Raw genomic sequence first — 288,358 nt, 5'->3', positions numbered from 1 at the left:
AGAATACGAGAAGACAGGCTCCAGAAGCGGTTTTTCAATGGTAGTACTCCAGCTAAAACCTCCAAACTCATCGTATGGGTCGACTGCATGCAACCTAAGGCGATACGCAAACAACGATATTGTATTCGCTCCAGTTTGATCAAATGTGTGTTTGCTGCGGAGCGGAAGCAGAAACACCCGTATTCAATAACAGACAATATCGTTGTTTGGTAAAGCCTTATAAGGTCTCCTGGATGGGCTCCCCACCATTGTCCGGTTATTGTACGAAGAAAATTCACTCTTTGTTGACATTTTTTCATCAGATACCTCACGTGACAACCCCAGGTGCCTTTAGAGTCGAACCAGACACCAAGATATTTGTGTACCAAAACCTGAGAAATCGTTTTACCCATTAATTGTGTTTGAAGCTGAGCAGGTTCATGCTTCCTAGAAAAAACTACTATCTCAGTCTTCTCCGGAGAGAATTCGATACCTAGCTGTAAAGCCCAAGCAGACAAATTGTCCAAGGTATCTTGCAATGGTCCTTGCAAATCGGCAGCTTTGGCTCCTGTAACAGAGATTACACTGTCGTCTGCAAGTTGTCTTATCGTGCATGAATTTGCCAGACATTCGTCGATGTCATTTACATAAAAGTTGTAAAGAAGGGGGCTTAAACATGAGCCCTGGGGAAGACCCATGTAGCTAATGCGAAAAGTTGCCAAATCGCCATGCGTAAAATGCATGTGCTTTTCGGACAACAAGTTGTGCAAAAAATTGTTCAAAATTGGAGAAAATCCTTGTCGGTGAAGTTTACCCGAAAGAATGTCAATAGAAACGGAATCAAAAGCCCCCTTAATGTCCAAGAACGCAGACGCCATTTGTTCTTTACGAGCATACGCCAGCTGAATATCTGTTGAAAGCAACGCAAGACAATCATTCGTCCCTTTGGCACGGCGGAAGCCAAATTGAGTTTCTGATAGTAGACCATTTGATTCGACCCAGTGGTCTAAACGACGGAGTATCATTTTTTCCATCAATTTCCGGATACAGGATAGCATTGCAATCGGCCTATAAGAGTTGTGATTAGAAGCTGGTTTCCCTGGTTTTTGGATGGCGATCACCTTCACTTGCCTCCAATCCTGCGGTACAATGTTTTGCTCCAGGAACTTATTGAACAAGTTCAACAAGCGCCTCTTGGCATTGCCGGGTAGATTCTTCAACAAGTTGTATTTGATTCTATCTAATCCAGGCGCGTTATTGTTACAGGACAGGAGGGCAACTGAAAATTCTGCCATCGTAAAAGGTGATTCTATCGCGTCGTGGCCCGGAGACGCATCGCGAACAATATTTTGCTCAGGAACAGAGTCCGGACATACTTTCCTGGCAAAATCAAATATCCACCTACTTGAAGACTCCTCGCTTTCGTTGACCGTTACGCGATTCCGCATTCTTCGGGCTGTGTTCCAAAGAGTGCTCATCGATGTCTCCCTCGACGTCTCGTTCACGAACCGACGCCAATATCCACGTTTCTTTGCTTTAGCCAAGCTTTTAAGCTTGGTATCAAGCTCCGAATACCGTAAATAGTCGCCAGGTATACCTCCCGTCTGGTAGGCCTTAAACGCGTCGGATCTTTGCGTGTAGACATCGGAGCACTCTTGGTCCCACCACGGAGTGGGAGGCCGTTCTTTGATCGTTACGCCGGGATATTTCTTCGTTTGGGCTTGCAACGCGGCGTCGAGAATCAAGCCCGCGAGGAGGTTGTATTCTTCAAGTGGTGAATGATGTTGAATCGACTCGACCGCTTTTGAAATCATTTCCTCGTATAACTTCCAATCGACATTTCGTGTGAGGTCATACGGAATGTCAATTGGTCGCATGCGAGTTGACCCGTTAGTAATTGAAATAAGAATAGGCAGATGGTCGCTACCGTGAGGATCGAGGATTACCTTCCATGTGCAATCCAACCGTAGCGACGTCGAACATAAGGATAGATCCAAAGCGCTTGGGCGCGCTGGAGGTTTCGGGATACGTGTCATTTCACCGTTGTTTAAAATAGTCATGTCGAAGTCATCGCAAAGGTTATAGATTAAAGAGGAGCGGTTATCATTGTATGGGGAACCCCAAGCCACGCCATGAGAGTTGAAGTCTCCCAAAATCAAACGTGGCGAGGGAAGAAGTTCTATTAAATCAAAGAGCAGCCGTTGCCCAACCTGTGCTCTGGGGGGAATATATATTGAGGCAATACAAAGCTCTTTACCTTGTATTGTCATTTGACATGCGACAACTTCGATGCCTGGAATCGAGGGGAGGTTAATACGATAGAAAGAATAGCACTTTTTAATCCCTAAAAGTACTCCTCCATATGGGGTGTCTCGATCAAGGCGAATAATATTAAAATCATGGAAGTTGAGATCAATATTTGAAGTAAGCCAAGTTTCACAAAGGGAAAATGCATCGCATTTGTTTTTATTTATCAAAACTTTAAACGAATCAATTTTTGGTAAAATACTTCTACAATTCCACTGTAAGACAGAGATAGAATCCTTCATATACGCAGTTGAATTAGGCATCGAAGGATACAATCGCTGCAAGGAGAGGCCATTGGGCAGTCAACTGCTTCAAAAATGATCTAACTGTTGGGAGGAATGCTGTAAGAAAAATTTTAATTGGATCGGGTACATTGAAAGTTTCAAAAATCCAGTCCACAATGTCAGAAAATTTCACTAATCCAGAGTTTGTTTCATCAACTGGGAGTGTAAAAGGAGCAACTGGGGTTTTAGATGTTCCTGGCAGTGCTGGGAACTCCTTCTGGGACTTTAAATTTGCCAGCCCAGGAGGAGTTTGCTTCGGTTTTTCCGCAGCACTGTTTGGTTTGTTTGTAACCTTCATTTCACTTTGAGAAATCTTAGGACCTTTTCTGGGAAGTTTAGGAGAGGAAACACTTTTCCTCTTTCTAGACTCCCCAGGATTGGCGTAAGATGCTCCCGCTGGTGAATCGTCAGAATCGGTTTCCTCAGAGGGCAACAGATCGAAGGGGTTCGAAGTAACGGGAGAAGTGGTAACGGTCTTCTTCAGCATGTCAGCGTAGGAACGCTTTGAACGCTCTTTGAGAGACCGTTTTATTTTATCCCTGCGCTGCATGTACACCGCACATGTCGAGAGCTCATGCAGATTTTCTCCGCAGTGAATACACTTTTCAGCGTTAACACTGCAAGAATCTTCCGCATGAGACTCCCCACACTTGCCACAACGTGCCTTATTGCAGCAGTAGGCAGCTGTATGGCCTAACTGCTTGCAATTCAGGCAGTTCATGACGCGGGGCACGTAGAGCCTCACAGGGAGACGAACCCGGTGGATCGAGACGTGGCTTGGTAGTGCAGACCCGGCGAACGTAACTCGAAACGAGTCTGACGGAGTGTATACTGTTTTGCCACCGATGATCGATGCTGACCGCAATTGCTTGCAGTCCAAAAATCGTCGTTCGCCGCACCGAATTTGCATGAGTGAAAATCAAACGTTTTTTACTGCTGTGGACTGTGCATGAACTTCATGCCAGTTGTGCTCATAGTTTCAAAGCCGAGGATCTTCCGGATGTGTCCCTTAACATGGTGATGTAAACTATTTACGTAGCATGCAACAAATGCTCGGGAGTAGAAGCAAAAATTGTGATGGTTTGATGCCTAAAATATTCACAAATTTTATTATCATATACTTACGAAAAATTTGTTTTATGCGATCATCTTCTTGCTGAAGTTGTTGGAAAACGTCCTCCATTTTTTTTTTCTTACGCAGGAACTTCAATGTTCAAACAAACCGAGAATGTGACTTGACAACCAGAAGGAGAACAACGAATAGAGAAAATTTGACAGCGCTATAGATCATTGCTCACGAAAAATAACCTCACTTTTCTGACACTTCCCACGGGTTTGTTTACAAGGTGTTCTATTTACTTTTCATGTGACCGGAGTGAAAATGAATGATACGAGTACGAAAAAGATGGGAAAACTCTTCGCCTATGCGAATTCGTTACTGTGATCTTTTCGTTTATTCTTGGAAAAGCAATTTTTAACAAAAAACTTCCGCTTTTCTATTCGAGCCGAAAATTTTTCTATGTAAACGAACCCGCAACAACTGTCAAATCTCTTTCTTCTTCTTGTTTTGTGACGTCATCGTGCAATGATCTATAGTTTTTTACCAATATTCGGTAAAATTTTAATTTACCGAACAGTTCAGTAGAAAGCATAGCAGTATTCAGTAAAATTATTTGTTGAATACAGAAAATATGTAAAGTTATATCAATTTACAAACTACTCTGTATTTTCTCAAACTTACCGATCGAAATTGTAATAATAATTACCGAACTTTTATTATCTGATTGAGTGTGATACGTACACACTTAAAACCGGATCTTGAGCTCGGCTAAAAAAACATCCGAGTTCACTCGGCAACTTGAAATTCGGTCCGGGTCCGTCGGCTGCCAACATGAAATGTAATTAGTATTGCGCTCTTCCCACCAAAATGGACTGCACAGTTTGAAAGTGCAACAACAAAGAAGTGTGCATCAAAGTGCTCATTGACACTTATGAATTCGTTTTCACGACGGTACTACCACATACATAAGACATACGTAACACTCGGGAAGAAAACTTCCAAAAAAGTTGGTACGAAATGAACTACTCGAAAGTCCCAGCCTCTGATAAAACGTCTGTTTGAGTAGTTTATGAAGGCAGTGTACTTTTGCCGCCCTGCATGTATCTCGTTCCCACTCGAAGAATGCTTCATACATTTTGTAAACAACTGTTTGACAGTTTTTTAGAAAATTTTGTTTGGGGCTCGACTAAAGGCGATGAAGTATTCTTCTGTTCGTGCAAAACGATTGGTTATTCTAAAGACAAATCTTATGAGGCTGCGAATGAATATCAAACATATAAGCCAATGAAACTAGTTTCAAAGTTCGTTTCGTACTTATGGTCTGCTTGATGTGCTAGTTTGCATGCAAACGCTGCGATAAAGAAGTTGGAAGCAATATGTTCGCCATGTGTAACCAAGGTGTCCAGGCCAGTTAATGGAATCCTTCCGGTTTTGTTCATGAATTCGATTGGTTTCCGAAATATGCTTGAAAAATTTCGGTAAGATTTGGTGACTATTATTGGCTTGTTTCTAACAATAGTTTCGCTTTTTTCAGTAATGTGTCGGTGATTACGACGACATGAATGTCGGAGAAGAAGGACGCAAGAATCTGATCGATTGTTTCGAACTGGCACCGGAACCGAAGAGTGACGTTGGTATCAAAGACGAAGCTATTGTCAATGAAACGGAGAGGGACGAGATTGCGGACGATGATCGATTTCAGGATGCTGTAGAGTAAATTTACTAACTTGAGAAATTACACATCTTGCTATTGTGCTTATACACCAATAAACAGTAAACAATAAGGTATTTTGTTTCAACGATCGGTTTTTTTTCTACTGTTCCCAATTCTAGTTAAACCACGGTCCTAAAACTGAAAATCGTGCACCATCTGCCCACACATTATTTTATTATTTGCCAAATATTGTTACACACTTAGAAATTTTCTACTGGATGAGGTTTGATAAAATTTTCAAGAGTTTCAAGACGCACTATACTGGAAGGAGATTATGCGCGCTTCACGCCTGGAACATGTAGTATATACATATCATATGCTCGTATATACATATATTTAAACTGGACGGTTGCTGTATTTGAATGAATGTTATATATCAACAGTATATTAAAGAAAGATTTCATTTGAAAAACAAGTAGAAATTATATTGAAAGTCAACTTTCGTTATTTGATTTTGGTAATCATTTGCACATATTGTTTTCAATCATTTGCTCATATTTGTTTCCATAACAGCCATCAGAAAAGCATTCGATTGGCACAGCTAACTACTCTCTGTGCAAGATCGTGGTTTTAATAAAATCTAAATGCATTTGAAAACACACATCGCGAACCGATGTTGCTGAATCGTTTTACCGTCTGGTTACTATTGACAAATTGTGTTGCAAATCTTACGGAATTCTAAAAATCAAACAAGAGTGAAATTAAGACAATTGAACACAAATGTATAAACTACCGGAGTGAGTTTTCCCGTTTAGGGTCTGGTGAATTCCATTTACAATGAATTGTTGAATGAATAGGAGTACTCTCAATCAACTGGATTAATCACTTTGATATATTTCCATTTCTTCCTGAAGATTTACGTGCTGGAGTGCCTCTTCGCGAGTAGGGAATTCATACAGGGTAATAAAAATCTTTAAACCCCATTCATGTATCAGAACAGAATCCAAAAATTCTGTATGCTGCAAAAAAAAAAATAAAAACACACACGCATTCATACATTTATACATTTATTTATATATATATATATATATATATATATATATATATATATATATATATATATATATATATATATATATATATATATATATATATATATATATATATATATATGTATATATATATATATATATATATATATATATATATATATATATATATATATATATATATATATATATATATATATATATATATATATATATATATATATATAAATATATATATATATATATATATATATATATATATATATATATATATATATATATATATATATATATATATATATATATATATATATATATATATATATATATATATATCTATCAAAAATAGATAATTCACTCATACCATCCCCTTTTCTTGTTCTGTCAGTAATTTTTCTTCTAAATAAAGACTCATGCGATATTTCTGCTCATCAGTGAATATGTTTGATATCTGATACCATTCCAAAATATCTACAATTTTTGACAAATGTCGCCCATACTTCATATATTTATCAAACAATTCTCGGAGTTCAAGCTTATACTTTTTGTACGTACTTTCAATAAAATCTATAGGAAGATGATGACAATCTCTGTAAAGAAAAGCAATAACACCATTGTTTTCATTATTTAGAGCTAATTTTACCGATGAGTAACGATTTTTTTCTCTCGATTAGGAAATGTGGCAACAAGCTGTTCGAGTAACTGGATGCTTCTCTTTGTTTGCTCCATATCTGAATCGTCATTATTACCAACATGACATGTTTCTTTTCTTGTAAAATTCACCACCGGTGTACTTGCAGGAGGTAGTTTTCGCGTTGTTTTCCGGGCAGAAGTCTTTCGTCGAGTCCGTACTTTGGGAGGTCGTGTTTTAGAATTGCGTCTTATATTGTACGGAGGTAATTGCATTCGTCTTGCTTTACCAGACTGTTTTAAGCGCCTCACTCTCCTTTTATTTATTGAATATTGCATTTTGCGAACTTGTCCATTAATGAAAGTATTAAGTATACGGTTTATCAATTTGCCAAAGCATTTAAAACAAATAATCTTATTGCCATGTTGAATATATTCTCTGAGCCTTGCTTTAACAGAGAATCGGCTTTCTCGGAAGAGATCGTAAAACTTTTCCTTGAAAATGAGGAACAATTGTAGTCCTATATCCCGCGCAGCATTACTAGGATATTGAAATGCTTTTGAATAACGCTTCATTCTGCAAAATGTATAGCTTGCGTCTAATTCGCTTTTATTCAGCATTATCATTTTTTGACGGCATGGAGTATGCACGAGCTTAGAAACCGCGTGACCAACGATGTACACAACAGCATTTCCTTCAGCTGCATCTAAAGGTTCTATGTTGTCAAAATCGATCGGCGAAAATAAACGCATGCAACAATTTTCACTCCCTACGTATTCTAGAGGATCTTTTTCGGACTCCACGATACTTTCGCTATCAACCATATTCTTGAAATTATCATCTTCACAGTTAGCATTTTCAACAGCTCGCAGGCTATTGAAAATACTGCAATACTTCAGTGCTGCTGCGAAATGCAGAGCATTGGGAGAATCATTCGATCCGCAAGCTCGTCTTATATTAGAAAATTGGTTTTCTAGGGGATCCTGGCAAAGATTTATTGTGCATATGTAGGAAACTCCATGTTCTTTGTTCAAAATTTTCCAAAGCATAAAAAGCGCCTTTATATTTTGCAGATACCCGTTCAGACATGGAGGAAATCGCTGTGCCTTTGTCAAAATGTGGCAGCGCATTTGGCTACCTGTGCTGCATCAAAACAAAAGCTCGGCACAAATTGAAGATTTTTGATTATTTTTTCCATTTTGCTCAGAAAATCCCAATGATCACTATTTTCTGATACTGCAGCACGTAGCGGCTGAAAATAAAACAATTATTGTATACAGTTTTTGATCTAATGCAAAAGTATTTTTCATTTTAAACATAAAAACACCAAGATTGAACATTGATATTATAAAGGATTTTCATGAGTGAGGATATCATGAATTTACAATGAAAATAAAAACAATTAATAGCTTCAATGGAAAAAGATTACAATAATCAGTTATTACTCATAACCTTGATGATGATGGTCCCGCCCTTACTCAAGGTTGTGAATTATCACTTGGGATCATTCCATTTCGCAAGTTTGACTCATACCTAGCACAGTTTGAAACAACTTTGTAAGCTGAACGACAACTTTAGGACTTTAGATTCATCGTACAAAATTGTTATACACTGTGCTTTTTTAGAGATTGCCAGCTTGCGAAAAATGATTTGCAACCATTTGCAAAATTAGATTGAACGTTTTTTATTTACAAACCTTGGCCAAGTTAAACTTGAATCGAGAATTGAAAACATCGAAGAGTTGGTCGAAAAGCTCTATAAATGAAGCAGTTGCTAACACTTTTTCCTCCAAACATTGCAATTCCACGTATGTTTTGATAGCTTTAGCCGTGGTTCCACTAAGGGTTTGCGTTGCTAATTTGACATTCATCTTTGAAAACGCAGGCAGTTCGACAGCTTTTTGAGTGAGCTTTGGAACCAATCGAGGCATTTTTGAAATATCTATTTTGTATAAATCACGTATGTGTTGGAAGGAAACTATTTCGTTCTCGAAAAGAACGTTCTTGTTGAATAAATTGTTTCTTAAAGACTTAAATAAGTGCGGGGCGTCGAAAAAGAACAACACAGGATGCCCATCTATATCAAACATTGGTTCATCTACTGTAACACCTAATGCCCTAGCTGTCATGACATTAGTCGGATGCTGATCCATCACTACGCCAACCGGTATAAACCCTATTTTAAACATAGTCCTTACAGCTTCTTCAATTATTTCTTGTTGTCGTGTACAACTAAGGGTTGTATTTGCGAGGAAGTATCCGAAGGTCTGAAATAATTAAAAAAAGAGCATTACATATAGATTTATTTATAATATTATATTTGAAAAATAGCAGTAAAATAAATAAATAATAACTGAAATGGAAACTGTGAAAACGACCTTATAAAATTTAATTTATTAGGAAAAAATACCAACCGCGCAGTGTCAGATATATTAAAAGATATAGTTTTTTTATGTGGCATGTAAAAAAAATCCCGTAAATTACGATTTTTTCACAGAAAAACACATGAAAAGTAACAAGTTACTTTAATCCAGATACTGTGTACTGGTATTTAAGATCAGTTATGTTTTATGAACAACGAATATATCTAAAAATTACTTACTTGTTTATACTTTGTGCCTACTCCTTTGGCCATGATTGTGATTGCCTCATTGGCTAAATTTGCAATGTCATTGTCTTCATAAACATTGAATACACCGTCGTTCGGAAGACCATAAAAGTAGTCGCTTTTTGCATGATAACCTATTGTCGGTTTCAAAGCCATTCCATCAATAAGTAACACAATCAGCTTGTCTCGTTCTTGGAGTCCAGACGCAATGACAGACATACGTTGTATGATTTGCCTATTAAATCCGGGTTCAAGTGTGACGGATTGCTGCCATCTAGTGACAGATTTTGGATGTGGCATGCATAAAACGCCTGCTCCTCTGAAATTTCTATATGCTGATCCAGAATTTATACGATGACAAGTAGCAGTATATTTTATACTAGGATATCTTCGTGCATTTTTATGAATAAAAAAGTTTTTCATGGATTCGAGTAACATCGGATTGCATTTCAATGTCTTAAGCAGTTTGCTGTCCCTAGTTGTCTTATCCTGACTCGCCTTTAAACTCTTTTCCAATTGCTGGATTTTTGAATTTTTATGAAACAAAGCTTGTTGCTCTTTCGACAAAGTATTCTTAAGGTGTTTACTCTTCTAAATCTCTAACTCGTATAACGAGCGATAATTGTTGCAATCATTTTTCAACTGTATGCTTGGGCTAGATACTGAAATAAATAATAATATTTTAGAACATTTTTTTCATAAACACGTTTTTTCATTCTATGAAATAATTAGGGAACAGAATGCGAAAAATTCAGATTCTTAGACGCAAAATATAACCCACATGTCGTACAGATTCGTGCAGATCAGGGTTAACATTTTTTTTCTTACGTAAGATAATCAATTCACCCCCCCCCCTCCCCCCTTGTAAGATAACGTAAGAAATTGCAAAACCCCCTCCCCCCTATTTAGTTACGTAAATTCACCGTTCACCCTAAGCCAAATGTTTTAAAAGCGTTAATTTTTTTTCACAAATCTCGCCAAACATGTGAAAAGGGCCCATGTGCCATATGTAAACAAGCCACAATTTCACGTTTTTCAATAAATACAAGCTTAATCTACCCGTACAAAAAAGATTGTTTGATTAAGAGTAAATTCTTTTATCAATAAAGCTTATTGGTAAGGGCAGATTTTGCTTGTATTAATCAAAAAACGAGAAAATTTGGCTTGTTTACATATGGCACATGGGCCTTTTCACATGTTTGGCGAGAAATGTCTGTCGCTTTACATAAGTGCAATTCTACAAGAAACGTGCGACCAATTTAATCGACCATTTTGATTTGGTTGAAATATTGCATAGACGTTTCTGTGGGTAAAAGCTGGTTGGTTTATTTTTTGAAACACGAATCATTGTTGAGAAGCTATGTAAAAAGGCTATTTCGGCAAGTTAGAAATATTTTAGAGCAAAAACGGTTTGTTTGATCGGTGTGACATCTTCGGCGAAGTTGTAGATAATAATTCTGTCTTTCAAAAAATATACACTATTGAACAAACTTTTTTTTAGGAAACAACGTTGGAAGAAAAATTTAAAATCAAAGCTCATTTTTTAAAATCTGTTTTTTTTTGTCATTAAAACTACAAAGATTTGTCAAACATTGATGGCTGTCCGATCATGAAGAAATGAGAAACAAAAAAGTTAGTTTACCAAAAAAAATGAAAAAAAAAAACAAAGCCAAAATGGTTCATTTGATAGGTACAATATCTTCAGCAAAGTTGTAGACAGTAATTTTGTCCTTCAAAAAAAATATACACTGTGAGAGCAAAGAGAATGTTTCAGAAAAATAAAAGACAAAAATATAATTACAAATTAAATGTTTCAAAACACTCACTTTTTAAGAATCCGATTTTTTTCTGCAAAAACTACAAACTATAAGCTAACTAAAAATATTAAACAGAACTTGGAGAAATAAAAAAAACTAAAGATCGTCGAATAAATCTTTTTTTTCGATTGTTTAGTTTTTCAGTATGTATATATATATATATATATATATATATATTAATATATATATATATATATATATATATATATATATATATATATATATATATATATATATATATATATATATATATGTATATATATATATATATATATATATATATATATATATATATATATATATATATATATATATATATATATATATATATATATATATATATATATATATATATATATATATATATATATATATATATATATATATATATATATATATATATATATATATATATATATATGTATATATATATATATATATATATATATATATATATATATATATATATATATATATATATATATATATATATATATATATATATATATATATATATATATATATAAGTTCTAGAGAGTTCTAGATAATAATATTGTCCTCAAAAAAATATAATAGTGTGTAGTAGGGTGAGGAATCGTTATATGGAAAAAACGAAACTTGATAGCAGAAAGCCAGAACCAAGTTTTTTTTGTTCTATTTTGAGCCTCAAAGAATCCTAAATTTATCGGAAGTCGATTGATTTAGTCTCCGCTTGGCGCATTGCATTTCAAATTTATATGGAGATTTGTATGGAAAGAGCAACGTTTTTGCATTTTCCATTCTGAAGAGCTCAAAGTAGCTCAAACCATAGGTTTCATGACTTCAAATGGTAGGTTTTTTGATGCCTAACAACTTGGCCGAAGACATCAAAGAGCTAGGGTGTCCCGAAAAAATACTGGTGCTGTTCAAAGATAAGTATGTCGAAATTTCTGTTGCAAATCCTTTTTTCCTGCCAACACTGCCAGTGTACCGGCGTTAGTCAGATTTCCATCAGAAGTAACCTCTGAAACACGTTGTAGATTTTACCTACGCCTAGAATATTGACCTGAATTTGTTTGTTTGATCCAGCTGAGTGTATAAACTCGTTACGGCAGGTTCTTTCTGACGGGAATCCTGCTGGCGCCGGTACATTGGTAATGTTGGCAGAAAACAAGATTTTCTGCATTTAAATCGACATACTCAACTTTGAACAGCTATAGCTCTTCTTAGGGACATCCTAGCTCTTCAGTGCCTTCTTCAAAGTTGTTAGGCATCTAACATACTATACTTTTACATAATGTAGTGCATTATTAGATCATTATTGAGCTCTCTAGAAAGATAAATGCAAAAAAGTAGGTTTTCCCATATAAATTTTCAACGAATTTGAAATGCAATGCGCCAAGCGGACACAAAACCAATTAACTTCCGGTAAGTTTAGGGTTGTTTGGGGCCCCAAAAGGAACAAAAAAAACTTGGTTCTGGAAAATCGATCACTTTTCCCCACCCTAGTGTATACTTTTTGCAGAAAAGAAATCTGATTCATATATTAGAATTATGTTTGTGCTTTTTTCTAAAACATTCTCTTTTTTTCTCACAGTATATATTTTGGAAGGACAAAACTACTGTCTACAACTTCGCTGACTATATTTTTCCATTTTTTTGGGAAACTTTGATTTTATGTTTCTTATTTCTCCATGATCGGACAGCCATCAAAGTTTAGCAAATCTTTTTTTAATTTTTAAGAAAAAAAATCGGTTTTTTAAAAATCTCATTTAGATAATTAATTATAGATTTTTTTAAATTTTTATTACTTTATTGTTTTCGGAAAGACGAAATTATTATCTACAACTTTGCCGGAGACGCCACACCAATCAAACAAACTGTTTTTACTCTAAAAATATTTGTAGTCATCAATACCTTCCCAAAACAGCATTTTTACATAGCTTCTCAATAATGATTCATGGTTCAAAAAATAAACCAACAGCACAAACGGAATTTTTGCCTTCACAAACATCTATGCAAAGTTTCAGCCAAATTAGAAATGACAATTAAAAAAATATATTAAAACTGGAACATTTTTCGAGGAAATGCTCATTAATAAAAACAGTTACGTATGAAAAATAACTGGTGTAACTATAAGCTGCTTTTTCAAAAGGCGTATACATTTTGGCATAGTCTTTATTCAAAGCATTGTCGCTCAGACATCGGTGGTTGTATAGAAAAACTGTCTGAGGATGAGTTGTAGTCTTGTAAAAAATATACACCCAGAAAAAATTTTCTTTTATCTATTTTTACTAAAATTATTTTTTTATCTATTTTTACTAAAATTATTGAAAATTCACACAAAATTTGAATTAAGAAAGGTGGAGTTATACTAACGATCCCAAAGTTTTCGAAGTGTTGTAAGCTTTCTCATATTGCTTACAACTTTTGATAAGTCTCGCGTCGAAACTGTATAAAACTTGTTTATATCACCTATTAGCTGACACGGCAAATTTCGTCCTGCCCATTTTTCTCTCTGCTATTACAAAAAAAAATCAGAAGGGTTGTATGCAAAGCCACGACAATAAGGTTGATGTAGAACTACATGAGGCTGTTTGTTACAATAAATGTCTTGTTCCATATAAGAGGAATCGTAAATGGTAAGTTCGAATTAAATTTCTCCCTTTCAATAATTCTTTGAATTTTAGACGCCAATATTACGATAGACTTTTTCGTATTGTTTATTAGCCTTAATCTAGTACCAATAAAAAAAATTCTCTGAAAATAATATGGTGGCCCTGGAAAGATTCAATATGGCATCTAATTCTGGAAATACCCATATTGGGTGGTATTCGACCTTTTTCAGTTGTCTTCCAGAACCCGGGAGAAGTGTCGAACCACCATAGAAATATTCCTCGTCCCTCGAAACCTCCACATGTCAAACTGGGTTCCATTTACTTGATAACTTCTCGAGTTATGCAGAAATTTGTCTTTAATTTGTAAGGGAGTCCTCCCTTCCACAAAAAGAAGGGGTGATATATTTTCTAAAAGGACGTATGTGCTTTCATTTTAATGTATTCAAAGCATTGTAGTTCATAAACCGTTGATTGTATAGAAAAACTGTCTGAGAATGAGTTACAATGTCTTGTACAAAAATTTATTCCGTAGATTTTTTTTTGTCTTAACCAAAAGATATCAAAAATCAACACTAAATTTCAATTTAATAATAAGAGTTTGATTGTTTTTCTATTAGTTCAAATTTAACTTAAGTTATGTCGCAATTTTCGATATAATGTCCAGGATGGAAAAATGAAAAACAAATTATTATGAAAGGTTGAGTTTTTAAAAAGATATTTTCAAAATGTTCAGGTTACAATGATTGTAAACAATTAAAATCGCCATTTCAAATCGAAAATCCCATTATAATTTTATTCGTGAAGACTCGTATTCGAAATAACATGAAAACGGGTGTCAAGTTATTTCGAATACGAGTTGAGAAAATTAGAAAATAAACACTAATTTATACATTAAAGAAAACAAAAAGAATTACATTTTCCCCTAAAATTATTTTTTGTTGACATTATTCTAAAATTTTTGATAAAAAGATCCAGAATGCAAAAATGTAAGATAAGTTTCTTACTTAATTTTTTGTCAATTTCTCCATTTTTGTGAATAATCAAGTTCTGATGATGCAGTATGATTTTAACTCATTATGGACCAGCTGCTCGATTCTTCGAACAGTACTTAAGAATTTTTCACGCATAACTGAGATGAGATAAACATATTTCGTTTTATATATATGATAACTGAAAATGTTAGGTACAAAAAATCATCCCGGGCACCCCTCCTCTTCCATCCAATAGGGAAGGGAGCGCTTCAAAAATACAAGTTTTCAATGATTGTTTTAAAGCTGAAAAAACAATGGAAACAATTGATAATAATATATTCTAGTAGCTAACAGATGACATTGATTTTGCACCATTTATCAATGCTCTGTAGAAAAAATTTTCACGCAAGGGCCCACTGTAGTACAAAACGACCAGTGCAAAAACTCGGTTGTGGAAAGTCGAAAAAATGGGTTTTCATCATTTTTTTCTTGATTAGAGCAATACCAGCCCACGTGCTACATTCCGATTCGGAACTTGACCTTGTGTTTATTTATACACAGACTTCGCAGCCGACTGTTAAGTGTACAGGATAATTGCGGGGCTAGCGCTACGTTCCTACTGACACTAACAGTCTCTCCCGAAATGAGACTCGAACCTATGAATACTGGTTTGTTAGGCCAGCATCGTACCTCGAGACCTTCTGGGAAGAGCTTATATATAGCTTAAATTACTATTAAAATCATACTGCATCATTAAAATTTGATTATTCTAAAAAATTGTAAAATTGAAAAAAAAATTGAAACTTGACTTTTAAGCAAAAATGTACACTGGGGTCGTTTTTTACGCGGTTGGTTGTACCGCATTCAAAAGATTAGATTAGATTTACTTATATCAAACTTATTTGATACGGTGCAAAGCAATAGTAAGCAGAAAGTATTACCAATTCGCTGTCGAAACTGTATCTTTCTGTTAATTAGGCACAGCCTTTGCAGCCAACTATTAGGATACAGGACAATTGTGGGGCTGGCGCTGGCTTGTTAGGTCACAAGGTCTTTTCAAAAATTCGCTTAGGGCAAAAAAAAAATACTAATAGCACAAAATGATATCTTTAGCCTATAGAAACATCTGTGTAAAGTTTCAACCAAATCTAAAATGGTCTATTAAAATCGCACCCATGCAATAAATAAAAAATACCGTACTGAATCAAATTTCGAACACTTAAGCTATGATGTATCTTCTAGCACTAAAAAATCAACGAAAAATTAATTTTCTGATTGTTCCTAACGGTTTGGAATGTTGGTTATTTTATTGTTGTTGCAAATAAATGCTATTTATATAGATTTAAACACGTTTTGTACATGAAAACAAGGAAGATTTGGAAATCTGCTTTGGTTCAAACTCCGAACACTTCAACGTAATCACTAAGAGATAGATAGGCAAACCGTCTGAATACTGACTGTCACTTTTTTTCAACGCCTGCTGATTCCCTGGAAGTGGCCCTACAGTAAAAAGCTATACAACACTGGGTGGAGGACATTCCAAGGAACGAAATGGTGTATAATAATCTCACTTTTTATAACACCAGCCGTAATAATTTGATATTTATACTGAAGTGTTCAAAGTTTGAGACTGTTCGAAGTTTGAATCAAAACGGTATATTTTAAAAAATGCACGACAAGTTCCATAGTTTGCAAAAAAAAAAAAACAAATTTACCTTCTCCTTAATCATGCTCAAGGATGAGATCGATTTAGTGTAACAGGATCTCTCACTTGCTCAAAATCCTCATGTGAAAATTTGCGGAATAATATGCTGAGCAGTTCGAAAATGAAAACGGTCGAGTTTCACCTTATGTTTTGTTTACACTACAGTTGATATCATATGATATAACGTATCTTGATATCAGAATCCATACATCTAGTTTTTACGAAAAATTTGTTTTATGAAATTCGATATCAAGATTGGCGATATCACATGAAATCCACTGTAGTGTGAACGGGTTATTAATCACGCCGCTTAGAAACAACAAAACCAATATCACAGAAATACACCTAGTATATGAGTTTCCTTGTATACTCATCTTCACGGTATCCAGTTAAGTGTTTAAAAGTGTTTAAAAAGAATCACTAATGAGATGAATGAATATTGAAATCATTCAAACACAATCGCTACTATAGCACTCAAGTACAACATTTAATAGGTTCAGCAATTAATAAACTTTGAGATCGCTTCCCTTAGTCACACTTCTGAAATGTAGTTAATGTCACAGAAACACGCTCCACACTCGAAAAACCATGTATACAAATTTGCGCTGTTATTATGGTAGAAGTTTTTAAGTTTACAGAGAACGAATTTATCTGACACCAAATGAACTAGACAAAAAAATTCTGGAAGGCAGTTGAATGCGAGACCAGTTTCCAGTCAGTGATCAAGTCTATGTTAGCTTCCCGTTCCCGTTTCATGACTTCCCGTCAACATTTTTATTTATAATAGAATTCACCTACGATATTAAAACAAAAAAGGTACAGTTGAAGGTGGAACTACAGGTTGCGAATAGCAGGTTCGATAACCTTATAAGATGTTCGCTAAAACTAAATTGGCGATACTAAAAGTATCTTAGACACAAACCATTCTAAATTAACAAATATGTTCAAATTCTTGAAGGAAGCTGACCTGTATGATCAACTTTATGATTAACCCAGAGTTGGGTGCGGACAAACGACCCTCATCACTAATATTAGTTTTTAAAATTATCGTATGTACACTATTATATCCTTTATGTAAACCTTTGTAAAATAACAGGTTCCAATAGCCTTCTCTGGGCTGAGAACCCTTGTATTACCTAAATAAATAAATAAAACATATTAGGGGTTCTTACTTACATGAATTGTTATTGCCTTCCTCTACTTCCTCTAAAAAGTCGATTTCAAGGTAGTCTTTCATCGGACTAAATAATGCATCGGGCCTTTTTATACTGGGGAAAGATCCTCTTCTAAGTCTGAAATTATTTTCAATAGGTCATACATTTCAAAAACTAGAGTGCTTTATATTTACCCCTTTGAAAAGTTGGTAGGATCCAAAAAACTTTCCTCAGTGAAATGAGCGGAACAAATTCTTCGGTCACCTTCGGATTTCCACAGAATTTTACCCATTTTTCCAGACTGAAAAAATAAGTTTTCAATGACTAAGTTAAATTTATGCATAAATGTACTTACACTATTGGTTCATTCGGAAACACGTGAAGCGAAACAGGTTTATTCCGCTTGCCGCAATTTGCCACTGCGCACTGCTTACCCATCAAGATTCAGAGAACTTTTTGATCCAAAATAATCGAGTGTTTCAGCTCGTTTTCAGTACAGGATTCAGTATGTAATATTAAATCACAAGCGATGAAAATTTGAATTCGAATTGAAGAAACCTTTTGAAAAAAAAACAAAACTCTGCCCTTTTGATAGCAAAAAATGTGTCAACGCTCAAACAAACTGTAAATGCAATCTTGTCCAAGGATGCCAGATGTTTTTGAAAAATGTCTGCGACTGCTTGAAAATAAAAACGAAATGTCTGCCTCAAATCTGTAAAAAAATCGCTCGAATCATAAGAAAATTTAGCTTACACAAGCAATATGTGCATATTTTCGCACAAATATATATAAAAATCATACACAAACCATCAGAAACTACAAAAAAAGCAAAGTTAAACAAATCTGTTGAACTACCAAAACTTTACTTTTGCTCACAAATCTATACATCTGGTATTCCTGATTCAGTTAAAGCGAGTTTCGCGGGCTATGATGTTGATGGTTGAGAAAAAAAGAAAGATAGACACTTTTTGACAGTTTCTTATGGGATGTTGCTGGAGGCACGAGTAGAGCCGGGATAAAGAAAATTCATTTCGTTCATTATTTGTCGAGCAGTTTGGGACCGGGTAATGTGGGGCAAAGTGTCCCAAAAAAAATCGCCAGTGTTACGTATGTCTTATGTATGTGGTACTACACCGTTACTGGAGTTACAAGATTAAAAGGGTTACACGAGTGTACCGCAAAAACGAATTGTAGAGCAACATGTCAAAAGGATCTATCTACTTCCATCGATTTTCTTGATTGACTTTTCATTTGTTTAATGGTTCAGCTAAAGTAACTATTCCCAACGTGGTTTTTATTTAAAAAGCTAGATTAGATTCTCCGCTATCAAATGGTGTAAAGGGCATATCATGAAACGTGTTTCATAAGCCGTGGCGGTTGAAGAAACCCGATTGATCAAAAAATCGATTAAAGCAGATATAAACCCTTTTGACATGTTGCTCTACAATTTACCATCACACGCTCGTAAATAATAACTCATGAGCTGAGCAACTCTGACTCAGCTTAGAACGATGTTCGTAGACGTCAAAAAATGAGCAGAAGTCCTTTTTGATTTTGAGTAACTTTGACTCACTTTTTGGGTTCCCTTCATATAACTGCCCATAATTCAAAAATTGGCTAATATGCCATAGGCATCAAATCGAGAAAAACGCATTTGAAAGTTTTTGTCGGTACAACATATTTTGACTGTTCATGACAACTTTTTTATTGAGTATATCACCCTTCATATATGCTGGAACCTTGCCGTTGAGTTGAAACAGAGAAATCTGTAGAAAAATTCCATCCGCCACGTATTTTTAACACAGTAGCCGTTTTTTTTTCGATTATAAACGAAAGGTCAGTTGACAAAACGGTGTGCAGTTTGGCTAATATCCATACGATGTAAATTATACCGTACTCGTTGGTGATGGGAATGGTTTTAAATTTATTAAAACAACACGGAAGCACAAGTGTGGATGTAAAGGACGAAGAGACAACTGTTACGTGCAGCAATATAATAATATTGCGAAAATATTATTATTCATGGTAATCTCACAATCCGCTTTCCTATTTTTTCTCATCAAATCCAAAATGAAATCTGAATCTTCTTTTTATTAATATTACTCCTGATCAAAGAGCTAAATATCTATTTTTTTAAATGTAAAGATTCATGACAGAAGGAAACAGTCACACGTTTTGAACATTGGGTTTCGCAGTACAACAAATAAATTCTTGTAGCATCAAATATTCTTCGTGAAAAAGTCAAATTTTATGCAAGGGCCTTACGATCGCTCACCTGTCGCCAGTAACCACCAAGCTACAACACACTTTCGAAAGTTAGAAGAAACACAGTTCAGTAATAATACACTGGTTCATATTGGATATTGGATATTAGCCAAAATCTCAATTATTTTGGATATTAGCCAAAATTGTTTCACGTTTGCTACCTTCCCAAATGCATTTTTTGACAATCGGCTTCCGTAGGGACCTTGTTTAGGGTGTGTACCATCACGAGAAACTGTTTTCTCGATTTTGGTTTAAATGGCATATTAGCCAATTTTTGAATTATGGGCAGATAACTTCTTTCTGAGTAACGTCGCATATAACGACGTCCATTTTTAAAGGTGATTATGATGTGCTTAAGTTTGTAATAGAGATGGTCGGGTTTGATGTTTTTCAAACCCGTACCCGACCCGAACCCGAATTTTTTTTTCGGTCGAAACCCGAGCCCGACCCGAACCCGAAACTTTTTTTTTCGTTCAAACCCGAACCCGACCCGAACCCGAATATTTTATTTCTTTGAAACCCGAGCCCGATCCGAACCCGAAATTGTGAAACCCAAACCCGACCCGAACCCGAGATTTCATAGATTTTATAGTCGGGTTTCGGGTTTTCATACCCAAACCCGACCTGAACCCGACATTTTCAAACCCGAACCCGACCCGGACCCGAAAATATTTTATTCACAAAACCCGAACCCGACCCGTACCCGACATTTTCGAAAATTTTCAAACCCGAACCCGACCCGAACCCGTCGGGTACGGGTCGGGCTCGGGTTTCGGGTTTGAAAACCCGAAACCCGACCATCTCTAGTTTGTAACATATGCTTTTTAATTGTGTGCGCCTCAGAGGGCATTATAACTGTTTACTTTTATTACAAGGTATAATTATTGATGAATATTTGGTGTCGTTTATTGGTCGTGGCGGATTTCTAGCCAGTAATGAAACTGAACTGTACCCAAAAAATGAGTTATGTCGTACTCAAATTTTGAGTAACAATGACTCATATTTAAAGACGCCTAGTGTTATTTAGTTTTGAGATTTGTGGAGTTACTCAATTTTAGAGTTGTTCCACTTTTAACGCAAATAATAATAGCCGAATTGAAAAACACATGTTTGCCATCACAATGTTACCGGCTCAGTCAATGTAATGCAAATAAAAAAAAACAACGCTAATCTACTTATATCGCTAAAACTATTAATTTATCAAATCTCAAATATCATCAAATTGACTAACGTTTATAACAACAGCTTTTGATTGATGAAAGCATAATCTTGATTACAAATAGCATATACGAAATGCAGTAAGCTCACGATCCGTAACGAAGGTAGATGATATCACTCGTATTGCATTCATTGTTATAAATCAATAGATTAATTTTTTCATGCGAGTAAATATCACGCTGTTGAAATGATAATATTATTTTGGATGAATCAGTGTCGGTACTGTAAGCAGTCGTATACTTGTTTACTAAAAAGTACAAACCACGCATCATCCAAGTTGGCGGATTGCAAGAGCAAGACATGTTGATTTATTAGAAGCCACATCAAATAAGAATTACATCAAAACGAATAACGGCAATGCAAAATCATGTTCAACTACATACACAAGCAAACACTCAGCCATCATCCCTCCCTGCTCATCAATCCATAGCAGCACTGCAGCAGAGTAAACATCGAATGCCGTGCGCGAGCGGCCTCAGTCCGGCCGACCTGACGCACTGGCGGTTCAAAACAGAACGAAAAAGATGAACGTTCAATGTGTATGTGCCTCCCGGTGACGAACGAAAGGTTACGGCACTGCATTCGTAGCTTCTTAGCTCTTGCGCCGAGCTGGGGCTTGCTGCGAATGTCGCATGAAAAGATAATACGCTCGTGGTGAGGGGTGCCTAGAATTTGGCGATGTCACCGAGCGGCTCGGAGCGGTGCTTTTACCAAGTCTGCCGCAATCCCTCGGTGATGGTTTCATCTAACCACTTTTTCACTTGTTTCGTGTTTTCTGTAGCCAGGGAAAGCTGATCTGACCGGAATTTTGATGTTAACTTGCGCATTTGAATATTTTCTTTTTGCAATATATCTTATAAATACCAATATTTACTCTTTGCAGAACATTACATCATTTCATGAGGTCATTTAGTACATCACGCTGTAAGAAATTGAAGGGTTTATAATGTATTAGGTATTTCATATATACTGATAATGAGCGGTTCCTACTCTGATATTAATATAATATGCCACTGTTATAAATATTTTTTTCTTATAACAAAAAGGCATAGAAAAAAGCAGCGCGTCTTTTCTTCAATATTGCGTGATGTACTTAAATGATACCTCCCATTAACTACCTGCTGACGTTGGACCGTTTTCTACCAACGATCGCGCAACGATAAGGGCCTGATGACTGCCCTTCGGAAGGGTTACTGCTCGGCTCTTTGATGATCAAGATTGCTTGATCATCTATGGCGAGGGGCGCAACGAGCGAGATCTATGGCCGAGTCATGCGAATTCGAAATTGCTTCAATGCTTGATTTAAAATCTGCGTGTGTCCGCCAGTGACGGACAGGAATACAATGGCAATGATATCGAGAGGCTCGCAGGGTAAGCTTCGTCATCCGATTCATCTTTGACTTGATATGCAGGAACAGTTGGAATGGCTAACGACCTGTTCAACTTACTTCCACCCGGCACAAAAGCATTCTTGTCAAAATGCATCTAAAACAATGAAATGTTCAAAATTACTGTATTTGTGAAATTAAACAAATTTGATTTCCACTCATACACTGCATACTCTCATTGCATCTGTGAGAACACAACCATCGCTCACGTTGCAAAATTTTATCCATTCGGTTAATAATTTCGAATCGTTAGGAATTCGATGAAAAGAAAAGTGTGGGTGGGTTTTCTTGCTTCTGCCACACCGTTTCACTTGGCACCGCATTTTAACGCATAATCCACAAGAACTTAACAGTTTTCTTTAATTTTTTTTTTCAAATCAACGGAAATCACAACTCAGTGTTTTAAATCAGACTGCTAAAACACAACGGAAATTGCAACCATCACAAGCATGAACACTTTTTTGCAATAATATTGTCAACAAATCGTATCATAACTGAACTGAACATTTTTCAGTGTTGACGTTTAGACCACTATCCGAGCAGAATTGTTCAACACTTTGCATGTCAACAAAAACATCATATCAAGAAGACTGACATCTCTGGATCGATCCCATACAAATGACAAGCGTCGAATCAAACAGCGCACTCCATCTATTAAAGGTGGAAGTTTGCTATGACAGTGCTGGTAATTACATCGCTGCGAAGATAGAGTGTGCGTATGTGGTGGTCCAGTCTGTGCGTTTGGCTTGCACTCGCATCGCCAGCACCCACACTAGCATACGTCAGTTCCACTTTTACTCAACAGATTGCACTGCCAAAACTGTCGCTCAATTTCAGGCAGTGTTCCCAGTCTTCTTGATATGCTGTTTTTGATGTCAAGTTGTAATTTAGAACAATCGTCATTTGTTTTGATGGGCAAGAAAATTTTCACATCAGCATAAATCAGAACCATGGCATTAGTCAATGTTCCCGACGTCGAAACAAACACCGTCTTTTTAGTTGCTTACTTAGCAGCTACAAAGCTGTAATATATTTTAAGTTCTAACAAAGTGTTAATGATAATCTATAATTTCTTACTTATTCAGTGTTTCTCTAATCCTTCTACTAATCCCTTCTACCTTTCAGGAAAACCTATTTCTTCTCTTTTCAGGTCCACCAGCGATGAACAACGATAAGCGGTAATTATTTCCTGTGTGTTCTACGTTAAGTTACAGGTAAGTATAATTTTATAACTATTTTCAGCAACGTACCTTCGCCTTATAACCTGCTCTATATCTATACCACTTACTACGTGGTGAGCACAACTAAATTTAATAACGTTCCGGACTGTGGAACGACTGTTTGTAACAATATAATTAATTTGTTTAATTTGCGACTGAGATGTGCTTTCACTGACTATCGAAACTGATTAAATGATGACGTTTACGGATGTTTACATCCTAATTGTCATTTTGTTGGCTCGGCCCTTTTCGCTCGATATGAAACAGTTTGTTGTTCACCCCCTTTTCGCCGCAACGGGGGGTTTCGGAGACAGTCAACTTGTCGGGAAGCTTGTTCATCACGAGTACGAACAACAGTGGTCCTAAGTGGCTTCCTTGAGGTATTCCCGAATTTACTGTGAACGAAGCAGACACGTGTCCCTTTATTTTAACATACTGAACTCTTCCCACCAAATATGTTTGCAACCAATTGTAGAGTGGACCGCCAATGCCGAATTCACTAATCGATCGAAGAATGCTGTCCCTCATAACCGCATCAAATGCTTTGCTCATATCTGTGTAAATACAGTCGACTTGAAGTCCTTTGGATATATAACCGGTTACTAGAGAAGTAAACTCGCAAAGATTCGTGGTAACGGATTTCTTTTTTAAAAATCCGTGTTGCACAGAAGAAATTCGTTCAGCGACTACTAGAGAATCGTACACTAGCCGTTCGAAAAGCATAGGAGTAGCAGATTGGATCGTTATACAACGATAATTCTCTACATCTGAGCGAGATATTTTTTTTTGAATATGTGTGATGTGAGAAAGTTTCCAAATTGAAGGAAAATAACCAGAAGCCAGTGACGCGTTGAACAAACTGGTAAGAGGAGCCGAAAGCTCACCTTGGAACTGTTTCAGGAGGCTGTTAGAGAGAGTGTCAGGGCCAGGCGACGAGTTTGTGTCAAGTTTTTGGATTCCATTTTTGACATCAGTTTCAGATACTTGAAATACCTCCAAGCCACTGCCGAAAGAAGGTATACGCATGGTTGAAGGCTGCTCTGCAAAGACACTACGGAAATGTTCGGCGAAAAGGCCAGTCGACGATTGAGTATCTGTAGCGGTTGCGCCTCTGTACCTCACATTTTCTGGAATGCCAGAATGTTTCCTTCGATTATTTACGAAGTTCAAGAAGGTTTTACGACTATTTTTCAAATCACGCTGTATTTTATTCAAGTAAACGTGATATTCCTCTATGTGAGCAGCTTTGAACATATGCAGGAGTTGTTTATAGTGAGTTACATTTCGTTTAACCTCGCACGACGCATGTGCTTCAAAGCAGCTCTTTTGCTCTTCATTAGCTCTATCAGCCCTGGAGAAACCATTCGGGATATTCATGATCATACTTAACACGTTTCATAATCACAGAAGTATGACGGGAAAGAATACCAAATACTTTGAAATAAAACAGTGAGGTATTGAAATCCACCCAGTTATTAACTTTTGAAATATCGCCAACGTCAACATCAAAAACGCCAACAGATCGAAAAAAGTTGACCATGTCAATCGCCTGCGTCTCGTATTCCTCGACATTATAGATGAACGTTGCTTCCGATATGAATAAATTATTCCAGTCAACATTGCTCAGGCTTTCACGCACGCTCGCGACATTTAATGCTTTCCAGTTTAAACACTTTTTGAGCACTCCTGGTTTATACTTATCTGATTCATCTGCCCTGATGGTTAATAACATCGCATTGTGACAAATATAGTTTTTAATCACTGGATCCGTCAAAGCCAATCGACAAGTATCTATGTCAGTAGTTAACACCAAATCGAGAAAAAAATTGCTTTGATTTGGTAAACTACACACTTGCAGCAATCCAACAGAAAGAAAACTGTCAACAACAGCTATCTCGGCCTGAGAGTTGATTCGGTTTGGTAAGTAAAAAGTATTAGTTGAATCAAAATGTATCTGATTACAATTTAAATTCGGCAGGTTTGAATCACCAACTACAACCACGTCATCATTTGGACCTATACATTATGCATTTGATTCAACGAACGAGCAGAAAGAGCGATAGCGATAGGGATACCATCCGTCCTGATTTAGCAGGACATGTCCTGATTTTGAAGTCCTATTTGGGCGTCCTGATTTATTTTTTATATTTTAGCATTTGTCCTGATTTTCTTGAGATATTTAACTTTCTGGTGTGGCAAGGAGCAGAATTTTTCAAAATTGCTCAATAAGTGTTTTCGATTCCAGGTCACAACGCTCACTGCGATCGAAATTTTTCATTGGTTGAATCTCACTAGAGTAATAAGACGAATCTCTCATTTTACGAAACATTTTACGTGTGTTGAATTTTTAAAGTATCTACTAATGCGTAATAATTCAAAGTGGTTTGATGAAAGTGGATCGTCAGAGATACACTCAGATTTTTTACTAGGTATTTTTCTACACAGATTTTCGGATTAACGGTTTTTTCACGCGGATTTTTAAATCGAAGGATATTCAAATTACGCGTTTTTATACGCGGAATTTTTTTTATTAACTCGTTTTTCCGCGAGGTACGTATCCCCGCGTAAAAAAACTGAGTAAATCAAATATTACGAGTTATATTTGCTCATACTTCGAAGAATAGAATAACTTATACAAATTTGGGTCTAGAAAAGGTGTCCTGATTTCTAACTTCGACCAGATGGTATCCCTAGATAGCGATCAATACTAGGGGTAGGTGGAATATATCCGCAACACAAATAGAGCGACCCGGTGGCTGCTGGAAGTTTAACACAAAGCGCTTCATTGTTTTCAGCAACTGCGTGTTCTGTGCTGGCAATATGATTATGGACTGCAATCAAAACACCACCGCCGGATTTATTATCACTATTTATTATTGTTTCTATCGCAGCGATATACGTTAAAGTGCGGAGGAAAAAGTGACCTATCTGTTACAGTTGAATCAAGGTAAGTTTCCGTGAAAACGAAAACATCTATATCAAGCTCGATTGCGGCCATGTAGACTGTTTTCTGGCGTTCGCTCGCTTTGATGCTGTTCATATTTTGGTAATACACATCTAATATTCGTTTTTTACAGGTTTTTGAGCAGTTGTAGAAGCCAATGAGCACGAATTCAAAACTGGTTCAGGTATGTTTCCAGAATAATTATTCGTTACAACATCACATAACCGTTGTACTAAGGATGGGCGAACGGCTCACGATCCGTTCATATGAACCGGTTCTTAGAAAAGAGCAAAAGAACGAACGGCTCACGAAAAAGAGCCGCGGTTCTTTGAGCGCACCAAAACTGATGGGTTCGCGCGAATCCGAAGTTTACCGAGAAAACACGAACTGTCAACGCTCGTGGATCATTGTGAACCATGAGCCGTTCATATGAGTCGGTTTGGAATGGTGAGTGAGCGGTTCAGAGCTGCTCTTGCAAAAGAGCCGTTTCGCCCACCCCTAGCCATGAATGACATTTTACATTGCTGAAAATTCAGCAAAGTACCGTCAAAAAGGTCAAAAAGAATGACATTTCACATTGCTGAAACATTCAGTAATATTTCATTGCTGAAATGATTACTGGAATTTCAGTGTGGCAAAATTCAGTGAGAGTTTACTGAATTTCAGCAAAAAAAAAATTGGTGTGTACCTCGTCCTGTCCAACTGCTCGACAAATAATGAACCAAATCTCGCGTAATTTTTCACTCTCTTTGTTTACTTTCTCTTTGATCAATAATAATGTTTTTTTTTCTCTCATATTTCATAACACTCAATGCATAGTAAGCAAAACAGTATTACTATCTCTCGATTAAGGAGAAGAAAGCTTAGAAAATATATATAATGACGACGTAATTAACGAAACAAAGTGAGAGATGAGAGAATCTGTCATTGTTACTTAGGTCCCTTTGAAAAATTACGCGAGAAATGAATTTTCTTTTTCCCGGCTTTATCAAGCCCCAAAGAAAATCCCATAAGGAACTGTCAAAAAGTTATTTACAAAATTAATGTAGCATTTTTCGAGTACACGGTAAGAGTCGAAAACCCATTAATGGGTATTGTTGTACCCATTTTTTTCTGTCAAATGCGGCTGTCAAAAGAATGGGTAAATTTTGAAATGTGAATGGGTAAAATTGTACGCATTAGAAAGACATGTTCTTAGAGAAAAAATGGGTCACTTGTTTACCCATTAATGGGTGAAAAAATACTTCAAGCATCGTTTTAGTTTGCTCTGTCGATTTGTTCGCACGCGTTACTTCTACGATCTGTTTTGTTTATTATTTGTCAACAATTGCCATGGAAGGACTTTGAAAGAGATTCGATACTGCGTTGTTTAAGAAGTTGCAAGGTAAACAGTATGTTGTATCAAGTATTGAATTTTACAATGTGAGATTTTTTTATATTAGGTCTAGAATGTTCACTCTCCGTCTGGTATTGGCTTTGTTGCAGAGAATAGCGATTTTGACAATTGATGATAGCAGATAAAATACTCCTGTTTTCGTAAATAAGAATAATTTTTGCATATAATTAAAAATAATTGATTTCACTTTCACTTCTTTTCATTTTTTTTGAGTGATAATCACAAAGTTTCCGTTTATTTATTAATGGGTAAAATTTCACCCATTTCCTTGAGAAAATTCATTTCTCAAAATGAGTGATTTTGTACCCAGTTTTTGACGTTTAATCGGTTTACCCGTTAATGGGTAAATCGAGTTTACCCACTAAATGGGTTGGCTCACTTTTTGGCGAAATGGTTGAAAAAGTACCCATTAATGGGTTTTCGACTCTTAACGTGTAGGAACGAGACAAATGCAGGTACACTGCCTTAACAAACAACTCAAACAGTGATTTTATTCAGAGGGTGGATACATAAAACATACGTAACACTGGCGATTTTTTTTTGGTACTCGTTGCCCCACAGTACCCGGTACTTCGTCCTGTCCAACTACTCGACAAATAATGAGATGAATTTTCTTTTTCTCGGCTTTATCGAGCTTCAATGAAAATCCCATAAGAAACTGTCAAAAAGTTCTTTACAATATCAATGCAGCATTTTTCGAGTGGGAACGAGACAAAAGCAGGGCTGCGCAGGTGCACTGCCTTCAGAAACTACTCAAACAGTGATGTTTTGAAGTTGGTGGTACCATTCGAGTAGTTAATTTTGGACCAACTTTTTTGGAAGATTTCTTCCTGAGTGTTACGTATGTCTTATGTATGTGGTGGTACATTGCAGCATTTTTCGAGTAGGAACGAGACAAATGCAGGGCTGCGCAGGTACACTGCCTCAAAAAACAACTCAAACAGTGATTTTATTCAGAGGGTGGTACCATTCGAGTAGTTCATTTTGTATCAACTTTTTTGGAAGATTTCTTCCTGAGTGTTAAGCCTGTAGTACACTATTTGTCTAATGGTCAAATATTTGACCTTCTGACATAATGGTCAAATTTATTTGACATCATTCACACTTACATTTAATCATTGAATTCGTTTTTTTTCCACCGACTTTTCAACAGCTGAGCGCTCGGTAAAACGTTCGGTAATATAAACCACTACCGACCGATCAGTAATCAAATTGTTGTTGCTTTCTGTCATTATTACCGACCTAATTTGTGAAAACGGCGAATGCAATTAGTTGCCAAAACCACCGATCAAATCTGTAAGTTGTGTAAGACAGTACCGGAAGATCTGTGATGTTTGTTTTTGTCACTTTTAATTATTTAAGAAAACCAGAAATATGACGTAAATTTATATCATTATTTTTATTCAAATGTTATTAAAAATTTAAACTATTGAAAACTAAAAAAAATCAAAAATCGTCGTTCGCCGCACCGAATTTGCATGAGTGAAAATCAAACGTTTTTTACTGCTGTGGACTGTGCATGAACTTCATGCCAGTTGTGCTCATAGTTTCAAAGCCGAGGATCTTCCGGATGTGTCCCTTAACATGGTGATGTAAACTATTTACGTAGCATGCAACAAATGCTCGGGAGTAGAAGCAAAAATTGTGATGGTTTGATGCCTAAAATATTCACAAATTTTATTATCATATACTTACGAAAAATTTGTTTTATGCGATCATCTTCTTGCTGAAGTTGTTGGAAAACGTCCTCCATTTTTTTTTCTTACGCAGGAACTTCAATGTTCAAACAAACCGAGAATGTGACTTGACAACCAGAAGGAGAACAACGAATAGAGAAAATTTGACAGCGCTATAGATCATTGCTCATGAAAAACAACCTCACTTTTCTGACACTTCCCACGGGTTTGTTTACAAGGTGTTCTATTTACTTTTCATGTGACCGGAGTGAAAATGAATGATACGAGTACGAAAAAGATGGGAAAACTCTTCGCCTATGCGAATTCGTTATTGTGATCTTTTCGTTTATTCTTGGAAAAGCAATTTTTAACAAAAAACTTCCGCTTTTCTATTCGAGCCGAAAATTTTTCTATGTAAACGAACCCGCAACAACTGTCAAATCTCTTTCTTCTTCTTGTTTTGTGACGTCATCGTGCAATGATCTATAGTTTTTTACCAATATTCGGTAAAATTTTAATTTACCGAACAGTTCAGTAGAAAGTATAGCAGTATTCAGTAAAATTATTTGTTGAATACAGAAAATATGTAAAGTTATATCAATTTCACAAACTACTCTGTATTTTCTCAAACTTACCGATCGAAATTGTAATAATAATTACCGAACTTTTATTATCTGATTGAGTGTGATACGTACACACTTAAAACCGGATCTTGAGCTCGGCTAAAAAAACATCCGAGTTCACTCGGCAACTTGAAATTCGGTCCGGGTCCGTCGGCTGCCAACATGAAATGTAATTAGTATTGCGCTCTTCCCACCAAAATGGACTGCACAGTTTGAAAGTGCAACAACAAAGAAGTGTGCATCAAAGTGCTCATTGACACTTATGAATTCGTTTTCACGACGGTACTACACCGTTACTGGAGTTACAAGATTAAAAGGGTTACACGAGTGCACCGCAAAAACGAATTGTAGAGCAACATGTCAAAAGGATCTATCTACTTCCATCGATTTTCTTGATTGACTTTTCATTTGTTTAATGGTTCAGCTAAAGTAACTATTCCCAACGTGGTTTTTATTTAAAAAGCTAGATTAGATTCTCCGCTATCAAATGGTGTAAAGGGCATATCATGAAACGTGTTTAATAAGCCGTGGCGGTTGAAGAAACCCGATTGATCAAAAAATCGATTAAAGCAGATATAAACCCTTTTGACATGTTGCTCTACAATTTACCATCACACGCTCGTAAATAATAACTCATGAACTGAGCAACTCTGACTCAGCTTAGAACGATGTTCGTAGACGTCAAAAAATGAGCAGAAGTCCTTTTTGATTTTGAGTAACTTTGACTCACTTTTTGGGTTCCCTTCATATAACTGCCCATAATTCAAAAATTGGCTAATATGCCATAGGCATCAAATCGAGAAAAACGCATTTGAAAGTTTTTGTCGGTACAACATATTTTGACTGTTCATGACAACTTTTTTATTGAGTATATCACCCTTCATATATGCTGGAACCTTGCCGTTGAGTTGAAACAGAGAAATCTGTAGAAAAATTCCATCCGCCACGTATTTTTAACACAGTAGCCGTTTTTTTTTCGATTATAAACGAAAGGTCAGTTGACAAAACGGTGTGCAGTTTGGCTAATATCCATACGATGTAAATTATACCGTACTCGTTGGTGATGGGAATGGTTTTAAATTTATTAAAACAACACGGAAGCACAAGTGTGGATGTAAAGGACGAAGAGACAACTGTTACGTGCAGCAATATAATAATATTGCGAAAATATTATTATTCATGGTAATCTCACAATCCGCTTTCCTATTTTTTCTCATCAAATCCAAAATGAAATCTGAATCTTCTTTTTATTAATATTACTCCTGATCAAAGAGCTAAATATCTATTTTTTTAAATGTAAAGATTCATGACAGAAGGAAACAGTCACACGTTTTGAACATTGGGTTTCGCAGTACAACAAATAAATTCTTGTAGCATCAAATATTCTTCGTGAAAAAGTCAAATTTTATGCAAGGGCCTTACGATCGCTCACCTGTAGCCAGTAACCACCAAGCTACAACACACTTTCGAAAGTTAGAAGAAACACAGTTCAGTAATAATACACTGGTTCATATTGGATATTGGATATTAGCCAAAATCTCAATTATTTTGGATATTAGCCAAAATTGTTTCACGTTTGCTACCTTCCCAAATGCATTTTTTGACAATCGGCTTCCGTAGGGACCTTGTTTAGGGTGTGTACCATCACGAGAAACTGTTTTCTCGATTTTGGTTTAAATGGCATATTAGCCAATTTTTGAATTATGGGCAGATAACTTCTTTCTGAGTAACGTCGCATATAACGACGTCCATTTTTAAAGGTGATTATGATGTGCTTAAGTTTGTAATAGAGATGGTCGGGTTTGATGTTTTTCAAACCCGTACCCGACCCGAACCCGAATTTTTTTTTCGGTCGAAACCCGAGCCCGACCCGAACCCGAAACTTTTTTTTTCGTTCAAACCCGAACCCGACCCGAACCCGAATATTTTATTTCTTTGAAACCCGAGCCCGATCCGAACCCGAAATTGTGAAACCCAAACCCGACCCGAACCCGAGATTTCATAGATTTTATAGTCGGGTTTCGGGTTTTCATACCCAAACCCGACCTGAACCCGACATTTTCAAACCCGAACCCGACCCGGACCCGAAAATATTTTATTCACAAAACCCGAACCCGACCCGTACCCGACATTTTCGAAAATTTTCAAACCCGAACCCGACCCGAACCCGTCGGGTACGGGTCGGGCTCGGGTTTCGGGTTTGAAAACCCGAAACCCGACCATCTCTAGTTTGTAACATATGCTTTTTAATTGTGTGCGCCTCAGAGGGCATTATAACTGTTTACTTTTATTACAAGGTATAATTATTGATGAATATTTGGTGTCGTTTATTGGTCGTGGCGGATTTCTAGCCAGTAATGAAACTGAACTGTACCCAAAAAATGAGTTATGTCGTACTCAAATTTTGAGTAACAATGACTCATATTTAAAGACGCCTAGTGTTATTTAGTTTTGAGATTTGTGGAGTTACTCAATTTTAGAGTTGTTCCACTTTTAACGCAAATGCGTCAAATGTTACTCATTTTAGAGTTATTATTTACGAGCGTGTATGCTATCGCTGTCAAATCGCAAATATTTGCAGTGTACCCAACATCTCAATGGTCCGCTGACACTAGCGGTACCCGGAAAATGGGCAGTTTACTCTAAAGGGAAGAATTTTCGGGCAACTGCTCCATATGTTGGCCCTATCTATTGATGACAAAACAAAACTAAAAGCGATCAAATTTATCAATTTGATCACGTGATGTGTATGGAGCGGTATTAAATAACTGAACTGTCATTTATTCTGTTTATTTTTAATTCCCAGGCTGTAGTATAAACACAAATAATGTGTAATAACTTCTGTTCTACATACGTGTACACATGTACACAAATGCCGCCATATTGCTAACGATGTTCGATACAAGATTTCTAGTAGATGTCATCCTCCTGAAGACAAGACGCGACCCAAGACAAGACGCGACAGCTGGTCACCGTTACATTCAACCAATTTGAACCGGCTGCTGATTGGCTGAATCCGATAACGCAATCGTCACGTAGAAAATACAACGAGGTTACTTTTCACTGTAAAGCAGTGATGCTGGAGAGTCATAATATAGCTATTATAATTGTTCATAAATAATGATGCAAAAGTATGCAAGGTACATGATATTACCAAGTAATGTATTTCACTGTTATAACTTTAAAAATGCATTGATCAATCGTTTTTTACTACTTCGGTTGAAGTCCAAGAAACTTAGGAAGAAAAAATTTGGGTACCAAGAAACTTAGGAAGAAAAAAATTGATAGTAGAAGTATGCTTTATTAAACATAAAATAATAAATAAAAGTTGAGTATTATTCGCCTATATATTGCAATTTGAATTTGTTTTTATTGCAAAGTACGTCTTGTTAGTTTGAATGCTAATGTTGGAATGAAAGTTTTATTATTTTCATCAAACAGTACAGTGGTTGCTATGCGTAGAGCTTGACCACCAACTCTCCTGGATTGTGAATTACTTGATCGCCAACACTCCTCCCTAATCCTCGACTCCCAGAAATCGCTTCTGGTTGACGATTCCAGCTTGTGCTAGTGGCTTAGTGAACCCATCGGCAGCTTGGTTTTTCGTGTTAACGTAGTTACACCACAACCGACCAATTATCGATTTCTTCATGGACAAAATGGTAGCGTATGTCCACATGTTTGGTCCTCGGGTTGTAAGCTCCATTTTTGGCGATGCAAATAGCCGATTAGTTGTCGCACAAGATTGGTATAGCCATCTCACCAAAGATTTGCCTCAATAGGTTCTTCCACCATAGCGCTTCCTGAATCGTCCTGGACAACGCCATGTATTCCGCCTCACACTATGATAAGGCTACCGTCGGCTGCCTTTTTACGTTCCAAGAAATGGCACCACCTTGGAACACAAATACGTAGTCCGTCGTTGATCGTCGCGTGTCTACATCTCCTCTCCAATCGGCATTGGTGTAGCCAACGATCTCTTTTTTACCTTGCTTGCTGTACCGGAGCCGATTGCCTGCCGTGCCTTTCAAGTAGCGAAAAATCCTCTTTACCGCCTCCCAATGCTTCCGGCCCGGATTGCTGCTAAATTGGCTTACAGCATTTACAGAGTAGCTTATATCCGGACGCGTTGCCTGTGCAATGTACTGCAAACATCCGACAGCTTCCTTGTAGGGAACATTCTGCATCTGCTCTGCTTCGTTCTGTGGTGCCATTGATTTGTCCAATCGCTCACTTGCTTCAAACGGTGTAGAGACAGGATGACAGCTTGCCATGTTGAATCTGGCTAACACTTCCTTAATGTAGCTTTCTTGGTCGAGGGACAACTCACCACGTTCTCGATCTCTGCTGATTTTGAGTCCCAGGCAAAACTTTGCTTGACCCAAATCCTTCATCTGGAACCGAGTGCACAGGAACTTTTTTAATTGTTTCATTAGTTTCGCACTTTTCGTGAAGATCAGAAAGTCATCCACATAAATAGTGACGAACAACATTGTGTCTCCATTGATCTTATAATAGAGGCAGGTGTCAATTTTTGATTGTTCTAGTCCGAACTCGTGTAACGCCTCATCCAGCTGCTGGTTCCAAACACGGCTGGATTGTTTCAGACCGTACAATGCCTTTTGAAGCCGGCACACCTTCGTCGTATTCTTTACAAATCCTTCTGGCTGCTGCATGTAGATTACTTCATCCTTGAGCTTTTCTTGCAGGAAAGCTGAGACCGCGTCCATTTGTTCCACCTCAAGGTCGAACTTCGTCGCCTAAGCCATCAGGAATCTTATTGTCGAATACCGGACCACCGGTGCGTAAACCTCTTCGTAGTCGATACCCGGCCGCTGCGAACAACCCTTGACGACTAACTGGGCTTTGTACCGCTCAATCTTTCCGTCGGGTCCACGTTTTGTTTTGAATACCCACTTGTTTCTGATCGCTTTCCCGTTTTCAGGCAAATCTTCAAGCACCCACGTCTGGTTGATCTCCAATGCTGCGATTTCCTCTCTCATAGCAGCTATCCACAGGTCTCGGTCTGGTCTAATCAACGCCTCGTTGTACGTGGTTGGATCGCTTATTTGCTCGATATCCCGAGCCGCAGCATTTCGTGTGCCGCTTGTCACGGACTGCTGGGAAACATTTTGGCCAGTATACATATTATAGGTGATAAAGTTATTATACTTGCCTGGAGGTCGGCGCTCCCGACCGCTGCGCCTCAACTCTAGCTGCATGTCAGCCGGTCTTTCAAGTTGCGGTGGGAGCGCGATTTCGTCGTCCGCATCTTCAAATTCTTCCGAACTGCTGCTCACATTTACTATCGATTCAACAGTTGCTACGGCCGCTTCATCACCTTGTTTCGGTTGACTGCCAGTTGCTTCATCTTGCGGTCGTACTGCAGTCTGCGAATCATCACACGCTTCATCGACTGCCGCATCGGAAAATTCGATCTCCAGAAATTCAACTTTTTCTGCCAGCTCAGGTGTTGCCACACCACGTTGGCCCTCGTTCACGATCCTAACATCACGGTTAATAACGACTTCATTGGTCTCTGGATTGTACAATCTGTAACCTTTTGTATCCTCAGCATAACCAACGAAGATACACTTCGTTGATTTTGAGTCCAGCTTCTTTCTCTTTTGCTTCGGCACGTGCATCATGGCTACGGATCAAAATATCTTCAAGTGGCCAACGTAGGGTTTCTTTTCTGACCACGCCTCTTCTGTTGTCTTACCATCCAGGGACCTTGTTGGACTACAATTAATCAGGTATGCCGCCGTGTTCACTGCTTCCGCCTAGAACTTTTTCGGCAAGTTGGCATCATTCAACATGCACCTAACCTTCTCGAGAATGGTCCGATTCATGCGCTCCGCAACGCCGTTTTACTCAGGCGTATACGGACAGGATTTTTGATGCCTTATTCCGTCCCGCTTCAAACTCGCCTCGAATCGACCATTCACATATTCTCGCCCGTTGTCACTGCGTAAAACCTTTAACTTGCAGCCAGATTGCCGTTCAGCCATTACTTCGTACGCCTCCAAAGCCTGATCTTTCGATATCAGGGTATATATGAACACCTTTCGCGTAGCATCATCAATGAAACTTGCGAAATATCGACTTCCTCCAATAGATGGAACTTCAAACGGTCCGCAAAGATCTGTATGGACCAGCTCCAAACGCTCCTTGGCCCTTGAATCACTGTTAGGGAATTCGTCACGAGCATGCTTACCTTGTAGACATGCAATGCATTCCAGTTTTCCCATTTTCTTCATCGAAATTCCGTTTGTCATTTGCTGCAATCGCTTCAGATTCTGTACATTTAGGTGACCGAATCTCCTATGCCACATCTCGAGTTCACCGCACACGTATGCCTTCTGCACCCACCGGTTCAGTCGGTATAAGCCGCTTTCAGCCGTACCGGAGGCAAAAACCTTTCCGTCCTCGGTGAGCACCTTACAATTGTCCGCTGTGAAGAGCATCGTGAAACCTTTGCTGCAGATTTTACTTACTGATAACAGGTTTGCCGCCAGCTCTGAAACTTCCAGTACGTCTTGCACGTTCACTGCTCCTTAGAGGCAATCTAGATTCACGATACCTTTCACTTTGGCTGTCATGCAGTTTTTATTTGCTGTTCCAACTTGATACGAAACGTCCTGCTTCGCTTGGAAGTTTGATCCAGGCCTGGCCATGTGAGTAGTAGCACCAGAATCAAAGTATCATTCAACTTGGTCGACGTTGCCAACCGCCAAAACAGCACACATTGCTCGTCCTTTCTTACTTTTGGATGTATCCGTTTTTCCGGACAATTTGCTGCATAATGACCCACCTTTCGGCAGTTGTAGCACGCTCCATCCTTCTGCTTTTTCAAACCTCCGTCCCCTCGACGTCGTTGCTGTTGTGCTCCTCCGCTGTAGAAAGCTCCTTCGTCACTACTGCTCCGCGGTCCATGCTTGGCCTTCACGTCCTGCAAGATTTTGGCCTGTCCAGACGCTTCCAAACCCATTACCATCGGTGCATAGTACTTTGGCAATCCCATCAAAAGCAGAGAAGCAAGCCACTCGTCAGCCACTGGAAACTTGATTTCCATGAGCTTATGGCAGGTTGAGACCAACGCATCCACGTACGCTTCCGTGCTGTCGTAATTTTCGAGCCGGATCAACGTCAACTGCTGCAGCAACCCGATTCGACGATAGATTCCGTCATCTTGAAAAGCAGTCTTGAGCTTGTTCCAGGCTTCTCGCGCATTTTTCGCGTCCATCACTAGGCTGTAATTTGTCTTCTCGAGGCTCAGGCAGATCGTGGACAGCGCCTTCAGGTCAGCGTCTTCATCCACGACTTCTCCTTCCTTCGGTGTTACAGCGCTCCAAGAACCTTCCCGAATCAACGTCATTTTCATGGCGAACGCCCACGAAACATAATTGTCACGCTCTTTCAGTTTTCCTATCGATAGAGCCACACTGCTTCCACCGGCTGCACGAACCGTTCTTGAATCCGAAATTCTAGTTCTTGATCCAGATGTCTCCGAACGGGTTATAGTATATTCCGACCCATTGCAAGAATTCATTTTTTTTGCTCTTGAAAATTTTTCTACTTCTTCGAGAACCTTCTTTATGAAAAAAAATCTTCTGGTTATGACCGCTGGGTTTATAACCTATTGCAAAGTACGTCTTGTTAGTTTGAATGCTAATAGTGGAATGAAAGTTTTATTATTTTCATAAAACAGTACAGTGGTTGCTCTGCGTAGAGCTTGACCACCAACTCTCCTGGATCGTGGATTACTTGATCGCCAACAGTTTTATTTTCATTGACCTGCAGAAGTTGTTAAAAATAATCATTTTGGCATCAACGGCATGGAACGTTCAAACAAATTTCGACGGGGATGACGGCCGTTACGAAAAGAAAAATAAGAAGCCAGCTGTCGCGTCTTGTCTTATAGCGAATTTCTTTATTCCTCTGTGTGCGAGCAAAACTGCTGAGGAATAATAAAACGGCATCGCCATTTAAGATGCAAGTGAGAAAGAGATGCCAGATAATTGTTTACGAACTTAGAACATGCGGTGGTGGGTTGAAGCTGACAAATTTTACAGTGCGCTTCGGGCAGCACGGCAGGTCAAAACTGGGTCAAAATGGAGCGAATAAAGAAGGGTTTTGACAGCAGTTAGTGCGCTTCCAGGTCAAAACGAGGTGAGTTGGTGGAATAAAGAAATTCGCTATTAGGTTTTACCACATACAGACATCTAAGCAAGAACAACATTGGTCAAAATTTTCGTGAAAATTTTCAAAGTAAATTGCGTTATAAATTACTTGTACACTAGCGCCGCCTGGTGACCTTATCGCTACAATACATTTTTTTTTCGCTGGTGCACGAGGCTGGCGACCAAGTATGATGATTTTCTACAAGGTATGCTACATTTTTGTCTATCCACGCACACAAACAAACCTCGTTATGAAAAATTTCGCGTTTTGTATGGAATTCAGAACATTTTTGGAAATTTCTCGTTTTATGTTGTATTATATCTGATTTTGTTGGTTGGAGAGTGAATCTCCAGTTGAAACACACTAAAATGAAAAATTGCGACAATATGTCGAAATAAAATATATAAAAATGCTATATTTCTAATAGTTGGAGCATAATCTTAGTCATTGTCATAGCTCATGACTTTTGTTACTGTATGAAACATAAGCGACTCTATTTAGAAGCGCTATTAGACTACAATAAAATAAACGAAAAGTGCAAAAAGGTTACCGGCAAATTGATGAAAAACAGCATATTTTACCTAAACCTTAGCATGTTTTTGTATTCCTCACAAATAAAACATGTTTCAACATCATTTCTATAACTTTTCAGGAAAGTATGTTTTAAAAATTCAGTTTAAAATGCAAAATCATTTCAAATTTCATCAAAATTGAAAAAGTTCATAACGATCACTAACACTAATGCATCGATGTGAATAGCATACCTTTTAGAACTGTCATCTATACTTGGGGCTGGCGATACTGGTAGCGCTATCTGGTTACGGATTGCTACTACGAAGAACTTTACACAACTTTCGAACTCAGCTTGGACGTCTGTCTGCGGTTTTACCTACAGACGGTGTTATGAACAGATACACTCAAAATAATTTTCACGTCATAATTATCGGAAAAGTTATGTGAATATTTTCCACTGTCGTTTTCACGTAGATTCTACGCGATTGCCATTTGAGTTCATCATGATCTGGTGAGATGATTTATCCTATGAATCTTATACAGCAGACATATGCATTTTATGTGAATTTCACGTAGAATTCAACTACCGGTAAAATGGAAAGCATTCGATTATCTGCTAGCTACTACGTTGGATACAACGTAAAATTTCCAAATTTTGTTTCCCCAATTCTTAAAAGACGGCAAATAGTTTTTAGAAATTATAGAAATATGTTGCTTGATAAATCGCACGGCCATGCAAAATTGCCGATTCGTAAATGAATCAAACGACATAAAAACGGACAAATATTACGACATTTGCCGGCGATAACTATTGCAAGCTGCAACTGTTTATGTATGGGAAACTCCTCGACCTTTGAACTAAATCTGTGTGAAACCTGTAAGCTCAAGGCTCGATGTCAAATTCGTACGGTTTTTCGAAAGTTCACTTATTGGCAAGCCGTCGAGAAATTCTATTTTATTGTCAGAGACTGAGTTAGACAACAGCTTCGCCATTTTGATTTCTGTGTATTTTCACATGGAGAGTTCACGCGATACTTCTTCTATGACATTCTGTTTGACGTTGCCAAGTTCGCGTAGATACTACGTGATAAAACATAGTATGCATGTGATTTTCACGTAGATGTTATGTTTGTCACATAAATCATGCAAAATGACAGAAAATGAATAAGTACAGGAAATTTCACGTAACAATAATGTGAATAATATTTTGAGTGTACGCAAAGAGTGAGGTCGAAAACTCCAAGTGAACCGTCAAATCGAGGCTCCAAGGGTGCAAAGTACACAAACTCATGCGTGTTACTTTTTCGTACAGAATATGTGTTGCGATCAGTTCAAATTCTGTAAATCACGTGCAATTATGGTTCCAACGAAAAATGTGTTCATCATGCTCATGTTATGAGTGATGCATTGGAAATTATTAAAATTGTATGAACAAGCACTGAAACTCAGTAATATATCCTTACAAAGTTTCGAAATTTCATTACACTTTCTAGTGCGTATGAAAAGACATGCGAAAATAAATGTGGTTGCCAGAATTGTTTAAAATAAAATATTAGCAAAGGGTTGCCATATTTACTGCTTTTCTCTTTGCGTATCTCTTTCTCAGAGTCAATGTTTATATAGAGTCTAGTGTTACCTAGAGACTGTGTTATAAAGAGATACGCAAAGAGAAAAGCAGTAAATATGGCAACACTTTGCTAATATTTTATTTTAAACAATTCTGGCAACCACATTTATTTTCGCATGACTTTTCATACGCACTAGAAAGTGTAATGAAATTTCGAAACTTTGTAAGGATATATTACTGAGTTTCAGTGCTTGTTCATACAATTTTAATAATTTCCAATGCATCACTCATAACATGAGCATGATGAACACATTTTTCGTTGGAACCATAATTGCACGTGATTCACAGAATTTAAACTGATCGCAACACATATTCTGTACAAAAAGTAACACGCATGAGTTTGTTTACTTTGCACACTTGGAGCCTCGATTTGACGGTTCACTTGGAGTTTTCGACCTCACTCTTTGCGTATCTGTTCATAACACCGTCTGTAGTTTTACCTCTCAGGTTTTACCTAATGGCACATGCACGGGGATGGCATCGCTGTCAGCTACCATACATTTGACGCGTTACCAACATCACTGGCACTGGCGCCCGAAAAATGGTCAGTTCACCCTTTTCTTATGTCGATTCGGGCAAACCGGTTAAATGTTGACTGCAATTATTGATAGCATATCAGACAGTTTTGAGCAATTTCTCAAGGTTTTTACATGGTATGTGATATTCTAAGTGATATTTAGTTTATTAATTGTGCCCCAAAACAAAGTGAAGCAAACTGTGACAGCAGAGAAAGTAGTTTTGGGATAAACGGTACAGAAATAGATGTTCGTAACGCTTGAAGGCTACCATCAGAGGGGATTCACTGCTGTCAAATTTCATATATGTATGTGTTATCGCAGATCAACTCTGGTCCATGACGTTTGTTGGTCCATGATGTTTGTAACTATGAACAAAAATGGGGGAAAAATGTGAATAGCTAAACAACATTCATGAAAGTTTTCCGCGGTTTCTCGAGTTTTGATGAAAAACATTCCAATTCTATAATATTTCAGATCGATCAATTTCATGACCAAAAGGAACAAAAACCAAAACAAACACCATGTTGCCGGTTACACGATTTTTGACAGATAGATCCCCCCTGGCTACCATACCATTCCCTTGGGCACATGGGCCCTTTCCACATGTTTGGCGAGATTTTCGATATTTGCGTGGAGTGTCTGATATTTGAAAATAAATGTCCTGGCATCTCTGCTGTAGTCCGCCACAAAAACAAAACGTCAAATCAATATAACTATAGCGTATATAACATTTGGTTTGCCGCTAATAATTAATAATTGTAATAATTTCAAACATTTTGAACGATATATTAAAATGGACTACATCATATCAAATGTTGAAAATGTGGTGTTTAAAATAGAAAAAGATTTAAATGAGCAGTTTGGGGCTCTTCCTCTGCCGTTTCCAGGCATGGACAGTAAGTGCTTCGTTTTATTGTGTAGATTTTTTCTAATTATATTTTTCTTTTAGAATCGACAGCAGCCGTGTGTTTATTTTTTAATTGTACTGAAGGACCTGAATGCGAAAAAGGTGGTGGTTGCCCATTCCGGCATATTCGAGGAGATCGAACTATTGTTTGTAAGCATTGGCTCCGGGGTCTTTGTAAAAAGGGAGATCAGTGTGAATTTCTTCATGAGTATGACATGACAAAAATGCCTGAATGTTACTTTTATTCGCGGTTTAATGCGTGTCACAACAAGGAATGCCCATTTCTACATATTGACCCAGAGAGCAAAATTAAAGATTGTCCCTGGTACGATCGCGGCTTCTGTCGCCATGGACCTAATTGTCGCCATCGGCATGTCAGAAGAGTATTGTGCAATTTCTATTTAGCTGGATTCTGTCCTGATGGATCTTCATGTAAATTTATGCATCCAAGATTTGAGTTACCTCCACCACCAGAATCGAAAGATCAGTTACCCAAACGTCCACCCACCTGTCACTATTGTGGAGAGTTAGGCCATAAAGCCTGTTATTGTCCAAAAATGCCACAGGAAGTAAAAAAAACTTGAAACTTTCAACTTGAATTTCTAATTCCATTTTTTGAATTTCACTTGATATTACAGCAACGAGAAGCTACGCTTCGAATGGAAGAAGCCAGGTATAGAACACTTGGATATTTTAAACATCGTTCTAGCGCTGATAATCCTAATCAAAACTCTGATGAAATGATCACGATGCCGCAGAAACCTCCACCACGACCTTTAGAAGAAATAACGTAAGACCAATGAAATTCAGTCTATTAAACTATTATCATATTCATCATTTTTGTAGCTGCTTCAAATGTGGTACTAAGGGACATTACGCTAACAAGTGTACCAAAGGTCATTTAGCTTTCTTATCGAACAATGCGATTCGGAAATAGTGTTGCAAACGAATAGTTAATTTATAATATTTAAGATAACTATTTGTTTAAAATATATCAGCATGGTTTTACAGTATTCTTAAGTATAAAGCATATAGGGGCCGTTCAATAATTACGTAAGCAAATAGTGGGGGAGGGAAGGTGTGGATCTTTCTTACGATGTCTTACAGGAGAGGGAGAAGGGTGAATTGATTATCTTACGTAAGTAAAACATTGTTAATGCAGCTGTTCAAATAACCATGTTCATGAAGGTGTGAAGTGGACGGTCAAATTCACAAAAAGAAAACGAAAGGACGATTAGCTCGAATTAAGGACAGAAGAGGAAACGAAGTATTGCGCTTGCTTCAGGATGATAAAACTATAATAAAAATCTATATAGTATATATAGTGAGATCTTACTAGGGGGAGGGGGAGTGTCAAAAAATCTTACGATGTCTTACAAGGTGGGGGAAGGGGGGGGGTTAAAACGTGGAGAAATATGTTTACGTAACTATTGAACGACCCCATACCTAAAAATGAATCCTGCCCGATAGCCTTGAGATGTGCTAGTGACCGATCAAATAAACAAACAGAAATTCACTTTCACGAGCAAACGGAGCAAATTTCAAACATTTTATGTTTCGATTGCACTGCCGGTACCCGCATAACTGTCCCATACTGATTTTGGTCACTTTTGAGTTATCATCGGGAATGGACTTAACTGTTAACATTTTTTTTGGAAAAAAATTAAAATTGATACTCTCGTATGGAAAAACATGGAAAAAATACCAAGCTGTTTTTGTCCCATATTGAAAGTACCCGCATTACAGTCCCACTACATAGTGGTACAAACTGCAAACATATAATTTTGCTCCAGATTAATGTATATCGGATTATTTTAGGCATATAGAAGTATGTCATATAATTAACTAGACTAATGTTGTTTTTCTGTAGTGTAATCTACGTTGCCAATGATACTGCCGGTTGCTGGTTGAATTTATATGTGATGGGACAAAATATGCGAGTACTTTTGAAATGTACCCGCATATTTAGTCCCATTTTGTCTTTTTTTTTTCAAGTTATATAACGTATAATAAATTCCATCCATGGTGTTTTGTTCTCAATGATAAACTCGTGGTGCCATGAAACTGTTATGGTCATTGGTTCTGGATGTAAATGCTAGAAATCCGAAAATTCACGGAAAATATTAAATCGCCGTTTTCTCAACATGTTGTTTTTCATTATGGGACAGTTATCCGGGTACCGGCAGTGCATGGGACATCAATATTTTTTTATTTGATTGTGTCACCACAACCGTAAAGCCTGTAGTACACTCTTTGACCGAGCGTCAAATATTTGTCACTTTTTGACAGATAAAAATTTGGTCAAAGATAATTATTTGTCACTCTCCAATTTTAACATGGGGCAAACACGGGCAAACAACAACCATGATGTCAAATAAATTTGACCATTATGTCAGAAGATCAAATATTTGACCATTGGACAAAGAGTGTACTACAGGCTTAACCCCCTGCACATGGGCAGGGATGCCAGGTCATTTTTCCAAATGTCTTCACGTTCCAATAAAAAATGTCTTCCAACCCGAGATGGCTCGTTAGGACCGACTAAAGACTGGAAAATGCGGGTCATATCACATATTTTCGAATGTCTTCACATATTTTTGAATGTCTTCCATTTGTCTTCACAAACAAGATGTCTTCACCGCAGGGTAAATGTCTTCCATTTGAAGACATGTCTTCCAATCTGGCATCGCTGCACATGGGTGGAGGCAGAGATGCCAGAACTATTTCGTGAAAATCCGTAGATTCTACGTTTTCTTCTTCTTTTCTACGGATTTCCCATAGACCTTCCTATCTGCGCTAGTATTAGTGGTCGATTTCACTAATACATGTTTTATTTTTGGTTGCAAATAATCAACACGCTGGTGGTAACAAAAAATTTCCTCTTGCCCTGAACTTTTATTCAAGTTACAAGTCAATTTATAGTTCTATTTCATCTATTTTTCCACTAAAACGAAGTTTGTTAAAACAGTTAACACTAATGAACTAGGATTCAAAAGTGAAATATTTTTCGAAATTGTAAATCAGCTGATTTTTTGGTTGAAAACAAACCGATTTTAAAAGGATACACGACTAAGCCTGTATTGGTGAAATCTGGCGTAAAAAGCTCTATATATTTGTAGATCCGTAGAAGGGAAAAAATCCGTCGATCTGGCAAGCCTGGGTGGAGGACTTGACGGCAGAGATGCCAGATGTTTTTGAAAAATGTCTGCAACTGCTCGAAAAACCGGAAAAATCTGCTTGAAATCTGGAAAAAATCTATCCGCGATTCGAAAAAATTTCGCTTACGCAGGCAAAAGTCTGTGCAAATCTGCAAACATTTTGAGAAAGTCTACGTAAATATAATTTATTTATTTGTTCCCAGTATCAATCCCAATAGCGATCTAATGGCAATTTCTTTATTCCACCCTGCTCACCCAGTTTTGCTTGATTTTACCCATTTTACCCAAAGCGCACCGTAAAATCGGAGTCTATGTGTATATAGAGTCGCGCAAACAGAAAATCTATCGTTTCGGCAACACAGTTTTTCTGCCGTTTGTTGCCAAGAACTATACAGTTTTGTTTTTCACCATGCATAAGCGAATATCATTTTTTGAAATTTTTCACAAGGTTGTGTACCTTTTGAAAGGTTACACCGGTGATGCTTTGTTGAATTTAACTGAACCAGTGTACAGGTTGAATGTTGGATTTAAAATGTGTAGTAAAACTTCGGAAAAACACATATTCTTATCACGCCTAATTACAACACTTTTCATCCACTGCTACTTTGTTTATTTACATTGCTCGATTGGTACCCTCGTTTGACACTAATTTGGTTCCTTTGGTTTCATTTTTGCGCAACTCTAGAGTTCTCCAGGCACGTTTTTTCGATTTTTCTTTGTTATGTCGTTCTCGTTTTCGCGGTGTAGCTACACTTTTTCCGTGCTATCCTTTGCAGCTTCAAATAAAACATTTTCAGTGTCATTGCATTGGTATGCGTAATAATGGGATAGCTGTCAATTCGTTTTGTTTGGTCATTATCGCCTTCGTCATTTTGTCTCGTTTCCATTTCATATGTCCATCTCGCAAATGTGCTGAGAAAAAATTTACCTGACACTTTACCACGTGGAACGAAAACCAAAACAAACCAGTTTTGACACATACGTGTGAATGTGTTGGTAACTTCCTACAGTACACACTGCTTTTTTCGGGTGTCGTTAGGGACAGAAAAAGGGTAGTTCGAAAAGTCAAATAAAACATTTTCGGTGTCAAAAGTGTCGTTTGAGTGTAGCTACACCGCAAAAACGAAAACGACATTAGCTGTAAGAATTTTTTGTCACCTGTGAGAACTGTCATCTAGAAGAGAGAATAAAAAACTCCCGAGCGTGCATCAACACTCTCACAAATTTCAATATACAGTGTAAAGCGGGCCGTGTCGTAGTGTTTGTGTGTTTTCGCTTGGAGAACTCTATATTACAGGCCCTGACGACTCTGTTGATATTGGTTTGGTTTTTACTTGCGAAAGTGAAGGAAGGGAATATTTTTGCTTTTGTTTTCACACATAAATTGACAATTGCATATGAGAACTCGCGTAGGTGCGAACAGCCCTACAAATCTCTTTTACTTGTGTCAGGGCCAATAAACATAGACTCTGCGTAAAATTTGTCAGTTTCAACCAAGGGGATGGCAGCCCTATCTAAACTCTACACGTTTGACAGTAGGCAACATATCGGGGTTTAATTTAAAAACAAAGCCCCAAGGCAGACGCCCAGCAAATAATTCCATATACTTATCACTTTTGTCGGGAAGACTCTTCGCTCATTCAACATAGAAAGAGATAGCATGTTGCCATCCCCTTGGTTTCAACCCAATGAGCATAAAAGAGAGGTGTGGAGGAGAGTGCATTTTCCTAGTACAGTCGTCGTTCGATAACTGCAACATGTTTACATTGCAGTTATCGAATGCCGTTCGATAACTGCAACACTTGACACATGCCAAAATTCAGGGGGGGGGTCCGTCACCACCATTTTTGTTTTCAACGATGTCGATATGTATTTTTTTAATGAAATAGTGGCAAAAAATAGCAGAAAACTATTCGATTAATGAATTCGATATTCATATATCCGCATTATAATTAATTGCGTTTAAGTAACTACTTTACATAACCAATATGCAGGCGGAGATAAAGTTCATCACTACAATAGACCATTTTACGAGACGTTTCTGAACTCAATTCATGAATGAAATTTTGACAGAAAGCTCAGAACCGCTGACATAACGCAAGTAAAAGCAACATCAATGTCAGCAGGATCCGTGACACCTGTCAGTTCGTAAAATGGTCTGTATAACGCTAGGTCACAAAGTATTGTTTGTATCTACTATGCACTGCCTCGCTGAGTAGTGAACGCTAGCCAAACAATGCACAAGGGATATTTTTTTCTCTTATAATACTTACGGGAAGTGAACCACATAACATGATGATTTTGCTTTATTGATTAATAGTGAATGATCTCCCATCTAGAATGATCTCCCATCTAGAATGAAGAGACACCAAGTAAACGAAAACGAAAAAAAAAAACGAGAGAAATGAAAAAGTCCTTTTGAAATGTTTTTAGAGATTCAACAATTTTCATTTTCGAATGCGCGAGATCAGCCACTTCAATGTCAAATATGACTTTGACATCAGATTTGACGGATTGCAGTCCGATAACTGCAAAGTTGTTGCAGTTATCGGTCTTTCAGTTAAAAAGCGTTGCAGTTTAAAGTCTTGCAGTTATCGAACGGCGACTGTATTAGTAAATGTTTCAAATGTAAACAACTAGACGAACTCAATGGTAAACTCAAATAGCTACGTCACTATTTGGCATCATCTCTGGGCTGAAGGGGGCAAGCAAAGGGGCGCGTGCAAGTGTTAGTAGGTTTTATCCTAACCTCTCTTTTATACTTATTGGTTTCAGCCCACCGCCGCACGTGCTTAGTTCGTAAACATTTATCCGGCATCTCCTTCTTACTTGCGTCGTAAATCGTGAAGCCGTTTTTTCATTCGCGACAACGAAGGTGCTGAAATTTGTTTGGTTTTTGCATAAGAAAAAGAATGAAGGAAATTTTTCAGTTTCGTTATTCCAGAAGTTTTGTGTCAAATTTTATCGACAAAATCTTCGCGTTTAGCGTCGAATAACGAGTGTTGTTTATGTAATTTGAAGTCACAATCGATGGTGACTACCAACCAAAAAGTTTCTTCACGTCGCAACGCTCGACTTCAGGTTCTACAGCTCACCCTCGAGCTCCGGATCCACTTTCAAAATGATTTTCTTCCCGGCAAATCTTAACGCGCAATAAACAAATCGATAACAAACTATTTTTCTCATTTTGACAGCCGCAGTGCGTGTCAGCCGATGACAGATACCAAATATTCAGCGATCGGAGCAATTGCTGAATTTTCTGTACACTGTTAGATAGCTGAAATTTCAGTATAAGGTTTTTATTGTTAAAATTCTGTGAAGATTACTGAATTTGGTCTTCGGAAATTTGGTGTGTTGTGAGCCAAACGAACATGTCAAAATTCGAGCCAAACGAACAAGAAAGGTTACACATTGAAAGGTATTGCAATAAGGCTCAATAAAGAATATATATATTTTTACACGTTTTTCATGTTTTATTGCTAAAACATGAATTGAGAATGCTCCAAAGTTGCTTCATCACAGTGATTTTAATTGGTGGTTCACAAACCCTTTGTATGGTCTACCGAATAATGATGAAAGTATATAGAATTAAACATAAACATAAAATTTAACACCTTCACGGATTTTGTGGTGTACTTTATTATTCCCCAGATCTGGCACCTCTGATATGTGAAACCTAGTTGCCAAATCAGCGTTTTTTTTTTCATCGCTTATCTCTCCCTCTGAGGATCTCTACTCTGAGCAATTCTCGCTGAAACTAGGCCACTAGGTGCACAAGGTCTTTCAAATTTGATATAAATGCACATAGCTATTAGCACATAGCTATTGTTCGATCGAATTTATTGACCCTTTGGTCACCAAGGGGCGAAACAGTTTTCAGAAGAGTTGAAATTTTAGCAATTCTTGATGTATTATTTGAGCTATATCTCTAGAATTCGTAATGTAAAGTACTACAAGTATCACTTTTCTGTAAAAAGGAATGATAGGGCTTTCATTTGAAGTGATCAGAATTTTGGCCGCCATCTTGGATTATATCAGAAAAATGCAATTTTGACCGTGTTCGCAACTACCGATTTTCGATCTGAGACCAGCATTGGAAAGCTGAGAAAAAATGCTATAAGGTGCAAGAAAAAAATTTGGTGAGCATCAGTGTTAACCCATCAATTGAAGCTATTTTTCAAGCTGAGTTTCAAAATATTCATCGTACATCGCGCGATCAACGTAGTAACCTGTCTACTGAGACCAAGTGGATGCACATGTTATGTCCATATATGTCCATATATCATAACCGATTGATGCTACAACTAGTACGCCACTTCTGTTTTTTCAAGTTTGGTGAGAATAATGAGTACATACAACACTAGCATGTGTGATACTAACAAAGCGATTGGTTTTTTAATACTGAGCAGTTCCACAAAAAATGTCCAAGTTTTATTATTTCATTTAAATTGTCATTTTTAATTTGGCTGAAACTTTGCATAGACGTTTCTATAGGCAAAAAATGTCATTTTATGCTATTGGTTTAATTTTTTGGAGCACGACTCATTTTTGAGAAACTACTGAAAATGCTATTTTGGGAAGGTATTTATGATTACAAATATTTTCAGGGCCATAACGGTTTGTTTGATCGGTATGACGTCTTCGATAAAGTTGTTGATAATACTTTTGTCTTCCCGAAAAAAATATTCACTCTATAACTTTTTTTTGGTAGTATTGTTTCAGTAATATTTTGTAGTTCTTATAAAAAAAATAGATTTTAAAAAAATGAGCTTTTTAGATAGATATCGGCTCTATTATCGTCAGATTTTACCCATTATCGCCCGGGGGGTAAATGATGTCCTAGAGCGTTGAATTTTTGCATGATGGTTTTCCATAATGCAGATTATTTTCCTGCAAAAGATTAGTTTTCTATGTCTTCATTGGCCCCCGGGCGATAATAGCTAAATCCTGACGATAAATTTACATTTTTCTCTAACCTTTTTTTCAATAAAAAAAATCATTTTAAAGCGTATATTTTTTCGTAGAGACAAAAATATTAACTACAACTTTATAAAAGACGTCATACCGATCAAATAAACCGTTTTGGCCCTGAAAATATTTGTAATCACCAATACCTTCCCAAAATAGCATTTTTCGATAGCTTCTCAAAAATGAGTCGTTTTGCAAAATATTAAACCATTAGCACAGAATGGCATCTTTTGCCTATAGAAACGTCTATGCAGAGTTTCAGCCAAATTAAAAATGACAATTAAAATAAAATATTAAAACTGGGACATTTTTTGTGGAACTGCTAGTAATAAAAAACTTATCGCTTTGTTAGTATCGAATATGCTAGTATTGTACTCATTATTCTCACTAAACTTAAAAAAAAGTAGTGGCGTACTAGTTATAGCATCAATCGATTATGATATATGGACATACAGTAACTGTTCGCTAACTGGGTGCTGTTTAACTGGGCTGCTTTTTAACTGGGCGTTCGCTAACTGGGCTATAGCCCAGTTAAAAAGCAGATGAACGTCAAAAATCAGCGTTTGGCATATTGCTGTCAAAACGAGATAGGGGCACATGAATAGTGAATTGAGATTGATTTTTTCAGTTCAATGGATTTTGGTTGTCATCACACATGCGATCCACTAGATGTTTATCTATTCGTTTCCAGGTCAAATAAATGTTTTATGAAAAGAATATGTTTCCAGGCAACGGTAAGTGCATATAAAGCACACGCAAGGCTAATAATTTATTTTTTCTTATTTTCTGTTTATCAGTCAGGATTCTTAGTGTATTGATTTGAAACATTTTCAAATTTTCGCTGAGAGTTTTGCCTAGCGCCATTACATAGAAATCCCCCTCGATATTTGACGACATTTGAAATGTCAGCCCAGTTAGCGAGCGACATTCGTTAACTGGGCTAGGCCCTCAGCACAGAACGGAAGGTCATCTGTGATACGAAAACTGCTAAGTGCTCAGTGAATTTTGCAGCGCTCCCTAGGGGTGGAAAGAACGCTTTTTACACGGAAAATAAACAGAATTTATACTACTTTTATCGAAATCAATCAAACACACTGGTATAAATCTGTCGGCGAAAACACTACAGGTTAACCCTGCTAAGCATTATTTCTAGGGGCTTGACAACTTTATTTCATGAAAAATATTTTATATATATATTATATATTAATATCTATTATTTATTTATCACATTAACTTCCCAACCATAGCGTATAGGACATGGTGAAACGGTTTGAACAACAAGTAGCAGTGGTGGGCACCATTCCGCTAATTCGCTAATTTGCTGTAGAGACGCGACAATAGAAATATTTAGAAAAACTGTGAATTGCTGATGGCGTACGTAAATTGATTCGAAAGATGAACATACTTTACTGCGAAAGTTACTTTTGTTAGTTTTTTACCCTCGAATGGAGTTCCAGTTATCGTACAAGCCACAAGAGCATTTTGAAGAACAAGCACAAGGTCTAGATTGAATTTTCGCCACACCAAGAACTTTGGTAAAATGCAATGCGCTTGAAATTATGACAAGTTCGGTTCTAGTTTTTCGATTCAGATAATAATTGAATTTTTATGAAAACATTCCTAAGAGTATCTATTTTCAATGCAAGCTAAATAACTTTTGTTATTCTTGTAAGTAAAATTGTTTTCGTTTGTTTAACCAAAACAGATCAAAGTGGTCCAAATCTTACAAAACACGAGCAATAAATATAGCGATATGACTATTAACATATTAAAAAGATAGCGATTAGCGAAAGTTTCGCTAATGTGGGTTTAGCGTTTAGCGTTTAGCGATTATCGAGCTAAATTTTCCGGTTAGCGACTTAGCGATTAGCGTCGAGGAGTGTCTGAAAATGCAACGATAAACACTTAGTAACAATGAATACAATCGAATTTTGCTCGTTACACTAAATTCGTAGCCCAACTAGTGAAGGACTTTCACGCGTTGGGTTGAGCTATCCAGGTTGCAAGATGACACCGGTTGTTTCCTTTTGTTAGGATTGCTAATCACCTATTGGGTTACGCAGTGTCTTGCTGCTAGCATCCTTCAAAACAGCTGACCCAGATACCGGCATAGATAATTGTAGAGCTGTTCCTTTATTGTTTTTCAGTAATCTACTCCTTTTAACTGTGAAAATAATCAGATTATTAACACGAGTTACATAAAGTGAGAGTCGCATCTTTTGTTTCAAGTCTCTAATTACCTTCTCGTTTAGAGTCCTCTTAAAGAATATTCGTATATTACGTAACGTGAAATTTGGCAATTTTCAAAACCCCCATCAACTAAGTAACGCAAATTTCCATGGTGGTCTTATGCAGTGTAACACTTCGCTGGATACCTTTCCTCCACCTCTCCCCTGAGCGCGGTATGTATTATACGAATGTTTCCATATATGAACGAACGCTAGGGGTAAGGCACTATTGATATACAATGGTGATTCGCTTACCGGTTGCTCCTTAGTCGGGGGTTTGTTAGTTGGGCCCTCATCCATCTAAAAAGCGCTCTTATGTCAAAATTGAACGTTATTCAAATGCATGCAAGAAACCCGAAAAGTGAATAAATAATAAAATAAATTTTGAACACACGTACTCGAGTTTATTTGTCATTGATTGTTGATGGTTACCTTTGATTACTCGAAAAAAGACATTGATTACTTCGGAGTAATCTCAGGTTACGACGCATTTCGAAACCCCTTGGAACGAACCTCTTGAGATCCTTTTTTAGTGTTCTGTAAGGTTGTCACTTTCGGTTGTCAGAGGGATACCAGATTCGTCAGCAAAACGCTGATTTGTTTTGATTCGCAGGTATGTGCGGTTTTTTTCAATCTCCGTCCCGCATAATCAATAACCATAAACGGATGATAATCCATATGGATTAACGATACCCCATACAGTCGAAACTATATCCCGAACTAGTTGTTAGGCACGTTTTATGGTTATCGATTATGCGGAATGGTTAACATTTTTTTTCCCTATGACTTTCTCAAAATGTGTGCATTTTTTACAGACTTCTGCCTGCTCGAGGGCATGTTTTCGAATCACGATTAGATTTTTATCAGATTTAAGAAAAAAAGACTGCACAATGAAATCGGTACCTCTTACAATCGCATTATTCGTTGCCCTAGAAGCTAACCTGATTTTAATTAACCTTATTCTGCTTATTTTTATTTAAATGGCATGTCGCACCAATGAGTAGAAAATCTATATTCTCCAGAATGGACTAGAGTCAATCGGCAAAACATTTAATATAATCTAATAACAGGATGAAACTAGTTTATAAATTTCATTTCCGAATAAAGATGTGATTCATTTATTATAAATATTCGGAAAATTTGCGTTAAAAATTCATCTGTGCCATGATTTTTAAAAACTCAAAATACTTTCTCGAGCTGAAAATAAATCACGAGCTGCATTTTATATTTTAACAATTTTCAAGAATAACCGTCTATAACACATGGTACAGTTGTTAATGGAAGAATTGCAACATTAACGGCTTAAAACGCACGATTCTTCAATAACATTGATTGTTGTTCGTGTTTCAATTCAACATTTGTCGATTACAATTCCTTCGTTACACTATTGTAATATGACAAACTCCACAAATGTGAATAATTGCGAATTTTTCCCAAAACGTTTTTGCATCGAATGTAATAGATTGTATTAAACGGGCTAAACTGTTGAAATAACCGTCAATTCAAAACATCGAATAAATTATGCCACATTATACCACTGGCAAAGCGGCATAAACGTACACGACAAATATATATTGCCCGAGAGCACAGGAAATTCAACTGTCATTTTTCAGTCCTTTTTGTGTGCACTTTCTGTTCGATCATATACCTGAAGTTGACCTTCCGTTCTGTGCTTATAGCACAGAACGGAAGGTCATCTGTGATACGAAAACTGCTAAGTGCTCAGTGAATTTTGCAGCGCTCCCTAGGGGTGGAAAGAACGCTTTTTACACGGAAAATAAACAAAATTTATACTACTTTTATCGAAATCAATCAAACACACTGGTATAAATCTGTCGGCGAAAACACTACAGGTTAACCCTGCTAAGCATCTGTAAGAAGGAAAACACATTATTTCTAGGGGCTTGACAACTTTATTTCATGAAAAATATTTCGGTAATGGTTGATATATATATATATATATATATATATATATATATATATATATATATATATATATATATATATATATATATATATATATATATATATATATATATATATATATATATATATATATATATATATATATATATATATATATATATATATTAATATCTATCATTTATTTATCACATCAACTTCCCAACCATAGCGTATAGGACATGGTGAAACGGTTTGATCAACAAGTAGGCACGAGCGGGGAAGCGTTTTTCTATTTTGTACGGTTGAAGACGAGGCATCACCAAGCGACAGCAAATAACTTATTCTACTTGTTAATAGATTTTTACTAACTAAGCAAATGAAAATCGCAAATTCATGTGTTTCAAGTTGTGAACTGCTTCTAAAATGAATGAATATCAGTAGCAAGGTATGTAGCTTTACCGGATTTATAATTTGAATGCATCGAAATAGTATATTATAAGATGCGATGAATTTTGGTCATCGGTTGTTTTTATAAACAACTTTAGTCTTTGGCATTTTTTCGCAATATAGCCGGTTGTACTTTTGACATACCGTTTTACTATGTTTCTATACACCAACATCACAACAACGATAATATGACTTCAAAAAGTTTTGATGTAACTAGAGGAATGTCTGAAAATGCAACGATAAACACTTAGAAACAATGAATACAATCAAATTTTGCTCGTTGCACTAAATTCGTAGCCCAACTAGTGAAGGACTTTCACGCGTTGGGTTGAGCTATCCAGGTTGCAAGATGACACCGGTTGTTTCTTTTTGTTAGGATTACCAATCACCTATTGGGTTACGCAGTGTCTTGCCCCTAGCATTCTTCAAAACAGCTGACTCAGATACCGGCATAGATGATTGTAGAACTGTTCCTTTATTGTTTTTCAGTAATCTACTCCTTTTAACTGTGAAAATAATCAGATTATTAACACGAGTTACATAAAGTGAGCGTCGCATCTTTTGTTTCAAGTCTCTAATTACCATCTCGTTTAGAGTCCTCTTAAAGAATATTCGTATATTACGTAACGTGAAATTTGGCAATTTTCAAAACCCCCATCAACTAAGTAACGCAAATTTGCATGGTGGTCTTATGCAGTGTAACACTTCGCTGGATACCTTTCCTCCACCTCTCCCCTGAGCGCGTTATGTATTATACAAATGTTTCCATATATGAGCGAACGCTAGAGGTAAGGCACTATTGATATACAATGGTGATTCGCTTACCGGTTGCTCCTTAGTCGGGGGTTTGTTAGTTGGGCCCTCATCCATCTAAAAAGCGCTCTTATGTCAAAATGGAACGACATTCAAATGCATGCAAGAAACCCGAAAAGTGAATAAAAAATAAAATAAATTTTTACTACTCGTACTTCAGTTTATTTGTCATTGATTGTTGGTGGTTACCTTTGATTACTCGAAAAAAATGACATTGATCACTTCGGAGTATTCTCAGGTTACGACGCATTTCGAAACCCCTTGAAACGAACCTCTTGGGATCCTTTTTAGTGTTCTGTAAGGTTGTCACTTTCGGTTGTCAGCAAAGATACCAGATTTGTCAGCAAAACGATGATTTGTTTTGATTCGCAGGTATGTGCGGTTTTTTTCAATCTCCATCCCGCATAATCAATAACCATAAACGGATGATAATCCATATTGTTTAACGATACCCCATACAGTCGAAACTGTATCCCGAACTAGTTATTAGGCACGTTTTATGGTTATTGATTATGCGGGAAGGTTGACTACATTTTTTTTTTTCCTATGACTTCCTCAAAATGTGTGCAGTTTTTACAGATTTCTGCCTGCTCGAGCGCATTTTTTCGAATCACGATTAGATTTTTATCAGATTTAAAAAAAAGACTGCACAATGAAACCGGTACCTCTTACAATCGCATTATTCGTTGCTCTAGAAGCTAACCTGATTTTAATTAACCTTATTCAGCTTATTTTTGTTTAAATGGCATGTCGCATGTCACTTCAATGAGAAGAAAATCTATATTCTCCAGAATGGACTAGAGTCAATCGACAAAACATTTAATATAATCTTATAAGAGGATGAAAATAGTTTATAAATTTCATTTTCGAATAAAAATGTGATTCATTTATTATAAATATTCTGAAAATTTGCGTTGAAAAATCCATCTGTGCCATGATTTTTAAAAACTCAAAGTACTTTCTTTAGTTGAAAAAAAAAAATACTCACGAGCTGCATTTTAAATTTTAACAATTTTCAAAAATAGCCGTCTATGACACATGGTACAATTGTAAATGGAAGAATTGCAACATTAACGTTTCAAAACGCACGATTTTTCAATAACATTGATTGTTGTTCGTGTTTCAAATCAACATTTGTCGATTACAATACTTTCGTTACACTATTGTAATATGACAAACTCCACAAATGTGAATAATTGCGAATTTTTACCCAAAACGTTTTTGCATCGAACGTAATAGATTGTATTAAACGGGTTAAACTGTTGAAATAACCGTCAATTCAAAACATCGAATAAATTATGCCACATTATACCACTGGCAAAGCGGCATAAACGTACACGACAAATATATATTGCCCGAGAGCACAGAAAATTCAATTGTCATTTTTCAGTCCTTTTTGTGTGCACTTTCTGTTCGATCATATACCTGAAGTTGACCTTCCGTTCTGTGCCCTCAGCCCAGTTAGCGAACGAACAGTGTATATGGACATAACATGTGCATCCACTTGGTCTCAGTAGACAGGTTACTACGTTGATCGCGCGATGTACGATGAATATTTTGAAACTCAGCTTGGAAAATAGGTTCAATTGATGGGTTAACACTGATGCTCACCAATTTTTTTTCTTGCACCTTATAGCATTTTTTCTCAGCTTTCCAATGCTGGTCTCAAATCGAAAATCGGTAGTTGCGAACACGGTCAAAATTGCATTTTTCTGATATAATCCAAGATGGCGGCCAAATTCAAGATGGCGGCCAAAATTCTGATCACTTCAAATGAAAGCCCTATCATTCCTCTTTACAGAAAAGTGCTACTTGTAGTACTTTACATTATGAATTCTAGAGTATAGCTCAAATAATACATAAGGAATTGCTAAAATTTCAACTCTTCTGAAAACTGTTTCGCCCCTTGGTGACCAAAGGGTCAACAAATTCGATCAAACAAAAATGGCATCATCATTTTTTCTCTATTTCTAATAACTATGTGCATTTATATCAAATTTGAAAGACCTTGTGCACCTAGTGGCCTAGTTTCAGCGAGATTGCTCCTCTGCTCTGAGTATCTCTATAGTCCAGGATTGCCAAAATAAAATCTGGCAGCTCTGCTATAGTCAAAACAATCTCGTGGATATAGCCTGTTGTCAAAAAAGGTTTCTTGAAGAGTATTTTTGTTTATTACGGTTTTTATAACTCGAAACACGTTTCAAAAAAGAATCGTCACTCAGATTAAAACTATGAACTCAGATTTAAATTATCGACATAAATTAGATCAAACTATTCAGGTGAGGAACTATTGATTTTGCTTTAAATATATCTATTCTGCTGCTGTTGCTTTGTAAATATATTAGAAGTCATCATATTAGGTGCCGGTTTTGTAGGATTATGTAAATCCTAGTAGCTTTAAAGGTCTCTAAACAAGACAAAATAAAAAACGTAAAGGTTAATTACACTTATTTATTTGTTTATTTATTTATTAATTCAATATTCATGTCACTTGAGACATCTGCCTCTTTTAATGCTACAATTTAAAGATAATTATTGCGAATGTGTGGGAACTCACAAACTATTTTGTAAAAACTTACAAACTATTTTGTTTTTCAATTTCTTTTAAACCTAATTTATGCAGTTGAGGTGTGAAAAAAGGTCCTGCTTGAAATTATGTTTAGGAGTAATATTTTCACGGTGTCTGGTAGAAGAAACTTATCCGAAAAAATTAGTATCGCTCTTATACTCATCATTCGAAAGCTCAAGGTGTCCCCTTTAATATGCTACTAAAGTTGAAATGTTCTATCGGCGGGTCCAGAACAACTTTTTGCCTTTCTCCTAGAAAGGTATAGCAATCACTGGAAAAACCAAAGGTATAAAAGTGGTCCCAATGGCCGAATGTCATATACCACTCGACCCCTTTCGAACTGAGCATTTTCTGTATGTATGTATGTGTGTGTGTGTATGTGTGTGTGTGTGTGTGTGTATGTGCAACTTTTTTTTGTCACTCACTTTTCTCAGAGATGGCTGGACCGATTTTCATGAAATTAATTGCAAATGAAAGGTCTAGTTGCGCCATAGGTTGCTATTGAATTTCATTGTAATCGGATTTTTAGTTTAGAGGTTATGTATCAAAATGTAAAAATCACGAAACATCAATATCTCAGAAACCACACAACCGATTTCAATGAAACTGATTGTAAATTACCGGGCTGTCTCCAGAACCCTTAACTTTCAAATTTCGTTATGATTGAACATATGGTTCAAAAGTTATGTGAAGAAAAGTTATCCTGAGGTTGTTTAAACTCACTCATTTTTCTCAGAGATGGCTGAACCAATTTTCACAAAATTGGTGTCAAATGAAAGGTCTAGTTACCCCATAGGTTGCTATTGAATTTCATTGCAATCGGATTGTAACTGTGTTGGTTTTTATAAAAATGTGAAATCACATAATGAAAGAAAACATATTGACTTTCTCCTAACGATCACTGGCTAATTAAAAGGTAGAAAAGTGATCCAAATGACCAAATGTCTTATACTACTCGACTCAGTTCGACGAATCGAGCATTTTCTGCATATATGCATGTATAGGTGTATATGTTTGTGTGTGGGTGTGTACGTGTGTATTAGAGTGGCCATTTTTGTAACATCATGCGAATTCGATGAGCGCCGGGCGGAAAACGTTTCCTTTTTACTCCAAAAATAAGCCATGAAAATTTGAAGTTGATCCGAGTTCATTAAATGGACCCACAAAACGCTTATATTTAAAAAATAATAGATTCTCATAAGAACTGTTGTTTTAACTCTTTTTGGAATTTTCGCCTTAGTTTCTTAAAATTGTTGTATATTTTGCGACGAAATACTCTTCAATTATAAAATCATATCGTTAGGGACATTCACATATTTCGTAACGCTAAATTATAGCAATTCTGAACACCTCCCACCCATAAATAACGCAATTTTGCATGGGGGCCTCGCGCAATGGAACTCTTCGTTGAATATCCCCTTCTACTTAGTACGTAATGAATGAATGACCTCTCATATTCGTTAGAGGTTTTGAAACTGCCATTCAGTGATTATATCCTCAATCGTACTTCATTGCTGCAACTGCGTGAAGTGAACCGCCACAATCGGATTGGTGAAGCAAAATTATCAAAATTATTAAGAACTTTTTGTATGGATTTAATGTTATTTTGAATATTATTATTATTATTATTTTCTATGAAACAGTTCAGCACTAGTGATCTGAATGCACTACGATGGCGAATTTTATCAAATACGGTCGGTAGATCTCCTGTTGATCGAATAGCAATTCTCAGAGTTTTGATGAAAGTGCAAAGTTCTTGGGTGCGCTCAAAATAGATTCAAGCTACGGCAAAAATATCGCCTAAGAAGTTCATAATACGCTAGTGGATCGAAATATTTCGGAAAAGTTTCGAAAATTAAAAAATATTACTTGTCCTCTTCATTTCTATGAACTTTTATGCAAAATATATTACATGGCAAGAGCATCGGACTTCAAACACTTGTCTTTAACCGTTTTACAAGAGCATCAAACGAAATCAACTCATTCACAGCCAATCAAGTCACTCACAGCTTCAATGATCCAAAAGTTCTGATCATTGACCATAAATTGCATTCAAGACATGTCCCTGTTGGTAGTCAAACTTCACATTCAAGTGTTTTTCGGATGTACGAGTGCTGGCTAATGTATTTATCAAGTTATGAATTTTCTACGTGATTCTTTCGCTTATGCCGAAATTGATAGTCGTCTCAGACGCTGTAACTGAAAAGATGAAGAATCGCTTGTGGTATTTAAGCTTGAATATAAACAAAAAATAATCAGGCAAATAAAAGCGAATGGTCCTTAAGGTGAAACGGTGGTGAAGCCAATAACAGCCAATTTTGAGCCACCACTTCGTATTTTTAGAAGCACAGGACTCGGAAATAAATAATGCACTCCCTGTGAAAACGCTATTTTATGTTTGCTTCACCACAGCAAACATAAAACAGCCTTTTCACAGATGACGCATTACTTGTTACCGAGTCATGTGCCTTTGAAAATTCAAAGTGGTGGCTCGAAGGCGGCCATTTTTGGTTTGAATACCGTTTGGCCTTAAATAGCTGATGTCGAATGTATGTTATTAATCCCATCTCGTTTTATACAAAACCAATGCTTTCTTTTCGAATTTTGAACTTAATATTGATTTTTTCGACCGTGACCCAGCCGAATAGAAAAATAATGGGGAATAGCACACTTTATTCAAAAATCATTCGCTTTAAACGACGCCAGAGAACATGGTGTTAAATTCATGAAAAATTCTAACTGTGTTCCAACACATAATTAAGACGAACTTCAGTTTATATTGCATGTAGTTGGTTCATACCGTAAAAATACCCACCTCATTCAAAATCCGATCTTTTTAACAAACATCAAAAGTTTTAAAATATTTTAAACATAAATTAGGACAATAATATAACGGTTTTATAAAAATACAAGTGTATTTGAATACGTTTATCAAGAGGTATATGTTAAAAAAAGAAAAAACTCCGTACAATTTTCATGTAAATCGATTTCTAAAATATAAGCGCTTTGTGGGTCCATTAAATATACTCCGATCAACTTCAAATTTTCGTGGCTTATTGTAGAGGTCAAAAAGAAACTTTTTCAGCCCGGCGCTCATTAAGATCGATAGTTTAAAAAACGGCCATATAAAATATGGCCACTCTAATGTGCACCTTTTTTTCACACTCACTTTTCTCAGAGATGGTCTGACTGATTCTTTCTATCTTGGTGTCAAATGAAGGGTCTATTTGCCGCTAAGGTTGCTATTGAATTTCATTGTAATCAAACTTTTAGTTTTGGCGCTGCGTCAGAATGTGAAAATATCTCAGAAGCTATGAACAAAGTTGTATTCAAATTAATGGGCTTTTTAACCCTTAAACAATCAATTTTATAAAGTTTAAACATGTGGTTTGGAAGTTATAAATAGAAAGAAACGTAACCCGGAGACTGTTTAAAACTATAGCTACGATCAAAATATGTGGCCTCAACATCATTTAAATTTGATATTGTACTATTTCAATGTTTGCGGCCTTGCTCAGGATTGAAGTTGAAATAAAAAGTCAGTTCTATCGCTTCACTTTTTGCCTTTCTCCTATTGCCTTTCTCCTAGAAAGATATAGCAATCACCGCAAAAACTAAAGGTATAAAAGTGCTCAAAAGGGCCGAATGTCGTATATCACTCGACTCAGTTCGACGAGCTGAGCATTTTCTGTATATATATATATATATATATATGTGTGTTTGTGTGTGTGTGTGTGAACGCTCTCCCAATCTCACTCGATTTTCTCAGAGATGGCTGAACTGATTTCAATGAAATTAATGAAAGGTCTAGTTGCCCTATAAGACCCTATTGAATTTTATTGTAATCTGATTTCTAGTTTAGAGGTTATGTATCAAAATGAAAAAATCACGAAACATCAATATCTCAGGAACTACACAACCGATTTTAACAAAATTGGTTTCAAATTAACGGGCTACCTAAAAAACCCTTAACTTTTGAATTTTATGAAGATTGAACAAGTGGTTCAGAAGTTATGGAAAGAAACATGTTCTGTAGACTATTTAATCTCACTTATGTTTCTCAGAGATGGCTGGACCGATTTTCATAAAATCAGTGTCATATGGAACGTCTTGTTGCCCCATAAGACCCTATTGATTTTTTTTGCAAACGGATTATTATTTTGCCTGTTATGATTAAAAAAGTGAAATCCAGCCATGAAAAGAAACATATTCCGAAGACTACTTGAACTCACTCACTTTCCTCAAAGATGGTTGAACCGATTTCCACAAAATTAATGTCAAATGAAAGGTCTAGTTGCCTCATAACACCCTATTGAATTTTATTTCATTATCTTAGAAACTACACAACCGACTTGTACAATATTGATATCAGATGGACGGGCTAGTTGAGGGTTAACTGATGAATTATGATTGAACACGTGGTGTCAAAGTTTGGCTGTCCTATACGTTCCCTTTTCATTTGATTGTAATCAAACTTAAGCAACCGTTATGTATTAAATTGTTAAAACAACGAAAGTCTATTATCTCAAGTATTACACGACTTATTTGAGCATAACTAGTGTCATACAAACGAGTCATCTCTCAAACTTACAAATAATAAACTTCATAACAATTTGATATGCTGTTCAAAAGTTTTGGAAAGAAAAGAAATTCAAAGACTATTCAACACTATACCTGCTTTAAACAATATATATGGCCTCAACATGATTTAAATGTGGTATCGTACTATTTGAACGTTCCCGGTATCGCTCGTGATGAAATTGTTCGAAATTAAGAGTCATTTTATTTCGCTATTTCTTAAGCACTAACATTACGTCAAATTTCTTATTTTATACTTCAATTACAACGTCAATATTTTAGAACCCAAAGAGTAAATAAACCTTTATTGGATTTAAGCATTCAAGTAAATCTATTTTCACAAATAATAAGTTTGAATGAGAAAGGCTGAGTCCGACCGCTAGGTGGATTAATTTAGGCTTTTCAGACATTTTTGCCTTTCTCCTAGAAAGGTATAGCAATCACTTGCAAAACCGAAAGTATAAAAGTGCTCCAAAGGGCCAAATGGCATATATCACTCGACTCAGCTCGATGAGCTGAGCATATTCTGTATGTGTGTATGTGTGTGTGTGATTTTTATTCTCGCTCACTTTTCTCAGAGATGGCTGGACCGATTTTCATGAAATTAAAAAGATAGGTCTAGTTGCCCCATAAGACCCTATTAAATTTCATTATGATCGGATTTTTAGTTTAGAGGTTATGTATCAAAATGTAAAAATCATGAAACACCATTATCTCGAAAACTACACAACCGATTTGAACAAAATTGGTTTCAAATGAACAAAAGTTATGAAAAGAAACGTGTTTTGAAGACTGTTTAATCTCACTCATGTTTCTCAGAGATGGCTGAACCGATTCTCATAAAATCAGTGTCAAATGGAAGGTCTAGTTGCCCCATAAGACCCTATTGATTTGTTTTGCAATCGGACTATTACTTTGCCTGTTATGTTTAAAAATGTGAAATCCAGCTATGAAAAGGAACATATTCCGAAGACTACTTGGACTCACTCACTTTTCTCATAGATGGCTGACCCGATTTCCACAAAATTAGGGTAAAGTTAAAAGTCTAGCTGCCTCATAACACCCTATTGAATTTTACTATAATCGGACTGTAACTTCGTTTGTAATGTACCGAAATGTGAAAATCACGAAACATTATCTCAGAAACTACATAACCGATTTGATTAATATTATCATCAGATGAGCGGGCTAGTTAAGGGTTAACTTATGAATTATGATTGAATACGTGTTTTAAATTTTGGCTGCCCTATACGTTCCCATTTCATTTGATTATAATCGAACTTAAGCAACCGTTATGTATTAAATTGTTTATAAAACAACGAAAGTCTATTATCTCAAAGATTACATGACTTATTTGAACATAACTAGTGCCATACGAACGAGTCATCTCAAATTTACAAATAACAAACTTCATAACAATTTGATATGTGGCTCAAAAGTTATGGAAAGAAAAGAATTTCAAAGACTATTTAAAACTATACCTGCTTTAATCGATACATGTGGCCTCAACATGATTTAATATGGTATCGTACTATTTGAACGTCCAAACTCTGGAACGATTCTTTGCGATGTGTTTGTGCATTTGTCTGCAAATGCAGGACGAATCGGCCATAGGATATGATCAAAGTCAAAAGACAAATTGTTGAAATGATTGGTTTTATAGAAATGACAACATCTTCGACTTTTGGCTTCTGTACATCGCCTTAATTCTGAATATATTCATATTGGGTGGTATTCGGTCATTTTCGGCAGATTTTCTGGCATCAATCTAACACCGGAAATACCCATATTGGGAGGTATTTAATCATTTTGGTTGTTTTCCAGAAACTAAAAGTGGTCGTCTTTAAATTCAAAATGGTGTCCAGAGTCAATGTTTGGTTTCTATGCATCATCTCGGTTACGGAAATATCCATATTGAGTATTATTCGGTCACTTCCGACTGTTTTCTAGAAGTTGCCATTTAGCAATTCAAAATTGTGCCTGAGATCAATTGTTAGCTCATTGCAACATTCTGGTTCCAGAGATACTCATATTGGATGGTATTTGGTTATTTTGGGCTGTTTTTCATAAACCGGAAGTCGCCATTTTGGATTTCAAAATGGTATTTAAGATAATTTCTGGCCTCTGAGCGTCATTCTGGTTGAAGAAACACCCATATTGGGTGTTATTCGATAATTTTCGGCTGTTTCCAGGAACCGGAAGTCGCCAACCTGGAATCCAAAATGGGGTCTGTGGTCGATTTCAGCTGCTGTGTATCATTCTAGATCCCATGATATTCATGTTAGACGGAAATCGGCCATTTTTGGCTGTTTTCCAGAAACCAGAAATTGCCATCCTACATTTCATAATGGTGTCTGAGGTCAATTTTTAGCTTCTTGAACATTCTGGCTCCAGAGATACTCATATTGGGTGTTATTTGGTCACTTTTGGCTGTTTTTCAGAAACCGAAAGTCATCATTTTGGACTTTAAAATTGCCTGTGAAGTCAATTTATGTCATCTGGGCGTAATACTGGTTCCGAAAACATTCATATTGAATGGTATTTGGTCATTTCCGGCTGTTTGCCAGACACTGGAAGTCACCATCTTAAAATTCAAGATTGTGTTTGTGATCAATTTCTAGCTTCTGTGCAGCTTTCTGGTTCCGGAGATACTCATATTTAATGGGAATCGTCCATTTCAGGCTGTTTTCCAGAAACCGGAAGTTGCCATCTTACAATTCGAAATGTTGTCTGAGGTCGACTATGGAACAAATTTGTTACCACTAAAAACATTCACCTGCCAAATATGGTTCCATTTAGTTGATGTGCAGATGTGCAGAAATTTGTGTTTCATTTGTATGGAACCCCTCCCTTTCAGAAAAAGGAGGGGCGTCCAACTATTATGGACATACTTGTTACCCCTTAAAACATCCACATGCCAAATTCGGTTTCATTTGCTTGTTTTGTTCTTGAGTTGCGCAGAAATTTATGTTTCATTTATATGGGACCTCTCCCTTCCAGAGCAGGGAGGGGTCTCAAACTATCATAGGAACCTTTATCGGCACCAAAAACCCCTACATACAAATTTTCACGTCGATCGGTTCAGTAGTTTTCGAGCCTATATGGATCAGACAGACAGACAGACAAACAGACCGGACTGCATATTTACATGTATAGATTAAAACATCAATATTTTAGAACCTAAAGAGTGAATATACATTTATTGGATTGAAGCGTTCATGTAAATCTATTTAAGCAAATAAAAGTTTGAATGAGAAAGGCTGGGTCTGACCGCTAGGTGAATTAATTTAGGTTTTTTTGTAATTGAAAAGCTGGTGGAATGGGAACTATGTATACTTATCAAGGGATTTAGGTGCTGGGCGGCCCGATCAGATAGTGTTGAAACCTTCAAGTATTGTTTTTTCATATAATGAAACAATATTTGGCATAATCTTAGATTTTTTGAAAAGGGTAAAGTGGGGTATAAAGATTCGAAAATTTTGAGTCCAAAAACTGCTGAAAAGACAAAAAAAGCTATAACTTTTTGTACGCTTAATCGATTTCTCTGAAAATTGATATGGTAATTCTATCCTATAAAAATATACAATGTCGGTTATTGAAAGTTGCTGTTGAGGTTACATATTTAGATATTTACATTTTTCTTCAAAAACATGGTGATTTTTGGAGTTTTTTTTCTGTCATCAGAACTAGGTCCTACAATTAAACAATACGGTTTATAAATCAACTCAAGTGTTTTTATTGGACGTATTCAAAAAGTGCACCGTTTAAAAAAAATCGATTTTTTTATAACAAGGCTTAGGCCATCATTTGAACCTGTTACAAAAGGAGCGCAACTTCATTTTGTACCTACATTTAAAATGCTGGCTATAGCAGGCTATAGCTCTATAACATCCCAGTCTCAAATTAGTTTAAAAAATTGACCTTCAGAAAAAACATCTCGAGTTCGGGTTGGGCTCGGGTTTCACAGCTTCGGGTTTTCCAAAAATAAAATTTTCGGGTTAGGTTTGATCGGAAAAAAAAGTTTCGGTTTCGGGTCGGGTTCGAGTTTCAACCGAAAAACAAAATTCGGGTACTGGTCGGGTACAAGTTTGAAAAAAACTGGACATTAGAGTTTAAAATGCCATTTCACCAGGCCCGGATTTAAGTGGGTGTGGGGGAGGGGGTCGAATGCCCCGGGCCTTTCGACAGGAGGGGCCCCCCTGGTTCTAGACCAGACGTGAATACAGGTTGGAGACCTTTTTTTGTTGTGCTCGTCACCTTCCAGCGAAGCGTTAAATCATTTCAACTAATTTTTTTGAGAAAAGAGGCCCCACGAAAATTTCTGTCCCGGGCCCCAACACCTGGATCCCGTTCTGCATTTCACCCCACTAACTCACTTCTCAAAAACCTTATATGTACAAATTATTTCATGGATGAACAAACCCTGAAAATTTAAGCTCAATTGGAGGACATCGATACAAAACGGAGTTGCGCTCCTGACACAATGGGTTTAAATAATGATTTAAAACATGTATGAATAATGAAATTTTCTCGGTCGTTACTAAAACGGCGCATTTTTTAATAACATCAAATGAAAGCTCTTGAGTTGCTCTATAAAACGTATAGCTTAGATACAGGGTCCAGTTTTGTTGACAAGCAAAAAGTGTTGTTATAATCACCATTTTTTAAAGAGAAATGCAGATATCCTATAATGAAACCACGACAGCAACCCTTAACAACCGGCATTTTATATTTTTTTTTTAGGATAGAATGTCGATTTTTGAAAAAATCAATCAAATCAATCATCAATTCAAATCATCAATCAAAATCATTGTAATCAAAGTCACAACATTTTATTTGTTTTCAGCTGATTTTAGACTCCATATTTTCAAGGGTCTTTTTTTGTTATATAAATAAAAACAACCCTGAATATTTCAGTACGATCAGAGAACCCTGATATCTTTTTGTTTTTCTGAAACATATTTCTTATTTCCACTTCACTAGTTTTTCAATTACAAATATATGTTCGAAAACAAATTGTTCTAGGCCCCCGATAGAACATTTCAATTTTGGTAGGATAATAAAGGGGACAGCTCAAGCTTTCGAATGACGAGTATTCAAGCGATACTAATTTTTTTGGATAAGTTCTTCAACCAGAGACACCGTGATTTTTAATATTATTCGGTAAATTATTCCATAAAACTATGCCTCTACAGAACAGCGATTGACTATAATAATAAGAAGAATGAAACGGAATTAGCAAATTATTTACACGTGTATTACGAAAAGGTATTGGTGTACAGGTACACAGGTGTACAGGTAAGTATTATTTTTTCAGGTTAACTTTCTTAGTGTTAGCGGTAAGTAGATTTTAATTAAATAAACAGTACCTGCTAAATTTCGATCTTTCCTAAAACTTCACTTGCGTAATAGCACTTTAATATATATATTTAGCAAATAATATTTAAAAATATACGAAGGGAAAATTGGTATGATTAGATTAGAAATTTCATGTTAAGCACATTTTCACTCTATCCAACTCTAGACTAGTCTTTATCTATATCTCTCTTCTTCTCCAACTCTGAACTTCTTCTCTATTTCTTATCTCTCCACTATCGGAAGTTTCTAAGCTGTCATTCTCTTATTAGAGGTCCGACGAGTTTCACTCCACTATGATGGCACTATGGGCCCAGTAACAATTAGTTTTATATCTTTCCCAATTGACCTTGTGATAATTAAAAACAGAGCTCATAGGGTTTAAAACTGATTCATGTGATACAGAAAAAGTTATTGGAAGATGGTTAGAATCAAAATCAGCATGTGTGATCAATTCACTACATACATGACTTTGATCTCTTAGCACCAAATCGATTGTTGATGGATTTCTCACACAAGAAAAACATGTAGGAGACAGAATAGAATAGTATCCTGAGAACCAATCATTGAATAAAATTTTGCCATTGGAATTACTTTGAGAATTATTCCATGATCGATGTTTAGCGTTAAAATCGCCAATTATAAAAAATTTTGAACGATTTCTGGTGAGTTTTTGTAAATCACCTTTAAAATAATTTTTGTGCTCGCGTGTGCATTGGAAAAGTGAACGTAAACACAAATGCTATATCCAGAGCCCTTTCTAATGATCTCATCGTTAGTGGCGTACCATATACGTTGAATGAAGATTTGCTACATTATTTTCGCTGTTGGTGTCAAATACTGGGTTATAGTGATGCTGCGATTCCGATGGTTGATGCTCGCCGTTTATCTAAAATACCTGTACGAGAGAGAAGTACCAGTCTCATTCTCACCCAGTTTACCATAACCAATTAACGAAATTACTTTTTTGGAAGATACTTACGAGTTCGATCGTTAACCCTCTCACAAATTGGTTTCAAATCAGATCAACGAGTCTACATCAATGAAAACCTGTGGCCAAATGCTGAGCAAGATCAACCTGTTAACTGTGAAGACGAGCTGGTTCAAGATACATCTTAAAGGAAAAACAGTATAACATAAAACCCCTGTCCTAATGATAGTCAATGTTCCTTCCGTTCCGTCTCTGATATTCCTTTGTCTCCTCTTCTAAAAGTCAATCAGTTATGTATAACCTATCCTTGCATATTTCTCTAATCCCGCCTTTCCTATCCTCAGCTCTCCATGTATCCCCTCTTGAAAGTTATAATTGGTGAAGCTGTTTCTGCTGGAGTTGCATTGTGGGCTGCAATGCGTCCATATACTGGAGTTTTTTACTGATGCTGCCTTCCGCGGATACTAAATATGATGATTATTGGGATTATCGCTACACGCTGTTGGTTGCTGCTGAATATAAATATTACAATAATTACCGATACTAATCGTCAAGGAGTGTTGAAGAATATTTGAAAATGAAGCTTGTATCTTACAGTTTTGGTTATATAGTAAATAGTTGTTATTTTTTAAATAATGCGTTTAAGTGAGATGTTATTTATGATTAGAAAAATGCTCTACACACGTTCCCTTTTAGTACTAAGATTTATTCTGTTTAATAATCCCAATTCAATTTCAATTTCTTTATTCCACCCAGCTCACCCACTTTCGCTCGATTTTGACTTAGTATTGACTTGGCGTGTTGCCCAAAGCGCACCGTAAATTTGTCAGTTTCAATCCACCGTCGCACGTGCTTAGTTCATAAACAATTATCTGGCATCTCTTTCTTACTTGCGTTCTAAATCGTGATTGCTTTCTTTATTCTTGGGTAGACTTGCACTGACCTTTGGAATAAAAATTCGCTATAACTGTTGTCAGAACGATTCTATTTCGCTTTGATTCGATCCATTATTGTGCAGTTGGCACCCTAAAATGGATAGTTGCGCAGCGAATGTTGAGCCAGTTTTGGCACACCAATCACATCCCTGTCACGAACGTCATCCCCATACATTTCGCTTGAAGCAGTTTTTCTCTGGCTCTCTGGCTCGATTATACGTCAAAAGGCTGTCAGTGCTTGCGAAACAGCCGATTAAGCATCGTCCATGCCAGATCAACTGTTGCTGCAAGTGGTGTAAAGAACTGCACAAAGCAAAATATACGATTGTTTTGTTTTTAACGTTTCATGGATTTTGCGCAGGACATAAATGGTCACGTTCAAACATGTTTCAATATGTTCCGGATAGCCTTACATTCAATATAGTTAGAAGCACGCAAAAAATCTGTACAGTAACACATGCGGCTCAATGAACGGAGCTTATGACCATATTTCCAACAGTAGCGCCATCATCATCGGCGGCGGCTTCAGGAAACTGTTGCCATGACATCGGTCTGACACCAATACACGAGCTTTGAATGTAGACAACTGCCTAGCATCTCTTTAGATTACGTCGTGAGTCGCAGTATCGTTTCATTATTCCAGGTGTTGGCACTGACCCAGTGGAGTGGATAAATTCGCTATCAGTTATACGTTTTTGGTAGAATGAATTTCATTGGGTGGTGGTATATGTTGGCGGTCTGAATGTGGATGTATGTGACAGTACTTTTCGGCTTTGTCATTAACCACTCTCATTCTTTTTTTTTTGCGGTTGCGAGACAAAATTGTTATAGATCAACGAGAACGGCTAAAAGAACCATGGCAAGCCAAGCAATAACGCGGACGGACTTGCATGGGACATGTCGAAAGGCGCGACCAAGGACAGAATGGGAGACGGCATGAATGAGAGCAACAGACGCAACGACCAGTGACACAAGTAAGACTGCCGGCATTAGTATCGATGCAATGAGGCCTTGGAACAACAAAAGTATAGTCAATTCTGTGGTGAGTAAGGTGATATGAACCGGTAACAACAGGTACGTTCCCCATTTACAACACAACTGCCGTTGAAACCTTCAGTCCAGAGTAAATTCGCTCACATGTGCTCTATTGGTCGCCAGTGACCGGTTCGTCATGAATTGCTCCTGGAGGTTTTGACATTATAACCTGGGCCTAGTGTAGAAGTAATTCGCTTACGGCGACCAGCTAGACAACCCACCCTAAGAAGAAGAAGAAGAAGAAGATTTATTCTGTTTAATAATGGCTAATGTTAACAACACCACTACAAATGTGAGCATACCGGCCATAGTAATGAAGTCCGCATTAGGCTGATAAAAATTTTCGAATTCTTTTTTTTTCATGTCCAAGAGGTTATCAAAGTTAGCAGAGGGGGGGGGGGGGGGGCAAGAAATAAATAACATCCAGACGAAAAAAAAAGAAATATCTCAAAGTTTGTGTGCAAGTTATGACGTTTGTAACTTGCACTCAAATAAATGTTGAAAAATAACACTTTATTATTATTATTATTTATTTCGTTTGCCTTTCGACGACACTCTCGCTGTCACCTGACTTGTTTGTTGCTAAATTAAGCATTTATGCTGTCGGAAAACCAATGAAATGAACAAAACGGTTTGAGCTTTTTTTTTCCCCTTCCAATATTCAAGATTTTTAAAGGGGGGGGGGGGGGTTGACATAAAATGAAAATAAAATTTGAAGAATAAACTTTCAGTATGTTACAAATGAATTCATTCAATAAAATTTGAAGAATAAACTTTCAGTATGTTACAAATGAATTCATTCAATATCGAGACTACAAACTTTTAAATCCATCAACAATCATTAATTTATACAACAGAATACCATGGGATGATTTCTATAGAGAAAAAGATTCCACAATTCTTGTAGATTTCTTAGACAACTTTATAACCAAAGCGTTCCCCTGAAAACGTTTAAAAAGAGATAAAAATATAATCCTTGGTACAATTCTGAAATTTCCAAAGCGATTGTAGATAGAAACATAGCATACCAAAAATGGAAAACGTTTAAACTAGAAAGCCAACATGAAATTTTCAAACGCTTGCGCAATAGGGTTACTTATTTGATTGTGGATGCTAAGAGAAATTTTTCAATGAAAATTTTTCTAGTGAGCTAGATTCAAGTAACATCTAGAAGCAATTTGCTTCACTTGGGGTAAAAAAGAAGAATGGCATTCAAAACACTAACTCATCGCCGGATGAAATCAATCGTCATTTTGTAAGTTGTTTCTCTAATACAGACCATATAAGCCCGATACCTTTCAGTTCTTTATCAGATAGATTCAAGTTTAGCCCCGTTCCAGAAATCAGAATACCACATTGTAAATACAATATACGAGATAAAATCCAACGCAGTTGGTCTTGACAATATACCTTTCAAATTTATAAAAGCAATTCTGCCATTATTATTAAAACCAATATGCCATTTATTCAACCAAATTATAAGTAACTCATACCCTAGTCAGTGGAAAGTTTCTAAAGTGATACCGATTAAGAAAAAATCAACGAGTAATAGCCTTAAAAATATGCGACCAGTTAGTATTCTATGTGCGTTATCTAAGGCGTATGAGAGAATTTTGAAAAATTAAGTTACTGTGAGCAATTCTCGCTGAAACTAGGCCACTAGGTGCACAAGGTCTTTCAAATTTGATATAAATGCACATAGTTATTATAAATAGAGAAAAAATGATTATGCCATTTTTGTTTGATCGAATTTGTTGACCCCTTGGTCACACAAGGGGCGGAACAGTTTTCAGAAAAGTTGAAATTTTTGCAATCCTTGATGTATTATTTGAGCTGTATCTCTAAAATTCGTTATGTAAAGTACTACAAGTAGCACCATTCTGTAAAGAGGAATGATAGAGCTTTCATTTTTGACATGAAAGCATTCAACATTTTCCGCGAGACACAATCTCAATTTTGGTTGAGATAATTTTTTTTGCACAGAGTAGTTTTTTGATACATTTTGTAAATTTGTTTTGTAATATCTTGCTATTTTACATATAATTTTTCCAATTCAACATTGCCGCCCTAACGTCAATGATATAACAAATATTATATTTTCAGGAATTTTTCTATTGGTATTCAGTGAAAAGTGATTTTTTTCATTTTATACTCATTTTTATACAATATTATGAACCACCCTATGCCGAATAAATGAACCACCCTGACGAAACATAATGTATTCGATGCTAGTTATAGTGTATATCATTATACAAGCTATTTCTAGAGAGTAGTGATCAATTTCAAATGATAAATTCTAATCATTTTGAACTCCGCCTTCCACAATTGAAAAAAACGACTAAGTCCCAGAGAGTAGATTTTTGCAAAAAAAAAATATTTCACATGACACCAATTCTCGACGTTTCATGCATTTTTAAGTCACTAGGCATCAAAAAAAAAAATTTCGAAAACCGAAATTTCACGTACACCCCCACCCAATCGCTTTGCGCCACGCCATTTTAAGTCCGATTAAGCTGAAATTTTGGGTGTTTTTCGAGCAGGTGAACAATTTGTATAGGGTTTCTTTTTGAAATTCGAGATGACCATTTTGGCTGGCACCCTACTGGTTACCCATAGATGTGGTGTTCATTTGTTCGCGGACGACGTCCAACTTTTTTTTTTAATGCTCTGGTTCCGAGAATTTTCAAGTAGCTGAATAAATAAATAAAAACTTATCTGATATCACAATTTGGGCCAAAAATAATTCTCTTGTTTTAAACGCCAACAAAACGCAAGTAATTTTCAATTCCGTTCGAAACGCAATGTTTCAAAACCACGATTTTTTTTAGATGGGAGTGAGATTGAATATTCGAGAAGTGTAACAAGCTTTCAAGAAAACTTTAAATGGGATTCATTCATCCCTAAGCAGTGCGGAAAAGTGTACGTCTCGTTGAGATCACTCCGTTTCAAGTTGTTTTCTCTAAACCTCGCAACGAAATTAATTTTGTTGAAGAGTTCAATATATCCGCATTTTGTTTTTTTTTGCGATTTCATTTTCACGCAAGCCACTTCACATTGTGTTAATCGCTTGAGGGTTGCTTTAAATTGCTGTATCAGATTTATCTATAAGGCTGATACAAATTTCGAATTCTTTTTATGCCCAAGGTTATCAAAGTTAGCAGAGGGGGTGGCAAAAAATAAATAACACTGAGACGAAAAAAGAAATATCTTTGGTGTCAAAGTTTGTGTGCAAGTTATGACGTTTGTAACTTGCACCCAAATAAATGTTGATAAATAACACTTTATTATTATTATTATTTATTTCGCTTGCCTTTCGACGACACTTTCGCTGTCACTTGACTTGTTTGTTGCTAAATTAAGCATTTATTCTTAATTACTTTAAATGGGATTCATTCATCCCTAAGCAGTGCGGAAAAGTGTACGCCTCGTTGAGATCACTCCGTTTCAAGTTGTTTTCTCTAAACCTCGCAACGAAATTAATTTTGTTGAAGAGTTCAATATATCCGCATTTTGTTTTTTTTTTGCGATTTCATTTTCACGCAAGCCACTTCACATTGTGTAAATCGCTTGAGGGTTGCTTTAAATTGCTGTATCAGATTTATCTATAAGGCTGATACAAATTTCGAATTCTTTTTATGCCCAAGGTTATCAAAGTTAGCAGAGGGGGTGGCAAAAAATAAATAACACTGAGACGAAAAAAGAAATATCTTTGGTGTCAAAGTTTGTGTGCAAGTTATGACGTTTGTAACTTGCACTCAAATAAATGTTGATAAATAACACTTTATTATTATTATTATTTATTTCGCTTGCCTTTCGACGACACTTTCGCTGTCACTTGACTTGTTTGTTGCTAAATTAAGCATTTATGCTGTCGGAAAACCAATGAAATGAACAAAACGGTTTGAGCTTTTTTTTCTTCCCCTTCCAATATTCAAGATTTTTGAAGGGGGGGGGGGGGGGGTGACATAAAATGAAAATAAAATTTGTAACGGCCTAATTTAAGCCGTTTCTCACATGGGTCACATTACCAGTCTGCGCTGCTCGGTTATTCTTTTTCGAATTTTGTAAAGTAATATTGTAACTCCATTGTACACCTTCAGTCAAAATTCAATATGTCAAGTACTCAAAGAGGTAGAAAGTTCAATGTTCAACGCTGGTAGGACTGCCTACCAAGGATGGAAAAAATCGTATCGCATAACAATCATTCGGGTATCATTTCTGAACATGCTGTTCATAAGCTTTCAATCCCAGCAAACCATCGCTATTAAAAATTACACATTCTCACGCATCCAAGAGACAACTTAGAGCAAAGAAATATATGGTAACTTTCTTTGATGATTTTGTTTCACTATCGCAGGGTGTCAAAATTTCGATTATTATCGAATTTTCATGTACCTCTGATTTTTTTTCGCAGAAACGTTGCCCACTGGATAAGATTCAAGAATCGGGAAGTTAAAAAATATTTCATCGGCGATTTTTTGAAAAATTTGAATTTTAATTTTTTTAGCGCAAATCTACAAAAAAAAAATCCCTCTAACTTCACTAATGTCAGTCATATTAACATAGTCAGCAACCAGTGCATTTGAGGGTAGTGCAGTGTCATTTAATTTCAAATATTTAACAATTGAGTCAGTCATTTTACCACAGACAAACAGACGTACCACTCCATACGAAATTCTCAAAAAATTTGCTTCCGATTATTTTGTTCGACATGTACTGGACATATTCTGCGAATGATAAACTTTCAGCCTTTCTGCTGTTTCTGGCAGCACAGCACGCGACTGTCTACTGAGTTCAAGGGTAAAAGGGCTGATGTGCACCGCCGCTGCGGCGGGAATATTCCGCGTAATTGAAACTCATTTGAATTGACCGTTATTTTGATCCATGAATATAAATTTCGATTGTTAAGGAATTTTCATGTACCTCTAATTTTTTTTTGCAGAAATGTTGCCAACTGGATAAGAATCAAGGATCGGAAAGTTAAAAAATATTTCATCGGCGATTTTTTTGAAAAATTGAATTTATTTATTTAAAAGACGTTCAGCGCAAAAAATTAAGATGTAACAATTTTTGTGGGATGCAGGAAAAACGTACGGGAATCCAGCAAACCAGTTTGTCTTTATGTTTTCGTAGAGAAAATTTCCTTAATGTTCTATCTTTGTCGGATTAGGTAAATAAATGCATTGAAAAACAATTTTCCTTTGAAAAATTTAAAGTTATTTATATTTAAGTATCTTTATTGGAATCGTGGACGTGCATATCTCGATGCTCAGACCTTGTTCGAAAAGGTGCGTCAGCAATAAGTAATTTAACAATAATTAGATCACATTCGACCTAACTTTGGACTTTCAGTACACCCCCAGATAACAACTTCCGCACAAAACTCTAGGATACTTTTTATCATTTTCGTTCTACATAGGCAGAAAGTGAGAAAAGAGCATTTCCTTCCACTGCTCGCCTATTCTCTTCGTAGATTTAGTTTTTTTGAAGCACAAGGCGCAAACCTAATTTCTACACTTCTCGTGGTCTAGCTTCATGGTTTATTCGCAAAATTTTCGAAATGAAGTGACATTGCACTATCCTCAAATGCATTGGTTGCTGTGATTTCCTATGGTTAAATCACAGACAAACAGAGGTACCTTGAAATTTATATTCATGGATCAAAATAACGGTCAATTCAAATGAGTTTCAATTACGCGGAATATTCCCGCCGCAGCGGTGGTGCACATCAGCCCTTTTACCTTCGAACTCAGTAGACAGTCGCGTGCTGTGCTGCCAGAAACAGCAGAAAGGCTGAAAGTTTATCATTTGCGGAATATGTCCAGTACGTGTCGCACAAAATAATCGGAACCACAATTTTTTAGAATTTTGTATGGAGTGGTACGTCTGTTTGTCTGTGGTAAAATGACTGACTTAATTGTTATATATTTGAAATTAAATGACACTGCACTACCCTCAAATGCACTGGTTGCTGACTATGTTAATATGACTGACATTAGTGAAGTTAGAGGGAATTTTTTTTTGTAGATTTGCGCTAAAAATATTAAAATCCAAGTTTTTAAAAAAATCGCCGATGAAATATTTTTAAACTTCCCGATCCTTGATTCTTATCCAGTTGGCAAGATTTTTTGCGAAAAAAAATCAGAGGTACATGAAAATTCGATAATAATCGAAATTTTGACACCGTGTATCGCCTGCTGTAGGCGGAGCGAGCAACATATAGCGAGTGTTTCACGAAAGAATCGTAAACGATTGCCCTCGAACGATCGCAACGATTCTTTCAAATGTTGGTTGCTTGTAGGCGGAATTCGGCTACTCTATGTCGTGCTTTCACCGTGGTATACCACGATGATTCTTGGTGTTTTCAAATATCACATGCTAATGTACCATGCTGCAATTTCCATAAGCATTGTTGATACCTACTTGCTCCGGTAAGCAAACAGTGGAACGCAATCTAACGTTCATTTGGATTCATGATTTTGTATCACTGGCGATAATGTCTCAGAAATATTATCGTTTATTCACTTATGTTCGAGCGTCTTGATAGAAAAATTTTCACTACACTTTTCACTTTTTATTCACTTTCACATAGTGCCTTCGTCAGTGCTTATTTAGACTGTACTGATGAATCAAAGAACACATTTGCATGAAATATTGCTAGTGAGAGAAAATTTCCATGCTTGCTGCCTACTATAGTAGCTCCATTTTAGAAAGAGGAATAATATTATGGAATTCTATTCCAAATAATTTGCAAACTATGAGCTCAAAAAAAGGTTTTAAGAGGGAATGTGTAGAGTATTTTAATAATTTAACAATTTAGTATTTTAATAGTTTATTGTAGAGCTTTGAATAGATAGAAATTCGTTTCTTTTGTACTCCTTCCTGCCGCTAGTTTCAGAACGTGAACACAAGTTGTCTTAAGTTCGGTAATAAATATTATAAAGAAATAATTGCAATGTGCACATTATTCACTGTTAAAAAATTGAAAAGCTCATTCTCATTGGCTTGCAATGTGCGAGCGTTTTAATTTAAAATTTTAATTGATTTATTTAAAATCATTGGTTAATTTATAATTTGAAACGATATTGAGAGTATAATCGGTTTCAATTTGAATTGCTTCAAACATGGATTTTTTCATAAGATCGAACATTACCTGTTGCAGAAAAAAAAGTTTACCTGCCGTAATGGGCTCCAAGCAGTTGACATTAGAAAAAATATTTTCGGTAGCAATATTAGCAGTGGTAATAAATGTATTTTTATTTTCTACCGTGTTTTGCTTACCTCCCATATTAACGGTCATTTTCGAACTACCAACATTAGGCGGTATAATGTTCGAACTACCTGTAACCTGTGCGTATGTTAAACGAGTATGCAAAGGAGTTGAGAAAGTGGGCGATACTGGTACGCTTGGAGAATTTTGTTTCGAAGTTTGTTTTGATTAGGAAATTGAATTTTGTTTACCTTGCCTTGCCTTAACAATTGTTAAATGGACTGGGCATTGATAAAAATTTGACATATGATTGCCGTTACAATTCGCACAGCAAAAATTTTTACTCTCTTTAACAGGACATGTGTCCTTTTTGTGAGAAGAATCTCCACGAATGAGGCATTATTGTTTCATGTTACAGAATTTTGAACCATACATCTTTTCAGTTGAATACTGAATAAGCCGATTCCAATCTTTCAATGTTTGGGTCAGTAAGCGGCATTCGCCTCTTCGGCCAATTTGGTAAGTAACTTTGACGTTGGGGAGAAACGTTGAAAGTTCTCTTTTAAAAATGTTAAATTCAGAAGCAATAGTTACCACAATAGGTGAAACTTCCTCCTTTTTGCCTTTCTCCTAGAAAGGTATAGCAATCACTGGAAAAACCAAAGGTATAAAAGTGGTCCCAATGGCCGAATGTCATATACCACTCGACCCCTTTCGACGAACTGAGCATTTTCTGTATGTATGTGTGTATGTGTGTGTGTGTATGTATGTGCAACTTTTTTTTCTCACTCACTTTTCTTAGAGATGGCTGGACCGATTTTCATGAAATTAATTTCAAATGAAAGGTCTAGTTGCGCCATAGGTTGCTATTGAATTTCATTGTAATCGGATTTTTAGTTTAGAGGTTATGTTCAAAAATGTAAAAATCACGAAACATCAATATCTCAGAAACCACACAACCGATTTTAATAAAATTGGTTCCAAATGATCGGGCTGTCTCCAGAACCCTTAAGTTTTGAATTTCGTAATGATTGAATATATGGTTCAAAAGTTATGTAAAGAAAAGTTATCCTGAGGTTGTTTAAATTCACTCATTTTTCTCAGAGATGGTTGAACCGATTTTCATAAAATTAGTGTCAAATGAAAGGTCTAGTTGCCCCATAGGTTGCTATTGAATTTAATTGCAATCGGATTGTAACTTTGTCAGTTGTTCATGAAAATGTGAAATCACATAATGAAAGTAAACATATTGACTTCCTCCTAACGATCACTGGCTAATTAAAAGGTAGAAAAGTGATCCAAACGGCCGAATGTCATATACTACTCGACTCAGTTAGACGACTGGAGCATTTTCTGCATATAAGCATGTATAGGTGTATATGCTTGTGTGTGGGTGTGTACGTGTGTTTGTGCACCTTTTTTCGCACTCACTATTCTCAGAGATGGTCTGACCGAACAGATTTCAATGAAATTAATTGAAAATGAAAGGTCTAGTTGCCCTATAAGACCCTATTGAATTTTATTGTAATCTGATTTCTAGTTTAGAGGTTATGTATCAAAGTGTAAAAATCACGAAACATCAATATCTCAGAAACCACACATCTGATTTGATTAAAATTAGTTTCAAATGAACGGGCTACCTTAAAAACCCTTAACTTTTAAATTTTATGAAGATTGAACATGTGGTTCAGAAGTTATGGAAAGAAACGTGTTCTGGAGACTATTTAATCTCACTCATGTTTCTCAGAGATGGCTGGCCCGATTTTTATAAAATTAGTGTCATATGAATGGTCTTGTTGCCCCATAAGACCCTAATGATTTTTTCTGCAAACGGATTATTACTTTGCCTGTTATGTTTGAAAATGTGAAATCCAGCTATGAAAAGAAACATATTCCAAGACAACTTACTTGGACTCACTCATATTTCTCAAAGATGGTTGACCCGATTTCCACAGAATTAGTATCAAATAAAAGGTCTACCTACCTCATAACACCCTATTGAATTTTGCAGTAATCGGACTGTAACTTCGTCTGTAATGTATCGAAATGTAAAAATCACGAAACTTCATTATCTTAGAAACTACACAACCGATTTGAACAATATTGATATCAGATGAACGGGCTAGTTAAGGGTTAACTGATGAATTATGATTGAACACGTGGTTTCAAAGTTTGGCTGCCCCATACGTTACCTTTTTATTCGATTGTAATCAAACTTAAGCAAGCGTTATGTTTTAATTTGTAAAACAACGAAAGTCTATTATCTCAAGTATTACACGACTTATTTGAACATAACTAGTGTCATACAAATAAGTCATCTCTCAAACTTACAAAAAACAAACTTCATAACAATTTGATATGCTGTTTAAAAGTTTTAGAAAAAAAAAGAAATTCAAAGACTATTCAACACTTTACCTGCTTCGATCAATAGATATGGCCTCAACATGATTTAAATGTGGTATCGTACTATTTGAACGTTCCCGGCATCGCTCGTGATTAAATTGTTCGAAATTAAGAGTCATTGCATTTATTTCGCTATTTCTTAAGTACTAACATTACGTCAAATTTCATATTTTATACTTTAATTACAACATCAATATTTTAGAACCCAAAGAGTGGATAAACATTTATTGGATTTAAGCATTCATGTAAATCTATTTTACAAATAATAAGTTTGAATGAGAAAGGCTGAGTCTGACCGCTAGGTGGATTAATTTAGGTTTTTAAAGAAATTTCACTTTGAATAGTTTTACTATCCCCGCGCCGCCGGGCGCTGGTTACCCCTTGCGGCACATAAGACTTTGTGCACTGTGTTCAGACTGTACGCGTGCTACTGCTATTTTCGGTACTGACACTGACAACAAAGCAGTTCAGTAGTCGGTGCAAATTCCCCGCGCCGGCTATCTTCTAGTGGGGTAGGAGAGTGTAGATTGTGTGCAGACGCTGCCGAAGGGAATCCCCCGCACCGCCAACCGTTGGTTAGCCCTACTGCTGGTTCATCTGGAGGAGATTGTTTGCCAAGCCACCTACTGGATTAACCCAACTATCAAGAGAGCTTCGTAGCCGCAAGGTTACAGAGTCCGCTTTGATAAGCGAGTGGTCGTGAGTTCGAATCTTAGTAGAATCAGGCCATTTGGTTGTCAAAGGACTTTAACATGGGTTCATTCTCAGGCTCTCTACAACATACCCTTCCTTCAAGCTGAATTCTATGGTACCCTTGCTGACTTTCATCCTAACAAAAAAAGTCCCTCTTATAATAAAACTGTTCTGAGTAACGTGTAATAGTTCTCTTCAGGGAATTGTAATTATGACGCGGTCTTGGCTGGAGGAACGAGGTTTCGATACGACTCCTTCCTCTTGACAAAAATATAAGTCCTACTTATAATAAACCTGACCAGAGGTGGAGCATTGAGTGCCTCTTCAGGAAATTGTGATTGTGACGCGGTGTTGTAGGAGGAACGAGGTTCGATAAGACTCCTTCCTCTTGACGAAATAAGTCCTTCTTATAATAAAACTGATTTCAGAAATATTTACCCTCTACAGGGAATTGTAATTGGCGATATTGACACGAGGAACGAGGTTTCGATAAGACTCCTTCCTCTTGACATAATAAGTCCCTCTTAGAATAAACCTGGCCAGAGAGGAGCGTTAGGTGTAGCCTCAGTTCAGGCAATTGTAATTTGGCGATATTGGTAGGATAGAAAAGAGGCTCGGTATAGTAGAGCAGTAAGCTTGAAATGAAAGGGTAAACTCTCACACACAAGCACGGATATAAATTAAAAAAAAGCGTATCATTCACTTCAATAGTGATACTGCCAATAATATGAAGTGCGGAGTACAGAAAACACCTGGGCAATATCACAATAGATCAAATGTCTCTGGTCGCAGTGATGAGTCCACACAGAGAAAAAAAAAACCCAACTATCAGCCAGGAGGGCGCGTAGTCAAAAATACATAAAGTCTGGTGAAGTATTCAGATTTGTTTTTATATTTTTTTCTTCATTTTTTTCAATACGGTTGTCTTTTTTTTTATCAAATATAACTTATTTTGAAACATTTTACATTTTGCAACAATTACTTGATCCCCCCATATACGCATATTATTGTTTGCCTGCGATAGAGCAAAACGCTCCCGCAAAAAATGGACAATATGCAGGTGGAAACAAATGGGGTGGAAATTGAGATCCCCCTGTGCCATCTCCTTTACCAGCCCTGTATCAAGGGTACCGGAAGTACGGGTAACAGCTTACCCAGATGCCGCGAAAGGTCCGTTCGTAATTTTCTTCAGGCCCATGAAGAATTCACTGAACTTTATTCAAATCGGCAAGGACCTTGCAAAACAGTTTTCGGACGTAACCGAAATTACAAAGATCAGACCGAACAAACTGCGAGTTGTCGTGAGTAGCTTGAAGCAAGCAAACGCAATTGCTAGCTACGAGCTCTTCACGAGAGAGTACCGCGTGTACATCCCTGCCAAGGACGTGGAGATCGACGGTGTGGTTACCGAAGGAAACCTCACGGTCGATGACATTTTGCATCACAGGGTTGGCTGTTTCAAGAACCCCCTGATTCAAAATGTAAAGATATTGGATGTCAAGCAACTGCGTTTAGTAGCCATCGAAGAAGGGAAGAAGATATTCCTCCCTTCGGATTCCTTCCGGGTGACATTCGCCGGATCCGCACTGCCGAGCTACATATCTTTGGACAAAATTCGTCTGCCTGTACGCCTGTTTGTACCGCGGGTCATGCATTGCCAAAACTGCAAGCAGTTAGCTCATACAGCCATCTACTGCTGCAACAAGGCACGCTGCTGCAAGTGAGGAGGCAATCATGCTGAGATCGCTTGCAGTGAGGATACTGAAAAGTGTCTTTACTGTGAGGAAACCCGGCATCACATTTCGGCATGTCCCGCGTACGAACAGCGTGAGGAAAAAATTAAGCGTTCCCTCAAGGAACGATCAAACCTTTTTTTGCAAAAATGTTTAAGAGGGCTGAGCCACCCTCGACAGGAAACATCTTTTCCTATTTGCCAACCGATGAGGGTACATCTGACGATCCCGTCGAAGGGTGTTCTTATGCCATGCCAGAAGGATCTAGGAAGAGGAGAATTATTAACTCTCATAATCTTTCTCGCAAAGGTCGTAAAATAACCTTTAGCAGAATGACCAATGAGCCCACACAAAAAGGGAACGGTGAAGAAAAACCGAAGCAAGTACCTTCTGGTTTTAAATTCAAATCAAACCTGGAGTACCCACCGCTTCCTGAAGAAACAGGGTTCATAAATTTCTCTGATATTGTGGACTGGATATTCAAAATATTCAACATAACAGATCCTACTAGCAGCACTACAGTAACTAGCAGCAAGTTGGCCCCCCATTTCAGCTATAATATCTTTCGATGACTAATACGGCGAAAGAGGTTAGGAGTTTTATCACTGTATTACAGTGGAATTGCAAAAGTATCATCCCCAATTTCGATCTATTTTCTCATTTAATAAATACATACAATTGTGACGCGTTTGCGCTCTGTGAAACTTTTCTCAATTCAAACGATCAACTCAATTTTCACGATTTTAACATAATCCGTCGAGATCGAGGCTCACACGATGGAGGGGTACTTTTAGGGATCAAAAAGTGCTATTCTTTTTTCAGAATTGACCTCCCCCCGATTTCGAATATTGAAGTCGTTGCCATTCAAACGAATAGGAATGGAAAAGACCTATGCCTTGTTTCGTTATATATTCCTCCAACCGCGTGGATTGAACAGAGGCAACATACTGATATAGCAGAGTTGCTTCCCGCGCCTTATTGGGAGATTTTAACTCTCACTGTTCGCTATGGAGGTCGTTGTACGACGACAACCGATCAGTAGCGTAGCTAGGGGGGTGCGGTCCGCACCAGGCCCACCACCCAAAGGGGCCTCAAAATCTTGCGAACACCGAGCCGGTCAACATGCCCATCTTCTTGGTTTTTGAGCTTCAATTCTAATTGAAATCAACGATACCCAGAAATACTTGCAGCAACCAAAGCAAAGCCTTGATTCTACATTCCGTATCGGAATTCGACCTTCTGTTCTACTATACACATACTTTGCAGCCGACTGTTAAGCTACGATCCAACTGACACTAACAGTCTCTCCCGAGCCGGGACTCGAACATACGACGACTGGCTTGTTAGGCCAGCATCGTTCCTCGAGACTAGCTGGGAGACTTGCAGCAAAAAAGTCTGAATATACAGGGGTGTGCCAACAAGTTGATGGCATTACATAAGTTTTTGACCGAGAGTGAGAAAAAATTGTGGAATGAGATCTTAAGTACGCAGAAAAAAGTGTACTGTACTAGAAATTGACCCAGACCCACAAAAACGTGTTCGTCGAAAGAAGAGAATGCCAAGTGAAGAAGCGCAGACGCTGGACTAAGCTATAAGAAAGAATTAAGACGAGAAATGATATCATCAGTTGACATGATTATCCAGGAAATTGCCACAAGATCTCAACAGATTAATGAACTCGCAGAGGAATACGCTTTTTTAACACTCGACATTCTTTTGGATCCTGTTGCGGAGCTGGATCAAGAGAAGGCTCCAGGAAAAATCGATAGAGACGAGTTCATTGATGAACGAAAACGGCTCCAAGACTACGTTTCGGTTTCAACAGAATTCAACAATATTCATCTAGGTGGAGCAATAGAGCTTTGAATTTTATTCATAGTTATAAATTGATCGATTCGGTACCAAACATAGAAATCGCTCTCAGATTTTTTTTAACGATGGGAATTAGTATTGCAGCTTGTGAAAAAAGTTTCTCAAATTGATCAAGAACTATTTGAGGTCAACGATGAGTAACTTGAGATTAACAAACCTTGCCATTTTATCAAACGAACGTGAAATCACTGATTCCCAGTGGTAGGCACCGCTGACTGAAAATTTAGCGACGCTAATCCCTAATTCGTTACCTGGAAGTGTTGGGTCCAGGATTCCCAAACGGGTCTGGGGAATCACTTTCAACTTCCAAATTCAACGCTTCTTCTCTACAGCAAATATCTTATAATACCAATATAGTTCACTCCCGAATTTCCCATATAATTTCGAGAAGACGCATAGGGAACACATCCTCTTGTGGTGAAAAAGGTAACTGAACTCATTGCACAGTGGTACAGTAACGCAATTTAGGCGGACATGAGCTTTTCGATGTGATTTTGTGGATTTAAAGCAATAGTTTCTCCTAAGAAGTTGTTTCTTATACTTAGTCCTTTATTTATGTGCAAATGAAAGTTAGGATGGTCCTATAATCAACGAAAAAAAAAACTAACTTTTTATTTGCAGAAATAATTGTATACATTCTTCGGCAAAGTTGTAAATCAACTAACTTTGAGCAACCTCGTTAATTTTTTTTGTAGCTATTAAAATCACCGATTTAGAGCTATTTGACGTAGCTAACTTAGGGTTCCAAAAAAAAAGAAGAGTTTTTATTTTTTCAATAAAACGTTCGAAAAACATTAAAAATAGCTCTTGAGGTCATCAGAAAATGCTCTGTTACTAAATTTGAACTGAAATAATAGAGCCAAAAAACTGTTTTTTCGGAACCCACTCTAAACCAGTCATGTGAAATTGCTCTATTTCGGTCAATCGGCTATTAATAGCTACAAAAGAGTTTTTTGTTGCTCAAAATTAGTTTATCTACAATGTGCCGAAGAATGTATACAGTTACTTCTGCAAATATAAAAGTTTTTTTTTATTTCGCCGATTTTAGGACCACTCTAACTTTCATTTGCACATAAATAAAGGACTAGCTATAAGAAACAACTTCTTAGAAGAAACTATGTTTCTAAAATCAAAAAATCGCATCGAAAACCTCATGTCCGCCTAAATTGGTTTACTGTACCACTGTGCATTGTTGTTGCATTTCTGTGAGAGTGTGCACTGAAAAAACTGCGCACGCTCCATCCAAGTGTTTCATCAATTGGATATGAAAATGGGTCTGCATTGTTATTTGTAGATTTTTGAAGTAGAATACTTCTCTCAGGAAGTTCGGCTACATAGGGATGTGAAATGAAAATCTAAAACCGAAAAAAGTGAAAAATATGTCCAATTTCAAATGCTAATAAATCGGTTAGTATTCAATGGATTTCCTTCGTTCTTGCAGCAATAGATTGGAAAATCTTCTAAGATTCTTCCCAAAATAAGATAATTGTAATTTTATTATTCACACTATTGTACTATTGAAAATAGTCAAGCCTTGTCAAAATGAAAAATTCGACCCCTGATTGGTCGTTATATGCTTGCTTCCCAAGCACGGTCGACAGAATCATATACCTGTTTCAGCCGGAGCCGCTCATAATAGTTCTGAACAGCGACGACAGCAGTCCTCCCTTAGCAGCAGCGGGAGCGAGCAGTGGGTACCATCGATAGCGGAAAGCGGCCACAACTGTGGCATGGCTGTGGATAGGCGTAGCAGTTCCAGCGGATCTCACCATCGATAGCAGCAGGGCCAGCAGATGCAGGCACAGTGGATATCAATGGCGGCCACAACTGTGGCATGGCTACGGATAGTGTTGCAGTTGCTCAGCAGTTAGGCCAGCGTATAGCGGCCACAACTGTGGCATGGCTATGCATAGCGTAGCATCAGACAGCGACAACAGCAGTCGTCCTTTCTCAGCAGCAGCACTAGCCCTGTGGTTGGTCACCACGTCTCAGGAGCAGCGCGGTTTTTCTCAGCGTGTGTCGCCAGACAGCCATTATTCCCCCCGTGTTGGGGCAGCATGATGATTGCCATCAGGAAATCCAGTTTCGGAAATCGAAATGCCTTTTTGAAGGCAAATAAACAAGTCATTGAAAGTTAATAATTTTTATCAACGCAAGCAAGCATTCTGTGTTGCATCCTAGCAATTTAAATTTGTCGCACCCGTCTAATTTACTGAATGTGATAAAGCTTCCACAGTGCATGTTGTCCGTGTATCTTAATTCCCCCAATGTTAAAGCAGCTCAAAGGTTGTAATTAGCAACCGATTTTGAACCGCAACATGCTTTTTTCAAGGCAAAAGAAAAATAATTGAAGGTTAATAATTTTCTGGCATCAACACAAGCAGACATTCTGTGCGGGATGCAATCAAATTCTGTTGTAGTTGTCTAATTTTTACTTTCACTTTATTTAGTAAACCCCCCACTGTAGGGGCAGCGCAAAGGCTGCGATCAGCATAACCGACATTGAATAATAAATTGCCCTGTTAGTACGCATTCACAAAAGCAGTTAGTTCGACTATGCAGAGCTAATATGAAGTCGATTCAATCAATCAGCATAAACAGAATTTCGTCGTCTCCCAGCTGCCAAGTTGCAACATGATGCAACACGCAACAGCGAGCAAACGAAATCGCTTGATGTTACAAACCGCAATAAGATACGGGTTAAAACCGTTGCGTGTGTGAGAGCACCATCGGTGTTTATTCGCTGGATACTCTATCTACTGTCTACTGAACGCAATAATCTGCTTACATGCGACACGGGGACGGGAACATTTTCTTCAACCAAGCTGCACAACACGACACAAAACAGGTTATTTTGTTGCTTCAATGAGAGTGCTATCGGTCCGGCTCGACAAGAAATCATTTTTGTGCATCCGTGCTACGAAACTGAGGAAAAACTTTAGAAACTGAAAAAAGAGGTGGAGCTTATCAAATGATCGCTCTGAGCCATGAGCTATATCATTCCACCACGTACGTAAAATAATTCATTCCTATTTTCATCCCTATATAAGAGCCTGTTTTAGTCGAAGCCCCTCATAATAGTCCTGAACAGCGACAACAGCAGTCTTCCCTTAGCAGCAGCGGGAGTAGAGCAATGGGTACCATCGATAGCGGATAGCGGCCACAACTGTGGCATGGCTGTGGATAAGCGTAGCAGTTTCTGCGGATCTCAGCATCGCATCGATAGCAGCTGGGTCAGCAAAAGCAGGTACAGCGGAAACCAATGGCAGCGTTTAGCGGCCACAACTGTGGCGTGGCTACGGATAGCGTTGCAGTTGCTCAGCAGTTGGGCCAGCGTATAGCGGCCACAACGGTGCCATGGCTATGCATAGCGTAGCTGTTACAGCGGGTATATCAGCATTGATAGTAGCAGGGTCAGCTGATGCAACGACACTCCCTTCACTAAAATGCTGTTTCAATGTGATAGCGGGAAGCATCAGCAGCAGGCTTGCATGAAGTGAATACATCAGCCAGCAACTTTCTCTAAGGCCTCTGCCATAGTAGACGCGAAAAGCGGTGTGAACCGATTCGCTCGGCCGTAGGTTAATGTACAGCTCTACTGATGGCTGTACATTAACCTACAGCCGAGCGAATCGGTTCGCGTCGCTTTTCGCGTCTATTATGGCAGAGGCCTAATGGGAAAGTTGTATAATTTTGTTCAGAAGAATATTATTGTCGGTAATATTACAGAGATGCGATTGCGTAAATCCAATTTTGAATTAAAAAATTGTTCTTTTGAGAACGAATAAAACACTTATTTGAAGAGTTAATAGCTTTTGGTACCAATAGCAGTATAGTGACAGCCTCAACGGTAGATGCAGATGCAGCCGGTACTTCCCTGAGGCCGATGTAAAGGTAAATGGGAGCAGCACGGCGAAACAGACGCGCGTCATTTTTTGTTGTTGATATTCCCCACATGAAACGACGCGCTTTCGTATGATAGCGGTGGTATTAGCGGTAGATGCATTTGCCAACAAGCCGTGTCTAGTTTTCAATGTGGAAACACCTTTCTCATTGTGTTGACCGTGCGCCTTAGTCCTCACTATCAAGGTAACACAGAGATGTAAGATAAACACTACATCCTATGATAAATTGAACAATTGTCCTTATGAGGACAACAAATGAATTAATGAAGATTTAATTTTGAATTAGAATACTTCTCTCAGGAAGTTCGGCTACATAGGGATGTAAAATGAAAATCTAAAACTGAAAAAAGTGAGAAAAATTTCAAATGCTAATAAATCGGTTAGTTTTCGATGGATTTCCTTCGTTTTTGCAGCAATCGATTAGAAAATCTTCTAAGATTCCTACCAAATGCATGAAATTGCAATTTTATCATTCGAACTATTGTACTATTGAAAACTCTTAAGCCTTGTAAAAACACAAAATTCCCCTGATTGGTCGTTATACCGCGCTTTCCCAAGCACGGTCGGCAGAGTTATGGACCTAGTAAATTGGGAATGCATCATTTGGCCTATATAAGAGCTTCATCAGATAATGAACAAACATTTCATCGGATATTAAATTGAACAACTGAAATTTGAAGAACACAAATGATTATTTGAAGAGTTAATATTTTCTCGTTTTGCGCTATAATTCAAAGTTAATTATCTTCCTCTACATGCATACTCTGATTATTATTACGTGTTTGCGTCGCTTAGTGTTTGGCTACGGTCATGCAGAACGCAAATAACGGCGCGATGCGATTCGGCAAGACGGAATCTGTTGAAATGTATAGCTCTACTTCGCCTTAAAAAGAGCTGTACATTTCACCACGGTAAGGCGAATCACATCGCGCCGGCATTCGCGTTCTGCATAACCGTAGCCTTTGTTCCGTTCCCGTTCAATGATGTCGTATTAAATGTGCATATTACAATTCGGCAGCACTTCAACGTCTCATTTGCACAAAATTTAAAAGTATTCAATGAACTTCATTCAAAATATCAGACAAAAAGAAATTACTATACTGCCAATTAACGGTCAACGTTTATTTACTAGAAAAAATGACTGACACGCAAGCAGCCGGGTTATCTTTCTTGTAAAAGTATTCTACTTCAACCTTGCGGTCGTGGCTTTGCATACAACCTTCTTGTGATTTTTTTCATCGAATTCAATCATTTTTCACTTTCGTTTCGAGTTGTCGCACACATCAATTTACATCCATGAGCCGCACTTCATCTACGTATGATTCCAACATCCCTTTCAAGTGAATTGCACTTGAATCTGCCCCACTGTTTCATCACATTGATTATCATGTGCGAAACACTTTCAGATGATTTGTTTTGTTTTTATATGTCAAATGATGTGCCGTTTGTGCTGAAAAGTAGGAAAATGGCGACAGATGTAAAGTCAGCGAGTGTCATACGGCTTAGAAGTTCGACGATTTTCCGGACTACATCTGTCAATTTTTGCAAGGCAAGTGATTTATGTCACGTAAAAAAATCGAATTCTAATCTTATTTCGTCCTTCCAGCACAAGGTCATAGAGATTCTGATGAAAACATCTTTACGCTAGAGGCAAGTATTTGTTTACTAAAACAACAATTATTTAAATTAAATTAATTCAATCCTTTGTTTGCTTTACAGGCTTCTTTAACAGAAAAAGATAGTTTATATTTTGTGATGAATTTTTATAGTAAGATTCCAATTTTATAAATAAAACAAAAGTTGAATTATATGCAATCATTTCCATGTAAAACTGTTTTCATTTTAATATCGAATGAAAATCATTCAAAGCTCGGTAAACATTCTTTTGAGATTCAAAATCCAAACACTTTATGTCATAACACGAGAATGAAAGTGTTTTCCTTTTGAAAATGAGGTGTTGCACGATAAATAATTCTAAAGTGTTTCGCATATGAATTCTATATGTTTTGGCCAGTAGGGCGAATTCAAGTGCAAAACACTTTATAATGTCGTGTCGATTTCTTTCAGTGTGACCGAATTTCTTACACACGAAACTGAAAATACTCAATTTTAAACTTAGTTGACTCAATTTCATACTTTCACAGAAAAAATGACAAATCATGTGAAAAAATTACTTATTGTAGATTGTGTACGTAATTCCGGACTAGAAAAGATAAAAGGAAAAACCTACGACGACGCGCCAACACCCGTAACGAAGAAATCTTCCAAAACTAATGTTTTGAAATAAATTACTAGAACTTTCTTAACCTCAATAATGAATTTTGAGTACTTTATGCGAACAATATACCTGCATGCTTTTTCCTGCGTGCTCGAAGATTACTGCATATACTTCCACAGCTCCTTAAGGGATTTTATTAGCGCTCCTGTAGAGCGAAGTAATGATTTTTTGTCGACTAGTTTGGAACGTTTGTAACAGCGAATAATCGTCAGTGTTACGTATGTCTTAAGTATGTGTGTATCTCGACCATATTTACTTTTTAAAAGTCGTGTGGAACTTTCACTTATAAATTCCTTGTTTCCACAATATTGAATATATGTACACTATGGCGGATGAATTTGACGGTAATGGTAATGGCGGAGGAATTTGACATTTCATGTAGGTTGTTAATTTTTCCTCGATCTTCCATACTCATAATTCGAAATCTACTCATTCGAGTTACCCTTTTTTAAATATTAATTATATTCACTTGACATGTAGAACAGATTAGATGTACCTGTTTTTTCATTAGTAGCGTCAATTGGTTTATCGCCACGATAATAAGAAAATCCACGAGACAGTTGTGATCAGCTGATTATAATTCAGGTCGCTACTTGGATAGAACCCCGATCGGGGAAGCGCGAAAAACAAATATCCAATCCGTTGCTGCAGTATCGCCAGAATAGCCATCCTTAACACAACATTTAAATATCACCCTTGATTTTTTTGCAGACATTAAGATTTTGTTTTCGGTTCGGTTTTGGGTTTGAGGTAGGGTGGTCGGTATTACCGACTTTTCGAAAAACCGGTATTTCGGTATTCATAAAAATAAAAACCGGTAAAACCGGTAGAAAACCGGTATTTTCATTTTTTTCGGATTTATGCAAACCAGGGGCGACTCGTGTTCTTTTAACCTACTTGTTCAACTACAAAAGTCTGAAAATCATAGTTTGGGGAAGTGATGACAATCATGTCCGCAAAAAACGCAAGTTATTCTCACTGTACTATTTAAAATAAAACTAAAAAATTTACATTAATTTTGATTTTGAATTTATTTTTTGCTCAGCGTCTCAGGTTGCATCTATGGACGTGTCACTGCATAACTATGGTTTTGCATTTATGAGTACATATGCTTTATTACGATCCAGGTTTTTTTTTGTTAGATTTAGACCATTGCACATAGGAGTACGTAGAACAAAAACTTGGCCAAAATTTTTTTAATGAGTTTTCAGATAGCAAATCTAGAGGAACATTTCAAAAGGTCTATCTGCTTTGATCGATTTTTTGATCGGTCACTTTCATTCAATCACCGCAACTTATTAAACATCTTTTTTGGCACGTTATTTGCATAAGTAGATAGCGGAGGGATTACTCTAGCATCTGAACAAAAAACACGCTTGGGAGAGTTACTTGAGCTAAACATTTCCAAAATGAAAATACGTTTCGGAAAAACGATGAAAGCAGATAGGACCTTTTGAAATGTTTATCATTTACATTTCTAATGTGTTTTAAAATGGTTTTATCTCTATTAAACTCTATATTTAGACATAAAAACTTATTATTAACAAGTTTTCGTCAAGTTAGATCACCATCACTCTGAAATTCGACACAAATATAGTAAGAGTACAAATATAGGAAGAGCTTGTTCTGGTGAATACTTTTTTGCCAATAATTGATTCTGCGTTTTTAAAGCGTTTTTTAAATCACTCGCTTCAAAAGGATATGAATATTTTGGAAACCACAGTGCTTCCAGTAGATCATTGAGTCATGTTAACTGCGTAACTCAACTCATCCAATGGTACATTTTCTCTTAGCATTTGCGTTTTGATGAATGTGAAGCTTCCGACCAACTTTACAATTTCATGACTAAGCTATACCAATTTTGTCATATTTCGAAACTGTCGATTTTATTTGAACTAAAGCGACTCCGTTGACGCTCAAGAATCACTTTAAAGTTATAATAACATGAGTAGAAGTTTATATTTTTCGTAGAACATTTTGTGACTTATTCATGGGCTCTAACTAATACCAAGGTTATGGGTCTCCTACGAAAGGCAGAAAATCAAAAGGCAGAATCACGAAAGGCAGAATCACGAAAAGCAGAATTACGAAAGGCAGAATATTTCATAAGGCAGAAAAACGAATGGCAGAATCACAAAGAGCACGAATGGCAGAATCAAAAAATGGTCTATTTTCTTTCTAACAACACACACTCGCGGCCTTTGGCCGACTCTATTGTCCAAGTGTATGCTGTCCTTACTCGCTACCGCTCGTTCGGACTTAACTAAGGGAAAGAAAACCTGTTTGAATAATCCTAGAAAACCAGTAGATCAGTTGTTTGTATGCGAGAGGCCGCCGCTTCCGACGGCGGGTCGGCGGCCGTCTCGGACCGCGGAAACCACGGCGGCTTTGTGCCGCCTCAGTTCCTTGCCCTCGATTATGCGTCTTCGCCGCATGAGTTGTTTTATGTTAATTATAACCAACAAACCGTTGAGACTAGTGTAAGTTATACCTAACATCGAAAAATTACTATCCGCGATGCCGTGAGAGTCTTTAGAACTTGAGCCAAACCAGTTTGCGCGTTTCGGATCTAATAATTAGGCTTGATTTGCACCTTCCATCAAAACTGGTCATTGCTTGTGACAAGTTATTATGTCTGGTTACCAAATAATATTAAATAATAAATTTAGAGTAGCAGCTTCGATACCGTGACCAGGATTCGCACCAATTTGCCATAACGCACTTGGCTATCGTGAGTCAGGTTTTGCTACCAGTGATTCTGCCTTTCGTGCCCTTCGAAATTCTGCCTTTTGAAATATTCTGCCTCGTGTGTACGGTCATAGAGTTCTGCCTTTCGTGCTTCTGCCTTTCGTGATTCTGCCTTCTGTGGCGAACCCCAAGGGGGTCTCCTACGCAAGGCAGAAAATCAAAAGGCAGAATCACGAAAGGCAGAATTACGAAAAGCAGAATTACGAAAGGCAGAATATTTCATAAGGCAGAATAACGAATGGCAGAATCTCAAAGAGCACGAATGGCAGAACCAAAAAATGGTCTATTTTCTTTTTGACAACACACACTCGCGGCCTTTGGCCGACTCTATTGTCCAAGTGTATGCTGTCCTTACTCGCTACCGCTCGTTCGGACTTAACTAAGGGAAAGAAAAGCTGTTCGAATAATCCTAGAAAACCAGTAGATCAGTTGTTTGTATGCGAGAGGCCGCCGCTTCCGACGGCGGGTCGGCGGCCGGCTCGGACCGCGGAAACCACGGCGGCTTTGTGCCGCCTCGGTTCCTTGTCCTCGATTATGCGTCTTCGTCGCATGAATTGTTTTATGTTAATTATAACCAACAATCCGCTGAGACTATAAGTTATATCTAACATCGAAAAATTACTCTCCGCGATGCCGTGAGTCTTAAGGACCTGAGCCAAACCAGTTGGCGCGTTTCGGATCTAATAATTAGGCTTGATTTGCACCTCCATCAAAACTGGTTATCAAATAATAAATGTAGAGTAACAGCTTTGCTACCGTGACCAGGATTCGCACTTCGCTATCGTGAGTCAGGTTCTGCTACCAGTGATTCTGCCTTTCGTGCCCTTCCAAATTCTGCCTTTTGAAATATTCTGCCTTTTGTGTACGGTCATAGAGTTCTGCCTTTCATGATTCTGCCTTTCGTGATTCTGCCTTCTGTGGCGAACCCGATATGTTCAATGTTGCTTTTGTGTAAATGTATTTATTATATACACCGTCATATGATTTTTAACGCCTACCTAAGTTGGTAGCATTCATTAGCCCTACAATGATTTATGTAAATTGTGACAAGTGTTTTTTTTTCAATTTTAAGAAAAATACCGAAAATACCGGTTTTTCGCCTCTCCAATACCGGTATTTCGGTATTGAAAAAAATATCGGTTTTACCGGTTTTTGTTTTACCGGTAAACCACCCTAGTTTGAGGTTACAAAAACAATAACACCAATAAAGTGTGAGACTGTGTTATAAAGAGATACGCAAAGAGAAAAGCAGTAAATATGGCAACCCTTTGCTAATATTCTATTCCAAACAATTCTGGCAACCACATTTAATTTCGCATGACTTTTCATACGCACTAGAAAGTGTAATGAAATTCCGAAACTTTGTAAGAATGTATAACTGAGTTTCAAAGCTTGTTTATACATTTTTTAAATTTTTCAATGCATCACTCATGATACGAGCATAACGAACACATTTTCCGTTCAAACCATAATTGCACGTGGTTCACAACAATTATACTGATTACAATACACATTCTGTACGAAAAGTAACACTCCTGAGTTTGTTTACGTGTGCAAACTTCGAGCCTCGATTTGACGTTTCACTTGGAGTTTTCGACCTCACTCTTTGCGTATCTGTTCATAACACCGTCTGTACCTCATACATAAGCGAACTTTATTCTCATTATAGAATTCACAATAATATGTACATTTTTTTCAGTGTACCCATTTGGGTAATATTATTGTCAAAAGTGATCCTTTTTCGGATGTCCTGTAGAACAAAATCAGAAGTGGCGCTTCTAGCGGTCGAAAAGGTGACTAGCGCTTCTGTCATTTTCAATGTGTCTTCATGTTTTCACGTAAGTGAACTATATTGGTATTATAAGATATTTGTCTACAGGAACAGCGGACTGCGGAACGGGTATCTTAGGGCTCATACTTCTTATTTACAGGATGAACAATGCACGGGTAGCGTTCGAGAATGCGTACTGATCGAGCGGACACGGATAGTCAAGTCACTGATTAATTCACAGGTAAGTTTTTAGCACCAGGTAACCACAAGCAACAATGCTCTACGAGAGGAAATCAGCTTGCTTTCGCGGGTAAGTACCGGTCTTTTCACGCAAATTAATAGTCAACCTTTTCACTTTGATCAGTACACTTTATTCTCCTATATTTTGGGGAATCCCACTTGTTTCGGGCTATAAAATAAACGCGATCGTTGTTCTTGGGCGGTTTATTACAAACTGAGGGGGATTTTTGGGCTGTCTTCGCCCTTTTATCGCGATTATTGGGCGGAAACAGTCGAAATAAAATTATGATTTACACCGTGAATCGAATAAGTAGAACCAAAGTTGCCATAATTTCAAGCGCATTGCAATTTACCAAAGTTCTTTGTGTGCCGAAAATTTAATCTAGACCTTGTGCTTGTTCTTCAAAATGCTCCTGTGGCTTGTACGATAACGGGAACTCCATTCTAGGTTCCAACTTTCGCAGTAAAGTATGTTCATCTTTCGAATCAATTTACGTACGCCATCAGCAATTCACAGTTTTTCTAAATATTTCTATTGTCGCTTCTCTACAAAATTTAGCGAATTAGCGATTAGCGTTTCAAAGGCCAAAATTTTAGCGACGCTAACAGTTTCGCTAACCAGCTCAAAAATTAGCGATATCGCTAAATCGCTAACTGAATTTTAGCGTCGCTAATTAGCAAATTAGCGGAATGGTGCCCACCACTGCTAAACGCTAAATCCATACTAGCGGAACTTTCGCTAATCGCTAACTTATTAATACATAGATTGTCATATAGATATGTTTATTGCTTATAAAAACAAACAAAAATAATTACTTTTGAGTGTTATTTACAAAAAGAGGTTTAAAATTCATAAAACAGTCATACTTGAGAATTTTGTGAATATGAGGAGTAACAAAAGTGATTCTGCTTGTATGTAATACAAATGTTTTTAAAATCTCAAACATTATTTGATTGGAAAAGAAGAACCGAAGTTGCGCATGGCAATATGCAGAATTTTTTGGCATTCCAAAAATTTAATCTAGATCACCTTGAGCTTGTTATCCAGAATGCTTCTGTAGCTTCTACGATAGCTCGAACCCTAGAGTAAAAAAAACTGACTTGCACTTGTGTCGTAAAAAAAGGAATTCTACACGCTTAAAATTATTGCCAGGTCTTGGTAATTCTTGCCGAGAACGGCACCACTGAGTGCTCGGTTGAAAAATTAATGACAGCTGTCGTATTTTTTCGCAAATCTCGACTCAACCTAACTGAAATTTTGGCACAAAATAATGCCGAGCTATCACTACGAGATTACGAATAATTGTGCCGAAATTTCAGTTAGGTGAACCGAGATTTACGAAAAAGCTGCTGCCATAAATTTTTTAAGCAAGCACTCAGTGGTGCCGTTCTCGGCAAAAATTACCGAGACCCGGCAATAAATTTTAAGTATGTAAACAATTATCACAATTAAATTTGTTCGTATGAAACATTTCTTCCAAAAGTAACTTTTGCAGTAAGGTATGTTCATCATTTGAAGCAATTTATGTACGCCATCAGCGACTCACAGTTCTTGAAAATAGTTTTTCTGTCGCTTCTCTACAAAGTTAGCGAATTAGCGATTAACGATTCGAAGGCCAAAATTTTGGCGACGCTAACAGCCCGCTATTCAGCTCAAAAATTAGAAAAATCTCTAACTGAATATTAGCGGAATGATGTCACCACTGCTGATTCCATTGATTTTGAATCTGTAATTTCTGATTTTGCCAATCAAAAAGCACGGATAGTAGGTATCTAAATTACCCCTATTTCAATTTTGCGGAAAACGAAATAAATAAGTAGAAAAATCTTAAATTTTTGTTACCGCACCAGGCCCATCAAACCATACCTACGCCCAGTGTTGCTGATTAGCATTGGCCAAAATTTGCAAAAGTATCGATACTTAAGTATCGATAATTTTTCTTTAGCGGCATCGATACCGGGTTGATATCTAGGGCGGAGCATCGATACCAGCTGTATCGATACTCTATTTGCTACTTGAAACAGGTCTATGAAAAGCTCATTTTTTCTTGATCTTTAATACGGGCAATCAGAGATGCCAGGTGTTTTTGAAAAATGTACGCAACTACTCCAAAAACCGACAAAATCTGTTGAAAGTCCGAAAAAACATTTGCCTGTGATTAGAAAAAAATGTGTTCGCGCAAACAAAAGTCTGCAAAAATTTGCACAGATGTTGAGAAAGTCTGCGCAAATATAAAGAGACTCTGACAAAAATCTGCAGAAACTATTGAAAAAAATGTAATTATCTGCGAATCAATAAAAATCTGCACACCGACTCTTAAAATCTGCGTTTTGAAGACAAATCAATAACAGCCTTAGAAATGCGCGGGTATATTCAATCCTGTTGGTGTCTTTTACAAAAAGTACGCAAATCAAATTTCTGCACTGTTTGTAGAAGACATTAACGCGATGTGTCGTATCTGCGCACTTCTACAAGGATTTTTCGTTAGACAATTTGTAGCAATCAACAATATTTCCCGATTTTATAGTTTCCTCCAGTATCGAAAAAATATCGGGGCGAAAGTATCGATCAAGCCTAATATCAAAGCTGCTTGCATCGATAAAAAATAACGATATTGAGGCCACGAGGTATCGATACCGCAAGTATCGATACGATATCGGCCAATGCTATTGCTGATTATCACTTCATTACACTCAAATACGTTGTCTGCAACCAGAAGTGCTCAGTTCAGTGGCAACAAAGCATGCACTCATAAATGAAACGAACGCGTTGATTGTCCCGTGCCATGGTGAGTGACTCACGTATGAGAAGTTTTTTTTCTCTTCGCATCATCTTCGCTTCGGACCCGCTCAGATCAATAGGGAAGACAGAGGTTTTTTTTCCGTGGTAATCTCATCACTTAGAATATTCAGATGGTTCGCATCATTCACTTCATTTGCATCGTTCGCACCGTTCGTACGATTTGCATCAGTCATATTCTTCGGGTTTTTTTGTTTTGGGTGAACCGAAGCGATTAGCTTTCTTCAGCCAACAGTGCTTTGTAGTTGTAGTTTTTAGGGACGTTGTGATACCATCGATACTAATACAGAATCGATCCTTCTACTTCCGATACTCGGATATTTGGTATCGATGTTTTACCAGCGATACTTCATCAATATCGATACACACCTCTCAGTATCGAAAAGACTCAAAACAACTCTGTAAAGAAGAACGAACGGAGCAGAAAACTTGCTGTTTCCTGTGCCATTTTGATGCATCGTATGCATGCATGCCATCTCATCGGCAATGCCAATTTAACAGAAATTTCTGTAGATTAACCTACGGGAACGATCCTTTTCTACGATCATGCAGATCCGAAGGTAAAATCTACAGAGCCATGCAAGCGGCTCTTTTCGAAAACAGGATCAATTATTAAGGAAAAGCGTAATCGACTTTCGACTCAGTTTCTGCAGAAGCTGGTGTTTCTAGATTCAGTAAATTTATAGACCATTTTACGAACTGACAGGTTTCACGTATTCTGCTGTTGATGATGGTGCTTTTACGTGCGTTATGTCAGCGGTTCCGAGCTTTCTGTCAAAATTTCATTCATAGATTGAGTTCAGAAACGTCTCGTAAAATGGTCTATATAAATGGTTTAATTGAAATAAACGTTTTATCTTAAGGAATAAATAATAAAAAAGAATTATGACTTATATTTTGAATAAACTGGTATCGCACAACGTTAGACTCACGGCATACGTTAGACTCGATACTATCAGAATATCAGTACTTGCTCTCGATACAGGTATCGATCTTAAGTATCGATGTTGAATGGTATCGCAACGTCCCTAGTAGTTTTTAAAAATAAAAAGAGTCTAGCAGTGATGAACTGCCGCGCGTTAAAAACAAAGATGAAGGATGTTCTTGAGGAAAAGGCTGCTGCCACAGGGTCAATGAAATATAGGTGCCTTTACGATGCTTTCAGTTTTGTTAAATTCAGTTTTAAATTTCAGAAACCTATAATCAGTTGACTTCAAGAAACATAAAAATAAAAACATACATTGAAAGAATGTCATTTTTTCCTTTTCAAACATCTCGAACAATACGTGCGAACATCTTAACTAATTCCTTAAACTATATTCCGCAAAATTTATTCTGTCAAGAATACATCCCTTCTCAGATGTATCGAACACCCCGAAAAAAATAACATCAAAAAAACCTTAAAAGTTGCTGTAACTGTACTTAGTTATACCATAATTTAGCTACGTTTTTCATTGTAAATACATCAATTTTACATTGAATATCATTTTCCAGAACAATAAAAAACATTGTTTCAGTCATTTTTACCATGAAAAGGGGTGTTATTATGTATCTTAACATCATTTTTTCAGGCATTTTCCCCATACATTCAGAAGTCACTGACAATGTTTTTCATGGTAAAAATATTGTCGATGGTAGATGCAACAACGAAAAACGTTGTGAAAACATAGTAATGATAAAAAACGTTTGCAAGCTTACAGTAAAAATACCATGTTTTTCATGGTTACAATACAAAACATTGTCCGTTTACTGTTCATGATAAACAGAGAATTCGCTTGCCCACCCTAGGCGGCGACGTTTGTTTGGGTCTTGTACGAATCTATTATATTCTAACCAACGGTGTTTTTTTTTCCTTTGTAACCGTCATTGGTCTTTCCCGACGCTTCGTTAGATTCGTTCGCTTCAGCTGTAAGTCGAACTGATGGTGAGTAACTTTTTCTCGGGTGGCTGAAGTGGTAACTCAGTGAGATACAATAGCAGGAGAAGAAGTAAAGGATAGAATACACCCAAACAGTTCATTAAGCACTGTTATTCGCACTTGATGATGCGATAGGCTGCAGCTCTAGTACCAAGTCACTAGTGAGCAGCGACGATGATGAATCATGAATGATTGTGATAATCAGCAACTTTGGCTACGCCACTGACCAAACCATAGCTACGCCACTGACTCCAGCACAGACTCCAGGCTGTGTATTGAGACGAAATACACGAAATGTGTTGGGTGAAATTCAAACAGAATTATATCAGTCTGTTCTCTATCTTTTTCTCTGTCAGAAATTGTTTACAGATTGTAAAACTAAGTTAGCAAACTTTAACAATAATCAATTAAAGTTACCAATCGAGGGACACTATTCCAATCACCCCGAACCTATTTTAAGCAGTTTCCATCTGTTTTGCAGACGTTTTTTTCAGCACCCGAACTGGCTCTTGAATGGCTGCAATATAGGTCGATTTGTTTCAAATGGTGATTTCTGTGTGATTACTTTGTGATTACCGGTATTTCTTATATTCGTAAGACAGCTAGACAATCAAAGTTTTCGTTTTCATCATTGAAACTGCCGATATTGATCAAAATCCAGGAGTTTAATTATACCTAGAATATACAAAATTATATCTACCAGAAAGCATCCAGGTGTCGTAATCGATTAGTCAGTGATATTTATGCAAAAATCTACCAATAATTCCATCGGTAGGAATTGGCAATTGATAATCCACCAAATGAAATTTGTGTTAAATTTTTACTCCATTTGGTAGATTTTTAGTAGTAATTGCGATTCCTAAGATAGGTACCGAATATTCGTTAATTCCTTATATTGAGCATTGCTCGTTGGTATTTATTAGCGTAGTTGAATGCACATTGTTTGTCCTAAAAATGGATATTTCCGCTCCAGAATCCACGACTAATGTGCATTCGGTGTCCAACAAATCTACTTTCAGGACTATGAAATTACTACATGCAGAGTTTATAGAGAAAAACTGTTTTATTGGCGCTGCGCTGCTGCACAATATTGGCTAATTGGACTTGTTGACTCTGTTGTTGACTGTTCATAACTATTGCCCCACTTTGTTGCTGAATCTGCCTTGGTTGCAGTGGTTGCTGGGGGATCTGCTCGTTTCCCTGGTTCTGGTTGGCATAAAAAACCTGCCGCTCAGCACCTTGGTTGCGTTGGTGGTGATAATAATTGTTTCTACCACGCCAGTTATTACCTGTTCGAAAATTTTGATACATAGTTATATTGGCCGGAATTCTGATAACGACCCCCATTGTTGGTATTTCTACACGAAATCTGTTACCTCTATTATTGTTGTATCCGCGGCCCCGACCACGGTAGTTGTTGTTCTCTTTCACGTGAAAAACGTGTGATTGGGACTCTACCCCAGATTCATTTTCTTGCAGTTTTTGCACTGCATAATTTAATTTCGCGAAATTTCCCGCTTCAAAATAATTTTTACGTCGGGGTTTTTGGTGCCGTTAATTAGCGTTTCTACTCCACGAGGTAGACATTTTATCTGCCGTATCATGCGGACCGGGCTAGTTAAGAGTTAACTGATGAATTACGATTGAACACGTGGTTTCAAAGTTTGGCTGCCCTATACGTTCCCATTACATTTGATTATAATCGAACTTAAGCAACAGTTATGTATTAAATTGTTAAAACAACGAAAGTCTATTATCTCAAAGTTTACACGACTTATTTGAACATAACTAGTGTCATACGAACGAGTCATCTCTCAAACTGACAAATAACAATCTTTATAACAATTTGATATGTGGCTCAAAAGTTATGGAAAGAAAAGAAATTCGAACACTATTTGAAACTTAACCTGCTTTGATCAATATGTGTGGCCTCAACATAATTCAAATGTGGTATCGTACTATTTGGCCGTCCCCGGTATCACTCGTGATTAAATTGTTCGAAATTAAGAGTCATTTCGCTATTTCTTAAGCACTAACATTACGTCAAGTTTCATATTCTATACCTACTTCAATTACAACATCAATATTTTAGAACCCAAAGAGTGAATTGAATATACATTTATTGGATTGAAGCGTTCATGTAAATCTATTTTTACAAATAATGAGTTTGAATGAGGAAGGCTTGGTCTGACCGCTAGATGGATAAATTTAGGTTTTTTCTTGTTTTCACACTTGATTTATATTCGCCACCGATCTGGCGATTTTTTACGTATGCGCCCTTGAGTGACGCTTGTATAACTGTATAGTGGCGTGATTATTAATTGGATAGCCACCATGCACAATATAAGGGCGATTCTCACTTCGTGCTCTGCATGAAACTCGCTATGGATGTCCAAGGTGTTTTGAACATTCACCTGTGGATCTCCATTGTTTTGCACTAGTTTAGAGTTAGTTTTTCCCATCTTTCTCACTTAACTCTGGTTGTTTAAAGTCATCGATTGATAGGAACGTAGAGAACGTGGAAATGTGCACTCACTAGGTGACACGCTATTTTATATTTTGTTGTTTTTTTTTTTTTTTTTTAAAAAGCACAATCTGTTGTAGCGTGTCACATTGTTTTTTAAAGCACGTGTTGTAGAGACATTGTTTTTTTTGCACTTTTTGTTGTAGCGCGTTTCTTGTTTTTTAAAGCACGTTTTTTTGTAGCGTGTCACTTGTTTTTTAAAGCACGTTTTGTTGTAGCGTGTCATTTATTTTTTAAAGCACGTTTTGTTGTAGAATTATTTCCACGCTTGAAATTATTAAACTTTAAGACCAATTCGGTCCTGTCGTAGGTCGCCATGTGGGTTTGTGATAACTATTGGAATGACTTGACGAGTTTACAGTCGGCAGAAGAATAAATTCATTTATTTTGTCTAATCGATAAAGTCGTGTGCATACAAATAAGGCGAGAGTCTTCGATGGAAAAAAAGAATGAGAGAATGAAATAATAAAAGGGACCTGCTAACATGTACTTTTGACTTAAATTTTATGACGGTCGGTAACCCGTCGTGTACTGTCGAATTCTGGTAATTTGAGAACGGCCGTGGCTGAGTAACGGAAGTTGCATCGTTGGCGGTTCGAAGATGGGCAATTGAACTTGGGTGTTATTGCTCACGTTGCGAGACCCAACCGATGCAGTTTCGTAGCTGCTAGACCACATATGCTTTCTATTATCAAGACTTTGACATTATGCACCACAAACAGCCAGAAACAGCACGGAGTCAGCTCAGACTGAAAAAAAATAAGCTCTGGAGGTTCAGTCCATTTTTCGACCACAACTGACCCGGTCGGAACCCGAACTTATCTTTCCGTTCCAGTATTAATAACCTCATTCTGCATTAAAACATAGCACAACATAGCTAGGCGTTTAAAGGAGGTTAGGTAACATAGTACCGGTCATCTCGTGCCAGGTTTCACCCGTAATGATGGTGGTTGTAAATGGCACATGGCTACTGCAAAAGTACAAAAATGGCTGGAATTCTGGCCGGAATAACCAGAGAACAAGAATCATCGGCAACTGGCACCTTTTGGTGCATCGGAGTGTTGTAATTGAAGTGGCTAGGAAAAAAAGTCATGTAAAGACAAATTGTTATTGTATCTTTGAGTATCGCTTACACTCTTGATATTACATTAAACAGATTTCAAATGAGTCAACCTAACGTCGAGAAGAACCTATTTTAGCATTGTAGGGGAATTGGGGAAAAATTGATATGTTGCTGACATTTTACGTAGATCAGACACCTACCAATCGATTCCTGAGACTTTTTTTCTCAATATAAGACATAATTTGATCACCACTTGTAGATATTAGCCCTCTACCATTAATCCTCAGACATACTCGACATGGTTTTGTTTGTGAAATTTACTAAAACCGTGCCAAAACCGGTTTCGTAGAATCACCGTTTTGGGCTCAGTTTTTGTCCGATCTAAGATCTGTTTTTTTTAAAGATGGGTAAGAAGATGCTAATGTGTGATGCTAAAGATGCTAACTCTTAGAATTTTGATATTTTGCTTTAAAACAAAATGGTGCCGAAAAAACATCGAAAATTTTCGATTTCTCAAAAATTCAAGATATCGCGATTGTTGCCCCTTAAGTTGAAATATGTTCAAACTCGGGGAAATTTAGTTTTGCATCAAAATACACAAATAAAAATATAGAAACCAAGGCAGAAAAAAAGTCAATTTTCGTTGCACTGTGTTATTATTCAAAGCGCTCTAATGTCTCAGCAAATAAAAATGCACTTTTTGATAGAAAATATGGGAAAATATCGTAGTCCTACGTTATGCGGTCGTGTCTGTTTTACCACCCTCCTATTTTTTTCATTCTACAGCTCTTTGAGGAAGTTTTTGCACGATACACGCAAAATGAGGTATTTCTTTCATTTAACGGAGGGAAAGATTGTACTGTACTACTCGACATGTTAATGAGGTGGTTTCGTGAAGTTAAAAGCGAAAATTGTAACATACGGTGCATCTACATACAACCAATGCAGCCATTCGAAGAAATTGACTTTTTTGTTAATGAATGTAGGCAACACTACAGTATTGACATTCACATCATGAAAGGTACTGTCAAATCCATACTACATAAAATCTGCAAGGAAAACCCAACCATAAAGGCATGTTTTATGGGATCACGGAAAACTGATCCACATTGCGAAAATCTACAACCCATGCAGGTATTTATTTGAGATATTTGATATATTGTGTCGAAAACAATTGTGTGATTCCAGGAAACGGACAGCGATTGGCCAAAAATAGTAAGGATTAATCCTTTGCTTGAATGGACCTGTGCAGAAGTATGGGAGTATATAAAACGGAATCATGTACCGTACTGTAGTTTATACGATCTAGGGTAAAACAATAATTCACACATTGTAATTGTAATAACTGTATATCTGTATTTTATTTAAAACAGGTATACGTCAATCGGCGACAAAACAAACACTGTTCCAAATCCATACCTCAGGTATACGAGCTCATCTGGGGATATTATGTTTTTACCAGCTTATCAATTACATGACGCAGACAAATACGAACGAGCAGGAAGAATATAGCAATAAATGTTTTATTAGTAATCAAGTGAATGTGAGAAGCTGCAAATATGATTTCTCAGTGTAGATGACAATTTCGGTGCACGGTTACTCCCATCTCTATAAGGGACCATTCATTAATGATGTCACGCGTTTAGGGGGGGAGGGGGTTTCAATTATTGTGACATTTTGTGACACATGGGGGAGGGGGGGTTAGCTTGATTGTGACATCACATTTCAACAAAAAAAAAAAAAAGTCACATACCTAACCACAGAGATCAACTCAGAACTATTTATAATATTTGCATCATTCACTTATAGTTCTACGATCCCCTTTTTTGCCTAAGATTTGCTTTAGATAAAATAAATGACAATTTTTTTCTCCCTAAAAATGTTCTTTAATTCTGTTTCACCCTGCATGTTCATTTATGAATGACAGCGCAATTTCATTAATTTTTAGTGTCTCTCAATCCAATCAATACAAAAATTGTGACAAAACGTAAATAAAAATGCTTGGTCATTGTAACATGTGGAGAATATTTGGATTGCGAATTGATTGAAGAAGAGGAACTAAATATTGATGATTTTTCAAAAATCAGCAATGATGCTGCAGTTAATGTCACGGCTTTCTATGTCGTCGATATGCGACTCCATCAGCAGCAACCTTGAACTAAGAACTAAACGCCTTTTCTAGTTATCTTCTATAATCTTCTTTTCCTTTCAGTTTCAGTTTTTCTTTCAGTAAAATCGTTCTTATTAAGAAAAAATACATTCCTAACAAATTTCTCGATTTCAATCAATTATCACCAAAGAAGGGGGAGGGGGATATAAAACCGTGACGTAATTAAGGGGGGGGGATCAAGGAAGTTGTGACAACTTGTGACAAGGGGGAGGGGGGGGAGTTAATTTTTTCCAAATTTTGCGTGACATCATCAATGGATCGTCCCTAATATCGCGGTATGTTTTAAGGACTAACATCCTAACGCATGAGTAAACTAGCAATACTCAGAGGGAGAGATATGCGAAGAGAATGTTGTGAGCCAAACGAACATGTCGAAATCCGAGCCAAACGAACAAGAGAGGTAAAACATTGAGAGGTATTGCAATCAGGTAAAACAAAGAATATTTTTATTTTTACTCGTTTTTCGTGTTCTATTACTAAACAATGAATTGAGAATGCTCCAAAACTGGTGGCTCACAAACCTTTTGTATGGCCAACAAAATAATGATCAATTATGGTGAAAGTGGAGTATCAGCTTTATTATCGTCAGGTTTTACCTATTATGGGGGTTAATGAAGTCATAGAAAACTGATCTTCTGCGGGAAGATGCTCTGCATTATAAAGAATCATGCAAGAAATTACCGCTCTAGGACATCATTTACCCCCCGGACGATAGTAGGTAAAACCTGACGATAATAGAACCGATACCTTATATAAAACTAAACCTAAATATAAAATTTAACACCTTCACGGTTTTGTGATGCACTTTATTATTCCCCAGCCCAGGACTTCCACCGTCAAAATCACTTATACGAGTCGGATGAAAAAGTTAGTCAACATTGCGCTTTGAGAAGAGATCTGGCACCTCTGATGCGTGAAACCTAATTGCCGAATTGGCGGTTTTTTTCATTACTTATCTCTCTCTCTGATGGCGAATTTCTTTACTCCACTGTGTTCGGGCAAATCTGTCGAGGAATAAAGAAACGACATCGCAATTTACGACGCAAGTGAGGAAGAGATCCATATTGTTCACGAACTAAGCACGTGCGGTGGCGGGTTGAAGCTGACAAATTTTACAGTGTGCTTCGGGCAGCACGCCAGATCAATACTGGGTCAAAATCGAGCGAATAAAGAAGGGTTTTGACAGCAGTTAGGTTGCTTCCAGGTCAAAACGAAGTAAGCTGGTGGAATAAAGAAATTCGCTATGAGTATAGTGTAAACTAGAGATACTCAGAGAGAGAGAGAGAGAGAGATAAGCGATGAAAAAACGTCGATTTGGCAACTAGGTTTCACATGTCAGAGGTGACAGATCTCTTCTCAAAGCGCCAGTTAACTAACTGTTTCATTCGACTCGTATAACCGGTGGTGACGATGGAAGTCCTGGGGAATGATAAGGTGCATCAGAAAAACTGTGAAGATGTCAAATTTTATGTTAAAGTTCAATTCTATATACTTCTCTGGGCTTGGTGGTTGAGCTTCAATCTTGGGTTCTTATAGCTTTACAGCACCAAATTCAAGACAGAACCACAAAGTTGTACAAGCTTTGATAGCCCAAAGGCGCGTGCTTCCGGGTGGCGGATGGGAGCTTAAGGAGATCATGAGAGTCAGATACCTATGTTTTAGTTCTTCTTACTCTGATCTCGGCAATCTCCTATGTTGGCAGGTCTCATGACAATAATAATTGTTGAAAGTTTTGGTGAATTCTCCTCACATGTGGACCAGACCACATTGTGCAAGCTCTGTTCTCATCTAGAAAGTGACAAATACATTCTTCTTAATTCTGGGCAGTTGTAGTAGTCGTAGTAGTAGAAACATCACTCACAAATTTGAGCCCAACTTAAAGACATTTTGTTGAACCACAAATTAGTGTGATCCAAAAACTATATTAATTACGACACATATTCTATACGAAATGCCAAGCTCGAGTTTGTTTACTTTGCATATAAGAAGCCCCAATTCTACGGTTTTACAACAGTTTTCGATCTCACTCTTTGCGCATCACGTTTTGGTCTATAATTTATGTGTCCAGTGCTGATAAAAGTCATTTTCCTCAGCAAATTTCTTCGAAAATTGCAGCCAATCATTTTCAATTTTCACTTCCAACTATCGCAGCACTCTTTCAGATACACTAGATTTTCATCCTAGTAATGTGCTGTTATTTGAGTTTTTAAATAGTTTATTTGACACGGCACGATACAATTTATGTTTAACTGAGCCAAGTACATTTTTTTAAATTCTAAATTAGCAGGGAAAAGAGAAAGGCCTTTTTATTATTCTCGCGGCCGACTACGAGCTAGTTGGGATTTAAGGTGAGAGGAGGGGTGTTACAATTTTGTTTTTAACTATTTTATATTACATAATGTATTCATTTGTACGTGGCTAACCAGTGATGTTCTATTTGAGCAGTTTTGGTCTGAGGTGTCTGCGTAAACAAAGAGATGCCGAGTCTTCGTTTTAGTGTCTCCAGCCGGGTGTATCATTCTCTTTCAGTTTGTGACAGAAATTGTATTCTAGCAAATAGATAAAAGAAATCAAATTTTAATGCCAGCATTTTTTATAAACCCGTATAGCTGTGTCATGTACTGGAGATCACCGCTTCCCAGAATGTCTCTAACGGGTACGTTCGGTTGTTTTCCTCGGGCCCGAAGGGAATCTATAAGCTCAGACCTAACACCACAGTATTCGGTACACGACCAAACAACATGCTCGATGTCATGGTAGCCATCGCCACAAACGCAGTGATTACTGTCTACAAGCCCTATACGAAAGAGATGCGTGTTTAACGTGTAGTGATTGGACATAAGTCTGGACATCACGCGAATGAAGTCCCGACCTACATCCAACCCCTTGAACCATGCTTTCGTCGATACCTTAGGAAAAATGGAATGAAGCCACCGTCCCAGTTCATCTGAGTTCCATGATGATTGCCAACTGTTGAGTGTTCTCTGACGCAAAATGCTATAAAATTCATCATAAGCAATTGGTCTTTCATAAATATCGCCATCAATAGCACCCACCTTAGCTAAAGAGTCAGCCTTTTCGTTACCCGGAATCGAGCAATGAGAAGGGACCCACGCTAAGGTAACCCGGTAATTTTTATCTGTTAAAGCACTTAAAAACCGCCGTATTTTCCCCAGGAAATACGGGGTGTGCTTCACAGGCTTCATTGATCGCAGAGCCTCAATGGCACTGAGACTATCTGTGAAGATGAAGTAGTGGTCTATGGGTAGGGTTTCGATGATTCCAAGAGAGTACTGAATAGCAGCAAGTTCTGTGACGTACACGGAAGCAGGAGCACCGAATTTGTAGGAGGCGGTAAAATTTTCGTGGAAAACACCGAAGCCAGTGGACTCATCTAGATTAGATCCGTCAGTGTAAAACCTTTTATCATAACTAACATGTTTAAACTTATTGGAAAAAATTTTAGGGATCTCTTGAGGTCGCAATTGATCCGGGATACCAGAAATGTCTTGTCATGGTGGTGTCGAAGAATATAGCATTATTAGAAGTATCTAAAAGTGCGACATTGGAGGAATCGTATGTAGAAGGATTAATATCTTGAGCCATATAGTCAAAACATAAAGTCATAAATCTGGATTGAGATTGAAGGTCGACCAACCTCTCGAAATTTTCAATTACTAATGGGTTCATAACTGTGCATCGAATTAGCAACCGGTAAGAGAGATTCCAAAAACGATGTTTCAACGGAAGAATACCCGCTAACACTTCAAGACTCATCGTATGGGTCGACTGCATGCAACCCAAGGCAATACGCAAACAACGATATTGTATTCTCTCTAATTTAATAATGTGTGTGTTCGCGGCGGAGCGAAAGCAGAAACAGCCGTACTCAAGAACTGACAATATCGTTGTTTGGTATAACCTTAGAAGGTCTCCTGGGTGAGCACCCCACCAAGCTCCGGTAATCGTACGAAGAAAATTAATCCTCTGTTGGCATTTTTGTGTCAGATACCTAATATGACAAGCCCAGGTGCATTTAGAGTCGAACCAGACCCCGAGATATTTAGCGACTAAAACCTGAGAGATCGTTTTACCCGTTAGTAGGAGCTGCAGCTGAGCTGGGTTATGCTTCCTTGAAAAAACGACCAGCTCAGTTTTCTCCGGAGAGAATTCGATACCCAGCTTAAGAGCCCATTCAGACAAATTGTCTAAGGTATCTTGCAATGGTCCTTGCAGATCGCTAGCCTCGCTACCAGTAATGGATACAACGCTATCGTCTGCACGTTGCCTTAGCGTGCATGAATTTTCAAGACATTCATCGATGTCATTGACGTAAAAATTATTAAGAGAGGACTTAAACATGAGCCCTGGGGGAGGCCCATGTAACTAATTCGGGAAGTTGTCGAATCGCCATGTGAGAAATACATATGCTTTTCTGACAACAAATTGAGCAAAAAGTTATTCAAATTTGGTGAAAGTCTCTGCGAATGAAGTTTCGCGCTTAAAACTTCTACAGAGACAGAGTCAAAAGCCCCCTTAATATCCATGAACGCAGAAGCCATTTGCTCTTTTCGAGCAAAGGCTAGTTGAATTTCAGTAGAAAGCAACGCTAGGCAATCGTTCGTCCCTTTGCCCCGGCGAAAGCCAAATTGAGTATCTGGAAGTAACCCGTTTGTTTCGACCCATTTGTCTAACCGTAAGAGGATCATTTTCTCCATTAATTTCCGGAGGCAAGAGAGCATCGCAATCGGCCTATATGAATTGTGATCAGAGGCAGGTTTCCCGGGTTTCCGAATAGCAATGACTTTTACCTCCCTCCAGTCATGCGGAACATTATTTAGCTCAAGAAACTTGTTGAACAAATTCAACAAGCGTCTTTTTGCAGTGTCGGGTAGATTCTTCAACAGGTTGAATTTTATTCTATCTAACCCTGGAGCCTTATTGTTGCACGACAGGAGAGCCATTGAAAATTCCAACATCGAAAATGGAGGCTCTTCCGTAGTTACTAATAACGCGTCGCGAAAGGTTTTCTGTTCCGGTACAGAGTCCGGACAGACCTTTTTGGCAAAATCGAGTATCCAGCGATCTGAATACTCCTCACTTTCATTCGAAACGTCACGGTTCCGCATGCGCCTGGCGGTATCCCAAAGAGTGCTCATCGCTGTTTCCCTCGACAACGCGTTCACGAACCGCCGCCAGTACCCGCGTTTTTTCGCCTTTACTAAGCTCTTCATCTGTCTGCCCAGTGCCTCGTACTTTCGAAGCAGGTTGACAGTGCCGTACTCCCGGTAGTCCTTATACGCCGCGGACCTTCGCGCGTACAGCTCAGAGCACTCTTTGTCCCACCATTTGTTGGGAGGGCGCTGTCTAATCGTTACCTCGGGTATCGGTTTCGTCTGAGCTTGAGTCGCGGCGTCGATTATCAAGCCAGCTAAGAACGCGTATTCTTCCTCCGGAGGAAGTTCCTCGTGAGTCTCGATAGATTCCGCTATAATAGACTCATAACGCTTCCAATCAATATTACGTGTAAGGTCGTAGGAAATATTGATTGGGTTCGGGGGAGTTGAACCATTAGCAATTGATATAACGATTGGAAGATGATCACTACCGTGGGGATCGTTGATTACTTTCCACTGGCAATCTAGCGCTAGTGATGTCGAGCAGAGGGATAGGTCAAGCACGCTTTCACGTGCTGGAGGATTAGGTACACGTGTCGCTTCCCCAGTATTCAAAACTGTCATATTGAAGTCGTCGATCAAGTTACAGATTAAAGAAGATCGGTTGTCGTCGTACAGCGACCCCCACAGCGAACAGTGAGAGTTAAAATCTCCCAATATCAAAAAAGGCGCGGGAAGCAACTCTGCTATATCAGTGAGATGCCTCTGTTCAATCCGCGCGGATGGAGGGATATATAACGAAACAAGGCATAGGTCTTTTCCATTCATATTCGTTTGAATGGCAACGACTTCAATATGCGAGATCGAGGGGAGGTCGATTCGGAAGAAGGAATAGCATTTTTTAATCCCTAAAAGTACCCCTCCACCGTGTGAGTCTCGATCTCGACGAATAATGTTAAAATCGTGGAAATTGAGTTGATCGTTTGAATTGAGAAAGGTTTCACAGAGCGCAAATGCGTCACAATTGTATGTATTTATTAAATGAGAAAATAGATCGAATTTGAGATGATACTTCTGCAATTCCACTGTAATACAGTGATAAAATTCCTAACCTCTTTCGCCGTATTAGTCATCGAAAGATATGATAGCTAAAATTAGGGGCGAAGTTGCTGCTAGTTGCTTCAAAAAGGTTTTCACTGTAGGAAGAAGGGCAAGAAGAATATTTTGTAGGGGATCTGGTATGTTGAATGTTTTAAATATCCAGTCCACAATATCAGAAAATTTTATGAACCCTGTTTCTTTCTTATCTTCTGATCGAGAAATGGGTGTACAAGGGGGTTTTTTGGTGCCCCAGGAAGCGGTGGGTACTCCTGGTTTGATTTAAAATTAAAACCGGGAGGTACTTGCTTCGGTTTTTCTTCACCGCTTCCTTTTTGTGTTGGCTTATTGGTCGTTCCGCTAGGGGTTATCTTGCGACCTTTGCGAGAAAGATTAGGAGAGTTGATCATTCTCCTCTTCCTAGATCTTCTGGCATGGCATAAGAACACCCTTCGACGGGATCTTCAGATGTACCCTCATCGGTTGGCAAAAAGGAAAAGATGTTTCCTGTCGAGGGTGGCTCAGCACTCTTCAGCATTTCTGCGAAAGAGCGCTTTGATCGTTCCTTGAGGGAACGCTTAATTTTTTCCTCGCGCTGTTTGTACGCGGGACACGCCGAAAGGTCATGCGGAGTTCCCTCGCAGTAAAGACACTTTTCAGTATACTCACTGCAAGCGGTCTCAGCATGATTGCCTCCGCACTTGCTGCAGCGTGCCTTGTTGCAGCAGTAGGTGGCTGTATGACCTAACTGCTTGCAGTTTTGGCAATGCATGACCCGCGGTACGAACAGGCGTACAGGCAGACGAACCCTGTCCAAAGAGATGTAGTTCGGCAGTGCGGATCCGGCGAATGTTACACGGAAGGAATCCGAAGGGAAGAATTTCTTCTTCCCTTCTTCGATGGATACTGAATGCAATTGCTTGACATCCAGTATCTTTACATCTTGAATCAGGGGGTTCTTGAAGCAGCCAACCCCGTGACGCAAAATGTCATCGACCGTGAGGCTTCCTTCGGTAACCACACCGTCGATCTCCACGTCCTTGGCAGGGATGTACACGCGGTACTCTCTCGTGAAGAGCTCGTAGCTAGCAATTGCGTTTGCTTGCTTCAAGCTACTCACAACAACTCGCAGTTTGTTCGGTCTAACCTTTGTAATTTCGGTTACGTCCGAAAACTGTTTTGCCAGGTCCTTGCCGATTTGAATAATATTTAGAGGCTTCTTTATGGGCCTGAAGTAAACTACGAACGGACCTTTCGAAGCATCTGGGTAAGCTTTCACCCGTGTTGCCGGTACCCTTGGTACGGGGCTAGGTAGCGGGGAAGGTAGAGGGGAATTGATGGGGGAGATCTCAATCTCTTCCCCATTTGTTTCCACATCCAGGAATAGTTGCACCTGCATGTCGTCCATTTTGCGGGAGCGTAACGCTCTACCGCACACAAACGATAAATATTCGAATGTGTGGGGGGGGGGGGTCAAGTAGTTGCTATTAAATCTGCTCTTCACGAGAGAGTACTGCCGAACTACAATTTTTCAAACTACAATGGATCAAAATAAAAAAAAAGGCAGTAATTCTAATACTGATAACAATAGTAATAATAATAATAATAATAATAATAATAATAATAATAATATTAATTATAATAATAACAATAATAATAATACTATTAATAACAATGATAAAAATTCTAAAGTGAATACTTCACCGAACGTCTAAGTCACGACCTCACGGCTGATAGTAGGATTAATCGAGCGTCTCCGCAGAACAAACAATGACGATCCAGCTTCGTGTTGTGACACAGTGGCCGTATCCTACACGCGACCTTGTAGATGCCACTTGTAGTTGACTTCCACTCGCTCGATCGTATGGTGGTCCGTGCTGCTAGCGGGGTAACAGCGGTGCGGAAGAATTATTCTTGCTGATATATCAGCTGCGTATCAGATCACTGGCGGGGTAGCCTGCCCCTACCAGTTTTCAGAAGATGTTTCTGCCGATAAACTGCCGGCTATTGTTATCGCGCAGCACAAGAACTAATCGACAAAAAAAAAACACCCGTACGATAACTCGTGTATTGTTATTTTGCGAACTCAAACGGAGATTAACAATTTGCGTCTAATCGAGACGAAAGCAAAACAACGAATGTCTAATGTGCTGTTATACTCAGTTTAATTATTTCGCGCGCATCGTTCGAATCCAACCAAATGATCTTCAACGACGAATCCAACAAACTGATCTTCACTGATCTTCGTCAAAGCGCAAACGAAAAACAAACAGCAAGCGGTATCAAGACGAAACGTCAAAACTAAACCAAGCAAGAGTGAATCCAAGAGAACAGTGATTGAAATGTATCCCCATTTAACACAAGCGTTCGTTTGCTCTGTTTTTGCTCTTTAGTGCCGGTTTGTTTTTGCTTAGCATGAAGGAAAACTGTATGATTGCAAGCCGGTAAGTGTTCTGGTTGCGGCTGTGTCATTATATTCCCTTATTTTCGAAAATTGCAGATTAAGATTTTGCCAAAACCGGGAGAAGCGGTGGTTGTTTCTGGTAGCTGGTGGCACGTCGTTTTTAATATGGATGATACAATTGCTGTGACGCAGAATATCTGCAGAGCAGTTCCACAAAAAACGGGCAACCAATTAAATCAACCATTTTTGATTTGTCCGAAACTTTACATAGACGTTTCTATAGGCAAAAGATGCCATTTAGTGCTATTGGTTGAATTTTTTGGAACACGACTCATTTTTGAGAAGCTATTGAAAAATACTATTTTGGGAAGGTATTGATGATTACAAATATGTCAAGGGCCAAAACGGTTTGTTTGATCGGTGTGACGTCTTCGAAAAAGCTGATATTTTTCAACTCTTCTTTATTTTTATAAAAACTACAATAGATTACCTGAACAATGCTATCGATCCAATCATAGAAAAATCTGGGAACAAAAGTTATGATTATTTTGCTTGAATGATTTAATTTATGATTTAATCCTTTGCTTGAATGGACCTGTGCAGAAGTATGGGAGTATATAAAACGGAATAATGTACCGTACTGTATTTTATACGATCTAGGGTAAAACAATAATTCACACATTGTAATTGTAATAACTGTATATCTGTATTTTATTTAAAACAGGTATACGTCAATCGGCGACAAAACAAACACTGTTCCAAATCCATACCTCAGGTATACGAGCTCATCTGGGGATATTATGTTTTTACCAGCTTATCATTTACATGACGCAGACAAATACGAACGAGCAGGAAGAATATAGCAATAAATGTTTTATTAGTAATCAAGTGAATGTGAGAAGCTGCAAATATGATTTCTCAGTGTAGATGACAATTTCGGTGCATGGTTACTCCCATCTCTATAAGGGACCATTCATTAATGATGTCACGCGTTTAGGGGGGGAGGGGGTTTCAATTATTGTGACATTTTGTGACACATGGGGGAGGGGGGGTTAGCTTGATTGTGACATCACATTTCAACAAAAAAAAAAAAAATAAAAAAGTCACATACCTAACCACAGAGATCAACTCAGAACTATTTATAATATTTGCATCATTCATTCATAGTTCTACGATCCCCTTTTTTGCCTAAGATTTGCTTTAGATAAAATAAATGACAATTTTTTTCTCCCTAAAAATGTTCTTTAATTCTGTTTCACCCTGCATGTTCATTTATGAATGACAGCGCAATTTCATTAATTTTTAGTGTCTCTCAATCCAATCAATACAAAAACTGTGACAAAACGTAAATAAAAATGCTTGGTCATTGTAACATGTGGAGAATATTTGAGTTATAAGCTTGCAACAATTAATGTTCGGATTGACGTGAGGACGACCTACTACGTTTACGAGTTAAAACAATAATGATTTATTTTACTTATAAAATGTTACACTGCTCGCGATTGTCGTCGTCGCCGTCGTCGTCGTCGTAGCTGTCCAAGGGTCATTATGCCCATTCTGCTAAATCGGCACTCTCGGTGCTATCGCATCGATAGGTAGTACGCTGAGTTCTGCTGCAGAGTGGAAGATTTTGTTATTGATGATCGCGCCGGGTTGGTTGGCGTGGCAAAGCATTTAACGCAAGAATTACAGGTGGCTTCAACTGTACTTGCTCTCGATACAACTCGCGGGGTGCGAATAATCGTAGCACGTGGTTGTTGTTGTTATTGTTGTTGTTAAACTTCCATCGCAGCCAGGGTTGCTGCGATTTGTTGTTGTTGGGCTTTTAGCTTCTCAATCGCGTTCGTAACTACCCCCTCCTCAAGTTCGAGCCGTCCCGGGTCGACATTTGGTTGCTGCTTTTTCCTAAAATTGAACATTAGGCAAGGATTGATGTTTCTCAGAATGAGGATTATTATAATGAAGCAAATCGCTGTCGAAAGAGATATTCCTCCAAACGTTATCCATAGATTGAAGCGAAGGCTACTTTGTTGCAAATAAACGTGGTCTGACTTCCTTCTATTGTTGATGGCTGTGTCGTGGATTTCCTTTATATTAGGTTGGTTTTGAATGGTCCAATTGATCAAAATATTGTGGAATGCTCCATGCAGGATTTCTGTATCCACCATGGTTTCCGAATTATGAAATTTATGGTTATTGAATTTAACCGTACAGTTCGCGAACTTGATGATGAAATTGCCAGTGATGGTTCTATTATCGGGTCCACAATTGGATTCTAGTGTGTGATTTTTAGCGTTTGAAATTAATAAGGTGTTTTCGTTTATTAGCTGTTGGGTAGTTTCATTTTTGTGAACTGAGGTACAATGTGATTGTTTTCCCAGTATTAGTGGTCTAATACATTTATCTTCGAATTCTTTAGTGTGGAATGATCTCTGTACGAAGTCTTCGGGCTTATCTGTTTCGAAAAGTTTTGGCCCACGCCGTATAATGTGGCTTGGGTACGATTTTATCATTTGATTATTTACGATCAGCGGGTATATCCTCACAATTGTAGATGTTGCGTTTTCCAATTCTGGAACATGGAGTATGTACAACAAGTCTCCTTCTTTCACGGCAATTTTCGGAGTAACAAACTGTAGGGCTTCGTCCGGAAAATTTATCTTCACTCCTTGGTCTTGAAGAGCGGTTTTGATCGCGTTTATTTCTCGTGTTGATAAAATTTTGTTGTTAATAACGGAAATTCTGCTGAGGGTGATTGCTTCCTGGATATTGTCGAGGAGTTCATTAATGACGTCCATGTTCAACATTGTGGTAATTGCTTGCATAACGTCCAATCCTTTCTGGGGGTTTAGAGCGCTGGCTGTTTGATTGATTGCTTGCGTCAGTTTCGAAATCCGGTTGTTGATATTTTCGTTAACTCTGTATTGCTGGTTATTTTGATCGATGATATCATTCATTGTAGAGTTAATGATCTGTAGATCTTGTGCATCGGGCGATCCGGCAATCCACTTCCACGCAGCGCCTAATGAGTCCCATCTCTTGTGTCGATGCGTTTGTTGCGGTTTCAACGCGTAGAGAGATGAATACAGCTTCTTGATCCGATATTTAACAACCTCGTTCATTGGGTTAGTTGGGGTTAGTTGTGTATAAAATTTTGTAGTCAGTAGTTCTATGCTCTCTTCGATTTGATGTAGATTGATTGGATGAATAATTTTAATGGTTCCGGTTTGTAATTTACAGTTGTTTTGTTTGATAAGAACGATTGGGTTATTATGAAGGTTAACAATATCTAATTCTGAACTACAGTATACTGGAATCGACAGGAGGAACCATGTTTTCAGTTAGCTTCGTAGCATTTTCCTGTAATTTAAAACGTATAATTGCTTTCGTTCGTGAGCGTCTAATTTTGATTGATTAAATTAAAGGATACGATCATAAATTTGCTTTCAATATTATAATTAGTGTTAGTTGGAGTTAGTCATTCGTTTTGTTTATTAAATCTACATACAATGGTAATTTACTTTTTTTCTATATCTAGGCATTCAAAGGTACCTGAAGGTGAGAGTTGTATTAGGCTCGATGTAACAGACGTGTAAAAGTACTTAGACGTAGGGTAGCAAGCTGCCAATGGAAAGTTTACTTTTTAACCTAAAATGGTAAGAGGAGAAGGTTTTATTATAGGGCACAACCATTTTTTTTTATTATTATTATTCCGTTCCAGAGAGTTAGGTTTGTCTACCATTGAAGTGAGATGATCTGTGTGATATCTCTTCATCTTTTATGTTAGCCAGTTGTATGATATAGAGTGAGAACGGTATATCGTAACTGGTTTGCGGTTTCAATGTCTGAAAAGAAGAATAGAGAATATTAATTCCTGATCCGGTGTAGGTTTGATTTATGAATCTTTTTCCCGTCCTGGTCGTGGAGCGTTTGGTGTCCATCGTTATCTACAATTTTCAGTTCGAATCGATCCCTCCGTTTCGATTTAATACCTTGGCACTTAACGAGAATAGGTTGATCTTCTTCGAGAACTGGTGGGTCTTCTCTTGTAGCATTGTGATACATGTGCTGTTTAACCTGTGTTTCTTTGTTAGTGGCAGTAATTTTATCATAAAATTCATTACGGACTCTTATTAACTCAATTTGGTCGAGAGGTCTCTCCTCTCCGTCTTTGACTCCAAAAAATGCTTCACGTGGTTTCAAATTGATAGACGTATGGATAGTATTATTGTACAGTGTGCAGGCTAGTTGGAACATTTCTTTAAGAGAGAGATAGTCATACTTCGGCCTATTACACCGAAAGATTTCGATCAAAGTTGAATGAAAACGTTCAACTATACCATTTGTCTCGCTATTATTCACTGGTGTGAAATACTGTTGGATGTTCAAGTCATTTAGCATTCCACGAACTTCAATTGATTTTAGGGCTGGTTCATTATCGGAAACGATTAAACCTGGTTGCCCATAAAGTGACAGGTATTTGATAAGCGCTCTTCTTATATCCGGAATAGACCTGGATTTAACAGGGATTAAAGTTCCAAACCTTGAGAATTTATCGACAGCTGAGAGAAATATACACGGCTGTGATATGAAAACGTCCATATGGACAATTTCCAATGGTTTCTTAGGAATAGGCGTCTCCCCTAGTCGGATGCGATAGGGCTTCCTTTCGTATTTCATTTTGTTACACGTCTCACACAAAAGCACATATTTTCTAATTTTTGCTTTCATTCTGGGAAAATAATACCTTCTCAGAATTTCTGCTTGATTTTCTTTGATTCCCCGATGTGAAGTTTCATGGGTTTGTTCAATTAGTAGGTTTTGTTCAACTTCGTCAGGGATATCGATTAATATGCTCCGAGATATTTTTGCTCGAAATATTCTGTATCTACTGAAGTAATCTCTATAGACTTCTTGAACTGAAGTTAACATTGTTTCGGGACACATTATGCAATTTTGTTTTTTTGTATCCATGTGGTCTTTGAATATCTTAATTAGGGCAGGGACTTCGAAGTGAAGTTTAGTTATTGTTCGACGATAAACCTTTGGAAAAACAGTTTCGAATACTTCTGACTCATCCTCTCCTATTTTGAGAACAATTTGGTTATGGAAAAAATTTAATGGTCTCTCAGTACATTCAATGAGGTTCGGCGGATCTGAGTTGGCGGAATACAAGGAATTCTCGTCCGTAGAATCCTCTTCGTTCGCGTTAACCTCGTGGGTAATTCTGGAAAGGGCATCAGCTACCACGTTTTGCTTCCCTGGGCGATGCTTGATTTCGAAATCGTATTCTAGAAGCCTCAATCTCCACTTAACCAACCTGGTGTTAGGCGACTTCAGGTTCAGTGCATAGGTTAGTGGCTGGTGATCTGTATATAAGGTAAATTTCCTTCCAAACAAGTAGGGTCGGAAGTACTGCGTCGCCCAGACAATCGCCAGAAGCTCTTTTTCTATGGCGGAATACCTCTCCTCGGTCTTAGTTAGTGTTCTAGACGCAAAAGCAACTGGTCTGTCTCTTCCTACACTGCCTTGGGATAGAACTGCTCCGAGGGCAAAATTACTTGCATCTGTGGTTAAGACGAAAGGTGAATTGAAATCAGGATATTGGAGGATGTCGCTTTGCGTGAGCAATTCCTTGCACTTCTCAAAAGTTTTAACGAATGATGGTGTATGCTCGACCACTTCTCCTTTACGTAGTTGAGCTGTAAGGGGCTTAGTAATCTTGGCAAAATCGCGGATAAACCTCCGATAGTATCCCAGAATTCCAAGAAATCCTTTGAGTTCTTTTTGATTTTTTGGCAAGGGCCATTTTTTAATACTTTCAATTTTATCGGGGTTTGGTTTAACACCCTGGTCTGTGACTATGTGGCCTAAAAAGCGACTTCTTTCTTGAGAAACTCGGATTTGTCAAGTTGTAATTTAAGATTCACCTTTTCAATAGCTTTTAGAATTTTTTCTAAATTCTCTATGTGCTCCTGGAGGGAGGTTGAAAAAACAATAATGTCGTCCATGTAAATTAGACAACATTTTCCAATAAGCTCTCTGAGCACATGGTCCATAACACGCTGGAAGGTAGCCGGTGCGTTCTTAAGACCGAATGGCATACGCAGGTATTCGTATAAGCCATGTTCAACTTGAAATGCAGTTTTCGGTACATCTCTGGGGTTCACTTCAATTTGATGGAAGCCAGAGGCTAGGTCTAATGTACTAAAATATTGGCACTTGCCCAATTTATCCAATATTTCTGTAATATTCGGCAGAGGATATTTATCGTCTACAGTTTTGGTATTCAACTTCCTATAGTCGACGACCAGCCGCCACTTTTGCTTGCCTGATGCATCGGCCTTTTTCGGTACAATCCATATGGGGGAAGCCCACGGCGATGTACTCGGTCTGATGATGCCTTGGCTAAGCATTTTGCTGATTTGTTTCTGCACTTCTTCCTTGTGTATGAAAGGGTATCTATAATTTTTAGTATATATTGGTATTTCATCACAAGTATTTATTGAATGTTTAACGATATTGGTGAAGGAAAGGCTATCGTTTTCTTTATAGAAAACCTTGGGAAATTTTCGGAGTATCTGGATTAATTTAGAGCGTTCCTCTACGTTCAAGTGATCAGATCGCACCTCGTCTTCAATCCGCCAAATTACTTTGGTTGCTTCGGAAGGATATTTAGATGGAAAAGTTACTCTCTCGAAATTGTTTACCTCGGCCAATATGCTTCCATAGTCGATGGTTGCTATTGTGGGTTCCCGGTTCACATTGACAAAAAGCAAGTTCGCTTTACCTTGCTCGATGCTGTATAATCCAGACGGAACAAAAATATTGGGATTAATTCTCAAGTCATTTTCAACGAAGAAATCTCCTGAGTTATCAGGCATAGGGATTTGTTGAATAGTATGTGATGATTCTTGAAAATTCAACTGTAACGTATCGGGAAACTTTTTTTTTAGAGGTATGACGGTGTTTTCCAATATGATACTATTAGTTGATGCGTCCACGATGCATCCTAACTCGTGTAGGGTTTGCATACCAATTAGGCCGTCAAAGAACCTGTGGAATTTGAATAAGTAGAATTTTTGACAGGCAACGTCCTTACATTGTTTGGAAAAAGGGTTGAAGAGTGTGTACTGTTCTATATTGTAAGAGCCAATTAAATTTTTAACTTTGTGAGAGGGACCCAGTCGCACTGATTTTAGGGGTACGAACTCTGGGGAAATATAATTTTGGTTAGCTCCTGTATCGATCAGAAGCTTAAGCGGAGGACGGGACTTGGAGAGAATCTCCAGGTAAGGAAGAAAACTCATTCTATCTCTTGTTGCTCTAATTCCGGAGGAAAATTTAGCTCTTCTCCGAGATACTCTGGTTTATTTTCTTCTTCTGTGTATTCTTCATGTTGTGGATTAAAATATTCGCAATGCATATTTATTTGTGGGTTATTATTATAATAGTTTGATTTAGTCTGACGAGAATTGGGAGGAAGTGCTTTTTCCTGCTTAATGGGAGGGAACCGTGATCCGGACTGATTATTTGGGTTAAATAATTTCGGTACGGGGACGTTATTAACTGGTGGTTGTTGTTGGAAATATGGCCTATTTGCTACAACTTGACGTCTTGCTGCCCCGTATTGGTTTTGCGTCAAATTTGGTTGATATCGAGCATTACTCGGATTCATATAATTTGATTTCCTGGTCCTTTCTTTTCGTCTCTTGTAAGCATTGTCTTGGTCTAACGCATTCTGATAGGCAGAATACAGGCTGGTAGGTCTACTTGTTCTCGTTAATGACGATATTGAATCGTCCAGTCCGTCGACATAGGCATTTGTTACCATGGTCTCATAAGTTTCCATGATGCTCACCGCACAAGTTTTCAATTTATCATCAAGCATAACTTTCGCTCTAATTTCGGATAATACTGCATCACACTGGTGATAAAAATTTTCTATACTAAGATTTTCCTGTTGCAAATAAGGGATTTTGTTTAAAAGAGTGGATAAGTCTTGTTTGTCTCCAAAACGATCTTTTAATTTCTTTTTAATCGCGTCCCAAGTGCAATCTGTGTTGCTTAATAATAAAGCCTCATTAGCTTTTCCGCTTATTTTGTCCCTAATAACTGATTCCCAAATTGGCAACATTAAAGGAGTTTTGTCTGCCGGCACTAATCGTTTTGCGCACTCGAGTTTTCTCTCTACGGAGTCCAGCCACGCTGGCAATTCTTTTTCGACACCGCTGTATTCCGGGATCATTTTAATCACGTCCGGAATCCTGGTGAGATCGAAATTGTCTCTCGGTTGCGAGACAGGTATTGATCTTTGCGACGCATTCTGCAGCCTTTCGAGTTGCAAAGACTGTTGTTCGACCAGGCGCTCGAGTTCACTTATTTTTTCTGCCATTTCAGACATTTTGCGTGTTAGCATTAACTTTTTTGATGAAATTAAATTTTAGAAAAATTAGAAACTTTCGTTACTATTTCTGGCTGATTTATTTATTCACAACCGCACACGCGCAATTGATACACACTCGGTCTTAATTCTAGCACTGATTAGGGTAAAACTAGTTTTAGTTAAGAAAAAAAATTACTTACAAAAAGACGATGTTCTCTCGTCTGAGTTGGAGGTAGTGATTGTGTTTGGTGTCGTCTCTACGGGTTTGTCCTCAATCCTTCGATAAACCGTCGATGGCGTCCTTGGCGATTCCGATATTCCCTCGGAAAAGCACTGCTGACAGGAACAAACACACGTGAACGAAATCAAACACAGTTCTTAAACCGACTGCGCCAGTTATAAGCTTGCAACAATTAATGTTCGGATTGACGTGAGGACGACCTACTACGTTTACGAGTTAAAACAATAATGATTTATTTTACTTATAAAATGTTACACTGCTCGCGATTGTCGTCGTCGCCGTCGTCGTCGTCGTAGCTGTCCAAGGGTCATTATGCCCATTCTGCTAAATCGGCACTCTCGGTGCTATCGCATCGATAGGTAGTACGCTGAGTTCTGCTGCAGAGTGGAAGGTTTTGTTATTGATGATCGCGCCGGGTTGGTTGGCGTGGCAAAGCATTTAACGCAAGAATTACAGGTGGCTTCAACTGTACTTGCTCTCGATACAACTCGCGGGGTGCGAATAATCGTAGCACGTTGTTGTTGTTGTTATTGTTGTTGTTGAACTTCCATCGCAGCCAGGGTTGCTGCGATTTGTTGTTGTTGGGCTTTTAGCTTCTCAATCGCGTTCGAAACTTTTGGATTGCGAATTGATTGAAGAAGAGGAACTAAATATTGATGGTTTTTCAAAAATCAGCAATGATGCTGCAGTTAATGTCTCGGCTTTCTATGTCGTCGATATGCGACTCCATCAGCAGCAACCTTGAACTAAGAACTAAACGCCTTTTCTAGTTATCTTCTATAATCTTCTTTTCCTTTCAGTTTCAGTTTTTCTTTCAGTAAAATCGTTCTTATTAAGAAAAAATACATTCCTAACAAATTTCTCGATTTCAATCAATTATCACCAAAGAAGGGGGAGGGGGATATAAAAACGTGACGTAATTAAGGAGGGGGGATCAAGGAAGTTGTGACAACTTGTGACAAGGAGGAGGGGGGGAGTTAATTTTTTCCAAATTTTGCGTGACATCATCAATGGATCGTCCCTTATATCGCGGTATGTTTTGAGGACTAACATCCCAACGCATGAGTAAACTAGCAATACTCAGAGGGAGAGATATGCGAAGAGAATGTTGTGAGCCAAACGAACATGTCGAAATCCGAGCCAAACGAACAAGAGAGGTCAAACATTGAGAGGTATTGCAATAGGGTAAAACAAAGAATATTTTTATTTTTACTCGTTTTTCGTGTTCTATTACTAAACAATGAATTGAGAATGCTCCAAAACTGGTGGCTCACAAACCTTTTGTATTGCCAACAAAATAATGATCAATTATGGTGAAAGTGGAGTATCAGCTCTATTATCGTCAGGTTTTACCTATTATGGGGGTTAATGAAGTCATAGAAAACTGATCTTTTGCGGGAAGATGCTCTGCATTATGAAGAATCATGCAAGAAATTACCGCTCTAGGAAATCATTTACCCCCCGGACGATAGTAGGTAAAACCTGACGATAATAGAACCGATACCTTATATAAAATTAAACCTAAATATAAAATTTAACACCTTCACGGTTTTGTGATGCACTTTATTATTCCCCAGCCCAGGACTTCCACCGTCAAAATCACTTATACGAGTTGGATGAAAAAGTTAGTCAACATTGCGCTTTGAGAAGAGATCTGGCACCTCTGATGCGTGAAACCTAATTGCCAAATTGGCGGTTTTTTTCATTACTTATCTCTCTCTCTCTGATGGCGAATTTCTTTACTCCACTGTGTTCGGGCAAATCTGTCGAGGAATAAAGAAACGACATCGCAATTTACGACGCAAGTGAGGAAGAGATCCATATTGTTCACGAACTAAGCACGTGCGGTGGCGGGTTGAAGCTGACAAATTTTACAGTGTGCTTCGGGCAGCACGCCAGATCAATACTGGGTCAAAATCGAGCGAATAAAGAAGGGTTTTGACAGCAGTTAGGTTGCTTCCAGGTCAAAACGAAGTAAGCTGGTGGAATAAAGAAATTCGCTATGAGTATAGTGTAAACTAGAGATACTCAGAGAGAGAGAGAGAGATAAGCGATGAAAAAACGTCGATTTGGCAACTAGGTTTCACATGTCAGAGGTGACAGATCTCTTCTCAAAGCGCCAGTTAACTGTTTCATTCGACTCGTATAACCGGTGGTGACGATGGAAGTCCTGGGGAATGATAAGGTGCATCAGAAAAACTGTGAAGATGTCAAATTTTATGTTAAAGTTCAATTCTATATACTTCTCTGGGCTTGGTGGTTGAGCTTCAATCTTGGGTTCTTATAGCTTTACAGCACCAAATTCAAGACAGAACCACAAAGTTTTACAAGCTTTGATAGCCCAAGGGCGCGTGCTTCCGGGTGGCGGATGGGAGCTTAAGGAGATCATGAGAGTCAGATACCTATGTTTTAGTTCTTCTTACTCTGATCTCGGCAATCTCCTATGTTGGGAGGTCTCATGACAATAATAATTGTTGAAAGTTTTGGTGAATTCTTCTCACATGTGGACCAGACCACATTGTGCAAGCTCTGTTCTCATCTAGAAAGTGACAAATACATTCTTCTTAATTCTGGGCAGTTGTAGTAGTCGTAGTAGTAGAAACATCACTCACAAGTTTGAGCCCAACTTAAAGACATTTTGTTGAACCACAAATTAGTGTGATCCAAAAACTATATTAATTACGACACATATTCTATACGAAATGCCAAGCTCGAGTTTGTTTACTTTGCATATAAGAAGCCCCAATTCTACGGTTTTACAACAGTTTTCGATCTCACTCTTTGCGCATCACGTTTTGGTCTATAATTTATGTGTCCAGTGCTGATAAAAGTCATTTTCCTCAGCAAATTTCTTCGAAAATTGCAGCTAATCATTTTCAATTTTCACTTCCAACTATCGCAGCACTCTTTCAGATACACTAGATTTTCATCCTAGTAACGTGCTGACAACAAACTGATCTTCGTCAAAGCGCAAACGAAAAACAAACAGCAAGCGGTATCAAGACGGAACGTCAAAACTAAACCAAGCAAGAGTGAATCCAAGAGAACAGTGATTGAAATGTATCCCCATTTAACAAACGCGTTCGTTTGCTCTGTTTTTGTTCTTTAGTGCCGGTTTGTTTTTGCTTAGCATGAAGGAAAACTGTATGATTGCAAGCCGGTAAGTGTTCTGGTTGCGGCTGTATCATTATATTCCCTTATTTTAGAAAATTGCAGATTGAGATTTTGCCAAAACCGGGAGAAGCGGTGGTTGTTTCTGGTAGCTGGTGGCACGTCGTTTTTAATATGGATGATACAATTGCTGTGACGCAGAATATCTGCAGAGCAGTTCCACAAAAAACGGGCAACCAATTAAATCAACCATTTTTGATTTGTCCGAAACTTTACATAGATGTTTCTATAGGCAAAAGATGCCATTTAGTGCTATTGGTTGAATTTTTTGGAACACGACTCATTTTTGAGAAGCTATTGAAAAATATTATTTTGGAAAGGTATTGATGATTACAAATATGTCAAGGGCCAAAACGGTTTGTTTGATCGGTGTGACGTCTTCGAAAAACCTGATATTTTTCAACTCTTATTTATTTTTATAAAAACTACAATAGATTACTTAAACAATGCTATCGGTCCAATCATAGAAAAATCTGGGAACAAAAGTTATGATTATTTTGGAAAAACAAATTTTTTTTTCGTAGAACATTTTTTTTAAGAAAAAAATTTATATCTTTAACTTTGCCGAAGACACTATTCCAATCATTCAAGCTGTTTTGGCTGTAGAAATATTTTCAATTTCCAATAGAGCCCTCTATGGGAAATTAAAAAAAATGTTACAATCAAGACTGTTTGTTTGATTGGCATACAGTCGAATCCATTTATAGCGCCATCGCAAGGGACTGTTGTTATAGCGAAATGTCGCAATAATATGAAGATACAAAGCTACCGTTATAAATCGTTATAAATTTGGTAATGCAAAGTATGAATTTTGGTATGCCGTTATAGAGAAAGGTCGTAATAGCGAAATGTCGTAATAAAACGAAGAATTTTAGTATAAAACTGAGGGAACTTTGAGAATGTTGCTATAGCGAGATTTGTCGTTACAACAAATGTCGTTTTAGAGGGATTCAATTGTAGTGTGTTAAGCAAAGTTGTAGATAATAATTTTGTCCTTACATAAAAAAAATTGCCCATAACTTTTGTTTCCTGATTTCTCCATGATCATCATCATGGTTCGTTGTTTAGGTAATTTTTTGCAGTTTTTAAAAAAATGAGCTTTTTTACATAATTATTTTCAATTTTCCTTTTAACTTTTTTTCAAAAATTAAATAAGTTTTTTCAGAGTGTACTTTTTCTGCAGAAAGATAAAATTTCTATCTGCAACTTTGCCGAAACATCACACCGATTTAAAAAACCGTTTTGGGCCTACAAATATTTGTAATCATCAAAACCTTCCCAAAATAGCATTTTTCAATAGCTTCACAAAAATGAGTCGTGTTCCAAAAAATTTAACCAATAGCTCAAAATGGCATCTTATGCCTTTAGAAATATCTATGTGAATCTTCCGGAGCCAGTTTCTTGTGGTGTAATATTTTTGTCCATTGATGTCGTCGATCACTATTTCGTTCCACTAAGCCGAAATGAACCTCATCGAAACACTTTTTCACTGACACTGACCGATGACTTGACAATCTTCCTTAACGAATAACGAAAGAATGAAGAAAGAGTATATGAACATTGCATGGAAGTGAAATATTCCACAGGCAGAGTAAAAAAAAAATAAACTGATTTTACATGAAATATAATGAGGAGTTTCGGCAGTTCACTTCCATGCAAAAAGCGGGAAGGGAGAACTCTGAAAGGATTGTAAAAAAATAACGTTTATGGATGCTTTTTTTCACTTTCACTCAAGAGTGTCAACAAATATCAACCCTTCAGTTCCACTCTCGTACAGGTTAATGCGGGTTTGGGGTGCGGGGGGCAGGACCGACCGACTTCCGATGGGTTTGGGATTGTTTGGGGCTCCGGATGGAGCGATGAGAGCTTAGCTTTGGCCTTCTGCTATCAACTTTAGTTTTTTCCACGTAACGACGCCCTACTCTCTCTCTTTACGCTGCACAGTGGTCTAAACTCTAAAAATCGTGATCGTTTTAGATTTGACTGTGAAATATTGATTTTATGCACCCAGTGTCTTCAGCAAGTTTATTCCACATAACGAGGCCTTTCTTTTGGCGTTTTTGGTTTTTCGATCAATCCCCCTATCAGTTAGATATAAAAACTATTTTTTCTAATTTTCGAAATACCAGATTGCTTTCTTCAGCAAAGTTGTAGGAAAATCTATAAGAAAAAAAATTTTGCTGAAAATAGCCATATTTTGAGTTCATATTTCTCCGAAGGTTGTAGATAGTAGCAAACCAGACTGTATGCATTTGAAAGTTTGTCAAAAGAACTGCATTACTCAAAAGAGTTAGACTGTTTCTAGTTGTATCAAACCGAGTACTGAATGAAAGGAAAACAACCCTCAAAATTAGTTTTTCGTCCATAACTTTTTCTGTAATCGTCGAAACAATTCAAACTGTTCTAAGATTTTGTTCATTCTGCAAAACCTCGCATTTTTGTAGAATATATTGGTTTGATATTTTCATTTGTTGTAAAGATATTTCTAGATTTTTTCTGAAAATAGCCATATTTCGAGTCCATATGTTTCCGAAGATTGCAGATTGATTGCTTGCATTTATAATCCGGTTTTTTTCCACAGGACTTGATATAAATATACTGAGGCGTTGTGGAGCCATCCTTCAAGCTGTTACTTCTGGTAGAAAGTTGAACACAGAAAAATTCGATAGATATTGCATCGACACGGCGCGAAAATTAGTGGAGTTATATCCATGGTACTATCTACTTAAGAATTGCTTTCGACTAGATTATTGTTCGCAAATGAGGTTTTTTTCTCGGCTTTACAGTCATTGAGCGATTAAAACGGTTTTATATTTTCAGTGCCCAACGTTTCAATGCTTTATTGCATCTTTATCAAGGGTTCTACAAAACGATTTGGTTAAACTAGCATAGTTACATTAAAATTACGGACTTACAGAAAATGTCGTTTTTCGTCGGGTGGTCTACTATTACCAGTCACAATCGTCACATTATTATAGTCCTGCATCAATTTATCTATAAAACAGTCATTAGTCAAGAATTACAGTTAGAAAAACACACATTATTTGTCAAATTTCTTCTATGCTACCGGTACTACTACTAGCTATGCCAATGGTCATTTTCTATTTGCCTAATCAAGTTGGGAGGTATTATGGTGGGTCTAATCTATTGGGCTGTGATGGGTTTGTATTTGTCTGATATTGTGTTAATGTCTGTCTTATGTTTGAATTCTTTAGTGTGTGTAGTATCCCCGCATAAGTTGTACTAAGACTGTCACAATCGCTCCGTTTGTTTACCGCTTTTCCGTGCTTATGATGTGGCAAACCTCAAGCACGGCAAGTGCTGAGTATCGTCGATGGCAATCCAGAATCTCTGTGTTCTCTAGTGCGAAGCGGTGTTTGTTGTCGGCCGAATGATGCAAGAGAGCTGTTTTCTCTTTTAGTCGTCCGGGTTCATAACTGTTAATATCGTTTATATCGTTGTCGTCATTCGTCAGAGCATTAAGTTTTTTTACATCACTCTTACTATCTACCTGCGTCAGTACACAAAATACTAATTCACGGTGCACAGATTGCTGATCACTTTTTGGTTCCGATAGGATAGCTCTCGGAAGAAGCACAGGAAGCATTGAACAAAATTGTACGGGAAACACGTGAACATCAAAATATGGCTACTTTCAGCAAAAATCTAGAAATATCTTTACAACAAATGAAAATATCAAACCAATATATTCTACGAAAATGCGAGGTTTAGCAGAATGAACAAAATCTTAGAACATCTTAAATAAATAAATAAATAAATAAATAAATAAATAAATAAAATCTTAGAACATCTTGAATTGTTTTGACGATTGCAGAAAAAGTTATGGACAAAAAAATAATTTTGAAGGGTGTTTTCCTTTCATTCAGTACTCGGTTGGATGCAACTAGAAACAGTCCAACTTTTTTGAGTAATGCAGTTCTTTTGACAAACCTTCAAATGCATACAGTCTGGTTTGCTACTATCTACAACCTTCGGAGAAATATGAGCTCAAAATATGGCTATTTCCAGCAAAAAGCTAGAAATATCTTTACAACAAATAATAATATCAAACCAATATAATCTACAAAAATACGAGGTTTAGCAGAATGAACAAAATCTTAGAACAGTTTGAATTGTTTCGACGATTACAGAAAAAGTTATGGACGAAAAACTAATTTTGAGGAGTGTTCCTCGTCAAACTCTATTTCGTAAAATTGATGCCACATTTTCATCTGTATTTCGAACCTCATAAAATCTTGTCACCTTGGTGAAATTGCAGAAAATCTGTATGAAAATCTGCATATGTACTAGACATATCCCTCTATAGAAAAAGTGCAATACAGTATGTTCAACATATATCCGGTGTCTCGTTTATGCACACGCTTACGTTTAACATATTAATATAATAAAACCTCCAACACACTCAACAGCTTTCGAGTTCATTTTCGTTTTTCAACTATATCAAGAAGTTTAATTCGCGACCCCATGGAAACCAAAAAAATCTGTATAATTCTGTAATATTTCCAGGAAATCTGTAATCTTTATATACAGGTATCTGTACGAAAATTATACAAAAAATCTGTATAAATACAGATAAATCTGTATATGTGGCATCACTGGCCTATACTTGTTCGTGCCAAGTATAGATGACAGTTCTAAAAGGTATGCTATTCACGTCGATGCATTAGTATTAGTGATCGTTATGAACTTTTCCCAATTTTGTATGAAATTTGAAATGATATTGCATTTTAAACTAAACTTATAAAACATACTTTCCTGAAAAGTTATAGAAATAATGTTGAAACATGTTTTATTGGTGGGGAATACATAAACATGCTGCGGTTTAGGTAAAATATGCTGTTTTTCATCAATTTGCCGGTAACCTTTTTGCACTTTTCGTTTTTTTCTTGTACTCTAATAGCGCTTCTAAATAGAGTCGCTTGTGTTTCATACAGTAACAAAAGTCATGAGCTATGACAATGACTAAGATTATGCTCCAACTATTAGAAATATAGCATTTTTATATGTTTTATTTTGACATATTGTCGCAATTTTTTCACACTAAATCTACATTAATATCAATTTCTAGTGTGTTTCAAATGGAGATTCACTCTCCAACCAAAAAAATCAGATATAAAACAACATAAAACGAGAAATTTCCAAAAATGTTCTGAATTCCATACAAAACGCGAAATTTTTCATAACGAGATTTGTTTGTGTGCGTGGATAGACAAAAATGTAGCATACCTTGTAGAACTGTCATCATACTTGGTTGTTCGTGTACGAGCGGTGCGAGCGGAGGCATGTTTGGTTCACTGAAAGCTGCTTCGATGGCTCAGATAAGTGTTCGTCGACGTTTGTATTTCGGAATTCTAACAGCAAACTACTCGATTTTATCGAATAACCAGCTAAAGCTAAAATAGGGTTTATTAATTTCCATCCACCAAATTATGTTTATCTACTTACAATCTAGTGTCCGAATTTAATTTTTAACGAACAGAGTAACAATTGTAAATAATTTTAAAGCAATTAGGTTTCTAAAATATAAATGAAATCTTGAATATATACTTCTAATGAACGATCTTTAAAGAGATTCACGTGTATCAATCTTCAGTCTTCCGCCACTTGGATGATTGTGCAATCCTAAGCTTGTGACAAGTGGCATCTCACAATCCCTGACATCTGCTAGTTAGTGGTTTCAGTTCAGTGGCTATTTGTTTGTTTGTGAGCCAATATCATCAAGGGGCCTCGCTAATATGTTATGCACTGAACATTCTCCCCCTCGTGTCGCCTGAGTCTCTTGGTCGGCGTCACATACTCCAACATCTAACAGGGCTAATTTAGCGATGGGTCTTTGTAGAATACCTCCGGTAGTTGACACTTCTGCACACCGGACAATCCCATCACGACCAGGAAACGTACGTAGCACACGACCCCGAATCCATCTGTTTCTAGGTTTCTCGTCTACTATAATCACTAATTCACCTGCCTTGATTTCCCGTACGTTGCTGAACCATTTGGTTCTTCGAGTGAGTGTTGGTAGATACTCTCGGATCCACCGTCTCCAGAATTGATCTAACGTTTTTTGGATCAAGTCCCAACTCCCCCGGATTGTAGCTCCCTCATCAACTGGACTCTTAACCGACTGTTGGACCCCATTTGAACTAAGCATTAAAAAATGGTTTGGGCTTAGTGACTCCTCATCTTCCGAACCCAGTGTAACGAAAGTCAAAGGGCGAGAATTTATCATATGTTCGGCTTCCGCTAATACTGTTGCAAAGGATTCTTCGTCAAATTTGTTCTCAACCGGAATAACTCTCAATGCCACCTTTACCGATCGTACCATTCTTTCCCAGCAGCCTCCCATATGCGGTGCAGCTGGGGGGTTGAATCGCCACTGTGTATATCCGTCAGTAAAACTATTACCTAGTGTTGCGTTCATTTTATTTAAACTTTCCTGGAGCTCACGACTCGCACCCACGAAATTAGTTCCGTTGTGAAGATTTCTTGTGGGGCCCCCCTTCTAGCGATAAAACGACGTATAGCTTTCTTGCATGAATCTGTGGATAGACTTGCTGCTACTTCTAAGTGGATGGCTCTGATGGTTAGGCATGTGAATAATACTGCCCAGCGTTTTACTGCACTTCTACCAATTTTAATCAAGTACGGTCCGAAGTAGTCGATGCCAACAAACGTAAATGGTCGGACGAACGGAGTCAGCCGTACACGTGGCAGAGGGGCCATTTTCGGCACAGCAGGAACCGTCTTTTGTACGCGACACCACATACACTCTTTTTTAGCCAGTTTAATCAGTACTCTGAGCCTAGGGATGTAAAACTTCTGTTTAATCTCATTCGCTATAGTTTCTTCGTTGGCGTGGCAGTATTTCCGATGATACCAATCCAACAACAGTTTTGTCACTCTGTGATTTTTTGGCAATATTACGGGATATTTTACCTCAAACGAAATGCAATTAGCATTCTCCATTCGCCCACCTACTCGCAGAACACCGTATTCATCAATTATGGGTGTCGCTGACGCAATTGGACTACTCTTCTCAATTTGCTGTTCCCATTTTGAAAACCTTTCAAATTTTACTATTGGTTACAACAAAAAGTGTGCGAAGACGTTTGCAGGTCGTAGCTCTTCTGTAGTTTGGTTTACTTCTCGTGAATCTTTGGGCCACTCATCTTCTGTGTCGTATAGAAACTGTGGACCATTGAACCATCTTCCATTGCTTTCAAAAATCGGATCTTTTTTCCACTTAGTGGCTTCATCAGAAGGGTTGAGACGCGTCGGAACCCATCTCCATTCATCAGCGCTTGATAGGGTCAAAATTTCGTTCACTCGAAAGGCTACGTATGGTCGATAGCGCCTTAAATCCGATTTTATCCACGCTCTAACAGTGCTAGAGTCGCTCCAAAAACAGGTACGCATGATACGAAGGGTGTGACTTTCCTCGATTGTTTTTCTCAAGCGAGCTCCGATTACGGCTGCCATGAGCTCGAGTCTAGGGATCGAAAGTGGTTCTAGAGGCGCTACTTTGGTTTTGGAAGCGACTAAGGTGCATCGTACTTGACCCCGATCTAGGATTCTGAAATATGCAACAGCAGCGTATGCCTCCTCACTGGCATCCACAAATATATGGAGTTCCAATGTCTCGAAACTTTCAACGTGGTATGCCGGGAAATAGCAACGTGGTATTTGCACCTTTTCCAAACTCTGTAGCACCGCGAGCCATTTTTTCCAACGAAAATAGGTTCCTTCTGGTATTTTCTCATCCCAACCAATATTTGCACGCCAGACCTCTTGTATGATAACTTTTCCGTGAATCACAAAGGCAGCGACAAGCCCCAGAGGATCGTAGATGCTCATAACTACCCGCAAAAGCTCTCTTTTTGTTGGAATGACTTTTCTCAGTACTATACGTTGAATGTCATCCCGTAAGCTTAGTGAGAAGGAAAACACATCCTTTTCTGGTTGCCAAATCATCCCTAGCAGCCGTTCATGTTTCAGTTCTTTGTCGGTGAAGACATATTTAACTGCAGTCGCGTTGAATTCGCCGATTTTTTCCAATACTGAGCGATCGTTGGAAAGCCAGTTACGGATTTGAAACCCCGCTTTGGCATGCACGTTGGTAACGTCTAGAGCTAACTCAACAGCTTCCTCCACAGTGTCCACGCTTTCCAGATAGTCATCGACGTAATGTCTATTCTTAATTGCTTCCGCCGCTCTGGGGAGCTGTCGCTCATGTTCGGTCGCGTTCAAGTTTTTTACGTATTGCGATTGGGTTGGCGAACACGAAGCTCCAAATATCGCCACGTCTGTTACCATTGTTTTGATCGGATCCTGTGGGTTATCTCGCCATAAGAATAGTTGAGCACTTCGATCCTCCTCTCTTATTAGGATTTGGTGAAACATTTCCTTTATATCGGAACATATAGCTATTTCACGCTGACGGTATTGGAATAACACGGACAACAACGGGGTTAATAAATCTGGTCCTTTCAATAACATTGTGTTAAGAGAGACACCCTTAACTTGGGTAGCGGCGTCCCAGATCAATCTCACTTTTCCCGGTTTTTTGGAGTTTAAAACAATTCCTATCGGCAAATACCACGTACGTGATGGGTCGAATCTAGCCAGTTCTGCTGCAGTCGCCTTGTGTGCATAGCCTTTTTCTTGAAACTCCGCAATTTGTTTTCGTACATTGTCATATAATTCTGGGTTTTTCTCCAAACGTCTCTCTAAGCATCTCAAGCGCTTTCGGCCATAGGGCGACTGTCTGGAAACTTAAATTCATCGTGCTTCCATAGAAGACCGGTTGAATAGCGTCCACTGGCAGTTCGAATAGTAGTCTCCTCGAGAATCTGCCGTGCTCTTTGTATATTCGCTCCGTCGACTTGCGGAGCCACCGATACACCCAAGCTTTCTATCGAAAAGAAACTACGCACATACTCATGAAGATTACGGTCATTTGCTTCAGTACAAATGTGCATCTGATGGTGCTGGAGTGATGTTTTTGCTCCTTCTACGCTTCCGTACACCGTCCATCCAAGCCGCGTCTTTGTAGCGATTGGTTCGTGTGGAAGACCTTCTCGGAGTTTTAGAGTAGCCAACAAGTGGGTGTTGTGTAAGCCTATAAGTATGCCTGGCACCGACGATTTAAAACTTTTAACCGGTAAACCCTTTAAACATTTGAACTGATTTTTCATATCATCGAAATTCAAAGTTTGTTCCGGAAGGCCGAGATTAGTAACTGTGTACACGTCTGATATCATATGCTGTTTTCCACCATCAGCATTCGATATTCGCATTTCGACGCGTCTTGCATCTGAAAGTTTCTTATTTATTCCCCCGGTCCACTGAATGCAAAGTGACTCTTTGTGTCCCTCTATACCCAATGAATCAACTATCGTTTGCTCCACCAATGTAACGGATGAACCGTCATCAAGAAACGCCAAAGTTGTTAACTGTCCCTTTATTCCATATAAAGTCACGGGAATCATCCGGAACAAAGTTTGCGTCATTGTCTGCCGGTGAATGGTAACTGTTGCATTAACCAACTTCGATTGAATGGATTCTGCTGGCAGTTGGTCATAATGTAGAAAGCGATTATGTCGCTTTTGACATCCATTTATTCCGCATTTTTCACCTTTACACGGCCACTTAGCATGGGATGTAAGACAACGTCGGCAAAGCTTACGATCCTTAACAATTTTCCATCTATCATCTATGTTCTGCTTTTTAAAGGTAGCGCAGTTAACCGCTATATGACCCCCACCTCTACAAACCGGACATTCGATCCTTTTCGTCACTATGCTCGAAGACTGCCGGGATTGTCCTGCGGAAAAATCATATTTATCAACAAATTCTCGTGAAGGTATTTCCCCTTTCGCCCTAGTATGTGTATTCAAGTAACCCCTTTCTTTCGTTTTACGGTCATCTCGCTGAGTGTATTTTATATCGGCTGTACTGGATGTTATTCCACTTGCAGCAGACGCAACATTAGCCATATAGTCACTAAATGTGCCTAAGTCAACTGACGGTAGCTGCTGTTGATGTAAAGCCCAGTTAAACTTGACCGTTTCTGGCAACTTATCGACCAACTCTTGTAACAGCACTGGATTAGTTAGATGCCTTTCCTGTCCAACCGCCCATAGGTGTGCAGTTAGGTTCTGAACCATCAAACCGAACTTCACTAAAGTGTCTAGCCGATTCGCTTTTAGAGCGGGAGTTTCTCGTACCTTTGCAATCATTGTTTGTACAATCTTTTCCGGACGTCCATATAGCGTTTCGAGAGCAATCAAAATTTGCGGTACGGTAGAGGGGTGGAGAAGAAAGCTGCTCACTGCCTCCTTCGCACTTCCCTTGAGGCATTGTTGTAGCCGGAACAAATTCTCCTCATTTGATAGACCGCAAACCTTCGTTGAGTGTTGATAGCTGCTGATGAACAGCGGCCAATCAATTGGATCTCCACTGAAAATTGGCAACTTCTGCGAAACAACCTGTCTGGCAGCTAACTGTTGTGTGTTTGGTATGTTCGAAAATGTCGAAATTATGTTACCCGTACGAGATTCGGGCACGAACGGTAACGGTGACAAAACGGGCTGAGAATGCGGAGTATTACCAAGAGTATTCTCAGGTTTATTTTGTGAATAACCTGATGACGACATTGATAATGTATAGTTAGTACGACCTCCAATGGGAGTTTCTGCGGATGCATCACTGGGTTGTCGGTAAGGAAACGATACGCTACAATTTATTTCAGACAACGGGGAGAGATGGATAGATTGATCACTTACCGAAGCGGCACCACAACTATATTCAATATTGTCAATGTTGAATTGGTGCTCACCCTCTTTTCGTGATTTTTTATAATTTCCCATGTCCAAGTGAACATTTGATGCAAACAACCGCCTCAATCTCTCATCAAGCATTCTGTTCCTCGGACCCACTGACACTTTTTCACTTTGTGTATCATTACCAGATGCACTTGTGTGGGTCGCTGCGTGTTGATGATATAGTTCGAGTTGTTTTTTAAAATCGTCCTCTAACGCACGCAAACGCTGCAGCTCACCGTTCTGCTCCTCATATAGTCACTGGCATTGTTGCATACGCGCAAGTTGCACTTGCATTTCGTTTTCTTTGCGCTGTTGATCATGTAAGACATTTATTCGCTCTACTTCCAACATTTTCACTCGTTCTTCCAGAGCCAATTCCCGTCTTATCCTTTCTTCACGTTCTTTTCGATCTTGTGCCTCTAGATTACGCAAAACTTCAGTCTGCTGACGCCAAAGATCGTATGATGGTACAACTTTACCAGTTTTTGGAACAAGGCTTTCTTTAGAGGGGCCGGCTTCGGCTTCCGTCAGAATATCCAATAGTGGTTGTACATTAACTGGCGGTAGGGCATGGATGATCTTTTGATCCGATTTGCCTTTGAGAACGGCATCGGCATTACTCACTCTCTCGTCTGCCACAGAGCTTCCCATAGTGCGCTCGAGAGAACTTATATTTTTACCTATCTCTGAGTTTAACGATATAAGTGGTGGTGAGGTCTTCTCATTATTTTGTTTCGTCAGAGGAGTCGATGTAAAGTTTGCATCCAACATTTCGACCGGAGTCGCAGTGGTTGGCAGAATCGGATTAACTGACTTGGGAACAGTCACTCGTTTTGCTATCACGAGGCCAGTGTCGGAGGCAACTTCTCGTTGACTCAAGATCCATTCTTGTACCCTATTCCTGCTTGTTCGGTTAGAACAAAAGCTGTTTGCACTCGCATTATCATCGCTATCATTCTGCTGACTTTGAAGATCGTATTTCTTGGCCAAATAGAGTTTCATACGTTCCAGTTTATCCGATTTGACCTTCTGCAATAAAGCTTTCTCCTGTGCCAACTGTTCATTTTCCAGTTCATTCATCAATCTCTTTTCCTCTTCGAGTCGCTCTAGTTCAAGTGCAATCTGAGCTCTTCTTGTGCTTGATTTACTCGACTGACCCGCAGCCGAGCTTGACGGTGGAATCAAGATCTTTCTAACACAAGGAACGCATGTGAATGGAGTATCACGAATAGAAGCCGTTGTCACATTACCACACGAGAAATAGTACCATTGATTACAGGTACTTCATTGCACCATATAAATCTCGGCATCATTTGTACGATCGCAGCCGGCACAGTCATGTTCCTTAGCACGATCGGAATCGATCACTGTCCCTTCCAAAGGCACATCATGAAAATCTTTCTCTCTAGATTGGAGGTTAGATTTCTTTGCCTTCTTGGCAGCGGCTCGCGTCATTGAACGTGTTTGTCGCACATTAGAACGGTGGAATTCCATTATCTATCCGTAGATTCTTTAGTTTCTGTTCGTCGACGTTTGTATTTCGGAATTCTAACAGCAAACTACTCGATTTTATCGAATAACCAGCTAAAGCTAAAATAGGGCTTATTAATTTCCATCCACCAAATTATGTTTATCTACTTACAATCTAGTGTCCGAATTTAATTTTTAACGAACAGAGTAACAATTGTAAATAATTTTAAAGCAATTAGGTTTCTAAAATATAAATGAAATATTGAATATATACTTCTAATGAACGATCTTTAAAGAGATTCACGTGTATCAATCTTCAGTCTTCCGCCACTTGGATGATTGTGCAATCCTAAGCTTGTGACAAGTGGCATCTCACAATCTGCTAGTTAGTGGTTTCAGTTCAGTGGCTATTTGTTTGTTTGTGAGCCAATATCATCAAGGGGCCTCGCTAATATGTTATGCACTGAACAATAAGTGCATACATTTACAGACATGTTTATTCATAAATAACTCGAAGGTAGTTGTTTTCACCGACAAGAATCAAATTGTTTAATTTTTATATTTCGTATTGTAGTGTGTGTAGTACAGTATGATTTTATTAGCGATGAATTTGTGCGCCATTGAATGGCGAATTCATCTTCCATGTGTAGCTACTACAGCGTAGCACTTTCGCACTGTCCTGGAACATTATTTCTGCTTCGCTTGAAAAGGTGTACCACACGACTGCTGGTTATCTATTTTTCAATATTTCCCAATGTTAAAAATGTCTTGAAATTCCAAACTGAAGTATATCTGATAACTCTGTTTTGATATCCATTGTCATTCCTTTTCTTTTTATGACTTCACTAGCTTTTGAATAATTATTTTTACTCTATAGCAAACTTTTGTTAAATATGCTAAATTTTCATAGACGCAGATCCGAAACGGTAAAATGAGTAATAATTGTTTTGGCATTTTGTAAAAAGTTTAGGAATACTATATTGTTGTGTCGAGTCCGTTTCTGCAGCCGTGCTACACCGTTCCGAACTACACTTTACAGCTCGAAAACGAACCCACAAGCGACACTACACTCAGCTGTCATATTTTTTGTACGAAATTTGAGAGTATTTGTTTTACTGGTGTTTTCAGACTACCGTGCTGGATCGAAACCCGTACAGTATCGAAATCCGTACACCTTGATGTTTTTCTTCAATTTTAGGCATTTTGAAAATGAAAATTCATATGATAGTTACATGTACATGTCCGTTGAACTGTTGGCCTTCTGTTTAATTAAACTATGCGCAAGTAGGCCATGAAATAGAAATATTAAAAATAAAAAATCAATCGTGTATCGGTTTCAGTTGTCATTTCGTCACATTGTTAGAGAATTTACTAAGGAAACATTCTTCAGATAAAAACCTTTTTCAAGTGGGATTTAAGTGTTTTACTCTGTAAATCTTTTTGAATTCGATTGAAAAGGTAAGTCTTTGTCATTTTCCAGTTGCATATTGTCTGGTGAATAGTGTAAATTGTATTTATTCATCAAAAACTGTGCCGTACGGATTTTGATCCTTGTTAATCGCTTGAATCAAAATCCGTACAGTGTGTATCATGCATATATTGTTGACCTTTCACTCTTGTTTTCAGCATATTGTGGAAGAAAACCATCATAAATAAACAACAAACAATTTCGAAGAGCTGTGACTGAGGTGCGGGAAGTCGTATCGGGAAGCTTCGAGAGGTTCCGGCGTTCTGGTGACTACGATAAGGGATGCCGTAACGAATCGCCACGATTCTCAATCAAAGAAAGCTCCACCAACCTTCACTCCTGGAGAGGAAGATAGGATCATAAAGTGGGTGCTATGCATGGGCATAGTAATCGGGGGCCCGGGGCATTTGTCCCCCCCCCCCTGAAATCTGGGCCTGGAAAAAGGTGCCTTGTAGCTGGTTGTTGAGAAAAATTGTATGTTTTCTTTGGTCGAATCATTCACTTGGGATCTGAAGCTATACCAGTTTTTATATATCATTTCAAAAAGCCGCATTTTCTGAGCAAAACGTGGTTTTCAAAAAAGTTTATCGTTTTTCTACGATTTTTAAACTAAGAATAAAAAACTGATCGAAATGTCTTAGATGACAGTTCGCCCATGTAAATCATGTTTTGCACAGAAAATTGCACTATTTCAGCTGATATGAAAAATTAGGAAACCGTGTGAAACTTTCGGAACCAATTGACCCTCGAAATATTTTTATTCGTAAACTTAAGGATAAATTGAACAATAAAATTCATTTTTGTACTACTATATCCATACGGATTTCGATTCATTGCTGTACTGACTTTGATTCAGTCTATATAGCGTGCGTGAGGATTTCGATTCGAAAGTGTACGGATTTCGATTCAGACGAAAAACTGCGTACGGATTTAGATTCAAAACATGTTCTGTTCAAACATGATTTTTTGGAGTTTCAGAGTGATTTGAATCATTTTGCTTGAAAATAGTGATAAAATATAAGTAGACCTATAAGTAAACATGTCAGTTTAAAGCAATATGTAATTTCTTGATTTTATATTGACCGTCGAAGGTTATCATGTGCTTAGGTGTACGGATTTCGATCCAGCACGGTACACCCTGTCTTTTTCGGGTGTAGTCCGGAATAGAGGATGTAGTTGGATACAAAAAAGTGTAGTCCGGAAAGTGAAAAAAAAACAGTACAGGACAAAATTATAGTCCGGGTGTGAATGCGCCGCGGAGACGAGTTCGACATTACTTATACTTTCATGCATGTCGCGGTGTTTGACAAAAAGGTACTCATCGCTCAACTTAGTAATGAGCCAACATAACGCGTTACTCGAACTCGTCGTGGTACGTTTGCGCGCGGTCATGCTCTAAGCAAAGTTTTATTAGAAAGAGATGTTTTCACCCAGAGTACTGGTCTGGTTTATGGATTTGGAGTACATATGGTGCTTTGATGCTAGTCGAAGTCGAAATCTATTATTCAATTTTTTCGATTTTTCTAGCTTTTGAGCAGAGGTTTTTTGTATACTATGTCCCAATTATGAATAGTTCGGCATTTTGTCAACAAACTTAAGATATATAATTTTTCTTTTGATAGGCAACACTCGCATCAACAGCTAATAGAGAATCGGTGTGAAATATCGTGCTCCCGAACGTCTCCGTCGGTAGTCGTGGATTGAGCGATCGTCATAATGCTTAGGTGTAAACGCGTCTCCGGCCCGGGAGAGTTCTGCTCATATAAATGTGACCCAACTCTATAATATGTTAGTTCAAATCGTCCACATAGTGTAGTATAACATTTTGCGTTTCACTAGGATATACCACATACACCTGTGCGTGGCCCTGATAACACTCTACCCCTCTGCCGGTACCCGCATAACTGTCCCATACTGATTTTGGTCACTTTTGAGTTATCATCGAGAATCGACTTAATTGTTATCATATTTTGTGGAAAAATATTAAAATTGATACTTTTGTATGGAAAAACATGGAAAAAATACCAAGTTGTTTTCGTCCCATATTGAAAGTACCCGCATTACAGTCCCACTGCATAGTGGTACAAACTGCAAACATATAATTTTGCTCCAGATTAGTGTATATCGGATTATTTAAGGCATATAGAAGTATGTCATTTAATTAACTAGACTAATGTTGTTTTTCTGTACTGCCCCTGTTTACATAGTTGACGTAAGAGCCAAAATGTCCAAATTGCACTTTTTCGTTGATTCAGCTTCCTTTCCCTAAGATACATACACTACAAACAAAAAGAAAACCATTTCGTTCTGAAACTTTTGAGAAATATTGGAAAAACGTTTTGGCGTAATTGCCAATTGGTTGCAAACTCCATACAAGGTGCAATTGTTTATGTTAAGTCGTTTTATTCGACTGTCTAACTACTGTCTGTTTGTCTAAGTTAAGTCGTTTAATTCGACAAATATTCCATGGAAAGGGGTAAAGGGGAAAGTGGGATTGAATAATTGTATTGTATATTAATATTTTTCACAAAACACTCAGCCTCAGGAAGGTGTAAAGTCACCGTGTCCTTTCCCCCTACCAGTGGATATTTGCATCAGATGAAATAATTAAATCGTGTGTGTATATTACGGTGGGTAAACTTAATCGATTTGCCAGAACGTTTTTAAGGTTCTATTTGGGGCCCCAAACAATCCTGACACTACCGGAAGTGGATTGATCGATAGCTCTCTAGAAAGAAACATGCGCAAAAGTTTTCCTACACTAATTTTCATACAAATTTATGTACATGCATATGTAATGCACCAATCAGAGGCACAAGTAATCCATATCCGGCAGGTTTAGCATTGTCTGGGGGCCTAAATTGAACCAAAGAAAAACTTTGTCCTGGCTCTGTGCTGTCAAGTTTGCATTTTTCCATGTAACGATTACTCCCCTTAGCGTAAATGTTAGTCTTTATGCATGTGTTTGTATGTGTCTTTGTGCGTGTTTGTCTAATTGAAACTACCGATGGACAATGGCTGACGTTTGACCGAAACACGATTGATAAAAATGAATCAACTGCGAGGCAGAGTAGAAAGTAGTCAAGTTTTTACGCCAAGCTATGCGAACAATCTGCGAGAAAAATACATGTTTATTCGCATGAACTGGCGTAGCGGTTTTTCTGGATCAATTGCCACGGGCCGACTCGTATAATCCATGGGGCCTCTTTTCAAACATCAATCTTCATAAAATTGACAGACTATTTTGTTGAAATTGTATATCAATATAATGATTTGGGTTAAAATAACAAAAACGCGTTTTTCTCGCGATGATGGTGTTGGTTGTTACGTCAACTATGTAAACAGGGGCAGTGTAGTACAAGCTACGTTGCCAATGATACAGCCGGTTGCTGGTTGAATTTATATGTGATGGGACAAAATATGCGAGTACTTTGAAATGTACCCGCATATTTTGTCCCATTTTGTCTTTTTTTTTTCAAGTTATATAACGTAAAACCAATTCCATCCATGTTTTTATGTTCTAAACGATAAACTTGTGCTGCCATGAAACTGTTATTGCATGTTACATTCTAAAAGAGCGTATACCTTTTGGCATAGGTTATATTCTAAGCATTGTGGCCCAGAAACCGTTGGTTGTATAGAAAAACTGCCTGAGAATGGGTTGTAGCGAATCAAAAATGCATCATAAAAAATATACACTGTACAAAAAAAATTTTTTTGAGCAAAAAAATTAAAAATAAATATTAAATTTCAATTTAAAAATAAGAGTTGATTTTTTTTATTTTTTGTTTAAAGAAACTTGACGTTAATACGCAACTTTTTAAAAAAGTCCAGTATGGAGAAATGGAAAATAATTTTTTTATGGTAAATTAATTTTTTTATAAAAATTCTAATTTAAACATTTTTCAAAATATTTGTATTCTGATGATTTTAAAAGATGCAGAGAGTCATTTTGAAATAAAATGCTCTTGGTAGTAAACATTCTAAAGGCATCGGTTTTCAAGTTATTTTTAATTTAAGCTCGAAAAATTATAATATTTCGGAAAATACACGTTTTTCTTAATTTGTCCGTGGTTCTCCAGCAAAAACCATTGTTGTCAAAGAATGAATTGTATATTTTTGATCAAGCATTCCAATGAACGTATGGTTTTCGCTGGAGAACCACGGACAAATTAAGAAAAACGTGTATTTTCCTAAATAATTATAATTTTTCGAGCTTAAATTAGAAATAACTCGAAAACCAATGCCTTTAGAATGTTTACTACCAAGAGCTTTTTGATTCAAAATGACTCTGCATCTTTTAAAATCATCAGAATACAAATATTTTGAAAAATGTTTAAATTACAATTTTCATAAATAAATTAATCTACCATAAAAAAATTATTTTTCATTTCTCCATCCTGGACTTTTTTTTTAAAAGTTGCGTATTAACGTCAAGTTTCTTGAAAATTAAATAAAAAAAATCAACTCTTTGTTTTAATTGAAACTTAATGTTTATTTTTAATTTTTTTTGGTCAAAAAAAAATTTTTTTTTACAGTGTATATTTCTTTATGATGTATTTTCGATTCGCTACAACTCATTCTCAGACAGTTTTTCTATACAACCAACGGTTTCCGGGCTACAATGCTTCGAATAAAACCTATGCCAAAAGGCATACGCCCTTTTAGAATGTAACTCATGGGTGTAAAAAATCTCTCCATCTGTGAAAAATGCTCAGTTTGCTAAGCCAAATACGTGTGCAAAGTTTCATTCAAATCAAAAATGGTCGATTAAATTTTCGCGTTTTTCCAGGCGATTTGAAATGATTTTGCTCAACTACACATTTTAATCCAACATTAAACCTGTACATTGGCTCAGTTAAATTTAACAAAGCATCACCGGTGCAATCTATCAAAACTGTGTACCTTGTGAAGAATTTCAAAAACGATATTCGCTTATGCATGGTGAAAAAGAGAACTGTATAGTTCTTGGCAACAAACGGCACAAATACTGTGTTGCCAAAATGATAGATTTTCTCTTTGCGCGACTCTATATATACATAGACTTTGCTGGAGACTTGGCTCTACGCCCCCTTTCTGCACCCGAAAACGAAAACGAAAGTTTAATTTTATATAATTTCACCATAATTGATCACTATTTTGTTGACCTTATGAAAAATTTTTGAACCATTAGTTAAAAATCACTGTGATAAAGTCATTTAGAAGCATTCTCAATTTATTGTTTAAAAATAGAACATAAAAAACATGTGAAAATAAATATATTCTTCATTGAACCTGATTGCAATTCCTCTCAGTGTGTTACCTTTCTTGTTCGTTTGGCTCGGATTTCAACATGTACGTTTGGCTCACAACATTCTTTTCGCATATCTCTCCCTCTGAGTATTGCTAGTGTAAACCTAAGGCAAAAACAGCATATCAAGTAGACTGGGAACTCTGCCTGAAATTGAGCGACAGTTTTGGCAGTGCAGTCTGTTGAGTAAAAATGGAACTGACGCATGCGAGTGTGGGTGCTGGCGATACGAGTGCAAGCCAAACGCACAGACTGGACCACCACATACGCACACTCTATCTTCGCAGCGATGTAATTACCAGCACTGTCATAGCAAACTTCCACCTTTAATAGATGGAGTGCGCTGTTTGATTCGACGCTTGTCATTTGTATGGGATCGATCCAGAGATGTCAGTCTTCTTGATATGATGTTTTTGCCTAAGGGGAGACAACTGGGTATAGATTTGCATCCACTTTGGGAACCACTCACTGATTGGTTGAAATCAAAAACCCCGAGTGCGCTTAAATTTATCATCAGGCTTGCTGGCAGTGTTGCTGAACAACATGTTTTGTTGTTTTGATTTATATTTTTTATGATGTCACCTGTTATATTCTAAAATAATTTCAAGTGAACATTCAAAATAAAGTACAGAGCGTACAAATACGGGTGTAGTAAGAGATCCGACTTTGATCATCACTTATATCAATTACCAAAAGATTCAAAAGTGCGCAAGGAGTTATTACGGTTTTGCGTGAAGCATAAGAACAGCATACCGCTGCTCAATGTCGTGTGTAGTGTGAGCTTATTTCTACTTTTGAATCCGTTCTGGATTAAGTTTGAAATTTACCTGTTGAAGCATATTGCTTGTGCAGAGAGTACAATGCAGTTGGGTCAATGAATGATTCATAATCATTGATGAATGACACTTTCGATTTTAAGTATATTAAAGATGCAGATTCTCCGGTAACCCTCAGACGGTAAAACTGTCGCCTGCAGGAGGAATTGTGCATGATGGTGATAAAAAGCATTAAAAACATTCAAGTATTTTCCGAGTGAATGGCATCACTTACGAAAAATACAACAGGGATCATCGAGGTGGATGAGGAAGAGGAGTAAGAAGCCAGATGTCGCCCCTTAGGTGTAAACGATATCGCATGTCACCGCCACCTTTCGTATACATCTTTTATTTATTTATTTATTTCATCAAACAAAAGTAGGTTACATACATTAATAACTAACTTATGTTTTATATGTTACTTATAGTAGTGAAGAAAAAAAAACAATATACCTAACTGATTAAAAATTACTTAGCTCGATTTGTTTGGAAATTATTACAATAATTATCCTCTATTGATTGAAGAAGAGTTGAGTTGAAATATTGTTTAAAATTAGTTCTTGACAAAGAATAGTCATTGGCTTCGCAGAGTTTATTATACACTAACATCATTTGATCATTTCATATAATTGTTTCGTTGATGATCTGAAGAAAACTGTACGAGCTCCCCTGGTTCCCCTGGATTTCATCGACCAGGTAACAACGATTATTTTGAAATTTTGTTCAGTAGGCAGTAATGCCGCTGGTGTTGCTACCAGCAACATTTTTTTTTATTTCGCGGGTACAGAGAGTTGAACTTCGGGTAGGCGTGTTATTGTAGACTATTCGCGTTGACGGCGTTGAAAGAGATTTTGAAGGCTGCTCGCACCAACGCGAACTCTTATATGTAATTGTCAAAATGTGCGTGATGACAAAAGCAAAAATATTTCCTTCCTTCTTTTTCGCATGCAAAAACCAAACAAATATCAACAACACCGCCAACGCGAATAGAGCGAGTAAACAGTAACACGGTTATAAAGTCAAACCGTTTGTATATTTTAGCGTCGGTAGTGCTGGGGAAGAAGTCCTTGTTTCAGCTCTGTTTGGTCGAAGCATGCGTTCAATAAGGCTACACATTTGTTAATAGTACAATTAGCATCACAAAATCATAGTTTCCCACATTTTGGTGGACGTATAGCTCCGCCAAATATATTTGCAATAGATGACTGGAAGAGTGAAGAAAATTCACTGGAAACTGACTGAATTTTAAGCATTCGAGAGTTGACAATTTTCGTGACGCTCTCGATGCTTACAGTTTTTCAATTTGTACCCCTATCTCGACTCCTATACACAGACTAACGAATATAACTCTTTGAACAAATTTTCAATAAAGGCATCGTTCGGATAATAGTAGTACCACAGACAAACAGACCTCGAACAAAAATCCTGAAAAATCTTCGTCCTTATACGAAACGTTACATTCATGCGCCACCATGCCACTATAGGATTTCAGGCGAACAAAAATCGGAAAAGTGACTGGAGCCAATCTATTTCTCTATATTTTTATAGAAAGTAGACACTCTAACTAAGAAAAGTTCCAAATTTCAAGACTGTAGCAGGTACTATGCCTGAGATATCGAGATATGAAGATGAAAAATGTAAAAAAAAATGCCTTTTTCTTCGAGAAAAAGTAAAATATATAAAAACAATATTTCGCACATATTAACAGAATAACTATTGAGTGTACTATATTTTTGTAAACGTTATTGATTGGGCTTTCAGAAAAATGTGTGGTTATGTGGTTTTATGGGTGAAAAAAGAAGATAAAGCACAACAAAAAGAAGAAAATGAAAAAAAAATCATCATTTTCAACTTTGTTGGACGGCATCTTTTTACTCCCAAGAGCTCCCGGGCTAGGTTCCTGGTTTTTTTCAAGTTTCAGGTGTCTACTAACGAATTAAGAAGAGTCTAGCTGCGACCACCTGCGACCAAGCGTTTAAAACCAGCTTAAAAATTTTTGATTTTCATAGTAAATATTATAAATTTGCAAAAAAATATTTTGATCATAATAACATAATTACTATTGAGTGTATCATATTTTCATTAACGTGAGTGATTAGGCTTTCAGGAGAATGAGTGAAAAAAAGATAAGCAATAATAAAAAGAATAAAAAAAGAAAAAAAAAGTTATTCTCAACTTTGTTGGCCGGCATCTTTTTACTCCCAGGATTTCCAATGCTAGGTCCCTGTTTTTATTCAAGTTTCAGGTGTCTACTAACAATTTCAAAAAAGTTTAGCTGCGATTACCTGCGACCAAACGATTAAAACCGTTTGACAATAAGAAGAAAATGAGAAAAATCATTATTTTCAACTTTGTCGGTCGATATCTTTCACCTCCCAGGGTTTCCAAGGCTAAGTCCCTGTTTTTATTCAAGTTTCAGGTGTCTACTAACAATTTCAAAAAAGTTTAGCTGCGATTACCTGCGACCAAACGATTAAAACCGTTTGACAATAAGAAGAAAATGAGAAAAATCTATATTTTCAACTTTGTCGGTCGATATCTTTCAACTCCCAGGGTTTCCAAGGCTAAGTCCCTGTTTTTATTCAAGTTTCAGGTGTCTACTAACAATTTCAAAAAGTTTAGCTGCGATTACCTGCGACCAACCGAATAAAACCGTTTGACAATAAGAAGAAAATGAGAAAAATCTTTATATCATTCATCAGGCTCGCATTGCTGATGTTATTCTTTACGTAAGAGCAGATTGTCGAGTGTTTTAACGAAGTTGAATCCCTCGGCTCCGGTGATTTTACGAAGCTAAATCCCCCGACTTGTGTGTTGCCGAAGTTTAACCCTCTAGTGCCCAAGCCCGTCATTTGACGGGGTTCAGTGAAATAAATAAAAGACTTTGATAAATACTTGACACATGTTTATGGGGGTTTATAGTGATTTTAAAAAACCCGTCCAAAAATTAACTTGGGCACTAGAGGGTTAATGCACGGTGCAGGGGATATAGCATTGCACACGCCCACCGGTGAATTGGCTTTTAAACTTTGTGCGGTCGTTCTTACACATCACGCAGTGCAAGTTGCTCATTGCTCACAATGATATGCGTACGAGATTGATGAATCGTGATGTTTCGGCAAACTTCGGTTTTTCGCGAATCAGTTTTGATGCGCTCAAAGAACCGTTATTCATATCCTTGAGCCGTTCGCTCTTTTGTATGAATCACTATCATAACCTAACTCACCTGTTATTACCTACACTTATAGTTTTATTGATGTGCCGTAATGCAGCAGCCATTATCAAGTAAGTTAAGTGCAAGTGAAAGATGGACAATCGAAAAATTGTTTTATTGTGTGAAGCGAATTTAAATACAGCAGAAAATGTGGCGAAAATCTTAGAATTCGTGTGCGGAAGTTATACAATTAACGTGGGTAAATATAAAAGTCTTAGTGACAAAATAAGGAGGGCGGTATTAAGGTATAAATCAAAATGGCAGGAATCTTTCCGCAATAAGACGAGATTTAACGCACGTTTTGGAACTTGGCTCGACGGAGACTTTGGCATCGAGGAATTCATCGAAATGGATCACAACGATAACCCAGTAGCATGTTCGTCTTCGAGCTCAGCGGCAAAACGGGGACGGCCTTTGAAACCTTTTTTGGAGCTAAGCGATAGAGGAAAACGCCGCATCACCGACAATGAAACAATCGATCCAAAAGTGGACAGCATAGAGAAGGCATTACTAGTAGCCAGACGAACGGCCTATCATCAAAAAGAAGTAAATCTGGTTAAAGTCATTGGCCACATCCTAAGAAATCAAGAAAGTTCTAACAAGATGTTAGCCCAATTGACTGATCAACGTGGGAAAATGTCAGCAGAAGAGGCCTTTAGTATACTCTTAGAAACAGGATCGAGTAAATTTCAATACCAAGTTTACCATACAGAGTCACCATCGAGGTTTCCTTCTTACTCGGTTATAGGAGCAGTAAAGAAGACATGTAGCCCTCCTGCAGAGTTCATCGAAGAAACAGGGTCAAAAATAAAAGTAAAATTGCAGGCATTATTGGAAAACACAGTGAACCGAATAATTAAAATAATCGACGTAGAGATCAGTAAGTACCTGGACTCCAACGAGCTAGATTCTACAGAATTGGTTCTTTTGAGTAGCTGGGGCATGGATGGTTCAACTGGATATTCACAATACCATCAAGCGCTCCCAGAAGGTTGTAAGGATGACTCAGATGTGTTTTCATCAACTTTAACTCCCATTCGGTTATATGTACACAATAATCAGAAGCAGATACTGTGGTTTAATCCCATGCCTCAAAGCATTCGATTCTGCAGACCAATCATTCTTGAATTCATTAAGGAAAGTAAAGAGATAATACTTGCCACAAAACAGGAGTTAGATAAAGAAATGGGTGAGTTGGCACCAGTTGAAGTAGAACTTTCGAATGGCAAGTCAATACTTGTAGATTTCGATTTTGTATTGAGTATGATCGACGGAAAGGTTCTTACCTACATCACAGGAAACTCATCGATGTCGAATTGTCCAATTTGTGGAGCGACGCCCAATATAATGCATAGTGCAGAAAAATTAGATGACAGCTTTATATCACATGAAAGTGCATTGTATTATGGAATATCTCCACTTCATGCATGGATACGGTTCCTTGAATGCCTACTACATATATCATATAGAATGGATGTAAAAAAATGGAGAATTGAAAAACCATTGAGACCTTTGTATGACAAAAGAAAAAAGTATGTACAGGTACAGCTGTACGAAAAATTTGGAGTAAGAGTAGATCAACCAAGATCGGGTGGAGCTGGAACTAGTACTACAGGCAATATTTGCCGACGAGTATTTTCCAATCCTAAACTTTTAAGCAGCGTCCTGGGCATCGATGAAGAGTTGATTATGAGATTTCGCAATATTTTGATCACTATCAACTGCCAAGAGGCTATAAACCCGCAGAAATTCGATATATACTGCAAGGAAACATATCGACTATACCTTCAAATGTACAGTTGGTATAAGATTCCAGCAACTATACATAAAGTTCTTGCTCATGCTGGACAAATTATTATGCATTCTCCAGCACCACTTGGTACATTAGCGGAAGAGGCAGCAGAAAGTCAGCATAAACAATTGAAAAAATATCGAACCCATCATGCAAGGAAACGATCAAGATTAGACAACTTACATGATGTTTTCATTCGTGCCATGAATGAATCGGACCCATTCATCAGTTCAATTTGGATAGCAAAAAAAAACAGAAAAAAGTATCCCTGACTTATCCAGACGTAGTTAAAGGTTTTTTAATATTCGAAGACTCAGAAAGCTGTTCAACAGAGGATATCAACGAATGCAATGCACTAGTAGAACTTATGGAAGCTGTGGATGAAATTGAAGAAAATTTCGTAGAAGACGTTATTGAAAAAAATTCTAAAGAAGATGAAAGTGAAGAAGATTGAAACAATATACGAAAGAAATTAAAACAACTATTGACAAGACTTGTTTTATTTTCACAATAAAAATAAAAACTTTGGCGTTTTATTTCATTCCTTCAAACTGTGTATCCATCAGAAAATTAAATTATATTATCTCTGTCACATAGTTGGAAATCTCTCAAATTTTAGATTGCTGCTAAAAATATTACAAAATAAAAAAAAATAATATGTCGCTTTTTCATTGTCACCCTATTGCAAGACTGGTAAATAAAATTATACGGATATAACTTTTCTGGCAAGTGATCAATCTCTGCTTTTTGGAGCATAATTGAAGCACATTAGAAAAAACGTGTTTTTCGCATATATTTCACTCTAGAACGCCTTGATCGGTATTCACCAAACTTGACACACATGTTCCTTACACACTAGAGGTTGTCAAATGTCTATTAGAAATGGTGGGGCAGCCACTGAAAGGGAGAAGCGCTGGATTCCAAACGAATCCATCTTTTATTTCCTCTTTGCATATAAAAAAATACTCCCCTCTATTTAAATTTAACCGTAATATAGGCACAAATGATCCTAAGTAACTTGTTTTGTTCATAACAAGTAGAAAAAATACCAGAAGTGTAGAAAAAATGATGAAAATATTTTTGTCCGCCTGCTTGTATGGAAACGTCCCATAGTGGCCATGTGAGCTTATTGCCTGCTAAGTCATTTTCGTAAAACGGTGGGTGTACACGTTAGCTCAAATCAACACAAACGGCATTACTGATGGTTTTTATCTTTGATAATGAAATTTCAAAATTATCGTTATTTTTCTGGTCGATGGAATCGTCATCGAGTGGCACGTCTGTTTGTCTGTGGCAGTACTTTACGTTAGTAACACTAGCATCATCTGCTGCCGTATTCGCGTTGCGTATGGTATTTCGACATCAGCGCTAGCGTACGTGCTTGTGTCAAATTGGGAATCTCAAATATGTATGAGATTGCATGACAGCGTCTCAAATGGTGTTATTGCGCAATGACTGTTATTCGATGGCAATATTGAAATGATCTTTTTTTTCGGCGATGGAGCTTGGTTTCAATGTTACGTCTGTTAGTCTGTGCCCTACATATGTTGCCATACACACCAATTTTTTTTTACTGAAATTAATTAAACTTTTACTGAATTTTGCCACGCTGAAACTCCAGTAATCATTTCAGCAATGAAATATTACTGAATGTTTCAGCAATGTGAAATGTCATTCTTTTTGACGGTATTTTGCTGAATTTTCAGCAATGTGAAATGTCATTCATGTTTGACGGACTATTACTGAATTTCCAGCGAACGTCCGAAATGAAATATCAGTTCAGTGGGAATTCTTCATGTAGATTTTAAAACACGTTGGAAGTCGATTTTTTGCTTATTATTTAATAATTATTTATTAACCTTCAAACATGTCACAAAGATAAAATTGATCCTCGAGTAATGTGTCGCCCAAGTCCGATCCGTTTATCCGATGTCCTTTCGCCATTTTCCTCCCCTGAACTGAAGAAAAACGAGATTAATTAATTTTTCCACTCACCAAACACTTCCTTCACGTCTCAACGGTCGGCGTTCAAGGCTTACAAGCCTTTTTTACGCTTTTTTACGTGCGCACAAGCCTTTTTGAGGCGCGCGGACTAAAAATATTGACAACAGGCACCATTTGTTTTTCATTTTGACAGTATATTGCCGTATATTCAGTAATCAAAGGAAAGATTGCTAAATGTCAGTAAAGCAACACAAATTGCTGAATTTTCAGTACACTTTTAAATTGCTGGAATTTCAATATATGGTTTTTATTGTTAAATTTCAGCAAAGATTGCTGAATCTGGTTTCGGGAATTTGGTGTGACCAAATTTTTTTTACTGAAATTCAGTAAACTTTCACTGAATTTTGCCACACTGAAACTCCAGTAATCATTTCAGCAATGAAATATTACTGAATGTTTCAGCAATGTGAAATGTCATTCTTTTTGACGGCACTTTGCTGACTTTTCAGCAATGTGAAATGTCATTCATGGTTGACGGACTATTATTGAGTTTCCTGCGAACGTCCGTTAAATTACTGGAATATCAGTTCAGTGGGAATTCTTCGTGTAGATTTTAAAACACGTTGAAAGTCGATTTTTTGCTTATTATTTATTAACCTTTCACCATGTCACTAAGATAAAATTGATCCTCGAGTAATGTGTCGCCCAAGTCCGATCCGTTCATCCGATGTCCTTTCGCCATCTTCCTTCACTGAACTAAAGAAAAACAAGATTAGTTAATTTTTCCACTCACCAAACATTTCCTGCACGTCTCAATTTTCCAGGTCGGCTTACAAGCCTTTTTACGCCTTTATCACGCGCGAACAAGCCTTTTTTACGCGCGCGGACTAAAAATATTGACAACAGGCACCATTTTTTTATTTTGACAGTACATGCTGTATATTCAGTAATCAAAGGAAAGATTGCTGAATGTCGGTAAAGCTAAACGAATTGCTGAATTTTCAGTACACATTAAAATTGCTGAAATTTCAGTACATGGTTTTTATTGTTGAATTTCAGTAAAGATTGCTGAATCTGAGTTTGGGAATTTGGTGTGACAGTTTTGAAAGATTACACCGGTGATGCTTTGTTAAATTTAACTGAACCAGTGTACAGGTTTAATGTTGGATCAAAATGTGTAGTTAAAACTTCCAAAAAACACATATTCTTTATCCCGCTTAATTACAACATTTTTCATCCACTACTAACATTATCACCTTGTTTATTTACAATGCTCGATTGGTACCCTCGTTTGGCACTGTTTTGTTCCTTTGGTTTCATCTTAGCGCGACTCTATATTATAAACATGGACTCTGGCTTTAAGCAATTTGTAGCTTATAATAAACTTTCCTTTTAATAAGTGAAAATAAGTATCACATTCAGTTCACAAGTCCGAAATCCGGTTCCTGTCGAAACATTTTTGGTCCTTCGAACCGGATTTCTGGAACGTTTTTGTGATAGAAGCGATAAGAAAATCGCATAAAAGAAACAATAGAATAACCTTTGGACTTGTGCAATGGAGTTTTAATACCAGTGCCAGCTATGTTGAAACGAGTTGTTCCTGATTTGCCGCAACGAAATTCGCCATTTTGGGGATCATCATCCGAGCACGTTCTTGCTACAGAGGTTGATGCAAGCGTAATTCACACTACGCGCGACAATAGCACCTGCTGCTGTAACCGGGGAAGTAAAATTTGCATGATATGTATGGTGTGGTATGGTGGCTTGCATGATAGGGTAACGGTGGTGTTTTGGCCCACATGCATATTTTGGCCCACCCGGGAACATTTTTCGCATTTTATCTGATAAATTCAATGAATATTAGAAAACTATGCATGCAACGTTGAATAACACACCTTGGAATCATACTACACTACAATTTTCGGCGAAAAACTGGCTCTAGGTAGTGTTATTTTGGAATTAGTTCATACATATTCAAAGTCATGGCTGAGTTAACCCAAAGTCAAGAGGAAATGGTAATATACAAGTCAACGTCCGGAAGCTATTGTAACAAATATGTATGCTTATGAAACAATTCGTTGTTGTAGTAACATCAATAAAATGTCCTGGAAACAGTTTGTATACTCTAACATGTTGGAAAAAGTTAAAAAGTGGTTAAACGCATGGCCGAAATATGTTTGCCTCTTTCTGAAGCAAACATATTTTGGCCATGCCAAGTTTTGACATCTCTTTGATTACCGTTCGGCCGTTGCACGTGAACAAAGAAGCAGCTTGTGACAATTTACAGGTAATTACTTCTTAATTTATCACATTTAACGATATGAAATTAGATGAGAATGCTTGTCAAACAGCTATAAGCCAAATCATTTCATTTTTAGATACCTAAAATTTACAAAAATTCACAGCAGAAGGATGTTCTCCTCAAACCCACTATTTTTGCTCTAAAAATACCGATGATGATCTTAAATAAAATTAGTCCGAACTATTTCCATACACGTCTGTAGATATAAAGGTGGCCCAAAGTAAAAATTTGGTGGACCAAAATATGTTTTTAGTACTTCGTAGAAATTATGATATTTCTAGGATATTTTTCAATATATTGCATTGTTGAACGGTGTATATTAAAATAGACACTTAGCTTTTAACAATGGTATAATAGAGTAGGTATTTATGTTGAAAAATTGTGTTTGTTTTTATTGAACTGTGCGAACACTTCCCAAAGCTGGCCAAAATACCCCCGTTACCCTATGCTACCGAAAAAATTGCATGTGGTGGAATAAGTGGCAATAAAATTGAAATTTTACCATTGAGTGTATGCTTTCTTCGGGATTGAGCCCTGCATTTAATTTAATTTCTCCCCGGGTTGGGCGGTTGGTCTTAGAATTGTTGGCTTTTTCTTTCTACAGTTGATTGTTTGCTTTGGTTGTAAATTTGCCGATTATTTCGCGCGTCGCGCGGGACGTCGAGTCGATTGTGAGTGATTTTCTAAAAAAGCAGTGCATAGTGGAAGTGATATATTATCGGTGGCAGGGTGGCAGTGAAGTGTGCTACTATTCGTTCACCAGTACGGTGGTGATTTTGCGCCAATAAATAACCATGAGTAGCGATCTGCGTGAATTGGAGAAGCAGGATAGAAACATCCGTAAGACGTTGGAAGGGACCTTGTATTTTGTCGAACATTACAATCCTGAACAAGCTGACCAGGTGGCGATCCGTATGCAGAGGTTAAAGGAAGCTTTTCAAGAATTTCATGCTGTCCGTCGTGAAATAGAGCTGCTGACTGATGACGTTTTTGGTGAAGGAGAACCTGATTCAAAGGAGTCTGAGAAGCAACGAACCGCCCGTATTGCCGTTCTAAAAGAAGAAATGGAGGAAGCAAATGTGTAGATCGTGATGCAAATTGAAGCCATCTACTACAAGCTTAAGGCTGCATTTACACGATTGCTACCCAAGCCTAATCCCGTTGATATTATGCCTAGCTCCCATCCCGTAAAAAAAGTGGTTCCAGCAGGCGTTTCAAGAGTGAAGTTGCCTGAAATACGATTGCCAAATTTTAACGGACAGCTTAAAGACTGGGTCACCTCTCGTGATACCTTCCGTAGCTCGATTGACGAGAACCAACAATTATCAGCTATGGATTAGCTCACATACCTTATAGATCTGCGTTGACTGGAGAAGCACTCCAAGAAATCAACTCAGTGGAAATAACCGAAGCAAATTACGAAGTGATCTGGATTACACTGTAGCGGAAGTATGAAAATAAAAAGTTAATAGTGAAGACTCATTTGGATTCGCTATTTTCAGTTGAGGTAATGAAAAAGGAGAGCTACTAGTCTCTCAGCAAGTTGATCGGCGAGCTTGAGAACCTGTTGATGCTGGACAAAATAGGAGGAAATACGGCAAACTGGAGTACCATCCTGGTGTACATGATCTGTTCACGCTTGGATCCGACTACACTTAGACACTGGGAATCCCACCATAATTCGAAGGCATTTCCAACATACTCAAATTTAATCGATTTTATGAGCGGGCACTGCTCTGTATTGCAGTCTGTTACGGCGAGTAAAGCCACTACATTTCTGGAAAAACGAACCAAGTTGAGTGTGAGTAATGCTGCAGGTTAGTCGTGGAATAAGTGTACCTTTTGTGGGGAAGCGTTCCATTCTGCATTCCATTGCTGTAAGATTTTGAAGATGAAGGTTTCAGAAAGACTCGATGTAGTTCGGCGGAATAAATTATGCCTTAATTGTCTATCTGCCGGACATCACCGAAGTCATGTGGCAAAGGTTCCTGCCACCATTGCCAACAGAAACATCACTCACTTTTGCACATTGAGCCGATTCAGCAATAATCTCTCACCAATAAATCCTCCGTCCCGTCGCAGAAGAAACCATTAATGCCAAACCAGCAGCAATTACATACTAGGGTGGGGAAAAGTTATCGATTTTCCAGAACCAAGTTTTTTTGGTTCCTTTTGGGGCCCCAAACAACCCCAAACTTACCGGAAGTCGATTGGTTTTGTCTCCGCTTGGCGCATTGCATTTAAAATTTGTATGAAAATTTATATGGGAAAACCTACTTTTTTGCATTTACCTTTCTAGAGAGCTCAATAATGCACTACATTATGTAAAATTATAATATTTTATTTATTTATTTATTTTATTTATTTCTTGATACAAATCATTGTAGCTTAAGAATCTCTTCTTATTTGGTTGCTACATTAGTTATAACTCATTGAATTTAATATTTCAACTTATAATCTACATCAAAAGTTTTCTAATTTTGTTGATCACTCCTCTTGAACCACTTAACGCATTCTCGCTGGAACCCACCCACATTAGTAATAGTTTTAATTTCGTTAGGTAATTGATTCCAATGTCCAATGCCCCTCACAAACAGCGTGTTCGCATAATGCGATGAATTGTACCTTGGTATTACGAAGTTTCTATTACGAGTACTCTGAAAAGCAGTCAATTTTTGAAACAAATATGATGGAGAGCGAAAATGTATGATTTTGAACAGTGTCAAACATGATCGTAATTTGATGAACTCATAGAAAGGACAACCTACTAATGTAAGCTGAAGATGCGATACGCTAGAAAAGTTCGATAATTTATGCACAAAACGAACACAACAATTTAACGCTATTCGCAGCCTATTAATTGCCAAGGCTGATGCATTCAACAGAAAAACATCGCCATACATGAAGTGAGGAAAAAGTAATGACCTAAAAAGCTGCAGTTTCACTGGAGTTGGAAGCATACTAGATGTAAGCTTAAGAAGACGTAAGCCGGCAAAAAATTTTCCGCACTGACTATTTATATGTTTATCCCATTCAAGATTATTTTGAATGACAAAACCCAGATTAGACGCCGTTTCAATGTATTCTAATTTCTCGGTTCCTAAAAATAGGTCAGGTAGGATGTCATTTTGGAAATTCCTGGATATGAACATGGCTTTAGTTTTAGACGCATTTACTGGTAACAGATTAGTATTAGACCATCGATAAATTCTTCACAAATCGGAATTTATATTTTTAGCCACTGACACAGCTTAACCTTCAACAGCTAAGTAAAGTTGCACATCATCAGCGAACATGTCGATTTTACAATTCTTTAAGACGGATGGCAGATCGTTGATGAAACAAGAGAATAACAAGGGCCCTAAAATTGACCCCTGAGGAACACCGGATAAAATTGGTATTTCATTTGAATATGATCCATTTGCAAAAACAACTCGGGAACGCCTTGATAAATATGAGTGAATTAAGTTAACTGCTGGACAGGAGAATATAAATTCAGAATATAATTTTTTCAAAAGCTTGGTGTGAGAAACTTTGTCAAAAGCTTTCGAGAAATCGATTAGCAGTAAAAAAGCAACACCTTTTCTATCAACTACCGAATGAATATCATCGTGAACTTTCAAGAAAGCAGTAGTTGTGCTATGTCCACGGCGAAAACCAGATTGAAATTGATGCAAAAGATTAAAATTTTTCATATGACGTTGAATTTGGTTTTTCAGTAATCTTTCGAATATCTTAGATAAGGCACAGAGAATGCTTATCGGTCTCAAATTATTTAAATGGTTGTTATTTTCTTTCTTCCGGATCGGGATTATTTTAGAGTATTTCCATGCTTGAGGAAATTTGGAGGTAGAAATAATTAGATTAAAAATATAACGCAATACGGGACTAATTTCGGGAAATAATAACTTTATAAATTTTAATGGTATTTCGTCTAAACCAACCGCGTTCGATTTGATGGAATTTATAGCTATAGTAATATCATTATCATTTATTTCGGTGAATTTGAAACCATGTTCCTTCCTGACATGATTGGGGGCAATTCTGTGTCAGTAGTAAAATTGGAACTAAAGTACTCGTTGATTTCATTACTACTGTTATCGAAATTCTCAGTTCGTTGTGGATTTTTAACCACATCAATATTTTTCAATTTTTTCCACAAATCTTTGTTAGAATTGGTGGAAGTCAGATCATTAGAGAGGTAATTAGTTTTTGCTGTGTTTACTAAGTGAGTAACCCGGTTTCTAAGACGCTTGAATTGGTTGTGATTATTAAGATCTGTCTGAAATCCATAACCGGTAAGCAATGTTCCTTTCCAAAATAGCGTGTGCAATTCGATCAGTGAACCAGGGATTTTTATGTGGTTTTATTACTTTGATTGGAACAAAAGAATTGAATAAATTCAATAAATGCTTATTTAAGACATTTACAGCCAAATCAGTATCAGTTATGCCGAAGAGAAGATTCCAGTCAATATTACTAAATGCATTCAAAAGAGACAGCAAAGCCAAGTTACGATAATCACGGAATGAACGGGTAGGCTCAATTTTGGAACGACAGATTTTAATAGATGAGAAAAGTGTATCATGTTTCGAAAATCCAGGTGCAGAGACTTGGTTAAGATTTTCAACAAAATCTGGATTGTTCGTTAAAAATATATCAATTAACGAACTACCACCAGAATAAAAATGAGTGTTCATTGAATTCATGCATCTTAATCCGTAAAAATCAAAGCAGCTTTTAATACAAGGAAGGAATACAAGTATTTGCGGGAGCATTGTAAGGGTTATTATCCAACATCCCAAGAGAACATTGCGAGTGAATCCCACCACAGAACGGAAGGTCAACTCCAGGTATATGATCAAACAGAAAGTGCACACAAAGAGGACTGAAAAATCACGAATGAATTTTCTTTGCCCTCAGCAATTTATATTTGTCGTGTACGTTTATGCCACTGCGACAGTGGTATAAAGTGGCATAATTTATTCGTTGTTTTGAATTGACGGTTATTTCAACAGTTTAACCTGTTTAATTCGAACTTTTACGTGCAATGCAAAAACGTTGTGCGAAAACAGCAAAGTTTCACATTTGTGCAATTTTTTATATTCGAAAATCTATAATGTGGCATAGTGGAAGCAAGTACAAGTATCAACACAAGCTATCTGATGTCCCGTACATGTTGGTTTGGAACACGAACCACAATCAATGCTATTTAAAACCGGGTGTTCGAAACTGTTAATGATGCAATTACATATTGCGAAGGTCTTCCTCTCACGATTGTATTATGTGTTAGCGACAGTTATTTATAAAAATTAGTTTGAAACTTTATCGTTGTCATTAAGCAAATATGAAGTGTTTTTTTTTTGTTTTTGTTTAAAGGAAGTGCTACTTCGTGTTGTAAGAAGATGTTGTACAGATAAATTTTGTTTGGCAAATATCTAGATATTTTATATTTTTTTTTGTCCACACAACATTTATTTGATACGGCAAAATAAAAATTAATGTTTTACGGAGCCAATTATGCCTTATGGTCTACAATATCTTATAAGCTAAAGGCAATTTTTTTATGCTCGCTGCCGACTACGAGCTGAAATTTTATAATATTAATTATATTTATAACACAACATTTATTTGACACGGCAGAATAAAAATTAATGTTTTACGAAGCCAATTAAGTCTAATGCCTTATTGCCTAAAATATATTATAAGCTAAAAGCAATTTTTTTATGCTCGCTTCCGACTACGAGCTGAAATTTTATAATATTGAATCAATACCTTAGTCCACCATGAAGTTTCCAAACAGGCTTCATCCTGTTATTTCATTATATCACATGTTTTATCGATCACCCGAGATCCAAACTCTGAAGGTATATCGGTTTTGGACTCATTGATGCTGGATGCGATTTCGAGCAGATTTCGAACTGTTTTGAATCGGAATTTTACAACCGAAGGGTAACGATAGAAAATAATAAAAATCATGATTTTATGTGATAGAATATTTTTAAAAATCATGATTTTATTTGAATGTGTGAATGAACCGGTTCTTAGAAAAGAGCGAAAGAATGAACGGCTCACGAAAAAGAGCCACGGTTTTTTGAGCGCACCAGAGCTGATGGATTCGCGCGAACCCGAAGTTTACCGAGAAAATACGAACTGTCAACGCTCGTGAATCATTGTGACCCATGAGCGGTTCATATGAGTCTGTTCGGAACGGTGAGTGAGCGGTTCAGAGCCGCTTTTGCAAAAGAGCCGTTCCGCACACCACTATGTGAAGTCTTGCTCTTCGGCCTAAATAACACAGTTATACATTTTGCCAAAGCCAGTCGACATGTTGAGCAGGAGTGCGAATGAAATGGCTTGTCCCCGGGTCGTTTCACACCTCCTGATTTACTGGTCTTATTTCGAATAATGCACACGAAAAAGCAGGTCTTCTTCCCACAGAGTTCTATTCCACAAAATCAATATGCGTCGGAGCGAAACTAATTTAGAACACTTTTATATTAAATTGAAATAAGTCTTAGAATGATCTTTCACATTATGTGGATGTAACCAATATCTTCTTTTCTATGGTAGTACAAAGGATTTAGCAAATAACTTATGCAATCTCTCTGGTGCAGCGATACTATGTAAGTCGCAGATTCTAAAGCACAGCAAAGCCTCGCTACTACATTCTAAACCGGAACTCGACATTCTGTTATACACCGACTTTGCATCCAACTGTTTGAGTGTACAGGACAATTGCGGGGCTAGCACTACGATCCTACTGACAGTGTCAGTCTAACACTAACAGTCTCTTCTGAGCCAAGACGCGAACCCACGACAACTGGCTTGGTAGGCTAGCATCGTACCTCGAGACCATCTGGGACGGTCCGAGATCGCAGATTCAATAAGCATTCGAATCCTAATCACTTTTCGTGACGGACGCAATTTAAATATTGCTTTCATCCCCGTACCTTTCAGTAGTAAAAATATGCAAATTTCCAGATCGATTATATCATTCGTACTCATACGTCTAAAGTGTAATATGAAACATCTTTCAAATGCTTGTGATAATCAGTATTGCTGGGAAACTTGAGAGAATTTAAAATTAATAATATAGAATAAACACATAACCGCATTAAAAGAGTGCACCTGTAGTGTTTTCGCTTGGCAGATTTATACCAGTGTGTATGACAGATGTCAATAAAAGAAGTATAAATTCTATTTATTTTCCGTGTAAAATGCGTTCTTTCCACCACAAGGGAGCGCTGCAAAATTCACTGAGCACTCAGCAGTTTCCAAATCACAGATGACCTTCCGTTCTGTGATCCCACCTAAAATGCGTCTCATAGCCCAAACAACAGGAATCAACAATTAAATAGAGCATCGAGTATCTGTTCAAACTACAACTTATTAATAGATCAATCATTTTATATATTATCAGCTATAGTGGTTCACATGAAGAGCATCCATCACGAAGGTAGCAGCAACAACAGCAGTCAGCAACAACATCAGGAACAGCAGCAGCAATTTACAACCCCTCACCCTCTTACTTTCAGGAAGGAAGAAAACATGGGAAAAAAGAAGGGGAACCATGGATATTTTGGGAAGGATTGTACAAGAACTTCAAAGGAAGGGAATTTTAGTTTTCCAGCTTCAACAGATCCGCCAATGTTTGCAAAAAAAATGCATCATCATCCGCTGTCAACTTGACGAAAACGCTCCCATCTTTGGTGAAAACGGTATGTAGCTTTCCTGAACGTCGCAAGCTGATCGCTTTACCTTTGATTTTCCGAGTCTCTTCTGCTAAATTTTCGTTGAGGTAAATTCGTCGATCAACACTGAACCCAATGTGCTTCAACGAAAGATTTCGTAGAGAAAAGTACCGACGAAAGAAATCATCTCGAGCCATCTTGAAAGCAAATTGAAGCGCAATTGGAGGAGTAGCTCCAATGACGATTTGTCCTCTGGTTAAGCGTTTGGCATAAATCATTGGAAGATTTTGCTCGTTGTAGCCTAGAGCAACCGCAACTCGCTGTGAAATTTCAATCAGGTTTTCATCGGCAGCATAAGGAACACCAACCAACAACAGATCGTTACATTTTTCAACAGCTTGAACTCTATCGTGATTTTGCTGAACCTTAGAACGTATTTTTATAAGAGAGGAAGACAGCTTATTGATTTCTCTAGTGCACTCCGATTTGAACAGCTGGACGTCGTTTTGCAAAGTCGAAATTTCCGAACGTATATCCTACTTACATGTCTCAATATTGGCGTTTGTGTTTTCGAACATATCCTGTATTCGAGCTAGAAGATCGGGCAAACTTTCGACTTGATCATCAGTTTTACCCGTTTGGTCCAAGTCCTCTCGTGATCGTTTACTTGCATTCCCATCAGTGCCTTTAGATGACGGCACAGCCAAGTTTGTTTTGGTTTTGACCATGATGAGAACTTAACCGAGCTAAACGTGAGTGGCAGTAGTGTCAAACGAATGAACACGTCGTGAGCGGAGATGTTTGACACAATGTAAATCGAAGATGAGATCCAATCAAGACAATGGCCGTTTCACTGTAGCACAAACAGATTTTTCAACGTCTAAATGCGGTGTGTCAATTTCTCCAATGAGTAGAAATCCATATCTCAGGTGTCTAATGGTGCTTGACTAAGATGCTTATCGTCCAATAAATTCGTGTCGAGTCAAAAAACAGGTAAAAAACTTCACGAGAACCACCACAATAGCCTGGTTACTCACTACTCGCGCTCATCCCTTGAGAAACTTAGATGCCTTACAACAGCGGTTCTCAACCTTTTTTTGTCCGCGTACCCCTTGGCAATATTTTTCATATCGATTGTACCCTCTTTGGCTTGAAACGTTCTCGCAGAATGGGAGAGAGTAGTGGTAGATCATGTTGGGAAAGTCTAGTACAGGTTTAAAGTTGTATTATGGTGTGTTTGATTGCTACAGTTATGATTCAAAAGCATGATTGAACAGCAAATAAAGTATTGTAAAGAAAAATTGCTTTGTCAGCCATTACTGATTTTTCTCTCGCGTAGCCCCTGAAGGCTCTCGAGTACCCCCAGGGGTACGCGTACCCCAGGTTGAGAAACGCTGCCCTACAACTTTGCAGAAGACACTGAAGAGCTAGGATGTTCCTAAGAAGAGCTATAGTTGTTCAAAGTTGAGTATGTCGATTTAAATGCAGAAAATCTTGTTCTCTGCCAACATTACCAATGTACCGGCGCCAATAGGATTCCCAACAGAAATAACCTGTCGTAACGAGTTTATACACTCAGCTGGATCAAACAAACTAAGTCAGGTCAATATTCTAGTCGTAGGTAGAATCTACAACGTGTTTCAGAAGTTACTTCTTATGGAAATCTGACTAACGCCGGTACACTGGCAGTGTTGGCAGAAAAACGGGTTTGCATCATAAATTTCGACATACTCAACTTTGAACAGCTCCAGTATTTTTATGAGACACCCTAGCTCTTTGATGTCTTCGGCCCAGTTGTTAGGCATTAAAAAACCTACCATTTAACCATTTATCGATATGTTTCCCATCCCTAATATATATATATATATATATATATATATATATATATATATATATATATATATATATATATATATATATATATATATATATATATATATATATATATATATATATATATATATATATATATATATATATATATATATATATATATATATATATATATATATATATATTTTAGGGACAAGAAACCTATCGATAATTATCGATAATATCGATAGTTGCCTGCTATCGATAGAATCGTTAAGCTTTCAGCAAGTTTTCTTTTGTTCTATTTGGAGCCCCAAACAATCCTAAATTTATCGGAAGTCGATTGGTTTGGTCTCCGCTTGGCGCATTGCATTTCAAATTTATATGGAGATTTGTATGGAAAAACCAACGTTTTTGCATTTTCCGTTCTAAAGAGCTTAAAGTGGCTTAAACCATAGGTTTCATGACTTCAAATGGTAGGTTTTTTAATGCCTAACAACTTGGCCGAAGACATCAAAGAGCTAGGGTGTCTCATAAAAATACTGGAGCTGTTCAATGTTGAGTATGTCGAAATTTATGATGCAAACCCGTTTTTCTGCCAACACTGCCAGTGTACCGGCGTTAGTCAGATTTCCATAAGAAGTAACTTCTGAAACACGTTGTAGATTCTACCTACGACTAGAATATTGACCTGACTTAGTTTGTTTGATCCAGCTGAGTGTATAAACTCGTTACGACAGGTTATTTCTGTTGGGAATCCTACTGGCGCCGGTATATTGGTAATGTTGGCAGAAAACAAGATTTTCTGTATTTAAATCGACATACTCAACTTTGAACAACTATAGCTCTTCTTAGGAACATCCTAGCACTTCAGTGTCTTCTGCAAAGATGTTAGGCATCTAAAATATTATACTTTTACATAATGTAGTGCATTATTGAGCTCTCTAGAAAGGTAAATGCAAAAAAGTAGGTTTTCCCATATAAATTTTCATATAAATTTTAAATGCAATGCGCCAAGCGGAGACAAAACAAATCGACTTCCGGTAAGTTTGGGGTTGTTTGGGGCCCCAAAAGGAACCAAAAAAACTTGGTTCTGGAAAATCGATAACTTTTCCCCACCCTAGTATGTAATTGCTGCTGGTTTGGCATTAATGGTTTCTTCTGCGACGGGACGGAGGATTTATTGGTGAGAGATTATTGCTGAATCGGCTCAATGTGCAAAAGTGAGTGATGTTTTTGTTGGCAATGGTGGCAGGAACCTTTGCCACATGACTTCGTTGATGTCCGGCAGATAGACAATTAAGGCATAATTTATTCCGCCGAACTACATCGAGTCTTTCTGAAACCTTCATCTTCAGAATCTTACAGCAACGGAATGCAGAATGGAACGCTTCCCCACAGAAGGTACACTTATTCCACGACTAACCTGCAGCATTACTCACACTCAACTTGGTTCGTTTTTCCAGAAATGTAGTGGCTTTACTCGCCGTAACAGACTGCAATACAGAGCAGTGCCCGCTCATAAAATCAATTAAATTTGAGTATGTTGGAACTGCCTTCGAATTATGGTGGGATTCCCAGTGTCTAAGTGTAGTCGGATCCAAGCGTGAACAGATCATGTACACCAGGATGGTACTCCAGTTTGCCGTATTTCCTCCTATTTTGTCCAGCATGAACAGGTTCTCAAACTCGCCGATCAACTTGCTGAGAGACTAGTAGCTCTCCTTTTTCATTACCTCAACTGAAAATAGTGAATCCAAATGAGTCTTCACTATTAACTTTTTATTTTCATACTTCCGCTACAGTGTAATCCAGATCACTTCGTAATTTGCTTCGGTTATTTCCACTGAGTTGATTTCTTGGAGTGCTTCTCCAGGCAACGCAGATCTATAAGGTATGTGAGCTAATCCATAGCTGATAATTGTTGGTTCTCGTCAATCGAGCTACGGAAGGTATCACGAGAGGTGACCCAGTCTTTAAGCTGTCCGTTAAAATTTGGCAATCGTATTTCAGGCAGCTTCACTCTTGAAACGCCTGCTGGAACCACTTCTTTTACGGGATGGGAGCTAGGCATAATATCAACGGGATTAGGCTTGGGTAGCAATCGTGTAAATGCAGCCTTAAGCTTGTAGTAGATGGCTTCAATTTGCATCACGATCTACACATTTGCTTCCTCCATTTCTTCTTTTAGAACGGCAATACGGGCGGTTCGTTGCTTCTCAGACTCCTTTGAATCAGGTTCTCCTTCACCAAAAACGTCATCAGTCAGCAGCTCTATTTCACGACGGACAGCATGAAATTCTTGAAAAGCTTCCTTTAACCTCTGCATACGGATCGCCACCTGGTCAGCTTGTTCAGGATTGTAATGTTCGACAAAATACAAGGTCCCTTCCAACGTCTTACGGATGTTTCTATCCTGCTTCTCCAATTCACGCAGATCGCTACTCATGGTTATTTATTGGCGCAAAATCACCACCGTACTGGTGAACGAATAGTAGCACACTTCACTGCCACCCTGCCACCGATAATATATCACTTCCACTATGCACTGCTTTTTTAGAAAATCACTCACAATCGACTCGACGTCCCGCGCGACGCGCGAAATAAACGGCAAATTTACAACCAAAGCAAACAATCAACTGTAGAAAGAAAAAGCCAACAATTCTAAGACCAACCGCCCAACCCGGGGAGAAATTAAATTAAATGCAGGGCTCAATCCCGAAGAAAGCATACACTCAATGGTAAAATTTCAATTTTATTGCCACTTATTCCACCACATGCAATTTTTTCGGTAGCATAGGGTAACGGGGGTATTTTGGCCAGCTTTGGGAAGTGTTCGCACAGTTCAATAAAAACAAACACAATTTTTCAACATAAATACCTACTCTATTATACCATTGTTAAAAGCTAAGTGTCTATTTTATTATACACCGTTCAACAATGCAATATATTGAAAAATATCCTAGAAATATCATAATTTCTACGAAGTACTAAAAACATATTTTGGTCCACCAAATTTTTACTTTGGGCCACCTTTATATCTACAGACGTATATGGAAATAGTTCGGACTAATTTTATTTAAGATCATCATCGGTATTTTTAGAGCAAAAATAGTGGGTTTGAGGAGAACATCCTTCTGCTGTGAATTTTTGTAAATTTTAGGTATCTAAAAATGAAATGATTTGGCTTATAGCTGTTTGACAAGCATTCTCATCTAATTTCATATCGTTAAATGTGATAAATTAAGAAGTAATTACCTGTAAATTGTCACAAGCTGCTTCTTTGTTCACGTGCAACGGCCGAACGGTAATCAAAGAGATCTCAAAACTTGGCATGGCCAAAATATGTTTGCTTCAGAAAGAGGCAAACATATTTCGGCCATGCGTTTAACCACTTTTTAACTTTTTCCAACATGTTAAAGTATACAAACTGTTTCTAGGACATTTTATTGGTGTTACTACAACAACGAATTGTTTCATGAGCATACATATTTGTTACAATAGCTTCCGGACGTTGACTTGTATATTACCACTTCCTCTTGACTTTGGGTTAACTCAGCCATGACTTTGAATATGTATGAACTATTTCCAAAATAACACTACCTAGAGCCAGTTTTTCGCCGAAAATTGTAGTGTAGTATGATTCCAAGGTGTGTTATTCAATGTTGCATGCATAGTTTTCTAATATTCATTGAATTTATCAGATAAAATGCGAAAAATGTTCCCGGGTGGGCCAAAATAAATAAAATATGCATGTGGGCCAAAATATGCATGTGGGCCAAAATATGCATGTGGGCCAAAACACCCCCGTTACCCTATCATGCAAGCCACCATACCACACCATACAATATCGATTCAGAATTAATATTGTGTGTTCTGCCACAAATGGTGACATTTCAACAAAATTATATATATATATATATATATATATATATATATATATATATATATATATATATATATATATATATATATATATATATATATATATATATATATATATATATATATATATATATATATATATATATATATATATATATATCATTCGCTTCCCTGCTATCGTTGCGAAAGGAAGCATTCGAAAACAGGTCCGTTATTTTTGCTCGCTCGAACAAACAATACTGTTTGGTGTGCATACTGTACGCTTGTGATTTTCGGTTTCGTTGCTGATAGACAATAGACGTACGTCCAGCTGCCAGAGCAAATCCTCGCGCCGCCGGGCGCCGGTTACCCCTTGCGGCACAGAAGATTTTGTGCACTGTTTCCAGACTGTACGCGTGCTACTGGTGTTTTCGGTACCGACACTGTGACAGGAAAGCAGTACAGTAGTCGCTGTGAATCCCCCGCGCCGCCGGGCGCCGGCTATCTTCTAGCGGGGTACGAGAGTGTACATTGTGTACAGACGCTGCCGTAGGATTACCTCGCACCACCAACCGCTGGTTAGCCCCTAGTGCTGGTTCAGCTGGAGGAGACTGATTGCGATTCCTGCCAAGCCACCTACTGGATTAATCCACCTATCAGCCAGGAGGGCACGTAGGCAAAAATACGAAAAGTCTGGTGAAGTATTAACATTTGTTTTTTTTCCTTTATTTATTTATTTATTTTTTTTCAATACGGTTGTCTTTTTTCTTATTTAATACACCTTATTTTGAAAAATTGTTTTTAAATTTTACAACACAGCATATATATTGGTTGCGTGCGGTAGAGCTAAACGCTCCCGCAAAAAATGGACGACATGCAGGTGCAACTATTCCTGGATGTGGAAACAAATGGGGAAGAGATTGAGATCTTCCCCCTCAATTCCCCTCTACTCTCCCCTGTACCACCCCCTTCACCTAGCCCTGTATCAAGGGTACCGGAAGTACGGGTAAAAGCTTACCCAGATGCCGCGAAAGGTCCGTTTGTAGTTTTTTTTAGGCCTATAAAGAAGCCTTTAAATATAATTCAAATCTTCAAGGACCTGGCAAAACAGTTTTCGGACGTAACCGAAATTACGAAGGTTAGACCGAACAGACTGCGAGTTGTCGTGAGTAGCTTGAAGCAAGCAAACGCAATTGCTAGCTACGAGCTCTTCACGAGAGAGTACCGCGTGTACATCCCTGCCAAGGACGTGGAGATCGACGGTGTGGTTACCGAAGGAAGCCTCACGGTCGATGACATTTTGCGTCATGGGGTTGGCTGCTTCAAGAACCCCCTGATTCAAGATGTAAAGATACTAGATGTCAAGCAATTGCATTCAGTATCCATCGAAGAAGGGAGGAAGAAATTCCTCCCTTCGGATTCCTTCCGCGTAACATTCGCCGGATCCGCACTGCCGAACTACATCTCTTTGGACAGGGTTCGTCTGCCTGTTCGTACCGCGGGTCATGCATTGCCAAAACTGCAAGCAATTAGGTCATACAGCCACCTACTGCTGCAACAAGGCACGCTGCAGTAAGTGCGGAGGCAATCATGCTGAGACCGCTTGCAGTGAGGATACTGAAAAGTGTCTTTACTGCGAGGAACCTCGGCATGACCTTTCGGCGTGTCCCGCGTACAAACAGCGCGAGGAAAAAATCAAGCGTTCCCTCAAGGAACGATCAAAGCGCTCTTTTGCAGAAATGCTCAAGAGGGCTGAGCCACCCTCGACAGGAAACATCTTTTCCTATTTGCCAACCGATGAGGGTATATCTGACGATCCCGTCGAAGGGTGTTCTTATGCCATGCCAGAAGGATCTAGGAAGAGAAGAATGATCAACTCTCCTAATCTTTCTCGCAAAGGTCGCAAGATAACCCCTAGCGGAATGACCAATAAGCCAACACAAAAAGGAAGCGGTGAAGAAAAACCGAAGCAAGTACCTCCCGGTTTTAATTTCAATTCCAACCAGGAATACCCACCGCTTCCTGGGGCACCAAAAACCCCTCGTGCACCCATTTCTCGATCAGAAGATAAAAAAGAAACAGGGTTCATAAATTTTTTTGATATTGTGGACTAAATATTTCTAGAGAAATACTTCAAAAGGTCCTATCTGCTTTGAACGATTTTTTGATCGATCACTTTCATTCAATCACCACAACTTATTAGACACCTTTTATGACACGTTATTTGCACAAGTTGATAGCGGAGAAATCACTCTAGCCTTCTGAACGAAAACATCGCATGGGAGAGTTACTAAACTGAACCATTACCAAAATAAAAAGACGCTGCAGTAAAACGATAAAAGCAGATAGGACCTTTTGAAATGTTTATCTAGATTTAATACATTCAACATACCAGATCCCCTACAAAACATTCTTCTTGTCCTTCTTCCTACAGTGAAAACCTTTTTGAGGCAACTAGCAGCAACTTGGCCCCTCATTTCAGCTATTATATCTTTCGATGAATAATACGGCGAAAGAGGTTAGGAATTTTATCACTGTATTACAGTGGAATTGCAGAAGTATCATCCCCAAATTTGATTTATTTTCTCATTTGATAAATACATACAATTGTGACGCATTCGCGCTCTGTGAAACCTTTCTCAATTCAAACGATCAACTCAATTTCCACGATTTCAAAATAATTCGTCGAGATCGAGACTCACACGGTGGAGGGGTACTTTTAGGAATCAAAAAGTGCTATTCTTTTTTTAGAATCGACCTTCCCTCGGTCTCGAATATTGAAGTCGTTGCCATTCAAACGAATATGAATGGAAAAGACCTATGCCTTGTTTCGTTATATATCCCTCCATCCGCGCGGATTGAACAGAGGCATCTCACTGATATAGCAGAGTTGCTTCCCGCGCCTTTTCTGATATTGGGAGATTTTAATTCTCATTGTTCGCTATGGGGGTCGCTATGGGGGTCGCTGTACGACGACAACCGATCTTCTTCAATCTGTAACTTAATCGACGACTTCAATATGACACTTTTGAATACTGGGGAAGCGACACGTGTACCTAATCCTCCAGCACGTGAAAAGCGTGCTTGACCTATCCCTTTGCTCGACATCACTAGCGTTAGATTGCCGGTGGAAAGTAATTAATGATCCCCACGGTAGTGATCACCTACCAATCGTTATCTCAATTGCTAATGGGTCAACTCCAACGTATCCAATCAATATTGCGTATGACCTCACACGTAACATTGATTGAAAGTCCTATGAGACCATAATATCGCAAAGAATCGAGTCCCACGTGGAACTTCCTCTGGAGGAAGAATACGCGTTCCTATCTGGCTTGATCATCGACGCCGCGACTCAAGCTCAGACGAAACCGATACCCGGGGTAACGATTAGACGGCGCCCTGCCTCCAAGTGGTGGGACAGAGAGTGCTCAGACCTGTACGCGCGAAGGTCCTCGATGTATTTGGCCTTCCGAGAACAAGGCACTATCGACTTGCTCCGAAAGTACGATGTACTGGATAGACAGATGAAGAGCTTGATAAAAGCAAAAAAAAAACGCGGATACTGGCGGCGGTTTGCAAACGCGTTGTTGAGGGAAACAGCGATGAGCACTCTTTGGGATACCGCCAGACGCATGCGGAATCGTAACGTTTCGAATGAGTCCGAGAAGTATTCAGATCGCTGGATACTCGATTTCGCTAAAAAGGTCTGTCCGGACTGTGTCCCCGAAGAGAAGACCTTTCGCGACGCGTTTTTAGTAACCACGGAAGAGCCCCCATTTTCGATGTTGGAATTTTCAATGGCTCTCCTATCGTGCAAAAATAAAGCTCCAGGGTTGGATAGAATTAAATTCAACTTGTTGAAGAATCTACCCGACTCTGCAAAAAGACGCTTGTTGAACCTGTTCAACAAGTTTCTTGAGCTAAATATTGTTCCGCACGAGGGAGGTAAAAGTCATTGCTATTCAAAAACCCGGAAAACCTGCCTCTGATCACAATTCTTGTAGGCCGATTGCTATGCTCTCTTGCCTCCGGAAATTAATGGAGAAAATGATCCTCTTACGGTTAGACGAATGGGTCGAAACAAATGGTTTACTTTCAGATACTCAATTTGGCTTCCGCCGGGGCAAATGAACGAAGGATTGCCTAGCGTTGCTTTCTACTGAAATTCAACTCGCCTTTGCTCGAAAAGAGCAAATGGCTTCTGCATTCTTGGACATTAAGGGGGCTTTTGAGTCTGTCTCTGTAGAAGTTTTAACCGAGAAACTTTATTAGGGACTTTCACCAAATTTGAATAATTTTTTGCTCAATTTGTTGTCAGAAAAGCATATGTATTTCTCACATGGTGATTCGACAACTTCCCGAATTAGTTACATGGGCCTTCCCCAGGGCTCATGTTTAAGTCCTCTCTTATATAATTTTTACGTCAATGACACCGATAAATGTGTTGCAAATTCATGCACGCTAAGGCAACTTGCAGATGATAGCGTTCTATCCATTACTGGTAGCGAGGCTAGCGATCTGCAAGGACCATTGCAAGATACCTTAGACAATTTGTCTGAATGGGCTCTTAAGCTGGGTATCGAATTCTCTCCGGAGAAAACTGAGCTGGTCGTTTTTTCTAGGAAGCATAACCTAGCTCAGCTGCAGCTCCTACTGACGGGTAAGCTGGTCGTTTTTTCTAGGAAGCATAACCTAGCTCAGCTGCAGCTTCTACTGACGGGTAAAACGATCACTCAGGTTTTAGTCGCTAAATATCTCGGGGTCTGGTTCGACTCTAAATGCACCTGGGCTTGCCATATTAGGTATCTGACACGAAAATGCCAACAGAGGATTAATTTTCTTCGTACGATTACCGGAACCTGGTGGGGAGCCCACCCAGGAGACCTTCTGAGGCTTTACCAACAACGATATTGTCTGTAATTGAGTACGGGTGTTTCTGCTTCCGCTCCGCAGCAAACACACATTTGATCAAACTGGAACGAATACAATATCGTTGTTTGCGTATTGCCTTAGGTTGCATGCAGTCGACCCATACGATTAGTCTTGAAGTGCTAGAGGGTATTCTTCCGTTGAAACATCGTTTTTGGAATTTCTCTTACCGGTTGCTTATTCGATGCACAGTCATGGACCCATTAGTAATTGAAAATTTCGAGAGGTTGGTCGACCTTCAATCTCAATCTAAATTTATGACTATATATTTTGACTACATGGCTCAAGATATTAACCCTTCTTCATACGTTTCTTTCAATGTCGCCCTTTTAGATACTCCTGACAATGGTATATTCTTCGAAACCACCATGAAAGAAGACATTACTGGTATCCCGGATCAATTGCGACCCCAAGAGATCCCTAAGATTTTTTCCAATAAGTTCAAACATGTTAGTTATTATAAAAGGTTTTACACTGACGGATCTAATCTAGATGAGTCCACTGGCTTCGGTGTTTTTCACGAAAATTTTACCGCCTCCCACAAACTCGCTTCCGTGTGCGTCGCAGAACTTGCTGCTATTCAGTACTCTCTTGGGATCATCGAAACCCTGCCCATAGACCACTACTTCATCTTCACAGACAGTCTCAGTGCCATTGAGGCTCTGCGATCGATGAAGACTGTGAAGCACACCCCGTATTTCCTGGAGAAAATACGGCGGTTTTTAAGTGCTTTAACAGATAAAAATTACCGGGTTACCTTAGCGTGGGTCCCTTTTCATTGTTCCATTCCGGGCAATGAAAAGGCTGACGCTTTAGCTAAGGTGGGTGCTATTGATGGGGATATTTATAATAGACCAATTGCTTATGATGAATTTTATAGCATTTTGCGTCAGAGAACACTCAATAGTTGGCAATCATCATGGAATTCAGATGAACTGGGACGGTGGCTACATTCCATTTTTCCTAAGGTATCGACGAAAGCATGGTTCAAGGGGTTGGGGTGATGTCCAGACTTATGTCCAATCACTACACGTTAAACACGCATCTCTTTCGTATAGGGCTTGTAGACAGTAATCACTGCGTTTGTGGCGATGGCTACCATGACATCGAGCATGTTGTTTGGTCGTGTACCGAATACTGTGGTGTTAGGTCCGAGCTTATAGATTCCCTTCGGGCCCGAGGAAAACAACCGAACGTACCCGTTAGAGACATTCTGGAAAGCGGTGATCTCCAGTACATGACACTGCTATACGTGTTCATAAAACACGCTGGTATTAAAATATAAAACTCTTATATCTACACGGGTAGAAATAAAATCTCGAAAACGGCTAAAATGACTCATGATTTCATGATTTGGATGTATTTTCATGGTATGAATCTAAGACAAGACGTGACAGCTGGCTTCTTATTTTTCTTTTCGTAACGGCCGGCATCCCCGTCGAAATTTTTTTGAACGTTCCACACCGTTGATGCCAGAATAATTATTTTTAACAACTTTTGCAGGTCAATGAAAATAAAACAAATTTAAAATGTAATATATATATTTATGTTCAATAAAGCATACTTCTACTATCAATTTTTTTCTTCCTAAGTTTCTTGGTACCCAAATTTTTTCTTCCTAAGTTTCTTGGACTTCAACCGAAATAGTAAAGAACGATTAATCAATGCATTTTTAAAGTTATAACAGTGAATACATTATTCGGTAATATCATGTACCTTGCATTCTTTTGCATCATTATTTTTAAACAATTATAACAGCTAAATTATGACTCTCCAGCAACACTGCTTTACAGTGAAAAATAACCTCGTTGTATTTTCTACGTGACGATTGCGTTATCGGATTCAGCCAATCAGCAGCCGGTTCAAATTGGTTGAATGTAACGGTGACCAGCTGTCACGTCTTGTCTTAGGTATGAATATACACCATGAGTAAAGACTCATGGAATCATGAGCCAATTGTTCGTAACGCACCCCGTGCGTTACTGTTTCACTGACATCATGAGCAATTTGGATTGAAACCATGATTTACGGGTCATGAAATTTGACTCATTTGACTCATGAAATCGGGCGTTCAATTTATGAAATCTCCCTTTGACTCATGGAACCATGATTGTGATTTATGAAATCATGAAATGCGATGATTATAAAACAAATTTTTCTTTTATTTTGTCTCTGTGATAATTGAACTAAAATTTATTCAAAATCATTCCACTTGTGAAACGAAATTATTTTTTCCAGTAAGTAGTCACGGTGATAATTTGAAGTAAAAATGTTATGTTGTCTTAGAATAGTCACTAAGTCATTAAAAGGTACATTTAAATTTTTCTGATAACTTCATGGTGACCTCCATAGGAATAGTTTCCCCTGTTAGTCACTGTGACTTCTGTGAGAGAATATTTGTCAAAAGTTTTGTTCAATAGAATTTGTGACCTTTTGAAAAAAACTTATATGTTATTAGCATTGTCGCAGTGATTTGGGTAATCATCTCTTCTAGTTTAAATAAATATCAGAAAAAGTGAACATCGGGCTTCAATCAGCAAATGTTACTTTTTAGTCACCGTGACTTTTGTAAAGAATATGTCAAATGTTGTTATGATTATGTGATCTTTTCAAAAATTTCGCGGAATTTTAGTAACTACACTTTTTAATCAAGTAGCTTTGAAAAGATTAGTTGAAATTAATAAGGTCACATATTTCTTGAAACTAACGTTCGATTAGTCTCAAAAGAGTCCCCGTATTAATTGATGTTTATTGAATAAAAAAGAAATGATCCATAACCGTTATTAAGAGGAATGCATCTTTTTTACGAAAGTCACCAAGAATTGGTGACGAGCACCTAAAGTTTGTTGGCTCTTTAAAATGGAGGCAATGCTTGACGAAAGTAGTACATATATTATAAAATTAAACCATAATATGATTTAGAAGTTTTCCTTGATAATTTTCATATATTTTGTAACAAAATTACAACAAGAGTTATCCATTAACAGACAGACGCTTGAAAAAACAACAAATTTCATTTTTAGTGTTAATAAAATATTTATAATTTTACGAATACTCATCATTTGACTCATTTGACTCATGAAATCGGGCGTTCAATTTATTAAATCTCCCTTTGACTCATGGAACCATGATTGTGATTTATGAAATCATGAAATGCGAGTCATAAAATATAGCATTTGGCTCCGGGAATCGAGTGTTTGATTTATGAATGTTTGCTTTGGCTTATTCTAACCCATGAAATTATGAGCTGAACTCGTGAAATCATGAGTCACGAGTCATGCAATTTAGCATTTTACTCCAGGAATCGGGTGTTCGACTTATGAATTCTTGCTTTGGCTACTGAACCATGATTTTGATTTATGAAATCATGAGTTGCGAGTCAGGACATATAGCATTTGACTCATGAAATCGAGTGTTCGATTTATAAAACCTTGCCTTGATTTAGGAAACCATGAATTGAACTCATGATTGATTGGGCTAGTTTCATGAAATCATGATTTGTGCGATCCGATTCACGAAATTGCCCAATCCGCACGAGAGTCACAAATAAAATAAGACTTTTTCTTACAATTGTCCCCCGAATGTTTTAAAAAGATTATGGAAATAGTTTTTGTACGCGAGTAACCATTACTTTTTATAGAAAAACTTGTGTTAGTTTTCTTACAAAAGACACTAGCGCTATGATTATAAAACAAATTTTTCTTTTATTTTGTCTCTGTGATAATTGAACTAAAATTTATTTATTCTTCTCTGAAGGGTCACAGGCAAAATCATTCCACTTGTGAAACGAAATTATTTTTTCCAGTAAGTAGTCACGGTGATAATTTGAGGTAAAAATGTTATGTTGTCTTAGAATAGTCACTAAGTCATTAAAAGGTACATTTAAATTTTTCTGATAACTTCATGGTGACCTCCATAGGAATAGTTTCCCCTGTTAGTCACTGTGACTTCTGTGAGAGAATATTTGTCAAAAGTTTTGTTCAATAGAATTTGTGACCTTTTGAAAAAAACTTATATGTTATTAGCATTGTCGCAGTGATTTGGGTAATCATCTCTTCTAGTTTAAATAAATATCAGAAAAAGTGAAAATCGGGCTTCAATCAGCAAATGTTACTTTTTAGTCACCGTGACTTTTGTAAAGAATATGTCAAATGTTGTTATGATTATGTGATCTTTTCAAAAATTTCGCGGAATTTTAGTAACTATACTTTTTAATCAAGTAGCTTCGAAAAGATTAGTTGAAATTAATAAGGTCACATATTTCTTGAAACTAACGTTCGATTAGTCTCAAAAGAGTCCCCGTATTAATTGATGTTTATTGAATAAAAAAGAAATGATCCATAACCGTTATTAAGAGGAATGCATCTTTTTTACGAAAGTCACCAAGAATTGGTGACGAGCACCTAAAGTTTGTTGGCTCTTTAAAATGGAGGCAATGCTTGACGAAAGTAGTACATATATTATAAAATTAAACCATAATATGATTTAGAAGTTTTCCTTGATAATTTTCATATATTTTGTAACAAAATTACAACAAGAGTTATCCATTAACAGACAGACGCTTGAAAAAACAACAAATTTCATTTTTAGTGTTAATAAAATATTTATAATTTTACGAATACTATCTAAAACCTAATTTTTGGGAAGGCGCGCGAAAATTTCAAGGGGTAGGCGACATACCTTCTCCATGAAAATGGGATTGCATTTGAAAACAGCTTTTGGCATTCATCGCAAATTCAACTTGTTCTATGTTATTGCTAATATGTACACGTTCAATTTCTAAATTTTACCGGCGAAATAAAAAAAAATTGAATGGCAATGTTCGGGAGTTGGTCACGAACAGTATATTTTATTTTAGAACTTTGTCACGAAAAATATTCATGAATGTGTTGATAAAAATATGACTCGCGATGACAACTTAAAACAAAATTAGAAACGATTCTGCTTTCTCCTATAAATATCACACAGTTGAAAACTTGTAAATGCAAAAAATTGTATTAGGCTGTAAGCCCCGCCATTTCGACGATTTTCAGCATTCCTGACCATTTACAAAACATATTTCTAATACGAATATTAATCTTCTCTTAAAGGTCACCAACATGTCATTTGTGCGGACTGGGTGTACATTTAATTTATGAAACTTCACTTTGGTTCATTAAATCTTAATGTCATGATTTATCGATCACGAAACTGAAAATATAATTCATGTGATCTAGCGTTCCACGAATGAAATTAGACATTATATTTGAATTCGTGTTTTGGTTTATGAAGTCAGTAATTTATTTCATGAAACTACAATAAAAATTCATTAAACTTAGGATAAAGTTCATAAACTTTGAATTGGGTTCATTACTCTGATAAGTTGAAATTTGATTCATGATTATGAATTATTGAAATTATAATTTTTCAACTTAAAACTAAAAATCGTAAAAGATCAGATTTTGTTCACGGTCTTAGATGCCAAACCGTTACGGGTTTGAGGATTTGCGTTTGTAGCAACAAGTTCGACAGTCAGTATTATTTATAATTTGCACGGCAAAACAAAGTAAAACATAAATTAATAAGTTTTCTTTGGCAGCTTTTCTGCAGCAGTATTATGCAAAAACCTGCCAAAGACGTTCGATACCCTAATCAATTTATAATAACATTTCAACCGTTTTTGATCGTTTTTCCTAACGGATTTAATTTTTTCTGAAAAAAGTACTGTCAATCTTTATCGATGACATTAGAGAACACAAAATGTTTCTCATCTATTTTTTTTAAATGTCCTTTGCATAGCATTGCATTTGCACTTTGCATAGATGTTCTTATGGGCTGAAGATGTCATTTTGTGCTATTATTATTTTTTGTTTTTGGTCACGAATAATTTGGCGGCATCCATAAATTACGTAATACCTATAGGAGGCAGGGGGGATATATTTTTTGGCATTACGATTTGTTATATAGGAGAGGGGGAGGTAAGATCAGCGTTACGTAACAAAAAATCCATGGGGAGACTTTCCAAATATGAGCATTTTTATTTGGCGTATTCTTCTACAACGTTACGTAATTTTATGAGGGGTAGGTTTTGGCGTTACTTTTCGTTACATATGGGAGGGTGGGGGTCCAAAAATTGGGTTTTTAGCGTTACGTAATTTATGGATGTTGCTAAGGCAATTGACGAGACAGGTGCGGTCAGCTGATTTCAGTTAGTTTTCAACTTTTGACAGCCTTAGGTATGTTCGAACGGTCGCAACTTGGATGCAACCCGGATCGAAAAGCACGAAAAACAAACGATCGGTTGCTCCAGTATGGTTAGTGACAATCCTTTACCCAATAATAAAATATCACTTTAGATTTTTTTTCCGGCATTAAAAGATTTTGTGTTTGGTTGTGTTTTGGTTTTGCAATTTGAAAAAACAATTACAAACGTACAAGCAGTGAAACGTCACCCGTGGATTGCCTTATGGATGGTTAAAAAATGTTTTTAGAGACAGAACAGTTTGTTTAATCGGTGTGACTTCTTCAGAAAAGTTGCAGATAACAGATTTATCTTACCGATAAAAGTATACACAAAAAAATTATTTTGCAACACAAAACAAGGAAAACAACTTGTTTTAAAGTTTTTTTTTAACTACAAATGGTTTATGGTTGTATGCTCCAGTGTTGCTAAACTCGCTCTAAACAAGCATGCGATACTCCAAGTAGTGTTCTCACCGCTACCGAAATCACACACACAATGGAGTACCTCCACCATTCGAACTGTCTCTCGTTCTTTCACACTTCCTTTATTTTACACCACCGAGTGTTGACGCTTGCGAGTTTTTTTCGCTCCCGAAACCATGGACACACACTCCTATTTACGGTTTTATTCGCGTGCACTCCCCTACTCGCGAGCACGATCAGCCAAAAATAATTGTTTCAAGACGCATCGGAATGGCGTGGCGTGATGCAGAGGATCGATTATAGTTAGGTAAACTGTGTAAATGTAGTAAAAGCTGTTCCTATCAGATGCTTAAATGTTTATAAGTTGTCGTCAAAATGTCGCCTCAAATTCTCTCAGAAAGCAATATGTTGAACATCATGGACATCCTGAATAGTAGAACCAATGTTTGACGTTGATGGTTGCTTTAAACTGGGCTCCTTCGCATTATTGTGGAAAACAACAACAGGGTCTACTTATAAAAAAGTTGGTCACTCAGTTATTTGTTCCTTGGTGCACATTTAAATTTCGAACTCGTACTGAGACATGAAGATCATATCGAATTTACAATCGTCTATATCAAGGCACACCAACATTTTGATTAAGGTGTAATGTATGAACGACAAAATTTTAACTCTTCAATTGACTATTTAGTTCATCCTTAAAAGGACAATTAGTTTTTTAATTCAATTTAGGATATGATGCTGATCCCATCTCTGTGCTATTCCTGACATTAAAAGCTGTTTTCGGACTAGAAATTTAACGACAGACAGATTTTGATTGCCAACACCCCCGTTTGTGTGTTGCCAAAATACGACAGTTTTTTACTGGAGGAATTGTCGCTACCGCACATAAGCAGCTTTTTACTAGAAGAGGTAATACCATTACACTTACCGCTGACGCTGCTACTACTACCGCTACTGGTACTCGCTATCGCTGCTGCCCGCTGCTACATAGTTAGCACCCATCCTTCACTAGTAAACTGATTGCTTTTCAAGACTTTTTAATAAATTTTGTTTTATTTCTTGTTATTTTAACACTTTTCAATAACAATTTTCAATAGTAGGGTAGCGAAAGGCTTCGGCAGGTTTTCTGCACCAATCTTAACCACTGCCGAAGCCGTTCGCTACCTACAATAGTTCAAATAATCGAATTACAATTGTCTGTATTTGGGGGCTCATGCGTGGATAATTTTCAATTAATTTCTACAAAAACGACGGGAATGCGTTGGAAACTAAGCGGCTTATAAGCATTAAAAAACACAAATTTTGTCCCCTTTTCCGTTTTTATATTTTCATTTTCTCTCCAATGTAGCCGACCTTCCTGAGAAATGTTGTTCTACGTAGGATTGGGCGATCTTCAGGGAAAGATCGATCTTGAGAATCGATTCATTCAAACGGTCCTTGGATCGATACACCCAAAAGATCGGAGCTGCGGAATCGATCTCAACTGGATCAATCTTTTATAGCACTTTTTTGCGGCGCTGTGAAATTCATACTAACTGATTGGAACTAAAGTTTATAATGTTACAGCACCGTCCGTGGTTATAATGCACAGGAGATAGAATAGATTGTTTTATCAGAAGAAATATACCTAAAAGTTTACATCATTTGAAAACTTTGGTTATGTGTTTGTTAGCGTGTCGGAATATCATTCAAAATACATTGCAGAATCATACGTCAAAATATCACACTTTTTCTCTATTGTGTGTGGAATGTGATACAGGATAGCAATGATTATGAGATGGTCGGTGTGCGACCAGTCCGAACCAAGCCCCATTTTTTTCGAAAATTAAGTCACTGACGAGGCGGGTAAAATGTTGTATTAGGGATCGCAAGTGAAACTTGGCTGCTGACAACTGAGTCGAACATTGCTTATTCGGCAGCCGAAGAGGAAAGTTCATTTTCTTGTGCGCTCCGCAGTTCGCTTAAATTAATTTACCGTTTTTTCTAGCGCTCGCTGGTGAAGAACAGTGTGTGGTAGTGGTGAAGTGCTTGCTTTTGGCGCGTGTGCTGGAAGGTGCGGCGCTTGTTTTTTGGTTTGCTTCTTCTCCCAGAAGAACAGGGCGATTCGATCGAAGCTCCGGCGAGATAAAGGAGGCGGTGACGCCGTTTCTCAGACGGTGCAACATCGCAACTGTGCTGGAAGGTGTCGTGCTAGTTTTTGGCGCGTACGCTGACAGAGGAAAAAATCGGCGGCGCCGTTTTGCAGTCGATGCAACTCGAACCGCTAGTGCTGATTACAACTACATACAAAGATAAGTGACACTTTTTATTTATTCTCTCTCCCACTTGTGTATATACATAACTGATCCATCTTTCATTCTTTTTATACATACATATTTTCACTTTTTTTTTACCTTGTTAGCATTAGTATATTACATATTCTTATATTTGATACATTGCGCAGCCGTTGAATGGCGGTTGGGGGTCTGGCTACCCCACCGGACCTTTCATCCTCCTCAGAGGCTGAAGAGTCCGGCATGGACTTTGCCGAGATTCCCATAAATGACAACAACGCTTTCTTTGACGTAGTAAAGAAGCGTAAAAGGCCCCGTAAAACTGCCCCGATTGTCCCATCCACTGATGATGTGCCAATACGGGTCAAAAAGTACCAGGTGAACCAACCCGGTCTTCGTTGGGTCGTGTTTTTCCGACCCAAAAATAAACCTCTCAGAGTTATGCAGATATGCAAAACTCTGAAGAAAGATTACACCAGCTTGACTGAGATTTTTAAAGTCAAAACGGACAAGCTGAAGGCAACTTTTTCCGATCCTCAACAAGCAAATGCTGTCGTCCAGGATCCAAATTTCAACATCGAGTACCGCGTTTATATACCGGCACGCGTTGTTGAAATAGAAGGGGTTATTACCGAGGCTGACCTCACAGAAGAAGATGTCATGAAAGGTGTTGGATGTTTTAAAAATCCATCCCTTCCTGAAATAAAGATCCTTGAATGCAGGAGAATGTACTCCAAGGATAATACGGGCAAATGTTCCCCAAATGACTCGTTTAGAGTCACTTTTGAGGGAAAAGTACTCCCGGATTTTGTCGAGCTCCACAAGCTTCGACTACCCGTAAGACTTTTTTTTCCGAAAGTCATGACGTGTACGAACTGTTTGCAGTTAGGGCACACGAAAACCCACTGCAATAAGAAATCTAAGTGCTCCAAGTGTGGTGAAATCTCCGAGATTAACCACACTTGTAGCGAACGGGACGTAAAATGCTGTCTATGTGGAGGTGAACCACATAAAACAGAAGCGTGCCCAACATATAAATCACGCTCAGAAGCGTTGAAAAAAGCGACCAAGCAACGCTGTAAGCAGTCATTTGCACAGATGCTGAAGACTGCCTTACAGCAACAGGAAAATCCATACTCCAGCTTGGAAAATGACGAATCCAATGATGATGAAGAGACATATCAACCGCTTCCGTCAAGCGGAGCTGTGCGAAAACGGCCCAACGCGTCCTCTCCTAAACTTCCTAGAAAGGAGCAGAAAAAGACGCTTACAGACACTCCAAGAGGAACCCCCCCCAAGCAAAACAACGCAAAATCATTGCCTCCAGGATTCAAACTTAATGCTGAGGCTAACAATTTCGATAAAGAGTTTCCCAAATTACCAGGAAAATAATCTGCTTCCGCCAAAACACAGTCATCGGAATCTGAAATACCGACCACTGATGGACGTATCTCATTCAAAATGATCGTTGAATGGATATTTACCACTTTTGGTCTATCTGATTCCCTCAAGAGTATGATTTCGGCTTGGCTTCCAACAATTTGCATGTTGGGTAAGCAACTAAGCACCAAATGGCCCCTCCTCGCGTTCGTATCCTTCGATGTCTAATTCAGACAGCCGAAGTGACGAATCGACAACAAGGATCATACAATGGAACTGTAGAAGTTTGATCCCCAAATTAAATAAATTTAAACTCCTACTTCACGATAGCAAATGCGATATTTTCGCGCTATCTGAAACATGGTTGTCAACTGATACGACACTAGCCGTTCAAGACTTCAATATAATCCGTTTAGACCGAGGAAACTCTTATGGCGGAGTGCTCCTTGGTATCAAAAAATGCTACCCATTCTTCCGTATTCCTCTCCCAGCAATTGATGCAATAGAAATTGTTGCTTGCCATATAACAATTGCTGGGGAGGGCCTCACTGTCGCATCAGTCTACATTCCGCCTAGAGCGGTTATTAACCGGTTGCAGCTGTCGCAAATAACGGAACTTCTTCCGACTCCACGCCTCATCCTGGGAGATTTCAATTCTCACGGTACGGCGTGGGGCGCATCCAGGGATGATAGCCGCGCTGTTCTTATTGAAAGCTTTCTCGATGACTTCGATATGACCTTATTGAACATACCTGGGTTAGCTACGAGAATTGCAAGGCCTCCAATACGAGAGAGCACATTAGACTTGTCGATGTGTTCCTCCTCAATGGCTTTGGACTGCAAATGGGAGATTATTCACGATCCCCACGGTAGCGACCATGTGCCAATCAGTATTTCGATTATGAGCAGGCTCCATTCTGCTACCACAGTCGAAGTAGAGTATGATCTTACCCGGAATATTGATTGGGAAAAATTCTCGTACACAATATCCCAGGGTCTCGAAACAACGGATGAGCTTTCTCCATCCGACGAATACAACTTCCTTGCAACATTAGTGCTAGATAGCGCGTTGCAATCTCAGAAGAGACCTGCCCCTGAGAATAAGCTGAAAATTCGTCCCAACAAGCAATGGTGGGACAAAGAATGCACCGAGATGAAAAAAGCTCTAAAAGCATCATACATAGCATTCAGGGATGGTGGTTCAATTGAGCTTTATGATCAGTTTAGGGAGCTGGAAATAGAACAGTCTAAGCTGCACAAACTGAAAAAAAGATCATACTGGCAAAGTTTCATAAGCACGTTACCCAGAGATGCTTCTATGAGCTATCTCTGGAATACAGCTCGAAAAATGCGCAATAGGTCCGACAGTAATGAGGCAAATGAATACTCTGAACGTTGGATCTATGATTTCGCAAAAAAGGTATGCCCAGACGCTGTCCCATCACAGCAAAAATTCAGCGATACAACGGCTTTTGAAGAACCAGAATTTACCATGTTGGAGTTTTCAATTGCCCTCGCGTCTCGCAAGAACAAGGCTCCAGGACCGGACAGGATCAAATTTAATTTGATGAAAAACCTGCCGGACTCGGCCAAGATACGATTTCTTAAACAATATGATCCCGAAAGCTTGGAGACAGGTTAAGATTATCGCAATCAAAAAGCCAGATAAACCTGCCGCAGATCACCGCTCGTATAGGCCGATTGCGATGCTCTCATGCATACGCAAATTGCTTGAAAAAATGATCCTTCGTAGACTTGACAACTGGGCAGAGTCAACTAACCAACTATCAGAGACCCAGTTCGGCTTTCGTAGGGGCAAGGGCCCTAACGATTGCCTGGCATTGCTAGCCACAGAAGCGGAAATGGCTCTTGGTAGCAAACAACAAATGACCTCGGTTTTCCTGGATATCACAGGCGCATTTGATTCAGTTTCAATCGAAATTCTCTCCGAGAAACTGCATCAAAGAGGATTCTCCCCTATATTGACAAATTTTTTGATCAACCTGCTGTCTGAAAAGCATTTACTTTTCAACCACGGTTCTTCAACAATAACACGAACAAGCCACATGGGTCTCCCCCAAGGCTCTTGTCTGAGTCCGCTGTTGTACAACTTCTACATCAGTGACATCGACACATGCTTGACGGACGGCTGCACGATGCGCCAGTTAGCTGACGACTGTGTAGTTTCAGTCACGGCGTCTCTAGCCGCAGACATGAAGAACAGCCTGCAAAACACGCTCGACAATCTGACCGTTTGGGCCAGTTGTCTTGGAATCGAGTTCTCGCTTGAAAAAACGGAGATGGTAGTCTTTTCAAAAAAGCGACCACCACCTCGTTTTGAGCTAGTTCTGTCCGGAAAACCCATCACTCAGTCACCTAGCTTCAAATATCTCGGAGTATGGTATGACTCTAAGTGCACATGGGAAAAACATGTCAATTACCTGAAGCAAAGATACCAACCAAGGATCAATTTCCTTCGAATGGTAACAGGAACATCATGGGGAGCCCATCCAGAGGATTTGATACGACTCTATCAAACCACGATTCTGCCCGTAATAGAATACGGCAGCATATGCTTCAGAGGTGTCGCAGCTTCACACATGCTGAAACTCGAGAGGATACAATACCGTTGTTTGCGTATCGCTCTAGGCTGCATGCAGTCGACACATACCATGTCCCTAGAGGTCATAGCTGGAATACTACCACTCAAAGAGAGGCTGTTTGAGTTGGCTTTTCGTTTCCTCATTAGATCGGAAATAGCAAATCCAATGCTTATTGCGAACTATGAGAAATGTTTGGAAGTTGTTCAGAAACCCTGTATGTCAGTATACCAGCGGTTCATGTCCATGGAGATAAACCCTTCGGTTGTTGCTCCATCCCATGAGATTTCAACATCGATCAACAATTCTTCTGTTGTTTTTGATTTGACGATGAAACAAGGAATCCATGGAATTCCCGATCACCTCAAACCAACAGTTGTGCCATCAATATTTTCGGCAAAATTTGGCCACCTCCCAAAACAGAATTCCTTTTTCACGGACGGATCTGTGATGGATGGACAATCCGGATATGGCGTTTTCAACACAGATCATCGCATATCTCGCAAACTGGCACAGCCCTGCTCCATATACGTAGCTGAATTAGCTGCCATACACAATTCGCTGCGAATTATCGAGCTCAAGACACCAGACAATTACTTCATCTTCTCGGACAGCCTCAGTTCTATCGAAGCTCTCCGATCGATTAAACCGGTCAAGCACCCGTCCTATTTCCTTCCGGAAATTAGACGGATATTAGAAGTGCTGGTTGATCGGTCTTTCATTATCTGCTTTGTGTGGGTCCCCTCTCATTGCTCAATCCCAGGCAATGAAGAAGCTGATTTATTAGCAAAAAGGGGTGCCATAGAAGGAGAGATATTTGATAGACCGATCACCTATACCGAGTATTTTCATCTGCCCCGACAACTGGCTCTGGAAAACTGGCAGGAAAAGTGGGATAAAGACGACCTTGGGCGATGGATGCACTCGATCTCGCCCAAAGTGTCTACAAAAGCTTGGTTCAAAGGGTTAGATTTAACTCGTGATTTCATTCGAGTTATTTCGCGCCTAATGTCCAATCACTATGTTGCAAACGCACACCTCTATCGAATAAACTTAGTCGATAGTAATCTGTGCGAATGTGGAGGGTACGAAGATATTGACCACATAGTCTTCGTATGCCCTAAGTACCACAGAGCAAGGGCCAAGCTTATAGATTCTCTCCGGAAACAGAAAGTGACGTTTACAATGCAAGTACGGGATGTGCTTGCTAGCCGCAACCCCGCGCTTGTAATACCCATTTACGACTTTTTAAGAGATATCAAGTATCGAATTTGATTATCCCTATGCTTTCTCTCCTAATTTCTCCCAACACAACAATCTTAAAAAGTTTCACACTAATTCTGTTTTTTTTTTCTTCTTTCTTTCCTTCATCTTTTTTATAGAAACATGAATCATCGCTTCTTTTTGAGAGACATGATCCACCGAACTTAGATATAAGTTTTGATTTCAAAGAGATAAGGAACCATCACCCTCAACGAATAGTAGTAAGGATTAGTATTTAGTTATAAAGAGAAAAACTTTGATGTTAATGTTAGTCGTAGGCTTAAATGACATGTATTTTTAAATTGTATTTTTGAAAGAGAAAAGATGAGAGGGTTTTTATGCCTGTTTGAGGAGGAGCAGTCGGGATACAGGCTCAACTCAAGCTGGCTTTTCCCTACTCCAAAAGATATTCGGCCCCGTTATGCTTCGCGGTTGGGCCTAAATAAATATTAGAGTTTAAAAAAAAAAAAACTGAGTCGAACAGTTTCGCAGGCGAGCTATTTGTCCAAAACCCAGCCGACTCGCCATCTGTAATACCAAAATTGGTCAGGCAAATAACTCGCCGCTCGCCTCGTTTTCTGTGATACGCCAGAAAAAAGTCGAATTTCGCTCGTTAGGTTATGTTTAGTTGAGTTACGTTTTAGTTGGGCTCCCGCTCGTTGGGCTATAGCCCAACTGAATCGAAGCCAAACTTCATTTCTGATAACGTTGATTTTCGTTTGAGGGGTTTGTGGATGCATTTTAACGCAGAAAGTAGAATTTATTCAAATAAAAACAAATGAAGCTGAGTATAAATGTAAACAAACAATATTTTAATCGATTGTTAGAAAAACAATATAAGTTTTCTGGCGTAATAATGCAACGTAGAGCTATGCGTATTTTTGAAAGTATTTGAGAACACGTTATTATTGAGCACTCATTTTTGGCTTCAAATGTGTGATGTGTGGCTTAAATGAGCCAATTTCGAATTTGGCCTTATGCTGCACTTTTCGTATTTCTTTGCAAATTTGACCTTGTGCATGGCATCAAACGAAGCTCTATTAATATGGAAAACATTGAAGAAAATCCAAAAAAGTAGGAGAGAAATTAGTACAAGCAACATCATTCTCAACGAAGGGTTTTGAACTTTTGCGGTTTGTCAACCAACTCAACGGTTTTATAGAACTTTTCTGCGTTCCCAGTTGTAGTCCTAACAACAAGAAACAATCGGTGTGCTCTTTGATCGATTTGCAACTTTGACAGCTCAGCCCGACGACTGAAAGTTTTTCACTAGATGAGCTGCGGGCTCAGTGCAACTAGCGAAATTCGACTGTATAACAAAAATTTCCTAGAACTTTGAGCGCCGATTACTCGAAATAATGTTTTTGGAGCTTGGTTCGATTTGAATGCACGCCGATCATATCATATTTGCTAGTTCGTCACCAGTTGCATTTTTTTGCAGGAATGGAATGGACTATAAGGAGGCATAATAATGTCATAATCGCACGCAACCATTCAAAACCCAATAAAACAACGAAACACGATCACTGACAATGACTCAAAATTGGATCTAAAAAAAATTGCTGCATGCTGAAACATAAATTAAATTTTGAAAAGATCGAAAAGATCAAATCGAAAAGTAAACGATCTTTTCGATTTTTGCAGGGCTGAAAAATCGATCAAAAAAATCGAAGATCGGAGCGGAAAAGATCGATTTTCTTTAGATCGATCCAAGATCGACCAATCCTAGTTTTTTTTTATCCTCGCTTATTTTCCGTCGGTCTAGTTCCGCCACTGTTGTGGCCAATCACCGACGCCCAGGGAGGCGACTCCACACCCAGGACCCTAACTCACGACCCGTTTATTAACGGACCGGCGCCAACGGCTTCACTTCCTCATGCGATGGAAGGCGTGATCCCAGAGATTTTTCGCCTCAGGAAATCTCCCGGTGTCGGCTAGGATTGAATCTAGACCAGTTTGGGTTGGTTGTGAGTGGATCACGCCACCTCACAACCATCGACACCTATGTCGGCGGTGGGATTCGAACCCAGGCGTCGAGCGTGGCTGGCGGAGACGTTACCAACCACACTAGGCCCCCCGCTGACCAATCCTAGTTCTACGTAAAAAAAAACAAGTCTTTATTATGCTCAACTTCAGTGATGTGTCAAGATAGTTTACAGTTCCAAATTTCCGCTAGCGAAATTTGCCAGAAAACCTGGTTGGAAAACACACAGGTATTTCACTAATCTGCAGTTTACAGTTCATGCGAAGCGAATACAACCATCACCTAACTGATTGGGGTGCGGGGGTGATAGATGCAACCGAAAGATCATTCAAATCGATCGAGTTACTGCCGCGGCTTGCAGAATTACGTACACACACAGCTGTTTAAATTGAACAGCATTCGTTGGCACAGCCGGCACATTATTTAGTTTTTCGGCAAAATAGGCACGAATTTTTCTACCGCCTAATTTTTCTTTACAGGCGGGACAAATGAGCATTGCCTTCCCTTGTGCGAACAAATCCTTGTGGGCACGACCGTTAATTTCACAACATTGCTAGCCGATGTGACAAAAGGCATCGCAGAAACCGCGGGGCACTGGTTTCAAATCATTAATAGGCAGATGACACTCGCCGCACAGCTTCTTATCCATCAATTCTAGCAGCAATCGTATGTTCTCTGCCACAGTTGTTTCAGTTTCAACCGCACTTGATAATACTGTGTTGAGTAAATTTATGCAACCGGACACTCGTCTTATGTTTTATCAACACTTTCACTCGCGAAAACCTTGTTTTGAAATACACTAGTCCACCTTCGGTATTAATCACGATTTCTAAACTTGCAATCACTGAATATACCGGCGCACAGTTTGACAGATATGTTTTACGTTTTTAGCAGTCATGAGTCGTATTTATCAAAACGCTCTGAGTAGCTCATGATATTCAGAGTCCAACCCATGGTATCATGAGTCATAACTCATGATTCTATGAGTCCATGCGACAGCGATGTGTTACGCTTATAATAGCCATGAGTCACATTCTTGAAAACGCTTTACATAGCTCATGATATTCGGGGTTGACATAATGCTATCATGAGTCATAGGTCATGATTCTGTCGGAAAACAGCATTCATGATTTCATGACCTGAAAGGTCATGAAAACGGGAAAATATTTTTACCCGTGTGTTTGTTAGATTACCATTCCCGCTACACGCTGAAAGAAGATGATACACTAAGCTGGAGACACTAAAACAAAGACTCGGCATCTATATGTTCACGTAGACACCTCAGACCAAAACTGCTCAAATAGAACATCACTGCTTAGCCATGTACAAATAAATAAATCGTATAACTCAATATAGTTAAAATCAAAATTGTAACTCCCCTCCTCTCACCTTAAATCCCCATTAGCTCGTAGTCGGCCGCGAGATATAAAAAATGTGCCTCCCTCTTTTCCCTGCTAATATAGAATTAAAAAAAATGTACTTGGCTCAGTTAAACATAAATTGTATCGTGCCGTGTCAAATAAACTATATTTTAAAACTATATATATATATATATATATATATATATATATATATATATATATATATATATATATATATATATATATATATATATATATATATATATATATATATATATATATATATATATATATATATATATATATATATATATATATATACATATATATATATATATATATATATATATATATATATATATATATATATATATATATATATATATATACATATATATATATATATATATATATATATATATACAGCACTCGTTCGCTAATTGCATGCGATTTAGTTGCACTGCGTTTTAATTGCACGTCCGTTAGTTGCACGAAAGTGCAATTAAAAAGCAGTTTTGCGTCAAACTACACGTGGTTTTTGAAGCTAATGTCTCTCTGTCAAGTTTTGCGAGGGGATACTGAATGCGCGAAATATTTAATTAACTGAAAATAAATTCAATATTTTTAATTTTGTTATTTTAGATTCCGGTTGTATGTACTAAATAACAAATATACATAATCACATTGCACGTTTGCCTAATTTGTTTTCAATTATAGTCGATCTAATTAATTTCAATTTGATCACTTGTGTCGAATCCTCACTGAAATGTCGCATTAGGCTGTCCACACACTGAACAGCTTCTGAAAACGTGGGATTCTCTGAAATACAGTAATGTTCGTTACACTCCAACTAAGTTGCAATGTATGAAAAAATCTGACTGGTTCGAAATTGGTTCGTAAACGCATACACGAAAACCAAACATTAGCGCACCCCCTAAAAATTTTTGACAGTTTTGAGTTCATGCAATTAAAAAGCCCATCCGCTAGTTGCACTGCAACTTTCGTGCAATTAGCGCACGAGTGCTGTATATATATATATATATATATATATATATATATATATATATATATATATATATATATATATATATATATATATATATATATATATATATATATATATACATACATACATATACATATAAGTAATGCACCCGTGTTTAGCGGATTTATAAAAAATTAAATTTATTCACTTAATACAATACTTCTCAATACTCAATACTTCTAATTAATACAATACTTCTAATTAATACAATATGACTTTACTCTACCGATACGCGCACTAGACTGAATTCTGAATTCCTTCGCTAAAGCCTTAAACCCTGTGTGACTAAACTAAAGGGCTATTCCCACTGCTTCCGTTCCGGGACCGGGCCGGGACCGGGCTCGTCCGGGACTTTTCATGCATTCACACTGCGCCGTGCCTGAACCGTGCCTGCGCTGCGCTCTGGCTGAGAAATGTTGATGTGTGTATGTGAAAGAACGTCTTTCTCTTTTTTTCATACCGCAGCTCACTCCGCGCGAAATATGTCACTACAACATACACGCATCCACCCGAGTGCCTTCCGTGCACTCTCCGGCCTACAAAAAGTATCGTCGGCAACGATAGTTTTTCTCTCGCACTGCGGCAGCACGACGGCAACTCAACGCTGCCCCGGTTTGGGCACGGCGCGTCGGTGTGAATGCGTTCATAAGAACGCATGCAATCAATCTCAAACGAGCCCGGACGACACGCGGAACAGCAACGGCCCGGTCCCGGCCCGGTCCCGGAACGGAAGCAGTGGGAATAGCCCTTAAATCTGCTGACGAGTCGATTCTCCGTGTGGTTCGATTCTGGTGCAGCCGATCGTCCGCGTGGTCCGATTCGATGTTGTCGACGTCATCGAATGATCGTTGTTGCTTCTGGTTGTTGCTATGGGCCTCGGTGGTGTTTTCGCTGACGCCTTGGCTTCCGGTGTACCTTGGTCGGTAGGACGCGGTGTAACGCCTCCCCTCCCAGATTGTCGTCCGTCCTCGGGCGACTTTTCGAAAAAGACGAGACTCGGTGTTGGTCTAGGTTCTCTCTTCCAAATGTTTGGCTGACTTTCCTTGATATGTTTGGTTTGTTTCTGGATTTCCAAAATTGATGCATCCTTTGCCTTGTGCTTTCTGTTAATGGAATAAACGGTAAAAGAGCATATAAAAGTTAGTTTTTTTATTCTTTTTTTTTTGTATTTTGATGTCGTTATTATCTTCAAATGTTAACTCGTTATTGTGTTTAACAGTTGTCAATTTAAATGGGTCCTTATCTTTAGTTGAGAATTTTTTACGTATTTATTATCGCCTGCTTGAAGAGCTTCAGGTTTTTCTCTGTTTTCGTTACGTTGTTCGTATTTCTCTTTTCTCTCGCGGTTTGTTTTTAGTGGCTGAATGGAAGCTACTGTTATAAATATCAATCGCGATATTGAGTTGTTGGTTTAGAGTTAAATCCTTGAATTTTGCTCTGTTTGTTCGAAAAATTTCTATTGACGTGGAATGGAATCGCTCTACGATACCGTTTGAGTTTGATCCGCTTGCGAAATGGATTTCGGTGCCTAAGTCATTTAAAAAACCTATAAAATCAATTGATATAAAAGCAGGTTTTTGGTCACTTATTATTGTTTTTGGTCGTCCAAATTGACGAATGTGTTCGGTGATCGCTGTTTTTAGATCAACTATTGTTCGCGCTTTTGATGGAATTGGGTTAGCGAATTTGGAAAACGAGTCGACTATGGTAAGCCACTTTTCCCCTTTCAGAAAAAAATGTCGATGTGAACTCGAACGGAGTATCTCCAAAAGTACTTTTTCTTATTAATTTTGGCGGCTTCCGGTCATATTTGGATTTCTTACAAATATCACAGGAATCGTTGAAAATTTTGACCTTTTTGTCTATTGTAGGAAAAAAATACTTTTTTAAGATTTGCATTTTGTTTTCTTTTGGCCCTCGGTGCCCGTAGTTATTGGTTTCTCTCACGATTTCATCTTGTTGGTCGTCCCTTCTGACATCTTCCAATAGGGTCTCTGAAACGAAAACTTTGTAGGTTTTATTAGCTGAGAAATGTTTCTTGTATGTTTCTTGAACCAGTTGTGCTAAGGCTATTGGGATTCTAAGGCAACTGACTCCGCTTGGGTTAAGGGTTCGTTTGAGTATTTCCACTATGTTTTCCTCAGTGTATTGTGTTTTTACTATTGTATGTCTGTGGAACTTAGGAAATATCTGTTCGTAAACTGATGTACCTATGTTTGTCATTTTGAAGATGACTCGTGCTCTAAATGTGTTTATTGGTTTTTCTGTGTAAGGTATAAAGTAATCGTCGCTTGAGTCTGCGGAGTGCACGGTCATATCGTCGCTTTCTCCTTCTTGATATTCGTCTTCCTGTTCGGATGGTTCTACATTTAATAATAGTGACGATTGAGAATGTGCGTTTAAATTATATTTAGTTTTTAATTTATTCATTTCATTCTCGTGTTTAGAAATATTTACGCGTGACAACGCGTCTGCAACAACGTTCTGTTTACCGGGTTTGTAAATCAACTCATAATCGAACTCTTCCAGAGCCAGTTTTCCTCGGATGACTCTATGGTTTGAGTTGTTACATGCAAAAGTTAGTGGTTGGTGGTCTGTGAACATTTCAAACTTTCTACCGTAAAGGTATGGTCTGCAATGTTTTACAGCCCAAACCATAGCTAAAAATTCTTTTTCTGTGGTTAAGTATCTTTCCTCTGTCGCTACCTACATGGCCTTGTGATAGTACTGCTCCTATTGCATAGTCGCTAGCATCTGTGGTTAGAAGAAATTCTTTGCTAAAATCCGGATAAACTAGTATTGGGTCGATCATTAAAAGTTGCTTACATTTGCATGTTTCATCTTCTGGTGTTATTTCAAAATCAAAATCTTTCCTGAGAAGTTTTGTTAAAGGTTTCATAATTTTTGCGAAATCTTTAATAAATCTTCTGTAGTAGCCCAGCATTCCTAAGAATTGTCGGACTTCTTTTTCGCATTTAGGTAGTGGCCATTTCCTAATAGCGGTGATTTTATCACTGTTTGGTCTTACCCCGTCTTCGGAGACTGTGTGACCTAAAAATTGGGTTTCTTTCCTGAAAAATTCACACTTATCAAGCTGAACTTACACTCTGGCATCCTTGAGTCTTTTCATGACTTGTGCTAGATTAGTCACGTGTTCCTGGAGTGAACTGGAAAATATGATTATATCATCCATATAAACGAAACAACACACTCCGATTAAGTCCCGCAACACACAGTCCATTATCTTTAAAACGTAGCCGGGGCGTTTTTCAGCCCGAATGGCATGCGGGTAAATTCGTATTTTCCGCCGTTCACGGAGAATGCTATTTTTTCGGTATCTTCTTCTGCTAGTTGAATTTGGTGAAAACCTGAGACCAAATCAACCGTTGAAAAATAAGTGGCTTTGCCTAATTTATCCAATATATCGGTAATTTCCGGTATAGGGTACTTGTCGTTTATAGTTTTTTCGTTCAGTTTTCTATAGTCTATAACTAAGCGAAATTTCTTGCGCTCGGATGCGTCGGACTTTTTTGGGACTACCCATACTGGTGATGTGTAGGGTGAGATTGATTCTTTTATTATTCCGTCCTTCAGCATCTTCTTGACCTGTTCCTGCACTACTTTTTCGTATACGTAGGGGTATTTATACGATTTTGTGTGCACTGGAATGTTGTCAACTGTGCGTATATTATGTTTTATTTTATGGGTAAACGACAGTGTATCCGATTCTGCGTACAGCACTTCTCGGTACTGGTTGATTACTTTTTTAAGAGCTTGTTTTTCTTCCTTGTTCATATGTTCATCTCTAAATGTGTAAATTTTAGTGTGTTTATTTGTGTCGGCAATTCTTTTAAATCGTATGGGTCTTCATCCCGTATGATTTAGTTATCTTAATCGTTGAAAATTTTTAGTTCATTGCTGTTGATTTCCGATGGAATTTTTGAATGGTTTTGTACTGCTATGAAAGCGAATTTGTTAGAACTTCTGTAGAGTCCTGGTAAAATTGAAACTTGTTTGTAAGGTTTTTCTTCTGTTATGAGAAAATCTCCGTCTTTTTTTGTTTTAACTTTGATGAATTGGAACTCCTGCTCTGTAATATTCATTTTGTTATCGTCGGGGTATCGCTTTTTCATGACAATAGTTCTTCTCCCGATTTTCAAAGTATTTTTCTGCGCGTCGATCTTGGCATTTAAATCTCTTAATGATTCGTAGCCGATCAGTCCGTCGAAAAATTTGTGAAATTTGAAGACAAACAATTTTAGTTTCTTTTTTATTTGGAACGCGTCGAATGAAGCCGATTTGTTTATTATGTGCGTGCCTCTTACATTGGTCACTTTCGCTGTTGGTTCGTTCTTACAGTTATCGATATCAACATGGTCTGATGAAATGTAATTTTTGTTCGCTCCTGTGTCGATCAAAAATTTCATTTCTCCTTTCGATGTTTTTATCGTAATATATGGTACGAAGTTTTTGTCTTTTGTTATTTTTTTCTTTTCATCATTTCTGCCGCGTGAAACTTTAACTCGTCGACAAAGTATTCGTCATCCTCAGAATCGAGAAGCGATTCTTCTGGCTGGTTTCTTGTGTCGTTTATATCTTCTGCTTTGTTCGGCTCATGTTCTGTGTCGTGGTTATTTATTTCTGCCTTAGACCTTGTTGTCCTCATCGAGACGTCATCGTCCAGGTGTGTGACTCTAGTCTTAAACTTTTGCGACCCGTTTGTTTTTGAGTATTGCGGGTTGTTATTACTGAAATTGGAACTAGCTGGTTTCGAATTAAAATGGTTACTGTTGCTATTGAAATTTGCTAGTTTTACGTTATTGTTGCCGTTATTTGAATTATAATTTTGATGAGCGTTTCTGTTACTGTCGTTTGCGGGTTTTCTGTTGAGTTTTTGCCTATACGCTGCGTTGGCATATTGTGTTGTGATAGCATAGGCTTCCTCTAATGAGTCTGGTATATAGTTTCTCACGTGCATCGACAAGTCATCACTTAGACCGTCTATAAATCAAGTGAGTGTCTTTAAACTCACCAAACTATTTATGGCCTTCAACGATACCTTGTAGTCGTCGATCGTTGCTGCTGTTGATTTGATAGCTGTATCGATGGTTTTGATTTTGTTGTAAAATTCAGGCAGAGATTTTCTACCTTGAGTAATGTAGAACAACGACTGTAAGTGAGATGTAAGATCACGTCTATCTCCATACGCATTGTTCAAAACGGCTTTGATTTCTTCCCAATCGTTTGGGTTGCCGGCGGCGATCAGAATTTCTTTCGCGTCGCCGATGACTTTATTTTTCACGGCTCTGATGAGCTGGTCATACGTCGGTTGGCCTTTATATTGCCTGAATAAATCGAACGTATTTTCAGCGTCTTCTATCCAAGCGTTAGTTTCTTTTTTGTTGCCTCTAAAGTTAGGCAAGTTCTTAATGGGATCCGGCGTTCTGAAAGCCATGAATGTATCGTCATTTTTCGCCTTTAATTCATTAATGGTTTTTATTAGAAGGTTTTGATTGTTAGTAAGAACGTGTATTTGCTCCATGAGCTGCTCTTCTAACGTTGGTTCCGGAACATGGGGGATCTGATTTAGATTTTCCATGTCCATTTTATTAATTCGAAAAAAGGGTTGCTATGAACTGATATGCACTCAAGATTCTAGCTTTCACTTCTTCGATACACAAAAAAAAAATTCTTCACTTTTTCTTAGTACGTTTGTTTTTAACTTTTTGGTTTTTAAGTTAGTTTCTTTTTCACTTTTGTGATATTCCAGGTGTTCGCTTACCACTGGTCTGCCCATAATTAAAAAATTGGCTAATATGCCATTTTTATCAAAATCGAGAAAACAGTTTCTCGTGATGGTACACACCTTAAATAAGGTCCCTACGGAAGCCGATTGTCAAAAAATGCATTTGGGAAGGCAGCAAACGTGAAACAATTTTGGCTAATATCCAAAATAATTGAGAATTTGGCTAATATCCAATATCCAATATTAACCTGTGGCATGTTCACGAACCAGTGATTACTGAACTGTGATTCTTCTAACTTTCGAAAGTGTGTTGTAGCTTGGTGGTTACTGGCGACAGGTGAGCGATCGTAAGGCCCTTGCATCAAATTTGACTTTTTCACGAAGAATATTTGATGCTACAAGAATTTATTTGTTGTACTGCGAAACCCAATGATCAAAACGTGTGACTGTTTCCTTCTGTCATAAATAAATGTTTACATTTGAAAAAATGATATTTAGCTCTTTGATTAGGAGTAATATTAATAAAGAGAAGATTCAGATTTCATCTTGGATTTGATGAGAAAAAATAGGAAAGTGGATTGTGAGATTACCATGAATAATAATATTTTCGTTATAACAATTGTCTCGTCGTCCTTTTCATCCCCACTTGTGCTTCCGTGTTGTTTTATTAAATTTAAAACCATTTTCATCACCAACGAGTACGATATAATTCACATCGTATGGATATTAGCCAAATCGCACACCGTTTTGTCAACTGACCTTTCGTTTGTAATTGAAAAAACGGCTACTGTGTTGAAATTACGTGGCGGATGGAATTTTTATACAGATTTCTCTGTTTCAACTCAACGGCAAGGTTCCAGCATATATGAAGGGTTATATACTCAATAAAAAAAGTTGTCATGAACAGTCAAAATATGTTGTACCGACAAAAAACTTTCAAATGCGTTTTTCTCGATTTGATGTCTATGGCATATTAGCCAATTTTTGAATTATGGGCAGAGGTGTTGTATGCTTCTTACGAGCGAGACTAACAACACTGGTTGCAATTCCCTCCACAATTTGTTTTAATGGAATATAAGAATACGGTAGTCAACGTCATGCGGTAGTGTCTTGAATACCACCCTCCTACTATTGTTGTCAAATTGTTTATTTAGAGTGTCAGTTGAGTTTATTATACGGACCATGAGAAAACTTCTTATACATTCTATTGGCCCTAGCTCGAAAATTTTGTTAGTCCCAGAATTGAAGTTTTTCGAAAAAAAAATTGTTTTGAAAGAACAGATCTCAACTGTTCATGCATTTTGCAAAATGCATCTTGACAGTTTCATGTGTATTTTTTCATTGGTCACTCTGAGGCTCTTCTATCCAAGGTCCGCTTGAAATTTTGCCTGAGGACATTTTTCGATGCATCCCATTTATCCCATGCATTTCATTGGCATCCTGATACAGAATAGGTCGAGAATAGGTTGACAGAGAAGGAAGCAAGAAAGCGCGCGAAGGCGAATATTGTCAACGATTTGGAGATAAAGAGGGCGAAAATTGGATAATCTATGACGAGCTACATCCACGCAACTTCGAAGTCGCAGCGCTGTAGGAACTTTGTTGGACAGGACAGAAGGTATGGAGAAGCGGGCACCGGGCGGCTACTTTCTACCAGAGCTGTGGCACAACCAGCGAGCTGGGAACCGGCTTAATAGTACTGGGTAAGATGCGCCAACGCGTGATGGGGTGGCAGCCGATCAACGCAAGAATGTGCAAGTTGAGGATAAAGGGCCGGTTCTTCAACTACAGCATCATCAACGTGCACTGCCCACATGAAGGAAGTCCCGACGACGAGAAGGAAGCGTTCTACGCGCTGGAGCAGGTCTACGATAGCTGCCCGCGACGGGACGTGAAAATCGTTATTGGGGACATGAATGCTAAGGTAGTCCGGGAGGCAATGTACAGACCGGTAATCGGACCAGATAGCCTGCATGCCGTGTCTAATGACAACGGCCATCGGTGCGTAAACTTTGCGGCCTCCCGTGGTATTGTAGTCCGAAGTACCTTCTTCCCCCGCAAAGATATCCACGAATCCACCTGGAGATCACCCGACCAACAGACAGAGAACCAAATCGACCACGTTCTAATCGACGGCAGGTTCTTCTCCGACATCATCAACGTTCGCACCTACCGCAGTGCGAATATAGATTCGGACCACTACCTAGTAGCTGTGTGCATGCGCTCAAAACTATCGACGGTGTATAACACCCGCCGAAGTCGAACGCCGCGACCAAATATTGAGCAACTGCGGGACGCCGAGGCTGCACAGGAATACGCGCAGCAGCTGGAGGCAGTGCTGCCCACGGAAGAGCAGCTTGGCGCAGCTACCCTTGAAGATGGCTGGAGGAGCATCCGATCCGCCATAGGTAGCACTGCTGTAGCGCTACTAGGTACAAGGGCCCCGAATCATAGAAATGACTGGTTTGACGGCGAATGCAAACGGTTAGTCGAGGAGAAGAATGCAGCACGGGCGAGAAAGCTGCAACACCGCACGAGAGCGAACGTGGAACGATACCGACAGGCACGGAACAGCCAAAACTCAGTCCTCCGAAGGAAGAAGCGCCTGCAAGAGGACCGAGATCGCGTAGCGATGGAAGAGCTGTACCAAGCTAACGACACTGGGAAGTTCTACGAGAAGCTGAACAGCTCCCGTGAAGGCTTCGTGCCGCAAGCCGATATGTGCAGGAGCTTGGACGGCAACCTCCTTACTGACGAGTGTGAGGTGATCGAAAGGTGGAGGCTGCACTTCGACGAGCATCTAAACGGCGATGCAGTAGAGCGTGAGGACGGTATGGCAACTGATCTTGGTGCACGAGCAGAAGACATCAGAATTGCAGCCCCCGATCTTCTGGAGGTGGAGGAGGAGATTGGTCGGCTGAAAAACAACAAAGCTGCTGGAGTGGACCAACTTCCCAGCGAGCTATTGAAATACGGTGGAGAAACACTGGCTAGAGCCGTGCACTGGGTCATTGTCAAGGTTTGGGAAGAAGAACGAGTACCGGAAGAGTGGATGGAGGGTATTGTGTGTCCCATCTACAAAAAGGGCGACAAACTGGAGTGCTGCAATTACCGGGCAATCACTCTGTTGAACGCCGCCTACAAAGTACTCTCCCAAATACCTTGCCGTCGACTATCGCCATTTGCGAAGCAGCTCGTGGGGCATTACCAGGCGGGATTTATGGGTGCCTGCGCCACCACGGATCAGATATTCGCGGCTCGGCAGGTTATGCAGAAATGCCGCGAATATAACGTGCCCACACCATTTGTTCATCGATTTCAAATCGGCGTACGACACAATCGATCGGGACAAGCTATGGCAAATTATGCACGACTACGGTTTTCCGGACAAACTGACGCGGTTGGTCAAAGCGACGATGGATCGAGTGATGTGTGTAGTTCGTGTTTCGGGGGCACTATCGAGCCCCTTCGAAACCCGAAGAGGGCTGAGGCAAGGTGATGGCCTCTCGTGCCTACTGTTCAACATTGTCCTGGAAGGTGTCATTAGAAGAGCGGGGATTAACACGAGTGGCACGATTTTCCAAAAGTCGGTTCAACTGTTTGGTTTCGCCGACGATATCGACATTGTGGCTCGGACCTTTGTGAAGATGGCGGATACGTACATCGGATTAAAGGCTGAAGCAAAAAAGATTGGACTGGTCATCAATGCATCGAAGACGAAGTACATGAAAGGAAGGGGTTCATGTGAAGACAGTAACAGTATCAGTAACCTCCCACCTCGAGTTCAAATTGGTGGTGATGAAATCGAGGTGGTCGATGAGTTCGTGTACCTGGGCTCACTGGTAACTGCCGACAACGATACCAGCAGAGAAATTCAACGGCGCATTATGGCAGGAAATCGTGCATACTTTGGTCTCCGAGGACGCTTCGATCGAGTAGAATTCGCCGCCGCACCAAGTTAACCATTTACAAGACGCTGATCAGACCGGTAGTCCTCTACGGGCATGAGACATGGACTATGCTTATGAAAGACCAACGCGCCCTTACGGTGTTCGAGCGGAAGGTGCTACGTACCATTTTCGGTGGACTGCAGATGGAAAACGGAGTGTGGAGAAGGCGAATGAACCACGAACTGCAGGAGCTGCTTGGGGAGCCAGCTATCGTCCACACCGCTAAGATAGGCAGGCTGCGGTGGGCTGGGCATGTTGTATGGATGTCAGACGACAGCCCGGTAAAGATGGTTCTTGAAACCAATCCGTCAGGGACGAGACGGAGAGGTGCACAGCGGGCAAGGTGGATCGATCAGGTGGAAGACGACCTGCGGACCCTACGCAGACTGCAGAGCTGGCGAACTGCAGCCATGGACCGAGTGGAATGGAGACGACTCTTACGTACAGCAAAGGCCACACCACGGCTTGGGACTGTTTGGTAAGGTAAGGTAAGAGGGCGAAAATTGTGCAACAGATCACTCTGAAGGTACTTGCTAACGTCAACGAACAGCTAAAAACGATTAAGCAGAATGTTTTTCATAGTTTTGTTACATTATTTTAGCAAGGCATAAATAAGCATGTAAAAATTGATTTTTTTCTCATATGTTTTAAAAATAAAACACCGGGAAATTTTATTAAATATCATCGGGAATACCGGGAAATCGAAAATTGAGATTGAATGCCCACCCTAAATGCATTTTTGCACATACATGTTATACACACATACACGTAATACACACACAAACACACACACACACTACTCACACACACACTACTCACACACACACTACTCACACACACACACTACCCACACACACAGACTACTGACACGCACACGCTACTCAGCACACCCACGCTACTTACACACACACACACACACACACACACACAGTGACACACACACATACAAACACACACATAAATACACACACAAACACAGACACAGGCACACTTACACACACACCTAACACACACGCACACTTACACACACACCTAACACACACGCACACATACACACACGCACACATACACACACACGCACGCATACACGCACACGTTACTTACACATACATTCACACATACATGCACACGCCAGTCACACATACACACAAACGCACAGATCGAAAGGAAGCCGAACTGTTCGCCTTGACGGTCGACCAGGGAATTTTATTTATATTTTTATATAGTTACATATGGTTTACATAATAATTGTTTAGCCTTTTAAGGCTCTGCATCTTTGTTTTGAGGTTTGCTGGTTGCTTATTTCTATAGTTTTACATTATTTGTGTAGAATTTTACAGTTTTTCCTTTATAGGACTTCTTTTTAATTGAAAAGTAAATTTTTATAACTTACTTAACTACTAAAAACTAACTTAAAATTAAGATACCAGCTCACGAATGATCTGGTGAGGTGACCTGACGCAGGACTCTCTGAACCTAGTCAACGATGTTGTTCTCCGTTCCTCCAGCACCTGAAGACCAGCCAGGCGTGGATCTCAGAGTTTCGTGTCCTCGGAGGGGTGTTTAGGATCATACGTAATATTTTATTCTGAACAATCTGAAGTTTAAGATGGTGGGTTTTAGCGCAGCCCTCCCAGACAGGCAAAGCGTACTCTATGACCGGTAAAATTATTTGCTTGTGAACGGCAAGCTTGTTGGTGAGGGAAAGGGTGCATTTTCTATTATTGAGAGGATAGAGGGATTTGGTCAGTATGTTGTACATGGTAACAGTTTTCTCTACGTGTGAACGAAATAGAAGCTTTTGGTCCAGGGAGAGACCAAGATAGACAACCTCACTCGACCATTCGATGGAAGTGTTATTAAGATGGATTCTCACATTGGCAGGTGGAACAAGTCGAGTTGATTTTGAATGCGGGAATATAATAGCCTGGGTCTTAGCTGCATTTATGCAGATCTTCCAGCTGTTGAAATAGTCAGACAAAACATCCAGATCCTCTTGTAGTCTACGCGTCAAAGCTCTAATCACTCGACCTTTGTAGATAATGGCAGTGTCGTCTGCACACATAGACAGGATGCCACCACCCGGAAGGGAGGAGCATCTGTGGTAAATATGTTGAACAGGATGGGTTCAAAAAGGCTACCCTGTGGGACCCCAGCATCTACGTTAAACGTATCAGAGGGAATGTTGTTGAGGAAGACCTAGAATGATCTATTCGACAGATAATTCTTGATTATCTTCACGAGGAAGATCGGGAAGTTGAATCGCTGCAGCTTAAACACCAGGCCATCATGCCAGACATTATCGAACGCCTTTTCGATGTCCAACAATGCCATGGCAGATGTTTTACTAACGGGCTTGTTCCGCCTTAGAATCTGAGTAACTCTAGTTAGTTGGTGAATGGTGGAGTGACCCTGCCTAAACCCGAACTGTTCTGGGAGGAAAATGTTATTCTGGTTTACGAATTCTAATAAGCGACTAAGAATCAACTTTTCGATTAACTTCGAGATGCACGATAATAGACTGATGGGACGATAGTTTTTAGCGTTGGTAGGGTCCTTACCGGGTTTGTGGATGAGGATCACTTTCGCTAACTTCCAGCGAGACGGAAAGTAGCTGAGCTCCAGACACTTATTATAGATCGCTGCCAGGTGTTCGAGAAATTCTCGACTCAAGTTTTTCATCTCAAGGTTGAGGACCTCATCGACGCCGGGGGCCTTCATGTTCTTGGTGCGCTTGATGGCAGCTAACACCTCATCAGCAGATGCCTTAGATTCATCGGGAATGACTGAAAGAAGATCGGCGACTCTAGTTATTACTTCCTGGACGGCATGCTCGTGCGGGCTAACCATGGCATGACCCAAATTGTGAGAGTTGACAAAATGCTGAGCAAGTGCATTGGCTTTTTCAGATGCTGTTAGAAGGAAATGACCGGGGATTGGTGTTGGGGGTGATAGAGGGGGAATAGGTCTCGGTTTGGTTTTCAAAATTTTGGTAAGTCTCCAGAACGGCTTTCCACGCACTGGGAGGGAGCGAAAATGTTGAGAAAAATGTTTGTTTTTTAGATCCACCAACCTGGCTTTGATGATTTTGTTAAGACGATTGATATTGGTCTTCAGGTGAGGCAGGCCAAAGCGCTGGTACTGTCGTCTGATAGTATTACGGAATTGGATATATCGTTTGGTTGTGTTGTCTAGGTTCAGAGAGTTACTCACCAGACTGGAAGCCGGCACATGTAGATGCCGAGCCTGGGATAACGCCTCATCGATGGACTGAAGACACTGGTCGATGTTTTCTGAGGACTCAAGCTGGACGCTGTAGTCTATTGCGTTGTCCACACATCGCTGGAACCGCGCCCAATCGACTCGATGGTAGTTACGCCGAGAGACTTGGAATCGATTAGCAGAGGATCCAACTTCGACTACCACTGGGAAGTGGTCTGAGCTGAATTCTTGGTGTAAAACCGGGTCGGTAATGTTGCCCATATTGGAGATGAACAGGTCGATGGTTGCGTGTACTCCGGATCTGCTCAACCGGGTGGGAGCGGCCGGACCTAGGATGTTGTAGTGTCCTACTTGTAGGTCGTTGAAGAGGATCAGGCCGTTTTGGTTGCGTCGACTGTTACCCCAGGCTTGGTGTTTTGCGTTGAGGTCACCCGCAATAATGAACTGCCCCTGCCTCCGAGTCAGTTTGATGATGTCGCTTCTTAGGTTCGTTGCCGACCCGTCCCTTACGTTGACTTGCTTGGGACAGTAGGCTGCGATGATGGTAATGGGACCGACTCCAGTGGTCACTTCCAATCACACGGCATCGATGACCTTAAGTTGAAAACTCGGTAGCAGATGACAGCTTATTTTACGCCGAAGAGCAATAGCCACACCTCCTCCAGAAGAATATGCTCAATCCAGCCGTACAAATCGGAAATCGGGAAGGAAGATGTTCACTTCAGGTTTGAGATACGTCTCCATGATGATTAAAAACAATATCGCACGCTAGCCTGGGAGGCTAATGCGGTCTCGATCAACTGGATTAGTTGAGAGAATTCGTTATCGATATTGTTTTTGGCACATTTTGCATGTTGTAGGATAAGTACAACGATACACCGTGCCCCAGTGCTAAGTCGAGAAAATTTCCAGCTCGAAAAGATCCTCGGCTTGATCGGGAATCGAACCCGATATCACAACCGTGTGGGAGAGCTAGCCGACCGACATCGCTAACCACAGAACCACGGGGACCACTCCGTGATGATTGCAATGTCTATTTTGTGTGCGTTGAGGAAGTCAACTAGCTCGTAATTCTTGTTCCTGATGGAGTAAGCGTTCCAGTTAGCAATCTTGATGATTTCACGGTCCATATTTGGAAGCGATCATCACCGCAGACTGCAGTTGTTCAGCTCTACTTTTGCAATTGCGGAAAGTGTTGATGCGTTCCACGACCAGTGAAACGTATTGCTCCATGGTGAGTATGGGTTCGTTTTCAGTTGTGCCAGTTGCAGCTTGGGAGAAAGTCATTGCGGACGAGTTCCCTTGGAGACCTGGTGGGGGTGAACGGCTACCGGATCTCGTTGCTTCAGCATACGTAGAGGCAGCTGTGACTGGTTTGGTGGTTGGATTCAGCGGTAGCGGGGCGAGCAAAGGTATGGGGCGCCGGGAGCCAATGGTAGGGAACTCCTTTGTGTTGTTTGGCGGCACCTTTCGTCGACCTGGTTGATTGTTGGTGGAGGCCCGCTTACGAATCTCGATTAACTCTGCGCGTTTCGGGCACGTTCGACTGGTTGCTTTGTGGGCAGCCCCATAGTTTGGCAGTTGCCCCACAGTTGCTTTGTGGGCAGCGCACACCGGGTCGGCGGTCTCCATCAGCTGGCAGGCATCGGGGGCGTGCGTTTGGCCACACTTGATGCAACGGTACGCCATATGGCAATTTTTAGTCCCGTGTCCAAACAGCAGGCAGTTAGAGCATTGGGTGACGTCACGATGTACTGGTTTGTAGCGCTCCCAGGCTACGATGATGTGAAAAAGTGCTCGGATGGACTGCAGGTCCGCCAGACACGTTGAATTTTTCTCCAGGTTTACGAGATATAATTGATCACGGTACTTCCGGGTTTTGTTGTGCCGCGTCATCTTGTGGATCTGGATTGGTTTGAGTCCTTTTGCCTTTAGTTCTTCCAACAGGGTGTCAACTTCCATGTCAGGAAGACCGCTGAGAACAACCTTGAGGGGTTTTTCTGCTTCGATGTCATGGGAGAAATATTCCACCTCGTGTTTCTGCAGTATCACTTGTACCGCCTTGTAATGATTCAACGACGGAACCATCAGTTTGTATCCCTCAGTGCACATGCGGATTATGCATTTCAGTCCTTTGTCGATATAAAACACGATTGCTTCACGTAGTCCTTCCGGGAAGGCTTTCACATAGAAAGGCGGGATTTTCTCCTTCTTCACTACTTCGGGATCCGTGGCGTTTTCCAGGACAGCGAATCTGTTGTTGGCCAAAAGCTTTTTAGCCGCAGGATCAGGCGTATTATCAGGCCGAGGCCGTTTACCCGTACTGGAACTGGTTTTTGATTTACCCATATTAGGGTTCACCGTAGCGTCGGTTTCCAACGCGAACACACAAACTTACGAACGAATGTACAAAACGAACGGAGCGAAAATAAACTACTGTACTGCTCAACAAGCTAGCAGAGAATAATGATCTTCTCTCAACACGGAATGTCCTTTCATAGCGTCACTCAGTGTGGGGACCTCGGGTGATTGGGGGAAGAACCAATCACGTGGAAGTATCTCTGCTTTCTTTCTTTGTCACTTACGTTAGGTGATGAATGCGATGCCAATTAGCTGGCATTGCTAGCCAATGACTGAATGCATGAAATTATTTCGTCTATGTTTTTAAAGTCTGCCTAAGGGAAATATACCAATCGTATGAAAAATATATAGGGATATTCGACCTTCAAACTTTTCCGCAATTTTCACGGAGTAATAAAAAATGTTAACTAAAATTATCATGTTGTACAAATCTTGTATATTTTAGCTTTTCAACGGTATATTAACTATAGAAATCAGAACAGTTGTTTGAGCGCTATTAGCATCTAAAATCTTCCATTCCGCCAACCAAAAACGTTACATGCTCAATCCAGTTTTCACAGAATGTACCTTAGTATAGTGAAGAAAGACGTAGTCCCACGTCAAAAACCGCCGTAATTCAAAAATCCGCGTAAAACCCACGTTGTTTAAAAATCCGCGTAAAAAAACCTCGTAAAAAATCCGCGGTTGAAAAACCGCGTAAAAAAACCTGACTGTATATCAGTAGTTTTGTTCGACATTGGACCTGGATTGCAGAGAGTCCAGTGCGAAGTTCTTCCGGCTTCAATGTCCCATTTATTTCCGGAGCGGACCAGAACGGAGCTATCTGGACCGGGTAATGTTTTGATTTTTGTAACATTTTGATTTGTAATATCTTTATAATTGTATTTATTTGTATGAAAAGATGAGAGGGTTTTTATGCCTGTTTGAGGAGGAATAACTATACTTATTCTACTCAAACAGGCTTTTCCCTACTCCAACAGAATTTTCGGCTATGCTTTTTGCGATTGGGCCTTCTACTATTATTGATATCAAGAATTAGAAAAAAAAAAAAATTTAAATAATAAAGCAAGTTGATATTGATTTTCTGGCCATTAAAATATATAAGCCCCTCTTATAATAAAACTGGCCAGAAAAACGCCCCACTTCCCTTCTCCAGGAAATTATAAGTGACGATATTTGGCAGAAGGAACAAAACTCTGTAAAGTAGAGCAGTAAAAGTGAAAAAGGAAGAATAAAATCATATCACACACCAGCATGAATAAAATAATAATAAGCATACCACTTTTTAATAGCGGTATTGTTAATAATAAAAGTGCGGGTAAAGCAGACACCCGGGTATATCTCACAATAGATCAACAATTCTGAGCGCGGTGAGAAAGTTCGTGCAGAAAAAGTGTGAAACCCTCTAAGTAAATTTCTGTTGAAAAAAAAATGTCTGATTTTATATTATTCGAAATAGTGTGAATACCAATCATGTACAAGTTTCTTTCAAACTGCTAAGTAAATATCTGGAGAATATAACTGTATTTGACACAATATTGCGTTTATATTACGTGTATTCCCTCAATTTGCAATGCTGCAATTCTATTTTTCATTAGAACGAACCAAGATCATAAATGGCGCGAACCACGATCAACATGGCACGAACCAGGATCAAAATTGCGCTCATACAATTAATATTTACTAGACATCAGGTGTTTTTAAAGTAATAAATAATTAAATAAATTTAATCGTGTACAGTTGCTCTTTCTATTCAATCTAAATTTTAGTTAAAAAGTTTTGCAATTTTAGAAAAATCTTGCATTCATTCCTAGGATGCCATGGAAAACAGTGCGACAGGTGCGAACCACGATCAATCACCCTACAGCGTGCTAGAAAGTAATTTTCATTTTTCCAAACTTTTCACATTTTTAAGCTTTGTAAGTGTCTGCTGTATCCCGCACTTCTGTTAATAGCAATAGCACTATTGAGTAGTGGCATGCTTATTATTATTGTTCATCAGTGCTTGTGTGTAATGTGATACTCTTCCTTATACGCTTACTGTTCTACTATACCGATACTCGTTCCTCTTGCCAAATATCACCAATTATAATTCTCTGGAGAAGTTTCGTCGTGCGTCTCTTTGGCCAGTTTTATTGATAAGAGGGACTTATTTTTTGTTAAGAGGAAGTCACGCAAAGGTATTGTAGATTTCGGCGTAAAGGAAGGGTAAAGGCCCAAGCACAATGGATACGGTTTGCGTTTGCGTTTTTCAATCCGGTTGATCCGTTTTGTACTAAGCACAGAACCGTACGCAAAACGCAAAATCAACACACAATTGATCCGTTACAAGCAAAAACATTTAAATGATTTGTATATTTGTGCATGTTCCTGATATAACCTCTACTACATACTTACGTCAACTTTATTTAATTTTCAAGAATGAATTCCACTGTTGCGATAAAAATTTGTAAATTGTACAAGGCCCATAAAATGTATAGCAGTCGTCACTCGAGAATTGCTGCGAGAAGATGGTGGGTACACCCTTTGTTAAAATCTCGGGAGAAGTCGGGTTTCTTCGTAGGGAACTTTGAAAAAATGAGACAAAACCCAGAAAAGTTTTCCATGGCAACCAGAATGTACCCGGAGGTTTTCGACTCATTGCTAGCAATGGTTGGACACAGGCTGGAGGAGTTTTCTTTGAGAACTGCTCTTAATCCTCAGTTCCGACTATTTCTAACATTGGTGTGAGTATTTTTGTGTGCATTTGAATATTTTATTTTTGACAGAATTATATTTATTTAAGGTACCTCGCTCATGGACCAGATTGTCCGTTTCTTTCTCTAAGTTTTAAAATAGGAGAAAGCACTTCTAGGTCAATAGTTTATGAAGTTTGTGAGGTTTTATGGGATGAGTTGAAGGATAAATTGCTACCAGAATTGACCACAGGCGACTGGTCTAGGAATGCTGAGGATTTTTTCGAGCTTTGGGATTTACCTTATGCTGTGGTGCTGTCGACGGAAAGCATGTGAACATAGAGTGTCCCCACTCCCCCACGTGCTGGTTCTCTATTTTTTAATTATAAAGGGAACCACAGTATTATCTTGATGGGCATATGCGATGCCAAATACAAATTTATTGTCGTAGATGTGGGTGCCTATGGGGGCAATAGTGACGGAGGAGTTTTTGCCAACTCCGAATTTAGCAAACGTTTGCTCAATGGCTCTCTCAATCTACCACCTGCAGCGCAATTGCCAAATTCCACCGTGAAGACTCCTCACTACATAGTAGGAGATGCTGCTTTTCCCCTAAAACCTAATTTAATGCGACCTTTTCCTGGTAAACTTCTTCCGTCGATTCGAGAGAATTTCAATATGCGACTCTCACGTGCCCGGCGTACTATTGAAAACGCTTTCGGCATTCTGGTTGCACGATGGAGAATTTTAAAAACGACTTTGGTAATGCTACCAAAACATGCCGAAAAAGTTGTTCTAGCAGCAATTCTGCTGCACAATTACCTAATGACAACTACATACGAAACATATTGTCCGCAAGGTTTTGCAGATAGAATAAATATAAATGGCGAGATCGAAATGCAAGAAGATTGGAGAAGGGACAGTCATCCACTTGAAGGGCTGTCTAGGGTACTCAGAAGTAATAATAGCCCTCAACAAGCTTTCGAGGTTCGTAACCTCTCGAGCGAGTATGTATTTACTCACCGAATAATAAAATAAAGTGACATTGATATTTACCACAGTCTAGAAATAATGAATGTTGATATTACCCCACCCCCTAGCTTTAAGTTAGATTTAGTTTCAGCTCGTAGTCGGCAGCGAGGATAAAAACTTTGCTTTTAGTTATTAAGACTCTTCAGAAAGTAAGCTACCAGATATAATTGGCACCGTTAAACATTAAATTGTATTTGTGCCGTGTCAAATAAATTATAGATGAAGAAAAAAAAATTACCTCACCCCTTTCCACTAACTACTCCACTGTGATACAACAAGCTCAATGTCACAGAAACACGCCTCGTATTTGAGAACCACCGTATGAAAATTAGTACGGTGATCATTGAAATCCCCTTGGAACTCATTTGCTGCTAAAGAACATCTAAATATGAAATTCAATGATAGTCAGCTCGGCAGTTTGAAAATTTGAACATAGCTCACAAGCATACCCCCCAATCTCCTTCCCCCTTCACCCACCGCTAACTGAGATACAGCAAGGTCTTATATGTGTAGGGTACGGAATTACTACGCAGGTTTTCTGCAATACTCTAATCAAAAACCTGTCGGTGATCGACCGCTGCCGATGTTACGCGATTCTCTACCGTGAAAAGAGTCGTGCTACATTGTCAGCGGTCGCTTTTGAAATACTGTAGAAATACTACCGAAAAAAACATTTGTCGAAGTGGTAACATGTCCTACATATATTTAAATTTAAGATTCTTCATTTAATATGAAAATACAAGATCGGTGTAACGCTTATTAATTACAAACAAAATAATTTAAACAGTAAGATTTTTAAAATTATTGATAATCCTGGTAAAATCATTCATTGATAGTATTTGGTCCTTCTCGATGCTGCTTGACTGCCGAATATATAATATCCAATATTTCAGTCTCGCATTTTTCTGCAAGTTCGACAGGTAAACTTGACTACTTTTTTTCAATCAACTGTGCAAAAGCAGTATGCCTTCCTTCATCGGCGATATACTTGTCGAGCAAGGTAGACATTTTGTTGTCAATTTCTTCCGCTTTTCGTTTTCTTGTTGATGGTGTCGAAAATGGTGTCTGGTCTCGTTCTTCGCTTCCCTCTGGATTTCGCTCCAAATGTTCTTCAACCATGTCATGAAAGTCAGTGCTTTAGCTAGCATCAGTATAGTTACTGGTTGATCTGAAAGTTTGAAATAGTTATGTTTAGAATTGATTGATTGATTGTCCCCTCCAGAACTTTGAATCTCCAGTTTTGTTCAATATAGGTATTACTATTTATTAGGATATCAATGGTTAGTTGACCTTTGAATCTCACATAGCGTTAGAGCTTATCTGATTTTCAGCTCCATCGGACTCCCGGAAATCATGCCTCGAAGTGGACAAAGTGTCACTTTTTTGACCGGTGAAAATGAGCACAGCAAGAAAGAAACTTTCCACAACGAACATGTTTGAAGTCAAATGTCTTAGAAATGCTAGAAACGTCGATACCTAATTGTTGTTTTCTAAGAAAGTTTGTTTTGAAGAAAATCCCAAAAAAATCAAAAGAACGTCGGGATATGGTGTTATCAACAAAAAAACTTCTTGAAACAAATCAACTATCTGAAACTTAGGAATATTCGAGCTGAAGTCAACTGATTGTGAAGAAAAAAAAGACCTTTGGATCTCGTTTATAACTAGACCTTTAAAGCTTCGTCCTCTTGAAAAAAGTCTCCATTGAAAATTCAGTTCAATGCACAGATTCATGAAATTGTCAAAATAGAAAAATTTGTTTTTTTAAGCCAAATGTTTCAGAAATGCGAAACGTCAACTTTTTTCGACAGAAAAAATCTTTCTAATACTTGAAAAATTTCTGAGCTGGAAGACTCTCGCAGAAAATTAATTGCTTGTGTTAAGGGTGAGGGACATGAGCACGCCAAACCATTGTTTGCCTTATCCATTTTTGCTTCATAACAATGCCTTTCTCTTTAATAATCTCAATTTTTTAAACCAAAGCCCCCGTCACTCAGACGAAAATTCTGGCTACGCCACTGATTATAGGTAACCTTTTGGAGAGACTTAAATTTTGCTTATGTAAGCTTGTCCAACGCTAAAAATTTGTTATCAAGTAAAAATCATTTCATTAGTAGCATATCAAAATATATGCGATTATGTTATCAAAATTTAAACAAAAAAGTACTTACTTTCTACTTGTCACATGATCCTTCAAGAAAAACATCTGTTCAAAAAACGCCCACGAGTTATCTCTATCGTACCCGTCTGCACCTGATCGATGCGCTAGCTCGTTAGCTTTCAATTCTTTAACGAACCGATCGCCAACGGGTGGTTAACGATTTAGCTGGAAAATGTAGAATAAGATGAATGAATATAAAGCCTATATGGTCGGCGTACGACCAGACTGAACCAAGTGCCAAAAACATTATTTCGAGTAATTGGCGTTGAAAGTTTCACCACTTTGTATGTTTTTTGCAAGCTACAGCAGGAAATTTTTGTTATGATTTTATTATGAACTGTTCAAATAATTTCATATGATTGTAAAAGATAGATTATCAATTTTCACATCCACTGGTGTTAAAAACTCAATTTTCAAAAAAAAAATGGCGCTTGGTTCGGTCTGGTCGCGCGCCGACCATATCATCAAATACAGTTTCTTTATCGGAATGGAATGCAACTCTATCACACTCTCAATTTCACAATATTTACGCATCACATTTTCAAATTATAATACATTTTAATATATCACATTATAATCAGTAAAGTAATTGCAGTTCCATTACATGTGTTATGTGTCTTTGTCTCATCTGTCTTCATTGCAACCGCGACAAGAATACCGTTTGATAAGTTTGCAATATTGAGTTAAGACAAAAATACAATGAACTTACCTTCTAAGCCGGTTTCCGCAGCTAATTGCTCCCACAACTTATTTTTATTATTATTTAATTTGTATGCTCCCATTGTTTTTTCGTATAAGATTGTATTTTCTCTGACAAAAGCAATAATTTTTTCGTTAAGGCTGGTTTCTGTTTCCTGGAAAAAAGTGAAACATATAGATAAATTTGAAACAACGCGGCTCTTCCTAGTTCAGTTGCATATTCAATAGGATGCTTCTTTATTAACACATTATTGTTTTGACTCACCGTTTCATTACAATTTGATTGCTCCACTTGTTCCATGTAGTAATAAATATTGATAAATCAATCTGTTCGATATAAAAACTTGAAAAGACAAACAAGAAAAATTCCAAGCTGCTCTACACGATCAACAAAGTGATTTATTTTTTTTCCGCAATGTTAACCGCAAAATTCAAGAGATGTCAAATCTTGCGGCAGACTTTGCGATTGATGTTGCGTTTAGTACAGTTTAGAACCCAGCCGCAAATTCAGTCCGGACTCATTTTTTGATGATGATGGTCCCACCTCTTACCCCTACAAAGGTTTGAGAAAGACGATTTATCTACAAGATAATTATTATAAAACAAATAAACCAGATAAGCAAACAAAACGAACTGGTTCTCATCACAAATATAAATTTCTTCAAAATTGATCCAATGCTTTGCAGTGATTCAAATAGAGAAAATATTCGTCAAAAATCAAGTAATTCATCGACAAAGCGTTGTCGGTATCAATTTATTTGCAACTGTCAGCCAAAAGACATTAATTGCATCTGAGTTAAGCGAACATCCAGTGTAATCATCCACAAAGTCGATACAATCCCGACGACAACGTAATTCTAATTCTCTAACAAAAAAAAAAAATCCCGACGAGGCCATTCCTGCCGTGATCAGCAAGCAAAGCACAAGTCCAGATGTCAACTTCGATGTGATTTATAACAGAGCCCCCACCTAGGGAAGTCGAAAATATTTCCAACTCGAAAATATCCTAGACCGGCTAGGAAACCAATGTCCAATAACAACCAGCAGAACTAAAATCGTTCCGATTACTCTGACGAGTATCTTGATAATGTCAAAATAAAATAATAAAGGTATTCTCCATTTCAAATGATTAAATTTCTAAATTCAGTCCTTCATATCTGATCATCGCGCGCGATTTTCAAACCTTCGTAGACTACTCTTTTTTATTTTATACTACATCAATAATTACAAAATCCATCATCACCCTCGTGACGAACATAATAGTTTTTCAGTGCTACCATATTCCTTTAAAAAGCTATATAAGCAGAGTCCACAGAGGTCATCCGTTACAAGAACTTCGTCAATTACAGTTTAGCTAAATTAAAAAAAAATTAAATAACTGCTTAAAATTCAGCTTTGACGTGTGAAATGCATAGTCTCTTGAATTCTGATAGCGTCGCCGTACGTCTGATGTGTCTAGGCATCGAATTGTATACATTTATTCCTTTAAAGAACAATGAATTTTGTGAAGCACTAGTTAAAAAATGTGGTGTTCTAATTTCTCCCGCATTTCTTGTGTTATATCTATGGATGTCACTTCCTCTAACAATTCGATCACACAAATATCGGGGCAGCAATCCATTAGCTACTTTAAAAATGAACACCATTGTCAGAAAAACAATTCGTTGCTTCACCGATAGCCATTGCAAAGCGTCAAGCATCAAGGACGAGGAAGTGTATCTATTGCATCTCAAAATCAACCGCATTATTTTATTTTGCAAACGCTGCAATCTCGATATTTGTGTTTCATTTGCCAAAAATAAAATGGAAGTGCAAAAGTCTAAATGAGGAGAGATGATTGGTTTATAGAGATGAATCTTGCTGAAAGTATTCAACTCCTTTTTCAAACGACAGAGGATTCCATATTTCTTGGCAATTTTCTTGATGACATTATCAATGTGAACATTGAACTTTAGCTTGTCATCAATAATCACGCCAAGATATTTGATCTCACTCACGCGATCGATTGTCTCACCATCAATTTCAACTGAGACATTTTCATTTACACGGTTTCGCGAAATAATCATAAATTTTGTTTTGTTGGTATTCAATTTTAGCTGTTTGAATTTCAACCATCCGCTCAGCGATCGCAAATCTTTGTTTAAATGCAATATGGCTTCATCGAGATTTTTAGCTGCAATGAACAATACTGTGTCATCAGCAAAAAGATTTATGTCACAAAAACGTAAGACTCTTCTCATATCATTAATGTACATAATAAATAAAATAGGCCCTAATACACTTCCCTGAGGTACACCAAGAGTGTTCCTTATGGGATCAGAGGTAAAATCATTGAAAATAGTCCTTTGAGTTCTGTCACACAAGTAGTTTTCAAACCATTTGTATGCAGTACTCGTAATTCCAAAGCGCTTTATAGTTTGTAACAATAAGGGCCTAGAAATCGTTTCAAAAGCGCGTTTAAGATCCAAAAACACCGCAACAATAGTATCCTTACGCTCAATGCTTTGTTTCCATTTTGCTAACACCAAATTCAATGCAGTTTCACAAGAATGGCCTTCCCGATATCCTGATTGTTCTGGTATCAGCAAACCGTTAGAGTTCAAATATTGTAACAGTTGGCCTTTTACAGCAAGTTCTAAGATTTTCTCTAAAGTGTGCAACATATTGATAGGACGAAACTCTTCGGCTTTAATCGTCCCAGCAACTTTTTGTATCGGAATCACTAACGACTCCTTCCAAATTTGTGGCACGTGCCCCGTTTGTAATGATTCGTTTATAAGGCCAAGTAGATCGTGCCCAATAACATGAAAACAATCTTGAATAACTCTAGCATTAACGTTATCAATTCCAGCCGTTTTATGAAGAGAAAAACATATGTTTTTGAGTTGTTCTAGTGTATGTTGGTGAAAGCTTTCAAAACTACAATTAACATTATACGGCCGTTTTATTTCATCCGGTTCATTAACCAATTCAATTGATTGATTGATTAATGAAACACTTTCGATGAAATAATCATTGAACTTACTTGCAATTGTTGCTTCAGAATGTTCTTCAATGCCATCAAAAGTTATGGACCGCGGATTAAAATTGCAAGGTTTCAGTAATGACTTCAGTATTCTCCATAACTCTTTGCTGTTGTTTTTATGTTGATCAATTTTCCCCTGTATATATTCGCTCCGTGTTTTGTTCAGAGATTGTGAATATATATTCCTAGCAACTGTATAATTGTACCAATCATTATCATTTGCTGTTCTACAAAACTTCTTGTACAATTTGTCTCTTTTTCGCCTGAGGCGCAAACGATTTAGATTGTACCAGTTGTTTGAGTTCTTAACAACAACATTCTTTTGTTTGACTAACTGATTAGTACAGTTTTTTAAAACATTGTTCAAAATAGTTGCTTTATCACCAAGGCTACGAGATAGGGAAAAATCCAAGTTTCTTGCAACAAGCTCCGAAACCTTTTGTTTCGAGTACCTTTTCCAGCACTTCAATTTCACTTGATTTATTTTACTTCCCGTACCACAATTATTTATAACAATCGTTTCATGATCGGTAACTTTTGAATTGGGACTCACCATTGCAGAAACGGAGTCAAAATTAGTATAAACGTGGTCAATCAAAGTCCTACTATGTCTGGAAATACGGGTATACTCATTAATTATTTGTTTCAAATTGCAAAATTCGGCTAAGCGCTTCAAATGATTTGAATTGAGGTTATCGCGCCAATTCATGTTAAAATCTCCGGTAATAAGGTTAAATTTACTACAATCCACAAAAACTTCGAACCAAGTTTCCAAAATCTCCATAAAACGCTGGTCACTTGAACTGGGAGAATGCTAAACAACACCATAATTACCCATCTTCATGCCACCTTCCACCGTAATGCCCAAGAACCAGTTTCCATCAATTGCTTCGTTGTGGCGAAGATTGAATCGAATTGATTCCTGTGCATAAATAGCAACACCGCCAGTGTGTCTGGAATGCGAGCAACAAGCAGCTATTTTGTATCTCGGTATAGAGTATTGGTCGAACGCATCAATCATTGTGGGTTGTCGCATATGATTCCATGTATTCAATATAGCTGTCAAAAATACGGATCGTTAACCGGATCCATTGTGCTTAAGGCCCAAGCACAATGGATACGGTTTGCGTTTGCGTTTTTCAATCCGGTTGATCCGTTTTGTACTAAACACAGAACCGTACGCAAAACGCAAAATCAACACACAATTGATCCGTTACCGTATATTTGTGTACGTTCCTGATATAACCTCTACTACATACTTACGTTAACTTTATTTAATTTTCGAAAATGAATTCCACTGTTGCGATAAAAATTTGTAAATTGTACAAGGCTTATAAAATGTATAGCAGTCGTCACTCAAGAATTGCTGCGAGAAGATGGTGGGTACACCCTTTGTTAGAATCTCGGGAGAAGTCGGGTTTCTTCGTAGGGAACTTTGAAGAAATGAGACAAAACCCAGAAAAGCTTTTCATGGCAACCAGAATGTACCCGGAGGTTTTTGACTCATTGCTAGCAATGGTTGGACACAGGCTGGAGAAGTTTTCTTTGAGAACTGCTCTTAATCCTCAGTTCCGACTATTTCTAACATTGGTGTGAGTATTTTTGTGTGCATTTGAATATTTTATTTTTGACAGAATTATATTTATTTAAGGTACCTCGCTCATGGACCAGATTGTCCGTTTCTTTCTCTAAGTTTTAAAATAGGAGAAAGCACTTCTAGGTCAATAGTTTATGAAGTTTGTGAGGTTTTATGGGATGAGTTGAAGGATAAATTGCTGCCAGAATTGACCATAGGCGACTGGTCTAGGAATGCTGAGGATTTTTTCGAGCTTTGGGATTTACCTAATTGCTGTGGTGCTGTCGACGGAAAGCATGTGAACATAGAGTGTCCCCCACGTGCTGGTTCTCTATTTTTTAATTACAAAGGGAACCACAGTATTAACTTGATGGGCATATGCGATGCCAAATACAAATTTATTGTCGTAGATGTGGGTGCCTATGGGGGCAATAGTGACGGAGGAGTTTTTGCCAACTCCGAATTTGGTAAACGTTTGCTCAATGGCTCTCTCAATCTACCACCTGCAGCGCAATTGCCAAATTCCACCGTGAAGACTCCTCACTACGTAGTAGGAGATGCTGCTTTTCCCCTAAAACCTTATTTAGTGCGACCTTTTCCTGGTAAACTTCTTCCGCCGATTCGAGAGAATTTCAATATGCGACTCTCACGTGCCCGGCGTACTATTGAAAACGCTTTCGGCATTCTGGTTGCACGATGGAGAATTTTAAAAACGACTTTGGTAATGCTACCAAAACATGCCGAAAAAGTTGTTCTAGCAGCAATTGTGCAGCACAATTACCTAATGACAACTACATACGAAACATATTGTCCGCAAGGTTTTGCAAATAGAGTAAATATAAATGGCGGGATCGAAATGCAAGGAGATTGGAGAAGGGACAGACTTCCACTTGAAGGGCTGTCTAGGGTACTCAGAAGTAATAATAGCCCTCAACAAGCTTTCGAGGTTCGTAACCTCTTGAGCGAGTATGTATTTACTCACCGAATAATAAAATAAAGTGACATTGATATTTACCACAGTCTAGAAATAATGAATGTTGATATTACCCCACCCCCTAGCTTTAAGTTAGATTTAGTTTCAGCTCGTAGTCGGCAGCGAGGATAAAAACTTTGCTTTTAGTTATTAAGACTCTTTAAAAAGTAAGCTACTAGATATAATTGGCGCCGTTAAACATTAAATTGTATTTGTGGCGTGTCAAATAAATTATAGATGAAGAAAAAAAATTACCCCACCCCCTTCCACTAACTACACCACTGTGATACAACAAGCTCAATATCACAGAAACACGCCTCGTATTTGAGGTGGTGAGTATTTGACCTCAACGCTAATGTGATAGGTGAAACTCAAAGTGATTGGAACTCATTTGCTGCTAAAGAACATCTAAATATGAAATTCAATGATAGTCAGCTCGGCAGTTTGAAAATTTGAACATAGCTCACAAACATACCCCCCAATCTCCTTCCCCCTTCACCCACCGCTAACTGAGATACAGCAAGGTCTCATATGTGTAGGGTACGGTTTTCTGCTATACTCTAATCAAAAAACCTGTCGGTGATCAACCGCTGCCGATGTTACGCGATTCTCTACCGTGAAGAGAGTCGCGCTACATTGTCAGCGGTTACTTTTTGAAATACTGTAGAAATACTACCGAAAAAAACATTTGCCGAAGTGGTAACATGTCCTACATATATTTAAATTTAAGATTCTTCATTTAATATGAAAATACAAGATCGGTGTAACGCTTGTTAATTACAAACAAAATAATTTAAACAGTAAGATGTTTAAAATTATTAAAAATCCGGGTAAAATCATTCATTGATAGTATTTGGTCCTACTCGATGCTGCTTGACTGCCGAATATATAATATCCAATATTTCAGTCTCGCATTTTTCTGCAAGTTCGACAGGTAAACTTGACTACTTTTTTTCAATCAACTGTGCAAAAGCAGTATGCCTTCCTTCATCGGCGATATACTTGTCGAGCAAGGTAGACATTTTGTTGTCAATTTCTTCCGCTTTTCGTTTTCTTGTTGATGGTGTCGAAAATGGTCTGGTCTCGTTCTTCGCTTCCCTCTGGATTTCGCTCCAAATGTTCTTCAACCATGTCATGAAAGTCAGTGCTTTGGCTTACATCAGTATAGTTACTGGTTGATCTGAAAGTTTGAAATAGTTATGTTTAGAATTGATTGATTGATTGTCCCCTCCAGAACTTTGAATCTCCAGTTTTGTTCAATATAGGTATTACTATTTATTAGGATATCAATGGTTAGTTGACCTTTGAATCTCACATAGCGTTAGAGCTTATCTGATTTTCAGCTCCATCGGACTCCCGGAAATCATGCCTCGAAGTGGACAAAGTGTCACTTTTTTGACCGGTGAAAATGAGCACAGCAAGAAAGAAACTTTCCACAACGAACATGTTTGAAGCCAAATGTCTTAGAAATGCTAGAAACGTCGATAATTGTTGTTTTCTAAGAAAGTTTGTTTTGAAGAAAATTTTAAAAAATCAAAAGAACGTCCAGAAATGGTGTTATCAACAAAAAATTTCTTGAAACAAAACTATCTGAAATTTAGGAATATTCGAGCTGAAGTCAACTGATTGTGATGAAAAAAATGACCTTTGGATCTCGTTTATAACTAGACCTTTAAAGCTCCTCTTGAAAAAAGTCTCCATTAAAAATTCAGTTCAATGCACAGATTCATGAAATTGTCAAAATCGAAAAATTTGTTTTTTAAAGCCAAATGTTTCAGAAATGTGAAACGTCAACTTTTTTCGACAGAAAAAATCTTTCTAATACTTGAAAAATTTCTGAGCTGGAAGACTCTCGCAGAAAATTAATTGCTTGTGTTAAGGGTGAGGGACGTGAGCACGCCAAACGTTAAAAAAAAGAACTTACTTTCTACTTGTCACATGATCCTTCAAGAAAAACATCTGTTCAATAAACGCTCACGAGTTATCTCTATCGTACCCATCTGCACCTGATCGATGCGCTAGCTCGGTAGCTTTCAATTCTTTAACGAACCGATCTCTGAGAGATCGCCAACGGGTGGTTAACGATTTAGCTGCAAAATGTAGAATAAGATGAATGAATATAAAGCCTATCATCAAATACAGTTTCTTTATCGGAATGGAATGCAAGTCTATCACACTCTCAATTTCACAATATTTACGCATCACATTTTCAAATTATAATACATTTTAATATATCACATTATAATCAGTAAAGTAATTGCAGTTCCATTACATGTGTTATGTGTCTTTGTCTCATCTGTCTTCACAAAAAAGCAACCGCGACAAGAATACCGTTTGATAAGTTTGCAAAATTGAGTTAAGACAAAAATACAATGAACTTACCTTCTAAGCCGGTTTCCGCAGCTAATTGCTCCCACAACTTATTTTTATTATGATTTAATTTGTATGCTCTCATTGTTTTGTCGTATAAGATTGTATTTTCTCTGACAAAAGCAATAACTTTTTCGTTAAGGCTGGTTTCTGTTTCCTGGAAAAAAGTGAAACATATAGATAAATTTGAAACAACGCGGCTCTTCTAGTTCAGTTGCAAATTCAATAGGATGCTTCTTTATTAACACATCATTGTTTTGACTCACCGTTTCATTACAGTTTGATTACTCCACTTGTTCCATGTAGTAATAAATATTGATAAATCAATCTATGCGATATAAAAACTTGAAAACACAAACAAGAAAAATACCAAGCTGCTGTACACGATCAAAAAAGCGATTTATTTTCTTTTTTCCGCAATGTTAACCGCAAAATTCAAGAGATGTCAAATCTTGCGGCAGACTTTGCGATTGATGTTGCGTTTAGTACAGTTTAGAACCCAGCCGCAAATTCAGTCCGGACTCATTGTGGGCAGAGTCAATGTTTATATAGAGTCGCGCGAAGAGAAAATCTATCGTTTCGGCAGCACAGTTTTTGTGCCGTTTGTTGCCAAGAACTATACAGTTCTGTTTTTCACCATGCATAAGCGGATATCGTTATTTGAAATTCTTCACAAGGTATACAGTTTTGAAAGATTACACCGGTGATGTTTTGTTAAATTTAAGTGAACCAGTGTACAGGTTTACGGTTGGATTAAAATGTGTAAGTAAAACTTCGGAAAAACACATATTCTTTATTACGCTCAATTACAACACTTTTCATCCACTCTTAACATTATCACCTTGTTTATTTACATTGTTCGATTGGTACCCTCGTTTGACACTGATTTGGTTCCTTAGGTTTCATCTTTGCGGGACTCTTATAAACATAGACTCTGATCAAAAACATCATATCAAGAAGACTGGCATCTTTGGATCGATCCCATACAAATGACAAGCGTCAAATCAAACAGCGCACTCCCTCTATTAAAGGTGGAGGTTTGCATCGCTGCGAAGACAGAGTGGGCGTATGTGGTGGTCCAACCTGTGCGTTCGGCTCGCATTCGCATCGCCAGCACGCACACTAGCATGCGTCAGTGCCACTTTTACTCGAAAGACTGCGCTGCTAAAACTGTCGCTCAATCTCAGGCAGAGTTCCCAGTCTTCTTGATATGATGTTTTTGCTCTGATTGTGGGTTGTCGCATATGATTCCATGTATTGTGATTTCAGAGAAAAATTAGAATTTTGCGCTCTAACTGACAACCGCAACTGACAACCGAAAATGACAATCTCAGACAGCACCGATAAAAATGCGACTCAAAAACTTGTTTGTCAAAGCGTATGCACTCTTAATTTACTTCAATTGAAATTGAAAAGCATTGACTTATAGCGAATTTCTTTATTCCACTGTGTGCGGGCAAAACTGCCGAGGAATAATAAAACGTCATCGCCATTTAAGACGCAAGTAAGAAAGAGATGTCAGATAACTGTTTACGAATATAGCACGTGCGGAAGTGGGTTGAATCTGACAAATTTTACAGTGCGCTTCGGGCAGCACGACAGGACAAAACTGGGTCAAAATCGAGCGAATAAAGAAGGGTTTTGACAGCAGTTAGTGCGCTTCCGGGTCAAAACGAGGTGAGTTGGTAGAATAAAAAAATTCGCTATTAGTGCCGCCTTGATTTCTTGCCCTTGACTATGCAGCAGAGCCGCATTATGGTTTGCAATCAGAATGTTCTACGAAAAAAAACTAGTTATAATCCATTTTTTGATGTTGCTTGAACAGTATGCAATATAACATAGTTTTCACAAAAAATGACCTTCCGTGCTTCGACGAATTGAAGTTTCGGACTTCGTTAGTATTGTTATAGTTCGGCCATTTGGAGCTGTTTGCAAAATACTGTTTCGATATTTAATGGTCCCCATGGCGTTGCCTCCGCTCTAATTTCGAGGTCAACCAACTTGTCACGTAACTTTGGCGTTTGGCCCATGGCAAAAAAAAATAGTCTTATGAATACCACATTATTTTTTCACTGTTCACGGAACTAAAATCACTAAAATTACCAGTTAACATCATCTCCTTTTATGTTTAACATTTACTTCTAGCGAAAATCCGAAGCTTCTGAGCCCTACTGCTAAACGAAATTCGAAGGCCTAATTTCCCCATAACTTCTATTGGCTCCAGCATGGAATTCCTAAGCTCCAGAAAGTCTTGTTTTGGAAATTTGTTTCCTTGGATAACATAAATGTTTTCCAGTACCGCAAAAGCGTACAGCGCATTGTTTCTATGTCTGTTTCTTGACTCTTCAAAAATAAGCTTTATTACTATCATAACATGTAGCGTTATTACTATCATAACATGTTAGACATAATTGTCCCACGACTTTTATTTTATATATCATGGCATTGTTGTGATAAATACATCAAATCGACAAAAGCATGCGAACTTCAACAAACCAGTAAAAATAGGCGAAATGGTGCCCATCGCTGATGGCAATAAATCGTACATGCCTTTGATGATGAATATGATATTCTTTTCTCGATCAAGACAAACGAAAACCTAAAGCCTGTAGTACACTCTTTGTCTAATGGTCAAATATTTGACCTTCTGACATAATGGTCAAATTTATTTGACATCATGGTTGTTGTTTGCCCGTGTTTGCCCCATGTTAAACTTGGAGAGTGACAAACAATTATATTTGACCAAATTTTTATCGGTCAAAAAATGACAAATATTTGACGCTCGGTCAAAGAGTGTAATACAGGCTTAAGAAACAAATAAGACGACTCTAATTAACTAATGAGGAGTAGAGAATAAAACTTATTCGGATATTTTTGTATTTCAATTACGAACATTTTACTATCCCCAGTTGAACGTGTATCGATTGCTATTCCTTACAGCACTTTTTTACCAGTGTTTGAGATGTCTGACAGTTGCGGGTGTTGCTTCTTCTTTTTCTTGAAAGTACCCTGCATTCTAATTTTTTTGTGAAAGGACAATATTCAATATAGCTGTCAAAAATACGGATCATTAACCGGATCCATTGTGCTTAGGCCTTTAGGCCTTAACGGTGGGGAGCCTGAGAATAAACCCATGCTTATGTCCTTTTTGACATCGGATGGCCTGGTTCTACTAAGATTCGAACCCAAGACCATCCGTTTGACAAAGCGGACTCTGTAACCTTGCGGCTACGCAGCTCCCCAGAAACCTTTGCTATAGTTTGGGAAGCTAATCAATTAAACTTTATTGAATATATCTTTTGTTCTTTAATTTATATAATTTATCATTATATCCTATTAATCTATAAAAGCGTAAATTATGTTTTTATTTAGGTCTGTTTTAATTTTTAAATCTGTGCTGCAGTTGAAAAATAATGAAAAAACCCAAAATTAATCCACCTAGCGGTGAGACCCTGCCTTTCTCTTTCGGACTTATCATTTGGTTGAATAGATTTACATGAAACCCCCTTTCTGGTAGCCAAAAGCATAACTATACCAAACATTTCGGAAGTAAAATGAAATAAATATGTTTTAAATATCTGATGCTATTTTTTTCCTGGTATAATCGAAACGTCACTTTACTCTTATCTAGGTCGGACTCGATCATATATCATTTTAGATTCAACTTTTTGTAATAGGAAAATTTTCCCTGCTGAAAAACAGTCTAAAAAGACCAAATATCATCCACTATGAGAAATAGTGGAACAGTAGAAAATAGTAATTTTTTAGATAGTAGCTTCCAGTTTCATTACTCAATGTGAGTTATTCAGGAACCGGGATAATGCTTAGAGGCCGAGAATCAACTCCATACTTCATTTTGAAATCCGATTTTGCGACTTATGGTTTCTGGGAAACAACCTTAAATAGGGTTGTTAAGCTATAACAGTTTTTTATATCATCTGAAAGGTCTGCATTTTCTAAGTCAAGCCTGTAGTACACTCTTTGTCTAATGGTCAAATATTTGACCTTCTGACATAATGGTCAAATTTATTTGTAATCATGGTTGTTGTTTGCCCGTGTTTGCCCCATGTTAAAATTGGAGAGTGACAAATAATTATCTTTGACCAAATTTTTATCTGTCAAAAAGTGACAAATATTTGACGCTCGGTCAAAGAGTGTACTACAGGCTTAAAACGTGATTAATTTTTTTTCTATCGTTGTCCTTAGCTTTTTGAATCACGATTTAAAACTGCAGGAAATTGCTACAATGACAGTTCGCCCATATACACAATTGTCATTGTAGCGATTCTGGAGCGAATTTCTATTCTTCATTTAAAAATCGAAGGAGAATGATATACACACTTAGATATTATCACCGAGTACGGTAAAATACATTACCGAGATTTCAACAGCTGAGATCTCGGTAAAAGTCTCGGTAATAAATTAAAATACCGAGATTCTGTAAAACCTAAAATTTAAAAACTGTCACACTTTAACGAGATTCTCGGTAATGTTTTACCGAAATACTCAATAAATAATTACGGAACTCGGAAAATTATTACAGAATTATTACGAGAACTTCGGTAAAATTTGCTGAAGTACGTATTTTGCGGTTTTTTCAGATAAACTCAGAATATGATCAAAACCGATTAAATATACAAATAAATTTATTAATTATTAAGAAACTGATTCAACAAAACATAGCATTAGTCCCAACAAACATTCGCTAGCTTCAGTTAAACCTATCAATTGAATAATGGTTGAACTGAAGCATCAAGAGCTGAATAAAAATACTTGTTGGATTATGTGTTGTACAAATGACAACTCGAGTAAAACTCATGCTTTTATTCAGATACTGGCATTTTGCTGAACAAGGCATTTTAAAAATGTTTAAAGATGATTTTTATATCTCTTATTCAATATGACTGGCCAATTCAGCGCAAAGTCGAACAATAATAATTTTCTTCTAAATCAAAGTTTACTATTTAGCCTAAAAAATAAACCCTGGTAGTGACATTGAATAAACTTTCAACAAGCGTCACCAAACTTCTATGTTTGTTTTGTGCAAAAAGTCATCATTGTTCCGTAAACTTTTCGCCTAATTGTTTTTCTCGCAATAATATGGATAGATCGTATAAAAAATATAAAAAAAGTGGAGCTTATCATCGAAAATTGACAAAAACTCGTGAAAAGTATGAAAAAGTTTTCAAACAACTATACAGTAACGCTCGATTGGAAGTATGTGAAAAAAATATTCCGACTTCAAAGCCATTTTTGTCTCCGCTACAACAAAATGTCAATTACCGTGAGTCAATCTAAACATTCCGTTACAATAAGTTATAGGTACAATTTTTTTATACCACAGATAAACCTGAAGCCACGCGTTTTCCCACAACTCATGATTCAATATGCATCGCACCCATTTCCGAAATCATTTCAGATGGAAATATATCAGAAAATAGTAACGAAACACTCAATGAACCACTGATCCGGTTACATCCGAATTTCAATGAGTGTCCGAAACCTCAGCATGGCAACAATTCAGATGAACTTTTTCGAGTATGGGCACTTCGTCATAGCATTACTCATCATGCTTTGAAAGATTTACTGACAATAGTTAAACAACATTACCACGATAAAACTTTGCCGTCAGATCCAAGAACTCTCCTGGGTACTCCACGAAATAGCAGTAAACTGTGCCTTCCAATCAGCGGAGGTAAATATTGGCACCACGGACTTAGATTTATCTACTGATATTGTTATAAGTATCAACATCAATATTGAGGGTTTACCCATACATAAAAGTTCGAAGTTTCAACTTTGGCCTATTTTGTGCAATGTCCACGAATATCCCGATTTACAAGTATTACCTATAGGAATATTCATTGCAAAAACCAAACCTGCAGATGTTAACGAGTTCCTGACACCTTTTGTGGATGAAATTATCCCTTTTCTAAAGAATGGTGTTGTTGTGAATGATCACAAAGTAAGCATCAAACTCAGGTGTTTTATTTGCGACTCGCCAGCGCGAGCATTCGTCAAAGGTGTGTAATAGACTTTTCACAATAAGCACGCTTTTTCTAGACCTGGTTCGTTATTAGAATGTTACATATGAAAATTAAAAATATCAGAGCACAAACATCTCTTCTATCATTTTACAAAGCCGTAAACCTTTTTCATTTATTATACTTTAATTTATAGGAGTCGTGAATTTCAACGGAAAAAATGGATGTCTGAAGTGTACGATAACTGGAGAATATTCCCACATTTCTCGTACCGTGGTGTTTCCATCTATCCGTTGCCCACTGCGAACTGATGAAATATTTCGTCGTAAAGAGTATGGTAGACACCACACGGCTCGGGAGTCACCTTTACTAAAAATTCCAGGGCTCGACATGATCCAGGATTTCGTGGTTGCTGATCAATTACACCTGTTAGAGCTAGGAATAATGAAACGCTTATTAACTGGATGGAGAGATGGTAACCTAGGTTTTGCAGGAAAAATGAGTGCATATCAAATACAACATTTATCAGCTATGATTGAAAGCGTGAAACTGCCAAAAGAAGTTCACCGAAAAATGCGAGGAATAGATTGTCTGGCATTTTGGAAAGGAACAGAGTGTCGTACGTTTTTAAATTATGTGGGAATTGTTGTTTTAAAAGGTGTGTTAAACGAAACTTTATATAAACATTTTTTGTTGCTTTTTACAGCAGTAACGATTTGTTCATCAGATTTTCATGCAAATTTACGACCAACAGCACAGGGCCTTTTCGAAAAATTTATTCAAGAATTCATGATAATTTATGGAGAACAATACATAACTAGTAATATTCACAACCTAGAACACATTGTTGGCGACGTGGATCGATTTGGATCATTAAACACAATATCGGCTTATCCATTCGAAAGTTATTTATCTCAGATTAAAAATTTTGTACGGCAGGGTAACAACTGTTTAGAACAAGTTGTTAACAGGTTGCTTGAAAAAAATGAACAACTGAAACAAAAAAAAAATTTTACACCCAAAGTGACAAGACGAGGAAGCTTTGTTCAATGTGAAATCAAAAACGGACTATTAATTAGCAACACATTCAAAGACTCATGTTTTTTGGCAAAAAACTTAGACATAGTACAGATGACCGATGCTACAATTGATATTTTTAATAACATTACTATTCATGGCTCCCCCGTATCAAATTTCTGTAACTTTTTTGATTTTCCAATTCCTTCATCAAAACTATATATTTTTTTGACAAATTTATGTATTAGTTCCAGGAAGGCATACACTATAAATGAAATGTTTTGTAAGTTTGTAGTTGTCCCGTATACGCGAAACAATGTTGTATTGTTACCGTTACTTCATACATTTTGTGCTGACTAAAAAGATAAACACAAGCTCAACAAATTTAACAGTTCAAAGTTCCTAGAAACATATGTATTTTAAGCGAGAAAACATGTCAAATTTACATTAAAAACAACTTCAGGAAATTTGTAATAAAAGTAACACATTAAAACTTCTAATTTATGCTATATGAGAACCATCAAAATTACATTACTATCTCATTTTTATAAATGGCTAGATTATCTTCTTGTTTATCTTCGACTTCATTGCTGTCTTCACCTTCCGTTCCAATTTCATCGCCGTCTTCATCGTCAGCATCATCGGTATCAACATCTTCTCCGATATTTTCACAAATTTCCTCTTTTTCATATTCCTCAAGCGGATTATTCTTGTCGTATTCTTGAACGCCATCTTCTTCTTCAATTTCATTCAGATTCAAAACGTGATTCTCAATTTTCAGGATTTCCGTCAGGGAATTGTTAATATTGTTCGTTTCTAAAATATATGGGATAGTTTAAATCATTTGAGTACAATGTTTAGTAACAGGCTCCTTTACCTTTATCACATTTCTTCGCTTTTTGTTTACCTCTCCGATGAATCGTTGGTTGGCGCAAGCCTTTTGCTTGACTACGTGTTTTCGAGTTTCGCAACACCTGCTTGAAAAAATTTTCCAGGAGTTTTTTCGAAAAGGTAGGGTTAACGTTATGAACGATTCTGAAGAAAACACATAAAATATTTTTGCAATCTTTCATTGCAAACTTCGGAATATTGCTCTTGCTTCCCCCGCTTCATGAGCAATTCAACATGACATTACGCTCGAAGAACTGGTCGACCAAAGCATAGCACATATTTTGACCGTTACAATTGTCACCAGTATGACCAATTACTTTATGCATAAAGACCATCTTGAAATAAATTATTATTGTGATCTCTTTATATGTGATTAATGGTAATATACTTACAAGTTTATCAGTATAAGTTTCATCAGTCAAATTCTTTTCTAATTGTTTAATATCTTCGATTGATGCCGCTGGTGAGAAAGTAAAGTTTTGGTTGTCTACAATATTGTTTGCCTGTGAACGGAATGCAGCTGCTATTTTGACATCGAAGTCGCTTTTCAATGCAGCTACTGTTCTCGCCAGCAATACCTCAATAGTATTAACGATTTCCGTTTTGGTTTTCGCACATTGTTCTTAAATTTTCTTTGATATGTCTTGTACGATCTTTTCGCTATCTAGGGAAGGCTAAAAATCAAAAAAGGTTCAGATTTGTCTTAAGTCGACAGATCATTTTGAAAGTCTATTTAACATATAATATTCACCTGTGAGATTGAGCACGTATTCTCCAGAAATAACATTGTTATCCTCTGTGTTCTCCTGTTGAAGATATTCTTGGTTGGAGGTTTGAAGGACTATTTGAGATGGCTGAAGTGATTGGCTGACTGTGTCATTGTCAAGTACTTGTAGAACGTTTTGCAACGGTTGTCTATGATGCATTGCAAAAGGTTGGCTGATTACATTAGGAGAAAATGTAACATTCTCTTTTCCAGAGTTGAACGCGTTTAAATACTGTTCGGCCGTTGGCTGTTGTGATTGCAGGAAATGTATTCTCGGATTCTTTTTGGTTTTTTCCGTGGTGCGAAGTTCGATACGTCTGTTGACATTCCTGACAGGTCGGCTGCTTGCTGCTCCGCTGCTGCATAAGTTGCAATATGTTTCCGTTTGACTACACAAGGTAGTTTACTCCAAGAAGTGGCTGGCTTCGAGGAAGCATCCTTGCACAAGCTGTTCGCATTTTTGGTAGGCCACAACAGAACATTCCCACGAACCCACTGATGTGAAACCACCGACAACAAAGGAGCTCCAGCCTCTGTGGTTTGCACTACGACAAAATGATCTCCTGAAACAAGTATCGTAACACAATTTATATTTATTCAATGTTGGCTATTAATGCTGTATCTTACCATTACTCATGTTGGCTATAAAATTCAACCAGAACAGCAAAAAGAGAAAAGTGTGTTCAGCACCATCAAAAGCAAACTGTTTCACATGGATACACGTTTGACAGTTGCACATAAAAAGCACAGCGGGAAACAGTGTAACCAGTTGAATTAACAAAACGTTTCTTTGACTGTATTACAGCTTTTATACACTATGTACTCGGAGAAAATTAACTTATGAACAGCGTCAAATTATCCATGTGTAATAGGCGATTGTAAAACTCTCTTATGACTATTTTTAATACTGGTTATATATTTAGTCGAACAAATACTCGGGTAACGTTTTCAGAAACGTTCCTTGCATCACTACATGCATTTCCGAAGGTTTGACTTTATGATGTGAAATTATTGTTCAACTATTCAACTGTCCGAATGGAGTAAGTGGTTCGATTGAGAGACATGGATACAGAGGTTACGAGTTCGCGAACGGATTCGATGGTCTGAGGTATGCGTATAAAATTTCTGATTTTGATTTAACAGCAAAAAATAACGTGCAGATACAAGCATCTGGACTTATGTATACGAATTCGAAACGAGTGATCATAGTAAATAAAAAAATCCCGTTTTTTTTTTTTTTGAATAAAGTTTTGTTTAGAGGTGTAATTAGTTTTGATTTAACGTTTTGGCAGCTGCTATACAGTTGAATCTATATTTAGAATTATTCGAATGCTCGAAAAAATGGTCATGAACCAGTGTAATAAAAGCATTACATACGTTGTTCAAACCAAAGATTCAAGAGCATGAGCTATCAGTAGTATTTTATGACTGTGCAGTTTAACAAACACTAAACAAGCTAGGAATCGATCGAATATGCGTTTGACCTGACCAATGTTTTTGATTCAACGTATTATCAACCAATATTATTCAGCGTCAGTAAAACATCCTTGGAGCTGAATAAATTCTCTTTATTTGAGTGAACAAAGTTTGAACAAAAGTTGTGATTGAAAATAGCTCGACGATTATTTAGTATCCAGCTGAACAAAATTACTGAGCAAACGTTTTTCTAATGAAGAATTGATTGTTGGAACGTAATTGAATAAACGTATTCTAACAAATATAATGCAACATCAATAAAACTACCTTGGGGCTGAATAAATTCTCCTAATTTGTGTGAACAAAATATGAACAAAAGTTGTGGTTGTGAATAGTTCGGTGGTTATTCAGTATTTAGCCGAATAAATCTGTTTTTTAAACGTTATTTCAATGAGTAGTTGTTTGTTGGGGTGTAAACAGGACAGTTGTATTGCTTCTAGAAAATAAAGTAGCAACTACCACTCTGCAACTTCCACCTGGCGAAGCGAGTCGATAACCTGTTAAATTGAGTGAAGAAAGAATTGAATTAATCTTTTGTCTTCAAATATTCTTCGCAGCAAAATAAAAACAAAATCTAAAAAAGTATACTCACTAAATATTGAAGTTGGTTTGCAGATTTTTCCATAGTAATAATCAGCCGTAAATCCTGCTCGTTTTACATCTACACCGAAACACGAACAAAACTATTAGTGAAACACTCGTTATTTTGACAGTTCTGTTTTTCGGAATCTCGATAAGAGCTTTTTTGTTCGACGAAATCTCGGTTAAATGATGTCAGGGTTCCGAGTTTCGGTATTTTAGTTTACTGAACTCGTAAATTCCCTATTTTACGGTTTTCTTCGGTAAACAAATTTACGGTATTCCGGTAAACACGTTCGGTTTCCGATTTCTCAGTAATTTTTTTACGGAATAACGGTAAACTAAAAAGTTTTCAAGTAGTTCGGTATTAAGTATTACCGAGAAACCATTGTGCAGTTAAGTGTGAATAGTGTCTTGCCTCAAGCAAAAATATATCTCTTATCGTGCCTGATTGCAATACCTCTCAATGTGTTACCTGTCTTGTTCGTTTGGCTCGGATTTTGACATGTTCGTTTGGCTCACAACATTCTCTTCGCATATCTCTTCCTCTGAGTATTGCTAGTGGTAGATGGAAAAGTAAAGGTACGTTTAGACTATTAGACATGTCGGTCTTATTTTGACCACTGCAGAAATCGAAAGTCTGCTCGATTTACCGTTCGACATACTTTGTCGAATCTGTGTTTATGACGGTGTTCACACTGCTTGCACAAATCAAAAGGAAGAACTGCCAAATGAATGTCAAATGAATTCTTTTCCCTATTTCAATATTTGCCAGCACACAAGAAATGAAAATGATGTTTGTTATGGAAAGCCAAAACAAAAAACTGAAAAAAAAATCAAAGGTTGCTATGTTCTTGGAGTCGAACGAAAAGTAGAAACGTTCCTATTTCATTCGACATATCGAACGGCATGTCGAATCACAATATCGAATAGGTGTAAACGTAAAACAACATTGCATTCGATATATTTTCGAGCAATCAGCTCGAATCAGATGAAAAAATCAGATAGTCTAAACATACCTTAAGCAGTTTGACAGCCACTTCAATCACCTGCAATTAACTCATGTCTTGAGCTCAAACTTATTTGTGCCCATTCATCAAATAAAGGTGTATGAAAAGTGGCAATTATACGCTATCTCGTTTACGCATGTGTTGAGATGTTACACCCCGTACACCGCATATCACCTGATATCAGGCGATTCGTGCTATCGAGGCCATATCACCATCCATATTACCTGATATCCCATACAATCGAGCTGTCAACGGATATCACCTCGGCTGCATGCTATCGCGGATATCATGTTCAAAAACCAATAATAACCAAATTTCAAGCAGTTGGTAACACGGTCAACAGACATTTGACGCAACCCTACAAATTTCGCACTTCGCCTTGCATGAAAGAAAAAAGGAAGGAGATATTTTTGCTATAGAGTGCCTGTAAATATATAGAGTGGCTACACTGTCAATATTGGAATAAAAATTATCTGTCAGTGTCATTCCAATTGAGCAAACAACCTATTTAACACGTGTGGGGAAAAGAGAAAGTAAAGTGCCCATATATAACTAGAGCGGCGCCGTGTCATCCAAAGTAACGCTGGTAAACAACCCAATTGTCAACATGTGCGGGATGATAGCAAAAATTAGAGTGCCTATATATAACTAGAGTGGCGCCGTGTCATCCAAAGTAACGCTGGTAACACTGAACATCCTTTCTCTTTTCCCCACACGTGTTTAATAGGTTGTTTGCTCAATTGGAATGACACTGACAGATGATTTTTATTCCAATTTTGACAGTGTCGCCACTCTATATATTTACAGGCACTCTAAGAGAAAGGATGTTCAGTGTTACCAGTGTTACCAGCGTTACTTTGGATGACACGGCGCCACTCTACACGTTCGTAAATAATAACTCTAAAATGAGTAACATTTGACGCATTTTCGTAAAAAGTGGAACAACTCTTAAATTGAGTAACTCCACAAATACTCAAAACTGAGTAACACTAGGCGTCTTTAAAATGAGTCATTATTACCCAAAATTTGAGTACTACATTACTCATTTTTTGGGTACAGTTCAGTTTCATTACTGGCTAGAAATCCGCCACGGCCAATAAATGACACCATATGTTCATCAATAATTACCTTGTAATAAAAGTAAACAGTTATAATGCCTTCTGAGGCGCACACAATTAAAAAACATATGTCACAAACTGAAGCACATCGTAATCATCTTTCAAAATGGACGTCGTTATATGCGACTTTACTCAGAAAGAAGTTATATGGAGGGAACCCAAAAAGTGAGTCAAAGTTACTCAAAATCAAAAAGGACTTCTACTCTTTTTTTGACGTCTACGAACATCGTTCTAAACTGAGTCAGAGTTGCTCAGTTCATGAGTTATTATTTACGAGCGTGTAGTTATATATAGGCACTCTAATTTTTGCTATCATCCCGCACATGTTGACAATTGGGTTGTTTAGCTATATCGGCTTTTTATATCATCTGAAAGATCTGAATTTTCTAAGTAAAACGTGATTTAAAAAAAAATCTATCGTTGTCCTTCGCTTTTTAAATCACGATTTAAAACTGCTCTAAATCTACTCGAATCGCTACAATGACAGTTCGCCCATATACCAACTGTCATTGTAGCGATTTAGAGCAAATTTTTATTCTCCATTTAAAAATCGAAGGATAATGATATAAAGTTTTAATAAATCACGTTTTGCTTAGAAAATTACACTCTTTCAGATGATATATAAATATCGTAAATCCGTGAATAGAGTTCTCCAGGCGCGTTTGTATTAGTGCGATGTATTCGGTTTTTTCTTTGTTAGCTGTAAGAATTTTTTGTCACCTGTGAGAACTGTCATCTGAAAGAGTGATTAAAAAACTACCGAGTTTGATTCACACTCTCACAAATTTCAATATACAGTGTAAAGCGGGCCGTGTCGTAGTGTTCGTGAATTTTCGCTTGGAGAACTCTATCCAGCTTTCCACGAGCGGTAATGGCGGACAGTGCACGCAGCCCTTTCTGACGTTTTCTGTAGGTCAGGGAATTTTCAATCGCATGCGCGGATCATAATAAACAAAACTGTTTATCAAAGTTTCTATGCTACGATGCAACATTTCTGTGTTTTTCACTCCGTTACTGCGATTAAAAATTTGCTGACCTACAGAAAACGTCAAAATGGGCTGCGTGTACTGTCCGCCATTACCGCTCGTGGAAAGCTGGATAGATAAACAACCCAATTGCATATTAGAGTTCGCGTTGGTGCGAGCCAACTCACTGACATCTCTATCCTAATCCCATTGCTCTTGCTGTCTTGTTTTACCTTTGACCTGGTTTTGTTTTCTTCTCTTTTCAATCACCAAAGCAAATGTCAAATCATATCAGCTCACTCCAATGTGAACGCTCGAGGTGATATCCGATATCAGGTGATATCCGGTGTAGTCTGAACAAGGCATTAGCCCTTGAAACATTGCACGATGCCATAGGGATGGTTTTTGCAGATACACACGTTTTTCAAAAACATCTGGCATCTCTGGAAGCTGCTGATATTTGTTTGTTCCTAAGGAGAGACCTAAGGAGAGACAACTGGGTATAGATTTGCATCCACTTTGGGAACCACTCGCTGATTGGTTGAAATTGAAAACCCCGCGTGCATTAAAATTTATCATCAGGCTTGCTGGCAGTGTTGCCGAACTTCATGTTTCGTTGTTTTGATTTATGTTTATTTTTATTATGTCTCTTGTTATAATCCAAAATATTTTCAAGTGAACATTCAAAATAAAGTACAAAGCGTACAAATACGGGTGTAGTAAAAGATCCGACTTGGATCATCACTTATATCGATTACCAAAAGATCTAGAAGTGCGCAAGGAGATAATACGGTTTTGCGTGAAGCAAAAGAACAGCATACCGCTGCTCAATGTCGGAAGTAAAAGGTGTAGTGTAAGCTTATTTCTACTTTTGAATCCGTTCTGAATTAAGTTTGGAACATACCTGTTGAGGCATATTGCTTGTGCAGAGAATACAATTCAGATGGGCCAATGAATGAATCATAATCTTTGATGGTTGACAAGTTTGATTTTAAGGATATTAAAGATGCAGATTCTCCGGTAGCCCTCAGATCGTAAAACTATCGCCTGCAGGAGGAATTGTACATAATGCTGATAAAAAGCATTAAAAACATTCAAGTATTTTCCGAGTGAATGGCATCACTTACGAAAAATACAACAGGGATCATCGAGGTGAGTGAGTAAGAAGAGTAAGAAGCCAGATGTCTCCCCTTAGCACAGTGGGGAATCGCGGGCCATCAGCCAAAAAATTTTTTTTTCGTTACCTGTTTCATAATATTTTTCCTTCATTGCTATAACATTCAAGTGTCTAAATCCAAAATTTGGGCGCAATATCATAAAATCTGAATCTTTTATGATTTTTCAAAGCTTGGCGAACTGACGGTTTTTGTCTTTTTTTTTGAAAAAAAGTACATTACTTTTAAACGCTCTGTAGCTTCAATGAGAGATTGGATTTTTTTGACGTCAAAGGAAAAGTTGTTGTAAATATTGTGCAAAACAAACTTTTTCCATTAGATATTGTAAAATTTGGTCATAGTAGGCCTGACACTAGAAAAAATTAAAAAAAACGTGATTTTTTTTGTAGAAAAGTAGCTTAAAAGTTTAGTTGCCGCAGTTTGCCACGGTTGTGACTACATTCAAAATTTAGGTAAAAACGTAAGCTTTCAAATGCATACTGTCCGCTGCTGCGCAAAACTGCGCAAATTGTCACTTTAGTGAAAAAAGCGATAGCAGATTTTTTTAGTTTTTATTTTTGAAGTTGAAATTTCATCCAGGATTAATTTTAATCATAACCATGATACCCCATTAATGAAAATTTATGATATCGTACTCAATCCATAAGGATAAAATATAAATTTGGACAAAAATCACAAAATTTATAAATGAAAAGTTATAAAATAAGTGTTAAACAAGAAAACAGTGAACAAATCTGAAAAGTTAATTATCTCAAACTTTATCACTTTCTGCAAATTTAAAACAATACTAAAAACATTCAACCCTTCTCAACTTATGATCATGAAATTCGTTAAACTGATTGAAGTGTCAAATATTAGCAGCAAATTCATACCATCAAACTCCGGCCAACAATAGCCCGTTTGAAGATTGCTTTTGCTTCGCACTCGTTTGCATACAAAAGTAAAGCACACATTTTGCTTTATGAGAAAAAAACAAAGAACAGTCGTCGCCCTCCGCATCTTTTCGTATTCATTTAGAACGTTGTGTCATTCCAGTGTCTTAGTTTTCAAATTCATAAATTCGTTGAATTTTATTATGGAGCCTTCAACTTCAGCAACATCACCTAATTCAATGTCTAGTAAGTTGTCAATTCATTCATGAAACATAAGCGACTCTATTTAGAAGCACTATTAGAGTACAAGAAAAAAACGAACAGTGCAAAAAGGTTACCGGCAAATTGATGAAAAACAGCATATTTTACCTAAATCGCAGCATGTTTATGTATTCTCCACAAATAAAACATGTTTCAACATCATTTCTATAACTTTTCAGGAAAGTATGTTTTATAAGTTTAGTTTAAAATGCAAAATCATTTCAAATTTCTTACAAAATTGGAAAAAGTTCATAACGATCACTAATACTAATGCATCGACGTGAATATCATACCTTGTAGAACTGTCATCATACTTGGATCTTTGCTTTTATCATCATATTAGGATTGTCGATATTTAAAATAGAATATCGATATTTACTTTATCGATATTGAAAACGGCATCGATATTGAAATCGATATTGCGCATTAATATCGATATTTTATCGATATTTTCCTTTATGCACTAAGGTCGCTTTTTACGCGGATTCCGGAATTTACGCGTTTTTTCACGCGGATTCCGGAATTTACGCGGTATTTTTTTACGCGGATTCCGGAATTTACGCGGTATTTTTTTTTTTGCGCGGATTTCGGTTTTCCTTCACTCGGAATGCAGAATTAACGCTGTTTTTTTACGCGGATTCCGGCATTTACGCGTTTTTTTTTACGCGGCACGTAGCGACTTTAGTGTATATTTTTTGTTTGGCTTTCAGCAACCCGGTGGCATCGGCCTTGTTTCCCAAAGCTGCCGTGAAAGACAGTGGCGCTAGTCTCATTTATGTTTTTGAAGGTTTGTTCACACCGCAGTGTAAGCGCAACGAGCGAAGCATCATATATGTTGAAAACATTCTAAAATAATGCAACGCATTTTTTTTGTTTCATCAAGCAAACCACTCGACGTTTCGTGCAATAAATAGGGTAGGGAACATATTCTAAGCAGCCTTAGGAACCGCCTGTGTATTCAGACGAAATACTCGAAATGTGTTGGGTGAAACTCAAACAGTAGTATATCAATCTGTTCGCTATCGTTTTCTCTGTCAAAACTTGTTTTAAGATTGTAAAACTAAGTTAGCAAACTTTAACAATCATCAATCAAAGTTACCAATCGAGGGACACTATTCCAATCACCCCGAACCTATTTTAAGCAGTTTCCATATGTTTTGCAGGCGTTTTTTTTCAGCACCCTAAGTGGCTCCTGAATGGCTGCAATATAGGTCGATTTGTTTCAATTGCAATTGTTCACAGATTTCTTTGTGATTTACGGTATTTCTTATATTCGTAAGACAGCTAGACAATCAAAGTTTTCGTTTCCATCATTGAAATTGTCGATATTGGTCAAAATGCAGGAGTTTGAGGCCTGTTTTCTCCGACTGATTAAAATAGGCGCTGCTGCTTAAGCCGTTCCGTACCCTACATCACCCGAAAACAATACAAAAGCACACTGCCACTGAACACCGATATTGCACGTATGAACACTGCTTTTTTTCGTGTTTTGATGAATCAGCTGTCAAATTACATGTAAAACTGATCCAGTGATCCAGCTAATGCTGGCTTCACTCATGCTGAACGTAAACGTCAGTGATGCCACCGGGTTGGCTTTCTGTTAGGCCTGAATCAAGCTGAACGCCAACGTGAGCGATCGGGCGAGATTCTTGCCGAAGGTTAATAAACAGCCGTGAGTAGAGTTGTTCATTAACCTACGGCAAGAATCTCACCCCATCGGTCGCGTTGGCGTTCAGCATGTTTCATGCCTTAGTATTGAATATTCTGGCGAAGTGTTTGCTATTTCATCTCGTCCGTTAGGACAGCGGGCCGATTGCTGATCGTATTACGCAAGGTGCATTTTCCAATCAGATTAAACCGACGTTTCGTGAGCCGCGTCTCCTAATCGTCACTGATCCATTGACTAATCACCAGCCAGTTACTGAAGCATCCTACCTGAACATTCATGTTATCGCTTATGTAACACCGATTCTTTACTGAAATTCATCGATTCTGCCATCCCAATGCAACACCAAGGCATCGCATTTGATCGGTTCAATGTGGTGGTTATTGCCCCGAGAAGTTCCACACCCAAATTTCTGGAAATTCGCTCTAAGCATGCTGTCAATAAAAATGGAGATATGGCAACCATATTTCTGTCGAACTGCTTATACATTTTCCATCTATCACATATTGATTCTAGTACCAACAATTCTGGTACCTATACTTTTTAGTTGATTTGCCCTAAAATGGCTGAAATAGAGTAAATAGAGTAATTTTAAATTTGATTGTGATGCCATGATGAGTTTATGATTGGTAGGCAAAATTTCGACGGCAGCACTCCCCTGATGGCAACCGAGAATATCGGACAGCAATATCGAATCGCAATATCGAAATATCGATAATATCAAATGCGCCATTATAGATCAAAAATATCGATATCATGGGGGGCAAATATCGATAATATCAAATATCGATAAAATATCGGCAACCCTGCATCATATCATTTGAACAATCTATTAGGGATGGAAATCGGAAGCGAAGGTATCGATATTTGGTATCGCGATATATTGAAACGATCCGATATCAAGTAACAAATATATCGCAATGAAAGTATCGATATTTCAACATTATCGCAATATCGAAACGGGTGAAGTGCAGAACGAGAAAACGAACGAAACCGAGAATCAGGCAGTTTTGCTTGTGAGAGAATTGCATCGGTTTGCTTATAAGCATAATCAATTTTCCAAATTTTCAAATGGATCATATATTTTCAACGGTGATAGATAAAACAGTAAATTTATTTAAAATGGAATCAATCAAACGTAAATTCCTTGAATTTTAGGGAGTTGATGGAAATCAACTAGAAGACAACATGCGATTGGTGAAGGTCATGATTCACATAAAAACACGAACGCAGCAGTTGAAAAATATGCTGCTTGTTGGTTCGAATAATAACACCAACCTTCCGGCGCAACAGTGTCCAGAGATTATCTACGATGAAAGGATCGTAGCTGTGACTCACTCCAAAGATTTAACGATTTGTAAATGAAAAATTTTCAACAAGAAAAAACCTAGGGACAATCATTCATATTTTAATAATATTCATTTTCTCGACGATTTTCCGATTGTCGATTCTAGTGATAAGTATCACAGATAGTCAGGAAAAATCCACACTACTTTATACGCTGCTAGAGAAAACTGTATATTAGAGAAAAAAAGCACTCATCGTTAAGGCAACTACCAACATCAAAACGAAAGAGCGATTATCGTGGTTCTGAAAATATTGGATGTATTATTTGTATTTCATTGTTTCTATGGCCACTAAAAGCCCCGATAGGATCTGTTCTGGAAGGAATATTTCCATATTCCTACCATAACACCCAAAACCATAAAGATGACCTGTGAAAGTAATTTTATGAACTTTGAACCAATGACTGTTAAAACTCTGTTCAAATATTCATAAAATTGTTTAGTTTCGGAACATATCGCGAAAAACCGGTTCCCCGAAAGTAAATTTTTTTCATAGCACCGTTGGCACTGATTTCTAAGTAAAAAAGTCGCTGAATCGTGCTAAAACTGTCCTGGTCGGGCATGTAAGAAGTAGAAAAAATTGAAAAAAAAAAACATTTTCACAAAAAAAAACAATTTGCGTTGTAAACTTTTCAGTTTATCGATAGCGAATTTACGTGTGCATGCTTCAAAGCCACGCTTTGAGAAAGATACAAAAATCGCGCTGTTTTGTTTGCTGGTCGTCGCACAAATTTCACGAATTCGCGTTGACGGTGTTGAGAGCGTTAGAAGAGATTTTCAAGGGTTTCGCGCCTGCGGTTTTTGCGGAAAGCTCACATGTAATTGTCATAATGTGCGTAATAACAAAAAAATATTTCCTTTCTTCTTTCCCATGTTTTCACATGCAAATATCAGCAACACCGCCAACGCGAATTTTCTTCCAATATTTTTCGAGTATCAAATGAAAATATATCGATATCCGATAATATTGCTTGCTGAAGCATCGATGCCAAATACTCGATACATCGAAGAAAAAGTATCGATACCCGCGGCATCAATAAAGTATCGCACATCCCTACAATCTATATGAGATTTTACGAAAGTGCGAGCAGCCTTTTATAGCATTGGGCGATACGACGGAGAGTATCGATACTTCAGTATCGATACCCGAAGAACCAAAAGTATCGAAATACTCAAAATATCGGTCAAAAAGTATCGATACCAGAAGTATCGATACTATAGCTGAGATCATTTTTTGAATTTTTGATAAATACATTTACTCAGGGTGGCCACTTTACCGGAAAAACGGGAAGAGCGGGAAAAGCCGGGAAGTTTAAATCACCGGGAAAAAAATACGGGAAAACCGGGAAATTAGGCTTCACGCCGGGAAAATTATCCTCCTTCATGTCTGCCGCTTTATTTGTTCAACAGTTTCTGAGGAAATGTCAACATGAGACCCTGTTTTTTTATGTTTACCTAACTGGCATGATTCTGCCGGATAGGGGAAAGCTGGTTGTTGGTTTCAGTTAAAGTGGACAGCGGCTTCGCAGCAAGATCTGCGTCAAATAAAATCAGGCTTGATCAGGTGGATAAATTTACTGTTCCGTAACATATATTGTCAGATTTTAAAGAAGTCAAAAAGTTATCAGCGTCGCGGGAGGCGTATTGAAACTTCTTGTGAATAGTGTTCGACATCGCATCGGGGAGAATCCGGTCAAAAGTCAAATAGGACCGGAAACTTCGAGTCTCGATTTTATTTCGAACCGGACCGGAACGGAGCTACCCGGTTTGTACTTCCCGATTTTTGGTATGATTTTAACCACAAGCAGAAAAAAAATTTTTACATTCTGTGTTGGACCTTTTGACTACTTGATTTTGTTGGGGAAAGACGCCACCTTGAAGAGCTATTTGTTAAAAATTTCTCAGATTTTTTCTATATCAAAAACAAACAGTAGCTAAATTATTTTTTTTTTAAATTGTTTATTCAGAGTGTCAGTTGAATTTATTTTACGGACCATGAGAAAATTTCTTATACATTACATTGACCCCAGCTCGAAAATTTTAAAGTCCCAGGATCGAAGTTTTTCGAAAAAAAAAATTGTTTTGAAATAACAGATCTCAACGATTCATGCATTTTGCATAATGCATCTAGACAGTTTCATGTGCATTTTTTTCATTGGTCACTCTGAGGCTCTTCTTCCCAAAGTCCGCTTGAAGTTTTGCCTGAGGACATTTTTCTAGAAGACAAAAACTCTATGCCCCAACTCTTGAATTTATCCCACGCATTTCATTGGCATCCTGATACAGAAGCACTGCAAGCTCGAGAGAAGGTTGACAGAGAAAGATGCAGAAGGAGCAAAAAAGCGCGAGAAGGCAAAGATTGTCAACGATTTGGAGATAAAGAGGGCGAAAATTGTGCAGCAGATCACCATGAAGGTACTTGCTAAAGTCGACAAACAGCTAAACACGATGAAGGAGGAATGTTTTTAATAGTTATGTAACACTATTTTTGCAAGGCACAAATAAGCATGTGGAAATTGATTTTTTTCTCATGTTTTAAAAATAAAACACCGGGAAATTTCACTAAATATCATCGGGAAAACCGGGAAAAAGCCGGGAAATTGAAAGTTGATATTGAGTGGCCACCCTGCATTTACTGAAAACCAGTATTCGATTCAGTGATTCGCGAAAATACAGCAAAACTATTTGCTGAACAGAAAACAGTAAATGAATGGTTGCTGGAATCCAGCAAAAGAATTGATATGTCAAAAAATTACGTCAAGCTGTCATTAGTAAAACGCGCCAAATCGCTGTGCAGCTGGTACGGGATCATCGCTAAGCTCCTGATAGCGAATATGGGACCATAGCTAAGTCCTTGTTGGGCTAGATGAACTTAAAAGTTGAAATGATAATCATACATCTCTAGTTCAATAGTAATTTGCCTATGATCCGATGGGCGGATGGAATCTGGTGCCTGACGGAAACATGGTTCCCTTGAATTAACTGGTTAACCAGCAAATTGATTTATGCTTTGCTGAATGAACAGCAAATTGTCATAGCTGACAACCAGCAAGTTGTATTTTGTTTTACCGAACATGCAGCAAACGACCTGTCACTTTTATGCAATTGAGCATTACTGAATAATTAGCAAATTTCATTTTGCTGAACAGATTGCTGGAAGCACAGCACACCAAATATCAGCAAAATTTTGGTGGTTTCCAGCAATGAAAATTTGATGTGCCGACTTTTTGTTGTTTTTCTGGTATCTATCCGCATTCTCTAGAGCAGCATGAATCAAATGACTTCACAAACAAATACATACAGGTAATGCAGAAATTCTGAGCTTTGGCAAACAAATGAATTAAACAACTTATATCTTCAAGATTTGTATTCACTGGGCCAATGGGTTGTGAAGCTCCCGTCTTATTTGTATAAATTATTGACACACTTCCATATTAATTGATGAGGAAGTTGATGACATAAAAAAGTTAGATATGTCAGCGAAAATAAGATAGTGAAGTCTACCGCTGGATTTTTCTAACTAATAAATATTGCAATTTTTTTTTCCCTTGTACTCTAACTTGTGTCGACGGAAAGCATGAGTTAGTTTCCGCTTGCAAATATTCGATCTGAACAGTGTAACCAGAAAACTTATATTTGTTTTTGAAATACAGTCAAATTTCGCTCGTTGGGCTATGTTTAGTTGGGCTACGTTTTAGTTGGGCTCCCGCTCGTTGGGTTATAGCCCAACTAAATCAAAGCCAAACATCATTTCTGATGACGTTGAATTTCGTTTGAGGGGTTTGTGGATGCATTTTAACGCAGAAAGTAGAAATAATTGAAATAAAAACAAATGAAGCTGAGTATAGATGTAAACAAACAATATTTTGATCAATTGTCAGAGAAACAATATAAGTTTTGTGCCTTAATAATGCAACGTAGAGCTATGCCTATTTTTGAAAGTATTTGAGAACACGTTATTATTGAGCACTCCTTTTTGGCTTTAAATGTGTGGCCTAAGTAAAACAAATTTCGAATTTGGCCCTATGCTGCGTTTGGCTCAGATTTTGACAGTTCGTTTGGCTCACAACATTCTCTCTATCTATTTCTCCATCTAAAGCCTGTAGTACACTCTTTGTCTAATGGTCAAATTTTTGACCTTCTGACATAATGGTCAAATTTATTTGACATCATGGTTGTTGTTTGCCCGTGTTTGCCTCATATTAAAATTGGAGAGTGACAAATAATTATCTTCGACCAAATTTTTATCTGTCAAAAAGTGCCAAATATTTGACGCTTGGTCAAAGAGTGTAATACAGGCTTAAGTTTTGCTAGTGCAAATAGACTTGTGCGATACTTATATTGACAGTGGCAGCTTTTCAGTGGTTCCGCCTCGTATCAACTAGCTGGCATCTCCATCCGATTTGCTTTGCTTTATCGCAGCCAACATCGCAGCGGTTCAACGATGTGTGGGCTCCACTGACGCTGACAGACAGCATTAGTGATGGGAAACTTATCGATAAGTGCTTGACATCGATATTATCGTTAATTTTTTGACGTTAACGATAATTATCGATATTATAAGGGTGAGCACAAGTCAGTGCGGCTGATTACTGGAGGAGACCCAAAAGAAGGAGACCTCACCTCCAAGTATGATGACAGTTCTACAAGGTATGCTATTCACGTCGATGCATTAGTATCAGTGATCGTTATGAACTTTTTCCAATTTTGTATGAAATTTGAAATGATTTTGCATTTTAAACTAAACTTATAAAACATACTTTCCTGAAAAGTTATAGAAATGATGTTGAAACATGTTTTATTTGTGGGGAATACATAAACATGCTGCGGTTTAGGTAAAATATGCTATTTTTCATCAATTTGCCGGTAACCTTTTGGCACTTTTTGTTTTTTTTTTATTGTAGTCTAATAGCGCTTCTAAATAGAGTCGCTTATGTTTCATACAGTAACAAAAGTCATGAGCTATGACAATGACTAAGATTATGCTCCAACTATTAGAAATACAGCATTTTTATATATATTATTTCGACATATTGTCGCAATTTTTCACAATAAATCTAAATTAATATCAATTTCTAGTGTGTTTCAACTGGAGATTCACTCTCCAATTAAAAAAATCAAATATAAAACAACATAAAACGAGAAATTTCCGAAAATGTTCCGAATTCCATACAAAAAACGAAAATTTTCATAACGAGATTTGTTTGTGTGCATGGATAGATAAAAATGTGGCATACCTTGTAGAACTGTCATCATACTTGGGACCTCACCTACCCTTCCCCAGGAGTTGCTTTTGCCGCTGGGTATTTGTTGCTATTCGACAAGATTTAGCATTGTTGGGGGTGGTGTAAAGGTTCCCTCCCGGATGTCACTGAGTTTCTGAGAAATAATGGTAACTAAAAAGGTATTTATAGGTTTTAGTTTCCTATGAACAGATGAATTCGACAACTCAGTACTGGAGAACTTTAAAAATATATCCAAACTTTTCGCACCATCTCATAAAAAGCAATGACACGAAATTGTAATAAAATGCATTTTCTTTGGCTTGCCAACTCTTATAATATGATGGACATGCATAGCGGCAGTCTATTGGTAATTCTCTGGTAATTGTTTAGTTTAACTTGGAACTGTTTAAGTTTAAAGTATCTGTTACCCAACAAACAATTTTTAGTTCAACTAATAAGCCAAATCAACGAAATTGTTACGCCAAAAAAAGTATCCTGATTTATACAGGGGGTGGAAAAAATAATTGAGATAAAAAAAATTCTCTCGAATTTTAAATGGCCAGAACTTTACGAAAAATGAATCAATTTTGATAACCAGTTTCATTCCACTGGCAAACAGTATTATATTAGTATTACTTGGGAACTTGGTGTGACCATCCTACACCGAAAATGTTTCGGATTTCAAGAGTGTGTGTCAAAGTGTACATTTTTGCAACGCATAGAACGTTTTTGGCAACTAAATTGTCTATCTAAAATACTTCATTTAAAAAAATCTGAGATCACCGATATTTTCTAAAATCATTTTTTGTTTTTAAAATTATATTTTTTTCAGAGTAGGATCTTAAACTAATTTTTTTTTATATTTTTGAAGTAGGCTGCCCAGATTTTGGCGAATTTTCAATCTTTGGCTACTAATGAACCTGAAATAAATTCTGATTTATTGACAACATATAAACCAATGTGAAATAGAATGTCAGAAAAAGTTCTACGCGTTACAAAAATGTACACTTTGGCACACACTCCGGAAATCTGAAACATTTCCAGTGACCCTTGGTCATGTCCAGTTCTCAAGTTATACTAGGAATCTAGGACAGTTTTTCAGTAAAATGAAACCTGTTTTGTCTGAATTGATTCATTTTTCGTGAAGTTTTGGCCATTTAAAAATTGACCTTCAAAATGAACTTCGGCTTGAAACTACTCCGTAGAAAGCACTCCCGGCGTAAAACTCAAAGACTTTCTAAAACAAACTGTTTAATTCGTCCGGTAGTTAGAATTATCATTCGCAGTATCGTAAGATTTGTCATTCAAGGCCTTAACACAATGGATACGTTGCGGCTGCGTTTGCGGCAATTTGACAGTTAGCCCATACATTTACTGTCAAATTGACGCCAACGCAACGCAAACGTATCCATTCTGTTTGGGCCGTTACTATAACCGCAATAACGTTTGCGGTAAAAAAATGGACAAAAAATTCCCGATTTCATGGGTTTCAAAATGGCGTCAAAAACAGACATCGTGCGGCACTTTGTGGACGCCGGGTATGCCGGTTCTGGCATCTAAAACATTTTGACACTATTGGACAATGATCAGAGCATCGAAAGAAAACCCGGTTCTGGTCGGCCAACGACCCTGAGTGACAAGAAGCTTGCTGATAACCAAAAGGATGCTGAAGAGGAGGTCCGAGGGAAAAGTGGCTAAATCGCTGCGTGCACTTGGCCGAGAGGTTGGTGCATGCTCTAAAACAGTGAAAAAGTATCTGGAGAACATGAACATGCATACAAGAAGCTGCAGTCCCGACCACTGGTCTCGGAGCTGCAGGCAATGACGATTCTCGATGGGAAGCAGGTGGGGGATATTGGGCGGATTCGCCAACTTCGGTACCACATCGATATTCAGCCGCTCCATCTCCTCCAACGATCGCTTCGAGTAGTTGGCCGACGTCAAATCTGGCCAGAACACCGTGTCTTCGCGCTTATGGTATTTCTTGATGAACGACGCAACTTCTGTCAGGCACTTCGTACTAAGGCTGTGCGAGATTTCGAATGATTTCGTATAATTTCGCAAAACTCGAAATTTCCCGAAATTTCGGTTTCGCGAAATTGCCGAAAAATTTCGTTGAATTTCGCTAAATTCCGCCTAAAATTTCGCGAAATTAAACTTCCAATTTCGACGATTACGAAATTTCGCGAAATTTCGGACCAAATTTCCGATGCACATTATTACATTATTTTGGTTTGTTCTCATTGCGACTTTAAATTAAATAGAATATATCTCAATAGATATCTGGTATACTAAGTCAGACATAGAAGAATCAACTCTCAGCTGGTAATTTTTGTTTTTAAAGACAAAACCGTAACATCATGCGGGAGGTATTTTTTATTCACGCAGAGCATAAAATTCATGTCATCACTGAAGTCATATTCGAGGAATATGAAGCCGTCCAAATGCGCTACAAGTTATCTAGTAATTTGTTTGTAGGAATAAATTTTACGCATCTTTTACGTACATCAAAATATGGTTATATTTGCAGCCCACAAGGTTAAAGAGGTCACTTTTTGTCTTTCGTTTAGGAGGGCATAGCAATTTCTGTCAAAACTAAAGCTCTGAAGCTCTATCTTACAGGCCAAATGTTCTATGCTACTCGACTTGTAAAAATTTTCAAGCGTTTTTTCGGATTTCTCTGTGTTAGAGGACTCCTCTTCGCACACCGTAGTGTATTTAAATGTGTTTTTTCAGATAGTTCATTGCTATCACTAGGCTGACCAGATATCATGCCTTATAGTGTGCAGACAGAGTGATCGATGTGTCAAGCAGAAAAAGTTGTGATTGCCTGAATTTTTAGTATTGTTTCAAAACACTCTGACTTCAAAGTCAGCATAGGTTTTAAAATTGCCAGGTCCCTTATCAAAACTATTTTAAACGTGTTACCAGAAAAGTATACTTTATCAATGAATGAATAAAAAGTACATGGTTCGCTCTCGTTGAACACATAACTGAGAAATGTTACTCTTGTTTTAGGGGACACAAAATTTTACAATGTCAAAAACAAGTTCAGATTATAGCATAAAAGTAATTCTGACTTTGCACTTGACGAATTTACAAGGTAGAAGAAAAGAAAGGTTAGAAAGAACGAGAAATAAGAGAACGAGGATGATTACGAATAACTTAATTGAGTAAAGAGAAAACTATTTGTTTGCTGCATTACAACATTCCATTCTAACTGTAAATTGGTTGAAAGAAAAATAATTTTTGGTTTGTTTCAAAGGGGCCGTTCCCAAACCACGTAGTCATATATAGGGAGAGGGGGGGGGGAGGTTATCAAAAGACCACGAAAAATCACGCGGGGGGTGTGGGGGTTAACGAATAGACCACGTAGTCTTTTTTCTTACTTATAATTTATTATTGCCACTAAGTCAAGACGAAGCTTTCGCAGTTTTTTAATTGATAAATTTATTTGACACGGCCAATTAATAAGTTTCACGGAAAGTTTGAGAGTTGTCAGCAATTAACTGTAATCAAATTTTTGAAATATATTTCAAATTTATCCGAACGAAGAATATTTTTTTTCGTTTTTTACAGGCTTTGCCTTATATGGCATTTACTTCTTTAGAATAATAGTTCTATTTTGCAATGCGTCGGGATTTATGTTATTTTTCCTGGAAGTATATTTCAATACTCAACGACCGGTAAAAAAAATCAACGTTTTGGTCTTAAAAACAATATATAAGACCTGGATGTTCGTGAACTGAAGGAAGAAAGAAAGATGTTTATATTTTGTTCGACATTCAAAAACTTTGTAATTTATTAAAAAAAAAACTAAGTTACAAATCCGATACCTGAAAATCACTAAAAGTAAGGTTTCACTTATTATCAACTAAATATTTTTCTAGATGATTCCTAGATGACAAATTAACAATGCTTAAACAAATTTTATTTATTTTGATACTCAACAACAAATTAAAAATCATTTTGAATATACTCAACAGAAAAGCGTATTTTAAATTACTTTCAGGTAAGGAAATTATTATATTTGTTAAAGACAATGAAATATTATCAAAAATTAAACAACCATTATCTATTTGTTATTTTGGTTTAGAGAAAATGATATTACTGAAAATTCTATTCACAATTTGCGCAATAACTTATAATCAGTTTTCTTGAACCTTCATTTTTTTATAAATTTGTCATACTTTATTGAACATATATTTGCAGAAAAGGATCACAAAACATAAGACCACAAAAGACCACGGGGGAGTAGGGGGTATAAAAGGGATCAAAATATGACCACGTAGTTTGGGAATGGTCCCAAATGCATTTTATTATTTTTGGTGTCGCAGAAACTCACAGGGCATTTTTTTTTAGGACAAAATAATTTTCTACAACCTTACCAGAGACACTAGTTATGCCAGTCAAACAAACCGATTTAGCTGACAAAATAATTTTTATCTTCAGTTGGACACTCTGTGGGTAATTAAGATATTTTTATAATCGAAACAGTTGGTTTGATTGGCATAGTGCCTTTGGCAAAGTTGTAGATAATAATATTGTCCTTCCAAAAATAAACATGTTGTAATTTTTTTTTAAATATAACTTTTTTTTGACTTCTTCATCACTTCGGTATTTTTTTTGTAATTTTCATACAAAAAAAGAGATTTTTGAAAAATAAGCTTTTTTATATTAATTTTAATGTTTCTTTTACATTAAAAAAAATGAATTTTTTAGAGTTTTTTTTATCGGAAAGATAAAATTACTGTCTAAATCTTTTCCAGAGACGTCACACTGATCAAAAAACTTTTGGCTCTGAAAATATTTATAATCACAATAACCCTCCCAAAATAGCATTTTAAATAGCTTCCCTGCCGGTACCCGCATAACTGTCCCATACTGATTTTGGTCACTTTTGAGTTATCATCAGGAATCGACTTAACTGTTACCATATTTTCTGGAAAAAAATTAAAATTGATACTTTTGTATCGAAAAACATGGAAAAAATACCAAGTTGTTTTTGTCCCATATTGAAAGTACCCGCATTACAGTCCCACTGCATAGTGGTGCAAAGTGCAAACATATAATTTTGCTCCAGATTAGTGTACACTAAGGTCGCTTTTTACGCGGGTTTTTTACGCGGATTCCGGAATTTACGCGTTTTTTTTTTACGCGGATTCCGGAATTTACGCGGTTTTTTTTACGCGGATTCCGGAATTTACGCGGTATTTTTTTTTGCCCGGATTTCGGTTCCCCTTCACTCGGAATGCAAAATTAACGATGGTTTTTTTTACGCGGATTCCGGAATTTACGCGGTTTTTTTTACGCGGCACGTATCCCCCGCGTAAAAAGCGACTTTAGTGTGTATTGGATTATTTTAGGCATATAGAAGTATGTCATTTAATTAACTAGACTAATGTTGTTTTTCTGTAGTACAACCTACGTTGCCAATGATACTGCCGGTTGCTGGTTGAATTTATATGTGATGGGACAAAATATGCGAGTATTTTTGGAATGTACCCGCATATTTTGTCCCATTTTGTCTTTTTTTCAAGTTGTATAACGTAAAACCAAATCCATCCATGGTTTTTTGTTCTCAACGATAAACTTGTGCTGCCATGAAACTGTTATGGTCGTTGGTTGGTATTAAATCGCCGTTTTCTCAACATGTTGTATTTCATTATGGGACAGTTATCCGGGTACCGGCAGTTCTCAGCCTATAGAAACGTTTATGCAAGGTTTAGGTCAAATCTAAAATGACAAAAAATATTGAAACTGGGACATTTTTTGTGGAACTGCTCAGTTAAAAAGTAATTTTAAGTTATATTAAAAAATGTGCAAAAATACAGTAGGTTTCCGTTTTTGGCATGTTCCGTTTTTGGCATGCTCCGTTTTTGGCACACTCCGATTTTGGCAACAAAGGGTTCCGTTTTTGGCAACATTTTTTAGTACATAGTATACAATGATTTACACAACAAACTGAGCTGATTTTGACACCCGTTCTAGGTTGAAACTGATTCAACTGAAACTGAAAACATCTTACGCCTGATGGTTTCTAACGAGCTCAACTACCAACACAATTGATATGCCGCACAGTGGAACACTTAGAACATCTAACCTGATCATAATTATTTTAATATTTTTTTTGCACTGAGAACGTATCATATAGTGATAACCAGGCCCGGATTTGAGAGGGGGACCAAGGGAGCAAATGCCCCGGGCCTCTCGACTCGAGGGCCCCCCTAGACGAAGTGAAGACCTTTTTTTTTGCTCGTCACCTTCTAGCGGTTGTGAAGGCGTAGCACAACAAAAACAGGCCCCACGAAAAAATCTGCCCCGAGCCCTCCAACGCCCAAATCCGGCCCTGGTGATAATAAAAACTTATGAGTGGATCTGGGCATATTTTTGCATAGAGTAACCCACCTAAAAGTGATATATGCCCGTTCTTATAATAAATCCTAAATTAAGTCATATTCGGCTCAAAATTCATCCAAATACTTTAATTTATCATTAAATGACTTTTCGGTACACTTTTCCATCGTTTGACAAAGTTTCATTCTTGTTACCATGGCTATAAAATTATTTCTGTAAAAATAGAGCGATAAAACACGAAACCGGAATAATCCGGAAGGTTTTTTCTTCACCAATATAACCCAAAATATTAGCACGAACACCAGAGTATTTGGAAAGAAAACCTCACGCGCTAAGTACCCATTTCTGTTCGATTAACCTTCTTTAACAATCTCCATCGCTGTTATATTTACAAATCGCTTGTTTATCTACGAAACGTTATATATTAGCTAACGGTATCAAAGCGTAACTATCATCCACAAAAAACTGTTCAATTGTGGTCGGTTCAAACCTCTCGTTACGACCGTAAACATAACTTTTGGATGTTGACAAGCTGTCAAATGATCAAGCAAACATCATGCTTCAAAATGAAACACTACACAACAAAGTTGACTTACTTTGAGTTTTTCACTTTTGCTCAGGTTTGAAACATATTTACTTCTATGTGTTCCGTAGACATATGCTTAGTAAGTGGGGACTGTTCTGTCAATAATTTTGTAACGATGGAATTCCTCCACGAGGTCTTTTGTCTTCTTTTTTTATGTTTGTTTACACGCAAAGTATATGTTTTTCATAATTTATTTCAAATAAAGCAAGCGTGATTAAATGCAGAGTGATATTTCACAAAGGGCAGAATTCAAATTTTGAAATTCAAATAAAAATTTATCAAAAGACTAATTGGTAGCTGTTACTCATCAAATGGGTAAAAATTTTACAAAATAAAAAATCGTGAAACTTTTTCAAATTTGGGTGATTTTTTTCTTATTTATGGGTAACTTAAATTTAACGTGTATTTGACTCCAACTGTAAACAACGCACTGTCGTATATAACAGGTCTGGCAATTTAAAACCAGCCGTCTTTTACACTCATTTGCTTTCAAATGGAACAGAGAGTTTGACGTGACAGACACTGTTGTACAAGCGCTGCGAGAGAATAAAAGCGACGACAAATTTGAAATTTGTTATTACTGTACGTTAGATAAGACGAATTTTGTTAAAAACGCATTTAATCATATAAATAAATAATTTTCATAATCATTTTGAAGTCTCAAATAGAATTTATTGATGACAAAAGAGGTTTCCTTTTTTGGCACGGTTCCAGTTCTGGCAACTGAAATTTAAAATTTTGTTGCCAAAAACGGAAACCTACTGTATTGAAAACTTCAAAGTTTACAGAATAGTGAACTTAAATTTTGTTTTCCTCGAATTGATAAAGATGTCACTTAGTCTTGTCTGACTAAACGGTGTTAAAAAAAATTCAATAACACTGGTCGACAAAAGCGAAAAAAAAGTTGCCCTCCAAAGGTTTTACAGCATTTTAACCATTCCTGTGAATTTTGCTGCTTTTAGAGAATGCAGAAATGCATCAGAAGGCCGCCGAGGAATTGCTTATCGGATTCGTCGCTTTTACGTTTGCAAAAAAAAAAAGTGAAAAGTTATCTTTGCTAGGGACACCAGAACTCACAGGAATGGTTGAAAACCTACCTACCATCTCTCATGTTTTCCAGTTCGAGCTCTAGGACAAAACTTGTATTTTGAATGATGAAAGTGCTATGAAAGAAGGATTACTATTTTGAACATACTTGCATTCAAACCAAAAGAATCAGTTCAAAAGTTTATTAAATTATTATTTACAAAGACATTTCGAGTTTGACCTTTATATCATTTGTATCTATCGCGCTACTATTACCTGCAATATAATCTGTATAAATAAATGCATCAAGATTTTAGTTTTTAACATTTTTGATTTTCTCGTCATTGTCGATTTATCAATATCTGAATACCTGCGTTACTCTTCGTCGACCAGGTAAGCTCCTTACGATCAGCTGCTGAAGGGTACTTCGTTAGCGTACGCTCCAACGTTACAAATCATTGTAATGCTATGTTTCAGAAACGTTTATTTATTTTTCGAAATTTCGCGAAATTTAGAGACCAATTTCGTTTCGTCTCGAGAACTCGAAATCCACCTTGATTTCGTTTCGACTAATTTGGCGAAACCGAAATTAAGGGTTAATTTCGTTTCGTTTCGTTTCGACACCAGAAAAGCCAGTTTCGCACACCCCTACTTCGTACTATAAATTTCCCTGTTCACGGTCAGCCCGGAGCGAAAGCAAAGCAACTTTGACATCCCTTTCTCCGGTAAAGGTAAAATACGAAGAGCCCTGCTAGTCGTTGCCATCCAGGGTGAGATAGGTCTAGTCGTCCATCACCACTGCCGCGTCGCGATTCACCGGGAAAATCGACTTAACCATCTTATTCAACCGCTGTTGCTGCGTCATTGCCTGCAGCTCCAACCACTGGACGGGACTGCCGCTTCCTGCATGCATGTCCATGTTCTCCACACTGTTTTAGAGCATGCACCAACCTTTCGGCCTCTTGTCGCTCAGGGTCGTTTGCCGTCCGGAACCGGGCTTTCTTTCGATGCTCTGATCGTTGGCCAATAGTGTCAAGATGTTGTAGATGCCAGAACCGGCATACCCGGCGTCCACAAAGTGCCGCACGATGTCCGTTTTTGACGCGGCGGGGTACCATTCTTTGAACGCGCACACTTCTGAACGGAGTAGCTTCACTTTTTTCGCCATCACAGTTTAAGTTTGACTGATAGAACAGTCAATTTTTTTTTGCTTACTCATGGGTTACTATGATTGATGATGCATGAGTAGTTTCGTCAGTGCGATTAAAGGTAAACCCATGAAAAATCGGCAATTTTTGACCATTTTTTCACCGCAAACGTTATTCGACAAATGCAACTTTGCTATTTAAATTCGTTAAAAACAGAGACAGAGATGGCCGAAATAGAATGGATACGTTTGCGTTGCGTTGACGTCAATGTGACAGTAAATGTATGGGCTAACTGTCAAATTGCCGCAAACGCAACCGCAACGTATCCATTGTGTTAAGGCCTTGAATGACAAATCTTACGATACTGCGAATGAAAATTCAAACAACCGGACGAGTTAAACAGTTTGTTTTGGAAAGTTTTCGGGTTTTACGCCGGGAGTGCTTTCTACGGGGAACTTGATCTGTGAAATAAACTTTACCTCGGTGCTCACTTCCTTCGTGGGGGAGGTAAAATACGAAGAGCCCTGCTAGTCGTTTCCATCCAGGGTGAGATAGGTCTAGTCGTCCAATACCACTGTCGCGTCGCGATTCACCGGGAAAATCGACTTGACCATCTTATTCAACCGCTGTTGCTGCGTCATTGCCGAAGTTCGTTTTGAAGGGTGTATAATAAGGGAAATAGGGAACAGGCAAAATTCTGTCAATTTTTAAATGGCCAAAACTTCACGAAAAATGAATCGATTCTGACAAAACAGGTTTAATTTTACTGGAAAACTGTCCTAGTTTCCTAGTATTTCTTGAGAACTGGACGTAACCAAGGGTCACTGGAAATGTTTTGGATTTCCGGAGTGTGTGCCAAAGTGTACTTTTTTGCAACGCGTAGAACTTTTTCTGACATTCTGTTTCACTTAGGTTTATATGTTGTCAATAAATCAGAATTTATTTCGGGTTTATTGGTAGCCAAAGTTTGAAAATTCGCCAAGGAATCATCGAGGAATGCATTTATTAAGTATGGGTGTTGATTTTGGCGGTTTTTTTCCCTGTTGGGTACTAATTTTCTTTGAGCTTGCAGCACTCTAGCAGAATTCAATCGAACATTGTGGGTGTGTAGGTCTTATTAAACCAAGCAACTTGCAAACTTGCGTTTGAAAATTTATCTGGATTAACATTGAAAAAGGTCAGCTTATTTTCAAGCGGATTTTCTCTAAAAGGTTATTTATGCAGATTTTCGAATTAACGTGGTTTTTTACGCGAATTTTTGAATTAAAGCGGTTTATCAAGCGGATTTCTGAATTAACATGTTTTTAACTGTATTTGAACCTTTTTCTTATAAATCAATATATCTTAGTAAAAAATATCTGAACTTTCCTTCAAAAATATAAAAAAATGAGTTAAAGATCCTACTCTGAAAAAAATATAATTTTAAAAACAAAAAATGATTTTAGAAAATATCGGTGATCTCAGATTTTTTTAAATAAAGTATTTTAGATAGTCAATTTAGTTGCCTAAAACGTTCTATGCGTTGCAAAATTTTTTTTTTGGCGCAACAATTTCGTTGATTTGGATATTTAGTGGAACTAAAAATTGTTTGTTGGGTAACAGATACTTTAAACTTAAACAGTTCCAAGTTAAACTAAACAATTACCAGAGAATTACCAATAGACTGCCGCTATGCATGTCCATCATATTACAAGAGTTGGCAAGCCAAAGAAAATGCATTTTATTGCAATTTCGTATCATTGCTTTTTATGAGATGGTGCAAAAAGTTTGGATATTTTTTTAAAGTTCTCCAGTACTAAGTTGTCGAATTCATCTGTTCTTGGGAAACTAAAAACTATAAATACCTTTTTAGTTACCATTATTCCTCAGAAACTCAGTGACACCCGGGGCGAACTTTTACACCACCCGCAACAATGCTAAATCTTGTCGAATAGCAGCACCCAACAAATACCTAGCGGCAAAAGCAACTCCTAGGGTAGGGTAGGAGAGGTTTCCTACTTTTGGGTCTCCTCCAGTAACCAGCCGCACTGACTTGTGCTCACCCTTATAATATCGATAATTATCGTTAACGTAAAAAAATTATCGATAATATCGATGACCAGCAATTATCGATATTATCGATAAGTATCGATAAGTTTCCCATCACTATTGCTAACCTTTTATATCTCTGAGCTTTTGATTTCCGAGTTGTGGTGCTCGCGGTCCTGTAGACCGCAAATACTAAATAACACTTTTAGATAATAAACATGCTGATTAAAGAATATCGTATTTGCATGCCGCTAACTGTTGAAGAGGTAAATTTTTTCACTTTTCTCTGCATTAAATTATAATATGGGTATTCATGTCGAGCTCGTATACAAATACCCAGCCGTAAAAATACTCACCTCCATTGACGAGTAATGGAAGATACACAGTTTACGGCTGATTATTTGTATACGAGCTCGATGTGAAGGCCCCTAATATAAAAATTTTAGTACAAAACTGGACAGCTGTACATGATAGCACGACATAGTCTTGAACAATCAGAAGCGGGAAATGGTATCAAAGTTATCGAAAATAAGGAATGTTATGATCATGAACATGGATTGGGACAGTATACTGAAAAAAGGATTCATCTCTCAAGGTATGTTATCAAAATAGCCTCAATTCGCTCGTTGAGTCACAACTTTGCCATCAAACGAATTGTATAAATGCCGATATATGCTCACTGTTCTTAAAAAGATTTCGAAAATTGAAAATTCATTGCTAGCTCAATAAGCTGTTTCTGGTATATAATGTTGCATAATAACAATGTTTCAAAAATGAAGAGTGTTATCATTTATGAGCTTTTCAACGCTTTCCAATACATGCTATCTTTGTAGCCAAAAATTCTGATATCATTAGCAATATATCGGAACACGACCTTCGCTGTCTCTCGCACAAATATTGAACGTTTACAATGTTGCCTAATCCGATGAATTACCTATATGAGCAAATCACGGAACATTTTTTTGGAAGTTTGTTTGTAATTATTTATCAAACAAAGGAAAACGTAAAAAATATGTAAGAAAACATTTCTCGATTTATAATTCTGTTGGCTTTGCAACACTGCACAATGGACCAGAAACCAAATTTAGGGGGAAATTTGGGTCTAGAGATCTATAGCAACATTTTAGAAAAAAACCTTATTCTAAAAAGTTGTTACATATGATAAAGCGCTTATTAAAAAAATATCAAAAATTAGGGTGACCAACATTTTCAATGCAATCAAGTATCTAACTTTTTTATTTTTGTAGATAGAAGAAAAATTTGTTCTACAATGTTATAGCTCCATTAATTTAAGGTAACTTTGTGAAAAAAAGTTTTTCTCTATCTTTAAAAACAACCGATTTATATTGAAAAAACACATTTTGCGCTCTAACTTTTTTATTTCAAGTTTCATCTCGAAACTGTCTGAACGACTTTTAGAGCTTTTTAGGAGAAACAATTTGCAATGCTTTTTTTTTATTCTCGCTTGTTTTCCGTCGGTCTAGTTCCGCCACTGTTGTTGGGCTGACATCGTAAATATCTCAATTTTACTGAAAGTTGTTATTTTTTATCAAAAAATATGCGTTTTTCATTTGTATGTCATTCTTTTTGGGGCAAACATAAAAAAAAATCTCTTGGTCTCATTTTGAAGGGCATACTTGACTCTATAAATGAAGGAATTTTTAAAAATATGTTATTTTTTTAAATTTGGGTAAATTTAATTTAAAAACAAGACGAAAATTTCAATAATTTAATACATTATGCATATAAAAGCACCCAGATTTATTTTTTGGTATTTTTTCTTATAACTAGAAGTAATTACTTTTGACTTGACCCAAAAAGATTGAAAATCGATCAACTGGTTCAAAAGTTATGAATTTTTTGAAATGAAATACATCGAATATAGCCGATTTTTATGGTCACCCTATTTCGGAGCTAGTCCCCTTAGCAACCCAACGAAACAATACGGGTTTGATTATTTTCAACATAGATGCATCCCTGCGATTTTGAGCACAATTGAAGCACTTTGCGTGACCAACTTCGAAATAGGGTAACCATAAAATACGACTGTGTTCGATGTATTTAATTTAAAAAAAAAATCATAACTTTTGAACCAGTTGATCGATTTTCAATCTTTTTGGATCAAATTAAAGGTAATTATTCCTAGTTATGAGAAAAAATACCAAAAAATAAATCTGGGTGTTTTTATAAGCATAATGTATAAACTTATTGAAATTTTTGTCTTTTTTTCTATTCTCGCTTATTTTCCGTCGGTCTAGTTCCGCCACTGTTGTTGTGCCAATCACCGACGCCCAGGGAGGCGACTCCACCCAGGACCCTAACTCACGACCCGTTAATTAACAGACCGGGGCCAACAGCTTTACTTCCTCATGCGATGGAAGGCGTGATCCCAGAGATTTTTCGCCTCAGAAAATCTCGCGATGTCGGCTAGGATTGAATTTAGACCAATTTGGATCACGCCACTCCACAACCATCGACACCTATGTCGGCGTTGGGATTCGAACCCAGGCATCGAGCGTGGTTGGCGGAGACGTTACCAACCACGCTAGGCCCCCGCCTCGACATTTTTGTCTTATTTTTAAATTGAATTAACTCAAATTTAAAAAAAAAAACATATTTTTAAAAAATCCTCCATTTATAGAGTCAAGTATGCCCTTCAAGATGAGACCAAGGGATATTTTTTATGTTTGCCCCAAAAAGAATGACATACAAATGAAAAACGCATATTTGTTGATGAAAAATATTAATAACTTTGAGTAAAATTCAGATATTTACGATATCAGCATTGCAAATTGTTTCTCTTAAAAAGCTCTAAAAGTCGTTCAAAGACAGTTTTGAGATGAAACTTGAAATAAGAAAGTTAGAGCGCAAAATGTGTTTTTAAATATAAATCGGTTGTTTTCAAAGATAGAGAAAAACTTTTTTTTACAAAGTTACTTAAAATTAATGGAGCTATAACATTGTAGAACAAATTTTTCTTCTATCTACAAAGATAAAAAGTTAGATACTTGATTGCATCGAAAATGTTGGTCACCCTAATTTTTGATAATTTTTCAATAAGCGCTTTATCATATGTAACAACTTTTTAGAAGAAAGTTGTTACATATGATAAAGCGCTTATGAAAAAATTATCAAGACCCAAATTTCCCCCTAAATTTGGTTTCTGGACCATTGTGCACTGGAATACAAGCATAGAATTTTTTATCAAATTTATTACCCTGTTTTTTTCCTGCAATAAAACTGAAACTTGACGTGGTGCATGGGCTTATAGACAAATCAGTAAATGAACAGCGATCACATTCACTTCTGAAAGTGGGTAAAATATATGTATATATATGTGCATGTATGCGTGTGTGTATGTATATGTATGTATATATGTATATGTATATATGTATGTATATGTATATGTATGTGTATGTGTATATGTATGTATATATGTATGCATAAATGTTCTAAAATTTTAAGTGGGTTAGCGGGAAACAATTATACAGAATGTGATTCTTGCGCTGTCCAGAAGTGTTTTATTTCAATCAGAAGTGAAACCATAATAAAAGAATTGCACATGATAGTTAGAGTGAACAATGGTTTGGTAAAGCACCGTTACAAAAAGGTCATGCATCGCATGCTCAAGTGCAATTCGTTTCATGACTTAGCCATTTTTTGGCTGCCAAGTCTACAATATTAAACAATTCTAATGTAATAATAACTCAAACGCCCGAACATTTGCTTGGCTAAAAGCTAATAGTAAGCGAACCATACTTCAACCATATCTCCCCTCTCTTGCTGTTTCTTCTACATGCATATTCAACTACACTGCCTACACTGATAACTCAATGTAATTGTGTATATGCGTGAATGCAGATGCCTATGAACATATGCTAATGAAGACATGTATCTGTATGGATTATAGTCACTGTATTTTACTAGTCTGGCGGAGTGGGGAACCATGCAACTGGCAACCCACTTTTTCACGTTAAAATCCTGACACCACTGGATATAATTCTTGTTGCATATGACTTCTTTGAAAGTAAACATTTGATGTGAAAATGACAAACAAATGTGAAAATGTTTATAACAAATGTAACAGCAATTGGCAAAAGACAAAGAAACAAACAAGTTTACTCCGGTTTCCAAAGAATGCGGAGATTAGAGGAAAATGGCTAAAATTTTGCGAGTTACCTGATAATTCATTTATTCGTTGAAAGAGAAAATTATAAAAAAAATCATTTTGTTTCGATTGAGCATTTCCCGTACAATAGAACAGCGTGAAAAGCGACAGGACAGCAAATCTATGGCAGTATAATGTTATCAATTAACAACTAATTATAAAAAGAGCACGTTATCGATGCGACGAAAGAAAATATTGCTTGTGATTTTCTCGCATGTATAAATTTAACATTATTGTGATATCATTAATTCATTCATTCTGTGCCGAACACGCATCAGTATCGGACGTGTGATCGGTGATCGCTCCGATAGAATATAAAACAAAAGACGTGTGAACAAGTGTTGGCATTGTTTGCCTGGTCGAGTGAAATAAATCCGGGTTCAAGGTCGCGCCTTTGTGCAACTGTTTCGCATCGTGACTACCAGCTGGTGCGTAAGCCGATTTGGCTGCTGGCTGAATTGTGCTACAGCAGTGGACGAGACACAAAAGAGGAAAAAGAAGAAGCCATCAGTTGACAGTGAGTTGTATCGCTGTGTGGAGTGATCTCACACCTGGCTCGCTGCTGGTGGCTGTTTGGTGCTGCTGGCTGTAACGGCTGCAACTTCGAACGATCGGACAACCAACCTTACTGGAAGGGAGAAGTAAAAAGGTACGTGCTCTTGTCGGCGCTAGTGCGCTAGACTTAGCGGGATGGATGTAGATCCCTCGCCTCCCGCGCCACCATCCCCGAACCCCTCTGACCCTGACCCTTCTGTTACCCCCTCCCCTGTTCATTCTTCAGTCCCCCTCGCCCCAGGCTTTACCCAGACGGAGCCCAGGGCAGCTATGCTGTCTATTTTCGGCCAAAGGCGGGACCGAAATCGAAATAGTTGAACCTCTTGCAGATTTCTAAAGACCTGACGAAGGAGTACAAGGGCGTGACCGAAATTTCCAAGGTCCGGCCTAGCAAGCTCCGTGTCGTGGTCAGTAACCTGAAAGAGGCCAACGATATAGCTTGCTCTGAGCTCTTCACACGCGAGTATCGCGTTTACATACCCGCACAAGACGTGGAGATCGACGGTGTCATAACCGATTCGAGTCTGTCCGTCGAGTGTATACTGGCAAGTGCCAAAGGGTGCTTTAAAAACAAAACCTGTCCCGATGTAAAGGTGCTCGACTGCAAGCAATTGCGGTCAGCATCGATCATCGGTGGCAAAACAGTATACACCCCGTCAGACTCGTTTCGAGTTACGTTCGCCGGGTCAGCGCTACCAAGCCACGTCTCGATCCACCGGGTTCGTCTCCCTGTGCGATTATATGTGCCTCGCGTCATGAACTGCCTGAATTGTAAGCAGTTAGGCCACACCGCAGCCTACTGCTGCAATAAGGCACGGTGTGGCAAGTGTGGGGAGAATCATGCGGATGATTCCTGCAGTAAAAATGCTGAAAAATGCATTCACTGTGGGGAGAGTCAGCATGAGCTCTCGACATGTGCGGTGTACATGCAGCGCAGGGTTAAAATAAAGAGGTCTCTCAAAGAGCGTTCGAAGCGCTCTTACGCTGAGATGCTGGAGAAGACCGTTACCACTTCTCCCATTACATCAAACCCTTTTGATCTGTTGTCCTCTGATGAAACCGATTCTGACGATTCACCAGCGGGAACATCTTATGCCAATCCTGGGGAGTCTAGAAAGAGGAAAAATATTTCCTCTCCTAAACTTCCCAGAAAAGGTCCTAAGATTTCTCAAAGTGAAATGAAAGTTACAAGCAAACCAAACAGTGTTGCGGAAAAACCGAAGCAAACTCCTCCTGGGCTTGCAAATTTAAAGTCCCAGAAGGAGTTCCCAGCACTGCCAGGAACATCTAAAACCCCAGTTGTTCCTTTTGCACATCCAGTTGATGAAACAAACTCTGGATTAGTGAAATTTTCTGACATTGTGGACTGGATTTTTGAAACTTTCATTGTACCCGATCCAATTAAAATTTTTCTTACAGCATTTCTCCCAACAGTTAGATCATTTTTGAAGCAGTTGACTGCCCAATGGCCCCTCCTTGCAGCGATTGTATCCTTCGATGCCTAACTCAACTGCGTATATGAAGGATTCTATCTCTGTCTTACAGTGGAGTTGTAGAAGTATTTTACCAAAAATTGATTCGTTTAAAGTTTTGATAAATAAAAACAAATGCGATGCATTTTCCCTTTGTGAAACTTGGCTTACTTCAAATATTGATCTCAACTTCCATGATTTTAATATTATTCGCCTTGATCGAGACACCCCATATGGAGGAGTACTTTTAGGGATTAAAATGTGCTATTCTTTCTATCGTATTAACCTCCCCTCGATTCCAGGCATCGAAGTTGTCGCATGTCAAATGACAATACAAGGTAAAGAGCTTTGTATTGCCTCAATATATATTCCTCCCAGAGCACAGGTTGGGCAACGGCTGCTCTTTGATTTAATAGAACTTCTTCCCTCGCCACGTTTGATTTTGGGAGACTTCAACTCTCATGGCGTGGCTTGGGGTTCCCCTTACAATGATAACCGCTCCTCTTTAATCTATAACCTTTGCGATGACTTCGACATGACTATTTTAAACAACGGCGAAATGACACGTATCCCGAAACCTCCAGCGCGCCCAAGCGCTTTGGATCTATCCTTATGTTCGACGTCGCTACGGTTGGATTGCACATGGAGGGTAATCCTCGATCCTCACGGTAGCGACCATTTGCCTATTCTTTTTTCAATTAATAACGGGTCAACTCGCATGCGACCAGTTGACATTCCGTATGACCTCACACGGAATGTCGATTGGAAGTTATACGAGGAAATGATTTCAAAAGCGGTCGATTCGATTCAACATCATCCACCACTTGAAGAATACAACCTCCTCGTGGGCTTGATTCTCGACGCCGCGTTGCAAGCCCAAACGAAGAAATATCCCGGCGTAACGATTAAAGAACGGCCTCCCACTCCGTGGTGGGACCAAGAGTGCTCCGATGTCTACACGCAAAGATCCGACGCGTTTCTGGCCTACCAGAAGGGAGGTATACCTGGCGACTATTCACGGTATTCGGAGCTTGATACCAAGCTTTAAAGCTTGGCTAAAGCAAAGAAACGCGGATATTGGCGTCGGTTCGTGAACGAGACGTCGAGGGAGACATCGATGAGCACTCTTTGGAACACAGCCCGAAGAATGCGGAATCGCGTAACGGTCAACGAAAGCGACGAGTCTTCAAGTAGGTGGATATTTGATTTTGCCAGGAAAGTATGTCCGGACTCTGTTCCTGAGCAAAATATTGTTCGTGATGCGTCTCCGGGCCACGACGCGATAGAATCACCTTTTACGATGGCAGAATTTTCAGTTGCCCTCCTGTCCTGTAACAATAACGCGCCTGGGTTAGATAGAATCAAATTCAACTTGTTGAAGAATCTACCCGGCACTGCCAAGAGGCGCTTGTTGAACTTGTTCAATAAGTTCCTGGAGCAAAACATTGTACCGCAGGATTGGAGGCAAGTGAAGGTGATCGCCATCCAAAAACCAGGGAAACCAGCTTCTGATCACAACTCTTATAGGCCGATTGCAATGCTATCCTGTATCCGGAAATTGATGGAAAAAATGATACTCCGTCGTTTAGACCATTGGGTCGAATCAAATGGCCTACTATCGGATACTCAATTTGGCTTCCGCCGTGCCAAAGGGACGAATGATTGTCTTGCGCTGCTTTCGACAGATATTCAGCTGGCGTATGCTCGCAAAAAACAAATGGCGTCTGCGTTCTTGGACATTAAGAGGGCTTTTGATTCCGTTTCTATTGACATTCTTTCGGGCAAACTTCACCGACAAGGATTTTCTCCAATTTTTAACAATTTTTTGCACAATTTGTTGTCCGAAAAGCACATGCATTTTACGCACGGCGATTTGGCAACTTTTCGCATTAGCTACATGGGTCTTCCCCAGGGCTCATGTTTAAGCCCCCTTCTTTACAACTTTTATGTAAATGACATCGACGAATGTCTGGCAAATTCATGCACGATAAGACAACTTGCAGACGACAGTGTAATCTCTGTTACAGGAGCCAAAGCTGCCGATTTGCAAGGACCATTGCAAGATACCTTGGACAATTTGTCTGCTTGGGCTTTACAGCTAGGTTTCGAATTCTCTCCGGAGAAGACTGAGATAGTAGTTTTTTCTAGGAAGCATGAACCTGCTCAGCTTCAAACACAATTAATGGGTAAAACGATTTCTCAGGTTTTGGTACACAAATATCTTGGTATCTGGTTCGAATCTAAAGGCACCTGGGGTTGTCACGTGAGGTATCTGATGAAAAAATGTCAACAAAAGTGAATTTTCTTCGTACAATAACCGGACAATGGTGGGGAGCCCATCCAGGAGACCTTATAAGGCTTTACCAAACAACGATATTGTCTGTTATTGAGTACGGGTGTTTCTGCTTCCGCTCCGCAGCAAACACACATCTGATCAAACTGGAGCGAATACAATATCGTTGTTTGCGTATCGCCTTAGGTTGCATGCAATCGACCCATACGATGAGTTTGGAGGTCTTAGCTGGAGTACTACCATTGAAAAACCGCTTTTGGAGCCTGTCTTCTCGTATTCTTATCAAATGTGAGGTCTTGAACCGTCCCGTGATTGAAAATTTTGAAAGGTTAATCGAACTTAATTCTCGAACCCGTTTTATGACATTGTATTTGCATCACATGTCCCAAAATATTAACCCTTCTTCGAATATTCCAAATCGTGTCGACTTATCAAATACTTCTGATTCTACTGTGTTTTTCGATACATCCATGATAGAAGAAACTCGTGGAATCCCGGATCATTTACGCGTGCAGCAGATCCCAAAAATTTTTTCCAATAAATATCGAAACATCAACTGCGACAATATGTTCTACACTGACGGATCACTTCTTGATGGGTCCACTGGCTTCGGTATTTTCAATAACAATTTAACCGTCTCCCATAAGCTTGATAATCCTGCTTCTGTTTACGTCGCAGAATTGGCTGCAATTCAGTACACCCTAGGGATTATCGAAAAAATGCCCACGGACCATTATTTCATCTTTACGGACAGTCTCAGTTCCATTGAGGCTCTCTGATCGATGAAAAATGTTAAGCACTCTCCGTATTTCCTGGGGAAAATACGGGAACATCTGAGTGCTTTATCCGAAAAATCTACTAAGATTACCTTAGCGTGGGTCCCTTCTCACTGCTCGATACCGGGCAATGAGAAAGCGGACTCTTTGGCTAAGGTGAGCGCAACAAACGGTGATATTTATGAAAGACCAATTGCTTTTAATGAATTTTTCGCACTTGTACGTCAGAATACGATCATCAGTTGGCAAAATGCTTGGACCAGAGGGGAATTGGGAAGGTGGTTACATTCCATAATCCCCAAAGTATCGACGAACCCGTGGTTCAAGGGGTTGGATGTAGGTCGGGATTTCATTTGCGTGATGTCCCGGCTTATGTCCAATCACTATAGATTTGACGCGCATCTCCGTCGTGTTGGGCTCGGGGAAAGTGGTATCTGTGCCTGTGGTGAGGGTTATCACGACATAGAGCATGTGGTTTGGTCATGCCCTGTACACCGTGACGCCAGGTCTAAATTAATAGCTTCCCTGCAGGCCGAAAGTAGGCAGCCGGCTGTTCCTGTTCGTGATGTCTTGGCGAGCCGTGACCTATCCTACATGTCCCTTATATACGTTTTCCTGAAATCCATCCACGCCCCAGTTTAATCCTATTCCCTTCCGCCTACATCCAACCAAACGACAAGAACACGTTAAGACCCCGGATCCGGAAACAGCAACTAGACCCGCACGATACTCTCAGGTCCCGAGGGAGACAACCCAATATGCCAGTCCGTAATATCTTGGCCCAGCAGCGGAACATATTTAATATGCTGCTTACCTATGGCGATGGAAAACCATCAAACAACAAATCAGTGCTTTTAATGCAAAACATTCTAGCTTTAAGTTAGATTTAGTTTCAGCTCGTAGTCGGCAGCGAGGATAGAAAATTTGCTTTTAGTTATTAAGATACTTTAGAAAGTAAGCTACCAGATATAATTGGCGCCGTTAAACATTAAATTGTATTTGTGCCGTGTGATGAAGAAAAAAAAATCATTAATTCATTACAATAACTATTCTCAAAAATATAGCAATTGTCACAAAAAGTCCAATTATTGAGTCCAATTATTCTGTATCTTTTAACGGCACGATTACAATACTTCAAATGCGAAAATCGACGCACTATCGACTGGTTCCCGTTTTGACAGTTCACACTGGTTCCCGAAATCCAGTCCGCCAGACTAGTAAAGTATACAGTGACTATAGTATGGATGTGTCTATGAATCTGTGCATATTTGTGTAAAAATGCATGTATGTATGTGCGTGCGTGTATATACATGCATGTGTGCACATGCGTGTATGCGTGTGTAATATGCATGTGTGTGTAGGTATGCATGTTTGCGCATATATGTATGTGTATGTCGATTCACGTATGTGTGTATATGCTTTGGTGTGCATATATGTATATATGGGCGTATGTATGTATGTATGCCCATATGTATATGTATGTGTATATGTGTGTGTATATCCATGCGTGTGTATTTATATGCGTGTGTATGTATATGTGTATGCACGTATGTGTTTGTATGTATATGTGTATGCATGTATCTGTGTGTATGTATGTATGTGCGTATGTATGTATGTTGGTGTATATATATATATATATATATATATATATATATATATATATATATATATATATATATATATATATATATATATATATATATATATATATATATATATATATATATATATATATATATATATACACATATATATATATATATATATATATATATATATATATATATATATATATATATATATATATGTATATATATATATATATATATATATATATATATATATATATATATATATATATATATATATATATATATATATATATGTGTGTATGTATGTATCCTTTTCTGCGCTTCCCTAGCGTTCTTCCTCAGGGCAGGATTATGTCTGTCCGCCAACCAGTTTTGATTGGCTATGAATGCATTCTTCTTCGCTTCATTTCTTCGAGGAGTAGGGGGGGATCTCGTGGCTTGTAGTACCGATGTAGCGGCTTTTTTTATAGTTGTTTCCAAGTTGTCCCATACGATTTCGGGGGAGTCAGTTCTGTTGGCGCTTTGTCTCTCCAATAGCCAGTCAACCTTCTGCTGGTATTTTGTTCTTACTTCTTCGTCCTTCAATTTATCCAAGTCGAACCGCATCCTTTTTGGTTCGTTTTGGTTAGTCCTTCTGTTCGCTTTTCTGTTTGTTTCCTGCCAGGACCCCTGAGCACCTGCGAGATCCCATTATAAATAAGACTGGGAGGATTCTTCTATTGATGACGTTTTCATCGCATCGAAACCCTGCAGAGATGCTCCCCATGATAAAGAGATCATAAATTTTCTCCCCCCTTTAAAAAAAAAAAAACTAGCGAAGCTGCCATGTGAGGTTTGCGAAGTAGTGTCTTACCTTCCTCAATCTCAGTATTGTGCTTCAGTATGCATTCAATCATTTTGTGGTCACTAGTGAGATATGATGAATAATATGCTCTTATTCTTGGAATTTAAAAAAAAAATCATTGTTTTCATAAGGATGTGATCCAGCTGCGAGATTGACTTCCCGTTTGACCATGTCTGATTGACAGAGGGTGAGTTGCTGAACGTTAGGTAGTTTTTCATGCGATGACTGGCTAGGAATGCTCTGAGATCCAGGCCATTAAGGCTCGAGTAATCGTGGAAAAGATTGGAACCGATTGGTTTGCCTTCTTCGGTTAAGTCCTTTTTCCCAATGTGAGCATTCATATCACCAGCTATGATGATTTTGTTGCTCATGTTCGCAGGAAGGGAGAGGATAAATCGAGATAAATACCCAAATTCGTTTTTATTGGTGTTTGTCTGTGCCCTTATGTATGTCGATATAAAAGCTACTTTTCTGCTGAATATCTCGAGTGTTACCGCGCATGAATCACTGCTTAGTTTTTGAAATCGGTATTCACCTTTGAGGCGTTTGGCAAGCGTGATAGCTGTTCCTCCACCAGGTCTATTTTTTGCGTGTTCCACATTTACATTGTACCAAACATAATTGGGTGTGTTGATGGAACATTGGGCGAGTCGAGTTTCAATCAGACATGGTCAAACGGGAAGTCAATCTCGCAGCTGGATCACATCCTTATGAAAACAATGAAATTTTTTTAAATTCCAAGAATAAGAGCATATTATTCATCATATCTCACTAGTGACCACAAAATGATTGAATGCATACTGAAGCACAATACTGAGATTGAGGAAGGTAAGACACTACTTCGCAAACCTCACATGGCTGCTTCGCTAGAGTTTTTTTTTTTTTTTTTTGAGGGGGGAGAAAATTTATGATCTCTTTATCATGGGGAGCAGCTCTGCAGGGTTTCGATGCGATGAAAACGTCATCATTAGAAGAATCCTCCCAGTCTTATTTATAATGGAATCTCGCAGGTGCTCAGGGGTCCTGGCAGGAAACAAACAGAAAAGCGAACAGAAGGACTAACCAAAACGAACCAAAAAGGATGCGGTTGGACTTGGATAAATTGAAGGACGAAGAAGTAAGAACAAAATACCAGCAGAAGGTTGACTGGCTATTGAAGAGACAAAGCGCCAACAGAACTGACTCCCCCGAAAGCGTATGGGACAACTTGGAAACAACTATAAAAGAAGCCGCTACATCGGTACTACAAGCCACGAGATCCCCCCGTACTCCTCGAAGAAATGAAGCGAAGAAGAATGCATTCATAGCCAATCAAAACTGTTTGGCGGACAGACATAGTCCTACCCTGAGGAAGAACGCTAGGGAAGCGCAAAAAAGGAAGGCTGAAGCATACCAAATGCATTTCTCAGAGAAAGTGGAGACATTTCTTGAGAACATAAAAAACGAGAACACTCTGTCAAGAATGACAAAAACGTTTCGCTTTATCAAATAACACAAGAGACAGGTTGACAGCGAATACGAAACTACATCAGTACCCAAAAATGGCAGCAAAAACTTCAAGAGTTCAATGCGATTCAGAGTGAAATAACCACCCTCTTACCGGAAGACGATGGAAGACTGGCAGGACCAGAACCGTCTTGGGATGAGATGAACGCCATCATGTGGCAAATACGAAATAACAGTGCTACCGGAGTAGACAGCATTAGCAATGAACTGCTGAAATATGGCTCAGAAAAACTGCAGAAGGAAATCCTGGACGTTCTGAAAACCGCCTTCAACACCAATGAGATCCCTGCAAAGTGGACTACTAGTGTGCAAATCCCTATCCTAAAAACCCCGACTGCCAAAACAACCGACGACTACAGATGCATAACACTGTGCCCAACAATTTATAAAATTTATGATTAGTAAAGCGGGCAATGTAATTTTTTTCTAACTCTAGTCAGACATTCTATTCCCGTTCATCTTCGCATTCCCGCGAAACTACATACATTGCCCGCTTTACTAAACTTAAAATGTAAGTCAATATGACAAAAAATGAAATTAGTTCGTAAAGTATAAAATTTATGCCAAAATGCTGCTGAACAGATTGAGAAACCAAATGAACCCTATCCCAAGCTATCAGATGGCCTTCCAATCGAAGAGAAGTGCAGCGGACCGAATCTTCGTAGTGAGAAGGATTCTCGACGAACGCTGGCGGAAAGGCTGCCAAACGATCGTGGTCTCGATCAACAAGACGAGAGGAATAAAGCAGGGTTGCCCCCTGAGTCCTGAATTATTCATAATAATGCTGCACCACGTGTTGCTGTCACTCCAGGAATTCTGGCCCGAACTACGCATGAATCAGGACTCTGACATCACTCTCCCTTGCTTGCGAGGTTATGCAGACGACATACTCCTCATCTGCAGAAATGAGGAGGATGTTGAAAAACTACTTGATCTCCTCACCCCACTGCTAGCATCTGTCGGGCTCGAAATAAACGAGAAAAAATCAAAAGTGCTACTCAGAGACCCCTTTGACACTAGCAACGAGGAACCTGATTCTACGCGAAAATTTGGCAAATATAGTATAGTAAAAAAAATAAAAATATACCATGCTCAAATACCTCGGGCTGCACATCACAAGTAGCTTGTCAAGACGCATTACCACTGCTGAGCGCATTCAAAAGGCCTATGAAGCCTTCTTCCACATCTGCGCTTTCATTAAGGAGCATAGAATGGAATGGAATACGGTGAAATCCCTCTACCACTACCTTATCACGCCAGTGGTCACGTACGGAATGGAAGTGTCTACGATTCTCAAGCAAAACAGGAACTCCCTCCGTAGAATGGAGAACGAAATGTTGTTAACCCTCAAGGAACTAAGTAAAAGAGAAAAACTACCAACCCAAGACTCACAAAATACGGAAGCACCAGAGGAAACAACGAACACTGAGTCCAACCCAGAAATTGCAGAAGATAACAGTGATACGGATCTCCCTGACTCGAACCCAAATCTGGCACCGAATTGGCTTGACAATCGGACGATAAACAACAAAATCCGCATCGCAAGATTAAGGTTCTTCGGCCACATCCTAAGAAGCGACGGGGATAGTGTACTCAAGAGAGCACTGGAGTTCAAAGTGCCCATCCCGAAGAAAAAGGGTAGGCCGGCGTACTCATGGAGAAACTGCATAAGGCAGGATATTGAACGAAGCCAAATCCCGATAGAAACGTGGCATGATGCTAGCCCGGACCGAGCAGGGTTCACTCTACGACACCATGCTAGAGTCGGAGTACGAAATGAGTGAGGACTCCGAAGGAGAGGACAGTTCCGATTGCTCCCTTCTCCCGTCAGACTTTGCCGGCTTCTCAGACGAGGAAGAAATTTTTGAAGGGACAACAGATAATTAAGCGAAAAAAAAATCAGATTCTAACCTCCCTCTCCCTCGCAACAACAATAAGGAAAACCAAAAACCAACAATAAAAACCGATGAAACGACAAACCAACGAACCGAAACCAAGTAAGAAATCGCCACCGATAAAATACAATGACACCTGTACAAAATGACTTCAACTTTGCATGGTTAATCTCTTTTATGCCTCTCAAGCAAACCATGACAACCTCAGTATGCCAAGAAGCCGCTCTTAACGACGTCATGAGAGCTCTCACATGACGAAGCGAACAGCCGACGTGACTATCCGAAAAATGATGAACATCAGAACGGCAAAACGACAAACCTACATACCGACAAACCTATACACCGACAAAACAATAAACCGACAAACCATTAAAATGACATCAAGCAAGAATCTCACACAAATAAAAACATAGTCAAACACATACTAAGACTTCACAACCCAATATCCATAAATTCCTGTTCTCACATCGATATAACTCCCTCTTTGTTTCTCTCTCCCCCTTTATGTTCGCATCACTGTCCCAAGTGGACAGCCCCATCTGCAACTTGTCCAGCTACTATTCTCCGACGACCAGTTACCATTGAAGTACCCACGTGAAGAAGCAAAACTATCGACCTCATCAACCATCACTCCAGCATATGTCAACAAAGGTAATGTCAACAGTGTGGTAAGTAAAGCGGTGCAGGCCGGTGAATAAGGTACGTTCCCCATTTACAACACATAACTGCCGTTGAAACCTTCAGTCCAGAGTAAATTCGCCCACATGTGCCTTATTGGTCGCCAGCGACCGTTGCGTCATGAATTGCTCCTGGAGGTTTTGACATTATAACCTGGGCCTAGTGCAGAAGTAATTCGCTTACGGCGACCAGCTAGACAACCCACCCTAAGAAGAAGAAGAACTTATTAGCCTGTTTTTTTTTTCACATGGGTGGAGGACTTGACGGTGATTCGTCAAGCGAATTTCCAAACACAAAGCTTAATTAGAAATAGTAACAATTTATTGAGATTAACACAATTATTCCAATTCGCTTGTTTTTTTTTTTTTTTTGATTACGCTTGACTCATCACACTGCCGGTTTTAGTTTCGCATGACCTAACAAAACTAAATACTGGCGGGATCTGTAGGGCTTAATCGAGGTTTATACTAACCCTAACACCACTAACAAAACATCTGACTCTGACTAACGTCCATCCATTGCACTCATATAATGTAGCATTACTAACCCTTCTCTGACAACTACTACTACTATTACTCTCATTATTATTATTTTTCTATATATATATATATATATATATATATATATATATATATATATATATATATATATATATATATATATATATATATATATATATATATATATATATATATATATATATATATATATATATATATATAATATATATATATATATATATATATATATATATATAATATATATATATATATATATATATATATATATATATATATATATATATATATATATATATATAATATATATATATATATATATATATATATATATATATATATATATATATATATATATATATATATATATATATATATATATATATATATATACATGTGTGTATGCATATGTATGTCTTTTCACCCGTATGTTTTATTATAATTATTTTTTCCTCTCATTCAGCTGTTTTAACTGCGCGAATTTATATGTTCCCAGCGTCAATCCCAGTTGCGATCTAATGGCAATTTCTCTATTCCACCCAGCTCACCCACTTTCGCTTGATTTTGACTCAGTATTGACCCGGCGTGTTGCCCAAAGCGCACCGTAAATTTGTCAGTTTCAATCCACCGCCGCACGTGCTTAGTTCATAAATAATTATCTGGCATCTCTTTCTTACTTGTGTTCTAAATCGTGATGCCATTTCTTTATTCTTGGGTAGACTTGCACTGACCCTGTGGAATAAAAATTCGCTATAACTGCTGTCAGAACGATTCTATTTCGCTTTGATTCGACCCATTATTGTGCAGTTGGCACCCCAAAATGGATAGTTGTGCAGCGAATGTTGAGCCAGTTTTGGCACACCAATACATGAGCTTTGAATGTAGACAACTGCCTAGCATCTATTTAGATTACGTCGTGAGTCGCAGTATCGTTTCATTATTCCAGGTGTTGGCACTGATCCAGTGGAGTGGATAAATTCGCTATCAGTTATACGTTTTTGGTAGAATCAATTTCATTGGGTGGTGGTATATGTTGGCGGTCTGAATGTGCATGTATGTGACAGTACTTTTCGGCTTTGTCATTAACCACTCCCATTCTTTTTTTTTTTTTTTGCGGTTGCGAGACAAAATTGTTATAGATCAACGAGAACGACTAAAAGAACCATGGCAAGCACGACCGAAGACAGAATGGGAGACGGCATGAATGAGAGCAACAGACGCAACGACCAGTGACACAAGTAAGACTACCGGCATTAGTATCGATGCAATGAGGCATTGGAACAACAAAGGTATAGTCAACTCTGTGGTGAGTAAGGTGATATGAACCGGTAACAACAGGTACGTTCCCCATTTACAACACATAACTGCCGTTGAAACCTTCAGTCCAGAGTAAATTCGCTCACATGTGCCCTATTGGTCGCCAGTGACCGGTTCGTCATGAATTGCTCCTGGAGGTTTTGACATTATAACCTGGGCCTAGTGTAGAAGTAATTCGCATACGGCGACCAGCTAGACAACCCATTCTAAGAAGAAGAAGAAGAAATTTATTAGCCTTTTTTTTTACCCTGGGCTTGGTGGTTGAGTTCCAATCTCGGGTTCTTATAGCTTTACGGAATCCCAAGATGGATCCACAAAGCTATTGTATAAGAGTTTTGACAGCTCAAGGGCGCGTGCTCCAGGATGGCGGGTGGGAGCTAAGGAATATTATCAGAATCAGATACCTATGTTGTAGTCTTTCCTACTCTCCTACTGATCTCGGCAATCTCCTATTTGAGAGAGTTCCTTAACAATATCAGTTACAGTAACTATTCGCTAAGTGGACACGCTTTAACTGGGCGCTCGCTCACTGGGACGATTGGCCCTGACACAAGTAAAAGAAATTTTAAAGGTTGTTCGCACCTACGCGAGTTCTCATGCAATTGTCACTTTATGTGTGAAAACAAAAGCAAAAATATTTCCCTCCTTCACTTTCGCAAGTAAAAACCAAACCATTATTAACAGAGTCGTCAGGGCCAATTCCCAGTTGAAAAGACAACAAACGTCAATGATCAAAACGAACGGGGGGCACGTAAATATGGAACATTAAATGATTATGCTGCTCCTTGTTGGTTTCGCGGTTAACTTTCTACTTTGGTCTTCTAGTTTGGGATCTAAAAGTAACATAAGCACTAACGACACGAATAGAACTTAAGGTTTAAAATTAGTTTATTTGACACGGCACGATACATTTTCTGTTTTACTGAGCCAAGTACAATTCGTATTAATTCTACGTTAGCAGGGAAAAGAGGGAGGCCTTTTATTTATTCTCGCGGCCGACTACGAGCTAGTGGGGATTTAAGGTGAGAGGAGGGAAATACAATTCTTGCTTAAAACTAATTAAGATATACGATCTATTTGTGTTTCGACTGGTGTTCTTTTTTGTTTTTTTAAACATAGATTTAGGCTCTTCGTGTTCGTGTCTCCAGCGTCGTATACGGGTATTCTGACAAATAGACAAAAGAATATTAAATTTTAATGTCAGTCTTTTTCAAATAACAGTACAGTTGTGTCATGTACTGGAGATCACCGCTTCCCAGAATGTCTCTAACGGGTACGTTCGGTTGTTTTCCTCGGGCCCGGAGGGAATCTATAAGCTCGGACCTAACATCACAGAATTCGGCACACGACCAAACAACATGCTCGATGTCATGGTAGCCATCGCCACAAACGCAGTGATTACTGTCTACAAGCCCTATACGAAAGAGATGCGTGTTAACCGTGTAGTGATTGGACATAAGTCTGGACATCACGCGAATGAAGTCCCGACCTACATCCAACCCCTTGAACCATGCTTTCGTCGATACCTTAGGAAAAATGGAATGTAGCCACCGTCCCAGTTCATCTGAGTTCCATGATGATTGCCAACTGTTGAGTGTTCTCTGACGCAAAATGCTATAAAATTCATCATAAGCAATTGGTCTTTCATAAATATCGCCATCAATAGCACCCACCTTAGCTAAAGAGTCAGCCTTTGCATTACCCGGAATCGAGCAATGAGAAGGGACCCACGCTAAGGTAACCCGGTAATTATTATCTGTTAAAGCACTTAAAAACCGCCGTATTTTCCCCAGGAAATACGGGGTGTGCTTCACAGGCTTCATCGATCGCAGAGCCTCAATGGCACTGAGACTATCTGTGAAGATGAAGTAGTGGTCTATGGGTAGGGTTTCGATGATTCCAAGAGAGTACTGAATAGCAGCAAGCTCTGCGACGTACACGGAAGCAGGAGCATCGAGTTTGTAGGAGGCGGTAAAATTTTCGTGGAAAACACCGAAGCCAGTGGACTCATCTAGATTAGATCCGTCAGTGTAAAACCTTTTATCATAACTTACATGTTTAAACTTATTGGAAAAAATCTTAGGGATCTCTTGGGGTCGCAATTGATCCGGGATACCAGAAATGTCTTGTTTCATGGTGGTGTCGAAGAATATAGCATTATTAGAAGTATCTAAAAGTGCGACATTGGAGGAATCGTATGAAGAAGGATTAATATCTTGAGCCATATAGTCAAAATATAAAGTCATAAATCTGGATTGAGATTGAAGGTCGACCAACCTCTCGAAATTTTTAATTACTAATGGGTTCATAACTGTGCATCGAATTAGCAACCGGTAAGAGAGATTCCAAAAACGATGTTTCAACGGAAAAATACCCGCTAACACTTCAAGACTCATCGTATGGGTCGACTGCATGCAACCCAAGGCAATACGCAAACAACGATATTGTATTCTTTCTAGTTTCAAAATATGCGTGTTCGCAGCGGAGCGAAAGCAGAAACAACCGTACTCAAGAACTGACAATATTGTTGTTTGGTATAACCTCAGAAGGTCTCCTGGGTGGGCTCCCCACCAGGTTCCGGTAATCGTACGAAGAAAATTAATCCTCTGTTGGCATTTTCGTGTCAGATACCTAATATGACAAGCCCAGGTGCATTTAGAGTCGAACCAGACCCCGAGATATTTAGCGACTAAAACCTGAGAGATTGTTTTACCCGTTAGTACGAGCTGCAGCTGAGCTGGGTTATGCTTCCTAGAAAAAACGACCAACTCAGTTTTCTCCGGAGAGAATTCGATACCCAGCTTAAGAGCCCATTCAGACAAATTGTCTAAGGTATCTTGCAATGGTCCTTGCAGATCGCTAGCCTCGCTACCAGTAATGGATACAACGCTATCGTCTGCAAGTTGCCTTAGCGTGCATGAATTTGCAAGACATTCATCGATGTCATTGACGTAAAAATTATATAAGAGAGGACTTAAACATGAGCCCTGGGGAAGGCCCATGTAACTAATTCGGGAAGTTGTCGAATCGCCATGTGAGAAATACATATGCTTTTCTGACAACAAGTTGAGCAAAAAGTTATTCAAATTTGGTGAAAGTCCCTGCGAATGAAGTTTCGCGCTTAAAACTTCTACAGAGACAGAGTCAAAAGCCCCCTTAATATCCAAGAACGCAGAAGCCATTTGCTCTTTCCGAGCAAATGCGACTTGAATTTCAGTAGAAAGCAACGCTAGGCAATCGTTCGTCCCTTTGCCCCGGCGAAAGCCAAATTGAGTATCTGAAAGTAAACCGTTTGTTTCGACCCATTTGTCTAACCGTAAGAGGATCATTTTCTCCATTAATTTCCGGAGGCAAGAGAGCATCGCAATCGGCCTATATGAATTGTGATCAGAGGCAGGTTTCCCGGGTTTCCCAATAGCAATGACTTTTACCTTCCTCCAGTCATGCGGAACAATATTTAGCTCAAGAAACTTGTTGAACAAATTCAACAAGCGTCTTTTTGTAGAGTCGGGTAGATTCTTCAACAGGTTGAATTTTATTCTATCTAACCCTGGAGCCTTATTGTTGCACGACAGGAGAGCCATTGAAAATTCCAACATCGAAAATGGAGGCTCTTCCGTAGTTACTATAAACGCGTCGCGAAAGGTTTTCTGTTCCGGTACAGAGTCCGGACAGACCTTTTTGGCACAATCGAGTATCCAGCGATCTGAATACTCCTCACTCTCATTCGAAACGTCACGGTTCCGCATGCGCCTGGCGGTATCCCAAAGAGTGCTCATCGCTGTTTCCCTCGACAACGCGTTTACGAACCGCCGCCAGTACCCGCGTTTTTTCGCCTTTACTAAGCTCTTCATCTGCCTGCCCAGTGCCTCGTAATTTCGAAGCAGGTTGACAGTGCCGTACTCCCGGTAGTCCTTATACGCCGCGGACCTTCGCACGTACAGCTCAGAGCACTCTTTGTCCCACCATTTGTTGGGAGGGCGCTGTCTAATCGTTACCCCGGGTATCGGTTTCGTCTGAGCTTGAGTCGCGGCGTCGATTATCAAGCCAGCTAAGAACGCGTATTCTTCCTCCGGAGGAAGTTCCTCGTGAGTCTCGATAGATTCCGCTATAATAGACTCATAACGCTTCCAATCAATATTACGTGTAAGGTCGTAGGAAATATTGATTGGGTTCGGGGGAGTTGAACCATTAGCAATTGATATAACGATTGGAAGATGATCACTACCGTGGGGATCGTTGATTACTTTCCACTGGCAATCTAACGCTAGTGATGTCGAGCAGAGGGATAGGTCAAGCACGCTTTCACGTGCTGGAGGATTAGGTACACGTGTCGCTTCCCCAGTATTCAAAAGTGTCATATTGAAGTCGTCGATCAAGTTACAAATTAAAGAAGATCGGTTGTCGTCGTACAGCGACCCCCATAGCGAACAGTGAGAGTTAAAATCTCCCAAAATCATAAAAGGTGCGGGAAGCAATTCTGCTATATCGAGGAGTTGCTTCTGTTCAATCCGCGCGGATGGGGGAATATATAACGAAACAAGGCAAAGGTCTTTTCCATTCAAATTCGTTTGAATGGCAATAACTTCAATATTCGAGATCGAGGGGAGGTCGATTCTGAAAAAAGAATAGCACTTTTTGATCCCTAAAAGTACCCCTCCACCGTGTGAGTCTCGATCTCGACGAATAATGTTAAAATCGTGGAAATTGAGTTGATCGTTCGAATTGAGAAAGGTTTCACAGAGCGCGAATGCGTCACAATTGTATGTATTCATCAAATGAGAAAATAAATCGAATTTGGGGATGATACTTCTGCAATTCCACTGTAATACAGTGAAAAAATTCCTAACCTCTTTCGCCGTATTAGTCATCGAAAGATATAATAGCTGAAATGAGGGGCCAAGTTGCTGCTAGTTGCTTCAAAAAGGTTTTCACTGTAGGAAGAAGGGCAAGAAGAATATTTTGTAGGGGATCTCGTATGTTGAATGTTTTAAATATCCAGTCCACAATATCAGAAAATTTTATGAACCCTGTTTCTTTTTTATCTTCTGATCGAGAAATGGGTGCACGAGGGGTTTTTGCTGCCCCAGGAAGCGGTGGGTACTCCTGGTTTGATTTGAAATTAAAACCGGGGGGTACTTGCTTCGGTTTTTCTTCACCGCTTCCTTTTTGTGTTGTCTTATTGGTCATTCCGCTAGGGGTTATCTTGCGACCTTTGCGAGAAAGATTAGGAGAATTGAGCATTCTCCTCTTCCTAGATCCCTCTGGCAAGGCATAGGAACACCCTTGGACGGGATCGTCAGATGTACCCTCATCAGTTGGCAAGAAGGAAAAGATGTTTCCCGTCAAGGGTGGCTCAGCCCTCTTGAGCATTTCTGCAAAAGAGCGCTTTGATCGTTCCTTGAGGGAACGCTTAATTTTTTCCTCGCGCTGTTTGTACGCGGGACATGCCGGAAGGTCATGCCGAGTTCCCTCGCAATAAAGACACTTTTCAGTATCCCCACTGCAAGCGTTCTCAGCATGATTGCCTCCGCACTTGCTACAGCGTGCCTTGTTGCAGCAGTAGGTGGCTGTGTGACCTAACTGCTTGCAGTTTTGGCAATGCATGACCCGCGGTACGAACAGGCGTACAGGTAGACGAACCCTGTCCAAGCGGACGTAGTTCGGCAGCGCGGATCCGGCGAATGTTACTCGGAAGGAATCCGAAGGGAGGAATTTCTTCTTCCCTTCTTTGATGGATACTGAATGCAATTGCTTGCAATCCAGTATCTTTACACTTTGCATCAAGGGGTTTTTAAAACAGCCAACTCCATGACGCAAAATGTCATCGACAGTGAGATTCCCCTCGGTAACCACACCGTCGATTTCTACATCCTTGGCAGGGATGTACACGCGTGAAGAGCTCGTAGCCAGCAATTTCGTTTGCTTGCTTCAAGCTACTCACGACAACTCGCAGTTTGTTCGGCCTCACCTTCGTAATCTCGGTTACGGCCGAAAAATGTTTTGCCAGGTCTTTGCCAATTTGAATAATATTCAATGGCTTCTTTATGGGCCGGAAAAAAACAACGTAGGGACCACCAGCGGCATCTGGGTAAGCTTTTACCCGTACTTCCGGTACTCTTGGTATAGGACTTGGCAAAGGGGAGGGCACAGGGGAAGGTAGGGGTGAGCTGATGGGAGAAATTTCAATTTCTTCCCCGTTTGTTTCCACATCCAGGAAAAGTTGCACCTGCATGTCGTCCATTTTGCGGGAGCGTTACGCTCTACCGCACACAAACGATAAATATTCGAATATGGGGGGGGGGTTCAAGTAGTTGATATTAAATTTTAAAAACAATTTTTCAATCTACAATGGATCAAATAAAAAAAAGAGTAATACTAATACTAATAACAATAGTAATAATAATAATAATAATAATAATAATAATTGTAGTAATAATAATAATAATAACAATAATAATAATATCAATAATAATATTAATAATACAAGTCGGACTCGATTATATACAGTCTCCGAAAAATTTTCACTGTATATAATCGAATCCTGTATATAATCGAATCAGAAAAAAAAATTTTTTTTTTGTTTATTTTGCATAAATATTTTGTTGTTTTTGAATAAATAAGTAGGATTTTTGTGACTAACCCCCTTAAAGTCGCAAAAAACCTCTCTTACAAAAATATATGTTTATATAATCGAATCAGAAAAAAAAATTTTTTTTTTGTTTATTTTGCATACATCCTTTGTTGTTTTTAAATAAATAAGTAGAATTTTTTTGACTAACCCCCTTAAAGTCGCAAAAAACCTTTCTTACAAAAATATATGTATAATCGAATCAGAAATTTTTTTTTTTGTTTATTTTGCATACATCTTTTGTTGTTTTTAAATAAATAAGTAGAGTTTTTTGATTAACCCCCTTAAAGTTGCAAAAAACCTTTCTTACAAAAATTGATGTATGTATAGATTTCGTAGTTACTCTTTATGTTATTGCAGTCAGCCATGGCAAGAACACTATACCGTGCTGCACGGGTGCCACTTTTGCATAGAAACACTACACGGCGTGTACGGTCGTTCTTACACATTACGCAGTGCAAGTTGCAATACACGCCGTGTAGTGTTTTAAATATTTTCTCCGTAGTGCGTGTTTTAAACATGGCTGATTGCAGCAAACCTTAAGAAAAATTTTGATCAGTGTGTATTGTGTTTGTTTACTCTTTTAGTTTTGATATTGTTGTGCTGCGTTTTCAAGCAATTCAGAACAAAAAATGGCAAGTGCTTACGTAAAAGCCAGGAAACGAAGAAACGTTTTAACTTTTGCTCAAAAAGCAAAAGTTCTTTACGATCTCGAACAAGGTCTGTCGGTTCGTGACGTACAACAAAAATACAACATCGCTGAAGCAACTGTGTATCATTTAAAAAAAGACTGTATCATTTGAAAAAAGACAAAGAACGGACTTTTATGAATCAATAAGGAAGCGCTTATTTATAACGTAACGCAAGAATAATTATTGTTGATCTTCTTTCCCCCTTTGCCATGCTTTTTGTTTAAATTTTCCGTATGGGTTGCAACACTTTGCCAACCCAACACTCTTTCCCGTTTCCTGAGCGTTACATAATTTGTAAACGTTCCCTCGCGATATTTCTGTTTTAGATCAGCTTTACTTTACTTGAAACATTATGGCTCAAAAACCAACGTTTTGGGTAAAAAAATGTTGCGTTACGTCATATTGGACTGAAGGGAACGTCCATTAATTACGTACCGTAAATAAAAACTATTTTCGACCCCCTCTTTCCTCTAGGTAACGCTCTTTGTATAGATCTTCAAAATTTTAAGTATTGATTGCGACGTTTCGTCAGATCTCTACCTCCCCCAAGCGTTACGTATTTTTGGACGATCCCTATACGACATTGCTGCTTTAGGTAAGTTATACTTAAAATTGAAAAAAAAATTTTTTTTTATGATTCGATTATATACAATTTTGTATATAATCGAATCATATATAATCGAGTCAATATATAATCGAGTCTGTATATAATCGAGTCCGACCTGTAATATTATAACATAGTAATAATATTGATAATTATAGTAAAAATGCTAAAGGTAATACTTCACCGAACGTCTAAGTCACGACCTCACGGCTGGTAGTTGGATTAATCGAGTGTCTCCGCAGAACAAACAATGACGATCCAGCTTCGTGTTGTGACACAGTGGCCGTATCTTACACGCGACCTTGTAGATGCCACTTGTAGTTGACTTCCACTCGCTCGATCGTATGGTGGTCCGTGCTGCTAGCGGGGTAACAGCGGTGCGGGAGAATTATTCTTGCTGATATATCAGCTGCGTATCGAATCACTGGCGGGGTAGCCTGCCCCTACCAGTGTACAGATGTTTCTGCCGATATACAACAGGCTATTGTTATTGCGCAACACAAGAATTAATCGACAAAAAAACACCCGTACGATAACTCGTGTATTGTTATTTTGCGAACTCAAACGGAGATAAACAATTTGCGTCTAACCAAGACGAAAGCAATACAACGAATGCGAATAGAACTCATCAACTTGAAAATTGAAATATTTTATGAAATTGTAGCGAAGCAGCATTAGTCTGTTGTTCATCGAAATCCCCCTCGATGTTTATTTACGTTTGAAATGACATCCCAGTTAGCGAGCCGATTTCGATAACTGGGAAGTGCTCTTCGCCCAGTTAGCGAACAATTACTGTACTCTAAAGAATTATTCTCACACGTGGACCAGACCACTTAGTGCAAGTTCTTGTCTATGTATATCCATGAATGCATTACATTCCCACATGATACTTTGTTACTTATAAGGTGAAATGTGTTAATGCTTTTATTTTTTTTCTGGTAGTGTGACTCTTATGCATTTATGGAGTTAAAAGTTAAATAAAATTCTCGACTACTTTGTGATAAGGTCGTTTGTCTAAACGTAAATAAAACGAGTGAGAGTTATATCCCTTGTACTCCACAAGCGTAAATCATCTCTCACTCGTTTTGTTTACGTTTAGACATACGACCTTATCACAAAGTAGTCGAGAATTCTTCACTTTGTACTGTTAGTTCCATGTGCTAATGTGCAAAGTTGTATTGTTGTATGTAATGTTATTTAATAAATGTGTAGGTGGTTGCTTTATCGACAACATCGTCCGTATATGTATAAATTTTTTTCTCTTTTTCTTTTTTTTCTGTGATAACTTTCACGATTTTATTTCGAAATTCATAATGAAACTTTGGGTTTTGATGTCTAGATATGTGTTGAATTTACCAGTACAGCGAAATTTGATCAAGGAACCGCCGTTCTTCGTTTTCAGAGCAAAGTATTATATTATTAATATGTTTGTTTTCGTTTATTAATCAGCATTTGACACATTCTCTGCGAAGCTACACCAACAAACCTATTTTGAAATGCACATTTCAGCAATCTAAATATTTTTCCTAGATTCTATAGCGTTTGAACCTTCCAAAAACGAAATTGTCAAATTTATAGTGTTTAAGAAACTGTAGAAAAGTAATTGCAAAGTTCAAGTAAAATTAACAAAAAACAAGCGTTTTTGGTTACATATTTTTGAAATGGTTACAAATGATCAGGAGTATGTATTTATAATACATTTTTTATGTTATATGACTGTGAAATACGTGCTTTATTCGATGCCTAAAGGGTTTTGAAGTGAAATTTCAAATATGTTGATCTTAGGCCAATATGAAAACAGGGGTAATTTAGCGTTGTAACGTCACGAAAAAAGTACAGTTTTTTACTTCGTGGGAACTCCTTACATTTAATCAAAGTAATATTTTGTTTTCTCTTTATACTCAAAAATACCTTTAATTTGATACTAAAAGATTGCAGCTAGGCTAGGGGTTTATTTTGCGTTGTAACGTCACGAAATTTTTTTGCTCCCCTTATATAATATTCGTCTATGTTTAAAAACATACTTGATGCGTCTAAATTAGTTCACGTTACATCTGTCATATAACAGAGAATAAATTTTGTAGATTGGATTAATGTTTTCAATTATTAAACTGTGGGTCAACGAGTAACGTTACATTCTAAAAAATTCTAATATTATTCTATTATATTATATTACAATGCATTGCGTGAGGGGGGATTGAAAATTGTCAACTTCCGCGTTATGTAACATGCGAATGTTCCCTAAGAGAAAAACTATTGACGCAAGTAAAGCGGGCAATGTGTGTAGTTTCGTGGGAATGCGAAGATGAACGGGAATAGAAGGTGTGACTAGACTTAGAAAAAAATTTTCCCTCGTCCAGACGGGACTCGAACCCGCAATCTCCGTTGTCTCCGGCAAGGTGTTTTGGCCAATTAAACTACTGGGTAAGGTTAACTTTTCCTAAGACCAATGTCGAATCACCCTCTACTATTGTGTTCCCGCATCTCATCACGCCGCGATGAAACTGCACACACTGCCCTGTGGGAGTTTATTTCCGTAACTGAGAGAGTGGTCTCTTTACGCACACTATGTATAATGACTTATTTTATAAATGACTTAGGGCAGTGTGTGCAGTTTCATCGCGGCGTGATGAGATGCGGGAACACAATAGTAGAGGGTGATTCGACATTGGTCTTAGGAAGAGTTAACCTTACCCAGTAGTTTGATTGGCCAAAACACCTTGCCGGAGACAACGGAGATTGCGGGTTCGAGTCCCGTCTGGACGAGGGAAAAAAAATTCTAAGTCTAGTCACACCTTCTATTCCCGTTCATCTTCGCATTCCCACGAAACTACACACATTGCCCGCTTTACTAAACTTAAAATGTAAGTCAATTATGACAAAAAATGAAATTAGTTCGTAAAGTATTGACGCAAGGTAACCGTATTAATGAAATAAATACTTCGTCCGCATCGCTCAAGCCAATCTTTCGAATGTGATGGTTATCGCAATTACGGGACGTGACATCACCACATTTAACGATGAGAAAAACATTTTTGAACGATCAACCCCATATCGTGGAATAAGCCAGCTATTTATTTTTGGGGCAAGTCTAGATGAAAAAATCTTCAGCGGCAAAAATGCACTCGAATTTTCTTGAGTAAGTAGTGTGAGTTTTAAAAAATCAAGGAAATATTACGGGAACGAAAAAAGCTAAAAAGCGGCATTTTTGCGTTATTATTATAATTTTTGAAAGGTTTCTTGTATTTATTGGAATTAAGGACACATTTGTAAACTTGTTTTTCATATAAATGCTGAATAAATTGCTAACGTACTCAGACATTGTGAATAAACTACAATAAAAATAGATTTAATATGTTTTACACATAATGTCATATAAGACACTTTTGAGAATATTTATGATACATATGTCACTTATGAAAAGATTGATTTGATCTTAACTCACATTCCTTCACTGAAAATCTCCAAGTTTAAGATTGGTTCTGCATTCCCAAACATTAAACGGCAAAGTAAATTTGTTACATAGTTTATGAATAACCCCACAAACCAAGTGCATTAAGTAGAAGTAGAAATATATAAAATCAGATACTGAACTATTTCTTATGAAAATGTCTAAGAAATGTGATAAATAATGGATATCGACTGGTTCATATTTTCGTGACGTTCCAACGGAGTGAGAATACCCCTTGCTGAAAAATGAGCGTTGTAACGTCACGAAATATAAAAGCTTCTCAAACATAGATGTTACCAGTTATAGGCACTCTAAACATGGCAAAATGTTCGATTATTATTTTGTTATCAAATCGTGAAAGAAGAAATTGTTATAAAATTTCAAACAGAGCAGAGTTTTTGACTTTTGTAAGAAAAGTCCCGACACCTCAATTTCTCGCGCGTTGTAACGTCACGCTGCATTTTCACTCCCCAAGGTAATATAAACAAAGTAAACAAATATCTTATACATCATTCTTATAGGAAATTTTGTCTACTTTCCGAATCTGTAATAATATCAAAGGGTTTCATGAAAAAAATACAAGTTAGAATTAAAATGATGCCAACAGAATAGTCAAAACGTTGTTGTAACGTCACGGTAGAATGTGTCATTTGTTATTTTTATTGTTATTGTAATTGTTACTATTATTATTGTTTTTTTTTATTCTTGATAATAATAATAGTAGAAGGCCCAATCGCAAAAAGCATAACGGGTCAAAAAATTATTCTTTTGGAGTTGGGAAAAGCCTGCTTGAGTAGAATTAATATAGTTATTCCTCCTCAACAGGGCCGGCGTCACATTATTTTCCCGAGTGGGTAGTAAGGAATGGGGAAAGTTCATGGGTGACAAAGGCGTAGCCGGGGGGGGGGGAGACCGTCTGATACCTAAACAAAATTTTACGAAAAGTCCACAGAGCATCAACAATAGGGTGCCAATGGAATGTTTAAGAGAAATTAGATTTTCGAATTTCGTTCAGTAGTCATGTTTCCCATTAATTTTCCATGGAAGGCAATTATATAGGCTCATTTGCAAAAGTGATTCCAAGCCCTTGCGAGTGGCTTTCCGAGAGTTTACCGGAACATTCGCCA

The 288,358-nt window shown here is 38.1% G+C and overlaps 5 protein-coding genes, 4 long non-coding RNA genes and 3 pseudogenes across 15 annotated transcripts in view; 6 read left to right on the top strand and 6 right to left on the bottom strand.

The window, feature by feature from the left end:
* The first annotated feature begins 4,656 nt into the window (after positions 1-4,656).
* Positions 4,657-6,335, top strand: LOC129731413 (uncharacterized). Of its 2 annotated transcripts, XR_008729011.1 has the most exons (3): positions 4,708-5,108; positions 5,165-5,403; positions 5,464-6,335. It is a non-coding gene; the product is annotated as an uncharacterized LOC129731413 (long non-coding RNA). The 2 variants fall into 2 exon arrangements; XR_008729010.1 differs by lacking the exon at positions 5,464-6,335 and having other exon boundaries at positions 4,657-5,108; positions 5,165-5,429.
* Positions 6,336-20,896: 14,561 nt separating this feature from the next.
* On the bottom strand, positions 20,897-24,085 carry LOC129731414 (uncharacterized). The gene is made up of 3 exons (XR_008729012.1): positions 23,937-24,085; positions 23,764-23,884; positions 20,897-23,708 (listed from the first exon to the last, which is right to left on the bottom strand). It is a non-coding gene; the product is annotated as an uncharacterized LOC129731414 (long non-coding RNA).
* Positions 24,086-42,047: 17,962 nt separating this feature from the next.
* On the top strand, positions 42,048-43,307 carry LOC129731412 (cleavage and polyadenylation specificity factor subunit 4). The gene is made up of 4 exons (XM_055691393.1): positions 42,048-42,283; positions 42,337-42,863; positions 42,933-43,084; positions 43,141-43,307. The coding sequence occupies exons 1-4, from the start codon at positions 42,181-42,183 to the stop codon at positions 43,229-43,231; spliced, it is 873 nt and encodes a 290-aa protein (XP_055547368.1). The 5' UTR covers positions 42,048-42,180; the 3' UTR covers positions 43,232-43,307.
* Positions 43,308-57,908: 14,601 nt separating this feature from the next.
* Positions 57,909-230,202, top strand: LOC129731407 (FAD synthase-like). 5 transcript variants are annotated; one of them, XM_055691388.1, is made up of 6 exons: positions 57,939-58,092; positions 95,758-95,896; positions 95,990-96,070; positions 105,161-105,508; positions 105,563-105,684; positions 105,748-105,932. In XM_055691388.1, exons 2-6 carry the CDS (start codon positions 95,804-95,806, stop codon positions 105,884-105,886), a joined length of 783 nt encoding a protein of 260 aa, XP_055547363.1. In that variant the 5' UTR covers positions 57,939-58,092; positions 95,758-95,803; the 3' UTR covers positions 105,887-105,932. The 5 variants fall into 5 exon arrangements, with proteins under 5 accessions (XP_055547365.1, XP_055547363.1, XP_055547361.1 ...); XM_055691389.1 differs by lacking the exon at positions 57,939-58,092 and having other exon boundaries at positions 105,161-105,297; positions 105,361-105,508; XM_055691390.1 differs by lacking the exons at positions 95,758-95,896; positions 95,990-96,070 and having other exon boundaries at positions 57,909-58,092.
* Positions 116,613-124,628, bottom strand: LOC129731406 (uncharacterized). 2 transcript variants are annotated; one of them, XM_055691385.1, is made up of 3 exons: positions 123,750-124,596; positions 118,716-119,008; positions 116,613-118,201 (listed from the first exon to the last, which is right to left on the bottom strand). In XM_055691385.1, the coding sequence occupies exon 3, from the start codon at positions 118,118-118,120 to the stop codon at positions 116,939-116,941; it is 1,182 nt and encodes a 393-aa protein (XP_055547360.1). In that variant the 5' UTR covers positions 118,121-118,201; positions 118,716-119,008; positions 123,750-124,596; the 3' UTR covers positions 116,613-116,938. The 2 variants fall into 2 exon arrangements, 1 of the variants encoding a protein (XP_055547360.1); XR_008729007.1 differs by lacking the exon at positions 116,613-118,201 and having other exon boundaries at positions 118,210-118,811; positions 123,750-124,628.
* On the bottom strand, positions 212,765-215,195 carry LOC129732935 (uncharacterized; annotated as a pseudogene).
* Positions 219,307-220,465, top strand: LOC129732934 (uncharacterized). Its single transcript, XM_055694408.1, has 3 exons — positions 219,307-219,416; positions 219,476-220,121; positions 220,460-220,465. Exons 1-3 carry the CDS (start codon positions 219,307-219,309, stop codon positions 220,463-220,465), a joined length of 762 nt encoding a protein of 253 aa, XP_055550383.1.
* On the bottom strand, positions 221,210-225,827 carry LOC129732933 (uncharacterized; annotated as a pseudogene).
* On the bottom strand, positions 229,857-232,038 carry LOC129728578 (uncharacterized; annotated as a pseudogene).
* Positions 232,039-232,948: 910 nt separating this feature from the next.
* On the bottom strand, positions 232,949-234,489 carry LOC129731410 (uncharacterized). Its single transcript, XR_008729008.1, has 3 exons — positions 233,932-234,489; positions 233,470-233,538; positions 232,949-233,374 (listed from the first exon to the last, which is right to left on the bottom strand). It is a non-coding gene; the product is annotated as an uncharacterized LOC129731410 (long non-coding RNA).
* A 23,858-nt stretch (positions 234,490-258,347) lies between these two features.
* Positions 258,348-288,358, top strand: part of LOC129731409 (cytoplasmic phosphatidylinositol transfer protein 1) — a 162,740-nt gene continuing 132,729 nt past the window's right edge. Inside the window, exons 1-2 of the mRNA XM_055691392.1 lie at positions 258,348-258,505; positions 258,686-258,834. Coding sequence (XP_055547367.1) covers positions 258,458-258,505; positions 258,686-258,834 — 197 coding nt within the window. The 5' untranslated portion in view covers positions 258,348-258,457. The remainder of the gene's footprint in view (positions 258,506-258,685; positions 258,835-288,358) is intronic.
* On the top strand, positions 276,639-277,262 carry LOC129731411 (uncharacterized). Its single transcript, XR_008729009.1, has 3 exons — positions 276,639-276,875; positions 276,973-277,013; positions 277,075-277,262. It is a non-coding gene; the product is annotated as an uncharacterized LOC129731411 (long non-coding RNA).

Source organism: Wyeomyia smithii, chromosome 3 (genome assembly GCF_029784165.1).
Source record: "Wyeomyia smithii strain HCP4-BCI-WySm-NY-G18 chromosome 3, ASM2978416v1, whole genome shotgun sequence".
NCBI lineage: Eukaryota > Metazoa > Arthropoda > Insecta > Diptera > Culicidae > Wyeomyia > Wyeomyia smithii.
This window is presented reverse-complemented; position numbering and strand designations above follow the sequence as displayed.

Excerpts from the sequence above, each read along its gene's own strand:
- LOC129731412 (XM_055691393.1), top strand. The coding sequence starts at position 42,181 with ATGGACTACATCATATCAAATGTTGAAAATGTGGTGTTTAAAATAGAA. Across the intron at positions 42,284-42,336 it reads GCCGTTTCCAGGCATGGACA|AATCGACAGCAGCCGTGTGT; the intron begins GTAAGTGCTTCG and ends TTTTTCTTTTAG. Across the intron at positions 42,864-42,932 it reads GTCCAAAAATGCCACAGGAA|CAACGAGAAGCTACGCTTCG; the intron begins GTAAAAAAAACT and ends TTGATATTACAG.
- LOC129731406 (XM_055691385.1), bottom strand. The coding sequence starts at position 118,120 with ATGAATGATATCATCGATCAAAATAACCAGCAATACAGAGTTAACGAA.
- LOC129732934 (XM_055694408.1), top strand. The coding sequence starts at position 219,307 with ATGTACCCGGAGGTTTTTGACTCATTGCTAGCAATGGTTGGACACAGG. Across the intron at positions 219,417-219,475 it reads CGACTATTTCTAACATTGGT|GTACCTCGCTCATGGACCAG; the intron begins GTGAGTATTTTT and ends TATTTATTTAAG.
- LOC129731407 (XM_055691386.1), top strand. The coding sequence starts at position 229,118 with ATGATCCAGGATTTCGTGGTTGCTGATCAATTACACCTGTTAGAGCTA.